At 39.5% G+C, this 243,793-nt stretch overlaps 2 protein-coding genes across 9 annotated transcripts; one reads left to right on the forward strand and one right to left on the reverse strand.

The window, feature by feature from the left end:
• The first annotated feature begins 115,657 nt into the window (after positions 1-115,657).
• PLAAT1 (phospholipase A and acyltransferase 1) lies at positions 115,658-148,958 on the forward strand. Of its 8 annotated transcripts, XR_013966690.1 has the most exons (6): positions 115,660-115,841; positions 123,065-123,130; positions 123,614-123,752; positions 127,939-128,207; positions 143,836-143,967; positions 148,826-148,958. XR_013966690.1 is itself a non-coding variant. In XM_080800935.1 (5 exons), exons 3-5 carry the CDS (start codon positions 123,614-123,616, stop codon positions 134,102-134,104), a joined length of 510 nt encoding a protein of 169 aa, XP_080657061.1. In that variant the 5' UTR covers positions 115,658-115,841; positions 123,065-123,130; the 3' UTR covers positions 134,105-137,215. The 8 variants fall into 8 exon arrangements, 7 of the variants coding, with proteins under 7 accessions (XP_080657061.1, XP_080657067.1, XP_080657065.1 ...); XM_080800935.1 differs by lacking the exons at positions 143,836-143,967; positions 148,826-148,958 and adding an exon at positions 134,003-137,215 and having other exon boundaries at positions 115,658-115,841; XM_080800941.1 differs by lacking the exon at positions 148,826-148,958 and having other exon boundaries at positions 143,836-144,250.
• ATP13A5 (ATPase 13A5) lies at positions 137,452-241,672 on the reverse strand. Its single transcript, XM_080801015.1, has 30 exons — positions 241,520-241,672; positions 227,323-227,496; positions 222,914-223,060; positions 222,638-222,708; positions 222,453-222,533; positions 216,957-217,026; positions 212,939-213,073; positions 203,529-203,601; positions 202,462-202,590; positions 195,644-195,814; positions 192,961-193,118; positions 189,859-190,047; positions 186,074-186,135; positions 184,258-184,408; positions 181,835-181,921; positions 180,996-181,152; positions 178,940-179,057; positions 175,598-175,722; positions 174,627-174,787; positions 172,255-172,380; positions 171,077-171,156; positions 168,632-168,674; positions 166,601-166,710; positions 163,143-163,239; positions 160,177-160,249; positions 151,557-151,731; positions 148,571-148,773; positions 142,003-142,091; positions 139,610-139,690; positions 137,452-138,169 (listed from the first exon to the last, which is right to left on the reverse strand). Exons 1-30 carry the CDS (start codon positions 241,577-241,579, stop codon positions 137,909-137,911), a joined length of 3,657 nt encoding a protein of 1,218 aa, XP_080657141.1. The 5' UTR covers positions 241,580-241,672; the 3' UTR covers positions 137,452-137,908.
• Positions 241,673-243,793: the final 2,121 nt, after the last annotated feature.

The raw sequence follows: 243,793 nt of genomic DNA on the forward strand, positions 1-243,793 counted from the left end.
CAAAACAGAGAAATTAATGTTGGTTTATTACTATGAAAAAACTCCAGACTTCATTTGGATTTCATGTTTTCCACTACTGTAGTTTGTCTCTTCTAGGATTTGATCTAGGATATAACACTGCGTTTGATCCTATTTCCTTAGTCTCCTCTGGTCTGTGATATTTTCTCACTCTATCCTTGTTTATTAAGACCTTGGCAGTTTTGAAGAGTACAGGATATATGCTTAGTAAAATGTCCCTTAATTTTTTAAAATGTTTTTCTCATGATTATTGGAGTTATGAGTTTTCAGGAAGGATACCCCAAAGGTGGATTACACTGGAGTATGATATATCAAGACCCATCACTGGTGATGCTAATCTAGATCACTTAATTAAGGCAGGGTTTCCCTTTGGTTTTCAACTTTTTTTTTTTTTAAGATTTTATTTACTTATTTGAGAAAGAGAGAGCAAGAGAGTGCATGAGTGGAGGGGAGGGGCAGAGGGAGAAGGAGAAGAAGACTCCTTGCTGAGCAGGGAGCCCGACGTGGGGCTGCATCCCAGGACCCTGGGATCATGACCTGAGATGAAGGCAGATACTTAACTGACTGAGCCACCCAGGTGCCCTTTGACTTTACTTTAACGTATCTATGTTTAATTTGTATTGTATTTAACTTGATTTGGTTTCTTAGCGCTTTTTAATCTATGATATAATGTTTTTATCAATTTAAAAAATTCTCATTCACTATTGCATCAAATACCTTCTTTGTCTCATTCTTGCTCCTTTTCTTCTGGGATTCTTTTCTTCCCCCCAGCCTTTGATAAAGCATTTTTTTTCTAGTTTTGTTGAGAAGTAATTGACATGCTTCACTGTATAAATTTAAGGTGTACAACATGATGATTTGATTTACATATGTTATGAAATGATTGCTACAATAGGTTTAATTAACAGCCATCATCTCATATAGATACAATAAAAAGAAAAGAAAAAAAAATCTTGTGATGAGAACCGTTAGGATCTACTCTCTTAAAAACTTTCCTATATATATGCAGCAATATAGTCATCATGTTGTGCATTACATCCCTAGTGCTCATTTATCTTGTAACTGCAAGTTTGTACCTTTTGACCACCTCCCTCCAATCTCCCCTAACCATACCCCCATCTCTAGTAACCACAAATCTGATCTCTTTTTCTATGATTTCTATAAAATGATTTCTATGATTTTGTGTGTTTATGTTTTTGTTGTTTTAGATGCCACATATAAGTGAGATCATACATCATGCAGTATTTGTCTTTCTCTGTCTAGGTTATTTTATTCAGTATAATGCCTTTGAGATCCATCCATGTTGTCTCAAATGGTAGGATTTCCTCGTTTTTCATAGCTGAGTAATATTTCATTATATATATAATGAAATACTAGTAGAAATGAAATACTAGTAGAAAAATATATATATATATATATATTCTCACAATTTCTTTGTGAATTTCTTTTCTACTATATATATATATATATATATATATATATATATATATATTCTCACAATTTCTTTGTGAATCCACTAGTGAATACTTGGATTGCTTCCATGTCCTGGCTATTGTAAATAATGGTGTCAATAATTACTTTTTGAGTTAGTGTTTTCATTTCCTTTGGATATATTCTCAGAAGTGGAATTGCTCAATCATATGTTAGTTCTATTTTTAATTTCATTTGAAACTTCCATACTGTTTTCCATAGTGGTTGTACCAATCTAATCTAATGTCTCACTAATCTAATGTCTCACTAATAGTACACAGGTTTTCTTTTCTCCACATCCATGCCAACATTTGTTATTTCTTTGATTACTCATAAGAGACATTTTCCTCTCACATCTCCAAACAGACAGGTTTACTTATTGCTTCCTTGGACTGGTACAAGAAATATTTTAGTTCTCATTGCACTGAGAAAGAAACCATTGATGATGCTATCTCATTCTCAGTTCCAGGTTCCCATCTTAAGCAAGTTGTGTTGCTTTCTTGATAATGAGCAATAAAAACCTATTCTCAAGCAATTACAACTTAAATCAAGCTCCAACTTGGAATAAGCTCACAAGCTTACTTTTGACAATGTTAAACTTCACCTAAACCTTGTGCTCACGAAAAATGGCAATGGCAAAGAAATTCCCACCCTTTTGTTTCCTGAGAGATGGCTAATCCACAAAGGACACCCAGCTCTCCCATATTTCAAGATTAGACCCAACTCCAGCTTTTCTCAGGGACTCAGATAAGACCCATCTTCTTCCTCCCTCATCATTCTCATAAGACTCAAGGATGACTGCTTTCTAAATCTGCATCTTCCCCGGCTCCCTTAATTTTCTTTGAGATGATTCTCTTTAGTAAAACATTCTATCAATTACAATAGCCTGATTACGATCATCTCCTTAAATGTCAAGTACATTTGGCCTTTGGTAGTTTAGTACTGAGACTCAGATGAGGTTGAACATCACCTATAGATCACTGTTTACTCCATCCTTGTGACAGGTTCTCCCAGAGACCTATGCATTCTGTTCCTCACTGATGATCTGGTATTCAGTGGTTTCTCTGATTTCTGATCCTATGTTGTGGATTCTTGTCTATTTGTATCATACCAAGGATTTGATTTTGATTGTTGTAGATTTACTCACTTGATTTCTGGTGCCACTTATTTTGATTTCCTGGTCTGACCACTTGGTGATTTCTGGAAATGGATTGGTGGTTCATAGAGAACTTGTTTCTGTTCGGTGAAAGACAATAAAAAATCTAGTTTGTTAATCTCTTTTATTTGTTTGTCTATTTATCTATTTGTAATTTTGACATTAAGTCAATTAAGAATTCATATCCACTAGGAAAGAAAGAGCTTGTTGATATAAAATCATGAACTTTTTCTGTATTTATTCTTGATCCAGGACTGAAAGTTTAGAATTGAAGCAAATGCACTTCACCTGTTTATGTCTGTATATCTATGTCTGAAACTCAGTAATGTCATTATCTCTCTTTGTGTAATTGTGTAATATTTTTCTATCCGTGGATGGTATTAATTAATGAATACCTCCTCTTAAAGGAGCTCTATTCTAATTGACTTAAAGATAAGCAAGCACTTGTATAAGTTGAATATGCCTAAACTTCCCATGAATTAAGAAAACTGAACTTGCAATGTTCTTCATGTGCTAAAAAAACTAACTTAAATGTTTTAAGAAATCAAGATCAAATAATTTTGGAAAATATTTGGCAAATAAAATTACTTTAATAATTTTGGTTTAACCAAAAGAACTTTTGTCTCTTCTGATTTATCAGTGTTAAATATAATATACACATATATTTTATTCTACTTGGCTATGATTTTCTTAAACTTATACAAGTTTACTGGTCAAATAAAATAACATAACTTCCATTTATTGCTTAAGATTATGCAAAATGAAATTTGTGTTTAACCAAATGGAAGCATTATTCTAACAAATTTTATTTTAATAGTAATTATGTTTTGTAGCATGTAGCTTAAAGATAAGTTCTAAAACCTTTAGATAACTTAAAATCTTGGACAGAAACTAAATTAAATTAATTTATTGATATTCATTAGATACTTAGATTATTTCTAAATAAGATGGAATACTTACTTAGATATATATTAATTCTTAAGTATAATTTTAAATGTATACTTTCTGCTTCTTGTTTTTATATGGTGCAGAGAGGACATATATACTTGTGTTTCTTAATGGGAGTGTTCATTTTTGCCACCCTGAGAACTTGTTCTGTGAGGGATGTGTATGGATATAGAAAGCAGTAGTAGGTGCATGGAAAGAGAACTTTGTTGTAGTCAAAGTTAAAGTTTGTTGAGTTTATTTGTAATTTTTTTAAGAAAGCTATAATATTTTTTTCCTTTCCTACCCCCATACCCTCTGGGATCAGGAGGGAGACAAACCATAAGAGACTCTTAATCTCACAAAACAAACTGAAGGTTGCTAGGGGGAGGGGGTTGTTGAGAGGGTGGCTGGGTTATGGACATTGGGGAGGGTATGTGCTATGGTGAGTGCTGTGAAGTGTGTAACCCTGACAATTCACAGACCTGTACCCCTGGGGCAAATAATACATTATATGTTAATAAAAATAATTAATAGAAAAAGCTATAATATCAAATACTATACTGATGCATTACTAGAGTTTGGTTTTCTCTCTCTTGAAGTGAACTTTTTCCTGGAGTATTGGTCTACTCTTACTGAAAGGCTATAAAAAATTATTTTCTTATTTTTGTAAAATCTGACTAGGTAGCAAAGATTCTTGTTGACTAGAATCACCTCTATGGTCTGTATTGAATTTGTTCTTGATTATTTAAGAAAGCAAAAATTTCCCACATGTGAAAAACCTAAAATTCTTTACAATGACATTATCTCTTGGGTTTACTTTTAAAGCATTTTATTATCACTTTGTTCAATAGGTAGTTCAGTATTATTTCTCAATCATATATGATTCTTTCTTTTTAACTTTAAAATTATTGAATTTTTACATTTTATTTTTGTAAGACCCATGATCTTTTCTTTATCAAGCTCAAATATGCTGACAATCTTGATATTTTGCCTTACCAAAATTGAATTCTAACTAGTATTTTTCAGACCTAAAACTGTCTTTGATAGTTCCCAAAATGTCCTTGGAAAATCAAAAAGGATTTGTGCCTCCACCTTATAAAAAGAAAGATGTTAGAAATAATTAGGCTCATTTGATACGTTACTATTGATGAGTTGCATGGGAAACGTCAAGTCAGGAGAGTTGTTTAGCCCTCCTTGGGTTAAATTTGTATGGAAAAAAATGTTGTTAATATGAATATTTCAAAAATTTTATGTCGTGTGGAAATTTCCTAGAGATATGTCCATTTGTGATCTGCCCTCACTCTTTATGATATGTTTCCCTTCATCAGAGTTTTAGTGCTGCTTTCTCAGGCAACAGACAACAATGTAATGAGTCATCATTTTAGTTGTTTGTAAGGATGTTAACTTGGTTTCAATTTTACTTCATTAACTTGAATCTAACATCTTCCAGGCCAGGGGTTTTCAACTGAAGTTCATGAACTTACCTTAACATAAAGATACTTAAGAATCACTACAGACTTATAGAATCTCTTTTCTTGAAATTCTTGGTATATTCTAATTATGGCTTTTGTATATCCACTTGGAATGTTCATTGTATATTATTTCTCAGGATTATTTTATGTTACCTCCGAACCTGTTTTTCTCTATAAAAGGTTATATTAATCCATTTATATAAATTAGATGCAATATTCACTCTTCTGTAGAAATAAGGTTAATCATTATGTGTAGAAATATTCTGCCCCAAATTTTTTATTGATTTTGTTATCTTATTTACATGCCACAGAAACCACCAATTTTCTTTGCCAGATGCATTATTCTTGAAACGAACACTCATCAGATCTTCCACATTTGAATATTATTGGTGATAAACATGACTCTTTTACATCTCTTGTCATCTGTATGCAGCTTTTTGCTTTATTCTGATACTTCCCTGAAAGCGCTTACAGCCACCTATAGACCAGAGGGCCAGAGGGCTTCATCTTCAGTGGAAAAGGATTTTGTCAGAGCTCTGTGGACAAAGATTGTGTCAAGTACTTCTGAGTCAAGGCTTCTGGTGATACCCTCTCACTTAAACAACTTTGGGACCATACTAGTAGACTGAGTCAGGATTTCTAGAACTTCAGTCAAGAAGCAAGTGGGTTCACAAAACTGCTAACTTAAGATTGAGCAAAACAAAAAATTTAAGTGATAAAGGATGACTGTGGGTTTTGTCTGAAATACTACTCTTTTGTTAATATTTTATGTTCTAGATATATAAGGAATCCTTTTGATCTCTTCAGTTATCTATAATTTATAATAATTCAGTAAACTATGCTTTTGTAAACTGACAGAAATATTTATAAATGTTATCTTTTCCTCCCTGTTTGATATCTCCAGAATTCAGAAGCTCTTATTCAGTATTTTTTTTCATGGTCAATATAGTTATTTGTGTAAGTTCTGCAGAAATCTGCTCTCTTTATTGGCAAGTATTGGAAATATTGGTTTTGCCACCAAGGCCTTGACTGAAATATAATTAAGAATCACGCTCCTTTAACCAGATATGACCAATTACTTAGGAACTAAAGTTGACACTGTGGAATCAATGCTTTTAAATCCTCCCTTGGAAAAACTGGACTGATACCTGACTCACAGAATTTCTTAATTTATGGATGAGTAAAATAGGCCATTTCCTTGAAGGCTCAGGAAACTTAGGACATTTGGGAGACTTCAAGAAGAGAGGTACTTACTCCAATTTATAGGTACCAAAAGTGAAAACTGTTCATGACTTGATTTCCTAATCTCAAAGAGCATTTAAAATTTCAATTTGAGAGTCCTTTATAGACATTTCCAGCAGTACCAACTTAAGAAGGTCTATATGGTAAACTACCATTTTGTTGCACTTATGTAAATGTGAAGCCAAATGAAATGAGGTTAGTCTTAGTTTGTGATCAAGAATAATCTTTTTTTTTTTTTTACATTACTTTTGTTCAAAAGAGGGGTGGCTATGAAGAAAATTTGTATTTCAACAGAAAGTTTTAATTTATAGCATTGTTTATTGCACAGTCTTTTGGGTTGTCAAATTCTAACTCTGTTCATTTTCTGATTATTTTTTGCAACCCTTAAAAATTATGGTAACTAATGGATATATAAACTCTGTATTGTTATCTTATCTAATAAAAATTTATGCTCCTTTTCCCATGATAGAAAAACAAATTTTGGCATCTGTGTGTAAATTAGACTACATGCAAATTGCTCCATTGTTAATCCTTACTACATTTTCAATTCTTCCAATTTCCTTCAGTATCCAATCACAATCCTCCAAGATTACATTTCTAATTTCTTTCCCTCCTGCTAGACCCTGTGTCACAGAGGACAAAGACTAAAACATGACTTAGATTCTTCTTGAGACTCTAGGTTGTCTTGAGGCTGACCTTTTCCCCAGGATCGGAAGAGTCCCTGTGAACAGAAGCCTGAGAACTTGATAGGAACCTGACTCTTGTAGTAGACCATGCAAGGCCTGGATGTCCCCTTGAACAAGTAACTGTCTTAGCTACAAAGGAAGTCCTGATATGTTTGGGGCATGCAGGCCCTTATGTGAGAGGAACATGGTCACTCTCACAGAGAGAGCATGGACCTCCTAGCCTGAGAGAGTCAAGAAACTCAGTGAGTGGTTGTTGCTGAAAGATTTTTCTCCACTGACTTCTTGGAATCCACTGTACCAGTTACGCTCCGGGTTGAACGCCTAGCTTTCACTTTGAAACAACCTTTTATGATAATATTTCCCCTTTTCATTGTGGACATCCCTCTTTTAAGATGCTTGATCAGCAGGACTCTAAAACAACCGACCTTTGCCATCACCTCTAAACAGCTATTTCAACTGACGCGGAGGAACAATGCCGACAGCCACAGACTATTTGTTAGACCTTCTTCATGCAATCAGAAGGTTTCTGATTGCCTCTGAGTTGTCTGAAAAGGGAGTGCTGACAAGGTTGAACTTTACCTCAGCCCTGCGTTCCCAGAAAATAATTACAGTTAAGAAATCCTCCCCAACCTTTTTATGTTCTGAGAGAAAGGTTAACTCTAACCAGCCAGCCACAAAAGACGAGCAGTAGGTGCTGGCATATTTCAAGATTAAACCCACCTCCATCTTTCCTCAGTGACTCATATTAGAGCAGTATCCACCCTTCCCATGACCCCCATAAGACTTAGGAATAATTCTGTTTATAGGCCTCTATAAATCTTGGATGTCTTTCCTTTTTTTTTTTTTTCCCAAGTTGTTTCCTATTGATGAAACTTATCCTTATCACAGTAGCCTGAATAAAATTCTCTTCTTAGTTGTCTGGTACACTTTTTAAGACGTTATTTACTTATTTGAGAGATAGAGCTCAAGCCAGGGGAGGGGCGGAGGCAGAGGGAGAAACAGACTCCCACTGAGCAAGGAGCCCAATGTGGGGCTTGACCTCAGGACCCTGGGATCATGACCTGATCTGAAGGCAGACACTTAACCGACTGAGGTACCCAGGCACTCTCTTAAGAGAGGTTTTTGATACCTCTTTTATTTTAAGTACCATCTTGGTTTATGAATGTTGAAAAGTACACTTCCTTTTTTATCAAGTTTAGCTAGATATACATTTTTAAAAAAATTTATATAACATTTTTATATGATTTTAGCAGGAGACAGATCCTCAATAACCCAGTCCTTCTTGTGATAGGAAGTTTCTGATGTCATCTCTACTCTTTCTTCAGTCTTTTGTTGGTGGTTATATCTTGTGCTCAGCTCCATTAAGGCTTTGCCTTTTGATTTACAAACTTTCTTTTTCCCTTTAATATATAAAGCATCAAGTTTTGGCTTTCATAATTATTGCCTGTGAAGTAGGCATCAAGAACCTCACTTAGAACTCAAAATCTGAGCACCAACTCTTTTTGTATTTCTGTTACAATTATATCAATCTTCCCCCAAAATAATGGATGTCTCTGGTGAATAAAGGGAAGGTTTTGTATGAGGAGATACAAAAGAAAAAGCACGTGGATTCATTTCAAGAAGTTATCTCGATATAGTCTCAATCATTCATACCTACTATCCAGCAGGATATGTTCCCTGAAGCTGTTGCCACAGATCAGGGGCTCTGTCTCAGACACAGTCTTTCACAAGTCCCAAACTTCTTGAACTGACCCTTACGATGTTTTTCTTAAGAGTTGGTTAATTTGTCTACTTCCATTAAGACTTTGCCTTGTTTGACTTACTGTGTTGCCCCCTGGGTTACAATTTTGATTTCTCCCTTCTGTTATCCATCTTTAGACAACACAAATAAGATCAATCTTTGTTGTCCCCATCTTAGAACAAACATCCAAATATTCCCGCCAAGTTCCCCTAATAGAATCTGGACACCTAAACAAAAAATTTAGTAGATCCTTTCCAGGGGGCAGATTTTGATTGGAAGACAGAAGGAAAGTGAGATCTAGGTTTAAGAGAGTTGTATAAGTGAGGATGCCTGGGTGGCTCAGCTGGTTAAACATCTACCTTCAGCTCAGGTCATGATCCCAGTGTCCTAGAATGAAGCCCAATCTCTGGCTCCCTGCTTTTCTTTTTCCCACTGCTGCTTGTGTTGTTTCTCTCAAATAAATGAATAAGATCTTAAAAAAAAAAAGAAAGTTGCATAAGTGGCATGTATTCACCGTCTCTTCAGCTCTGGAAATTATATATGTTTGTGTATACACACATATACATATACAAAATTTGCCAGGTCAAGTGGCAAAAATTGACATTTCTCTTTTCTTTTAAAAGACAAATTTTAAGTACACTAACATTTTGCTTACAGAAAATAGACACTGATGAGTCATTTAGCGTTTCACATAATTTTTTGAATCTTACAGCAATCACATAAAGTAAGCAAAAAACCCCATAATCAGGGATAGTTTAAAATCTTTAGAATCATTACTCTCTCAAAGATTAAGGTACTCATCTGTCCCCCATCCTCATGCAGCCTTTAACGTGAAAGCATTTCTAAATAGTATGGTAGGTATAAGAGAGTCTAACAAGTTCTGAATTGTCTTGCCATTACAACTTTGATGTTTCTTGATCAAATCAAACATTTAAATTTTCATCTCTCTCTCTTTGGTATTTTGTAGGATGTGGAGGCATTTTCCCATTGGTGTTATCTCAATTACCTGAGCACTTGAGTCTGTACATGGCACAAAGCCAGTAGTGGGCACAATTACTGCCATTGTCATTTTAAAGACCATCAGTGACTATGCAAGACTCATGCCGTAAGCAGACTTGCTCACCTGGCAAGAGCTGGAGCTAGAAGCAGATGAAGCTTCCACTTTTCCTACCCAGGGTTACTCAAAGCTTGCTCCACAAATGACAGTAGGCAAAGTATTTGTTCCTGGTGCAGGGTGTATAGTATAGAAATCAAGAGTAAGTGCTTAGAAATGTTTATGGCAATTTGACTTTGCTCTGACACCCAAACATATGACCAGTGGATGCCTCTCAGTGAAGAGGGTATAGACCAGTTGTCCTATTCAGTGGGGAATCACAGAGGTGTAAACTATTTCTGGACATGAATAGTCATTTCATCTTTTTGGGTATTGTTCCATGATGGACCAGGGGGTAGGAATGGGGTTATTACATAAAATTCAAGATGCCCAGTTAAATTTGCATTGCAGACTACAATGAATAATATTTTAATAGAACTATGTCCCAAGAAGTTTTGGAAACATATTTCTACTAAAAATGATCTCAGGTTTATCTATTAGAATTCATATTTAATTGGGTGTCCTGTATTTTTCTTAAAGATTTATTTATTTATTTGAAAGAGAGAGTACAAGGAAGGAAAGGGGCAGAGGGAGTGGAAAAAAGAGAATCTTAAGTGGACTCTATGCTCAGAGGAGAACCTAACATGGGGCTTGATCTCACAACCCTGAGGTCAAAATCGGGAGTCTGATGCTTGATTGACTAAGCACCCAGATACTCCAGGTGTCCTATATTTTTATTTGCTAAATCTGGAAAGCCTAGGTAGGAATGCTTGACAACTGTCCTCCATCACAGCTACTGTGAGAAGCTCTGCTTGGTGTCCTCAAGAGATTTGGGCTCAGAATGGCTCTACCTCATGGTGCTGAGACTAGATCCTTGGTGTCTTCTTCTGCTTCACTCATTTGTTCCACCACCATGTGTGGTAAACCCATCTATGCTGTCTTTTGCTAATCTCCTTAGCTATTTTTCAAATCTTGATGTTCACAGTGATACTATTTCTTTCTTTTTCTTGGCATTCAGTGGTTTTAGGAAAGTAGGGGTTTCTGACTAAGATTTTTATACTACTTTGAGGATTAATAAGTTAATGCCTGACAGCACTTTTAAGAGATGCAAAAGTGCTTTCTCCACAGTTCACTAAACAATAGAATTGTTCCTAGCGTATCTTATTGTTATTATCACCCAAGCTGTTTTGCTGTGTTTTCCATCATTATTCAAATCCATCTTGGAAATTCTCCAAGAATAAAGAAATAAATCTCTAAAGATTTATGACAAAATATGCATCGTACCTTGTCCAGTAATTTGTGTATAGGCAAAATGAACATGTTCTACTTAAAAAGGCCATTTAAGCAGCTCAAAAGGGTGAGTGACCTCAATTTCCTCATTTATAAAATTGGGCTGTTGGGCGAGGTGGTCTCTAGGGTTCTTTGGTAGCTTGAATGTTCTGATTCAAAAAATCACCAGAGAAACCCAAAACTGTGTAGAAAGGAAGAGCAGCAGTTTGCTTACTTCCTTAATGAAGGGAAAATCCTTTTCTACTTCCTTTCTAAATCTGCCTCCCACAATTAAGCTCTCCCAGGTTATGGACTGCATCAAGATGCATTAATGGGTATAAAAGGGGGTATTGGGCTGGGGATCAAAAGGACTGAATTTGAACCTTGGCTTTCCCACTAATTAGCCATATGATTTGGGAGCAATTACTAAACCAGATACCCACACGTACTTCTGCCCTCTATGGTAATGACACAATTCATATCAAGGGGCTAAATTCTATTGAGGAAAACATCTTGAAGATATCATTAGTCCTATTTGGTTGTGAAAGGATGGGGTGACATGCTAATTTAGGTGATCAGGGTAGCCTCAAAGAGAATTAAATGCTCTATAAGACAGAAGATAGGAATATTAGAGTTATTTGCCAGAGAAAGAAATTGGGCCTTTAGAAAAAGAAGAAAAGTGGAGAGAGAAATTTAGAAGCACTCCCCCGACCCCAGGGCCCATGCTGGTACAGAGCTAGGTGAGATGATGCTTGAGTAGGAGGCAAGTCCTGGGCCTGGCTGGTACTCAGTTCCAGCAAGTTATTGCCATGCTTAGGTGGGGCTCCAATACCCTCAGGTCTCCACATCTTCCAAGGAAAGGCAGAAATCTGAAAAAGCTTCTCCTTTTAAAATGTTGAAAATGAATTAAAATTTAAAATTAAAATTAATATTTCTGTGTTGTCCAAACAAAATATGTTCATGGACTGTATTTGGGCCATGAACTGCCATTTTAGAATATTTTGCCTAGAGAGAGTAAGGGTCCCTAAAAAGGTAAAAAATTATTTTAGTGCAGTTGATCCTTTTCCAAGTGGCCATCATAAAAATCTTAGGTTGCTTCCAATCTTTGGTAGAATTTGATACACACAAAGAATTTGTGATCATTTAGAGAATGAAGAAAGAAAGGTGTTGCCTTACATGGAACAGTAGTATAAAAGGAGACAACAAGAAGGAGAGGCAAGATGGTGGAGGAGTAGTGGACTGAAATGATATCAGGTAGCAGGAGTTCAGCTAGAGAGTTATCAAGCAATTCCAAACACCTACAAACTCAACAGGAGATTGAAGAGAAGAAGAGCAGCAATTCTAAAAACAGAAAATCAACCACTTTCTGAAAGGTAAGACATGCAGAGAAGTGAATCCAAAGCCATGGGAAGATAGACTGTGGGAGGAGGGGCTGGATCCTGGCAAGCAGTGGAGCAATGGAGCACAAAATCTGAACTTTTAGAAGTCTGCTCCACTGAGGGACATCACTCCAGAGACTAAGAGGGGATGGAGCCCTCATGAGGATAGTGTGGTCTCAGGTCCCACAGGGTAACTGAAAGATTGGGGGTATCTGAGTGAGACAGAGCTCCCAGGTATCAGATTGGGGAAGCCAACTACAGAGACACAGCCGAGAAGTGAGCTCTCAGCTCTGGGTTACCTTAAACTGATCTGCAGCAAGTTGAGTCACTGCTCTTTGAGCAGGGACCCCACAATTGGCAGATCCAGAGAGACTCACCTTCCTCCTCTGGAGGAGCAGCATGGCAGGAATCTGCTGGGTTTGGAGATTCCAAATGGAGCTGTGCGCCAGAGACAGAAACACTTGGTCCCAGGCTGGGTGAGCCCAGAGCGTGGCTGGAGACCAGGGAGATGGGAGTGATTGACCCCTTTTCACTGAGGGTGCACTGAGGAATGGGGCCCCAAGCTCTTGGCTCTGCTGGCCTGGAGACTGAGAGGACACCATTTTCATTCCCGTCCTCCAGAGCTCAATGGAAAGCATTCAGGGAACAAAAGCTCCTGAGAGCGAAGGTGAACAGATTCTTAGCCTGGGCCCTGGCAAGGGTGGTGCAATTCTGCCTCAGCCAAAGACATTTGAGAATCACTACAACAGGCCCCTTCCCCAGATGATCAGCAAGAACATCCAGCCAAGACCAAGCTCACCGATCAAGGAGAACCACGGAACTCCAGAGCAAGGGGAAAACAATGCACGGAATTCAGGGCTTTCTCCCCATGATCCTTTAGTCTTGCAAAGTTAAATTAAAATTTTTAAAATTTTATTTCTTTTCTTATTCTAATTTTTTAAAGTTTCTCTTTCCTCTTTTAACGTTTTTAAACTAGTTTATCTTAACAATACTGTTCTAAAAAAAATCTTTTTAAACCTTCACTATTATAGTCCTATTTTATCCTTCATTGTATTTAACCTCATTTTTTGTACACATACAGGGCTTTTTTTTTTTTCTAAAAAATTTTAGGATACAATTTCTTCTAATAGATCAAAATATACCCTAAATCTATTACAGGGCTTTGTTAGTCTCCAGCCTAAGTACATTCTCTCCTCTCTTTTTTTTTTCCAACCAACTTATCAATTCCTTTCTTAGATTTTTTTTTAAATTTTCATTTTTATAGTCATATTTCATCCCTTCATTGTGTTTACCCTTATTTTTGTGTATGTATAAGTTTTTCTTTCTTTGAAATTTTGGGAGGTAGTTTCTTCTAAGAGACCAAAATACACCCAGAATCAAGTGGGTGGCTATGTTCTATTCAACAGTCATATGTATGTATATATATATATATATTTTTTAATTTTTTTTTACCCCCTTGCTTCTCCTCTGAGTTTGGGATCTCTTCTGATTTTGTTAGGGTACATTTTTCTGGGGTCTTCGCCACCTTTTTAGTATTTTTTCCTCTCATTCATATATTCTTATCTGGATAAAATGACAAGGTGGAAAAACTCACCACAAAAAAATAATGAGAGGCAGTACTGACAGCTAGGGATGTAATCAATACAGACATTGGTAATATGTCAGATCTAGAGTTCAGAATGACAATTCTCAAGGTACTAGCTGGGCTCAAAAAGTGAAATAAGTCAAGCAGAGAGAGTCAATTATCATATGGTTTCACTTATTTGTGGAGCATAACAAATAACATGAAGGACATGGGGAGATGGAGTGGAGAAGGGAGTTGAGGGAAATTGGAAGGGGAAGTGAACCATGAGAGACTATGGACTCTGAAAAACAACCTGAGGGTTTTGAAGGGGCAGGGGGGTCGGAGGTTAGGGGAACCAGGTGGTGGGTATTAGGGAGGGCACGGATTGCATGGAGCACTGGGTGTGGTACAAAAACAATGAATACTGTTACGTTGAAAAGAAATAAAAAATTAAAAAAAATAAATAAAAAAGGGCATGGAAGATATTAGAGAAACCCTGTCTGGAGAAATGAAATCCCTTTCTGGAGAAATAAAAGAACTAATATCTAACCAAGCTGAAATCAAAAAAGGAGTTAATGAGGTGCAATCAAGAATGGAGGATCTTACTGCTGATAAATAAGGCAGAAGAGAGAATTAGCGATATAGAAGACCAAATGACAGGGAATAAAGAAGCTGAGCAAAAGAGAGACAAACAACTACGGGACCACAAGGGGAGAATTTGAGAGATAAGTGGTATCATAAGATGAAACAATATTAGAATAATGGGGATTCCAGAAGAAGAAGAAAGGGGAAGAAGGTATATTGGAGCAAATTATAATAGAGGATTTCCCCAATATGGCAAAGGGAATGAGCATCAAAATCCAGGAGGCCCAGAGAACCCCCCCCTCAAAATCAATAAGAATAGGTCAACACCCCATCATCTAATAGTAAAACTTACTAGTCTTAGTGACAAGGAGAAAATCCTGAAAGCAGCTCAGGACAAGAATTCTGTAACATACAATGGTAAAAACATTAGATTGGCAGCAGACTAATCCACAAAGGCCTGGCAGGCCAGAAAGAACAGACATGATATATTCAGAGCACTAAATGAGAAAAATATGCAGCCAAGAATACTATATCCAGCTAGGCTATCAATGAAAATAGAAGGAGAGATAAAAAGCTTTCAGGACAAACAAAAATTAAAAGAATTTGCTAACACCAAACCAGCCCTACAGGAAATATTGAAAGGGGTCCTCTAAGCAAAGAGAGAGCCTAAAAGTAGAACAGAAAGGAACTGAGACAATATACAGTAACAGTCACCTTACAGGCAATACAATGGTACTACATTAATATCTTTCAATAGTTACCCTGAATGTAAATGGGCTCAATGCCCTAATCAAAAGACACAGCATATCAGAATGGATAAAAAAACAAAACCCATCAATATGCTGTCTACAAGAAACTCATTTTAGACCCAAGGACACCTCCAGATTTAAAGTGAGGGGGTAGAAAACAATTTACCATGCTAATGGACATCAAGAGAAAGATAGGGAGGTAATCCTTACATCAGATAAATTAGATTTTAAGCCAAAGACTATAATATGAGATGAAGAAGGACACTATATCATACTCAAAGGGTCTAACAAGAAGATCTAACAATCTTAAATATCTGTACCCCTAACATAGGAGCAGCCAACTATATAAACCAATTAGTAACAAAATCAAAGAAACACATTGACAATAATACAATAGTAGGGTACTTTTAACACCCCCTTTACTGAAATAGATAGATCATCCAAGCGAAAGATCAACAAGGAAATAAAGGCCTTAAATGACACACTGGACTACATGGATATCACAGATATATTCAGAACATTCCCTCCCAAAGCAACAGAATACACATTCTTCTCTAGTGCACATGGAACAGTCTCCAGAATAGATCACATCCTGGGTCACAAATCAGGCCTCAACTGGTACCAAAAGATTGGGATTATTCCCTGCATATTTTCAGACCACAATGCTCTGAAGCTAGAACTCAATCACAAGAGAAAAGTTGGAAAGAACTCAATTATGTGGACACTAAAGAGCATCCTTCCAAAGAATGAATGGGTCAACCAGGAAATTAAAGAAGAATTGAAAAAATTCATGGAAGCAATGATAATGAAAACACAACTGTTCAAAATCTATGGGATGTAGCAAAGGCGGTCCTGATAGGAAAGTATTTAGTGATACAAGAGTTTCTCAAGAAACAAGAAAGGTCTCAAGTACACAACCTAACCCCACACCTAAAGGAGCTTGAGAAAGAACAGCAAAGAAAGCCTAAACCCAGAAGGAGAAGAGAAATAATAAAGATCAGAGTAGAAATCAATGAAATAGAAACCAAAAGAACAGTAGAACAAATCAACGAAACTAGGAGCTGGTTCTTAGAAAGAATTAATATGATTGATAAACCCCTGGCCACACTTACCAAAAAGAAAAGAGAAAGGACCCAAATAAATAAAATCATAAATGAAAGAGGGAAGATCACAACCAACACCAAAAAAATACAAACAATTATAAGAATATATTATGAGCAACAATACACCAGCAAGTTTGGCAATCTGGAAGAAATGGATGCATTCCTAGAGACATATAAACTACCACAACTGAACCAGGAAGCAATAGAAAACCTAAACAGACCCATAACTAGGAAGTTGAAGCAGTCATCAAAAATCTCCCAAGAAACAAGAGCCCACGGCCAGACGGCTTTCCAGGGGAAATCTACCAAACATTTAAAGAAGAATTAATACCTATTCTCCTGAAACTGTTCCAAAAATTAGAAATGGAAAGAAAACTTCCAAACTCATTTTATGAGGCCAACATTACCTTGATCCCCATCAAAAAGGAGAATTACAGACCAATATTCCTGTTGAACATGGATGCAAAAATTCTCACCAAAATACTAACCAATAGGATCCAATAGTACATTAAAAGGATTATTCACCACGATCAAGTGGGATTTATTCCTGGGCTGCAAGGTTGGTTCAACATCCGCAAATTAGTAGTGTGATACAATACATTAATAAAAGAAAGAACAAGAACCATATGATTCTCTCAATAGATGATGAAAAAGCATTTGACAAAGTAGAGCATCCTTTCTTGATCAAAACTCCTCAAAGTGTAGGGATAAAGCATACATACCTCAATATCATCAAAGCCATCTATGAAAAACCCACAGCAAATATCATTCCCAATGAGGAGAATCTGAGAGCTTTCCCCCTAAGGTCAGGAACATGACAGTGATGTCCACTATCACCACTGCTATTCAACATAGTACTAGAAGTCCTAGCCTCAGCAATCAGACAACAAAAAGAAATTAAAGGAATCCAAATTGGCAAAGAAGCAGTCAAACTCTCACTTTTCAGATGATATGACACTTTATGTGGAAAACCCAAAAGACTCCCCTCTGAAACTGCTAGAACTTGTACAGGAATTCAGTAGTTTCAGGACATAAAATCAATGCACAGAAATCAGTTGCATTTCTATACACCAACAACAAGAGAGAAGAAAGAGAAATTAAGGAATTGATCCCATTTACAATTGCACCCCAAACCATAAAATATCTAGGAATAAGCCTAACCAAAGAGGCAAAAATCTGTACTCAGAAAACTATGAAGTACTCATGAAAGAAATTGAGGAAGACACAAAGAAATGGAAAAATGTTCCATGCTCATGATTGTAAGAACAAATATTGTGAAAATGTCTATGCTGCCTAAAGCAATCTACACGTTTAATGCAATCCCTATCAAAATACCATCAATTTTTTTCAAAGAAATGGAACAAATAATCCGAAAATTTATATGGAACCAGAAAAAAAAAAAAAAAACCCGAATAGCCAGAGGAATGTTGAAAAAGAAAGCCAAGGGGCGTCTGGGTGGCTCAGTGGGTTAAAGCCGCTGCCTTCGGCTCAGGTCATGATCCCAGCGTCCTGGGATCGAGCCCCGCATTGGGCTCTCTGCTCAGCGGGGAGCCTGCTTCCTCCCTCTCTCTCTGCCTGCCTCTCTGCCTACTTGTGATCTGTCTGTCAAATAAATAAATAAAATCTTTAAAAAAAAAAAAAAAAAGGAAAGCCAAAGTTGGTGGCATTGCAATACCAGACTTAAAGCTCTATTACAAAGCTATAGTCATCAATACAGTATGGTACTGGCACAAAAACAGATGCATAGATCAATGGAACAGAATAGAGAGCCCAGAAATAGATCCTCAATTCTATGGTCAACTAATCTTCAACAAAGCAGGAAAGAATGTTCAGTGGAAAAAAGACAGTCTCTTCAATAAATGGTGTTGGGAAAATTGGACAGTCACACACAGAAGAATAAAACTGGACAACGTCCTTACACCACACATGAAAATGGGCTCAAAATGAGTGAAAGACCTCAATGTGAGAAAGGAATCCATCAAAATCCTTGAGGAGAACACAAGCAGCAACCTCTTTGACAGTAGCTGCTGCGACTTCTTCCTAGGAACATCGGTAAAGGCAAGGGATGCAAGGGCAAAAATGAACTATTGGGACTTCATCAAGATCAAAAGCTTTTGCACAGCAAAGGAAACAGTCAACAAAACAAAAGACAACTGACAGAATGGGAGAAGATATTATCAAATGACATATCAGATAAAGGGCTACTATCTAAAATCTATAAAGAACTTATCAAACTCAACACCCAAAGAATAAATAATCCAATCAAGAAATGAGCAGAAAACATGAACAGGCATTTCTGCAAAGAAAACATCCAGATGGCCAACAGACACATGAAAAAGTGCCAACATCACTCAGCATCAGGAAAATATAAATCAGAACCACAATGAGATACCACCTCACACCAATCAGAATGGCTAAAATTAACAAGTTAGGAAACGACAGATGTTGGCAAGGATGCGGAGAAAGGGGAACCCTCCTACACTGTTGGTGGGAGTGCATGCTGGTGCAGCCACTCTGGAAAACAGCGTGGAGGTTCCTCAAAAAGTTGAAAATAGAGCTACCCTATGACTCAGCAATCACACTACTGGGTATTTACCCTAAAGATACAAATGTAGAGACCCAAAGGGGCATGTGCAACCGAATGTTTATAGCAGCAATGTCCACAATAGTCAAACTATGGAAAGAACCTAGATGTCCATCAATATGAATGAATAAAGAAGGTGTGGTATACACACACACACACACACACACACACACACACACACAATGGAATATTATGCAGCCATCAAAAGAAATGGAATCTTGCCATTTGTAATGACATGTATGGAACTAGAGGGTATTATGCTGAATGAAACGGGTCAATCAGAGAAAGACAATTATCATATGACCTCTCTGATATGAGGAATTTGAGAGGCAGAGTGGGGGGTTTGGAGGGTAAGGAAGGAAAAAATGAAACAAGATGGGATTGGGAGGGAGACAAACCATAAGAGACTCTTAATCTCACAAAACAAACTGAGGGTTGCTGGGGGGTGGGGGTTAGGGTAGGGTGGTTAGGTTATGGACATTGGGGAGGGTATATGCTATGGTGAGTGCTGTGAAGTGTGTGGCCTGACAATTCACACATCTGTACCCCTGGAGCAAATAATATATTATATGTTCAATAAAAATAATTAATAACAAAGAAGAAACAAAGGGGGGACAACAAATGCAGGAGTGACATGAGATTAGGAATTGAGAATTCAGCAGAAGAAATCCAAAGACACAAAGAAGAGAAAGCCTCCCAAGAACACTGAGAGAAACGTAAACCCCTCCTGACAAGAAGAATATTGGTGTGATGTCCTGGGCTTTCAGCATAAATAGAATGGGGATTGAAGCATTACTAGCTTAATATAAAAAGAATGTGTGACACCAGAAAGCTGGAGAACTTGATGTTCAGCGGCAGACACTTAATTTACAAAAGGGATAAAATGATATAAAACCTCTCAAAGAATAATGTCCTACACACACACAGGTGCACGTAACCTGAGACTGGAATGTTCTGAGGCTGTAGGAGACTAGAAAAAAAGGACATACGTTGTGCTTCTGAGAGGGGCTGGCAGATGGGAGGAGTTTGGTGACACTTCTGCTCCAAAGAGGGCTGCCTGAGTAGGGAGAAGGGGAGAAGCAGGACAGCCTGCCTCACTGTGACTAAGAAGGCTGCTGAGCGATTCCAGAATCGCATGTCCACAGAAGCTCAGAACAGTTAGGGAAAACCTGTAGTGATCAGGGGGAGGCTTGAAGAAACTGGACAGGAGAAATGAGGAGTTACAGAGACAGATGAAAAGTCAGGATCTCCAGGATTTCAAGGCAAATCACTGTCTTTTTGAATGAAAGGTATGTATAGAGAGTTAATGTATGTATTTGTGACATACTGGAGAGGTGAGGCTGTGTACTGAATGACTATAATGAGCATTCCTTTCCCTTTCCTTGGAGGATGTTTCAGGTATTCTGCAACTCAGAAAGCAGCTTATTCCTTCTTTGTTCTCTTTCCTTTTGTGAAGAACATGGGGCATAATATCATTGGCACTCTCAAAGCCAACATGGGTTTTTGTTTCTTGTGTAACAAGCATATCAGCCTCATCAGGCTAGCATATTTTCATGGCTAACAAATTCAGAGAAATCAGCATTCCTGTTCCCTGTGCAAGTGTCAGGGGTCAGGTGTGGTTTCTGGAAATGTTATGCTACTCAGCACCACATTTATGCAGAGGGAGATAGATTTTTCCATGAGAGTGCCTCACTGCCAGAGAAGAGACTATTGGCCATGTCATCTTGCTGGTCATCAGATAATTAGCATGTGCTGAATAGAGGCAGTGTGCTCTGTACCATTCTAGGAAGCTGGAAGAGTGCCCTGCCTGGGCAGGGCCATTTAACCAGACAGACACCAGGAAGAACGAGGGACTGGAATCACAGGAAAGCTAGTACCTATGGCTAAGATTTATGGAGCACTGCACTGAGCTCTTGACATGAATTATCTCATTTTTTTCTTCCCTAAATCTTGGTGAGATAGATATGGTTGCCATCATCATCTGATGGTTGAGGAAAGGAAGGTTCACAGAGAATAGATAAAATGCCCAAGACCACAGAACTAGTTAGGGACAGAGCCAGGACTTGAATGCAGGTTTGTCTGATCCAAAGCCTGGGTACTTAAGTTCCTGGAAATGCCATGGGGTGACCACTGACTTGTACACAACTAAGGTTATTGGATTCAAGTCTCCATGGAAGCAAAGATACCAAACCCACAAAGGCACCACTTTGAGAACAAAGTCTGCTCTCTTAAATTATCAATAGGCCATTAAATCCAACCTCATGATGCTAGAGCTGGGTCATGGCCAAATGACCCAAACACTCATGGGCATTTCTTGGTAACTCCTTCCAGCCACACACAGAGTGTTAGGTTCAGCCTTCCACACTGCCCAGACAGCCAGACTTGGATTTCAGCATGAGCACTGAGGTGAACTAGAGCGAGATTATGTCCTACTCCTGATTTCTGTGCTCCCAGCAATTTGTGTTACCACCTCTACCCCTCAACCTCCCCAGCCCAAGCACTTAAGAAAAAGGAGAGAGGACCTAGGAACATGGGGTAGCTGACAGTCAGAATTTTCTCAAGATGCATCTCTTTTGTTTTTGTATCTTGGAATTACTATTATTAAATTTTGTTTTCACCAAAGAAATCCAGGCATCCAGTTAAAATAAAAATGAAATAATACTGACATAATCTTGAAGAATAGCTGTCCTCTGACCCACAGCTGTGTACTCCCAAAAGGAATCATTTTACTCTTCTTAGTGTATTTTTTCTGATAGTCACTTTCATTTTTGTAAATATGGTGATCCTGTGCATTTCTTAATTTCTCCAACTGAAACAATAACTCCTGACTTTCTGTTATTGTAGATGAGTTTAATGCCCTTCTACACCCTCTATCTCCTCCTAACTCCATCTTCATAATGTAGTTTTATCACAGATTATGGTTAAAAAAGTAATAATTGTGACTATTTAAATTTTGGCTCCATACACTAACAGACTTTACAAACATGACACCTGATCTGACTGTATTCCATTCTCCTGAGCCCCACTCCACTTCTTTCTTCTTGCAGACCATCCTTCAGAGCTCTCCATCCTCCTGCAGCATGGACTGCTGGTGGACTAGACTTGCTACACAGCCGTCATCCTGGGACTTCCTTCTGTTTGTCTCCTGACTCTTAAGGTCTTCTTTTTCCTTCTTTCTCAGCCTTTACCCTTGTTTGATGGTAGGACATCCTGCAGTTGCTTAATGCTGTCTTGAAAAGGAGAGCATGTAGTCACACTTTCAGATTTAAGAAAACATCTCCAGTGACAGAGAACTGACTCATTCTGTCACAGTGACGTTCTGGTTATTCCATCTAAACACTAACATGTTTTTCATTTATTCATAATACCAAGGCATTTTAAATCATCTATTGCCCAGACATTTGTCCCCATGTGTCCTCAAGTTTTCTAGCCTTCATTGCCAGTTCTCCACATAATATCCAAACACAAAGGCTGTAGTTCCCATCTGGCATATTGTGGCAAGCTCAGTATGGTCCTTGACCACCCATATCTTTGAAGTTAGGCTCTGCCTTAGCCTAATACCATCTCAGTTCTGGATAATGAACCTTAGCTTCTCTACTGGCTATTCTGACTCCTCCCCTGGACCAGCTGGGGGTCAGCAGATCAGTGTGCCAAAAAACTTCCCCAGTGGATGGGTGGATTTGGGATTAACCTCAACATGTTAAGCTCAGTAGTTCTCCAAAGTAGAAATCTCCCCACTGCTGAAAAATTCCCATGCCTCCTTCTGTTCTAGTTTCTTGGGAACCTGGGTTTTTTCCATTCCCTCCAAAGCACAGGGGACTAAAATGAAGGTCTATCCTTTACCCAGACCAGTTGCTGTGCACCTCCACTGTCACCTTCCTCCTGAATCCCAATTCCCATCATCCCCTATTATCCTTAGATGGAGTCTTTAAGTGAACTAATTTAATCCCATATTCTTGAATGTCTTATACCTCATCCTCTTCCCATAGGCTAACCTCCTCTTAGTTCTTGCCTTATGACTTTGAACTGAATAGGATTCATGAACCAATTCTCTTTGGACATGATGTCTGGCCCTTCCTTTGAGATTTCTTTTGCTGCTTCTATTTGTTCTAAGCACCTACCAATTCTTCCTCGCCTTTGGCCAGGGCCAATTGGTGGAATACTTAAGCTCCCTCTTAAAAATCAACTGTGAATTTAATTCTCCTTTCAGATACTCCTGAGCAAGAAATTTGGAAATTTTCTCATGCTAAACTTATAGTCTTTTAGCAAAACTTATTTATAATATAACAGATTGTGAAGTAATAGTTCATGTAGTATAGTTTTAGGGGTTCCAGAAGAGACTGTCCAAAGAAATGTTACTTACTCAGTATTCACAATGCTTCAAGCTCAAAACAGCTTTTAACCAGTGGTTCTCAACCCTGGCTGAAATTCTGTATCTCCTAGAGAGGTTTCAAGCAATGCTAATACCCAACTCCATACCCTGAGATTGAGATTTAATGAAATACAGTGGGGCCTGTGCCTCAGTAGGAAAGATGTCCAGGTAATTCTAATGCACACTGAGGGCTGTGATCCCCTAACTAACAGAAAAGAGTAAGGCTCACAATGTCAATCTCTCTTGAAGAAAAAACCCCTGCCAGTTATGCCAAATTATAAGCAACTATGGTATCTTCTGACTGAGGGCTACGAAGTGGGTGAAGGAAAACAGAATGGAAAACATCACAAAGAACAAATTTGGCAGAAGCTGAATCCAGTCTCCACCTAGGCCTTACACATATTTTCTTAAACATTGTAACTGATACGGCCTCTGCCCTTCTAGCTTGGGTTGGGGGTGGGGTCCTCAGTTATGAGGCTAAAGGAGAGGAGAATGAGTTGGAACTGAATGGTGGGGTAAACAGAGCCTTAGGGCTGTCCTTGTGGAGGAGAGGGCCTGGCCAGGTGTTTGAATATAACCTCTGGAATGTGACAACTTGCGTTTAACCTGGACTTGCTTTGTTAACCAATCTGTAGGTGATAAACTGTGCTCATCGAGTTAGGGAGGAGAGTTCTGATTTATGATTCTAAGCAATAGGACTGTTTTGAAGCAGGATCCTGGTGTCGATTATAGATTCTCAGGGCTCCAGCAAATAAATTGGGATTGAGGAATGCTGCCATTCCTGGCATGGAAGTGGAATGCAAATGGGGCAGAGCAGCCCATTGTCATGTGGCTGGGGCAAACCTAGCAAGAGGAAGAAAGAGTTACCACTCTGGGTGTAGGATGGTTCAGGGAAGATGCAAAGTAGGACTTGGGATGGCAAGGCAGATCAGAGTAATCTTCTTATAAGCTCCCCTTATTTAAAATATATGGAATGGTTTTCTCCACAGTTTAAAGTTATAGTAGTTCTAGTGGTTATTTCTGCACTATGTCTCAGTTTCCTTCAGCATAAAATGATGACATGTTCACATAATCTCTAAGGCTCTTTCAAATGTAGCAGTCTCTGAGTCTGAATGTTAGCAAAATGCATGGAAAAAGTTATAGTTATGATCAGTCCTGGCTGTTCACAGGTCTCTCCCATTCAGTTGTAATTCCTTATTAACCATTCTTACAGCTTCTTGCCAGTCCGTTTTAAAATCACATAATACAACAGAAAATACCCATAGTATATATAAATTTTGTTGAAGTGGTATCAAGGACTTTGGGTTTCGAATTCAAGAGAGAAAGCTAAATGATCAAAAGACCAGTGAATCACAATTAATTGCAAAAAAAAAAAAAAAAAGAGGAATTCTAAGTAGCAAAAGTGATCTCTCCCTCTTCTGGACAAGAGCCACTGGAGTGCTGGGAAGCAGGTTAGACAAGAAAGAGGAGGGAAACCAATTTCAGATGAAAGATTTTTGAAAGTGAAGGTGTGGGGGCAGATAGCTGAAAATAATGAAAGATCATAAGGACAGGCCATTCTCTAACATATACAAATTAAGAGACAATTAAGGGACCATGTCTATATTCTCTCCCTGATGCCTCTGAGGATCATCGAGTCTGAATGGCAAGGAATAATATTCTTAAGGGGATGAGGCAAGACAAAAATCATACTGTCCTGCGTTACCTGCAACACTTCCTTTTTTAGAGCTCATGCACTCACATGAGCTAGTGGGGTCAGGGGGATTGGAGTTGGTCCAGCATAGAGCCTGTTGTGGGACTCGATCTTACAGAACCCTGAGATCATGAGCTGAGCTGAAATCAAGAGTCAGACCCTTAACCAACTGAGTCACCCAGGTACCCCTACCTGCAAAACTTTTTGGAACCAAGTGAAAGGGAGCAATAGGGACAAGAGGAATCGCACAAGGGGCACACCCAAGAGATCTGTGACCTCTGGCCTGTGAGAGGCTGAAAATGCTAGGCTAAGTGATATTGCCATGCCCACTCCCCACATAGGGCTCAACCCATAGCTCAGTAGACACTCCATTAATGAATGAATGAATGCAAAACTAATCCCATGAAGTTTGCCTTAGGGAGAATGAGGAAAAGGGAAAGTTTGACTGTAATTATATTATGAGTGATATATGAATGAACTAGATTTTAGAATATGCTGGAGGCACTTTTTCCTTCTTAGCTACATGGGTGGGTTGCCATCCATCAACGTGCTGTGTGTGTGGAGTGGGGAGGCTAAGGTGGAAAGATAAGTGGAGCACAGCTTGTGGCTTGATTGTGACACTTCCTCAGCCCCTAGTCTTTGGTGTTCCCCATTTTCCCAAAACAATCTGTCAAGCATATTAGGCTTCAGGAGAAATGCATTAATGCTAAATATTCAATAGTAACTTCAATAGAATATTTGTCTTAAGGCTAAGCCAAAGGCCCTCAGCAGTATCCTTCTAGATGGATCCATATAGTTGTAGGACTTCCCCTAATGAAGGGAGCTCCTGGATGTGCCCCAGGGAACTCATCTACTATATTCATATACATATAATAGTCACCTACTGCTGTACCGTTTTCCTGCTTTGTGTGTTTATTTCCAGCCCCACCTACAGTAGATAGAGAAATAAACCCAGATTAGGACCCTGAATACTGGAATCTTGTTGTTTATCAGCTGTGTATCCTTAGGTAAATCTCTAAACATCTCTGAGTCTGCTGATTTGTAGAACAAAGATAACATCCACCTTACAGGTTACTGTGGGGAATAAAATTTCTTAAAATCCTCCCAAGTCATCCCATAGCAATTAGATTATAATCCTAGCACAGTAGCGTAAAAGACCTCTTTTGATCTAGCCCCTGCATGTCTCTTCAATTATCATCTATATCCCTTCCCTCAGTCATTCAGTTCCTGTTATATGGACTTCCTGTCTCTTGCTCAAATATCAATCAATATCTCTTCACATCAGGGCTGGAATAATCTTCTTGACATTCCTGACTTGTTTCTTGCTATCCAGGTCTCAGCTCTTATGACATGTTTAAAAATAAAAACAAAAACAAAAAAACTCTATCTACCTTATCAAATACCTGTATACCCCATTCCTACCACCAACTGGTCATTGCCTATCACATTATTCTATTCAATTTTCTTCATAGCAATGATCATTATTTGAATTTATTTTATTGATTTGTTTGCTTACCTATTCATTAGCTTTTCCCTCCAACCAACAATATCAACACTAATAGAGTAGAGGCCATGTATCACTTGCACTGGGAATAATGTATGGCAAGCACATAGTTGATGGCAATAAATATTTGAATTGAAGTAGTGAACTCAATGTTTGAGTTCAAATATTTTAATGAAGGGAATTTATAAACCATGAAATGCTATGTACATATAAGGTGGTATTTCCTTCCATTGAGAGGGTACTAGAGGGGAAAGAACAGAAGGTAAGTTATCAAAGAATACTAGATTTTTATTTAGCCTTTACTGCTTTTCAGTTGTCTTAGGTAAAGCCAGTCACTGTTCTGCCTCTCTGTCCATTGGTTTTTTTCATCTATAAAAGGAGGAAAGTGGTGTTTACCTCCTAGGTTGTTCTGAGACCCAGATCTAATGTTGACAAAAGCACTGTACACACTGGAGTCGTTCATCTAAGTTTTTATCATTCTCCAATGTGGGATCCTAAACTAGGAGAATGACTTCCTTCTATTTTTTTTTTTAAATTTAAAAAAAGCAAGAGTTTTGGGAGGGATTGATGAGAAGTTGAAGAGGGAGTTTATTTTACCCAAACTCTTCCCCAAAGCATCAAAAATCTGGGATCCATGTCTTCATTTGCATAAGTATATTTGCATGTCCTAATTAGGACCTTTGGCAAGAATCCGAGGAAAGGAATTTAGGCTTTGCCCTCAAGGAAGAAGATAATTCTTTCCAAAACAGGCACAGCATTTTCCTGCTGCAGAAGATAGGGGGCAAAGACATTAATGTTGCTTACAGAAATTAGACTGAGCAGTTGGATTAACATCAATTTACAAATGAAGCAGCATAAGCCCCTTCAAACAAAGCACATTATATTTTATTTAGCAACACCTCCTTCCCTCTCCTAACGCTATGTAAAGGCTGTTCAAATGCTTTCACAAAGAAGACTGTCTGAAAAGAAGAAAAGAAATGATGAGTGTGCCCATACTTGATCTGCGTATGCACACTGCACTTCTCTGCTGAGATCCAAAAGCTCCTCAGAGACAGCAAACCCAACCTAAACCTTCAGGTCCACCCTTTGACTCTGGGGAAAACTGAGGGTTTGATCCACTCATAACCTTCTGGTGCAGGGCTTGGAATCCAAGATTCTGGGCTTGGGTAGTGAGTCTGTCATTTATGATATACAGGGGACCTTGGACTAACCATTTTACATTCTCTTAGCCTTTAATCCTTCTGCTGCAAAAAGGAGATAAAATTGACATCTGCCTCATGGAGTTGTTGGAAGGATTAAATAAGATCCTATGTGGAGCAAGCACTTTGTAAAGGGCAAAGTGTTATATAAATAATAATATATAAGTGTTATATAAATTTTAAATCCTGTCCTTCTTCACCCCTGAACCTTCTGTCATGAGAAATTATTGTGTTGCCTTTCTTGGTTGATAAGGTTGAAACACTCAAGGGCCCTGAATGCTCACCAGAAAGGTATACAAATGGCACAGATACAGCTTTTCTCCTTCTTGTACCTGCAGCTAGTGTTGCTAATGAACCACAATACTTTTTCCTACTGAGTCTGGGCCCAATCTCAAAATCTCCACCATAACTTTTCAAAGCTACCATCAACTGTTGGAATGGGGATGGGAGACAGAGCTGATTGGCCATCCCTCTGAAGCCTCTAAGATCTGTGGCCAAAGTGTCCCACACTCTTCTCTTTTGTTCAGATTGAGGACACACAGAATACAGCCCAAGTGTATAGAGATGATACCCCGCAGTGACAGACCCCTGCCCCCCCCTTAGCACACACATACACAGAGCAGCGCAGGCACTAACGTCCGTTTATTATGTCGGAGATAATTTCATAGTGGAAAAGAAAAGCAATGTTCAGGGAAATGTTGGCAACAGCACAATTTATGATAAATCAAATTGCCTGAAGAGATGAGTAAAAGGTTTTGGAGAGAACAAAGGCTCTGGGACTGAACAGCAAATGTCAAGTTAGCTACGTAACTAGTGGGAGTGTGTACACGGTGTAACAGGATCAATCCCTTAATTGCTCTATGTTTTCCTATCAAATAGGATAATTAGAAGACTTTTTGATTCGCAGTTGAATCAATTCTTTCCTTAGGGTTTGAGAACAAATGTGTCTTACAGAAATTCCAGATGTTATTATTGAAATCTCTCCCCTCTTAGGTCCTGAAGAAAGGGTGTAGTATGATTTTGTGGATGAGATCACAGGTCTGTCCTTGACAATCCAGATGTCAGAAAGCAGTCCTAAATCAACAGAAGTTGACCCCAACCTCTCAAGTTCCCCACTTGCAAGCTGAGAAATATTTCTTTTATTCAGTCTGGGTGTGAGTTTGCAGGGTGTCCAGTGACCCGCTCTACTACTTCACCAAGATCAAACAGTCTCACATTCCATGGGAAGCAGCATTTGCCCATTACCTAAGCTCTCTACTTTGTGGCATTAGGGGCATGACCAAAGAAAGACTTAAATATAAACATGTTTCTTATTAAAATAAAATCAGTTTTGTATGCAGAAATACAACCCAAGTGCTACATCTTCAGCAGCCTAATTTTCAAGAAGGCAGTTGACAGTTTTCATGTTAACAAATATTTCCTTAAGTCCTAGAAGCAAAAAGTTCATAATAAATAATAATAGGAACAAAAATGGCAAAATTCTGATTTTTCTGAGCCTAGAGACTGTTGCTTCCATTTGCTTTAAGGGTCTGACATCAGGGTCCAATTCAAGAAATATATCTTAATGGAACTTTGTTTTGGACAAGGGAGATGATAGCTCCTTTTACTACTAGCTGATCTTATTAGCCATCTTTCCAGTTTTGAATGGCTAACAACACAATAGTTTATAAAATATATATATATATATATATATATATATATTGCATTTTACATGTCACATTTGATCCTCATATAATAGTTTTGACAATGTTAACACCAGTTTTTTGAGGAAATATGGAAACTCAACTGGGTGAAGCCACTTGATCAAGCTAAAAAGTATAAATCATATAGCTAAAAAGTATAAAAATTGGGATTTGAAGCCAGATAAGCTCACTCTAGAATGATGTTCCTTACTACCACATACAACCTCAGGAGTGACTTAGGGCAGGAGTTAGCACAAGGGATTTTTTTTTTTTAACCTAATAGAAATGCCTGGGGCCAAGAGAGTGAGCCAAGATGGGTCAACATTAGAAATCTGAGAACTAAACATTATAGAGAACAAATCCAAAGGAGCTAAAGATGCCAAATTTGGGGTTGGGTGAAGGTGACATCAAAATAAAAGGAGTTGAGCATAAACAAGACACCACTCTGCGTAACAGCTGATATTTGCAGTGTACCTTGGAAACTAGAAGTTTTGTGATGTCTGTGTTAGTAATTGATTTAATAGGCGAGAAGCAAAAAGGGGAAATTTATAGTCTGTCCATGCTGGTGGAGAAGTACCTGAAACCCTTCTAGGTTGGATGTCTGGTTCTATGGCTTTGCTGCAATATGCTGGGCGTTATTTGTAACAAACTAAACAGGTCAACAGCGGCCACCAAAGCAGAATGAGAGGGATGACGCACATTAGTTTGTTGTTTTCAGTAATACAGAATATCATCACACTTAAATTCTAGTTGAAACAGGGATGGGAACTTGCTATCAGGAGGGACCTTTTTAAGAATGAAGGGAAAATGTGTACCAATGGCAGAGGACAGAGCCAAATAGTAAAGGGAAGTCACTGCCAAGACACGAAACAAAGGGAAAAACATATCCCTGCAGCTGACTCGTGAAGAGAGCCAGTCAGAGACCAGCCCAGTAGTAGGTGCTGTGGAACAGACAGGGCTTGAGCTCATTCGTCATGAGTGATTGTTATAATTATGTGTACACTTACTATGTGCCGTGTATCTATATAGCGACTTTTAAGTATTCTTTTACTAATTTTCAAAATACTATGAACAGATCCAACAGCACATTAAAAAGATTATCCACCATGACCAGGTGGGATTCATCCCTGGGTTACAAGGATGGTTCAACATTCGCAAATCAATCAATGTGATAGAACAAATCAATAAGAGAAGAGAGAAGAACCACATGATCCTCTCAATTGATGCAGAAAAAGCTTTTGACAAAATCCAGCATCCGTTCCTGATTAAAACGCTTCAAAGTATAGGGATAGAGGGAACATTCCTGAACTTCATCAAATCTATCTATGAAAAACCCACAGCAAATATCATCCTCAATGGGAAAAAGCTTGCAGCCTTCCCATTGAGATCAGGAACACGACAAGGATGCCCACTCTCACCACTCTTGTTCAACATAGTATTAGAAGTCCTAGCAACAGCAATCAGACAACAAAGAGAAATAAAAGGTATCCAAATTGGCAAGGAAGAAGTCAAACTCTCTCTCTTCGCAGATGACATGATTCTTTATATGGAAAACCCGAAAGACTCCACCCCCAAACTACTAGAACTCATACAGCAATTCAGTAATGTAGCAGGATACAAAGTCAATGTCCAGAAATCAGTGGCTTTCTTATACACTAACAATGAAAATACAGAAAGGCAAATTAGAGAATCGATTCCATTTACTATAGCACCAAAAACCATAAGATACCTCGGAATAAACCTAACCAAAGAGGTTAAAGATCGGTACTCGACGAACTACAGAACACTCCTAAAAGAAATTGAAGAAGACACAAAAAGATGGAAGACCATTCCATGCTCTTGGATCGGAAGAATAAACATCGTTAAAATGTCTATACTGCCCAGAGCAATCTATACTTTTAATGCCATTCCGATCAAAATTCCACCAGTATTTTTCAAAGAGCTGGAGCAAATAATACTAAAATTTGTATGGAATCAGAAGAGACCCCAAGTTGCTAAGGAAATGTTGAAAAACAAAAATAAAACTGGTGGCATCACGTTACCTGATTTCAAGCTTTACTACAAAGCTGTGATCACCAAGACAGCATGGTACTGGCATAAAAACAGACACATGGACCAGTGGAACAGAGTAGAGAGCCCAGATATGGACCCTCAACTCTATGGTCAAATAATCTTTGACAAAACAGGAAAAAATATCCAGTGGAAAAAAGACAGTCTCTTCAATAAATGGTGCTGGGAAAACTGGACAGCTATATGTAGAAGAATGAAACTTGACCATTCTCTTACACCGTACACAAAGATAAACTCGAAATGGATAAAAGACCTCAACGTGAGACAGGAATCCATCAGAATCCTCGAGGAGAACATAGGGAGTAACCTCTTTGATATCAGCCACAGCAACTTCTTTCAAGATATGTCTCCAAAGGCAAAGGAAACAAAGGCAAAGATGAACTTTTGGGACTTCATCAAGATCAAAAGCTTCTGCATAGCAAAAGAAACAGTCATCAAAACAAAGAGGCAACCCACGGAATGGGAGAAGATATTTGCAAATGACAGTACAGATAAAAGGTTGATATCCAGGATCTATAAAGAACTCCTCAAACTCAACACACACAAAACAGATAATCATATTAAAAAATGGGCAGAAGATATGAACAGACACTTCTCCAATGAAGACATACAAATGGCTACCAGACACATGAAAAAATGTTCATCATCACTAGCCATCAGGGAGATTCAAATCAAAACCACATTGAGATACCACCTTACACCAGTTAGAATGGCCAAAATTAGCAAGACAGGAAACAACGTGTGTTGGAGAGGATGTGGAGAAAGGGGAACCCTCTTACACTGCTGGTGGGAATGCAAACTGGTGCAGCCACTTTGGAGAACAGTGTGGAGATTCCTCAGGAAATTAAAAATAGATCTTCCCTATGACCCTGCAATTGCACTGCTGGGTATTTACCCCAAAGATACAGATGTAGTGAAAAGAAGGGCCATCTGTACCCCAATGTTTATAGCAGCAATGGCCACGGTCGCCAAACTGTGGAAAGAACCAAGATGCCCTTCAACGGATGAATGGATAAGGAAGATGTGGTCCATATACACTATGGAGTATTATGCCTCCATCAGAAAGAACGAATACCCAACTTTTGTAGCAACATGGACAGGACTGGAAGAGATTATGCTGAGTGAAATAAGTCAAACAGAGAAAGTCAAGTATCATATGGTTTCACTTATTGGTGGAGCATAACAAATAATATAGAGGACAAGGGTAGATGGAGAGGAGAAGGGAGTTGAGGGAAATTGGAAGGGGAGGTGAACCATGAGAGACTATGGACTCTGAAAAACAACCTGAGGGTTTTGAAGGGGCGGGGTGGGAGGGTGGGGGAACCAGGTGGTGGGTATTAGGGAGGGCACAGATTGCATGGAGCACTGGGTGTGGTGCAAAAACAATGAATACTGTTACACTGAAAATAAATAAAAATTTTAATTAAAAAAAATACTATGAATGTTTTTTTTTCTTTTTAATATTTTATTTATTTATTTGACAGAGCACAAGGAGGCAGAGAGGCAGGCAGGCAGGGGTGGGGGAGGGGGGTCGGGAAGCAGGCTCCCTGATGAACAGAGAGCCCGACACAGGGCTTGATCCCAGGACCCTGAGATCATGACCAAAGCCAAAGGCAGAGGCTTAACCCACTGAGCCACCCAGGTGCCCCTGAACTGGTTATTCTTAAGGACATTTTTGTAAATGAGAAAATGGTGGTTCAGAGGGATTCAGTGACTTATTCAGTATTAAACAGTGAGTGGGCAATAAGCCAGGAGCCTGGCTCCAAAGCCCATACCTTTAGCCAGTATGTTGAACATTCATACACCTAGTTGTTGGACAGTAAGTTGATTATGGTGAATTATATTTAATAATTTTGTTCCAAGTCTTTTTTTAGATATGTCAACCATATATAGGAGACCTTGCCAAGTGTTTTAGGTTTATATATTGCTTTACTGGGTTTAAACACCATTGGCAACAATTGCTAAGCTCCTCTCCTTCCATCCTGAGCTTTAAGGACCTTCACTTAGAAGCTGACAACTCCCTGGGCGCCAGTATCTGGCTAGCTTATATAATCTTAGGAAATTGTATTGACGTCCCAGTGCTCATTGGGCATCATGGGAGCATCAATGTCTCAAGCACAGCTATAAGGAGAGATCTTTCACAAAGATTTACATAGGCTGTTGTCCACATTGAAACATCTTTTATACTCCTTTCCAACCCATTCTACTCTCCTACCACAAGATGCCACATCTGATGAGGGCATAGACAAAGCAGAAAGAACAAGTCTGCAGATGTAATGTAGTGGATCCCAGTCTGAAGATGGTTATCTTTGGGGGTCTCACTTTGGTCTGTTTGTCTTTCTGTGGATATTTGGCATCACATCCACAAACAAACAAACAAACAAAAAACCTTTAGATGAATCTGCCTGCTTTCCTTACACTGGAGCCAAAGATAACATCTTTTCATGAATGTTTGGTCAACCCTAGGATTACAAAATGCTAAGGAGCTTCTAACTATCCCCGCTCAAAGAGGGCTATAAATATATTCTAAGACAAAGGGAATTTGGACAGCAGCATCATTTGGAGGGTGTTCCACTGAAGGACACAGGGAAGGGCACGATCAATTGATACATCCAATGCTCCCAAAGCTCATTTTCTAATACAGCTCACTGCAAGTCTTTTTGATAAACTCCAAGCTTCTCCAATAGTAACGTATTTATGGTTGTTGTTGGAGTGTAGGCAGTGTTTTGCTATTAGTCAGTGTTTTCAGTGTTAAGCAAGAGAAACTGAAGTCTGATTTCAGCAGAAGAGTAATTCTTAAAAGAAGAAAAATGGGAGGAATTAACAGGAAGGCTGGAGAAGCAGACCCAGAACAAAAGGAAGAACTAGTCTGGTGAGGATCCTGTTGCCATGGTGGCCACAGAAGACACTAGATCTCATCTCCGCTGTGGTCACTGGATCCTGGATGGTGCTTGTGACGTGGGTCCTCCACAGGCCTTCCTTTTTGCATCACTGGCTCCTGATTTGAATTCCCATGTGGGAGAACATGATCGGCCAGCCTACATTACGTGTTCGTAAACTAGCAGCCAAGGAGGCTGGGAAAATTACTATATGACCTTACTGGCCTAGATAGTGGAAGGCTGGCTCTACTTTCCTTCAAAATACATTAAGTAAGAAATTCCCCCAGTCATGGACTTGTAGATGTTAAGATGCTGGCTAGCCAAAGATGTGATACATTTTGTTAATACCACCTGCATATTTTTCAAATGAGTCCATCTTCAACTCTGACACAGCCTTCTGTTTTAAATATCATTACCTGTTTAATTTTTTTCAGCTCTTTAAAATAGTCTCTAAGATTCAAAATTATTCTTATACCAGTCTTAAAATCCATTTAAAGACATTTTCTGGGTAATCAGCATACTTCTAAAATTAGGTAAGTCAAACTCGCAACCTAATAAACTTTATTTTTGTTTTGGGGTCATTTCTATTTAGCTCAGTCAGTCTGAAAAATCCATGCTAGCTAAAAATAAATAAATAAAAAATAAAAAAGCAAGCAAGCAGACAAAACTGACAAGATACCAAGTACTTAAATATCTGCTACACAGATAGCCCTTTGTTTTGAATTGCAGCTGTCTTGCAATAAATAGTACAAATATAAACAAATTCAATAGAAATTCCAGAAAGAAAGTGCTTAGAATAGCAGACACTATGCACTTAAACAATCCCCAAAAGAATCATTCAGAGTTTGCCACTCTTCGTTCAATCCCATGAAATCCATTTAGAATCAAGCTGATGCTTAAACTCCCTATAGATACCCTGATTCCTTTGCCTCACTGTCTATACTGTCATGTAGAAATCCCTTTCTTCTGAGAAGTTAAAATTAATATAAACATGTGTGTGCATGTATGTGAATGTGTGTCTACTAGTAAATCTTTCACCTGAAAATACAGGAAGGGAAAGTAGTAAAGAAAGTAGTAAAGAAGGGAAAGTAGTGGAGCGGTGAGTGATGGGCAAGGAGGGCGGTTTTATATAGTGTATCATGAAAGGGTGAGGCCACCAGCATTTAATTGGAATTTAAAGCTATGGTGTAAATAAGACTGCAGAAGGTGAGAAAGTAGCTAGTGAAGAGAAGAGGTATGGGGGAGCTAAGTCCTGTTTTAAATAGCTAGCTGAAACATTTAAATGGAGCAAATAGACAAAAATATTTAAGTAAATAGTTAAATGTTTTTAATAGTTAAAATGTTTAGAGTTTGACAGGAGCAGCGAAAGAGATGGAGAAGGAGAAATTGCATCTAGAAAAAGAAAAGGGAGCTCTAAAGAAAAAACATACAGAGCACAGAAGTTCTATCAAAAAGAGCTTTTGAAAATTAAAAATTGATAACAGACATAAAAAATTCAGTAGAGAAGTGGGAGATAAAGTCAAAGTCTGTCAGAGAAGAAAACAAAAAGAAATAGGAAAGGGGGAGCGAAAAGATCAGGAACGTAGAAAAGCAGATCATGGTACCATTGTTCAAATGATAGAGGTTTCAGGAATAGAGAACATAAACTGGAGAGGAGGAAAATAAAGAGATGACACAATGAAATGTCCCAGAAGGGAAGGGCACAAGTGTGCAGACTAAAGGGATCCCAGAGGTTCCCAGCACAATGAATATGCATATCTGGTTGAGGGAGGATCTCACCAAAGTATTCGGGATCAAATGGCAGTAGCTATCTCAGAAAACAAAACTGGGGAGCAGTGCCTTCAAAATTCCCAGGGACGCTGCAGTGTGCATACAACTAAACCCCCATCAAGTGTGGGAAGAAGCATAAAGACATTGTAGGGCAAGAAAATCCTTCCTTTCTTCCCTTTTAGGTTCTTCTGCTGGTCTAATAAGTAAATTGACATTAGACAGATCAATAGGAGGAAAAAACAGTTCGATTTTGTATATATAAGAGCTCATAAAAATATGAGGCTCAAAGAAGTGACCAAAGTAGTCAGCTTCTGTGTCTTTTAGACAAAGAAACAATACATTTATGAAGAATTGGCAACATAAAGAAGTTTGGGCTTGGGGTAGCAAATTAATGAAGAAGTAACAAGGTTTGTTTCTATTACCTTCCTGGCCCTGCAGTCCCTGTGTCTGGTGATGAGGATGCCTTTTACCCTCCAGGCGCAGGAAGGGTACTGTTCACCTGGGGAATTTATTTCTTACTTTCAGGGAGATAAAGGACAATCAGAGTGTCCTTCCCGTATCAGTTGTTTCGTATGTAACCTTAACTCAAAATAATATGCCAAAGGGTCACATTTTGGGGAGGCCTTCCCTAAACCCCATCTATATCTTCAGACATGTAAGACCTCAAAAATATTACCTTTTTCACAATGCTACTGAAAGATTTGTTCCAACAAAATTGGAACATAAACTTTGAAAAGGGAAAACACTGGACTCAGGAAACAGGGGCAGACAATCAAAAAATTTCAAAATGATAGCAAAAGGACATTCTGAATACCAGATTTGAGCAGGTCTAGAGCGCAGCACGCTGGAGATGAGAGAAAGAGGTCAAATGACTCCAAAATAATGTGTCTAAGGGGAAAAAATACCAAGTAGAATATCTGATAGGCTTAAACAGATATTTACAGTTTTTTCGGAGTTTGGGAATAAGTTAATAATAAGTAAATATAAACAAGTAAATAAAAGTAAGTAAATTTTCAAAAGACGGGAAAGTTTTAAATTCTATAAGAAAATATAATCTAGAATAATATAGGACTCCACTATGAGTATTATTTATTTCATCTCAAAAATATAAACACTGAGTATTGATTGTATGTGACCAAGTTTATATGGCTCCAGATTTGTTCCTCATTTCTTCTCACCCCCATACGTTGGCTGTTTGCTCAGTGGAGAGCACTGGCCATAGACCACCAGGTTGTCACCTCATCTCAGCCTGCCCCAGGAGGAGGGGGAGGTCTGGGCCTCAGTGCCACTCCATCACATCCCTCACAGAGGGCCTGGGTAGTAGCACAGCATGGTAACCTGGAGCAGTGAAGGCCCCGCTGCAGAAGCTTTGATGACGCATGAGAAACAGGAGATGGGAAGGAGCTAACAAATTCTTTACCCTTCCTTCTCTAGAACAGACAATTGTGAGATTAAGTGGATCTAGTCTCCCATTCTGGAGGCTTTGCATATGGCCAAGCCATTGGCTAGTTTTCTTGCAAGGCTCTAGCTGCTCATTCTTGCAGCACCCCTTATGTTTTTGTTTTTGTTTTTTTTGAACTCTATCTCCTGCTCTTGCTTCTTAGTATTGTACCTCCAATAAAGTATTAGCCTGTAAACTTTGCCTTAAGTGCTGTTTTCTGGGAAACACAGACTGAGACATTGTTTGAACCAAAAGACAGGTCCTATTACTAGCCATATCAGGGGAGAGAGAGAGAGAGAGAGGGAGAGAGGAGAAGACAAAGAATAAAATTCTCATCTTATAGGAAATCAACATTTTAGGAATTAAAAAATGGTTCTCTTTGAAGAGTGAGAATCAGTGTGTGGGGAGGTATTCAGGAAACTAATGATTATATATATGTGTGTGTGCATATATGTATGAGGGAGGCACATATATACTATTAATTAACTATACATTAGTAACTATATGTTTACAACTATGTATTATACTAATAATACATGATAGATATTATATTATATATATTATATATAAACTGGGAAAATAAATGGGTAAAACTTATGTTAAAAGCTAGACATAAGCTTGTGAAGCTGAAGAACTATCAATGAAATAGAATGATGGGTGAAAGGAGTAATGGAATCCTTCGTATCTGTGATTGGTTAATTTTACATGTCAACTTGACCAGGCCACAGGGTGCCCAGACATTTGGTCAATATTATTCTGGGGGTGTCAGTGAGGGTTTTTCTGGATGAGATTAATACTTGAAATGGTAGACTCAGTAAAGCAGGTTGTACTCTTTTGTGAGGGTTGTCCTCAACCAATCAGTTGAAAGAAGGCTGATTTCTCCATAAAGAAGAAATCTTCCTGTCTGATTGTTGAGCTGGGATTGATCTTTTCTTGCCTTTGGACTTGAGTGGAAACATCAGCTTATCTTGGGTCAATATTCTGGGTCTCCAGCTTGCTGACTGCAGATCCTCCATAATCATGCAAGTCAGTTCCTTGTAATAAATCCCTTCCTTCCTCTCTCTCTCCATATATCCTTTTGGATCTGTTTCTCTGGGGATCCCTGAAGAAGTAATTAATTAAATTAATTTCTTAAAAATTAATTTAATTAATTTTCCCTGAAACTTTTAATGTCTATTGAGTTAAGTCAATATTTATCATCTTCTTTGTGAAGATGGCCACTCATGTTTCCTGGGCTGCAGGCTACTTGTCATTTTCATTCTGTCTTTATAGATTATCCTAAACATGACAACAAACTCCAACTTCCTGTATTTTCAAAGGTAACACTATAAAAGCAGCTGTATGAATAAATGTCTCCAACAAGCAGATGTTATCCTTAACCAAGTCTGTCCGGAGAGCAGTATGGGACAAGGGCAGGATAAATAGCTTTAGTTTAAGGATTCAATGCATAATAAGACATTTATCAAGCACCTGTTGTGTGCAAAGCATTATGCAAGGTTTTGCAGGGAGTACTGAGATGAATCATCTCCAGTGTGTGTGTGGACCACCAAAGCTGAGAATATGGAATCCAGTATTAAGATGAATTATGCTGAATTTTTCCTTGACATGCCATCTTTATAACCTCTTTTCCAATGGATATGACTTAGGTATGACTCATGAATGTTTCTCTTCTCCAGAAAAAAAGTTTTTTGGTGAAAGGACAAAGAACTATGAACACCAGTTTCAAAGTTAAAATGTAGATATCATAGGCTTGTGACTGCAGTTGATTTTTATGTACTTGAAAAGTTCTAGTTTGTCCACCAGGCTTATCATAGCAATGAATAATCAAGGAAAAAAAAGTTCCCTCAGTTACAGTAATTTCTGACACATACAAAAATGAGAACCTTGATTTTACAATTTGGTAAGGTAATATCCATCACATGAAATATTGAAAAGTTCACAATTTTATGTCCAACTAAACAACCTTCCCCACACATATAGGTCATGGGCTCTTTTTCCCATGCCATAACTTATTTTGGAATTTCTTAGGTTCCTGGAGAGAGTAAGCATTGCATGTGATGGCTAATGTTGATACCACTTAATATTTTTCTTACTAACTGAATATTTGGTTCAAATATATATACTAAAGAAATTTTAGTAAACCTAACTAAAATAACGAGGAAAAAAAACCCCAAGAAGTATACATAAAGAAAAATACAACAAACAAAGCTGAATTTGGTTCTTTATTACTTTTTATTTGGCTTCTGGTAATTTTCAGCTGGAGCTAAAGTATCTTTTTAACACAAGGGTGCATATAAAACTATCCAGAGCTCCAAATTCAGTCACTACTGACCAGCCACTCCAGCCTGGTAATGGAATACAAAGAGAAAACTGAATTATGGCAGGAAATTCCCGTTTCTATTAGTGACACTGTATCCACATCCATCTTCCTTTGTCAACCAAACTGTAGACCTTCACCTCCCAAATGTAGACATGACAATAGATATTTATTTGTTTTGTGAATTTTCTATTTTAATGTGCATTTTATGTGCAGGAAGGCAGTCGACATAATGAGACATCCCTGGCAATAGTTATTTAGGCATAATGAAAAATGGATAGAGCTGTTTTCTACATTTTTAGTGAAAGGAATTTTTTTCTTTAATAAGTAATATGGGCATAGTTCTTGGACAGTGCATGGCTCTCATTGAATCAATCCCACTAGCATTAATATTTCTGTAAAGCACACTCCATGCACAAAACATCTCAATTATCAGTAGATTTGAACTTGGGTATCATTCATTTATGTAAAATTCTGCATGCAGATATTCTGCCTACCTTAAAATAATGTGTATATAATATGTGAATATACATGTAATTTATGTAAGATACACACACACATATGTTTGTGTGTGTGTGTGTGTGTGTGTGTGTGTGTATTAGAGAGAGAATGAATACAGAGAGACTTGCTACAGATTTCCAAAAGGCTTTCATTAATGTCTTCATGATGAATAAAGAGTATTAGCAAGAGGAATTCCTTCAATCTCATTTTGTCATTTTTGAAATAAGATCTATGCTACAGTTTTGGTTATCTCATTTGATGCCCTCAAATATCCCAAATACAAAGGAGTCTCTTCTTCTTTTGATTGTTCATGTCTAATTATTAGTCTACGTATAATGCAATGTGCGCTAGATTTGCAATCAAAGTACTGTGTGACTCTGGAAGAGATCCTTAGCATTTCTATTTCTCTCTTTCTTTACTTATAATCTGGGGATAATAACTCCTAACGATCAGGGTTGTTACGAGACTTGACTGAAGTCATGAGTGTGCTTTGCACATCTTAAGCAGATTCTAATACAGTCAGAGATATTACTATTAATTTTCATGGTGATGAGTCATCTTGATCTTTTTATGACCAGTAATAGCATTGTATAGGTTAACATCGTATGGGCTAGATATCCCCCTACAAGCTTGGAAAATAGCCCTTGGATACTTGCATCTCTTGACTGTTTTGGACAGAAGAGAATATAGACAAGTGGTGAAACAGCCTGATTCAAAATGAGAAAATTCTAAAATTCTAATTCTAAAATTAGAGAGACCATTGTGCCTTTTGTATCGTGCTAGGTATCTTTGAGTGTAGAGTGACAGGTAGTTGATTTTGAGGTTGGCTACTTACAAGACGGATCTGTGCCTTCATTTCAGATGGGAAGTTTCGTCATTATCATAGTATGGGTGAATAGCCATTTTAAATACAACTATGATTTTCTTCTTCGTCTTCTTTTTAGATGAAACAATTTTCTAAACAGATAACCTCAAGATTCTTTGGTTTCCACTTCCATACCACCCTGCCCATTTTCCTACCCCAACCCACTCTTCTGTGTAGGATAAGTTATATGCTTCTTTACTACTAAAAGAACACTGACATTGGTTCAAGTCATAAATAGCTGGTTGCTGAATTTCATACAACTTTTCAAGATTATTTCATAATCTTTAAACTTTCATTTGGAATGACTTGGGTGAATAAAATTAGTTTTTAATTAATGAAAAAAATGAAGTTTAAATAAAAGTTACAATGACAAAAATATTCTTTCACAATACAGCTATAAAATTGTACTATTGAAATATTAAAGACCATATTCTATCCATCATGAAAAATAGAAGAAGAGTGTAGTAAAGTACCTGGGTTTGAATCATAGCTTCTCTATCAATCCCTAGCTTTGTTACTGTGGTCTCACATCCCCTAATCAGTACCAGTGCTAGTTAATCTTAGAGTCTAACAAGAACAGGAGTTAACTGACAAAGCCACTGTGAGGATTGAATGGATTAATACAGGCATTAAGACCATTATCTTAATAATTGTTGGTTATTTATCATCATCCCCTCCACCTCTTTCCTTCTTTTTAGAAAGAGAATTTTTTTTAAAATCCCCAAAATATAGACTAATCTTCTTATTAAACATTTGACCAGCTTTTTTTCTCAACAAATTGAATATTGAATTTCAACCAAATAACTTTTATATAAATAAGAAGCTGTTTCAGGCACAAGAACAGATCTACTGATTTGTTGCATTATGTTCCAGCTTATTAAAAAAGCAGAGTAATGGTCCTGGCTCATTAATGTAGGCAACGTTTAAAGACTCCAAAGCAACGCATTGACTTGTCTTCAACTAACAAAAACATTTATATAGGGGTGCCTAGGGGTGGCTCAGTCATTGAAACATCTGCCTTATGCTCAGGTCATCCAGGGTCCTGGGAATGAGCCCCAAGTTGGGCTCCCTGCTCAGTGGGGAGTCTTCTCTCCCTCTTCCTCTATCCCTCCCCACCTTTGCTCATGCTCTCTCTCTCTCTATCTCAAATAAATTAATGAAAATCTTTAAAAACAAAACGAAACACCCCCCCCCCCAAATTTATATAAAGGACTCAAACCAGGAATGGGACCCTAGTAACTGAAAACTGGAGTACCAGGCAATTGAGAAGTAAAAACACAAGCAGTTTCCTTGTTCTATAGGAAAATCAATAATAGAAACCATAAAGACAGCAAAGAGTATTGAACCTACATGGATGCCAGGGCTCATTCCTGGAGCCCAGGCTTTTGGGTCAGTCCATGAGGTACTGGGAGTTTGGGTATACTATATCAACTCTACTGGGTCACTAAACAGCCCTCTGCTTTCCCTCCAAAACTGGTCATTCTGGGCTCCTAGGTTCTTCTATGCTGGAGAGGAGGTCAGCATTGCACTAGATGTTTTTTCTACCAAACACTGCAAGATTTTAGTGGCAGAAGTACATCAAATACAGATTTTTGGCTAAATGTTGAAGTCAATATGAAATCAAATCCAAGGCTGAGGCTGCATCACCATCATTAGGGTGACCAATTCATTCCATTGAGCCCTGGACTTTCCTGATGGCAGCACAAAATCCCACACCCAGAACATTCTCCTTTGCAGAAAAACCAGCACATGCTGGTCATCCTAATCTTTACAGAATGAATATCATAAAATAATATGTTTTAATAATATATTACAAAATTTTTAATGGTTCAAATTTTTGGGACTTAAAAATTTAAGATTGTGGGACTTAGTGTGGGAAAAGTAATTTCTCAGAACTGCCTGCTTCTAGATTGCAATATGTGGTCACTGAACTGCACATTTTGGTTAGACAAATATTTGTCCATATTTGGACAAATATTTATTCTCAACTGAAGTGAGTGGAGGAGTAAAGATCTTTGTGGCTAACTCTGCCCATTGAGGCAACAATTTTGGGTGACATGGCAATCAAGATGTTAAATTGGTCTATTTCTCTTTTAAAAAAATTATTTATTTATTTATTTGAGAGAGAGTGAGAGAGCATGAGGAGGGTGAGGGGCAGAGAGAGAGGGAGAGAAAGAATCTCAAGCAGACTCCCCACTGATTGTGGAACCCAATGTGGGGCTTGATCTCAAGACCCTGAGATCATGACCTGAGCTAAAATCAAGAATTATTCACTTAACCAGCTGAGCTAACCAGGTGACCAAGCCTGATTTATTTTCTTAAAGTGATCACTGAAGTGATGCCTTAATTCCTCCTCAACTCCTGTCTTTGATGATTTAGTCAATGATGATGGTGAAATTTCAGCAAGACAATCCCATGAACTAATATTTCTCTACTTAACTATTTGAAAAATACTTATTTTGGGACACCTGGGTAGCTCAGTGGGTTAAAGCCTCTGCCTTCAGCTCAGGTCATGGTCTTGGTCCTGGGATCGAGCCCTGCATCAGGCTCCATGCTCAGCAGGGAGCCTGCTTCCCCCTCTCCCTCTTTGCCTGCCTCTCTGCCTACTTGTGATCTCTGTCTGTCAAATAAATAAATAAAATCTTAAAAAAAAAGAAAAATACTTATTTTTATGTGAAAATGAATGTGTTGTTCACAATCACCATTAATTATTGCAGCAGCTTACTCTGTGTTCATAAATATATATTTATATTTCAACTGAATCTCAAGAGTCTCAGAAATGAAAACACACAAGGTAGTTTTAATCATACTTACATCTAAAATGCTTACCCATATTTGAAAGTGAATATTCTGACAATAACAAGACATCTACTGATGTTGATTCATTGATTAGACCCACGGGCAACTGGTGCAGTCTCATGGTCACTGATCACACATCACTGCAGAGAAACCAGGAATGACACAACAGTTAGGCATTCAGCTATTTGGCTCTCTGAAGGCTGAGGCTGAAGTAAGTGAAGAGCAGATATTAGTTAAATTTGGAGGCCAAAGTCTTATATTGCTGCTTGCCTATATGAAGATCCTTGAACACAATCTTTGGGAGGCCCTGGAGCTATGAGCTTCGATTGCACTGGACACTCCTGATTGGTTCTAGTGCTGCTTCTCCCATTGACCTGCCCACTCCCTCACATAATACCTGTTTACCAGTTCAATAGGGCATCCTCAAGGACAAGGACAAGGCTAAATGAGACAAAGGCATACAGGGTACAAATTCCCAGGGCTAAATAGGTTCTGGATTGCACAGGCATGCAGGAGCAGCACACATGTAATGTGTGTGTGCATGTGTGTGTGTGTGTGTGTGTGTTGTAAGTGCGTCAGCAGACATTTGAACAAATGTGATAGAGTACTCTAATCAGTACAACAACTTCAGATTATTTGTGGAACGCTTTCACCCTGGCTGGCTCTTTGAGCCAATATTTATAAGGAACAGAACACTGCTAACTTTCATCTGTCTCCTTTTGCCCCCAACAGCTAGATTCAACAACAGCCTCCATCTATATTCTCAGGGATGATACTTTCCCTTAGGATACCAGGTGGATGTCAACAACTCTGGCACTCACTCCTCCTATGTCCCACCAGGCCCAACTCACCTTTTTTTCCCCTTTCTCCTGTTTTCCTTTTTCTTTATTTAAAATTGTGCTACAATTTGCATAATTTACCATTCTACCCAGTTTTATGTGCGTAGCTTTCAGTACAATTACAATGCTATGCAATCATCACCACTATGTATCTCCAGGACTTTTTAATCTTTTCCCACGAAATTCTGTACCCATTAAAAAACTTTCTATTCCTCCCTCCTCACATCCCCTGGCAACCATGCTTCTACTTTCTGTCCCTCTGAATTTGACTATTTTACTTTATGTGTGTGAAATCATATAGGATTTGTCCTCTTGTGACAGATTTAGCTCACTTAAAATAATATCTTCAAAGTTCATCTGTGTTGTAGAATGTATCAAAATTTTCTTCCTATTTAAGATTGAATAATATTCCATTATATGTCTATGCCATCTTCTGTTTATCCATTTATTTGTTTATGGATTCTAGGTTACTTCCACCTTTTGGCACTTCGGAAAATTACTGCTGTGAACATGGGTATAGAACTATCTATTTCAGTCACTGATTTTAATTTGGGGGGGGGCATATATGCTGAAGTAGAATTGCTGGACCCTATGGTCCAGCTTGCAGTCGATGAAACTTAGAATTGTCAGGTTCCTCTACCCCAGGATGTAGGATCCCAGACAGGATTAGTGGGCTCTTGCTCCGCATTGTCTCTTTTATAGCAGAATATGCCATTCCCAGGAAAGACTCAGGGGCATCCTTGTGTCCCTCAATTTTAGTTTTTCTTCTCTGTGATCTATTTGTTTGGATCCCATCCACAGGACCAGGCTTTTTACAAGATCAAATTTTCACTCTGCAGACCTTCCTTTCTCTCAAGGTCCCAGGGTTGTTCAGTGGTGGACCCTACCATTCCCAGCTTGGATTTGTTCCTTCCTTGATTCTGCAGGTGAGTTAACAGGAATGATGGACCTAAGGGCCTACACCTATGTGCAGGGTCTCTGGGATTGTGTTGGACTGATTGAGTGTTTACCTAAATTGGCTAATCCAAGTTGCAATCAAGAAAAGAATCCAGAACTCAGAATGAGAGAAGCAGAAACAAACATCAGGAGGAAGGTGTGAGGGAAAACCAGGTATAAGAAATCATTCAAGAAAAAAACCCTGAAATTATTCCACTTCAGAAGGCAATATCGTCAGAAGCACGTTTAAGTCAGGTGAATTAAGCAATGAGTTGAAACAAGTAGTTGAAAGGTACAGCAAAGTAAAGTTTTTAGGGGTCTGTTTTTTGGCTGCTGCTCCCAGTCTCAGCTCAGTTGTACATCTGAGCACAAGGTCTCTGCTGACACATCCCATTTCTGTTGTTGAAGGTGGGGGAATTTTACTGCTGTGAATGCAGGGAGCTCTATAATTACCTCTGCTCCCTTCTTGATTCCACAGCTTCAACCACAGGCCAACACTACTGTTTCCATAGTCGAAGAGTGGCCTGGAGGCATCTACCCGCTAACATAACTCAATGACTAGAAACATCTGTCTTAGGTCTGGCTCCGAGTGGAAATAAGTCTGCCCTAAGCTTTAGTAACCAGTGACCTAGACCTTACCTAGTTCAAATTTGTGCAACCTCTGTAGTCTGGGCACTTTCAAATAAAAAAATTAGATTAAAAATTTGTCTGAATACCCTGTGGACCTTGTGGAAACAAATGCAAAATCTCAACCTGGACACTCAGGATCACCATTACCAGCAGGCGATATTCAGTGAGACAGAAGCCTGAGAGGTTTTAGGAAGTGAAGGAAGCATTTCAGATTCACAAGGAACAATAATATTTTCCATTATGTTGCTAAATGTGGTACATAATATTCCCACAAACAAATATAATCCCAAGGGGAAGTCACCTCAGACAAGTTTATAGCTCTTTTGTGGTTCCCTACCCCACCCTCATAACAATGGTTATATTGTACTTTTGGTTTTGGCTACCAATGAAACCCTTTGCTCAATTATAATTATTAGCTCCTACCAGGTAATAGTAACGTCTATTAACTCTGCTCTTGTCTTCTCTCCTATGAACTGCATCCTTTTTCACACTGTAAACTGTTTTTGGAAAGAGGCAGGGAAGGGACCATGAAGAAAGGGGGAAGGTCTGTGGGGACTGGAGCTCTTGATATTTCTGTCCCTTCTCATGTTTTAGGCCAGGATCTGAGACTGCTGTCTGGGCCTCAGGGAACCTCTTCAGGTGCAGTCCCAACCATGAGTTCCACTTGTCTTGACAAGGTCCACTTGTCCTGTCAATGCTGCCTCTTCATTTAGATTCTTCAAATCGGTTGTTCAGTGGGACTTTCTATATGGCTTTTGGTGTTGCAAAGATGGTCTTTGTCATGTAATTTTGGGATCTATGATTCAGTACCTCCTACTTCAGCTCAAAACACTAATATCTAGTTGTTAATTAAGGAGAAGAGTTAAAGTTATAAAAAAGAAATAACAAAATGAGTAGAAGATTGATTACCTGCCTGTTACATCTTTAAAATGATTTAACATATTGGCAGAGTCACACTTGTGATGATCATAATCGGTGGCAGTTAAAATGGCATGAAGAACCCACAACTTTTATGACTGGAACTCTAGACGAACAAGATAGATCACCCTACTATATAAGAAACAGCACCCAATTCAGCTGTGGTTTCCACTTACAGAAATCCTCCTCAGAAAAAGAGCAGTCACTGCAGGGAAACGCCATTAATGCTCACCCAAGTGAGAAGAATCTATATCATGGGGAGGGAAATAGCCATAGAACACCAGATGTTTGCTAATTATTTTCAAATGAAATTGACTAGACTGAGTTTTAAGCAAAGATAATCTGAGAGGGTAAAATAATGTTGATTCTTCCCTTGACTTTTATAAGTAGGGATAATTAATCCCTCCGAAGCATTCCTCATTGCCTCTGTCCAGTCCTATCTCCAGTTATTAAGTCCTTCCTTTGGCCACAGGAATTATATCCAGTGTCTCTGTAGCTGGATCCTGGTTGGCTCAGGAATTCTGCAGGCTTCACTTTCTTACCTCCTTTCTGCTCTCCCTCTGCATAAGCTGTTCCCTTTCCTGTCTCCTTCTTCATGGCCTGTTATGTTCGAATTCAATGTAAAAAGGTTTAGGACTTCCCACCTCAAGACTGACTGATGGTCACATCTGATGATGCCTCTAGGAGTCTCAGAACTATTTGAGCCTATAGGCCTCTAAAGGTTTGGGCCAGAACCCAGCAGTTTTGACAGAATGTACCTCTATTCTTCCTGGGATATAAGCTAATTCGGGCAACAGTAGACTTTCATTTGTGAGGAGCAATAAGTGAAAGCATTGAAGCGGTGCAAAATTAAAGCTGCATTTCAAAGGAAAATGGAGCACACAGGAGAATGAGTATCGCTCTTACCTGAAACAGATGAACTGCAAGAAGCAGACACATTTACAACCTATTTCGTTCATGTCCTCAATACAACAAAGTAGGGTGCTCTATGTCTAAAATTACAATACACAGCACTAAAAAGGGAACCACCTGATATCAGGTAGGATAATAAAGAAGTATAAATATGATATCTAAATTAAAAACTATGATGGAAACAATAATATGAAATAGATACTGCTAAATATTACATTTCTAAAGTATAGAGACAAAAACAAGAATATTTTCTCTTGAACTCAAATATAGCTTGGGCAGCATAGAGTTCAAGGGATATAATATCTTCCCTTATCAACTCTGTTGACAACGTCCCAAAAGGCTAATATCCTTGATATAGAAAACATTCATGGAAAACAATGAAAAAGATGATAAAACCAAAAAGGTAAAACCAAAGAACAGTTTACAGTTGTCTTAGCCTCTGGAAAGCAGAGGCTGGAATAGGATTTTTGTGCAAGTGATTTATAGTGATTTATATGGGGGAGAGGGGGTGAACCCAGGAAACAGAAGTGAAGAGCTGAGCAGAATGAATGGGGAAGGAAGAAAAACCAATACAATAGTTTGCAGTTGGGTTGGCCACCACCTTGGGTAACTGAGGCTCAATCCCACTGGGATATGCTTAGGAGTACAGAGAATGCAGATTCATCTGCCCAAGGATGTTGGGGAAAAGCACCTATTCACTGTCTTCCATAGTCCGTTGTTAGGAAAAAAAAAAAAAAGGCATCTATTCACTGTCTTCCATAGTCCATTGTTTGAAATTTGCTCCTGGGTTGCTAAATCCCCCACACTTCTGAGTGGGCAGGCCTGTTTGCAAAGAGGAGTTCCACCAGTACTCCATTCTACAGTGAGAGGAGTTCTGGGGGCAGAATCATGGCGGGCATTGAGTGCCACATGACAGTCACCTGCCTGCAACTGCCATGTCTGAAAGCAGAGTGAGGCTGAGAGGCACCTGGTATAATAAAAGATGAAGTTACATGAGTAACTTCATTGAAAAGTGTTTGCCTTCACTGCTAATCAAAGGGATGCAAATCGCAACACTGAATCTCTTCTTTTGATAAATTTAAAGTGATTTTAAAAAATGGTAATTCTTAATGTTTTAAAGATGTAGTGAGAAAGGAAGGTTTTCCTTCCCACTGCTTAGTAGAAATACATTCTATAAATTTCCAGGACCAAATTAATGTTATAGATTGTTATGGGCTGAATTTTGTCCCCCAAATTTCATATGTGCCTAGCCCCAGTACCTCAAAATGCGACTGTATTTGGACATGGGTCCTTAAAAAGATGATTAATTTAAGAGGCAGTTAGGGTGGCCCTAATCCGATCTGACTGGTGTCGTTACGAGAAGAGGAAATTTGGAGACACAGAAAGACACCAGGGATATGTGCGCACAGAGGGAAGAACATGTGAGGACACAGTGAGAAGGTGGCTGTCTGCAAAGCAAGGAGACCTCAGAAGAAACCAAACATGCTGACACCTTAATCTCCAATTTCCAGACTCCAGAACTGTGAAACAATAAGTGTCTGTTGTTGAAGCCACCCAGTCTATGGGATTTCTTATGGCAGCCCTAGAGAATTAATACACAGATCATACATTTAAAAAATATCTTCACACACTGTTTTTTGAAGAGGATAGCAACTGCCCAGCGCTTGGACCATGCTTGTTCTAAGCCAATTCTGAAAATCCTGTTCTTTGTTTTCCCAGCACCCCTTGCAAGTAGGGTTGACCACATGACCTGGTTCTGGCCAACGAGACCAAAAGAGAAATCTGCAATGGGGCTTCTGAGAAAACTTTTGCTTTTGTGATTAAAAAAGACAGGTGGAGATGGTACATGTACATCCCCACCTCTTCTCCTGTGCTTTAGATATACAGTGATGTTGTACCTATGTTTGCAAAGCTCCAGCCTTACATCCTGCTAGTTTGGCAGCTCCAGTGCATCAAGGGGGGCCTCTCTGCAAATGGTTTTGGGCCTGTGCCCTTGCAATCAGTCTCACTGGCCTTGCTTAGGTCACACGCAAGGATGTGTGAAGGATGAACTGCTCTGATGGATGGGATCTGAACCATGCTCTGACCCCTGGAGTGTGGACTTGATGTCAACTTTGTCCAAGTCACATAGATCAAAAGTGGGGGAGGGGTACTTGCCCCAAAGGAAATCAGTGTGCTGTACCTGAAGATGGAGGATTGGATGCTGATCTGACAAAATGACAACTGATATCCCCTCCACCTGACTAACTCCTGCTTGTCCTTCAAGTATCAGCTGGACTAAAACTTTTCCTGTTCAGTTTTCTCAGCAATGCCCATGCCATCAATTCTAGACTCCTGTTCTTTTTTCCACTACCATCTGTACTTTATCACAGTCCTTTTAAGTTGTACTATAACCAACTGTTCACTTCTCTTCATTCCTCAGTAGACAACAAATGCCATTAAGTCAGGGAACTTGATTCTTATTCACTATTGTGTCTTCAGTGTCTACTAGAATGCTTAGCACATAAACATACTTGATAAATATTTCCTGGATGGATGGATGAATGAATGAATGAAAATGTACATTATAGAAGACAAACAAAATTGAACATGTTTTCAAGCACATGAAGTTGATGTGTACTGGAGGAGTAATAGGCACATTGGTCTCCTCCTACCACAACTATACTCTTGTTAACTTCCCTCTTTTGATGGAGAAAGAGTTGATACATTGGTCAGAGTCTAGAACATTTCATGAGGCTACATTTATCAATATTCCTTAAAGATCAGCAACTTGGCTGCTACACTCTATTTTTCTTTGGTAGATATAAAGGGGCTGGCATCTTTGGCAGAAACCTAACAGGTTTCTCTCCTTTTCTCATCCCCTAGAAATCTTCACTTGAATAGTAAGTATGTCAGAGCTTATCTTACAGATCTCCCCCCCCAGAAATATAACTTGATCTTAGAATTTAGAGCAAAGGTAAAGAATTGGAAGCCCATTCTTTTTTTTTTTAATTTAATTTTTTCAGTGTGCCAAGATTCATTGTTCATGCACACCCAGTGCTCCATGCAATACATGCCCTCCTTAATACCCACCACCAAACTCACCCATCTCCCCACACTCCTCCCCTCCCCTCCAAAACCCTGTTTGTTTCACAGAGCCCACAGTCTCTTATGGTTCATCTCTACCTCCAATTTACCCCAATTCACTTTTCCTTTCCTTCTCTTAAAGTCCTCCATGTTATTCCTTATCCTCCACAAGTAAGTGAAACCATATGATAATTGACTTTCTCTTCTTGACTTATTTCACTCAGTATAATCTCCTCCAGTCCCATCCATGTTAATACAAAAGTTGGATATTCATCCTTCTGATGGCTGTGTAATATTCCATCATATATATGGACCATATTTTCTTTATCCATTCGTCTGTTGAAGGGCATCTTGGCTCTTTCCACAGTTTGGCAATATGGCCATTGCTGCTATGAGGGTACAGATGGCCCTTCTTTTCACTACATCTGTACCTTTTGGGTAAATTCCCAGTAGTGCAATTGCAGAATCATAGGGTAGTTCTGTTTTTAATTTTTTGGGGAATCTCTACACTGTTTTCCAAAGTGGCTGCACCAACTTGTATTCCCACCAACAGTGTAAGGAGGTTTCCCTTTCTCTACATCCTCTCCAACACATGTTGTTTCCTGTCTTGTTAATTTTGGCCATTCTAACTAGTGTAAGGTAGTATCTCAATGTGGTTTTGATTTGAATTTCCCTGATGTGGAAGCCCCAGTATTATCTCAAGTCAAGACCATGTCCTCCAGCACAACATAGGAGAGGGCCTTGAACTGCAAGTCACTGAGCTCTCACATACCTTTTAGGAAAGCAATATTCTGTTTTTGATCTAAAAATGTTCTTTATATATACTTTTCTCTTTGGGGAATACTGCCAGTAGAAGTGATCATGGAAGAATAGCATTTGGACAGTTCTTTATTTGGGGCTGGAATGAGCATCACAAATACCTCCCTAACCTCACATGATTCCTAGGAGGTACCAGGTCACAGGGCACTTTTTTTTGCCTCACATGGCCCCTCATCCAGGATGAATAAGACTCTTCATTGAGCAGTAAGTTCTAGATGAGTCTGGCCTAAAAAAGGGGTTGTCCAATTTATAAGGCACTGGTTTTCCTTGGTCTTATAAGTAAGTATACTGGGCACCAGTAATATAAGACTAAGGAAAACCAGTACCTTATAAATTGGATAATCCTTTTTCCTAAGAACTGTGACTCTACTCCCATTAAATACCAAAAACAATGTGGAGTCACTTAGCCTTCACAGAGATAACAGGTATGATTTCTATTTGAATTTTTAATATTTGAACATGGCTTTTGGTACACCATTAATGACTCTTGATGAGGCAACTCATGTTAGAGACTTATGGCATTAAAATTGTGCAGGAACCTAATAACTATCAATTGATTAATTCAATGAATATTTACTGCCAATTTACAATGTATCAGGCCTTTTCTAAAAAACTAACAAAATATGTTGCTGTAATATTGCAAAATGGATAAGCCATGATCCCAATTCTAGAGGTGCTAAATATTCAGGTAGAGGAGAAAGACACTTAACATAAGAGTCAACCATATGATGTGACACTGGGAAACACACTCAAATTTGCCTCTGCTGGACTGCCTTACCTTAAAAAATCCTGCAAATCCTTTAAGGCCAACTCAAATCCTTCCTTCAAGAATCCTTAAGTGCTCTGCTCAGCCAAAATAAATCTCTCCTTCATCTCTCTTCTCCTCCAGCTTATGTATTAACTAATATTTTTGTATGTATCTCTTTCTTCCATTTGCTTTTATATTCTCAAAGAATAGAAGCTGTATCTTAGCCATCTTTGTATTCTCCAATTTGGCTAGGACAATCATTTTCATGTAGTCAGCACTGAACCTTTATTGAATTGAAATAAACTTTATTACATTAATCAGATTAGTTCTCTGGAGTTTTCAGATACATGGTTCCTCTGTTACAGAACAGGAAGGATAACAGATGCAACATACTTCTAGTTAATATTCTCAATTTTGTTGAGAAATTATTTGCCTGGATTCTAAAGAGTATGGGGGGGGGTTATTGTAATATTATAGTAAGGATATCTTGTTTCCACTGAAAATAAGGAAAGCATAAAGATTTTTAGATGTGATTTGTTGTCACTTGAAATTTAGAGCATGGATTATTCTGCCTTGCATTGAAGCTGAGTTCAAGTCATCCCATAATGTTAATACACAGAATATTTTACCCATTATTTATTATCAGCTGTGTCTGGGGAAGTTTGGATGGGGGTTACAGTATAGAAAAAGCAGGAATGTCAGGGATAAGGAGTTGAGATCACAGGAAAGTGAAACTGGAGATAAGGGAGTGGGTGAGAGCATGCAGAGAGACTGGAATGAGGAGAGAATGTAGCACTAGATCTAACATAGAACAGAGGCCATTGCAACTTTTCAATGAATGGACTACCTGTCTGTGGGTATGGCCCTTTAATTTCACCTTTGTGGGCCTTAGTTGGTAGGGAGGTTTGGATTGAGACAGTGCCATGAAGACTCTAAATCTAAATTAATAGCTTTTGGGGAAAACAAGCTATACAATGGATTAGAAGGAAGAGAGCTTGGGGACAGGAAGCCCAGTTGCGAGCAGCTGCTTTTGTTCCAGTGAGAGGAGGTGAAAGTGGAGACAAGGACAGAAGGAAGGAGAAGGGACAAGGAGCCTGACTCCCAGACAACTGAAGCTGCTCCGTTTGCCAAGAGGTCAGATGCCCTCTGGAAATCTTGTCATTTACCAATGACTCATCCTGTTTTGAGGTCTCCTTGAACTTCATCTTCCCTTGTTATCACTGAGTGCCGTTACAAAGCACTGATTTAGCACTCTCACCACATGTTAAGGCCTTGAAAGCAAACATAAATGACAAAGATGCTTCCTCTTTGAAAAATTCTTTGTGATTTTAATTTTTCAAACACTCATGAACTATATCTGAAAGGGTTGGTGATTAAGTTAATTTAGTATTTCGTTTTTCCGCCATGCTCTTTTGGATGCTGAGCCTACTTTGACCGGGAGGGTGCCATTCAGAGTAAGTACTACGGTGGGAAAGATTCAGTATTTTGAAATAGTTTCCATGTAAGGACTGGAAAACATGTTCAAGTGTGCCCAAGCCAAAGGCTTTTTTTTTTCCTGTTTGTTTTTAATTTAATTTAATTTAATTTAATTTTATTTATTATCTTCAATTAGCCACTGCATAGTACATAATTAGTCCCTGATACAGTGTTCAATCATTCATTACTTAAGTATAATACCCAATGTTCATCACAGCACGTGCCCTCCTTAATACCCATCACCTGTTACCCCACCATCCCCCCTCCTCCCCTCTGAAACCCCCAGAATGTTTCTTGGGGTCCATAGTCTCTCATGGTTCATTTCCCTCCCTGATTTCTCCCCTTTGGATTTCCCTCCCTTCCCTATGGTCCTCTGTGCTATTGCTTTTGTTCCACATATGAGTGAAACCATACGATAGTTGTCTTTCTCTGCTTGACTTACTTCACTTAATATAATCCCCTCCAGTTTCATCCATGTCGATGCAACTGGTGGGTATTCATCATTTCTGATGGCTGAATAATATTCCATAGTAACTTTTTAGCTTGTACTTTTTCACAGGCCAAAGCAGAAAAGCAACCTTGGGATATAAAATAGTACCTGAAGAGCTGGCTCTTAACTTCTAATGAGAGAGAGAGCAATGCAGACTGAAATTTTCTTACCATGTTTTGTAAATTTCACATTTCAGTACCAGATGGCATTAACTTGCCAGAAATGTCTGAACTGAAGTTCATTTGAGGTAACGATCTTGGATTTATTTCACTTTAGCCCATTCCTTTGTTTTCAGAAAACAAAAAAATATTAAAATACATAGAAAAAAACCCCCAGAATATTCAAGACAATAAAAAACAAGCAGCTGCATTCAATTTTGGAATTAGGATCTTAAAAAAGACTAGCTGGTAAATTCTAGTTGCTTTTCTAATATAACATGTTGAGAAACAGAGTCTAGTTATTAAATCCAGAGCTAAAATGATTTTCAAATAATTATTCTTCCACTATCCAAAGTTCACTGAAAAGATGCTGGAAACCTAATATTTCCCTGGTAGCCAAAGATGAAATGATAATATTCAGTAAAATGTGATCCTGAGAAGTATTGAAAGAGAAGATACTGGTTTTGCCATTGAGGATTTTCTCTCTGGCATCAATGTAATTTCCCCCTAGCAAATATCCTTTGTCTGGGTTGATGGAACATCATTCTGCCATTTTCCATGAGTTGCTAGGGAGTCAGCTGAAGCACACAAACTGTATTGTGACAGAATTGTGTTACTTATACAAGGTAAAAATTGGGCAAATTGTAGACTTGGGCATTTTAAGATTTCACAATACATTACTAACTCATCGTTATTTCTTCTGCATTCCGAAGCTAGTACTTTTCCTTCCATTGAGATCCAGGTTTAATTTGTATCAAAATTGTCCAAAAATTCATGGGAATTTGCTTTCCTGGGATCAGCTCTTAAAAGTCTTCCAGGATATAACTTTTTCAGTGATAAACAGTCCCAGGCCCTGTTTCCTTTGGCTTTCGTACAGATTTTAGCTCTTTGGAATCTACCATTTCTTTGGAAATGACAAACATTTGAATAAGCTTTCTTAAAATTCTCTTGTTAACTCTTCTAATCCCCCACATTGAATACATTTTCCCTAAAAGGACCAACTATTTGATTTCATCCTGGTAACCTATTATGTTCTTTAGAAGCCAAAGAAACATAAATTTTAGCATCTTAAATTTCAGTTACTACAGTCCAGAGGACTCTGATGACCTTTCCTCCTACAACTCAATTTGATCACACTTTACATTGCATAGCCTGTCTTGAAGCTGGCAAGCCATCCAGTCCATTGGACTAATTCCAGGTTCAATGTAGGTTAAAATATTGTCAGTTCAAGTTTCTACTCTGCCTTCTTCCTTCAGAGATGGCATTGGGATTGCAGGAGAAGTTTATTGCAGGGATTAATGAAGGTGAGCTTGTGGTCCCTGACAGCATCCCCACGGTGTCTGCTACTACCGTAACACATGATGTGTCCTCTTCCCCTGGATTCTCCATGGTGACCACTCTGGCAAAGGGAGGATGTGGTTTCCTTCCTCGACTCTGTGCTGTGTCCGTACTTAAAAGATTTCAGCTCCTCAATTCCCAGCCAGTGGCTGATATACCACACTCTTTCCAGTGTAAGTTTCTTCACTTCTTTCTTTTTTTTTTTAATATTTTATTTATTTATTTGATAGAGAGGGAGAGAGCACAAGTAGGAGGAGCAGGAGAGGAAGAAGAAGACTCTCTACTGAGCAGGGAAGCCCAATGCCCGGCTCCATCCTAGGACCTTGGAACCATGTCCTGAGCTGAAGGCAGATGCTTAACCCACTAAGCCACCCAGGTGCCCCCTTCACTTTTTTAAGGAAATTTTTGTCAGGTAATGGCTCTCACCTTCAATAAATTTCCGTATTCCATGAATGGGTAAGAAATTTTGGATCTCTTTCTCACCGTTTGTGAGATTACAGGAAAATTTAAGAAGGGGCTGTCCTCAGCATCTGCTTTCTGTATTCATTTCTGTCACCTAACTAGACCCTCCAATGGCCAGGTGGTGAGGGGACTGTTGCCAGAAAGGAAATTGTCCTCAAAAACCTTCAACTAGAAGCTGTTTCTGGTATTCCCCAAATTTCAAAAGAGAGTTTGTTTCTCTGTTACTTGCCCACTATTTTAAATTCTTTTTAAGCACCTAAACACTCTTCTCAACTCTCTGCTACCAGAGTTGTTATTTTTATTTATTTTTTTTAATAAAGAAGGTGAGGGCAAGTGAGAGGAAACAGAAAATAGTTTAGCTGGATAATAACTACCTTAAAATTCTACACCTTGCACCTAAATTCTGGACTGTTTGCCAAAAACTCCACCCTTCCAAATTTGATGTCTTTGTTCATTGTTCTTGACAGCTTCTTTCTCATTCATCATAGGCATGCAGATGATTCCAGGTACAAAGGAGAGGGGTCAAAGAGGAGAAATGCATGCTAATTAGTGTAATCAGAATGCATACTCTGGCCCCTGCTGAGGTTTATGATGGAACCAAGTAAGATTATTGGTTGAGGTGCTGGTGATAACAACAGAGTACCACAGGATACAGCTAAATGTCTAAGAGGGTAAATGCTTCCCCAGGCAGATGATGAGTTTTGGCTGCCCTTGGGCTTAATAAGGAGAAAATAAGTGTTGTTTTTTGGAGACAAATTATGTCTCAGAATTTTGTTGTTGTTGTTGTTGATTTTTTTTATTGTGTTATGTTAGTCACCATACAGTAGTAGTACATCATTAGTTTTTGATGTAGCGTTCCATGATTCATTGTTTGCATATAACACCCAGTGCTCCATGCAATCTGCCCTCCTTGATGCTCATCACCAAGCTCACACCCTCCCTTCTAAAACTCTCCATTTGTTTCCCGGAGTCCACAGTCTCTCATAGATCCTCTCCCATTCTGGGTTTTCCCCCTTCATTTTTCCCTTCTCCTAATGCCTCCCATGCTGTTCCTTATGTTCCACAAATAAGTGAAACCATGTGATAATTGATTTTCTCTATTTGACTTATTTCACTTAGCATAATCTCTTCCAGTCCTATCCATGTTGATGCAAAATCTGGGTATTCATCCTTTCAGATGGCTGAGTAATATTCCATTGTATACATGGACCACATCTTCTTTATCCATTAGTCTGTTGAAGGGCATCTTGCTCTTTCCACATTTTGAAATTCAGATCAAAACCACATTGAGATACTACCTTACACCAGTTCGAATAGCAAAAATTGACAAGGTAAGAAACGACAAATTTGGGGGAAATTGTGGAGAAAGGGGGACCCTCTTACATTGTTGGTGAGAATACACATTGGTGTAGCCACCTTGGAAAACAGTGTGAAGGTTCCTCAAATAATTAAAAATAGAGCTACTCTGTGACCCAGCAATCGTACTACTGGGTATTTACCCCAAAGATACAGATGTAGTGAAAAGAAGGGCCATATGCACCCCAGTGTTCATAGCAGCAGTGTCTCAGACTTTAAAATGTCAATCCAGTGGAAGCTGTTAATCAGAGAAGCAGGATATCATTTTGCATAGAACCCCAGAGCAAACTCTACCTACATAATAGCAGAAACACTGTTTGCATGAGAGAATATCATAAATCCACTAGGTACTAATAGCATTGGAAAACTCCTTTCAGAAGAGAGATTTTGCACACAAAGAGCCCCGAGGGAAGAGATGGAAATGGAAGCATCCATCAAGTAAGGAAAGGGTGTTTAGAAAATCGCTTTTCTGACTTCATCTATCATACTATCCGAGACTGCTGTGTTAATCCATTTACCACCATGGAGTATGAACCCAAAGACAGAATGCAGAAATACTCCTTGGGGAGAGCTTTCAACAAAACTTCTGCAGAGGCTAATGTGGACAATGGGGATTTTATTCCAGCCACTGTGAATCCTGTTGGTTTGCTGCTGTGGTTTTTGAGGAGAGACCATGGGGGTAGAAGCAGCTGAACCTGGGAATAATCCCACTGCGAGCTGGGCCTTGTCAGTGAATTGGTGAGAATGAAAATGTCCTGTATGTGCCAGGTGCTCTGAAAGAAAGTCAACATGTATTTTCTGGAGGGCTTTGATTTTTCTGTATTTAATAAATCTACTGCTTATGTATATAATGCACTTCTGGGACATTATTTGTGTTCATTTTAAATGTAAAAATAAATCCTATTTTCTATTAAAAAAGGGGGACAATGGGGATTGTCCCATATCATATTCAGGGAGTACTAACTTCAACTTACACACCAACATTCAGTGGACGGTGGTTTTTCAAATGTGAATTCTTTGGCCTAAAGAACATCTTTTTTTCTTCTTTCATAATACAAATTCTGAATCATGAATATATGCTGTAGCTCCATCCCTGCCCTTTCCATGGTGTATGAGCCTGCTATTATCTAAGGGTTAAAAACCAAATAAGGCCTTACTTCTCTGAATGTTACTGTGATATATTAGTTCTCCATGTATAAAGAAAGGGTGTTAATTAGAAATGCTGCAATGATTATGGAAAAAAATCTTCACAATATTACTTTCTTAGCTTTTATAATTGCCCAAAGGAAGAAAGCAAATGCCAAGTGCTCACTGTGCTATTAAATGTTACCAATTTCAATATTAATAACTTAATAATGAAAATAATTCCTTTTGTTTTTACAGTGCTTTTCTCTTTTTATGGTGCTTTCGTACCTTTTATCCATTTGATTAATTTTTATGAACATTCTGAAAGTTAAACACTCCCTTCCTTGATTAACTAATAGTTCATTCAAGTGATTGAATAAATCTTGGTTTTTGTGAAGAAATATATGAAATTACAAGATGGGAACAGGTTTTTTTGGCCCATTACGCTTTGGTGGTTTCAGTGGAGTCTTAGTGGTGTGTGACACTGTGTGGGAGAGAAAGAAGCCTTGCCTTGTGAAATAACCATGAGTTGTAAAGGCAGCTGAAGAGAGCAACCTGCCTGGCCATTGTTGCATTATTAAGAGGGATCACTCCCTCTAGGGAATGATGTAGGCCAGTCATTCTTTTAATTGTGAATGCAGATGACCAGAAAGGAGATTTAGCTTTAAGTCTCTTCAATAAATGCATACACTACTAAAATTCACTTGTAATAATGATCACAGCATGCTATGCTGATGTTAGTGATTTCAATCTTTTGAGTAGAACCTGTTTTCAATATAAAATATTACACAAATACAATAATACTTGCATTTTTATTATTTGATGGCTGGGAGAAGGGCCACAAATTTTTATTAATTCAGCAATACATACCTTCATAAAAATTTCCCTTGAAATCATCACACCATCACTCACATATATTTCAGGTAAAAGCAACCTGTGTATATGGCTATGCTTGGTTAGTGTGCTGATTCTTATTAGAATTCCAAAACCCTCAGAAAACCTCAACTCATCAGCTCGGGGCCTCTATGATCCAACATCAAGTTTATGTCCACAAATTGATTCATGTATTTATTAACATATTTTTTCACAATTTTAAAGTATTTCTATAGACATTGCATGGTACTGGATGTTATGGGGCATTGAAATTGCGGATTTAATAAATGGAGAAAGAATCCATAAACAAGAAGATAGAAAGAAATATTCAAAATGCTTCTCAGACAGAAAAACTCCTAGAAGGTCTAAGAATGAGAATGAATGAAATGGAAGAGAGTGAACAACTTGACATATGTCTATCTGATGTTGCAAAAGAAACACAGAACAGCAGCAGGAGAGAGTCCATATGTGAGGAGTTAGTGTCCAAAAACATTTCAAATGTATTAAAAAAAACAGTCTTTATTTCCAGAAAATGGAAAATGCTGAAGAGTATAAATAAGGTAAAAAAGAAATCTACAAATAGATGTTGTATCACAGAAGACAAAGACAAAAAGAGAGAAGGCAGATTATCCATATGGAGAGGAAAGACAGATTTTCTAGAGGAATTATTACTAAAGTGAGAGCAGCTATATATAAAAGATGAAATAATATCTTCAAGGTATTGAGAGAAAATAACTATGAATCCAGAATTACTTCATCAGAGTATCTTCTAATAATAAGGGTAGAATTAAATACTTTTAGGAAAAAACTGAGAGAATGTGCCAATAACCAACTCTTACAGAAGACATTCATAAAGATTGAAACTTTGAGGTGCAAGAAGGAATAATAAGACATAGACAAATATATGAGTAAATCTAGGCAAAAACTAGTAGTATAAAATAATAGCAATAATGTCTAATTTATAGAATTAAATAAATAAGGTGGAACCAAAATTCTGTACAGTGATAGCATGTAAACTGAGAACAGCTGATCGGAGTTAGTCATCTGAGGGCTTTGCATTGTTTATGAAGAAGGAAAAAATGATTATTTACTTTAACCTTTGCACACTAAAGTTTTTAGAGCGAGCACTAACAGAATAAAAATCGTATCTAGAGGGAGAAATGAAATGAAAGGAAAAAAAAAGCAGATCCCAAACACTCTGTATTAAATGTGTTATGAATTATCCTAAAACTTAGCACCTTAAAACAATAATCATGTATTGTTACTCATGAGCCCATGTACTGCTCATCAGGCAGTTCTGCTAATCTGGGCTAGTGGAATCATCTATGCGATGTTATCGGGTGCTTGGCCTCTGGGAGCTGGCTAATCTGAACTGGATTTATGCAGGAAAACTCATCTTGGCTCCACATGGACTCTCATCCTCCAGTGGACTAGCTTGTTCTTGTTCACGGGGCAACTGGACAAGTTCTGATAGAATGAATGAAAGCCCTAGACCAGAGGTAGGCAAACTTTTTCTGAAAAGCCCCACGCAGTAAATATTTTAGGCTTTGCAGGCCACACTACTCAAGAGTTGTGACTGCTGGACTCTGCTATTTTGCCAAGAGGCATCCATAGATATTTGTAAATGGATGAGTGTGACTTTGTTACAATAAATCTTTATTCACAAAAACAGACAGGATGCCAGATTTGGCCAGTTGCTATAGTTTGCAGACTCCCAGCCTAGACTTAGAACTGGCATTAGCTTTTCCTTCACCTTTTGATAGAAGGAAATACAGTCTTATTGCCAAAGGGATTTGCTTACAAGGAGAGAAATAATTGCATCCCATTTTTAACAACACCAACAGTGAAATCCACCATAATGCCAATAAATCAGAAAGAAATCTAGAAAAGGGGGAGAAAGTCCACAGGAAAAGTAAAATAAGACAATATAAGGCAGTATAAATAAATTCAAACATATCATTATTCACAAATTCACAATAAATGTGAAGGGAATCATCTCTCATTTTAAAGCTATAAAGCCAAAATTGCTAGAACTGCAAAGAGAAATTTTAAAATTCATCATCACTGCGGGAGATTTTAGCTCATTTCTCTCAGTAATTGATTACGAAAATGACATTATGGAGTGCAGCTGAAAACATGCATGCTGCATAGCTCTGCGGTTCTAGTCCCAGATATACATTCTGAAGTTATTCTTATATGTGTTCCCCAAGATTCATGCCCAAGGTGGCTCACAGAAGCAGCATATGTAAAGCAAAATGCTGGCAACAACCAAAATATCAGTCAAAAGGAGAATGAACGAAGAAAATAGGCAGGAGGCCTGAGCTAGAATCCTTCACTCAGGGAAGATCCATGAACTCCGCTGCACAGATGAGTCTCAGAAACTGAGTGTGGAGTGTCCAAAGCATCTTGCAGAAGAGCACACACAATGTGATGCCATCGCCTAGTGTTCAGAACATGCCAAGCTAACTAACATACTTTCAGAAATGAATACATATCTGACAAGACTATTTAGATGGTGCCCGCCTTTGTAGGTTAGGGATGGGAATGGGATGGGGTAGGTTATGCAGAAGGTTCCAAATACCTCTCAAGGAGAGTGTTCATATTACATTATCTCTTTCCAGTATAAGCCAAGGAGGCTCTGAGTTTCCTCTCCTCTCCTCCATTATTTCATTTGCATAATATAGACTTTGTGAGTCTGAACTCATCTTAGTCAAAGAGAGAGAGAAAGAGGTTATGTGGCCTGTGACAGATGAAACTATGGGTTCTCATATATAAGAAGTTCCCTTTCACCTTGTAATTACATTATCCAGAAAGTGGGAATTATATCTCATTCTGCTAAAAGAAAAACTTTAAATACCATTTTTCAGATCTCATTATAAATTATATTTATGCTCAGTAAAATATAATTCGATTTTTATCCTTTATTGCTTCTGGTTTCATACTTGATTTTAATAAATGTGCATTTATGAATTTTTGTATGACTTAATTTAGACACTTCAAGCTAAAGTCTACCAACCATGTACGATTGTTTAATCTACTAGGTAAAGTGTGTTATTGTAAAATTTATCCTGATGTGGGTACTTTCCCTAACCTGATGCCATTAAACCAGGTAGTCCACTGATGAATCTTGACTCCTTCACTAAATAAAACTGAGTCACGGGCACTCCAGCCTTTCTCCTATTATTTGTCTGGAATCCTCTTGCTCACCCATTCACTCTTGTTTGGGTGGGGTGGAAGGAGAGAAGGAAAATTTTCCAATCTCAACCAAGCCTTCCCTGCAGAGGTGATGTCTGGGAGAAGAGTCAGAGGGACCGGGAGCCACTGTGCTGAGGGATGATTGAGTTCACTCCTTCCCTTGCTTTGTCTCTAGTACCCACACAACTTTGAACCTTTTGGCCTGGACTCTTGTCCTGATTCATGCTTTCCTATGGGACTTGATGGCAGAGGTTGAATTTCCTTGGCTTGCTGCTCAAAGCTCCCTAGCCCAAGGCTTTCACCAGCTTTCCACTCTTCCTGTCAGTGATACTTCAGACACCATCCTGCCTGACATGGATCCACCAGCCAGTCAGAGCTCCTGTGATCCCCTGCAAGTGGGGTTTATGTAGTATTAATGCTAAATCTTCATTTATTTGTTCACACAATTTAAATTATCACTGATGGTTAGGAATGGTGTTTGTAGAGCAAGACTGCTTGGGTTCCGATCCCAGTTCGACTACCACTTATAGCTATGTGACCCAGGACAGGTTTCCATGTCTTTGTTCTTTGGCTTCTTCTCTATAACATGGATATGATAAAGCACCCATTTCATAGGTTTATTTGAGAGGATTAAACTAGTAAAAATATTGTAAAGCATTTAGGGCATGCCTAGAACATAGAAAACAGTTAATGTTCACAATTCTTACTGTTAAGTTTTAAGGAAATTTCTTGATACAAAGGGGATTTTATGTCTAGATACCAAGTACAAATTAGGGAGTTTTAACATTAATGATGGAAGAGCAGTTCTCAGGCTTCTGGTCTCAGGATCCTTCACACCGTTTTTTGGTTTTGGTTTTGTTTTTTTTTAATTATGTTATGTTAGTCACCATACAGTACATCATTAGTTTTTGATGTAGTGTTCCATTATTTGAGTATAATACTCAGTGCTCCATGCAATACATGCCCTCCTTGATACCATCATTAAGAGAATGAAGAATTCTTTACACTCTTAAAAAAATTATGGAGGATTCCATATGGAATTCATATGGAATTGGAAGAATCCATATGGAACCTCCACTATGGAGGTTCCAAGGAACTTTTGTTTTTGTGAGTTTTATCTATTGATATTTACCATTAAAAATCAATACTGAGCAATTTTAAAAATAACTATTAATTTGTTGAAAATAATATTAATAGTTCCTTTTTGTATAAATATAAAAACACATTATGAAAAAGAACTGTTTCACAAAACCAAAATAATCTAATGCCAAAAGGGGCATTGCTTTCCATGTTTTTAAATGTCTTTAACATCTGGCTCAATAGAAGACAGCTGGATTCTTATATCAGCTTTGGATTCAATCTGTTGCCATATCATATGCCCTGTGGAAAACACTGTAGACTTGGGAAAGAATTAGTATAAAAAAGAACAAATAACGGCTTAGCATTAGTATGAAAGAAGTTTTGGCCCGGGGGACCCCCGAAAGCGTCTCAGGGAATTCTAGGGTCTGGAGATCATACCTTGGAAACCATGGTGCTAGAACGTGTAAGAGTAGGGGAAAAACAAAACAAAACAAAAAAACAAAAGAGGCTTAAGAGTTGGGCAGATGGCTTGAATTCCCGGTTCTCCTGCTTTGCAGCCACGAGAACTGTGTTTACTGGAGCCTCCGCCTGGCACATTCTATACCTACATCTTTGTATGGAGGACCCCTTCTCATTCTGTCTTTAGCTTAAATACCACCTCCTCAGAGAGATGGTCCCTCACTCCCCTACTGAAAGCAGAGAGCCCTGCTTATTTCATAGCATAGCATTCTGTTGTTTCCTTTTTAGTACTTATCACAAACTGTAATCACATGTATTTGTTTGCTAGTTTATTGGCTGCCCATCCCAACAGCAGATAAACTCCCTGAGGTCAGGCCCCTGTCTGTTCTGTTCATCATTCTAAGAGACATCTGACCCCTCTCTTTCTTCCATATCTTGTATTCAATCCATCAGCAAATCCTGTTGACTTCACCATCAAACCGAATCTGGAATCAGGTCATTTCTTACCCCCCCCCCCCCCCCCCCCCCGCATCCCGCTACTCTGCCCAAGTCCATGACCTTCACAGTCGTATCTGTTAAGTAGCCTTCTGAATGAACTCCCCCACCCTTTTCCATGCTGCTTACTATCTTATCAGCACAGCCAGAATGATCCTTTCAAAACCTAAGTGAAAAAAGAAATCAGGGCTCTGCTTAAAGCTTCAGTTACACTTAGTGTCAGATCCAAAATCTGACCCATGCTCTATAGGGCCCAATCTAATCTATTTCTTACTTCTTTCCTTATGTTAGTCATAACAATCGCATTGCTGTTCTTCAAACACATTAAGCATAATTGGAAAACCCTATTTCTCTAGAAGACTAATTGCCTCACTTCCTTCAGGTCTCAGTTCTAATTAATCTCAGTCATCTTATTAGAAAGACCTTCCATGACTAGTCTTCATAAGACAGCCACCGCTGCTCCCTGCCGGTAACCAAGATTATTCTGTATACATCTTCACTTGTTTTAGCTTCCTCTTTAGCGCCAATTAACATCCTATATGTTATAGATGCATTTGTTTGAACCTTTCCTCTCTCAATAAAATGTAATATCTCTGGGCACAGGAATTTTATCTTTTTTCCTCACGACTCTATTTTCTATGCCAAGAATAGTGCCTGATACTGAACAGACCATCACATTTTTGTTGCTGTGTGAATGATTGAAAAAGAGGTCTCTTGAATTCTATGAAATCCAGTTTCTTGTTCTACGCAATGAGGGAAGGTCAAAGGAGTCTTACAGTTTTGTTGCAGAATCAGAAGGGCAGAGAAGTCATTTCCCTCACCTCCAGGTGAGGGTCAGAGGGTCTCCCTAAGTTCTCCCCGAGCACTCTGAGGTTATGTTTATGGTGACATTTGTTACAAAGAACTTGCTTGCTTTTCTCTGAGGACTGTCATAACCCCAGTAGCAAACCCAGTGCCTTTCCCCATAGTGGATGCTCAACTAGGGTTTGATAAATGAATTTATGAATGAACAAATAAATAACGTTGAAAGCAAGGTTTGGAAAAGTAGTACATGGTTCTATGCATCTGTAAGCTGTTGTATGAAGAAGGAGGGCTAGCCTCCTCTTTCAAATCAGACACAAACTGGAGAAGGTAGAAGATAAACAGAGAGCATAAATGATAGCAACAGTCATATTTCAACTGGTGGGACTGGAGTAGAAAACAAAACAGAACAAAAAGTACATATTAACTCCAAACTATTTCTTGTCCCAGTTATGTAGCTGACCTATAGCAACCATCACTACACTATGGGTAGCAATTGCTCCTTTTAGGAGGAAATTATATTAGTTCTTTTAGTTTTTACTTGTTATAAATTTTTAGCAAATTAAAGCCCACAGCAACATGTCTTGCTCTCATCAATATATATATTCTTTCCTAAAGAACTGAACAGGCTAAGTAAGAGTCCCCCACTCCAACCTAGGCAAGCTGGCTCTGTGAACACACATCAGTGAGAAAACTCTGGATGTATCTAGTATAGTCTACCTTGCTTTATTGAGAAGAAGAGATAATATAATTTCCTTAATCAACAAATCCTAGCCTATCAAAATATAGGTCTATTTTGAGAAAACGTATGTCAGATTTCTTTTATTCCTATAAAAAAGGTATGAAACCTTTAAAAAATTTGTAATGGAAACCTCCTAATCCTGGAGAGGATGTTTTTGTCTGGACTCTACAATTTAACTAACCATGTGACATTGGTTAAATCACATAACCCCTCTGACTGTAATTTCTTCATACAAAAAAGAGAAGAATGATAAGAAATAAATCCACAGGTCTCTTACCAGTCCACTTCCCCAGCACCTAGAAAAATGCTTGTATCTGGTTCGTGCTTGATGACTGTTCTGAGAATTATGACACATGATATTGAGAAACTGATCTTCTGTCTTTTGAATTTTCATATAGTATCAACTCCTAGCATATGAGTGGAACTTAGAACATGTTTATGAAAAGGAAATGATTTCTTTTTGGTAGTAAAAAAGAGATTAAGACAATGCAATTCAAACTGTGGGTAATCTAGATTAAATTATTTAAAAATATATTATTTAAAATAAATAAGTAGATGTAGGCAAGTCAATAATAGTGATTTGTTCTTTCTCAATCTTCCCTCGAGAGCTCAGCAATGTGATTTTCAGTACCTTGCCTTCATTAAGGGATTTTCTTCACACAGAGGAGCACCCCAAATGAGCTCGAATCCAGAAATCTCAGGATGGTTCTCCACATGGAAATTGGTGAGAAAGGGAGGTTTCGGGTCATTTGCTTTCAGAGTCACTAATACAAGTGTCACATCAAAAAGGAAGCTCTCACACCAGCTGTACAAGGAAGAAACCATACTTATGATGTACTGTTCCTCCAGGAGAAGAGGTATTCCTATGGCATGGTGAAAGACATCTACTATGCAGACCAACCAGAAAACTTGAGAGCCCTTCAGGTGGACGCAGCACAGCCCAGAAGGTTGTGAGCAGAATCACTAATTAACAGTGGTTCCATGGAGATATATATAGATATCTATCTATATATATATATATATCTTGATTTCTTAATATGACTATGAAATGTCTCTTCATATCAATTTGTTACAAAGACATAGTTTTCCCAAAGATGATCTGCTTACTTGCAGATATGAATAAGGTGGAATCTGTGAGGACCTGTACAACCATTCATCATGCTGAGAAAAGAAAACTCTGAGCATACTCTGTGGATGGAGCCTGCCATTCTCATGTATGAATAGCACACTTTTGGAATAAAGTCCATTTCTGTGTATCCATTATTACTGGTCATTCAAGGTCTGGCTCTCTGGTCAACCCTTCCACAAATCCTGCTGAAGATAAGTTGTCTCTCCTCTTAGAGCTTTGTTTCTCTCTTGTGGCTTTGAGAATTCCTTCCTTCTATTACAGATATTTGGACCTGCATTTCCTTTATTCCTTCCAGTTTTATTGAGATAAAATGGACACAAACATTGTATTAATTTAAGGTGTACAACATAAGGGTTGGATATTTATATATAGTATGAAATGATGCCACAGTAACTCTAGTTAACATCTATCACCTCATAAAGTTATACCTGTCTTTCTTCTGATGAGTACTTTTAAGACGTATTATTTTTCTTTTTTATTGACATATAATGTATTATCAACCCCAGGGGTACAGGTCTGTGGATCCCCAGGTTTACACACTTCATAGCACTCACCACAGCACATACCTTCCCCAATGTCCATAACCCAACCACCCTCTCCCTAACCCCCTACCCCCAGCAACCCTCAGTTTGTTTTGTGAGATTAAGAGTCTCTGATGGTTTATCTCCCTCCTAATTCTATCTTATTTCATTTATTCCTTTCCTACCCCCCAACTGCCCCCACATTGCCTCTCAATTTCCTCATATCAGGGAGATCATATGATAATTGTCTTTCTCTGATTGACTTATTTCGCTAAGCATAATACCCTCTAGTTCCATTAAGATGTATTCTTTTTTTTTAAAGATGTATCCTTTGAACAACTTTCAAAAATATGCAATACAGTATTCTTTTTTTTTTAAGATTTTATTTATTTATTTGACAGAGATCACAAGTAGGCACAGAGGCAGGCAGAGAGAGAGGAAGGGAAGCAGGCCCCCTGCTGAGCAGAAAGCCCGATGAGGGGGCTCCATCCCAGGACCGTGGGATCATGACCTGAGCGGAAGGCAGAGGCTTTAACCCACTGAGCCACCCAGGGGCCCCTGCAATACAGTATTCTTAACTATACTCACCATGCCGTACATGACATCCTACATGACATCCGCAACACTTATAACTGAAAGTTTGTACGTTTTGACCACCTTCACCCATTTTGCCCATCCTCCACCCCCTTCCTCTGGCAACTGTCAATCTATTCTTCACATTGTGGGTTTGGCCTTTTTTTTTAGATTCCACATATGGTGAGATTGGACCGGTGTTTTTATTCTTCCACTAGACCAAGGAGCACAGGCATTGCTGTGACTATTATTGCCTGCTAAAGGCATGTTTAGCATGTAGTAAATAGTAAAAAGTGAATAAATGGAGCATTAATCTAATACTTCAGAATTAACTATTGCCTTCTCATTTGGATAAACTCTATTTGCTACAGCTTTAGGAACTAATTATAAGAAGCCCTGTGGCTTAGTAGCTGGAGTTAGGCTTGGAAGTTGGGAGATAATTCTTACTGCTCATTTATCAAGGACCCTTGAGGAAAATACCTTACTTATCATTTCTTCCTGGAATAGGAGAACTGAAAGCATCCATTAAAGGTCATTTAGTCTATTTCCTAAGACATGCAGAGGAAGAGAGACTTGTACAGTTAGGCACTGTATATTAATGATCAAGTCAGAACAGGAGCCTACTTCCTGACCCTAATCTATGTGATTCAAGTCAAAGTGAGGTTACCTTGGGGAGCGATTGGCTGGGGAGAGGGACAAGGAAACTATCTTAGGTGACAGATTCTCTGTCTTGATCTGAATGGTGATTGCTGGGATGTATAGACCATACCCAAGTACTGTACTTAAGATTTATAAATTATACTCAGTGTAACATTATACTTCAGAAAAAAATTAAAAATGCTGTGTTTTAATGAAACTATATACTCATCCATTATGTTACTACTGTTATTTCTTACATGTCTGCAATTTTTTTCCGATTACAAAATAATACATATTTAGTAAAATACAGCATATCAGAAATGTAAAAACCTAGAAAGTGATTATCTTTCAAAGTACCACTCTGCACTGGAAAAAAAGACACAACAAAACATTGCTACAAATTTTTACACCCAGGTTGCATCTTCACATAAAAAAGCAGCTCCTTCGGGAGCTTGGGAGTACTATGTTTTGTCACCTGCCCTATAATCTCTAGGACATCATGAGAAGTTGTGATGTGCTGTTATCTGAGAGAAGCTTCTGAAGGTTCTTAAACCCAGAGTTCCTTTCAATCCTGGACAAGGTTTGGTTTGCTCATCATCAGTTTTCCCCATTTCCAAAACTGGAGGTTTGTTTACCTTTTGGGTGACTTCCCTAGGCTACCTTTTTGTGTGTGTGCCCATCTCCCTAACTCACATTAGGAATGTGTTAAAATGTCACCAATTCTTTCATTACAGAATTTCCTAAAACAGATGCATGTTACTGCTTTGTTTCACAAATCTGTTGCTAAGCACTATAGAGGAAGGAAAAAAAGGTGTAACATAAGTAATCAACCCAGGAACTGACAAAGTCTCAGGTAGGTGTAAACCCAATTCTCCTTGATAATAAACATATGGTGAGGTTTTAATTTCCTCACACTGCCACTCATATCAGCAGAGGGGAAGCAATTGATCCTGTCTCCCACACACTGGATAGAGGTAGGGAAGATAGAAGTTAACTTGTCTGCTTCAGCTGGAAACTTAGTCAGCTCTCCCCCCTTCCTGTCTTGAACATTTCAGTCCTGAGCAAGACAGGTCGCAGAGTCTGGAGCGTCTGGTTGTACCAGAAAGCTCAGTGCTCAAGGCACAGTCATATCAAAAGGACAGTGAACGTCAAAATAAACAATGATAATAGGGGCACAGAGTATCAAAATAAGCAATGATAGTAAAGGATTATAGCCCACTGAAAAAAAATAGGAATTTATGAATCAATTAATGAATACATTGAAAGTGTGGGGAAGAACAGGATATTTATGTAGTTTCAAAGTACCTCCCCCAGAAAATACTGGTTAATTTAAAAAAAGGGGGGGGAGAGTAACTTTATACACTTTAATTGAGTGATCAAAGTGAGCATCATCAGTGATGCAAATTGAAAAATATGCCACCTGATCAGAAGCAATGAGAAGTGCACAGCATGACTTCTGTCATCTTCCCGCCAGAGATGAATAACCTGGATCTAATTGTGAGGAAACATCAGAAAACCTAACTCCAGGGATATTCTACCAAATAACTAAGTACACTCTTGAGTCTTCAAGGCCACAGTAGCATTCCAAATAGAAATAATTAAGGACACGAGCCCAGTGTGATTCTGAATGGTATCTTCTTGCTACAAAGGACATTATTGTGACAGTTGGTGAGATCTGAATGGAGCTGGAGGGTGAAGCAGAAGCCCCGTATTAATGATATAAATCTCCTGATTTTAATGTTGGTGCTGTGATCATGGGGGAGAATTTTCTTTTTTTCTTGGAAATACGACATGTTAAAGTATTTGAAGGTTAAAAGGTATCATGTCAACAACTCATACAGTTCAAAGGGGGAGTTTTTGTACTATACATAAAATGTCTCTATAAGTTTCAGATTATTTCAAAATTAAAGAAAAACAACAAAAAAGCACCAACAAAAAAAATCCTAATCTGATGCAATGATTTAGATAGTCCCTTCACATGATATTTAAGAATGTCAAAAATAGACAAAATACTCTGTGCTTCTCTAAGTTTGAAGTACTTATATGAACAGAGGTCACCAGATTATGGAACATCCTGAGTGGAAGAGGAACCACATCCACAAGGCTTCCTTGGACCATCTTCACTGATCTCCGAGGCACTGTCTCTGGTCACTGTTGCAGTTAATGCCTATTGCAGTTAATGCCTATTGTCATCTGGACTCTCCCTGGGTTTGCTTCAGCCTAGTGATGCTCCCTGGCTGTCTCTACCCTATTTTAGCTCTCATTAGCACTTCAGACTGTTCTGGATCTCTGCTGTGGCTTCTCTCTGGCCTCTGGCACAAGCTGTGCAGTCTCTACTGTGGAGTTTTACCTCCCCTTGCTATGCATCATCTGCCTTGAGAATCAGCCATTTCTGAGATATCTCCCTAAGAGGTAATGCGGGTCTGTATCTGTATGGGCATTTGCCCTCAAGGTCTTCTTTAGATCATCTAAAAGTGCTTAGCATTTAGGTGGAATTAATGTGGTGTGTTCTAGAGCTATTTAGGAAATTTAGGGCTATTTAGGGAAAACAAATATCAAGGCCTCTTCCTACCTAATCATGTTGCCAAATTTATTTTGATATGGTTGTATGGTGAATTCAGCCCACCAAAGATCTCTTTCCAGAGTCTTAAATGACAGTAGGGCAATACTTGCCTTGCTTAGCTTTTTTTTTTTTCTTTTCATCATAACAGTATTCGTTGTTTTTGCACCACACCCAGTGCTCCATGCAATACATGCCCACCCCAATACCCACCAACTGGTTCCCCCAACCTCCCACCCCCCCCCCGCCCCTTCAAAACCCTCAGGTTGTTTTTCAGAGTCCATAGTCTCTCATGGTTCACCTCTCCTTCCAATTTCCCTCAACTCCCTTCTCCTCTCCATCTCCCCATATCCTCCATGTTATTTGTTATGCTCCACAAATAAGTGAAACCATATGATAATTGGCTCTCTCTGCTTGACTTATTTCACTCAGCATAATCTCTTCCATTCCTGTCCATGTTGCTACAAAAGTTGGGTATTCCTCCTTTCTGATGGAGGCATAATACTCCATATTGTATATGGACCACATCTTCCTTATCCATTCGTCCATTGAAGGGCATCTTGGTTCTTTCCACAGTTTGGCAACCATGGCCATTGCTGCTATAAACATTGGGGTACAGATGGCCCTTCTTTTCACTACATCTGTATCTTTGGGGTAAATACCCAGTAGTGCAATTACAGGGTCATAGGGAAGCTCTATTTTCAATTTCTTGAGGAATCTCCACGCTGTTCTCCAAAGTGGCTGCATCAACTTGCATTCCCACCAACAGTGTAAGAGGGTTCCCCTTTCTCCACATCCTCTCCAACACACGTTGTTTCCTGTCTTGCTAATTTTGGCCATTCTAACTGGTGTAAGGTGGTATCTCAATGTGGTTTTAATTTGAATCTCCCTAATGGCTAGTGATGATGAACATTTTTTCATGTGTCTGGTAGCCATTTGTATGTCTTCATTGGAGAAGTGTCTGTTCATATCTTCTGCCCATTTTTTGATATGATTATCAGTTTTGTGTGTGTTGAGTTTGAGAAGTTCTTTATAGATCCTGGATATCAACCTTTTATCTGTACTGTCATTTGCAAATATCTTCTCCCATTCCGTGGGTTGCCTCTTTGTTTTGTTGACTGTTTCCTTTGCTGTGCAGAAGCTTTTGATCTTGATGAAGTCCCAAAAGTTCATTTTTGCTTTTGTTTCCTTTGCCTTTGGAGACATATCTTTTTTTTTCTTAAGATTTTATTTATTTATTTGACAGACAGAGATCACAAGTAGGCAGAAAGAGGAAGGGAAGCAGGCTCCCTGCTGAGCAGAGAGCCCGATGTGGGGCTCGATCCCAGGACCCTGGGATCATGATCTGAGCTGAAGGCAGAGGCTTAACCCACTGAGCCACCCAGGTGCCCCTGGAGACATATCTTGAAAGAAGTTGCTGTGGCTGATATCGAAGAGGTTACTGCCTATGTTCTCTTCTGATGGATTCCTGTCTCACCTTGAGGTCTTTTATCCATTTTGAGTTTATCTTTGTGTATGGTGTAAGAGAATGGTCCAGTTTCATTCTTCTACATATAGCTGTCCAATTTTCCCAACACCATTTATTGAAGAGATTGTCTTTTTTCCACTGTATATTTTTTCCTGCTTTGTCGAAGATTATTTGACCATAGAGTTGAGGGTCCATATCTGGACTCTCTAATCTGTTCCACTGGTCTATGTGTCTGTTTTTATGCCAGTACCATGCTGTCTTGGTGATCACAGCTTTGTGGTAAAGCTTGAAATCAGGTAACATGATGCCGCCAGTTTTATTTTTGTTTTTCAACATTTCCTTAGCAATTCGGGGTCTCTTCTGATTCCCTACAAATTTTAGGATTATTTGCTCCAGCTCTCTGAAAAATACCGGTGGAATTTTGATCGGAATGGCATTAAAAGTATAGATTGCTCTAGGCCGTATAGACATTTTAACAATGTTTATTCTTCCGATCCAAGAGCATGGAATGGTCTTCCATCTTTTTGTGTCTTCTTCAATTTCTTTCATGAGTGTTCTGTAGTTCCTCGAATACAGATCCTTTACCTCTTTGGTTAGGTTTATTCTCAGGTATCTTATGGTTCTTGGTGCTATAGTAAATGGAATCGATTCTCTAATTTCCCTTTCTGTATTTTCATTGTTAGTGTATAAGAAAGCCACTGATTTCTGTACATTGACTTTGTATCCTGCCACGTTACTGAATTGCTGTATGAGTTCTAGTAGTTTGGGGGTGGAGTCTTTTGGGTTTTCCGTATAAAGAATCATGTCATCTGCGAAGAGAGAGAGTTTGACTTCTTCATTGCCAATTTGGATACCTTTTATTTCTCTTTGTTGTCTGATTGCTTAGCCTTTTTTTATTATTATTATTACATTCAGTTAGCTACTGTATAGTACATAATTAGTCCTTGATGCAGTGTTCATTGATTCATTACTTAAGTTTCACCCCCAGTGCTCATGATAGCATGTGCCTGCCTCAATACCCATCACCCTGTTACTCCCTCCTCTCACCTTCCTGCCCTCTGAAACCCCCAGATTGTTTCTCAGGGACCATAGCTCTCATGGTTCATTTCCCTCCCTGATTTCTCCCCCTCTGGATTTCCCTCCCTTGCCCTATGGTCCCGTGCTATTGCTTATGTTCCACATATGAGTAAAACCGTATGATAATTGTCTTTCTCTGCTTGACTTACTTCACTTAACATAATTCCCTCCAGTTCCACCATGTTGATGCAAATGGTGGGTATTCATCATTTCTGATGGCTGAGTAATATTCCATTGTATATATGGACCACACCTTCTTTATCCATTCATCTGTTGAAGGGCATCTTGGCTCTTTCCACAGTTTGGCTATTGTGGACATTGGTGATATGAACATTGGGGTGCATGTGCCCCTTCTTTTTACTACGTCTATATCTTTGGGGTAAGTATCTACTTATCTTAATGCACCTCCTATCTACAGCCTAAAGCCCAGAGATGAGAAGTCAGGATGCTTTGGTCTGCCCACTACCGCTGACTGTCTCTGTGCCCTGATACCTTCCTTTCCCCACCATCCTTCTGGCCTGGGAAGAGCAGACTTTCCTTCACGTCACATTCTCCTGCCTTCCCACTCTTGCCACAAGTCTAGCCATTCTTGGTGGGCCAGAATTTTCATCCATACAAGAGACACTCCTGAATTAGTTGCTAAACCTTTGTTTTGGTGCAGACTTTAACTTCCTGCCCTCAGGAAATTCACCACAGTTTGATCTAAAATATTTAAAGCACCAGAGGAAAGGCCAGAAGATTGAATTATTTTACATAATGTTTATTGTATGACTGTTATTCCTGGGTGTAAAATTCTCTGTCACTAAGACTTATGGAAATCAGTGATCCTATTAGAGCCCAGGTTGGCTATGATGCAGTGAACAAAGTATGGGCCCTGTGTTCTAGTCCCTGTGGCTTCATTGAACCAACCATCCCCTCAAACTGGTTAACATTCCTGAAATTTGGCTTTCTTATTGGTTAAATGGGAATATTAAAGATAAAAATCTAGATTTGCAAATACCTTTCTTGATAGTCTTTATTAAAAAGTAATTAACTTGAATAGACATTAAATGGTGTAGCATGATTTGGTTAAAAACAAAAACAAAAGCAAACAAAACCAGAGCTGGGCAATAGGAGAACCGAGTAGAGTTATAGTCACCAACAAACTTTGTGACTTCAGACCATCACTTTCTGGACCTTAGCTTCATCATATGTCAAGTAACAATTAAAATATCCACCTGTGTCTGTAAGGGTACAAGAAGACTAAGAGATTTAAGTGAAATGAAAGGAAAATGCATGAGAGCATTTTCTCTGTTGAGAATGATTAAAAATAGGTTTATGTAATATAGATCGAAGCCCCTGGGGTGAGGTCAGACCTTTAATGTTATCTGCTCTAGACATAAGAGTGTAACAGCACTATTGCAAATTGACTATTTGATGCCTGATTAAATTGAGGAAGGCCTCTGAAAGTAACAAGCAAGATATTTAGGGAGTGACAAATGATGTGTGCCTGTGGTATATGTGGCCAGGGTTGGGCAGCAGAAGAATTTTAGAACAATATTCAAACCAACCAGAAGTCAATCTATTTTTACTACTACCATGTGCTAATGATTGTAAACCATGTTGGTGATAAGACACTACCCCTTTCAGGATGGACCACAGCTCTCCCCTGCTTCCCCCTTGTTATGTCTGTCTCTGTTCAAGCATAAAGATAGAACTTCCTCCTGCAAGGAGAATCCACAGGCTAAGGATACAACTGCTACACACACACACACACACACACACACACACACACATACACACACACACATACACACATACACCATTTAGCAATACCGGTTTGCCCTTCTAACCCAAGACCTAGTAGACCTTACAAGATTTCGGATAGAAGCTAATCTAGGAAACCCGAAGCTTTGCCATGCTGACTTAGTGTAATATGGAAAGATTAAACCTAGGGAGGCAATTGTCTCCTGGAAATGTGAAGAATTTGCTTTGATTGAAGACAAAATTATATAAAACTCCTTTCATGTGGGTGACCATCTTTATGACTTGCCCTTGCTTCATATTTTAGTTTTGAAATATTTTCTCTTTGCTTCTCACTAAAGAAACTATTCTTTCTGACTTTCTGTGGTTGAACCAGCTAATGAATCATTTATAACTTGCCGTTAACAGCCAAGTTCTAATTTTTATTCCTATATATAATTTCTATGTCTTTTCCAGTCATGCTTATAGGATTTTTTCACTGCTCTAGGGGTTCTTTCAAATCCTCAGAATCTGCAAAATCCAAGTACAAAACCTAAGCATAAAACTGTAAACTTTCTTGTAGAAAGTAATTAATAACTAGTTGTTTTTATAAAGTAGTCATTGAAAAGAATAACGTATATTTGCATGCTTACTTGGGTTTCTTGATTTTATGTCAGGGATTGTATGTTTCAGTTTATTTCCATTGTTCACTTACTATGTCTATGTTCCTTTAAATCTATAAATATGTGTATTTTTTATAGCTGGTTTAAGTTCTTATTTGCTAATTCCAGCACCTTGACCATCTCTGGGTCTGTTCCTATTGTTCCCCCCACCACCCACCACCTCCTGTTGTGTGTTACATCCTCTGGTCTTTTAAAGAAAAAGATATATAATTATGTATTTAGATATATTTTTATAGAGAGAGATATAAATACATATAAATATCATATCATATAAATATATGACCATGGATATATGAATATTTTTATTTATTTATTATCATATGCTTGTCATTGGAAATGCTTTAATTTTGAGAGTCTGGATATTTTTCCTTCTGGAAGGACTACTGAATTTTGTTATGGAAGTGATTGAGTGGCAGATTGGATGGATTCTTTAGAGGCTTGTTTTTAAGCTTTGTTAGGTGGGATCTAGTGCAGACCTTAGTCGAGAGTGAGAGTCCCACTGGTGCTCAATGGAGAGCCCACGCATGCAGCAGGGTCTCCTCACTCAGGATGGTTGAGCCCTATGTCTCCCAGCACTGTGAGAAGTCCCAGACCTCCCAGGAGCTCACAACCACCCCAGGGACCCCGTAGCTGTTTTCTGCCAGGTTGGTACTGAGCTCCCCTTTACATGAGTGTTGTATTTGGCCAAAAACAAGAGGACCGACCTCTGGGTAGATTGCTGGAGTTCTTTCTCTTTGCGACCCCTCTTTCTGGTACCCTCCCATACAGTCCCAGCTGCCTCATCTCCAAGTCTGATCTCTATTCCTCAGATCAGTGAAATTGCTCCATTTGGGTTCCCTTCTCTGCACCCTATCTGGACACAGCCTTAGGTTAAAGGACAGCCAGCCCTGGGGCTCACTTAAAGGGTTTTTCTTCTCGTAAGTGTCACACTCTGAGCTGCCTGTTATCCAGTGTCTGAAAACAGTTACTTCCTGTATTATGTTCACTTTTGTATCTGCTGAAATTAGAAGCCTATCAGTATCAGTACCAAAGAAAGTTATTTCTTGCCTTTACTCCATTGTTTCAAATGTATTTATATTTTTTCAATACTTATTATTGATCTTTTAAAATGTATTATCTATGGCATTGTTTTCCAAAATGTGTTTCGTGAAAAATTAAAAAGACTCTCTCTTAAAATAGCTTGGGAATGCATTTGTCTTGACAGCAGGACATCTCAGAGCCATAAAAAGCTAATATGGATTATAAATTTTCAAGGGACTATATTATTTGCATTTTTCAATTTCATTTGACCACAGAATTTTTAACTGATTGCCTTATGGGAGTACTAGACAACGGACCACTTTTGGGTAATGCTGCTCTGCAGTTGCTATTTATTAATTTTATTAAAAATTTATATGCCTAATTAAAAAGCAATCATGGTTACAACTATCTTTTAAATTAATTTTTAGATGGAAAATAAGCATAGTTTCTCCTTCCTCTTCTAATATCCTTCCATCCAAAATTATTTCAGGAAGTCCTCAAGAAATGTATGGAGATCTATGAGAACATGTATGTAGGTTCCCAATGGTGAGTTTACAGTAGACTCTTCTATATTTTATGTAATATGAAAAGAAGAGAAAATAATTTTAAAGGGAGAAGTGAAACTTGACTTTTTGAAAACATGTATTTCATTTTGGCTTTTTTTCCCCAAAAGAAAAAGTCACTTTTTTTAAGACCCTGTAAAATAAAGTCAACATTTTTCATTCTGTGAAGTTATCATCCTATCATGCTGTTTGATAAATGAGATGTCACTAAGGATGTGAGAATGATGAGCCGTCAGGAGCAGCAGCAGCTGCTGGATCTCGTCTTTATCGCTAATAATTCAATTATTTTAAGTGTTTCTTATGAGCAATCCTCCTCCTTCAACACACTCACACAAAGCTCTGGGTGCAGCTGGTTGGAGGCAACTGCCCGCTGCTACATGTCTAGGAATTATGTGGAACCAGCAGAAAGGCAACAGAAGGGAAGATAATTGACTGAGAGAGACTCTGGGCACAGGGTGCCATTTGGCTCTTTCATTAATCTCTGCCCAGCAGGTCCCCTCTCTGGACCTTGGTTTCTCCAATGGGACAATGAGTTCTTTGTGTGCAGTGACTTCAGTTTCCTTCTGGCTCAGTTCTTACATTCCACAGATCTTTTTGAATAGCACTCCATTAACTAAAAAGTGGTAAGAATGTCATTTCTGTAGAATATTGCCTCTCTGGGCTGGGAGAAGAAGAGTTGAGTTCTGAGAAGCGATGGAAAATATGGCTGTCAAGAAATTTGTAGGTTTATTTTAGCTTTAGGCCTGTAAACAAAAAAAATTCTTACCCTTCAGATTTGGCCTTCATGGCATAAATAGTTCCCCCAATCACAATCAATTTGTCATCTGTCAAAGCCTCACATTTTAGTTCTTGTCGAGTGACAAAGGTGATGACTTTTCTCCTGGAACTTTATTCCATGTTAGCTTCCTACGAATAGGAGAAGGTTGTAAGGTAGGAGAGAGACTTTTTCCCCAAAGATACAATGAAATTTTGCAGAGAACCAGAACAAAAGGTTTTCGAATCTGTAAATGAAACCAGGAGAAATAAATAAATCTTTCTGATTCTAGCTGCTAACAAAGGCAGAAAAAGAAAAAAGCAAAAGACAAAACAAAAAAAAACAACAAGTGCTATGTTACTTCTCCATAAGCCAAACTCAATACAAAGTGAAAAAGTATTTCCTGGTAATGCTCTACATTATCTTCAAATGCCTTACTGATTTAGATTATAGTGAAAAGGAAGAATCAAAGATCAAAATCTTTGTTTTCCCTGGAGCTTCAAACACATCCAATAGTGCATCCATCTATAGGACCATTATATATGGACACCCATGGGAGGCTTTGTGTTCTTGTCCTACCCAAGTGCCAGGTGAACTTGAAGAGTTGTGGGTTGCACTACCTTAGACAGTGCATTTGCCTAGAGCTGTGGAGAGCAATACCAGAAGAGGTCCAGATGAGAGTTGGATTCTTACGTAGAGATACAGCAGTAGCGTTAAGCCTGAGGGCAAGGCAAATGCATAAAGGGGCAAGGAGACCTGAGGTTTAAAGCAAGGAAAATGAGGAACAGAGTGGAAAGTGGAACATGCGGTACAAGAGGTGGATGAGGGAAAGACACTGGGAGGAAGAAGCAGGGGTGTGATGCTCATTTTTATATATTGCCCTGGTGGCCTAGTCATGGGACTGAAGTTGGATCATGCACCATTCCTTCCACTCCTTACTCACCTACCCCTTACTTGGCCTTAGAAGGGGAGGCAGAGATGTGCTTTGCTTTTGCTGGGTAATGGGTTGCAGCTTTCTTGCTATGGAACTTTTATAGAGCACAAGGGCTCAGCACACAGACATGGCAAAGACAGCCACTTACTAAGTCTACAATCTGGAGCAAGTTGTTTGATGCCTTTGAACTTCGGTTTCCTCTGCTATGAGTATAATACACTTAATAAAAATCAAAGAGATGAGGATAATAACCTTAACCATAGGGTGGTGATGAGTATTAAATGAATGAATAGAAGAAAGGCACTTAGCACCGGCACACAGAAGTTAAACGTTAGAGCTGCTATGATTACATCCTACTCTTTGGAGTTTTGCCTGCTTCTGGCTATCCTTAGTAGCTACTAGGATATAAGCTCCAAGGGGGTGCATATCACTCCCTTCAGGTTCACACCTGCATCGCCAGCCCAGCACCATGCCTGGCATACAGGAGGCCCTTCGTGAATATTTGTTGCATGAATAAATGAATAAACAAATAAAAGAATTTCTGACGAGCACTCCCCAACAACCTGCCTCAGTCTCTGTGAGGGAGGGTCATGCAACCACCAAGTGCCAGGACACTCCAAGGTGAAGGGCTCTGATCTTGCTTGGTTTGGCCAGGGACTCTGACCCAGGCCTGAACATTCATATTCTATGGCTCAGGGGATGCAGACAAATTTCTTTGCTTTTGGTTACCGTCTCCAGCACTTTGGTTCAAATCTTCCTTATACGTATGTGGCAGTGTAGCGTGTATGCCTTTTAGGTATTTTCACATAAACATTTTTAAATTCGTGGTGCTGGGTCAACAGAGTAGTGATATCACTTTGTCCTGTCTCCCATATCATTCCCCGAAGAGACCAGTTACAGCAGGCATTTCACGTCATCCGCTTTTCTATAATAGATATTAAACGTACACAGACAACTCATTATCCTGACACACATTTTCCACCCTGAGATTCAGCCTCTCAAAATCTGGTTTCAAGTCCTTCCCATGGAATGACTAACACATTTTAATAGATCTCTTCTGGGGTCTCACTTCATATGCAAGGAAAAGAGAGAAAAGGTGGGTGAAAAAATGGAGGCAGGTCAGTGGTGGGGCAAACAGCTGGCTCAGGTGCTGAAGACCATGTTGGGGGAGAATGATGTGCCGGATCAGAAGAGTCACAGAAATGAAGGAGGTGGGAAGGAAGACAGCTAGTCACCAGCAAGCTCCCACACCATGCTGTTCTGACTTCTTATTATAGTACACACCACATCTTAGGCGGTTTTCTTTTTTTAGAAGCTGTTCTCTACCGCTATATTGTAGACTTGATGATGTAGACCCTGTCTTATTCCAAGAGTCTAACAGCCTTTGGCACATAGTAATTCTTAAAAATTTTGAATGGGGGATTAGATGAGTGGATAGATGGTTGGATGGATGGATGACCAGATTATAAGAGAGAGAGAGAGAAGAATGGAGATTATTGAGTAAGAGCACTCAAAGTATCCAACACACCTAGTACTTTCTAGGGTTGGCACGACGTACAAAGTCTGCCTTAGGTTGTGACCAAAGGAACCTTTTCCCTGGGGGTGGAGAGAAGTTCAACTTTCAGTCAGAAGGCTGAGTTCAGTAGGATAGAGAGAAGAAGCCAAATATATCATCACCCAGGAACCAGAATCAACATCTAAGCCTGGAATTGGAAGCCGTATCTTAAAAATTAAAAAAAAAAAAGAAAAAAAAGAAAAAAAAAGTAGATTTACTTGAAACAGATATTGTTGTCTCTTTTAGATCTGATGTGTCTATCTTAGAGCTTATGAGAGGACTGAATTTTTTCTACAGAGTCAGTTATGATGGAGACAGTCATTCCCAGAATGATCCTTCAGATTTATCCCAGGTTTTGGGGGGTCAGAGCACCAAATATCAGAGCACATGCCCCATCCCATACATTCTGACTTCTAAGGCCTAAGGCTGAACATGACTTTGACAAGGGTCCAGAAGGCCTTTGACAATATATTCAGATCACCCATGTTAGATTCTGGGATCTGAGAGATGTATAAAACAGAGTTTTAACTAGGCAGATGGAGCAGAAAGTGGTAAGAACAGGTGGACAAAAATAATACAGGATTGTGGTTAGAGTTGCAAACTGCAAAATCACAAGGCTGATTATGGGTATTAAATTGAAAGACTCAAGGTCACAGTCCTTCAATATTTAGCACGTGCAAAGATTTCTTGTGTATCATCTACCATCTGAGATTCTTTGCTAGCACATTCCCTGTTCTACTGTGTAAGAGAGAGTACATTTACATTTTCTTAAACATTCTCAGGCTACTCTAGGAAATGTTTTAAAAAAGATTTTATTTGGGGCGCTTGGGCGCCTCAGAGGGTTAAAGCCTCTGCCTTCGGTTCAGGTCATGATCCTAGGGTTCTGGGATTGAGCCCCGCATCGGGCTCTCTGCTCAGCGGGAGCCTGCTTTCCCCTCTCTCTCTGCCTGCTTCTCTGCCTATTTGTGATCTCTGTCTGTCAAATAAATAAATAAAATTAAAAAAAGATTTTATTTTTTATTTGAGAGTGAGAATATGAGCTTGAGGGAAATGGGGTGGGAGAGAGAATCTGAAGCAGACTCTGAACTAAGTGCAAAGCCTGATGGGGAGCTCAGTCCCACAAACCTGAGACCATGATCTGAGCTGAAACAAAGAGTTGGCCACTTAACTCACTTAGACACCCAGGCAACCTACCAGGAAGCTTTTTGCTACTGAAGAGGTGGTGGTGCTGGGCATAGGGAGTTTGGGGGCAGAATCAGTACTTATCTGAAAAAGGTGGTCTGTGTAGAAGACACAAAGCCTTCAGGGTATGGTTTGGCCCATTCCATTATCTGCAATATTCTAGGGTCCCATTGACCCCACCAGCTTGTTGTTAGCCTAAGAGAGGTATGTGATGGGCAGGTTAGTATGAATGTACAAGTGTCATAGGATCTTTGAGATGAGGAGAAATGCAGGTTTTCAGGCCTCTCTAGTACAAGAGGAACTATCTCTTGTATTTCTGTTTCTCAAGCCTGCCCATAACAACCTACCAAAAGAACTCAGGATCATGTTTATGGCCTTTAGTGGGCTTTGGCAGCCAGACTGGTTGGTACAGTGTCACAGTGTCACAGTTTCTAGGTGGGTATAGCTCTTATTATCAGTCTCTCTTGTATCCCATTCCCTGAAGTTGCCTCTAGAAGCCATGTTATATGTTATAAGTATTGTTATACATATATATCAGTGGATGTCTAGTTTGGATCATCTTCTTTTTAGAACTGAGGTGGGATAGATGACCACAGAGTTTTCTAGAAAGAATGATTTTCTAGAAAGAATGATTTTTCTAGGTGTGGCAGTCTCAACCACCTTCCAGTTTGAGAGCTTTTGTAATAGGGTTTCTGCCGAGAATTTGAATCAAAGAACTTGGACTTCCTAGTATAGGTCATAGTATAGGTCATTTCCATTGTCAATGCCCTATAGTCAAAGACCACCAGAAGCACACCTACAGTTGAACAAATTGGGTTTATCACTTCAAGTGAGGGAGACCATGGAGAACTGTGAGATATTTCAGTTAGAGGGTGTCAGAAAGGACTTAGAGGACTTGGGCTTTGGTTAGGCAATTTGGGGGAGGGTCCAAGGAAATGTGAGTTTGCTCTGGATTGTGTGCTGTCAGAAGTGGGCACAATTCTGTGATTGGGTCTCTTAATAAACCTTATCAAGATGGAGGGATGGCTAAATAAAGCAAGGCTATAGCTATAGTTGGTAAAGAAGCAACATGCACTTGTATTAGCCAGGAGAGGGGGATATTTGATATTTTGTGGTTTGCACAGTGATTTTTGCTTTTGTCTGTGCCCAGAAAAAATTATGAAGTGGCCATGTTTAGTCGCAGTTGATCATGGTCACAGTGTGACCTTGTCTGATGTTGGCATTATGAGAGATTGTGTCTAAAGGGAGAACACATGGCCTAGCTGTGAGCAGTTAGGCAACTTCTAATAATACTGAGGCCATACTTTGTCAGGCCAAGTCCCCGTGTCAGGGGCTGTTTTTCTCTTTCTCACCAGCTTGTCACAATGTTCCTTTGTTTGCCCTTGTTTGAGTCAGGGAGCATAATTCACTCTGATATTTTCAATGAAGAGACTTTAATGAAGGTACAATCAGAGGTATGGCCAGGTTAAGGAAAAAAATAAAGTCAAAATTAGGCACTTGGAGGGGTGCCTGAGTGACTCAGTCAGTTAAATGTCTGACTCTTGGTTTTTGGCCCAGGTCCTAATCTCGTGGGTTGTGAGATCGAACCCTATGTCTGCCCCATGCTCAGCATGGAGTCTGCTTGAGATTCTCTGTCTCTCTGCCCCTCCCCCTGCTCACACAAACACACACACTCTCTCTTTCTCAAATAAATAAATAAAATCTTAAAGAAACCAATTATATACCTGGATATCAGCAACAATGGCAATCCATTACCACCACCACCAGCACCCCTCTCCAGAGTTGACAGATAAAGAGAGTAATCACTTAAACTGCAACCCAGTGAGAACTGGAACCCCAGAGGAGGGGCTGCCTTCTAAAAGACAGAGTTTTGGAGACATGAAGCCACTGTCAGAAATGCTTTGGTGAAGCAGGAGGGTTGGGGGAAGAAATATCCAACTTTTTCTCTCCTGCTGGTGCTTATCACTGCACAAACAAGAGCTGGTCTGCAGAGGAGCCTAGATTATGAAGTCAGAGCTTCCTAGGGCATATGGCAGGGCAGAAAAGAACAGACAATCACTATGGAGATGGGGATGGAAAGTAGAAAATAACTGGAAGTGTTTTCATATCAAGAGAGAGCAAGGTGGATTGGGGTGAGCAAGGAATGATCAATACATTAGTCAATTTATAAACTATGTCTGTAGAGGGGCACCTGGGTGGCTCAGTGGGTTAAACCCTTTGCCTTCAGCTCAGGTCACGATCCCAGGGTCCTGGGATCGAGCCCCACATGGGGCTCTCTGCTTGGCGGGAAGCCTGCCTCCCCCTCCCTCTCTCTCTCTGCCTGCCTCTCTGCCTACTTGTGATCTCTCTCTGTCAAATAAATAAATAAAAATCTTAAAAAGGATGTACTCCCCACCTTTAAAAAATAAAATAAATTAAAATAAACTATGGCTGTAGATACTGTCGAAGAACAACAGCGTGTGTCCTGGGTTGTCATAAAGGGATGAAGAGGTACAGAGAGTGGATGGCCTGGTAAGGGTCAATTTTTCAGGTTCAAATATATGACCAACATTGCCCGCCAACTCAATGGAATTTTTAAAACATAAGCTCTGGGGTGAGTGTGAAGTCTGAATACTACCTCCACAAAGTTCTTTCTTTCGCAAAGCTAGGCCACTGGGAGAATTAGTTGATTATATTTGAAAGGTGTAGGGGAAGGAGGCTTCAATATGCCTTCAAGATTGAAAAAGAGTATGGTTAGGCCTTAGAAAAAGAAGCACATAGTGGTTGTTTTTGCCCTTGTATTGGGGGTACCTGTATTTCAGGTATCTCTGTGTTGCTAGTTAAAGATATGAGAGGCTCAGGGGTAAGAGTTAACACATGAGGAGAAGGGGGGGGAAATCTGTTAAGCTGTGACAGAAATGATAAGGATTTTTAATTCCAGATCAGAGATGGTTTTTGAGGAACAAAACTTTCACTATGGGAAAGATAACAGAACATCTTATTTAGTGACGTTTTACGGATGGCTGGGATTTGTTTTTAATCAGATATGGTAAGAAACACAGACATGGAAATGACAATAATGAAGGAGGAAATGTATTATATTTATAGATCCCTAGAACAGAACGTTCAGCATGCTATGCAGGGGGACCACACGGAGAAGCATCAGGGTCAATCAGGAGGCTGAGGGAGTGAGGGGTAAATGCAGGCAAGAGATTTCTGTGGGAGTGGCGGTAAGCAGGCTTAGGTTTGGCTACTTTGAGTAATTTCAGTGGGATCTGGGGTTTAGGGGCTGTTTCTAGTCATCTGGTACCTCACTGTGACAGTTAATTTTACGTGTCAGCTTAGCTGGGTCAGAGTACCCAGATATTTGCTCAAACATTATTCTGGATATTTCTGTGGAGGTGTTTTTTGTTTTTTGTTCTTGTTTTTGGTGAGATTGACTTCTACATCCCCGGATCTTGCGTATAGCAGATTATCCTCCATCTAACTAGTTGAAGCCTTGCCTAACACAAAGATTAACCTCCCCTGAATAAGAAGGAATTTTGCCAGAAGACTCCTTTGGGACTAAAACTGCAACCCTCCTTAAATGTTCAGCTTGCCAGCCTCTCCTGCAGATTTGGATTACTAAGCCTCCATGATCACATGAGCCAATACTTTAAAACAAAATCTCCCTCTCTCTTTCTCTATCTCTAACACACACACACACACACACACACACACACACACACACACACACACTTCCCTCTCTGGAGAAGTCTAATTCCCTGGACCTTGGGTGATTGGGGCAGATGCGCAGTGGCCAGGAGTGTGAGAGCTCAATAAAAGAGGTAGGCAGGGATGTGGGCTCTGGGATGAATGGTTTGCATTTGAAGGTATGGATGTGAGTGGTTGACTGTCTCTAAGAATTGACTAACCCTGTAAATAACATCCCTCTGGTATTAGGAAGGTCTTAGATGTCACAAAACACCAAAATACAGGGGGGGGAAAAAGACGTATGGTTAATACAAGTGAGAAAGGAGGAAGCTATGGGAAGTGATGGAATAGCTTGGGGACCATTCATATCTCCAAACAAAAATGCTACAGTAGCTGGGACTGGGAAACCTCCATGATGCATGAAGACAGGCCAGGCTCCTGCTCTCAATGTTCTTACATTAGAATGGAATGAATGCCTGGAGATAAGCAGTGGGCATTTTCAAATGTAAGAAGCCTACTGAAAGGGTGGCAAAGAAATCAAGTGTCTGGTCATGGGCTGAGGTGGGTAATTAAAGTAGAGGGAGGTTTGGCTAGAAGAATCAAAGCTCTCAAGAACTCCAGGCTTAGACCATTTATTTAGAACAGATCCTTTTGGAACAGGAGGATACAGAGCACTCTTGGGCGACTTCCTCACCACCACACTCAGCCAGACATTCTCTAAATGAACAGAGAAGCACAGCAAAAAAGAATCAATTGAGGTAACGCTACCAGAAGCATTGTCAGGTTGTAACCCTAGGAGAAGTGAGACAGGGGGGTTGGGAGGCCGCACCAGTGACTGGAAAAGTGATGACTTTAAAAAGGCACTGCCTTTTAATGAATTTAACTATAGGTCCCATAATTTCATATTACTTTGTCTAATATCTGTGGTATAGGTGGCTAACTGTTCAGCAAAGTAATTTCTTCTAGCAATTAATACTCCTGGGCAGATTTTTCAGACTATTGCAGGTGCATGTGGCCCAGTGTCTGAATCAATGGGTTGTGAGCACAAGTAAAGGGTATTGTTTCCAAGCTAAGGCTTTTAAGAAACAGGAGTATTTTCTCCCTGCTCTTTTCCCTTTATGGCTAATTGGGATAGCAACCCCCCTGGGTGATCTCATAAATCATAACTTGCAGATGGCAAATGCATTGGCAGCGTGGCTCCTTGGATGACGGTGGGGTGGACAGCAGACCGGCAGAGCAGAAACACCCACTTTGGACTATTACGTGAATCAGAAACAAAGTTCCACTGGTTTGGAGCCATTGCTTATATTAGGTCTATTTCACGATCCTAAGTAATGTAAAGGTAAATGAAAATTATTTTCTCCATTTATAAAGCGCAAAGAGACCATTTTCTCCTTTCTCCCTTTTCTTAGTATTTCCTTGGAGACATAATAAATCTGAGGTTTTGCTCTAACCTTCGGAATAAAGATAAATCTCACTAGGGATTAAGCATAGCCTCCAGATTTTATAATTTCTGAAGGTAAGAGCCAAATAACCTCTATTTATGTAAAACAGTGCCTTTCGAATGGGCTCAGAGGCCTCACGAGATGAACAGAGACTGTCACAAGCTTCAGCCCCTTTGTCTCTCAAGGAGATAAAATAAGTCTTAATTGCTCTTCCTACCACTTTACTGCATAAATTTGAGTAAAATGCTTCCCAGATTTGGTAGTCATTCTTCTCTACCTCATGCAAGTGTAAATCTATTAATGGTTACTCAATAATGAATTTGTTTTCCCTCTCTCTTCTATATTGATATAGAAAGGTCTGTTTGTTGACAGGGTTGGATTATTTCTCCATCAGAGAGAAATGAAAAGAAAAGAATGGCTTTTAGAAAAAGCCAGTTGTTTGCATGTTTGCACATGCGCTATGACTGTTGGTGTAGTTAGCAAGATACTAGAAAGAAGAAATAAGCATACAAGGACTGGCTAATTTGAGATTAGAAATAACGGTGATAGCAATCTAGAAATTTGGGTCTGAGAAGCCCACTGTTTCCAGACTCTGAAGAGCAGGAAATATAAAGGCCTTTAGCAAAGAGGTTATGTAAGAATTTACCAATTTAATGAAGAAACTCAGTCCTGTAGCACAGGTCAGATTAAGAATGTTCCCTTCCTGCCAATGCCTATTGTTTTAGAATGCTATTATGTTGAGTGAATCCAGCATAGGTTTGAGGAAGTAATGTAACACAGTCAGCTGGAGGGGAAGATTTTGGGGTATGGTCCTTGGAACATAGATCTGACAGGAAATAAACAGATCAGAAAGAAACTTTCTGTTTTTTAGGAAAATGCTTTGCTATAAGAAATGATAAACCTGGCTTTAAAAACCCTTGGCTAGAAATCTTTGACCCTGCAACTTCCCAGACAGCAAAGCTAGGACATAGAAACAATAGACTAGGGAGTTACTCCCTGAAACCAGGTCCAAGATTTATTAAGAATTTCCTCTACTAAAGAACAAGAGTTTGGGGTGCCTGGTTGGCTTAGTCAGTTAAGCATCTGCCTTTGGCTCAGGGCATGATCCTGCAGTCCTGGGATCACATCTGGCTCCCTGCTCAGCAGGGAGTCTGCTTCTTTCTCTCCCTCTGCCTCTGCTCCTGTACTCTCTCTCTCTATCTCTCTCTCACTCACACTCTCTCTCTCTCAAATAAATAAAATCTTAAAAAAACAAACAAACAAAAACAAAAAAACAAGAGTCCTTCACAAGACCCATCCATCAGGATCTCACCCTTCCCTTGGAACACTGCCTTAGACCACTGCCTCTGGAGTTGGCAAAGGGGAGCTTTAGTTTGGATGTCCTGTCCAGGCCTATCCCTGACTGGTGGCAGGAATTTGTCTTTCCCATATTCCCAACCATAAGTGGCCATATCCAGAATAGGTGGAAAGGACATATCACCAAGTGATCCTGGCCTTGGGGATGGTAAGATGGGACTTTGGATTGTCTCCCTTTGGGAAGAAGGCAAGTAGAAATTTGGGGAACAGATGGGTAGAGTTTAGGAAGTTTTGCTTCATATATCCCATTCATTCCTACTTTTTCTCTTCTTCAGGTCTTCAGCACACACTTAGAATATTTTTCAAAACTTTCGAGATAGATTTATTTTTATTTTTATTTTCTTCCCAAACACAGGTAGATTTTAAGGCAGGAGCAAAAGTTTGAGATAAACTGAGATAAACACATCACTACTTTTTTGGGGGGAGGGAGGTGGCTAACTAAGTACAGCCTAGGAAAGACACCACTAGTAAAACAATCTTCTTAAATGAGTATTATGGTCTAATATCTTACAATTTGGATTTGACTCTGAATCCTAATAGTAACTGATTTATTTTCCTGCCTTCATGAAGGAATCCAGTTTAATCAGTATATACATAGATTGTTATTTATATTTAACTCTGGGGTATTTATGCCATGAGCTACAAAGCCAAAGAAAGCTACAGTGTCCTTACAGAAAATGCATGCTCTTCTTCCACTGTGGGGATGGGGTGATTCACAGTTGTGCTGGCTTAATCATGCCTGCACCTGACAATCAATCACTCTTCTGGAGACTGCAGCCCATTAGGCATCCGCACAAAAGGGACTCTTGCCAGGTAGAAACAGGAGCAAAAACCGCAATTCCAATATCTGACAGTGATTGAACATAGATAGGCCAAAGCTTTGCCCAGAATCCTTGGACTCGAAACATGCACAGAAAAGTTGCTGAATGCGTGGCTCATGCTTCCTTCAGAGCAAGATTGTCCTGATTTTTTTTTTTTTTTATTATACAACTTATCCACAGCAAGTACATGGAATACAAAACTAGCCCTACATGGTCTCTGGAAAAGGTGTATTATGGTATTAGAGGTATACTCCAAGTAGACAGTTCAGCGACAAAGAATTGGGTCCTGAATGCCCCACCCATATATAAGACTTTTCTAAGAAGATAAGAATTTTACAAACTTAACCCTCTCCTCCTGCACATCATGCCTGAACTGCCTACCTCATTTAGTCCCCTTCCCCAAAGGGTTCATTTAAACCTTGGCCCAATCTAGATCTTTCCTGGAATCACAAAAATCACAGAATGCTGGCATAAGAAAACTCCATAAGCAATTTCCCTTCATCCCCTTGTTATAAGTACTGGAAAACTAAGCCCAAGAATGATGAAGCGATTTATCCACATTCGAATAGCTAATAAACACAGGACTCAGGATTAGATCTCCAGGCTCCCATCTCCTGGGTCAGAGCTTTTCTCTTGCTTACAAACACTTTTCCATTCACATTCAGATTTCTGAATGTTGGTAGACATCAACTGAATAAAAGACATTTTTATCTGTTACTATTAGGTAATCGAGTACAATTCTAAATTTTAACACTGGTGAAAAGACACATAAGAGGCAACCTCCATGCTCTGTTAGAAGAGAAGCAAACAGTGCTCCTGAATTCCATTATGAATTGCAACCTTTATACTCACAGATCTTCCTCAAACAAAGATTTATTGCCTGATAATCTGGAGTGAGAAGTATTAGCTAGTCAAAAGAAGAAACTTACCCTGGAGAGAGGGATGTAGTAATTATAAAGCTACACCTAAATGACAGTGAAGACGGTTAAGGTTGATAATTATTCAGTTAGTTATCTCATTCTTCACTCTTTCTGTATGTATATATTTAGTTCCTGTGATGTTTGCAAGATATCGTGCTAAGGTCCATGGGGAACACAAAAGCAAGTAAGACTTACGTCTGCTATCAATGAACTAGCTTCTGGTCTGTTAAGGAGAACTAAGTAATGATATTAGACATGGTATTTTGATTCTGTAGAAGGAGCAAAAACTCTGATGTTTCTGGAGAAAAAGTTCAGCTGCCATGTTTTCCCTATGTATCCATTTAAAAAAAAGGCTTTATTGAAGTATGATTATCAGGAAAAACCATATATCTTTTTACAGCAAACAATTTGATATACTTTGAACAGGTAGGCATCCATGAAAAATTACCACAGTCAAGATGAAGAACACATTCATAACTTTGCAAAATTTGCTAATGCATTTTTGCAATCCCTTCCTCTCACCTCTCCTTGACCCCACCCCCAAGTCCAGGAAAATCCTGACTGCTTCACTGTAGATTACTATAGATTAAGCTTCATTTTTCTATGATTTTATATGAATGGAATCATCAAATCCTTTTTTTGTTTGGCTTTTATTATGCAGCATAACTTTTTTTTTTTGAGATCCACCTATATTGTTGTGTGTATCAACAGGTCACTCATTTTTATCACTAATATTCCACTGAATATATATATAAATATGTTTATATTGTTATATATAATATTGTAAAATTATTCAGTGGAATGATACTGTATCCATATCTGTACCTGCAACCACCATAAATTGTTTATTCATTTGTCTGTTATTGAAAATTTGGGCAGTTTCCAATTTTTAGCTTTTACAAATAAAACTATGAACATTCATGTGCAAGTCTTTATTTATGTGGATAAATGCTTTCATTTATCTTGAGTTTATACCAGGGAGTGGAGTGTTTGGGTCATATGGTAAGTAGATGTTTAACTTTTTAAGAAAAGGCCAAACTGTTTTCCAGAGTGCCTATACCATTTTGCATTTTCACCAGCAATGTATGAGAGTTCCAGTTGCTCCACATACTTGCCAACACTTGATATGGTCAGTCTTTTTAATTTCAGCTTTTCTAAAATTATCCATTTACACTTGCTGATTTACAGAAAGGCTGGTAACCTCTTTAGAAAAAACCTTGACTCCATTCTACCATTTGTTTTCAGAAATACATGCCTGATCCTACAGAGAGAAACAAAATGCACCATTGAGGGGAAAATAAACTTATCATGAAGGAGAAAAAAGACTGTTTCACAGGATACCAGATTTAGCAACAAAGATGGAAGAGACTAGCAATCCTGAACACTATGTGTTGGTGAGAGCAGAATTCATCTTATTCCAGTTTTGCTAGCATTATGCATATGCACAGGGGAGAGAGTTATTACATCTCTGAAGCCTGTAGTACCAAAGTATGCAAGAAACCTTGCTAAGGGTCTCTCCTCTGCCCAAATATCACAAAGGATGTGTTGTCTTTTTCACTTCATAAGGGTAAAGCTGGGACTTCTGTGGTTGAGTTGTTCCCATTCCACCAGATTAGGTATGGCAGTTTCCCAGCTTTGCCAGGTTCCATGTGATGGCAGTGGTGTTGGTAGGTGCAGAGTTCCAACTCCAGGGGATACCACTGAGGAACTATTGGGCTCAGGCTAGTTAAAGTGGATGAGTTCTTAGCAGGATTTGATTTTGGAAGCATGAAAACAGCCCTGAGGGCAATTGAAAAGGGACTGAATTTCCGGTTGTGTCTCTGAAACAATCAAGTTGAGGGTCAGAGTCATTGATATTTGGTGGAATAGATGGGACTACACTTGTACTCACTGAATGCTGAAGCCTGAGAGATTCAGGTGACAGACTTAAGAAGTCATAAAGCCAGGTAGAATTGAAAAGAGCTGTAAGAGATGGATAATGATAGCAGACATTTACTGAGAACTTAATGATGTGTCAGGTAGTATTCAGAGTGCTTTAAATGGATGAATTCATTTGGTCTCATAACACAGGGCTTTTACATTATGGGTTGCAAAAGTAAAACAACAACAACAACAGCAAAAAAAAGCACTAATGTGTCCTCATAGAAACTACGTGTTTTTCTTCTTAAACTTTGGGGATGTAGTAACATAGAGATGTATTCACTTTATCATGACTGTAACTGTGAGTGGCTGTCAAAATTATCTCCATTTTACCGGTGAAGAATCTGAGATCCAACAGGTTTAAGTGAATTTCCTAAGGTTATAGAGCTGAGATGTGGCAGAGACATGATAAGAATCAGGGCAGTCTGGATCCAGAGCCCATGCTCTTAATCACTCTGCCACATTGACTCTAGAAAGAAGTACAAAATCCTACTGAGTTTGGTGAAATGTAATATATACATATATATATATATATTTTTTTTTTTAACTGAAGAATAGGAATGGGCTCATGCAAGATACGGTATTCTAAATTATCTCTTTGAAGAATTGTGAAAGTAAAGTAAAGACTTGGAAATTTGTAAGAATTAGGACAGGATGGAAAGCATTTCTGTTGGACATTCAATTATGCCAATGATTTTGTATATATTATATTCACTCTGAATTTGACCATAAATACAATGAAAGCAGACTATACCAAACAAAGCTGATTTGGCTTATTGAGGAGACATATATATCTTATGAACTTTTATATAATGTAATACCTATTTGAGTTGTATCCTTCTGTTTTCTGGTCACTTGGAGTGACCATTAGTGGTTTTTGTTTGTTTGTTTTTTACTACAGCATGGTGGGGGAGAAAGTGTATTAGGGAGTAGAACTTCCTGGGCTGGTGCTCTTCCTGGCTTTCCTACTTTTTAGCTGAGAGGCCTTGAACATGTTCTTAATCTCTTTTTTTTTTAAATTTTTATTTCTTTTCAGCATAACAGTCTCCATTGTTTTTGCACCACACCCAGTGCTCCATGCAATTCATGCCCTCCCTAATACCCACCACCTGGTTTCCCCAACCTCCCACCCCCCCCCTGCCCCTTCAAAACCCTCAGGTTGTTTTTCAGAGTCCATAGTCTCTCATGGTTCACTTCCCCTTCCAATTTCCCTCAACTCCCTTCTCCTCTCCATCTCCCCTTGTCCTCCATGTTATTTGTTATGTTCCACAAATAAGTGAAACCATATGATAATTGACTGTCTCTGCTTGACTTATTTCACTCAGCATAATCTCTTCCAGTCCGGTCCATGTTGCTACAAAAGTTGGGTATTCGTCCTTTCTGATGGAGGCATAATACTCCATAGTGTATATGGACCACATCTTCCTTATCCATTCGTCCGTTGAAGGGCATCTTGGTTCTTTCCACAGTTTAGCGACTGTGGCCATTACTGCTATAAACATTGGGGTACAGATGGCCCTTCTTTTCACTACATCTGTATCTTTGGGGTAAATACCCAGTAGTGCAATTGCAGGGTCATAGGAAAGCTCTATTTTTAATTTCTTGAGGAATCTCCACGCTGTTCTCCAAAGTGGCTGCACCAACTTGCATTGCCACCAACAGTTTAAGAGGGTTCCCCTTTCTCCACATCCTTTCCAACACATTAGAATTGTGAGGAGTTTGCGAATTTAACTAAGTGCAAGCTAACAAGTTAGTCTGCCACTGCTTCTTGGATTCTAGCAGAAGACACAAGACTCATTAGTCAGAGACAAAGGACATCATTACTCTAGGCAACAGCAGTAGCTAGAGCTTCAGCTTTTGTGCCAGGTACCTGAGCGCCAGTCTTTATGGGGTGACGATGCAAAGAGGGCAAGAGATGCTTACATGGGCTGTGGGTTGTTATAGGAGAGGAACCTCCAGTGTAGAGAACCCAAATCTTTTATGAGAGACAGTAAACCTGCCTAGCTTTTGCCCTGAAAGGAAATGTTACCTTTGTTACATCTGGAAAATAAATAAACCTGCCTTTGTACCTGAGGGAGACACTATCTCTATGCTCCAAGCCTGTTTACTATACAAACATCCTTGAAAAAACAGTCTGGAAACATGGCAGCCAGTATTTCTGTTCACAAGATGTACAGAAATGTGAGAGACCCATGGAGAGTTGTCTCCCAGTACCTCTATATGTACAATTTATTCATCTATGGAAGGGAATAACTACAAATCTTCACAGGGTTGCTGTGAGGATGTAATGAGATTCTATTTAAAAAGAACTTAGAAGGCTATCTGCCATATTTTAAGGACTCAGTCATCATAGTTCTTGTAGCTATTATTTATTGGTATTTTTTCCCACCCCACCTTCCAGAGAAAGAAAACTTGGGCATGATCTCATGGAATTGTAGGAAGTCTTGCAAAGGATTCCTGGGGATTATCTGTTATACATTACTCTAAACTCCTGTTTCTCATTCAATTTTCTATTACTTAAATGTCTCCTATATTCTCTAGCCCTCTCTGACTTCCTTTGTTCCCAAAATATGGCCACAGTCCCATCTCCTTTGCACCCCAAAGAACAAGTGGAATATTCTTCTGTGTAGCCAATTTCCACCGAAGGTTTGGCTAAAATGAATTCTGCTGAAACTTTTCTATTAGTCATTGTCATTCTAAAGTTCTTTAGCTGTGGCTTTCATCAGGGGATTACTTCCCCTTAATACCATCCCCACCTAACCCAACCACCAGCAATGGGAAAACCTTGTGGTCTTTTACTCTTTTATGCAAAGTTATTTACATCCTTTTTGTCCCAAGACTAGCCTGGGGCCTTCTTTTGTAACCAGAGGTCCATTAATGTGCTTTTCATAAATGAAAAAGCGATTTATGCCCCTAAGATAAACTCTGCAATTTCCCTAGGATGTAGAAGTGGTTGAGGTCAAATTAAAAAATACAACATTAGTTTTCCTTCTAGCTCAAAAAGAAGCCGTTTAGAATTGTTAATTTTTAAAACAATCTGTAGAGTTTGGTCAATATGTTTAGTCAGTCTTTCAGATAAAAATCCAGGGTATAGAACATTCAATTGATTTATTCAAGAAAAGCAGCAAATTCATGGTGAAATCATAATGAAACAACACCTGGATGATTCATAGTACAGCACTTTAACTTTTAAAGTTTAATAAAGGCACGTGTTGGGTCGGTGGCTCCCAGAATGCAGGAGAAACAATAAAAATGACCGTCAGGCCGCCATCTTCCAGGCCCCCTTTCCTTAACTCCTGACTCTCCCGCAATAAGGATGTATGCCCAGGTCATGTCTCCACAAGTAACCCAATACCTATGCAGGAAACAGGAGCATCAAGACTCCCCCGACCCTCCCATCACCAAATACCTTACCATATAAGGATGTGAACCCATGTCCTGCCTTGGCCTGATAAAAGACCCTGCAGACTCCCTCCCAGGGCAACTTCCTCAACTCTCCTATCCGGAGTCCAGGAACCTCGCCCGAGAGTGCCAACCTCCTCCCGGCTTGACTTTCCTGGCTGCCCTTTTCCTGAGCCCCAAAACATCACCGGAGAGTGCCTTTAATAAATCTTGCCTTGCGCCTACCTCGCCTGGTGTCATGTTTATCTCGCCTGTAAAACCTTACATTTGGTGCCGAAACCCAGGAGGAGATCAAGCCCCCCTCTTGGTGGGGAAGCTCTCTCCTCTCCCTATCTGGACCTGGACCTGCCTTTCTGAACGCCACTTCCGAAGCCATGGTGAGTTTCCCCTGATTCTGCGCCTCCGTCGGGAAAGCCCCGCCCTAACCACGGCCACATCAGGGCTGACCCCGCTGGTCAGCAGGTGACCTCCGTGACTCCGAGAGGCTGGGAGACGTCCTAACCTCTATGGCAGTCGACACAGTTTTTCCGCAACCCAGTGGTGGATGAGGGGATGCCTTCCTCCAGCCCTCGGGTTGCCCGGCAACGAATCATGGGGACCTCCCAATCCAAATTCGACCCTAAAACATCCCTGGGGTGTTTTAGGCCTGTTGGCTAATCTTAAAACCCTGGAACTGGACCAGGACCTGTGAAAGCGACGTTACTGTACTGTCGCTTGGCAACAATACCGATTAGACAATCAGTCCCAATGGCCTCTGGAAGGCACCTTTAATTATCAGATTCTCATGGACCTAAATAACCTCGGCAGACACCAAGGCAGACGGGCCAAGGTCCCTTATGTTCAGGCTTTCTGAACCGGTGCCCTCGTTTACTCCTCCCCTTCCCCACTCCTATCCCAACTCCTGACAAAGTTATCCGCAGTAAACGTGAAACTTCAATCAAAGTTTACTGAAGGTCAAATTGATGAGGGAGCAGAAGGCTGGCTGAAAACAAAGCAAAAGCTGGCACCTTACACCCCCCCCCCCACCCCTCCAACCTCGGTAACATGTGTGGCACTCCTCAGGCATTCCTGGCTGCTCTAAAAGAAAAACAAATGGTTAACTTGCAGAGATCACAATCCTGCAAGACAGGAGTCTCCCTCGGTTTACAAATGTCCCAGTGATTTACAACAAAGAAGCTATCTTATCGATAGCCCAACTTCCAGAGACAAGTAACTCAGTTCCTCAAGCCCTAACATTACCCTCCCCTCCATAAAACTGAAGGAGGCTGAGGCGGAAGGAAAGGGAAATAAAGCTAAATTTCTTCTAAACTTAAAACTCGCTGACAAGGATGTTCGATAGGAGGAATGTGACATTCCACCAGGAATCTCCCAATTGTCTTCATGTTAGTGCCTCATTAAAGGGAAAAGCAGCCTTGGCTCGACAATAACCAGGCCTCCAGTACCCTGACAGTCTTCTTTACCGTGACAGCCCTTCTTAACATCTCCTTTGTCCTCACCTACCCAACGCCTGTGTATATAATCAGCCACTCCTCAGGATATCAGAGCAGCATCTCCTCCTGCCCATGGGTCTTGTCCCTGTGCTTTAAAGTTGTGGGAGGTTTGTGAAGGGAAATCATTCAGGAACCCAATGAAAACCCAGCCGTGTTTCTTAACCAACTTACTGAGACGCTGACTCAATACATTCGCCTAGACCCGGCCTCTCCGGCAGGGGTGACTGTTTTAGCTACCCACTTTATTTCTCAGTCAGCCGCCGACATTTGGAAAAAAATTAAAGAAAGCAGAGGAGGGCCCTCAAACTCCCATTTCTGATCTGGTGAAAATGGCATTTAAAGTCTTTAACTCCTGAGAGGAGGTAGCAGAACTTAAGCACCAAGCCAGACTCCAACAGAAGGTCTAACTGCAGACCCAAGCCCTGGTAGCAGCCCCGAGGCCGGCAGGTTCTGGTGGTCAACAGAAGGGAGCACCTAACCGCATCCCTCCGGAGACCTGTTTCAAGTGCGGAGCCGAGGGACACTGGGCCCATCAATGCCCCAATCCAAAAGCGCCTACTAGGCCATGCCCTCAATGCCGCATGATGGGCCACTGGAAATCGGACTGCCCCAGCCTCGGGGGATTCCCGGCGCCTCCGCTCGGGGGAAACCCTGAGATGGTAAATCCTGCCTTCCAACTTCTTGGATTGGAGGATGACTGATGGAGCCCTGACTTGGACACCCCTCTCACCCATGCCGAGTCCAGGGTCACACTCCATGTAGCGGGTAAGTCCATTTCCTTTCTGTTGGACATGGGGGCTACCTATTCTGTCCTGCCTTCCTACTCGGCGCGTCCTACTCGTCCCTCCCCAGTTGCAGTTATGGGAATTGATGGCACTTCCTCCACTCCAAAGGCCACCCCACCCCTTATATGCAGCCTGGATGGGTTCCCCTTCTCACACTCTTTCCTCATTATCCCTTCCTGCCCTGTTCCGCTACTAGGCAGGGACATCCTCCACAAACTTCAGGCCACCATTCGTCTCTCTCCCTCCCCCTCGACTTCTGCTCACCTCATCCTCCCTCTACTCCCCTCTGACTCATCCTCTATCTCGGACCATCTCCCCTCCGTAGACCCGCAGGTATGGGACATTTGACCTTGGCCGTCCCCTCCACCCCACTCCTGCGACAGAAAAGGGCTGTGTTTCTTCCCCTGGTTATTGGGGTCTCCTTAGCATCTTCCTTAGTGGCCACCAGACTGGGCACCAGGGTCCTACCTCACTCCATAGACACTACCCGAGATTTATCTGAACAGCTCCAAACATCCGTGGAGTCCTCAGCTGAGTCCTTACATCTCTACAATGACAGATTACCTCAGTGGCCCAGGTAGCCCTACAGAACCGACAAGCCCTGGACCTTCTCACCGCAAACAAGGGAGAAACCTATGTATTCCTCAGTGAAAAATGCTATTATATCAATGAATCTGGTATAGTTGAAACCAATATTGAGGCCCTTGCAAAAATCTGCGACTCCCTTCATGGCCAGCATCACCCTGGAATAAATCCCTCTCAATGGTGGCTCTCCCCCTTAACGACCTGGCTCCTTCCAATCCTAAGTCCCCTTATTCTCCTCTGCCTATTATCACTAATCGCCCCCTGTGTTCTTCGCTTCATTCAGGATCGCATCCAAGAGGTTTCCAGGGTCACTGTCTACCAACTCCTCCTGCATCCCTATATCCACCTACCCACATCCAAAAAACCCTATAATGATGCCCCTTCGCCAGCAGGAAGTAGCCAGATCTGAATCGCCACCCCTATTACACCAAGAAGGTTGGAATGTTGGACTGGCGGCTCTGAGAATGCAGGAAAAACAATAAAAATGACCACCGGGCTGCCATGTTCCAGGCCCCCCCTTTCCTTAACTCTTGACTGTCCTGCAATAAGGATGTATGCCTAGGTCATGTCTCCACAAGTAACCCGATACCTATGCAGGAAACAGGAGCATCAAGACTCCCCCGACCCTCCGATCAATTTTATTTATTTTTTTCAAAGAACTAGTTCCTGGTTTCATCAATCTGTTCTTTTTTTTTCTTTTCTTCCCATATCTTTCATTTCTGCTCTAATCTTTATTATTTCCTACCTTCTGCTGGCTTTAGACTTTGTTGTTCTTTTTCTAGCTCCTTTAGATACAAGCTTAGGTTGCTTATTTGAGATTTTTCTTGCTTTTAGAGGGAGGCCTTTATTGCTATACACTTTCCTCTTACCTACCTTTCTTCTTTTAACAGGGAGCTGAAAATCACTCTAAGCCTTAATAGAAACACCTAATGTAATTGTCTGGGAATAAAAGGAGCAAAAATGTGGACATTTGCAGCCATTACACTTGACAGCTATAAGAGGTAAGAACCCATTTGAGCTCCCTAGCAAAGTTATCATAACTTTTGGTAGTTAATTGCAGGTCTCTGTAGTAGTCCTCAATGAAATTATTTAACTATATTTAACTACTTCTTAAAGGATTTAGGAAGTTTTCAGTTTACACACAAACACAGAAAGACAAACACAAGCACTCACATGTATGAACATGCACACACAAATAACATGGAGAAGCTAAAAACAAATTCAGATGAAAATACCAGAAAGTTCCAGGTAGAAGAGGGCAAAGATGAGGTGTCAAGAACCTGAGTGATGGTGGAGGTAATAATGATGGTGTATTCTCATGGGAATGGTGACTATTACTTTTTAGTTGCTTATAATGGCTAGTCATGGTGTCAGGAATTTTACCTCAAAGGGACTTACTACATTTGAACATTACATTTACTAAGCTCTAAAATTTTTGTATCCAGGTCAAAGGAAGGAAGCCAAAGGTGAATATAATTTAGAAATTTAAAAGCAGAATTGGAATTTGTGGTAAGAAACAATCTGCCTAAATGTAATTCAAATATCACAAACTCTCACCTTTATTACCGAATTTTTGTAGATATCCTTTTTTTTTTTTTAAGATTTTATTTATTTCTTTGACAGACAGAGATTACAAGTAGGCAGAGAGGCAGGCAGAGAGAGGAGGAAGCAGGCTCCCCATGGATCAGAGAGCCCAATGTGGGGCTTGATCCCAGGATCCTGGGATCAAGACCTGAGCTGAAGGCAGAAGCTTTAAACCACTGAGCCACCCAGGCGCCCCCGTAGATATTCTTGAATAGATATTTCTTCATTTCCTTTTTGCTCTTACAATCATTTCTAGGAGCTTTAATTTTTTTGTTTTTTAAGGATTTTTACAAGTTTCACTGGGAAATGTATCACTGGAGTTCCTCATGCGTCATGCCAGAAGTCAGTCTCCTCAGAACACTTTTTAATGGCTATACAACTGACCCTTAAACAATGCAGGGGTTAGGGCCACCAAACCCCCATGCATATAATTTTGACTCCCTCAAAACTTAACTACTAATAGACTGCTGTTGACCAGTAGGTTACTGATAACATGTGCAGTCAATTAACACATATTTTTTCATGTGATATGTACTATATACTATATTCTTATAATAAAGTAAACCTGAGAAAAGAAAATGCTATAAGAAAATCATAAGGAAGAGAAAATACATTTACAGTACTGTATTTATTAGAAAAAAATTGCATATATGTGGACCCAAGCTGTTCAATCCGGTGTTGTTCAAGGGCCAACTATATTTTACAATGTTCTGAGACATACAAAAGTTGAAGGTGTTTAAGGAATGCACTAGGGTTTTGTAAATTTCATGATTTATTTCAAACATAGACAAATCCCAGTTGGACTTTTTGATCTTCAGTAATCAATCTACACAATCAAGCTCAGTGTGAGTGATTCAAGTAATTTATTACATACAATAACATAAATGTCCCACCGTATGCCTATCTTGGAGAGCACTGAAACTTAAAATAAGTGGCTTCTCTTTCTTTTTTTTGTTGGATTCAAATTCAATTAGATCTAGAAAAAAATTAAATCTCCAGATTTCATTTTAATCAATAAATTCAGCTTTTTTTCTACTTAAAATTTCTTTTTTTGAGTTTTATTAAAAATTGAGCAAAGTGAGGGCCGCCTGGGTGACTCAGTCCGTTGAGCATCTGACTCTTGAGTTTGACTCACGTTATGATATCAAGGTAGTGAGGTTGATCCCGGTGCTGGGCTTTGTGCTGGGCATGGGACTGCTTTAAGATTCTCTCTCTCCCTCTCCCTCTGCCCCTCCTTCCCACCTTCCCCCCACCCCCTCACTCTCATGCACAGTGCTCTCTCTCTGTCTCAAGATAAATAAATAAAAATTTCTAAAAATGAAGTAGAGTGAATATAATTTATAATACAATTTTCTGCAGTTGGGGCACTAATCTAGGGTGAAAGGTCTATGAAACACAGATGAAACCAAAAAATTTCCAAGTAATCTTCATACTGGTTAGGATTAGTTTTGGCTGCATGTAAGAGAAAAACTAAAATAACATCTACTTAAACACTCAGGATTTATCTTTTTCTAATATAAAAGGAGGTAGAGGAGGCTATCTGGTGTTGACATGAATGCTCCAAAGAAGAACTGAAATCTCAGGTTCCTTCTCTCTTTCTTTCTGTCTCTGCATATGGTTTTCATCCTCAAGGCCATTCATGATCCAGCACAACTACTGGAGCTCCAACCATGTCTAAAACTCACATAAGGGAAAGGAAAAAAGTAAGTGAAAGAAAGGTGCACCTTCCAGCTCTGTGAACTCCCTTTTCTGGAAATACCACAAACTATGATAGGGTACTACTTCCATTACCATCATATTGCACATAACAGTTACATAGCTACACATAGCATCGGGCAGGCTGGGAAATATAAGTTTCAGATGGACATATTACCAGTTCAAATAGAAGTTGAATTCTTTTATTGAGCAAGAAGTAAAAGTTTTTGGATAGGATATTAACCACTGTACAACAATCTAAAAAAATAGACAATCATCCATACTTTGGAATTTCCTCCCACTTGAATTTATTGAAATTGACTATACAGACAAACCATACAGAATATTTACACCTCAGACTTTTTAGGCAAAAAGAGAGAGAGTTTGCCTCAAGGAAATTTTAGCTGCTGGTGGTCCTCACATACATAAGCCAGGACCCCATGGAGAGTTAAGCTCCCAGGTTGCCAAGTCAGGCGGAGTTGGGTTTGTGTCCTTTGTCTACACTCTGTAGGTGTGTGAGTTAATTTTCCTCAGTGTAAGATAAGGCTATCAAAGGAACCTGCCTCTCAAAGAACTGTTGTGTGGGTGAAAGTAATATAGGATAATCCCTGAGGACTGTGCCTAGTACTGGTTGAGCGTGCTGGAAGGGTTTGCTACTGTTATTGTCTGCTATAGTTTTCTTCATCATTTATCCTACCTGGCTTTTAATAACTTTAATCAAAGTAGATGCAGAATCCTAATCTAAGCAGACCTAGACTTTCCTATTCTGTGTCTGATGACATAAAGCCACTATATTGCTCAAGGGATATAACTAGAAATGTCCATGCAAGCCAGTTAATCACTTCTCAGGGACGGGTGCACACATTTCTATGACATGATTTTTATTTGTCCTATAATCAATCCTCCATAATTCTCATGTAGCTAAATGGAGCCAGACATGTGGTCTTACTTATAAATGGTACCAAAGGTGACAACTGGTCAATCTGCTTTGCAGAGTAGCTTGGAGATGTCCCAGGTTACTGGTGTAGAGTTTGGTCTTTCACCTGGGTAACAGAATATGTCTCAGCCATTGTATTTAGTTTGAGCTTCCTGAAGAAATAAATGCCTCTATTTTAGGCATTGTGTTTAATTTGATCTTCCTAAAGAAAAAACAGTTGTAGAAAAACCTCAGATGGCCAATATTAAGGAATAAATAATGCTAAATCACTACTCTCCATCTCCCCAGTGAATTTTCTATTTTGTAAAGTGATTTCAAATTCTTTACAGCCTCTGAACTTCATAAAAATCCAACAAGGTCAGCAGGCTGGGGAAAGGATCATTTTCCTTGTTTTTTGCACATGAGGAAACAGACCCAGCTCTATGTGGCCTACATTAAGTCATATGGATTTCAAGCTACAGAGCCAAGACCAGAATTCAGGCCTTCTGACTACAAGCCAGTGCTTTTTCAGCTCTGCTGAAAGCAAGTCAGTGGGGAGGCTGCTGAACAGCTTCTGAGTTGTCAGAAAGCAGAATTTGCAAGTGGCTTCGATAGCAGTCCTGGTGACAGCAGGTGACAGAGGGCAGCTGTTTTTTATCAGATTATAATTTTGTGTGATAAGTATCCATAGAGCATTCTTCATTTACCCTTGAGGAGTTAGTGAGATGTACCTTCCTGCCATTCGTGTCTGAGGTCTTGCAGGGACACGGTATTAGAACAGCAAGAATTGGCACTTAGGATTAGCAAAATGACTCCTTGGTGAGGAGGACTAAATGATTGCAAGGAGACGGAAAATAAAGCAAAGGCAATGTTCACTTTTTCATTCCTCTAATATCATTTAACCACCCTAACATCTGCAATCCTGAGTTAGCTATTAGGGACACAAATGTGAATAATAGGTCACAAAACCATCAATACTTTTGATGCTGAGGAGGTCACAGAAGAGAGGAAAGCACCTATGTCAGGCATTGTTCTAGAAAGTTACAAATGAAATGCAATGGAACAAGGGAAAATGCTGTTCATTTTCAGAGTGGTAACATTGGTAACCGGGCCTTGAAATATGAGGAGTTCTTCCATTGAAACAGGAGGCAAAAGGGCGTAATGGACATGGAGATAAGATGACACATGTCATGGTCAGGGAATTTTAAGTAGTTCAAATGCAGGGAGGACATATGGTGTAGGACTGGAGGTGGCTGGGTGGGAGAGGGAAGTAGAAATGGGAGGTGAAGTCTGAACGGTGTAATGGGATCTAATATCAAGGCCAAAAGGAAGGGTTGAGGAATTTACACTTTATCCTGCAGGTGATAGAGAAGGATTTAATCAGCGAAGGGACGTGATCACATCTGCGTCAGGAGGTTAAACTGAGGCGGGTGGTCCGGGGTGGGCAGGAAAAGTAACTGCAAAAAAAGTGGATGCTTCCTTGGTAGTGGAACTCCTTGTATTTCCTTTCCCTTCAATTTTCTTCTACTTGTTCACTTATATTTTTCCAGTAGTTTCCAGGCATTCTGGAGATACTAGTGCTCTTTCTAACCAGTCCAGGAAGTATGTCTAATGGTTAACCTGGATATTCATAGAAGACTATGCCCATTAAATATCAGCGCAAAGAGTACTGGGCCATGCTTTACAGAGTCGCTCTTGTGTGCATGGGGGGACTGCTTTGCACCTGCGACTTCATGGAGACCCAGCACTCTCAAGTGCGTGTTCGCCCCTAGGCCCACCACCAGCCAATTTACCACAGATAACCTTGCTGTACTTTATATGCAAAATGCTAGGCCCTGGCCTCTAAGCTGACAGGATTAGCTGGGTTAAGACAGATATTGAGAATCAGAAGCCCAAGGATTCTTGACATTTCTTATAGCAATAAGTCACAGAGAATCACTGTTTAAAGTTTAACATTAACAAGCTGTGTTTCACGTTGCCCTGGAAAGAGTAAAAATTAGTTATCTGCTTAAAAAAAAAAAGAAAAAAAAAAAAGGCAGTTCCAAGCAGCCTAGAGGATAGAAGATACCTGTTCAGCTGGTTCTACCACCCAATGGAATCAATCAGTTTGGGCAGAGAAAGAAACAAGGTCAGTCTGAACTAAAAACATGGTTTCAATGATTTAGTGTCCTGGATTGAATGATTAATTTCTGACCCAATTTTCCAGCCAGTTTGGTGATGAGTCTAGTTTTATGTACAGTCCAAGCCAGAGAGAAATGGGCATCTGTGATCCATTTTATGCAAGACAATGTCTTTTATATCTTTCGAAATAAACTACATCCTACAATGTCTTATTAATGGGTTTTGCCATTCTTTTTTACTTAGAAAATACTTATGTTTCTTCTGTCCTTGAATCTACTTTGTCAAAGTTTCATTTCCACCATATTCGTTCAAGTGTCCACTCACTGACCACATATCTATTTTGGTAACAACAACGATAAGAATAGCTAACACCTACATAACATTTATCAAGCATTATTGCACATTTTTATTACTTATTAATTTGTTCAATCCTTGCATTAACCAGAAAAAGTTGGTTTTCAGAGAAAATAGGAAAATTGGGGACAGGGAGGTGAAGTGATCTGCCATGGTCAGTCACAGGGCTATGCATGGGTAAACTAGCATAGAAAATCTGGGAATCTGTCCTTCTGACCTCTCACAGCACAGCCTGGTCAAGGGGTCGTATATGACAAGCACTAAAAATTGGTGGAGAATCAATAATCTCAAGGGCAATGTGGTCACCTTTATTGTCCAGTCTCTTTTTATTTTCTTTCAACTGAAAGCCAGTTTTTAATAGATTAGAGAGAGCACCAGTTTGATATCAAGATGCACTATGTGTGAACAGAGGGCAACGAGCCTGTGTCCTTATCCCAGACGTCACATTTGACAAAAGATTTCACAGCCAGCGGTGATTTTCATTAATTCCATTTTACCTGTTTCTCACCCATGCTTTGTTGCAAAAGATATCTAAATGACTAGGCATTCATATGTCATTTATTTTAAAATGTCTGCCTCACATGTCATCCTAAATGTCATGACAAAACGTGAAACATTCTCCTTCTTCCTTGAATGGCTACAGGCGGAAAGAGCAGGATCACATAACGTCTGCCCACTCGCATCAGGTGGGGCTGATGTGGAACTCTGCTAGTGCTGGCATCTGTACATTTCAGACCTTCTGATTCCAGGGTTCCGGGACTCTGAGCCATTATTTTCTTCTGTGCCAGAATGCTTGAGATAAAAAGGTAAGGAGGCTCTCCTGGCCTCTTCCATCCTGATCTGGAGTCCTGTACAGGTTGCTTTCTCGTCTATTGCCCCACACGTTAGACCTGAACTTCATGTCTTCACCCTGCAGTTGAGATATTAAGCCATTGGTAGCTCATGAAAGACATGAAGAGAGTACAGCAATCCTAGCGTCTCTTCCAGATTCCCTTAGAACTAGGAGGATTGTGTCATGTGCCACAGCATCAACCTGCCCAGAACTGAGCTTTGGGAAGTTACTTAAAAGGAAAAATGAAGGTGTTGGCAAGGATGTGGAGAAAGGGGAACCCTCCTACACTGTTGGTGGGAATGCAAGCTGGTGCAGCCACTCTGGAAAACAGTGTGGAGGTTCCTCAAAAAGTTGAAAATAGAGCTGCCCTACCACCCAGCAATCACACTACTGGGTATTTACCCTAAAGATACAAATGTAGTGATCCAAAGGGGCACGTGCACCCGAATGTTTATAGCAGCAATGTCCACAATAGCCAAACTATGGAAAGAACCTAGATGTCTATCAACAGATGAATGGATAAAGAAGATGTGGTATATAAAAACAATGGAATACTATGCATCCATCAAAACCCCAAAATCTTGCCATTTACAATGACGTGGATGGACCTAGAGCATATTATGCTAAGTGAAATAAGTCAATCAGAAAAAGACAATTATCATATGATCTCACTGATACGAGGAATTTGAGAAATAGGACAGAGGATCATAGGGGAAGGGAAGGAGAAATGAAACAAGGGGAAACCAGAGAGGGAGACAAACCATAAGAGACTCTCAATCTCAGGAAACAAACTGAGGGTTGCTGGAGGGGAGGGGTGTTAGAGGGATGGGGTGGTCAGGTGAAGGACATAGGGGAGGGTATGCCCTATGGTGAATGCTGTCTGATGAATCACAGCCCTGTACCCCTGAAACAAATGACACAGTATATGCTAATAAAAAATAAAAATTTAATAAAAAGGAAAAATGAATTCCTATGCAGCATTCTAAGTGTGTGATTTACAATGTTACTTAAAAAGCTGGTCTTGGTTCTTTTGCAAAGTATGAATAAGGACGTGAAATTAAGTAGGAAAGTATGGTCTCTGGCTCCTGTCCTCAACCCCCAATCTCACCCTCTAGCTCTTTTACCAATATGATTGTGTCAATCTCTCAGCAGAGCGAACTTTCCTTAACTTTTCCCCCTTTTTTAAAAAATTTTATTTATTTATTTGATAGGGCGATCACAAGTAGGCAAAGAGGCAGGCAGAGAGAGAGTGGGAAGCAGGCTCCCTGCTGAGCAGAGAGCCTGATGTGGGGCTCAATCCCAGGACCCCGAGATCATGACCTGAGCTGAAGGCAGAGGCTTAACCCACCGAGTGCCTCAGCTTTTCTCCTTTTGTCCTGTTCTGAGATACGCATGCCTTTGGTCATTTTCCTTCATCTGTCTATCCAGCTCTCTCCTCAATATATTTTTCTATCAACCTTCTCTAGAAGGATTATATATGTATTTTTTCCCCACATAATTATTTGAAAATGTTTTTGTTTAATGAAACAGTAATTAAATTGGAAAGATAAGTCATATAAATGGCTATACTTTAAAGATGTGAAGGGTGGAAAAAGCAGGAGCATTACAGGGTGAAAGCACTCTATTGATTGCCTCTGGATCTCATGGTTTATCAATCAACCACGTGATATAACTGGGATAATAGAAAGCATAACATTTTATTGACCTGGTGATTTTATTAATCATAGTTTTCTCCCTTGCCTGTCTCTCTCTCTTTCTCTCTCACCTCTCTTTCAGACTGAGGTAGCCCTTGAGCCGGTTCTAGTCAGTAAAAGTTAAATGGAAGTCTCCTGGAAGATTCTATGGGAGGTATTCGTCTTTCTGTTAAAAGAGAAGTGCAGAAAGAAAAGGTTCTGTCCCCAATGCTTCCTACTTCTGAAGGTGGTTGCGTGAGGACATGGTGGTTGGAGCAGCTGCAGCCATCTTGCCCCGAGGAGGAGAACACCAAGGGGATTGCAAAGACACCAACAAAGGGCCTTGATATCATTCAGTTGCTCAAGTACTCATTCAGCCACCATATAATGAATGCTTATTTTGTACCAGACTGTACTGGTGCTGGGAATTCACATGTCCATTTGTACAAAATAAACCAAGTCCCTGTTTACAGGAAACTTACATTTAGTAGAAGGAAAGACAGCCAAAAATAAATATATACCAGGTAGAGTTAGGAGCTATGTAAAATGTTAAGAAAAATAAGAGAACTGGAGAGTGACTGGGTGACATTTTATATAGCTTGATAAGGGAAAGTCTGATAAAGTGACATTTGAGAGACACAAAGGAAGTGAGGGAGTTAGTTATGCAGATATTTGGGACGTAGGAAGAAGTGTTTCAGGAAAAGGGAACAGCATACGCCAAGGTCCTGCACCAGGAAGGCCAGGGAGGCCAGAACTGAGTGAGCAACAGGGAGAATGGAGGAATGAGATAAGAGAGATAGCAGGCATCCAGATCATTTAAAGCTGGAAAAGCATGGTAAGACTTTTCGATTTCATTCTGAAAGACGAAAGAAATCTTTGGAAGATTTTGTGTAAGAAAACAACATGATACTTTAATCTTACCTTTCTGACACTTAAAAAAAAAAAGGTTTTTGGCCATTGGATATAGAAATGTTAAAAAAAAAAAGAGAGCAAGGGAGGAAATAGGGAGACAGAAAAACATTGCGAGAGATGATGATGGTGGCTGGCTACAGGTGGGGGTGGTGAGGAAGAGAGAAAAGTTAGATTCTAGGTATGTTTTGAATTTCCTGATGGGGTTCCATGCAAGGTATTAGTCCAATGAGGGTCTATCTTCAGATTTCTTAATACATGGGAAATATTAAATTCCTCCTGTCTAAGCCACTATTGACGGCTGTTCTCCTACTTAGGGCTGAAAGTATTACTGATAGAGTTGGAAGCAAAACTGCTGTCTCTTCAGATGTTCTTTTCTTCCCGTTTTACAAATTCCAACAGAATCATTAGAGTCCTGAACCATTTTGTACTCTTAGCCTAGGGTTTACCTTTAACATTTACTTAATTATTAAAGTCCATTAGAAATAGAATAGAATAAAAGAAAACTGAGGACTGGAGAGCTTATGTGACTTGACAAAAGTCACACAGCCAATTCACGTGTATTGATATTACAGCTCAGGTTGTAATCCATGTTCGGATTATAATAAGAAAAGATGATAATACAAAAGTACTTCAACTATTTTTCCAGAACAGTTGGAAGTGGCTGAGCCAATTTCAACATGGAGCAGCTCTCTCTTGTGAGGTACTTAACAGATTTTGTCTCGTATCCGGTGTGCTTTCCCTGGCAAACTGTGCATCAGGCAAGGGCAGGGTTTCCTGGGTCTCCCAGGTCAGGTGCTCTGCCTCATTGCCTCTCTGGAAGCAAAGAAAAAGGAACTGGGTTGATTCACTTAGTGGGATTTTGTCAGGGAGACTTGGATGGGAGAAAAGGAGAAAAACCTGGCCCAGAAAAAAGCAGATATAAAGCACTCTTTTTTTTTTTTTTTTTTTAGGTGAAAGCAATTAGTGCTGTTAATCTCTTATTCTGGTGAAAAGTATGGCAGGTTAATTACAGGAATGAGCCAATCTGGTACACTGGGAATGATGAGAAAAAGACCCCTTTTAGAGGCTGGGGACAGCTTCATGAGAACAGAGCTGTCCAGTAGAAAATAGAATGCTAGCCACATATATAATTTTAAACATTTTAGTAAGCATATTTAAAAAGTAAGAAGAAACAGGTGAATTAAAGTCATATAGTTAGTTTACCTCAATATATTCAAATATTATCATTTCAAAATGAGACAAGCCACATTTCAAATGCTCAGTGGTCGCCTGCAGCTAATGGCTACCACATTGCACAGCACATTTTCAGAGAACTAAACATGAAAATATTTTTAATGAGAAAACTTCCGTGAGGATAAAACACAGTTTTTTCCTTTTGTAATATTTTATTTATTTATCTATCTATTTATTTATTTATTTATTGAAAGCGTGTGAATTGGGGGAGAGGCAGAGGGAGAGGGAGAGAGAGAATCTCAAGCAGACTCCATGCTGAGTACCCAGGGCCTGACATGGGGCTTGATCTCTTGACCCAGAGATACCACCCTAGTGGAAATCAAGAGTCAGATGCCTAACCTACTGAGGTGTCCCCAAAACAACATCTTTTTAAGAACTAAACAGTGTTACCTGTTTCAGTGTATTTCAACCGAAACACAGACCATTTATAAGTCATTAAAATCAAGAATAACATTTGAGAAAGAATCCAGGACTCGGTAACGAAGGGTAAAATGGGGATAGTAATACTCATAAAGACTGATGTTGCCCCTAAATGAGATGATATGTATGTTTTAAAAAATAGAACACTATGTGAATATACCTCTATGAGTAACATTCCTTTTATTTTATCAGAATATTGGTCCTTGGCTATGTAAACACTTCAAATATCTGTAGATGATTCTTTCCTTCCGATGTTTTTATGCTCTTTGCCTTTAAACCAATTATACATTTGGAAGCACTGACCAGGAACACATTCAAATTCCCAGAAATAATCAGTCTGATAAAGACTTGTAGCATTTTCTCCAGCCAATCAGGAAATATCTGAATGTGCACACATGGAAAATCTAAAGTCTTTCTGAGTGTAGCTAAAAATGTTGGGGGAGGGCCAGGGTTGGGGGGAGAAAAACACTGATGGTTTCTCAAGCCTTTTCTGGTCAAATATCTGATTTAAGGACACCGTATTCTGAGAGATAGAAGTACCTATAAATATATAAACATGCTTTTTTTTTCTGCATCATGTCTGAGATTTCTGAATTTCTCTGTAATTACATTTAACGGGAGAAAAACATCCACGCCTGTGCTGAGCAGCTCCCAGCAATCTGTCAGCTTTTCACAGCGTAGTAACCTACTGATCGCTGCCTCAGCCCTTCAATAAATACGTAGGCTGCGTGCGTGTGCGCTTAGAGAACTTCACAGGTTTCCATGGATACAGGAATTTTAGTGCTGAGGCGCATTTACTATCGCTTTTCTTGTCACCGAGAGTCCTGTAAACACTTGTGTTGTAAGATTTTGTGCAGAAATTTAGCATTTTACAGAGAACCAAGTCAGAATTACCTTTTCCCAGATGCATTGTAGGATTTTCCCTTACGGCAAAGTCCCTGAAATCATTTATATTTGTGGCCTCTCTTTAGTGATGTGCTTTCATTTATTACACTAATAAAAGACAATAAAGGCTTAACTACATTGTGAGTATCACTTTTAAGTGGCAGATATTTACACTATGTAAATGTTACAATTAATAAATAAGACTACTGGCTCTGGATTTAAAATGGGAAGAGGCAAATAGGGAAAGTAGGAATAGGAATATTATGTATATATTGAGCCATTTTCCTGCCCGAATACAGTGAAATTTAAGCATCATTTCCAAGGATATCCCGGTGTATCTATTGACCGAGCATAACTTGATTTTATTCTCTCTTACTCATATTAAGCTTTTTGAATATTTTAAAGACCTGTCCACAGATCTATGAGGATGGCAGGATACGTGTTATTTTTCCTATTTCACACATGTATAACTGAGGCTTAGAAGGCTTAAGGAACGTGCACTAGCAAGTGGTAAAACTGGGATTAGAACCCAAGACTCTTGACTCACTGTTCAGGGTTTTCCATTGTCTTTTTTCTTGGGTGGAATGCAGGCAACTTCTATAGAAAGCGTACCCCTTTCCTTCCTTCTGTGTTTCTGTGTGCCTCTGACCTGGGGCCTCATTAAATCACCCTTTCCTCCACGGATCCTCTTGGTGGCCCCAGAGACTTTGTTCAACCTGATTTACCGAGTGTAGTAATTTCAAAAGCACATGACCATTCAGAAGTAGTAATCCTAGAGAGATCACATAGCCTCGATGTGCACAGCATGAGGACTCTTCAGGGAAGAGATTTCTAGATCCGATCATGCTGACTGTGGATGTACAAAGCAGACAGAATGAGAGCACTTTGTAGAAAAATCGAGTCTGAACAGACATGAGCCTGGATATTGCAGTCAAGAAAAAAGCTTTTGGGGTGCCTGGGTGGCTCAGTGGGTTAAAGCCTCTGTCTTCAGCTCAGGTCGTGATCCCGGGGTCCTGGGATTGAGCCCCGAATTGAGCTCTCTGCTCTGCTTCCTCTTTCTCTGTGTGCCTCTCTGCCTACTTGTGATCTCTGTCTGTCAAATAAATAAATAAAATCTTAAAAAAAAAGGTTTTACTTTAATAACGTGGATTTTGGGGTACAGGGGTGGGACGAGTTGAGTGACTGTCTCAACTCTCACTTACTATGCTCATGTAGCCAGCAGACTCTGTCACCTCAGCAAATACCCCAGCCAAGGCCGGGAGATCTTCTTAAGACCGTTTTTTGCTTGAGGCCTCATTCACCTCATTTTATACAGGCCTTTTGTTTTTGTGGTGGGTGTCATGTGGGTGTCTTTCTAGTTTTGTTTCATTTTTGTTTTGCTTGTTTGTTTAACCTAGAAGGAAGGCTTCACTTTCACTGTCCAATACAAGAGAGAGCTTGGGTAGAGGAAGAATTCTCCAGTAAGAGGCCTGATCTTGGTCCAATCCCTATAGACATGGAGTAAGACGCTTTGTGGCTCAGGCCTCAAGGGCAACTTTCCAGGACCTGAGAAGTCATGGGTTTGTTGTAAGGATCAAATGAGACTATGGATATGAAAGTATTTACTGATTGTGTGTGTGTGTGTGTGTGTAAATATCCACACACCAAAAAGTTGTGTTGAGCACTCTGACATCACACAATACGAACTGGTTTTAGTGTCCACGTATTAATATGGCAAATAGTGGTTTGTTACATCACAGGCTTTTGCTAGAATGTGGACTTTATTCATTTAGCAACGAACATGACTAAATCATCTCCACAATAGTTATTTCACTGTGTTTCAACCAACCCAGTTAGGCAAAAACTGAGCGGGCCATGCACGTGGTGCTTCAGTTAACAGAATAACCAAAGTAATGGAAAATGGTGATTCGGTTGTAAGCTGACATCTGCTCCCATTGCATGCCATGTGAAGCCCATGAGATCCCGGGATCATATCTCTGGATTCAGATCAGCTTTGGTTATAACTGCCCAAGGTTAACTCCTCATTCCTTCTGCCTGGAAATTTGAATTCTGTGCTGCTCCTCCATAGAGAACCACTGAGTGATTAACTATCACTCCTTCCTGTAGAAAGGAAGAGAGAACTCAGGGTTCTCCTGGACTATAAGGTTCTCTCCGTTTTCCCTGCAAATTTCACTCGGGCATCAAATTGAATTTACTCTAAACTGAATGCATTTTATCTATACCTGGCAGGGATCTAGAAGTAAAATTATAAGATTTATTTCATTTTAATTCTATTATGATGCATTTAATCACAAATACCCCCAAAAAGAAATGATAATTTATCATTTTGCCCTGACTGAGCATTCCTCCTTGGTTCACTTTCATGAATCCATAATACAGAGAGGAGACGGGATGATTAAGTGTCCGATTAGAGAAAACAGATTAACCTGGCAAACATAATAAATTTAACTCATAAGTGGGATGGCTTTATAAATGCTCACAATAACTCTCCTGTAGAAAATCATGAACCACTTCCTTCAGTGATGACTCAATGGAAATAGTTGGGGAACATAAAGCAAATGCATGTTTATGGCTTTCTCTTACAGACATTCAATGGGTATTGAAAGGCATATCTGATTCAGCTTAGAACTCTAAAAATATATCAAAAAGGAAACATATAATAAAAATATAAGCTAAAAAAAAAACCAAAAAAAACAAAACTACCCAAAGCTACAGCCTGTCAAGTGTTCTAGTTTCCTTTCCACTTTGCCAGGGATTATATCTAGATCCCTCATGCTTTCCATGTCTTTCTATGTTCTCTCTCTGTCTCCAAAGTTGCCAAAGCCAGACCTACTTTCAAACCATGCGGATTCACCCTTAATTTTCATAACAGAACCTGATTCCTTTATAAAGGCAGCTGCGTCTTTACATAATTCTTATCCTACTGTGGCAAAACACATAAAATTAGCAAGCTATTTCAGCCCCTGACTCCTCCCTTTTAGCTGCGATTCCATTTAAATCAGAGTAAAAATCTAGGTTATGACTTGTTTGAAGGAAAGTCCTGTACAGAGCTCAAAAAGTTCACTTAGCAGTCCACCAGGCTTTCCTTACTTAGCTGGCTAGCCTTCCTGGCCTCCCTTTTTTAGCAGTAAGAAAAGGGATACTCTTCATGCCCAGCTTTATTTTTAAACTTGCATGGCTTTATTCCTGGAAACCTCTGCTGGCCTACCTGGCCTGAAAGAGAGTCAGTTAGGCCCTGCTCTGTCACATGCACCCAATTCATGCTGAATAAAGGACCTGCAGAACCAGAACTTTGGCAGGGAAGGGCAGAAGAGGTGAGGGAGGGGCACACCGGCTGCCGGAGAAGGAGAGCTGCTTGTCTTTAAGGAAGGCCCCATCCCGTCAGAAGCCAGGTAAACTTGCACGGGGAGAAACTAGTACCTGGCTGCGGAGGGGTTGGCAGGCCCTTCCTGTCTCCTTTCTCCTTCCTCTCCTCTTCCCATTCTGAAGCTGATCTTAGGTTAGAGGGTGGTGATACGTAGGGGTCCAAAGGGAGCGGGGTCCATGTGTGTCCTCATAGTCCTTAGGCTCTGGATCAGGCTCACAAGCTCTCATCGCGTAGGGGTGTGTGTCTTTGGAAGCAGGGGTATTTTCTGAGGCCACGCCCTCCTTCCACTTTTGCTGAGTTAAAGACCGAGCTGCTTTCCTGGGGGCAGAGGCACTAAGGGTCCTTTCCTGGGTAAAGGAATCTGCGCAGCTCTAGAAGGGTGTATACTTCTAGCGGTACAGTGTGCATGCATGACGAGTGTACATGAACATTTCCAGGTTCAACAAGACGTTAATTTAGTTATTGCTAAATTACTAGCACAATCCTGATACCATAAAAATCTGATGCAAGAGTGTCCCAGTGGCTAGGGGCCGGGGTGGGGAGAACGGGGGGCCTCCCGGGAGAGTGGGGGAGGGGCCCTCATTGTTCAGGTTCCGCGCTGGGGCTGCGCTTTGACCGCTGTGTGTGCCCGTGTGCGCGCGCGCGTGTGTGTGTGCGTGTACGCGCACAGGGCAGGTGCCTTGTCAGCGCTCCTCTGAGTGAGGAGTGTGAACCCCCGCCGCGCGAGCCAGTGCGGGAGCCCGCAAGAGTGCGCGGCGGCGTCAGGGGGCGCGGGAGCGCACGGGGGAGCTGGCGTTGGGCTGGAGTGCGGCGCCGAGTGGTGGTGGGCGGCTGCGCCTTGACCTCTCCCGAGAGTAGATGGAGTGGGCCGGTGGCCGCTAGCCAGAGGGACGGCAGCTGCGAGTCCAGGGCGACCCCAGGACCCCGACAGCTGCCAGCGGCGGAAAAGACGCCCCCGGGCTTGAGCAAGGTGGGCTGGGGATGGTGGGGAGGACTTCTAGGTTCCCAGATAACCTTGTTTGCACCACCTGTCAGATGTGAAAAACTCGAAGGACCAGTAGAGAGCATCCGTGCCCTTATTTGTTACAAATGGAAGCACCGACTCCACAGGGAGAGACTCAGTCCCCAAGTCACACAGCTATTAAGTAGCAGAACCAGGACTAGAAGCTGGTCTTGCATAAGAAGTTTTTTGAAGCTATCGTCCTCACTGAACGAATACGGATAATAATACAAGTAATTGGTATTACAAAATATTAGATTTGGGGGATGGTGATATTACTTTGGCATTTGGGACTATTAATATGATTTATGTGTTGGAAAAAACCAACCATTCTGTCCTCCCTGGGCTGGGGCTTCTCATTCCCTCATTCATTAAATATTTGCTCAGCAGTTATTTGTGCCAGGCACTCTGCTAGAAACTGAAGGTGTAGAGACAAACAAGAACCAGCCCTCCATACTGAGCGGAAGAGATTATTCCCTGGACACCAGTAACTGACGCAGGTGTGGGAAACGCAATAGGCGTTAGTTAGATAACGCACCGTGGAAACTACCCAGGAGACGTCATTTCTGGCTGACTGCCAGCAGACCTTGGGAAGGAGGCGGCATCTGACCTGGATCTCTAAGAGTGGGACTTTGGGGGGCATTTGGAAAGGGGCAGCGCATTCCAGGTAGAAGGTTCAGTGTTAGCAACAAAATTCCAGGTGAGTGTGAGGAATAATGAATAGTTTGGTTTTCCTAGAACATAGGGATGAACATAGGCGGGCAAGGTGGGAAGTCAGTAGTGGGGATTGAAGGGATTCCAAGCAGTGGTTGAGTGAGGGTGGTTTATCTGGTGGGGAGGATGGTTCATCTCCTCAGCTACAGAGTGAGATGTGGGACCAAAGTGCTTTGCAGCTCTGAGAGGTTGCGAAGTAGCTGTTCTGGGAATGTGGGGCTTCACGGAACCATGTCAGTGTACTGGGACCATGGATGAAAAAATTCAGCTGAAGTGGGAAAGGGTCCAAATCAAATTGGAAGATTGTTGGACTAGGGACGATCTGTGGCAGTGTTTCAGATTTCCAACAGCATTGCATTTTGGGGAGGAGTTTGTGGGAAAAGTGCTCTTAGTATTCCTGTAACACAGGTGGCCTCATGGACATGAGCAGCAGGTAATCAGCCTGTCTCTATCTGTTCAGGGGGCAGTTGTATCTTTAGATGTACTGGGAGGGACCAACAAAGAGCTGTAAACAAGGTAGCCTGTTTTGGCAGTTGAAACGAGAAATTTCTTGTACAAAGATTGCAGATTTACCTTCATGCCACTCTTTGTTATGAACTAGACAAACAATTCTGTGCAGATGAACTGTTAAAACAAAGTCTTTTTTATCTTAAAGGAGACACACAGAGATTGTAATAGAGGACTTTATAAATGTATCTTTCATTGGTTCTGTGTTATCTCATGTTTATGAAGCACACTATTATTTTCATGTGCCCAAATGAAATGGGTAGATGTGGTCCATGTAAATCAAGTTACCCAAACAGACAGGTTATAGCCATTTGTCTAAGGTCTGAGTCTAGGCGCCTTCTAGATGCTTCTAGCCCCACCTTGACACCCCCCTGCAGGAAGAAGATTAGGGATTCCCCAAGGTCCATTTCCCATTACTCTCTGGTTCTGCATGTAAATGTTTAAAATCTTTCCGTGTTGTTAGATGAAATATATATTCCATGTGCTTTCACAGCTTCTCCATGTGATGGGCTTTTGAGAAGAGGGAAAATAAGAAATGTTTAGTAGCAGTTCCTTTGGTTAACGGTGTTAATCAATGGTATAAAGAAGGAACATGCAGGCTGGAATAAGAAGACAGACCTGGAATTGAATTCTCTCTCTGCCACTTACTACCTTTGTGATTTTAGGTCTGACAGATAACTCATCGGAGCCTCAGGTTCCTCATCTGTAAAATGGTGATCATAATAATCAGCTCACAATGGCTAACTGGCCCAAGAGTGTGCTAGAAGGGCTGCTGAAATGCCAGCAATGGAGGCAATACAGTGTGAATGAGCAGAAGCAGTTAGGATAAGGAGCCTGATCTTGGAAGGAGGCTAATCTGAGTCCAGGTTGTGGGTTCTGCCCTTTCCCACTGTGTGACTTTGGGTAGGTTCCTGAACTGCTTGTGGACACCATAAGCCTCATCTTTAAAATGGGGGAAATAATTCTCTCTCGTTCATGGTGTTGATTTGAGGATTCCCTCTAGCACCGTGCTGGGGAAACAGAAGGAGAGAACATCAGAGCTGAAAGGGACCTTACGAGGCCTCCTAACCCTAATCACTCTCGCCTTCCACCATTACTGTGGAAATGTCATTTTTCTCAACCCTGACTGTATTTAAACATTGACAGACTGCTACCTGCACAAGATGCTCTATGCCATTGTTGGACCACTTTCGATGAAGTTTTCCTCCTACACAGCTGAAATCTGCCTCAATATAACTTCCACATATTTGTCCTCTTCTATGTCCTATATTTAAAAAAAGCAATGGTCTCTTTTCTCACTAATATTTTTGTTTTTAGGTAATTCTCGATCCACATGTAATTGTAAGAAATAACACAGAGTGATCCCTTGCACCTTTCCCCAGTTTCCCCCAGTGATAACATCTTGTAAACTGCAGTGCGATATCACAGACAGGTTATAGCACTGATGCGATCAAGATGCAAAACATTTCCATCATCTCTAGAATCTCTCGTGTTGCCCCTTTATAGTGACACTCTCTTCCCTCTCACCACTTCCTTAACCCCTGGCAACCACTATTTGTTCGCTATTTCTATGATTTTGTCATTTCAAGAATATCCTATAGATAGAATCATACAGTATCACACTTTCTGGCATTGTTTTTTTTTCACTCAGCAAAATTCTGTGGAGATTCACTCAGGTTGCAGCACCTATCTATGGTTTGTTTCTTTTTCTTCCTTAGTAGTATTTCATGGTATGGCTGTACCACAATTTATTTACCCATTGAAGGTCTCCTGGGCTGTTTCCAGTTTTTGGCTATTATGAATAGCTGCTCTAAACACTCATGTATAGGTTTTTGTGTAAATATAAGTCTTCATTGTCTTCAGTCTCTGGGCTAAATGTCTGGCAGTACATCTCTGGATCATAGGGTAATTACAAGTTTTTAAAGAAATTGCTTCAAGAATGGCTATGCCATTTTATGTTCTCACCAGCAAATGAGTGATATAGTTACTGTGCATCCTTGCCAGCATTTTCTGTTGTCAGTACTTTTAATTTTTGTTATTGGGGTAAGTGTGTGATGTTATCCCATTGTGGTTTTAATCTGCATTTCCCAAATGGCTAATGATGTTTAACATGGCTTACTTGACATCTGAGTCTCTTCTTTGGTGAAATGTCTTTGTGTCTTGTAGTCAGGTTCTAATTGTATTCCTTGCTCTTTAACTCTTGAGTTTTGAGAGTTCTTTATATGTTCTCAATACTAGTCCTTTCTTAGTTATGGGGTTTGCAAATATTTTCTCCCATTCTGTAGCTTGTCTTCTTGAGCTTTTAACAAGGTCTTCTTCAGTGCAAAAGTTCTAAATTTTGAGGACGTCAATTTGCCAATTTTTCCTTTTATGGATAGTACTTTTGGTATCAAGACTAAGAATCTGTCTACCCTAGATCCTGGAGAATTTCTTTTATGTGCTTTCTCCTCTATGTTTTATAGTTTTACATTTAATTCCATGATCCGTTTTGAAATATTTTTTGTATAAGATGTGAGACTTGGGTAGAGGTTTGTATTTGCTTTATTTTGCTTTATTTATTTGTTTTATTTTTTTATTTATTTTATTTTTTTTTTTTGTCTGTTGTTGTTGTTGTTGTTTTAATGAGTATTCAATTGCTCTCGCACCATTTGTTGAAAATCTTTTGTAAAATAGCATATGACTTTTGGCGAGTCAAAGTATCCACCTGTTACTAGTTCCCCTATCTTGAAAATGAGGGGCTGTGCTAGAACTAGATGGGTATTATTCAAGCTCCATTCCTAGAATTTCTGGGGCCCCAGAGAACCTCAGTAGTAGCAGTAATGAGAAGCAGATGGGACTCTCATGCTCCTTGCTGACTTCATCCAGGATAGAGGTACTTTTGTGTTTTATATTTTTGTGGGTTCCTCTGATATTTGATTTAATTCAGGGCCTTGCTGCTAAAAACAAGTTTGGAGAGCAGTGGATTAGGTAATGTCTGATGTACCTTTCTGCAGTAAATTGCTGCATTTCTAAGCACTTACTGTTGGAACTCGCTTTCCCCTTACATATTAGCTTCCAGTCTCCTCCCTTAGTTTCTTGAGCGGCTACTCATATGAAATGTTTTCCTTGTTATCCCACCATCCCTCAATATATATATATATGACAGGCTTCATGAAATCAATTAACTTATGTTTCATAAATCAGTTTACAAACTATGTGTCAGAATTGAAAATGTGTTAAATATATTAAAATTGTGCACTGGAATAATCCATTTCTTGGAATTATTGTGGCTGAAAGGATAAGGAGCTCAAATCACACAAAAGCCATGAGCTACTTACTCAACATTTACACACAGCCACCTCTGTGGCTTTCCATCTACCTGTCTAGCTTTGGCCAGTTCACAAAGCCTGGTTATGGCAGCTCACCACCACTGCCCCAGCACTGGGAACCATTTTGTACCCATATAGACATAGAGCCACATTTTTCATTTTCAGTACAATTCTCAATAAATTACATGAGATGTTCAACTCTTGAGTATAAAATAGGTTTTGTGGTAGATGATTTTGCCAACTGTAGGCTTATGGAAGTGTTCTGAGCATGTAGAAGGTAGGCTAGGCTAATTTATGGTGTTTGGTAGGTTAGAAGAAGAAAATGCATTTTGACCTATGATATTTTCAGCTAACAATGGGTTTTCTGGGATATAACCCCAATATAAGTGATCGGTACGAAGGTTTCAGTGAGTATTTTCCAGAAGTTGGCATTAGCTACTGTATATTTTTTTCTACAAAATGGAATGGCAACATAATAAGCTCAAATAGTTGTTTAAAAAGTTAAATAGGGTTAATTGAGATAGTGCATTTGAAAAAAAAAATGTTACACTACAAAGTGCTCTCTGTTCAAAGGATGATGATTATTGTAAGCTTGGCTAGGTCTCTGAATTCTAGTAGGCAGCTGTGTGTGTTTGCTGAATCCTATTGATGGGAAAAGTGTTTGTTTATTTCATAGTATATTATCTATTTTTCCTTTTAGTGCCCATGTGGCCAAATTCTGAACTCCATCTTAATAAGACTCAAACATATTTGACAGAGTGGTTAGACTTAATGGTTCCCATAAAGTTGTTTTAATAGTTATTTTTCAACAGATGGACAGCTTACATTTGGCTGGATTTCTGTGACAGTGTGATGATTGAAGTTTTCAACAGATGGCACACAAATACTTGGGAAAACACCCTCCCAATATTAAGTGTTGTAAAAAAGACTTTTAGAGTGCCAGAAAAATGATAGTCTGTATTCCCAAGTCTTAGCCTATGCTATTATGATTATAACTTAGATGGTTTGGAAATTTCCCTTTCTGGCACTTGAATTTATTTTGTAAATGAGCATACATATCTATATTAGAGTGAGAGATGATGAGAAACTGCTGTCAATTAGAGATTCAACACGGATATAGCACTAAATCTCCTTTTGAGTATTGATGAATGTCTCTAACTTCTGCCTGCTGAGTCATTCTACTTCCATACCATGCATACATAGGAAATGTAACCTCCCATAAAAATCAACCATCAGGGATTTATATGTTCTTTCTGAAAAGTATTGACTTAAAAGGAAAAAAAAAAAAACTTCACCAAACTCAGAATTTTCAGACATATTCATCAACATAGTGAACTCCTGACCTTTCAAGTTGTCTCACTTCTACAATGGCTACTTTACACTGTTTTTGGAATCAGTAAGTAAGGAATCAGACAGTGAGTGAAGCAGTAGGGGAGTGGTGGAAATCTGTGGGGATGTTCGTGGTTGTTATATGACACAGAGCATTTACTGATTATTTAGTGGGTAGAGACTGAAGTGCCTAGTCCTGCACGATACAGTTTGGCACAAGGAAGCAATGTCCTGTTTCTTACAGTATGACTGAATATCTGGCTGGCCACTCATCTGAGCCTGGAACTTATCTCTGGTTAAGTTAAATGATAGAGTAAGTTTTGCAATATAAGGTATTTTTTTGCACAGAATATCAGTATCCACCCATGCCCTGTTTTTTTATTTTGCTAGGCTGGTATGTGAAAGGCAGAAAGACTTCTCATCTTCTGCTTCTGAATGTTGACTTTTTCATGCTAAGTAAGTACAAGCATATGGACACTTTATTATGGGTTTTGGTACAGTCACAGACTGAGTGTTTACATAAAATGGGTGTTATTATAAATTAAATTCCCCTTTCTATTCCAAATAGGACATCCTATTAATACTTTGGAAATTTTGTATATAGGTAAATTATCCTATCTATGAATTTCTGGATTTAAAGAGGGAACTATAAAATGCTTACTATTGTAAAGGAGCCCTGGGATTGACCAGGATGAGAAGCATTGCTATAGAAAATTAAGCAATTAGCAAACAAAATTCTTTCTCACATCTTTTTCAACTGTATGCACATAATACAGTGTTGGGATCATTCAAAGAAAAGGACAGTGGCATGAGTTTAAGTCTTTAATAAGGAATGCAATCCCAATAATTTCTGTGTGTCTATACTTCTATGGAAGTCTTAAACGGATTTTCTTTTGGCAAGTCATGTCAGCTAGATCTTCTTTGTGTCTATCATTTCAGATGGCGTTTAATGATTGCTTTAGTTTGAGCTATCCTGGTAACCCCCAGCCAGGGGACTTGATTGAAGTATTTCGTTCTGGCTATCAGCACTGGGCACTGTACTTGGGTGATGGTTATGTTATCAACATAGCACCTCTAGGTAAGGTTTGTTTCCAGCAACTCCTAAGAGCTTTTGAGTTTTCTTGTTATAAAGAGGAATCATGAATGAAATCATGAAATAAAATAGAAACAAAATATAGAAAGTAGAGAAACCTATCTGAAACAGGTTTAGAGAAGGACATACTAAGACCAAACTGGCATTGGATAAATCACAAAGACCAATTAACATTAAGATTTAAAACCTCTGGATTGGAAAAAAAAAATGGAAAAGTAAATAATCCACTGGGGAAAATATTTGTCACAAACATGGGAAGAATCATTGTCTTTATATATCACACAAATTATATCAATTCATTCAACATTTATTTATAGATTACTCAGCATATGCCAAATGCTATTCTAGATGCTGTGGATATATAAATATCAAAATCCCAACAAATAACTGAGTAAGGAGCTATGAACCGTTTATAGGAAAAGAATACCAGAAGCCAATACCTATCTTCAGAAGTAGTAATCTAGAAATTGTATAATAAAATAATAGGTTTTATGACTACACATTAGCAAAGATTTTAAAATGATAATAGTGTGGATAAGGCTATAAGGAAATAAAAACAAGGATATTGTTTAAAGAAATGAAAGTTGCGAACATCGTTCCTGAAAACAATTTAACAGTATGTATTAAAAGTCTTTTTTAAAAGATTTTATTTATTTATTTGACAGAGAGAGACACAGCAAGAAAGGGAACACAAGTGGTGGGGGATGGAGGGGTGGTGGGTGGGAGGGGGAGAAGCAGGCTTCCTGCCCATCAGGGAGCCCGATGTGCGTGTCTGGATCCCAGGACCCCTGGGATCATGACCTGAGCTGAAGGCAGAGGCTTAATGACTGAGCCACCCAGGCATTCCTATGTATTAAAAGTCTTAAAAGAGTTCATGTATTCTGACCCTGTAATTGTACTTCTATGATTTTATTCTTCAGAAATATTTATAGAAATGTGGAATAACATTCCTTATAAGAGTGTTTACTTCTACCTCATTTATAACAGTTTAAAAAATAGACAATAGCAAAATAACAAATGTTGGTGTGGATATGGAGAAAAAGGGAACCCTCTAGCACTGTTGGTGGGAATGTAAACTGGCGCAGCCACTTTGTAGAAAACAATTGGAGGTTCCTCAAAAAATTAAAAATAGAAATTCCTCTGATTCAGTAATTCCACTATTGGATATTTACCTAAAGAAAACGAAAACACCAATTTGAAACGATATATGTTCCTCTATGTTTATTGCAGCATTATTTACGATGGCTACCATATGGGAAACAACCTAGGTGTCCATCCATAGATGAATGGATAGAGAAGATGTGGTATATAAATGATGGAATATTACTCAGCCATAAAAAAGAATGAGTTCTTGCCATTTGCTACAACATGAATGCACCTAGAGGGTATTCTAAGTGAAATAAGTCAGACAGAGAGAGACAAATACCATATGATTTCACTTACATGTGGAATCTAAAACACACACACACACACACACACACACACACACACACACACAAGTGAACAAACAAGCCAGAAATAGACTCATAAATATAGAGAGCAAATGGGTGGTTACCAGAGGGGAGAGGATAGGGGAATGGATGAAATATGTGGAGGAGACTAAGAGATACAAAAAAAGAAATTCTCAGTTGCTTAATGTTCAGTAGGGAACTAGTTAAATGAATTATGACTTTGCCACAGAATATTAGATATATGACATATCTAATATTTGACATATTAGATATGTCAAACATATTCTATGTTTGACAGAATTCTTTACTTGCAAGTAACAGAAAACAAACAAATTATGTTGAGCAAAAAGGCAAAATCATTGCTTCACTGAGGGGAACTGCAAAAAGGGTGAAGAGGGTACTGGACTCAGGGATGCCTGAATGAAGGGGATTGAACATGATTATCAAGCCTCATATCTGCATTTTCTTTCTGTATGTTGTCTTAATACTCCCGGACTATGTTTCTCTAGGAAGCTGAACTAATAACCATCAGTATCCTTAGGATCTCATTCTTACAGTCCTGTGACCCAACAGAAGAGAGCTAATCCCTTCCTGTTCTAGTAGGAACTAGCATGGAGAACAATCCTAGTTCGTATAGTGTGGATCCCATGCCCATCACTGGACCATCCCTGTGCCCAGGAGAATGAGATACTATAACTGACCCATACAAAACTTTTTCCAGAAAGAAAGAGTCAGTTGTGGGATGGGGTGCTAGATAGGCCAAAACAACAGCTACTATAATGGCCATTAAAAAATCATATTTCTGGCCATGTTTATTGCATGAGATAATCTTGCATGATATTTATTTGAAAATTCCAGATTAAAAATTCAGTATGTAATATGATACCTAGTTCGCAAAGAAATAATATATACACATGTGAATGCACACATATACACACATCTGTATTCATGTGTTAATAAGACATAATAGAAGTACATCAAAATAATAACAGTTATTTCTAGGTGGGTAGATAATGGGTGATTTATATCTACATGTTTATGTAGTTTTTTCTGTATTTCCTAAATGCTTAGAAATAAGCACAAATCATTTCTTAAGAAAAAATGTATGTAATTAAATAGACTGGGACATTTTTTTCTTCACGATACCTTTAGAAAAAAGTGTTAATAATCCTAGTCTTATTATCTTGAAAACATCTGAGAATTTTTAATGAAGTGGTTTTTGCAAAATTTTGAGATATATGCCTCTTGTTCTAGAGTATTGGAAATAGAAATGCCAAATAAAATAGCATATATGATAAAGAGCCATTAGTTTCTGCAAAGTCTGGTGATTACCATTGAGCAATGTTATTTTATTTCTGCAGTTTTCACATCTGGAAAATAATAAAGAGATTTTCCTGTTCTTTCCCTATTTTCACGCATTAAGCTCCATATTACTGTGGTTGTAGCATGGAGCTTTGATCATGGATACTGAAATCCAATTCCTGGTTCTGTTGTTAACTACTCACATCATATTTTGCAAGCCAGTTTATCTCTCCACACTTCAATATCCTCACCTGTAAATTGATTGCAACAGACTAGTTTTTAAAAATTTTAGGAATTCTAACTAGGAGATACAGGCTTTAAGAACTTGTAATGTATAAGGACTTTCAATGTGTAAGATAGTAACTGGAAATGCTGCTTGAAGAAAAGGAGCTTGGAAGGTAGGAAAAAAGAGAAGTAGAAAAAGGAAGAGTGTCTAACCACCAGTTATATGGAGACCCCCTCCCCCCGCCCCATGATTTACTTGAACAAATAGCCAAGCATAGCAGTCTCAGGCAGATGGAGAGGGACCAGGGCCTGGCGTTAGAGCTGAACACTGAGCAATCATCTGTCCAGGCTCAGATACTGACAGTGGCAGGCCGGGAGACAATAGTCCCTGGCAATCTAGGCAGATGCTTGCCAAATAAGGCAGCTAAAATGGAGTGGCAGGGGATGAGGCATATAACAGGTGGAAGGATAGGGCATAGCCTAGGGCCACATCTATTGGACAGCACCTACTAGGTTAGGTTCGGTTTCAGGACCTAGTTTCTTGGTCAAAAGAAACTGGCAAGACAAAAGCAGGGCCCCAGTTGACCCTATCTGACCCTTTAGAGGACTGAGGTACCATGCAGGTTTCAAATTGTACCATGCAGATTTCAAGCCAAGTTGAAAGGACAAGTGTAAAAGGCAGAGGAAGGGGTAAGGAGCACAACTTCGACACTAGGATGAACTCACTGATCTTAATACACAACTGCTGAGCTCCAAAGATACTAGTTCGGAAGGTTCAGATGCTGAAAAAGAGCATGTTTTATAGAAAAAAGTAGGCAGTGGTCTTAGATGTACTGTGCTAAGAACATATACCAAGATCTCTAACAATAATGCCAACTGATAGATATCTTATTCCTCAAGAATGGGTAGTTTTCTCACCCAATCTGCTCTATGGGCAGATACAAATATTCAGAGAGTTTCCTTATATTCCCACTCATATTGTACTAAGTGTTACTGATAAACTTACAGAATGAGTTGTTCAGTCTGGCAAGATTAAGTGGCCTCTGGTTTGGTAGTAAGTTAGGAACAGAGCTTCCTTCCTTCAGGGGCTTCAGTGACCCCATCAGTTCCAAAGGTGTGGCACTGTAATTATATGGCATTGGGTTTCACTGGGTTGTATCACGTGATCTTGCTAACTAGAATTCTCCTTATAGAGGATGGCATTTCTTCATCATTTACGAGCGCCAAGTCTGTATTCAGCAGGAAAGCCCTGGTGAAGATGCAACTGTTGAGGGATGTTGTGGGAAAGGACACATACAGAATAAACAATAAATATGATGGGAACTACTCCCCTCTCCCCGTGGAAGAAGTCATGCAACGGTCAGAGATGGTTATTGGACAGGAGGTGGAATATGACATACTTGTCAACAACTGTGAGCATTTTGTGACTTTGCTTCGTTATGGAGAAGGAGTTTCAGAGCAGGTGAGTTTCCTTTAGAAGATATATAAAAAGGTTCTTACATTGGAAAAAATAATAACTACTGACTGTAAGACTCCCAGGCAGCAAACAAAGGAAAAGGACAAGAAAATATGAGAATTTCAAAGAATAAAGGAAGGAATCTAGTTGACCAAGGTCATGTAGCAAGTTAATGGCCAAATTAAAGCTTGAACGTGGACATCATGAATTTGGGGCTGGAAGGAACTTGAAGCAGAATCAAGACCATAGCTTTTCTGTCAGTCCTATTACCCTCTGTCCTTCAGGGTTTTGTTTTGTTCTGTTTTCCCATTTCCCTGTCATACAGCAGTTTCAAATCAGTAACCTCATGCACTGAAAAGAACATTCTGAAAAGAATGTTGACATTTTTAAGTGGGAGATCATTTGCCAAAAACATAGATGGTAACTCTGGGATTCTTTTCCCTTAGCTGAGAGAGGCTGACTAATGACAGACATATTTTGGTGGATTTGAAAATGGTTTCTGTCTCCTTGCAATGCTAGTTTCAGAGAAATTGTGTGCTTTTAAGCAGCTCCTTTGATTCATTGAGCTTTTGGATGATTTTTTAAAAATGGATCGATTATTTTTAAAATAGCATGCAATGTTGCCATTTCTCACACTATTTTGTAGCATAGCAGATTCCTAACTAAAAGCATGCTTGATTCATTTGCCTTCTTTTTTCCTATCATACCACCAATCCAATTCCAACATGGATGTTTTAACCTAAAGATTTATTAAAGTGATATAAGGGAATGAATAAAGGTTCCCAGTATCTTGAAACTGTTGAATCTGTTATATAAAAGTCTATTCTAAGGAATGAGTTTACAATTCTTCTCATGGAAGCTTGGGAAGATAGGAGAGGGAACATTATGAAAGGATACATTTGTTTTCATTAGGAAATAATTTAATTGGAAATTCATTTTTATTAGGAAATACATTAACATAATGAATGTTCTATTCACATGTAACAATGAATTGCTTCTGAACCAGAACACAGAGGATATCCACACAAATTCCTGCTCACCTTCGCATTGAAAACTAGTGATATACCTGGAAATGGAGTCCATCCCTCTCCTTTGAAAATGATAAAGTTGTCTGCTGTGTTCAACAAGCAATTTTTTTAAATGTGGCTTTAAAAAAAAAGGGATTAATACCACCTTTTTGCTTTGACTCTAATTTAAAATCCCTCATTTTTTCACCTTTTATACCCAGAATCAGCTCAGGAAAATTAATCATTCCTTAACAACTAGAACGGTTCTCTAACAGGTTCTGTTGAAGACAGTGCTGTGACAGCCTTAAGAAGCCATCTAAACTTTGGAATTCTGCTGACCAGAGCTAGACCAACTTCTTCCCCAAGTGTTAGCTGGGTGGTTTTGGGAAGATTGTTTATCATATTCCTAATCTATAAACTGAGGTTGTTTGGAGGATTATAGGAGATATTTGAAGTCTGTTAGCACACTGTATTACGTATTATCCATTGCCAAACCAGCAAAACTTCAATGAATATTTTTAATCACAATATTTAAAAGATTTTATATAACTTTGTTGGTACTCTTCAATAAAATGTTGACCTGATAGAAACTATAGCACTTGTATTATTATTTTCATTACTATCAATAATTAATAGTGTTATTACTAATAATAGCTAATATTGGATTCAGTTTTGGATCTCCTCAGGGCTTTGGGGTCTTGAGCTTAGAACTGTTTTTGGTGGGGGGGAATGGCTGTGTATTTATCCCAATTTAAAAAACTGCAAATGCATTTAAAAAGATTAGAAAGGTGGAAGGATTGTAGCCCCATCTTTTTCTTCTTTGTGTTTTTCTGTATTTAAAAAAATAATAGTAGACTTTATTTTTTATAGCAGTATATAGTTCACAGCAAAATTGAACTGGAAGTTTAGAGAATTCCCTCAAAGCCCTCCCCATTAGCCATGTACACAGCCTCCCCCACTATTAACAGTCCACATCAGTGTAGAATACTTGTTACAAAAGAGGAACCAACACTGACATGTTACCCACCAGAGTACATAGTGATGAAAGCCGGAATTTGTCACCTCAAAATACGTGGCATAAGCATTATTTTGAGCTGAAAGCAGTTGAGAAGCAGACCCTAAAAGTGGGACATACATTTTCAAAGGTGTCCCTCTGCCCTTCTCTAGCAGGAAGGACAAAAGTTAATCATCCAGGACAACTGGTGGTTATCATTAAGACCCTTACCAGCCTGGAGAGGACACCAGAGGAACTAACTAGATTTTGTCATAAGTTTCTCATATATTTACCTTCCCATGGTCCACTGTCCTGGGCAGCCTAAAACTGCTTTCTTTTGTCCTGTCCTTACTCTACAAACCTACTGTTCTTTTTTGAAGATGCCATATAAGCCTGAATTCTACTCCACCTCTTTGAGATACTCTTCCCTGAGTTTCTCCCATGTATATATGAGATGAACATGTTAGTAAACTTATTGGTTTTCTTTTGTAAAGTTGTCTTTTATTAATAAGGTTCAGCTGAGAAACTAAGGTGGATACAGGAAAAAGTTTTGCCTCTCCTAAAATAGTTTACATTAGGGTTCACTCTCAGTGTTGTACATTCTATAAATTTTGACAGATGGATAGTGACATATATATATATCACTATAGTTTCATACAGAATAATTTCCCTGCCTTAAAATTCCTCTATCTTCTGTTTGAGTATTCATCTTTCCTTCACTCTAAACCTCTGGCAACAATTGAGCAGTATGCATTCTAAGCAGTATGTATGGAAAATTCCTCCATCTATTTTCATGGTTTGGTAGCTCACTTTTCTTTATCACTCAATAACATTCCATCGTCTGGATGTACATTCACCTACTAAAAAACATCTTGGTTGATTTCAGATTTTGGTAATTGTGACTAAAACTGCTAGAAACATTTGTGTACAGGTTTTCATGTGGATATGAATTTTCAGCTCCTTTCAGTAAATACCAAGGAGCATGATTACTGGATTGTATGGTAAGAGTATGTTTAGTTTTGTAAGAAACCACCAAAGTGTCTTACAAAGTGGCTCTACCCTTTTACATTCCCACCAACAGTAAATGAGATTTCCTGTTTTTCCACATCTTCTTTAGGATTTGGTGTTGTGATCATTTTGGGTTTTAGCCATTCTGCTAGGTACAGAGTGGTATCTCATTGTCTTAATTTGCAATTCCCTAAATCTGTGAAGTTAAGCATCCTTTCATGTGCTTCTTTGTCATCTGCATATCATATTTGATGATGTGTCTTTTGAGATCTTTTGTCAATTATAGATTTTTAAATTGGGTTCCTTGCTCATTTTCTTTTTGTTGAGTTTTAAGAGCTTTTTGCATATTTTGAATAACACTTTACCAGATCTGTCTGTTGGAAATGTTGTTTTTTTTTTTCTAGTCTGTGGCTTTTCTTTAAAAAAAATCTTAAATAGACATTTGCCACTGTTACAGTCTTAACAAGGTATTAAAATGTGCCTGCCTTTGTGGAAGATGGCAGCGCCCTTGAATAGGCCTGGACAAGCTGAACTGTGATACACTCTGACTGTGCTTCAGTGCATAGCACTGTGGCCTTAGTCTCAGGGGAAGAGGAATTTTGATAAGCCCTGCAGTCATCTGTGACCCAGCTACACTATGTCAGGACACAGCACTCCAGATTCAACTAATGTTTCATTGGTCATGTATAGATCCTCGGAATGCAGCCTTTATTCTTTATAAACCCTGTAAAGGATAAAATGTGAAGAGTCAGCTTAAGTGATTTTATAATCCTAAATTGTAAAATAAAAGCTCTTGTTCATAATAGTTCACTGAGAACATTCTGGGATGTTATATTCTTGCAGGTCAAATCCCATTACACATAACTCCAAGAGATTATCCGAATTACTCAGAATTTTGCCATCTAGACTATAACTTGAAATAAGTGTTTGGGATTTGGGAAACTGCCTACACTGTAGGAAGTAGCTTCCTTGTCATATATCTGGCCTATGTGCTCTCAGGGGGTTTTGGTTTAGGATCACATTGCTCTCCCCAGGCCTCTTAGATCTGTGAGATTTCTCTCACCTCTAAGTTTCAAGTGGCTGAAGGAGACACAGTGCATTGGGTCTGCATTTAGCTGGAACCACCCTACCCATAGGATCCTGCCACCTCCCCAGGCTATCTTTTGACTCCTCTTTCTAGAGGCACCGATTGCACCTTCTTATTTGTTTATTACCTGCCACATTTCCCCATCTCAGAACTTCCTGGGATCTCCATATCCGCCTGAAATTAAATGAGGGTTAGGCTTGATTTTAATCCTTGATCCTTGTCTGATTACTGATTTTGCCCCTCTTTGGAATGTTGTCCTGTATCTCGTATCTTCCTGTCCCTTTGGCTCTCCATGTGCCAAGTGGGTAGCTCTACGCTGCAGCAAATTCTGACTCTTCCCTGGGAAATAACTTAGGTGGTGACTCATTAAAATGTATGAATAAAATAATCAACCAAACAGAATTAGAATTGTAAACTAAATTGGATTTGTCAGTTGTTTGTCAATGCCATTCTCCCTGGCAACTGAGGATGGTGGCAGAGCAGGGAGCTACAATGACAGGCCTTGTCCCTAGAGACCACAGGATGGTATAATGGAATGAATACTCCTGTCATTGTGTTTCTTTCTTGGCCAGGCCCTTGTGGTCTATTTCCAACAGGGAAGCTGCAGTAGGGGAGGTAGCACTGTGTGGCAGTCTTATGGGGATGGCAACCTATGTGGGGAAGGCCTGTGGGTTAGACAGAAAGTATGCTCAAATGTGAGTTAGGTCAGGATTTCCAGTATTTGGGTTGGTCCCTAGAGTTATTTGGGAGAAATGTTTTGCTTTATTTGAAAGACCAATTCTTAAATCCCAGAAAACAACTGTTGTTTTCAGAATACCTGATGACTCTGAAGCATCTGAATGTGAACTTTGGGTCATAAAATTGCACTCAAACTCATACAGATGGAAGGCAATATTAGCTGAGTGCCATGAAAACCATGAATATTCATTAGATCCCTCATCATGATGATGATTAATGCCCTTAAAGCTATAAATGTCTGAACTCCTTTATGGACAATTGAGCTTGAGAGTGGTTTATTTTAGTTTGTCTACATGAGAAATTAATTTTTGACATAATAGTTAACATCATTATTGACTTCTTTGAAAGTTTGTTTATCAAAATAGAAATTGTATCTACCAAATAAGAGCTTATAGGTATTTAGCTTAGATTACATCTCTGAATTATTTTGCTAGTAGACATTCTCAAGTCAGAAAACACACACACACACACACACACACACACACACACACACACACACACACAGAGATTTTCACCCTGATATAGACCCAACCAAACCAGTATGTGTTTAGGAGATAATGATTGTTTAGAGGGAATTGGTTCATGACTCAACCTATATCTAAACAGCATGGTGGTATGACCTCAGGCAAATCACTTAACTTACCAAGTTTTGCAAAACGGGAGTAATACTACCTCCCAGATGTACTACCATGGTTATAAGGAATTGTGCCATAATGAGTTATAAGTTGTTGGGGACCACAAAAATATGAAGAATATATACATGTGTGTATATAACTATATCTTTGTCATAATTTTAAAAATCATAAATTTATTTGTTCATACACAGTTAAATTTTACATGAAGTTTTAAATTTATCCTTTGTACATTAAAAGGGTCTTTATTTTAGGAAACAAGCTAAAGTTTGGGTTTAGGACAGAGATGCCTTTAGAATAAGATTTGTTTTTGTTTGTTTCTCGTTTCTTTATAGGCCAATCAAGCAATAAGTACCATTGGGTTTGTGGCAGCTGCTGCTGGTGCCTTCTCACTCCTGGGCTTGTTTCCAAAAAGACAAAGAGCAAAATACTATTAACAGTTTACTGAAGAGATATTGGAGCTGAAGGAATTTGTGAGGAAGGGAAAAAAAAAAACAGGGATGAATACTTATTTTCAATGCATCATTATTGTTCCAAATTCCAGTGATGGATGGCAGGCTCTTTAATAAATTGCTTACTGATATTATCTCATCATTGAGCCATGGAAATTTTTCTCCCTACTAGCAAAGATTTGCTGTGGCAGCTTGAACAAGAAGCAGTAGCCTCTTGAGCAAGCCAGCAGCGGATCTGAACAAAATCACATCATATTTTATCTTCTAACATAAATGTTGTTTTCCTTTTTCCTGAGGGTGGCTATTTTCTACTTTCCAAAGGAATAGAGAACAGTTTATATGTGATTTTAAAAGAAATGTTAAGAGCCCCAAATTGTTGAGATTGATGTCTAACTTCATATTCCCTTTCTGGTCAGAAAAGAAACTGGGACATTTGAACATTCCGTTAGGCCGTTTGAGGAGCTCTGATTAACAATGCATTTGAGAGTGCCCGCCCATCTCTTAGTTCCTGTGTAGATGCAGGTGGAGTAGACCGGAGACAAAATTCTGTGCTCCAGCGTTTTAGATCCAGTGATTTCCCTGGAAGTGACTCATTTGTCAGAAGTATGTGACAAGCAAGAGTGGGCTCTTACTTCTACATTATTCCCTTTGGATTTTGAAGCGTTTCAAGGATTTGACCCTTTTAACCTTAGCAAGAGATCATTAAATGCTGGTTTAAAGTGCCATATTTAGAAAACAATATCTCGTGTTACTATTTAAGACTTTTACTGTAAGTCAAGGAGTGTCATGATTTTATTCTTGCGTTTTATTGATTATGTGTTGAATGAAACAAATTACCTTTTAATAACTTCCCAGTGGAATTCTTGTTGGCAGCAGGTGGAGAAAAGTGAACGCGGGTCTCTAAACCATAGGATTGTATCAGACATTACAACATTACCCTACAAACCACACTACCAGCCAATGACATCCTTCTTGTGCCATAATTAAAAGCATGGCATTAAATAAAGGAAAAGTTCAAAGGTGGGGGGTAGAAGGTTATGATCAGGGAACTAGAAATGTGGTAGATAAAGTAAACAGAAGACTCAATGAAAGTCTTGGACCTATTAAGCTGATGTAGATTTTACCCCAGAGTCAGAAATACTTTATGGTTTAATTGCAGCGTTAAGAATAATGATGACAGCAGGGGTAATGTATTACACTCAGGGCCAGTAGAGATCCCATCCTTCTTCTTTGTTCCATGACCAATCTCTTTTCTTTCTTATGATACCAATTCTGTCTCCTGATAACCCCCAAAGTGGTCCTCTGGGAGGTGTGAATGTCTTCTACCAGGTACCATGATCAAAAATGACCCCTTCAATTTTATTCTAAATTAAATTTCCCTTTCCTTTTATGTTCTGCATTCAAGTAAGAGTAAAAAACAAACAAAAAACCCCCCCAAAAAAACAAAAACGTTTTTTAAGATTGTCAAATAAGGATGAGATTGGCAGCAGTTTAATACGTTACTTTTCCCAAAGTGTACTTGCTTTTTAATAAAGGATGACTGCAGAGGGCAAATCTTACCCAAGGCAGGAGACTTGAGTGTGGTGGGATTACCATGCTAACCAAAGGGAGAGGAGAGGGAGTGGAACTGGAGAAAGAGAGGACCTCCTGAGGACCCTCAAGTCAAACATTTCTAGATATTTCCACTCCAGAAGACAGTTATAGCTATGCTATGTCACAAATGCACTTTTAAATTGAATTTGAGGAAACCTTTTCAGATTAGTAGTGTTCAGACTCCATTGGTTTTCATCCTGAAAGGAAAGCTCACAAAGTTAGTTATCCGTCTTTCCATAAAAATGGCCAGTCTTGATGATGGGCAACTTAAGACTGTATAGTTTGTGTTTCCTATAGGTAATCATTGATAGATGGTCATGCTCATTGTGCTTTTATCAAACCTTTCTTCCAAGACTATTAAACCTTTCTCTGAGCGTACTTTTAGCAAAGTCAAGTGTAGAGTTCTATTTTATTATGTACCTCCTCCACACAAAAGGATGCGTGAAATAAATATCATCATCTATCAGGTAACAAATAGGTTATTGGAAAAACTGGGTGGGAGAAGCTGTACATTTATTTAATAAAGTTTAAAAAAAATCTTTTTATGTTATCTAAATGTCATGGTGTATCAGTTGAATCTCTGATTCTAAAGGTCAAATTACTAAATACAGATATGCTAGTTCAAGGAACCTGAGCTGTCATATATTTTAGGTTGACATACATTTCTTAGTCATAATCTAAAAATCTTTTTCATCTTTTGATCTTTCATTGGTAGCCACTAAATTAAACACATTTAAAAATTATCATTCTCCAAAACTGTGCACCAAAGAAAAGGTTAAAAAGCAAATAAAATGTAAAGGCTTTATTCCTATAGGAATTGGCATTTATGCTACTGGCTTGAATAACATAGTAAAAAATACTATTTAGAGCAATGCATTGCTGAAATGTTAAAACATTTTTTTCAATCCTAAAGATTCCAGAATCGTGACGGTGTATGGAATCCATACATCCCACAGTATTCGGCGCATAATTGGCACTCATGGGATAGAACTGGCTAACTAATCACCTATGAGCCGCTAGAAATCTGTTAAATTGGCAAAATCAGATTTATTTTTACAAGGAACGCCTAGTAGTTAATTTAAAATGTTCACTAGGGATATATGTCCTCTCAAGGTCACAGTGAGGTTGATATATATTAAAGGTAATAGTGTGCAGAATATATCTGCTGATTTACCATTCCTTCTGGCTATTAAGTGGCCATTAATAATTGATTAAGATAATAAAAAGATGAAATGGAACTTAAGGTTGTTTAGCAGCTTGATGATTGTCATGCTGTAGATTCAAACATCATGGGTCCCTTCCCCAGGATTGTTTTTAAGATGAACAATGCTGATTTTGAACCAACTTTTCAACTTAGTACTTGAGGTTTAATCTGTCAGTAGCAAAAAATAAATAGAAGTGCCATGCTTCTTTAAGTGAAAAGTACATTTTAACAGGTTATGCCATTATCTTTGTGATTTATCCAGGATTTTCTTGCTCTCTGAGCCCAAAACAATATCCTTTGGAAGATGCCAACATTGGTGGAGTTTGCTTGGATATAAGTTGTGCCCAAGCCAAGATTATAGACAATTAACAGACATCTCCATCACTCTCCTTACCCACACTACTACAGTTAGTGTTGACTTTTCTGAAGTAAATGTCAATTCTTGTTTCTCCATTAAAGCCATACAAAAGAAGCAAAAAGAGGAATTTTGTGACCTTGGGAAAAGATATGCACATAAATGATCTTTGCAAGTGAATAGAAGATTAAGCAAACTTGTGATGATTTATTGAAAGAAAGGCTTTTCTCCCAAATTCTTTTATTTCTGGAGATGCAAATAAAAATATATTATTGAAACTTTCAAACATCAAACTCGTCTTCAATTTTCCTTTGTTCTACCAATGTTCATACTCCTAATTTCACTACCATGAAAACTTGTGCATTTTAGCCAGGATAATGCTATGCAATGTGACTAGTTTATTAGGAAAAAAAAAAAAGGTAATCCAGGAAGTGCATTTTTTTCCTCAATAGTAGAGGATACAGTCCAAAAAGCATATTTAAAGTTCTCTTTTGCAAGGTTCAGTACATTGAGAAACACCCTTTGAATCATCCAATGGAGAGAGAAAAGATAAGGATAGACCATGATCCGTTTTCCATAATGGTTTAGTTTCAGGGAACAAGGAGATGCTGTAAAGCAAGTACGACAACAATTCTGATTACAGCCTCGTCCAAAAATGCTGTTCTGTGCTTTGGCCTCCCAATTCGAGTTTTGCTCTTGGAATCTGTTCATGGTCCTCATAGCCGAGGTTGATGTAGAATCCATTTTTGCCATCACCTGAATAATCTGTTCTGTGTGTAGGAGGCCAGGTGGAGTCTTCTGCCAGCCTCTTTTGCCAGTTTTTATATTGACTTTTAGAAGAGAATCCAAATTCTTTTTTGATCCATAGCCAGAGCTTTTGGTTTTGAAGGATGACATCCTGAGAAATTAGGTAGAGAAAACAACAAAATTATGATTCTACTTTTCCCTGCAGCCAGGTTGCTCACCAACACACTCTCTTCCCCCAGGTCTTCCTATGAGATGTGCTTAGTACTGCTGCTTCTGGGGCAGCTTCTCCTTCCTGCTGTCCCCACGATGTCTAGCAGCTCCCCCCGGTTCTTTCCCTTGAGGAAGAAGAGTGCTTGAGAGAAATCTGCCCAAAGCTTACAGCCTTTCATTTCTACAGATTTTCTAGTTAAATCCTGGCTGCTGATTCACTTAGAATTATTTTACTGCCAGACTGAAATAATAGCAAGATAATGTACTCAAAATCAAGCTACCTGCCACGTGCCACATCGGAGGTGCCACGTAATGGTTTGCTGAATGAATGGATAAACTCCAGAACTCCAATGGGTTTTGTTTTCCATTCAGGGGTGAGGGGGGTCCTCTCTTTTTTTTTTTTCTTCATAATAGAAATGGTCAAATTTTGCATTCCAATTTTGGTTATGCTAGACTTCCCGTCATATACAATTTATAGCTATGGTCTTTTAATAATCACCTTTAATGATCAAATACCATTTTAATCAAATTGTTGTATAACTATTTAAACAAACAGCATCTCTATTTTCGAATGCATGAGTTGAGTCTAAAATTTCAGATAATACTGAGATAATACCTGAGATAAAACTATAATGAATACCTTCATACACATAAGTTTTCTCTCTCCTTTTGGGTTATTTAAAAATATATGTAGGCTCAAAAATGGAATTCCTTAAAGAGTATGAGAAATTTTACACTCATTGTATACAGTTATATGTGTGGGTGTGTGCGCGTGTGTTTGTATTTTTTAAAATTTGGTTGATCCCTTTTCCCAAAAGACTTAGAATACATGAATCTTTTTTTTTTAACTGTCCCTTTTAAAAAAACAATAGTGCCTGAAACTTTCACTGAGTAGGTGAAGTCATTTAGTGACACTGAGTAGAAGAAAAATGCTATAGAGGAAGACTTTCAAGGGTAAGAATTGACTAAAATTAGAAATGGCTTCCTTTCTCTCTTAATTAAGGAAGCCCTTCTGAAGACAGTTCTTCACTCGAAAGGTCTCATTGAATTTTAGAGCTAGTAGGTCACCTGGTCTTGTCTCTACTAGCTCATGAGAATACTAGAAAAGTATAACACAATGCCTTCATGGGAGATTACATTAGAGTTAATTTAATGTTTTGCTTTTTATGCTACAGATCCTGAAAGCACTCCTATCCAGTCTTTAGAGAATTTTAGATCACTCTCCACGGAATTTCCCCCAAAGAGAGCATGTACAGCTTTTACAAAACCTTAATAACTATCACTTTTAGGGACAAAAGAGGTTGCACTAAAAAACAGGCATGTGTTGAGAATGATACCTTTTTTTCCCTAGAAAGAAAGAGATGTATAGAAATCACTTTACCTCTACAAAGAAGGCCACACAGAATTGGATGAGGACTACCACCAAAACTGAAACCCTCCATGATGTCAGGGTTGGGATGAGCTGTTAAAAAAAGAAATACTTCCTTTATGCTTTGCATATCTTCCATTTTCAAACAAAATATCTTAATGATCTTGTTTAATTTATATTTGTAACAAGTCTCTGAGCTTGGAGGGTGGGCATGGCTTTCTCCACTTCATGGATGAGGTCAGTACCTTGCCCAAGGATTCAAAGCCAATCAATAAATGGCAAAGCCAGAATGCAAATGAGAATTGACTGCCTCTGGGCCTGTGCTCCCTTGACTGCCTGACAAGAGACTTCGGAAAATGTGCTCTGGGTCACACACACATGAGACAAAGCACTTTGGAACCTGTGTGTCTCTCTTCATTTTTATCTTTTCAAATACAGGAAAGAGAATACAAGACAAAGTCGTTCATTTAATAATACTATTACTTCTAATCCTCCCAAAGTAAAATCTACCTGGAGTTCATTCTTTCAGTAAAACTGATGTATGAGTAAAACATAAAGGGGAAAGAGATTCAAGTTGCTTTTGAAACTAGGTGGAAATTTTCTGAACAAATGGTCCCAACCCTGAATCTAATGGCTTGATGGAAGTTGAACCCACTCAACCCACCTCCTTTTAAGGACTGAAGGGTGCATACTGACCACCAAATAAAATTAGGTAACAGGTGTGAACACTACAACTTCCCATGCTGCATCAATAGCAAGAGACTATTCACACAGCGCCCTTCTGACCCAAAGTAAAAGATGGGGATTGAGTTGCCTTTAGGACGAAACCCACAGACCCTTCACGGTGTCCAGATGCTCACTTGCAATTCTCACCCCTAGTCTAATATGGGATATTTCAAAGTAACACTTTGTTATTTCTTCCCCCAAGTACAGACAGACTTTCTGAGGGTTGTGAGACACAGCCTGGGAGCAGGCTGTCTGGAGAAGGTTGTAAGGTGTGGTAGGGGGTCAGATCCTAGTGGAGAACTTGGTCCTTGCCCTCCCTGTGGCCCTTGCCCTCATCCTGGGGGTCTCTTCTCCATCTCTTGGCTTGGACGGCATCTGTCATGTTGCTTTGGAATCATCTGCTTGTGGGATGGTCTTCCCTCCTAGTCCCTGAACTACTTGAGAGCGGTGCCCACATATTACTCATCTTTGGAGCCCCAGTGCCAAGCATGCGCTAAAGCTTCATAATGTATTGTAAGTGACTAAGTGGTCTAGGTTTTCATTTCCTAACTGCGTTTCTGTCCACAGCCTCTCTGCTCTAGCATGTAGCCTTCCTGCCATCATCTAATTAGTCGTCCTTAAAAGCTCTGCTGAAAAAAACCTGTTTGGATATCTTCAATGACTCCCTGTTGCTTTCAGAAGAGAGCCCAAACTTCACTGACCCTCTCCATCCAGCCATGCCTTCATCACATTCCACAGCATGGTGCCGCCATCTTTGCCAGTCTTACAGGTATTCTGTGAAACAAGGCTGGCTTTTGATTTTTATCTCTGCCACCCTACATTCTTTTGCATTTCCAAGACAAAAGAGTTTCTTCCAGCCCTCTCTGCTTGTGCTCAGGCTGTTCTCCTGGTTAGAAATACCCCTACCCCTTACCTAGCAAAACCTAGCCTATCCTCTAGACACAGAGCACATTATGCCTCCTCCATGAAGCCTCCCATGATAGCCACAGGCCCCATGAGAACTCCTCCTTCCTGTGTTCTCACTTCTATGTTACACCCTTTTGAAGCATGGGTGGTCTCATGTCACCACATCATCATATCTCTAGGGTGGGACTCATCTTCACAACAAAACTATAGATTGCAAATCAAGAGTCAATCCTTCTCTTTTTTTATTTCTCCCACAAGTCTGGCTCCAAGAATGGGTTCAATGACCTCTTCATAAATTTTATTTTAACTCACTGCACCCCAGATTAAGTGATGTCCACTGAAATAAAACTCCCTGCAGTCAATGTCTGACAGAGAGAATATGATTGGCCTGTGCGTCTACTTTTTCTTACTCCTTACAACTACATCATAAAGGATTTCTACTATATGTCAAAAAAACCCCTAAAATTGAAGAATTGGTTATTATTGTGTTAATACATTAATTTATTATATAAGTATAACATGGAAGGATAAAATATCCACACATAGTATTTGAGGTGTGAAGAGATAAATGTTCTTGACTGAAAATATAGATCATCTGAAAACAATCAGAGGGTCGCATATGGGAGAGCCAGGTAAGCTATTTGTTATTTTAGTAAATGAGAAGAGCCTCACAGTATTAAAAGATCAGAGAGAATATGGTAATAATTAACGGTGCAGATATGGTTTCATCGCACATGTGAGTCACTGAAGATGTGATAATGAATAGCTCTTACCTCCATTCCACGGTATATATCTTGAAAGTCAGAAAACAGAATGAAAACTGTGAGGCCCAAGGCAGACATCAGCAGAAATGAAAATATATCTGAAGAAACACCAAAACATTATTTTTAGATGCTAAATGAATGTTTCATATAATTTGGCACACACTGCAGAACCAATGATCTCTGTTGGGCAAATACCGGATACATCTTCAGATGTTTTGATATATCCTCATATGCTTTAAAATATGTTCTAATGCTTACAAGACAAAGGCTGTATCGTAACATCTTTCTTTGAAAGGCGAAGTGCAGAAAACTGCCAATTAACTACGGTAAACTCCATAAAGGAGTCACGTCAGCTGAGAAGTCCAGGGGGGCTAGGACACCCCGCAGGGACCAGCTCATGTAAATGGTCCCCAGAGAGGCCCTGACGCTTTATCACTGCACAGCTAGTGAGTCATGCATGAACGGAGAGTCAGTCCTCTCGGCACCACTTCGTTCTTTCTTGTTGCCTAGAGAATAAGGTCCACGGTCTTCAACTGACGTTCAAGGCCTCCCCAGTTCGATTTCAATCTGCCTTTCTGATCTGCTCTCTGATGCCTCTTCCTTATGTGTCTTAGGGACGTTAAATCACACAGCTGCCACTTCCACAGAGGCCTTTGTTGACAACATACACTGTGTAGGTGATATTTTTCCTGTCTTGGCAAGTTCCAGTTTTTCTTAAAAAAGCCCAATTCAGATACCACTTTTTTTTTAAAGACTTCCCCAGCCTCTCTTACAAAGTTTTATTTCATATGGTTATGGACCACTCTGCTTTGCCTGATCTTCCTTTATGAATCTACTAGACTGTAACCACTTAAAAGTGTCTTTGTATGTGTTTTTCTAGGACTCTGAATGGAAAGAATGAGCAACTCTCCTGTACATCTGCTGGGTTCTTTCTCTCCAACCAGCCCAAATGGCTTTGCTTTGGGGAGCTAAACTTCCCAGGATGCAATGTGCCAGCACCACTGTTCTTAACCCTCCAAGCCCCCCAACACCTGTGTCCTCAGAGCTCTTGGGCACTTTGTAGATGGTGCCTTAGAAATGCTTTTGGTAAGATTAGCATCTTCAGGCCAAAACAGTAGCATTTCATCTGTGTTGCCATGATATAAATGATTCTTACAAGCCTTAAAATTCATAAACAAACAAGCAAAGTAGGTTTTCTCTTATATTCTCTCCACCTCATTTACTCCAGTGTTTATGGTCTGCCAGCCCCCAACTCTATAGAGGCCTCTATAACCAGAAATCAGAAGTAACTGCCCCTCTACTGCTGGCTTTATCCTTTTTTTTTTCTTTCTTAAGATTTCAGAGTTCTGTTTTCACCCTTGTGCCCAACATGCACCCACATATTCTTCCAAGCTTCACTTTATTTATTTATTTATTTATTTATTTAATTTTATTTATTTATTTGACAGAGAGGGACAGTAAAAGAGAGAGAGCACAAGCGGTGGAGCAGGGTGCGGTGGGGGGGGGCAGCAGAGGGAGAGGGAGAAGCAGGCATTTCACTGAGCAGGGAGCCTGATACGGGGTTCGATCCCAGGATCCTGGGATCATGAGCTGAAGGCAGATGCTTAACGACTGAGTCACCCAGGTGCCCCAAAGCTTCACTTTAGATACACAACTAGATGCAGCCCCTCCCAGAAGAATACTCGGGTTTGCTTGGAAGAGGTGTGAGGCAGACAGAAGAAAAGCAGGAGCTGCGGGGTTGCTTATTTCCCAAAATAAAGTGACCTGAGTAGCTTGGTGATAAGAAGAGCCCAGACGGGGCTGTGTGCAGTTTTCATTTATTCCATTGTCTCCATGTCCCAGGGACCCAGCTAATGGGAAGAAGAGGATGCCCCTCAAGTGTCCAAGCTGATGAAGGCCCGGTCATCACAGGAACCAACTGAGTGCTATGCACATCACACTGTCCTCAGACTGATGATCTGAAAACCAGGCCAGGTGGGTGCACAAATGACCATTGTGGAAGCAAACGCTTAAGACCCTCATTTAATTCAGCTTTGATTAGAAAACATAATGAAGAACCGGATGAATGTTGCCTCCGCTGATCAATCGCTATTGATGAGGAAACTTGAAACTCTTTTTACATAGGTGATTTGGAAAGACAAGTCCTTGGCAAGGCACTACAGATTGTTTTCAGACCATGAAAGGGAAGGGATCGCAAATATTCATACCTACTTCCATAAAAATTAAATTTGTATTTTTTTCTATATCTCATCATCATAAAGTTGATCTCCTGTCCAAGTTATTAAGACAGGTACAGACTTGTCTTCTTTTTTTTTTTTTTTTTAAGATTTTATTTATTTATTTGACAGACGGAGATCACAAGTAGGCAGAGAGGCAGACAGAGAGAGAGGAGGAAGCAGGTTCCCCGCTGAGCAGAGAGCCCGATGCGGGCCTCAATCCCAGGACCCTGGGATCATGACCTGGGCTGAAGGCAGAGGCTTAACCCACTGAGCCACCCAGGCGCCCCTAGACTTGTCTGTTATATCAAAACAAAATCGTTTCATATTTTAATAGTAGTTCCAAGACTTTTGAGAGTATGTGATTTATTTCAAGATTATGTTGTTAAACTATTTGTTTATAAAACTTTTTTATTTAAAATTAGCAGTTAGATTTGACATAGAACTTGAATTCACCCACAAACTCTAAGTCAATATGTTGTAACTAATCCAATTCTCACTTAATTCAATTAATGAAAAAAGAGTTTGTAGCTACTGTTCAAATTAAAGTGCTAGCTAATACAATATATCATATCCTCCTTACAAAATATATTCACAATTTAAAAAAGGGACTATAAGTGATTAACCTTAAAACATAAAGTGAAATCTTGATTGTTGTGAGAAGAGCTAAGGGCATTACCAAAATGGAATCAAAATTAAGAAATCTCACAAGAAATTCAGGAAGAAGTTTATAGAATATATAAAATTAAAAGGAGATATTAGCATGTTCTCAAAATCTTTGACAAAACAGCTATACAGAAAAAAGGTGGGGTTGTGAAAACAAATAGAATATAAATAATTACTAAAATTAGTTTAATGTAGTAAATGTATGTTTCTAATTTAGAAAGAGGAATAAGGCTTACTTTTCTAATATCTATGACTTATTTTGAAAATTAGAGGTTACAGGTTGTGCCATGGGATGGCATAACTGTAGTAAATTCTCTAAAGCAAAAATTTTATAGACTAGATTTTCTGATCATGATAATGAAAGTAGAAATTATTAACCAAATTTAAATGAAAAATCCTTTCCAACATAGAAATTTAAAACAAAATTCTAAACATATGTTGGTTAAAAAGGAAATCAAGTCCATTTCATTTGTAAGCTACTGATAAGAAGAGTAGTAGGAGAATGAAAACAAAATCTCTTCCCACTTGAAGATGAGAAATTGCTATTCTGAAACTAGTGGGTCAAAGAGGAAATTCAACCATAATTAGGCACATGAAAATGTAAAGAACGTAACCCAAAATAAAGTTCTTGATCTTGAATGCTTTTCTAATTTCGTAAAAATAAAAGAAAATGCATACATTATGAAGTCAATTCAAACATTACAATTTTTTTCAGACAAAGAAAGAAGGGGGAAAGAATGGGAAAAACAAAAATTAACAAGTTAGAAAATAGAAGACAGAATTATTAAATTTTAAAGAAAATAAATGAAAATACATTTCTGCTAAGAATAATGAAACCAGGGAAATGGGAGGAGTAGAGGAGAGACTGTGGACTCTGAGAAACAAACTGAGGGTTTTGAAAGGGAGGGGGATGGGAAGGATGGGTGAGTTTTCTGGTAGGTATTAAGGAGGGCATGTATTGCATGGAGCACTGGGTGTGGTGCATAAACAATGAATCTTGGGACACTGAAAAAATTAAATTAAATTAAAAAAAGAATAAATGAAACATAAGACATATAGGATGAGAACATTACAAGTTAGAGAAGGCATTAAAGTTAAAAGAAAATACCACTCAAAATCTGATGCTAAGGTTAGATAATCTCAATGAAATAGAATTCTCCAGACAAAAAATATTTTTTATTATTTAAAAAACAGTTTAAAAAGAAGATAACTTAAATCAATTCTTTAAAAAAAAAATCTTTCAAAGGAAGGATTTTGAGCCAGATGATATTACTGGGTTCTTGCAAACTGCCAAGGAATAGACAATTTCTATCTACAAAGTATTTTTTCTGGGAAAGAAAAAGTTGAAGAGTTTTCAAATCTAATACTCATACCTAACAAAACACTGCACAAAAACATCAGACCAATCCAATATAAAATGCAGACATTAAAAAACTATAAAATTCAATTTAGTAAGAGTATAATCCACCACACATAAGTAGGGTTTGCTCAAGAATATGAAGATAATTTAATAAGTTTATTAAAATAACAGATTCTAACAACGGGTCAAAAGGAAAAAGGAGGCATCATCATCTCAGTAGGTGATGGGAAGACATTTGATGAAATACATATCCTGTTCTTGGTTTAAAATGTACTTTTGATTTCATGGAAATAAAAAGGTATTTTCTTTACATGAACCAATATTGAACCAATATTTGAAATCATATTTACAGGTGAAAACGACTGAAGTATTTTTATTAAGGAGTAGAACTCTTTGCTACCAACACAATTATTTAATATTATCCTGAAAATTCTGGACTGTATACTAAGACAGAAAATATAAATAAGCAATATAATCACTGGAAAAGAAGAAGAAGCATTACCTGCAGATGATATTAATTATCTTTCTAGAACACTCAAGAATCAAGGAGTAATAGCAAAGTTCAAAAAGGGTTCTGGATAGAAAATAAATGTAAACAACACTATAACTTTTACAGGTATTAGTGACAACCAGTTAAAAAAAAATGTGATGGGGGTCTGGGTGGCTCAGTAGGCTAAGCCTCTGCCTTCGCCTCAGGTCATGATCCCAGGGTCCTGGGATCAAGCCCCACATCGGGCTCTCTGCTCAGCAGGGAGCCTGCTTCCTCCTCTCTCTGTCTGCCTCTCTGCCTACTTGTGATCTCTCTCTGTCAAATAAATAAATAAAATCTTTAAAAAAAAAGAAAAAGAAAAAAAATGAAGAGTAATGAAGATACGCCAATCTTACTACTCATTAAAATTTATTATAAAACTATAGCTAAATGAATGAAACTATAATTTTTAGATCAAGAATAGACTGGTACATTAATGAGACAGAAAAGATAGTCTAGGAACTAATTAATTATATAAAAATTGGTTTGTAGGTATATAACATATATAAATATAATATAGGAGTGCCTGGGTTGCTCAGTTGGTTCAGTGCCAACTTTTGGTTTCAGCTTAGGTCATGATCTCAGGGTTATGGGATCCAGCCCTGACGTGGGCTCTGAAATCAGTGGGAAGTCTGCTTGAAGTTCTTCCACCTTCCCTCTCCCTTCCTCCCTTCTCTTCGCCCCTACCCCCACAGTCTCTCTTCCTAGAATAAATAAATAAAAATAAAATATTTAAATATAATATAAAAACTCACATAATATAAATTATGTATATAATAAAGCCATACATATACATGAATATGTATGTATGCTAAGGGTGGCATTATATTTAATTAAGAAATAAATGATCCAAAGAAATATTAAGTAATAAAATCTTCTGGGAAAACTAGTGATTACTTGAATAAAGTAGTTTGAGTTCTCAAACTGTATGCCACTATTAACCTTAGATTTACCTCAAACTATATGCCACTATTAACATTAGATTTAAAAAAAGAATGGATTAAAAAATAAAAATAAGCAATTCAGAGAAGAAATGGTTAATCTTATGAAAGTATGTTCATCCTCACTGATGACTAAAGTATTGCACAGAATGGTTAAAGTAACTTATCCAATGTTATGAAGCTACTAAAGAGGTCAAGTTGTATCTGAATTGATTAGAAGGTCTTCTACATGGGCGCCTGCGTAGCTCAGTTGGTTAAGTGCCTGCCTTGAGCTCAGGTCATGATCCCAGGGTCCTGGGACCCAGCCCCGCATGGTGTTCCCTTCTCAGTGGGGAGCCTGCTTCTCCCAATCCCCCTACCCTTTCTCCCACTCATGTACTCCCTCCCACTTGTGGACTCTCTCTCAAATAAATATTTTTTTTTAAAAAAGAAGGTCTTACAAAATACCTAGACATATACAAATGTGCTTAAAATCATTCTTGATGACTCACAAAGGGACAGGACTCATGTGACCATTTAATAATGCATCTGTTTATCTGCCAATGAGGAGGTTACTGCCCATGCTTCTACCACCTATGAAAGTGTCCTTCAATACTCAATTTTTAAAAATTTAGAACAGAACTATATTTTTAATTACAAGACAAAGCTGAGAAAATAGAGAAAACTGAATAAAATAATGAAAAATGTGGATAACTAGAAGGGGAACTTAGAAGAATGAATCAAGTCAACAGCATCATACAACCAGTAGAAATGCCAGTGCTCAATTCTGGCATTCAGCCATCCGTTCACCACTGACCTGAGACTCTGGGAAGGTGGGGAAATGGAAAGAAAATGTGAAAAGAAAAATTAAACTTCATATACTCACAGTTTGTGTAGATGGGTTTTCGAAATGGCTTTCCCTTAGAAAAGATAAATGCCACCGTGATGCAGTTGATGGTGGCGATGGGCCACAGTGTGGTACTCTCAAAACTTAAAATTGAACCAGGAATCAGAGTCGCATTTCCAGTCCCATTTCTCTCCAAACTCACATTCGTTGAGAAATTACTTTGGTTGTCCAGAAAGCACTTACTACAAAAGAATTGCCAGCATTTATGGGATCTTTCATTCTATTTTTATCCAGGTGGTAGGAAAAAAAAAAAACTTCATCACTACCATGGGATCTCAGGTTTCAAATTGCTCCAGCCAGAAACTACCAGAACATATTTTGTTCACTTTTTGCAATGACAAAGCGGAAATAAAATTTAAAACAAGTCAAAATTATTCTTTGTCTAGCATTTCATTTAGAACAAGTGATCTGTCTTGAAAGGACTTGGATGATAAATTTCTATGGCACTCCTTTCAATTCAGAATGAATGAACCGTGACTCTGTGTGTGTGTGTGTGTGTGTCTGCGTGTATGGTTAGGTGTGTTGTATGCATTACACACGTGTGCCTGTATGCATGTGTGTGTGTGTGTGTGTGTGTGTGTGTGTGTGTGTGTTGTTTTCTCTTCTGTGGACGAATGTAAGCCTACTAACTTAGGCCCTCAATTTGAATCTGCCCACTCCAATCCACTCTCTTACTGAGGATCCAAACAGGACCCTCTCCTGCTTCTGAGTGTCTATGGCTCTATTTTGCTAATAAATCAAGTTCCAGCTTCTCAGGAAAACTCAGATCTGTGTACTCTGGTCTCTCTCGGCCTTCCTTCCCTTATCTTTTGACAGTCTTCCTATGCTCCTCATATTCCAAACATAGGAATATTTTCTGTTCCCCAAATATCACAGTTTGCACACATCTGGGTCAGGTACTCTATTCCCTCTCCACCCCTTTATCTGAAAGGCTTTGTCTGTAGTTCACTGGCAAGCATAACTACAGGACTCCATTCTTGCCTCTAACACTGAATTTAGCTCACTGTTTTGCAATTATTCATTAGCATATTTCTATTTTCCATCTCAGGGATGAGAGTTCCTTAAATATGAACTGTCTCTTTTGGTTTTATTTTGTTATTGTTTTACTCAAATTTACAAATCCTTAGCACCTAGCACAGATATGCCACAGAATATTTGCTCAGAAAAGTATTTAAGAGATGGGTTTTCCCAGTCCAGATTGATCTATTAGCAATATTCATTTTTTAAATAATCAAACTTACAAATTAGTTTCTATCCACTTTCTTTTTCAGCTTGAAACTTTTTACTCTTATAACTTATTATAGATGAAATTAGTTCCCAAGAAATAGACTTAAGTCTTTTAATCCTTGGTTCCCTAGGGTCCTGAGATGTGCTTTCCATAGAGCAGAGGTTCAGTGACTTTTTGCTGAATACATTAATCATCAGTAGCCACAAAGTGTTTTTGCACAAAGGGGACAGATAGACCAAAGGCCTGAATTATAGGGTTTAACATAAAAGTGTATCTAATCTGTTATACTTACATTGCAGATAAGAAAGTTAAGGCATAGCATGGCATAGCCGTTAGTGATAGAGGTAGGACTACCTATCGATCACCCTTGGGGCTATACCTTCTTGTCCTCCAGATTCAATCAGAATTTTATCTCTGAGTACACACACTCCAATTAGGAGAAAAATCTTGTTTTGAGAAAAATCTGGTTATGAATTCTCACTCCAAGTAATACTTGAATTGCTGAATTTAGGATCTCAATGACAATCTTGGACATCATTTGATAGTTTTTAATCTTTCACTGATTCCTGGGGCTCTGGCTCCTTCAGGATCACAGTAGAGTGCGTGTAAAGGAGTTTGTACAAGCCTTACTTCAAAAAGAGCTGCTCCTTTTCCGCCTTTCCTTTGGAGGTCAGGCAGGTTTTGTCAGAAAAAACAAAGTTTGCATATCTATGGCATAGTTCACTACATTTTACCCTTAATTTATAGTTAAAGACTTGCCCTGAGTCTAGTGTTCAGTTCAATCAGAAAAAATGGTACCATCAACTAACATATTATTCATTTGAAAAATGCAAACAAATTTAAGCAAATATATCTTGTAAAACAGGGGTCAGCTGACTACAGCTCATTAGGTCAAATCCAACTCAACACCTCTTTTTGTAAATAAAGTTTTTTTTTTAAATTAACACATCATATATTATTTGTTTCAAGGGTACAGATCTGTGATTCATCAGTCTTACACAGTTCACAGCACTCACCATAGCAAGTACCCTCCCCATCTTTTTATAAATGAAGTTTTATTGGAACATGGTCACACCTACTTTTTTACACATTGTCTATGGCTGCTTTTCACTACAACAGTAACACTGAGTAATTACAACAGAGATTATCAGGTCCACAGAGCCTAAAATGTTTACTGTCTGACCCTCCACAAGAAATGTTTGCTGACCTCTGGTCTATATGATCTCCAAACCACCAGGGAATGACTACATTCATTCAGTCAACCAATGGTTGGATCTACACATCAACAACAAATGTGAAGATCTTTTCCCACCCACTGCACATGGCTCACCCCAGGACTCTACCCATTAACTGTGTTCTATACGGTCATTGGTATTTTGCAGTGTGGAGACGCATCTTTCGTTAATTAAAAAGTTAGGGACTAGGGAGGGGGGCAAACTATAAGAGACTCCTAATCTCAGGAAACAAATTGAGGATTGTTGGGGCTGAGGGGAGGGATAGAGTGGCTGGGTTATGGACATTGAGGAGGGTATGTGCTATGGTGAGTGCTGTGAAGTGTGTAAGACTGATGATTCAGACCGGTACCCCTGAAGCAAATAATACATTATATGCTAATAAAATAAAGATCTATTAATTAATTAATTAATTTAGGGTATATGTGCAAAACAAGTTGTACAATGACGTTGGGGGCTCATTGTACCACCTTCAGAAAGGAAAACTAAAAAACTTGAACTTTACCTGTATCTGTAGACCTCACAATACCAGGGCTGCTGTTTCACATAGAGAAATGCACAGATTTGCACAATGCAGGTGAAACAGGTGTTCAAAAAGACTGAGAGCAGCAAAGGTGGAGAGAGGAGCTGTCCTGCTGGTCGGTAAGGAGCCAGCTTTGGGTAGGCATGAGTTGAACTCACTGAAAAACAAATGCATTTTCCCCTATTATGATTTCATTATTGACAGTAAAAATTGGGATGCATCTTATCTCGAGACTTGCATTAGGGTTCAGAGTCAGCAAACATGAATGAGGCTTTATATCTAGATAAGCACATTGCCTAGGTGCATATCCAATGCTACCAGCCCTTGCCTCTTCCATGTTTTTGTTTCACCTTCAGAAATGAAAACCAATAGGTTTAAAAGTTCTGCTAATTGTACATTTACCATATTTTGTGGTGCAAATATTTTCTCCATAACCAGACTGACCAGGAAAGGTAAGTAAAATAGAGTGTGGCCTTTCACATGAATAAGCAGTGCTATGATCTCTCAGTAGTGGTGGGAAGGGGGGGAGTTAAGAAGAGGAGCATAAAGGTCGCCTGGGTGGCTCAGTCAGTTAAGCATCTGCCTTTGGCTTAGGTCATGATCCCAGGGTCCTGGGATTGAATCCCCTGTAAGGCTCCTTGCTCAGCAGGGAGCCTGTTTCCCCCTCTGCCTGCCTCTCCCCCTGCTTGTGCTTGTGCTCTCTCTCTCTGAAAAATAAATGAATAAAATCTTCAAAAATAAGAGGCATCAGGCTAGATTAATCTTCATATACTGGTGATTTTTTTTAAAAAAGCACACATTTTATTATTCATTCAGTCAACATTCTCTGAGTACTTCAGTGTACCAGGATAGATGCTAAAGGTGTGTTCTGTTCCATCCTGGTTAAGTCATAAATGGAGAACTGCTAGAACACATTACACCTCGTCAGGGAAAAGAGCTCATAAAATAATCTTGCTTCCAGATGAGAGTGTTAAAATGTATTATAGTTTTGATCCTAAGGTGTTGTTTTTTTTTTTTATTTAAAGGTTTGACAATAGGCAGAGGTTAAATAGAACAACTATAAGACAAGATGATAGCATTCTTCTTAGAAGCCACATATTCTAACAAGCTGATGAAAATGGAATGTACTTTACTTCTTAGGGCATCAGAGGAAAGAAGCACGGAAAGGTCAGGAATTAGATACAATGCATTCAAAGGTTTACATTATAGTCAGGTTTCAGTTCTGATCTTCATATCTGTTGCCTTTCCCTTTTTATAGCTGATCACTAGTTTCTCTGATGTAAAGAAGAAAGTAGGGTACATATGATTAGGTTTGGGTTCATGCATGTAGGGGCAAGGCAGTAGGAGCACGTGTCCAGTTTGGTATGATAACACTCTAAAGTAGGTCTTCAGTTTGCTCAGTGGGTTCTCGGGTAATCACGTGGACTCTCTGGTACTTCATTTTCTCATGTAGAAAGTGAATGTGTAGGGATGTCTAAATGGTCTCCAAAGTCTCTCCCGACTCATTTACTCTAAAGCTCTATAACTATCTAAGACGTTAGCTTTACCAATTTAATCAGTGTTTCCCCAGGAGGATGCTAGGCTACAGGCCATGAGGTATGCAGAGATGAAGAGGACATCTCATTTGCCCTGAAGAGCTTGAATTCTGATGGAAAAACACAGATGGGTTGTGTGATAAAGAATTTGGCTGACCTTTATTCCCAGTTCCTGGGATGTATCCTCTAAATTGTTGGGATTTCTTGAGCTGACAAAAGTGTCTTTTTATTCATGGTAGCCCTGATGGTTTATGCAAACAAGATCACAGATGGTGGGCCCAAAGAAAGTTGGTGATGAAGTGATGACTCAGGATGGAACTGGCCATGTCACAAAAAAAGCTAGAGATTGTGATCAACTTCATGGCCAATGATTCAACCAAACATGTCTACATAAGAAAAACCCAATAAAAATTCTAGACAAGACACCAAAGTTCAGGTGAGTCTGTTGTCACCATATTGTCGCCATGGATGTGCCAGGAAAGTAGGGCAAACGGACACTCCAGGAAGAAGACAATGGAACTGTTGAGACCCTCCCAGCATGGGATCCTTTCACCAGACCTCACCCAGTGTGTTTCTCCCTTCGACTGGTTCTGATTTGTATCCCTTTGCTATAATGAAACTGTAATCCTATGTAGACCACTTTCCTGAATTCTGTGAGTTATTGATATGAATTACTGAACCTGAGGAGAAAATGAGAACCCCCAAGTTTGCAGCCAGCTGGTCAAAAATGTGAATGGGACCCCAAACTTATGGTTGAGGTCTGAAGTAAGGACAGTCTTAAGGATGTTGTGCCCTTAACTTGCGAAGTTTGGCCTCACTCTGGGTACTTGGTGTGAGAAGTCATTGCATGGCATGCAAGGAAGGGGCACACAGTGTGGCCTCTTGTCAATGCAAAGAGACTGTGCTCTGGCCACAGAAGGCAGAGGCTGCCATGCTTGGAGTTTTTTCCATGTTCCTATACTCAAGGAAGAAGATGGCTACAGAGCGCATGAAGAGGCTCTGGGTGATGGAGAAAGGTGCAACACTATCTCTATGCATTTGGCTCTACCTCTCCAGTCCTCCCTTTCTCAGACGCTCACCGAGTTTCTGACTTTTCTTTTACCCAGACACTATACTGGCTTGAATTATTGGCCTCATGGTGGTAGAGTGCACTTTACCAGCCTTTAATTTCGGTTTCACTGTGTGATTTTCTGAGGCTAAAGCAATGTTTGCAGAGGTATCAGGTGTGCTTGTGTGGCCAGCCTCACTCTCTGTGATCACAATGAGAGCATGCCCAAGTCTGTCATTCCAGCCTGGCTTCAGAATGAAAAATGTGGAGCAGACCTGAATGAAACCCATAGCCTGGACCAAAACCACCAGATCTACATCCTAAAGCTGATCAGATTCAGCTAACCTAGATGAGCTGAATGACAGTCTATCTACAGAGCAAAAGTGGGTATTGTAAGCCACAGAATTTTGGGGAGAGGTTGATTATACAGTATTATTGTGGCAATAGCTGATTGAAGAAGAGTCCTTACATAATGAATATTTTAACTCTTTCCATATTAAAAATTCTAATGCTTTCTGATAGAGAATCTGAATATCTGACCACACACACACACACACACACACACACACACACACAGACTAGCATTTTAGGGCCCCTATTATGTTCCAGAGGCTCTGCGAAGTGTCTTACAAACATTATTTCATTAAAAAGCAATGCAAGGGGCATCTGGGTGACTCAGTCAGTTAAGCATCCAACTCGTGATTTCTGTTCAGGTCATGACCTCAGAGTTGAAAGATCGAGTCCTGCTTTGATTTCTGTGATGGGCATAGAGTCTGTTTTGGATTATCTCTCTGCCCCCCACCCTGCCTCTCTCTGACCCTACACCTTGCTAATTCTCTCTCAAAATAAATAATAATAATAATAATTTTTTAAAAAGTAATGCAAAATAGGTATTTCATTTTTATTTTACAAGTGAAGAAACTGAGGTTCAGAGAAGTAGGGTCCTTTATTTAAAGACCCATAGTTTGTGAGCAACAGGGTGGTAATATAAACTTAAGTCTGCCTAATTATAAAGACCCCATTCTCTGCTCTATAGCACATTGCAGTAGTGTGGATTTCCTGAACTGAAAAGGATAAAATGAGGAGCCCTACAATGCCAGCTTGTTATTTCTCAGCAGCCAGAATTTTTCTGAATAGTCCAGGTTTCCTTAAAATGGTGATGATATATGTTATCATACCGTATGCAGAGGAATGTAAGCCTGTGAAGTGCTCTATTTCATTCAGAATTAATCATTCCCCCTTCTGAGTTTCCACAGCCCATTACTCATTTTGCTGCTATGTAGTGAGGATGTCTTGCATTAAATCCAGTCATTTACACATGCACTCAGCAGACCGTGCGCTCCCCGAAGCAGGAAACCCTGTCTCATCCCACTATCTGTCCCTAGCTGAACCTGGTACAGGGCCTGCTAAGTAGGAGGACATTTTTGAAGTCTACTTTTTAGTTGTTCAGCATCATTTGGGTATAATGTAGGCATGCTTTTCCTAAACAGTTGGCTTAGCTTTATGTAAAGGACATTTCAAGTCACGTACATCAAATTTTCAGAGACTCCCAAACCCACCTAAACTACACACAAAATTTTGAATGTGCCTCATGAGATTTTTAAGGTGAAAAGACCTATGTCTTCCATGAGATTCTCCAAAGGGACCAAGACCCCAAAAATGTGAGGAGTCCCTGAAGCACTGATGGAATTATGTAAGAGAGGTATTTATATAATGGATGGGTTCCCTCCCACGGTCTTCTCTGGACACTGTCTCCTTCCATATGCTGAAGTGGTTGGCCTAAATCGAGCTAAATTACATGACCTCATCTTTATTTACAGAAAGGACTGGCTTAGAAGTGGACATTTTACCCAAGTTAGGTCAACGAATTTTCTCTCCAAAATATTTGCAAAGGAGACACTGAGAGGCTGAGCTAATTAGCTGTCCAAAGACAAACAGAAAGGTTATGGAGGTTCAGCAGGAGAGTCACCATTTAGGGTCATTTGCAAGGTGAATGAGTAGAAGTCACACAAAAACAGTAAGAATAGAAAGAAGAAGAAAGAGATAAGATGGCCTCTTGGAAATAAAAAAGGTGGCCTCTGTTTTCTACTCTTTAGTGCTCTAGACCTGCTCTGACCCCAGGTGCTTCTGAGTTTCTATTCTCAGATTTTTTTCTTTTGAGAATTATGTTCTTAAACATCCCCCTACTTCTTTTTTCTTGATCTAATTTGAGTGGGTTTTGTTAAAAAGAGTAGAGATGCAGCTAGAACGATTTCCTTTTAAAATGACTTCGGTAACTTTTAGGGTCAAATTGGGCTTTAAGACATACATTTTCTTAATTGAGTTCTCTGACTTCATTTTACTTTTCTCCTTGATTTCCCTTTAACATATTATATCTTGTCTTATTAGCTTCCTTTGTGTTGCCTTAAAACCTATGGAAACAAGACAAAGTATATATAGATAAGCAAGTACCTAAATTAATTAAATATATTATGGTGTTGTCTTTGTCCTATACTAATTCAGGCTTGAGGTCAAAAGCCCTAATCCCGGAAGCTGGAAAGGCAGGTCCCTTGGTGAGAGTGATTTTACATTGATCGTCTAATTGCCAATGGCTACTAACATCTGCAGATAAATGTCCACAGTTCTCAGCCTGGAAGTCAAGTTCTGTGATCTGATCTGACTCACCTTTTCAAATTTTATCTCCTGCTATTTCTTTTCACATACCCTACAGTACGGTCAAATTCAAAAACTCATGTCCCAGCTCTCTCTTGATCATGCTGCTTCATTCTACTTGAATTACCCATCCTTTAGGAAAAGATTTTTGAAATCCGTCCCATCTTTTTCTATTTTGATGCAAATGTTACTTCTTCCATGAAGCAATCCTTAGTATTTCTCTCTTTTCTCCATTGCTAGCTCTTCCCTAACCCCAGATTTTCAGCAACAATCTCTCCTTTCTCTGAACTTCCAAAGCACCTGTTGTTTCTCTCTCACTCTCACCAAGGTGCCTGCCTTCTCAGGTTCCCAGATTAGGGCTTTTGACCTCAAGCTTAAATTAGTATGAAACAAAAATAACACCATCATGTATTAATTAATTTATGTACTTGCTTATCTATATATAGCCTGTCTTGTTCCCACAAAATTTTATAATCTCTCCTTTCTCTGAGCTCCCAAAGTATGCATTGTTTCCTGACACTTACTACTTTTGACTTGCATTTCCTTATTCATGTACGTGAATCCCCCACTAAACTATAAACTTCAGTGATCAGGCTTTTTATGTCCCAGGCACCTATGTGCCTAACATATAGTAGGAGATGAACACATCTAAGAGGATATTAAATGGGGCTTTTCCTTTGTTTGGGCCTTTCCTTGCTGAGCCTTATATTTGCTGACCATGAATGGTTAATGCTAACTGAATGAAAAGAGAGATGACGGCCTATTTCCATTGTACCCACTCAGAGGGATCCATACTGGTCTCTCAACTGTGAGCATGCCCCTAACCCCAAGAAATTACCTATGCCCAGAATATAGAAAACTATAGAAATTATTGAGAGATTTTTAAAAGGGAATTGTGAAGAGCAGCAAAAACTGTGATTTGCTTCCTGACATCACTCCAATCCAAAATGAGGGGAGGTCATAAGAACCCCTCCAGGAGAGACCTGAAGTATTTTGGGAGGCAGAGATTAGCTTGCTCATTCTGGCTGCAATACCAGAGGGAAAGACAGAAAGCAGCAGTGAGAGCAGGCTACATCCACCATCTAGTAGGTCAGGTAGAAACAATGGAAATGAGCCAGGCTAGAGTTGTCTTGGAATGACTCTGTCCAGTGTGGGTAGAGAGCCGAGCAGTAGAAAAATGCTTCATGGTGCATATCATTAGAAGGCAGCTGCTCAGAGGAATCCCGAGGCGTCAGAGATTGAGAGCACCACCCATGTCAGGGAGTAGTCTAGTCCAGGGTAATTCACAGGAATTTCTGAAGAGCCCAAGAACTCACCAGTGGGTCCCATGCCAATTTAAATCAAGGACACTGCTTCGGCAATATCGAATATTTTTAAGCAATTTGTATGATTTACTTGTGAACATGAATTTTAGACGGCTGCCATGTTAGAGGGCACTGGATAGGACAGACTACAATACCTGCATGTAAGTAAAAAGTCATTTGCTCTTGTTGCTCCCAGAGTCCCTGAAGCAAGAGTGGAGAGTAAGCAACACAAGCAAAGTGGAGACCATGGCCTTCTCTCCCACTGCTTGCTCCAAGGTCAGGCTTGATCTAGAGGAAGAAAAAGTCTGAACTGGGTAAAAACATGAAATGTTAGCTTACAATGTCTAGACTAATGTCTAAAGATGAGATCATTTTAATACCTGATACTGACCAGGAAATGATCTGTCCGTGGGATGACTGGGCTTGCAGGGATGGAAAAACAAGAGTGATTGAAGGCAGAGGATAAAAAAACAAACACTGAGGTGCATGGGCGGCTCAGTCAAGTTAAACATCCAACTCTTGATTTCACCTCAGTGTTGTGAGACTGAGCCCCTCATCAGGTTCCGTCCAGCTCAGAGCCTGCTTGAGATTCTCCCTCTTCCTCTTCCTCTGACCCTCCCACCATCTCTTTCTGTTTGGTTTTTTTTCTCTCTCTCTCTGTCTCTCAAGCAAATAACTAAGTAAATAAAATCTTTCATGACTCTGAGATCAAGACCTAAAAAGAAAAAATAAATAAATAAATAAATAAAATCTTAGAAAAAATACCCTGAACACACTATCCATATTTTTGGATTTCTAATCAATCTACTTGTACTTAGTCCTATTTTGTTCAAGGGTTCACTGAGTTAGCCAGTCATTTTGAAAGAATAAAAGACTAGGTGCAAGGTGATAGCATGCATGTTGGGACAAGGACTTACAATGTGTGGCACACTGCTGTATACTTCACATGCATTGTTTTGTCCGATCCTCTCAACTCTAGGAGGACATCTCATATCAGGAAATTATTTCATGAATAGTTTGCCAAAGTTCGCAGAGACAGGGAGTGATTGAAAATGGCCATGGCCTTCTCCACCATGCTACTGGCTTCTAGCTTAGCTCCTAGAACTTCCTGGTGTGTTTTTGGGTTTTTTTAAGCACCATCGACCACGTTCACAAATGAATCAGACGAATTACTTAAAAATGTCCAACACTGCAAAAGCAATATCACTGATTCAAAATGTTCCAGTCATGTGACTATTAATAACACACAGAAAAATATGTTAATGGGCTATGAATATATATTTCAGCCTGAAGAATCAAAACTGATGTTACTTACATCTCTAATGCTAGTAACTTCTGTCATCGGGTTGATATAATAAACGATTTCTGTATCAGTTTCATGTTTTAAGATGTTACATGAAATTCTCAAGGTTATTAATATCCTGCATTTCCTGATGTCTTATCTGTTAGTTTTCATAACACTTCCATTGTTGAACAAGGAAAAAGAGATGACTATGTCATTCTTTTTCTTTGCTCTCTGTTGAGGTAGTCACCTTTCTTGCTTATTAAGAGTTAGTATGAAGCCCTGAGTTCTTTGATAGGAAATAATTTATCAGTGTCATCTCAAAGGAAGGAAATGATCAATAGCTTCTGTGGGCCACACCTTGTTTTTGATAGAATTCCTAGAATTAAATGCTAGCATTTGTTTCCACATGTCAAAGACCTAGCAAAAATCTGGTTTTATGTCAATGTGAATTATAGCTGAATAATAGAAAGTGACCTTTGGGTTTTAAAGATTTCCCTTTCTAGATTTCTTGTACATTTTTTTCTATGTAAAAGACACACACCTATGAAGAACTCAGAATACATTGATAATTTTATGAGGCTAAGACCTATTTGCTATCAGGATGTTTTAGTGCCCAATCTGACTCAACTTACTTCAACACCTCTTTCAAAAAGCTCACCGGTGATGTGGTTTTAGTACATAAAGGTGCATCTTTCTCAGAAGCTTCGGTTTGTGTGAGCATTTCTGGAGTGTCATGGATAAATACAAATAATTCTGTTTACTTTGCTAAAACACTTACTTGTTAAACAGACCATCAAAGTAATGGCTACATCTTGCATGAGGTACTGGTAATTCCCAAAGAGCTGCAGTTGCTGAAAAGGAAATAAAAGTAAATATAAAGGGGTGCCTGAATGGCTCAGTCAGTTGAGCATCCAACTCCTGGCTTTGGCTCAGGTCACGATCTCAGGGTCATGGGATTGAGCCCCACCTCTGGCTCTGCACTCAGTACAGAATCTGCTTGCTATTCTCTCTCTCCCTCTGCCTATGTCCCTCCCTCCCCAGGCTCTCTTTCCCTCTCTCCCTCTCTCCCTCTCTCTCTCTAAAAATAAACAAATAACTAAATCTTGAACAAAAAGTAAATGGAAGAGTTGCTTCTGCCATTGCAGCATTGTTATCACTGCCAAACTCTTTCTGAAAGTATCAGGAAGTAACAGTTATTTTTTTTCCTCTTTAAAAAGGAAGTAATTTACCTACAACCTTTAGCATCTCATTGGAGAGAATGAAACCAGATCACGATTTTTGCAGTGTTTACCTTAATTCCATATTAGCAATGAGAGTCAGCCAGTTGGGAAACACCCTCTTTATTGGCCACAGTAATCTGGCAGCTGCAGTCTCAGCCTGGACAATTGAATTCTCAACATAAGAAACCCACTGGGAACGTCAAACTTAAAATTTTGAAATCCAAGCCGCAAATCATTCAACAGGTATTACTCTCCATCTTTATCCATAGATTGAGTTCACAATATCGTTCTCTTGGGGTTCATTCACTTTCACAAACTGAACAAGTACCCGCTACCCCAAGTAAGCCCATTGCAGACTTCAGTCTGGTGTGCTTGACATCCTAGGTTTGCGTAAACACAGAACCTGTCTGAAGTTACGTTTATGGAGTCATATATAAAGGTCAACTCATTACCACCAGAAACTTACTTTGCCATACCTGTTGCAGCCAGCTGTTTCTCTGCTTCATGGCTGCTGACTGAACACTAAATTATGATTTGAACCATTGGGGACCACATTTATGCGAATAAGAAGTATTTATGGATTTTTAGAGTGTGAACCCAAGACCCTGAAGTTTCTGATTAAAGGTTTTTGGTGGGGTGGGAGGGGCACACCTTGGTGGCTCAGTTGGTTTAAGCATTTGCCTTTGGATCAGTCATGATCCCAGAGTCCCAGGGTTGAGCCCCGCATCAGGCTCCCTGCTCAGCAAGGAGTCTGCTTCTCCTTCTGCTCCCCACCCCACTGGTGCTCACTCTCTTTCTCTCTCTCCCAACTCAATAAGTAAAATCTTAAAAAAAAAAAAAAAGGTCTTTGGGAGACACTTTTATTTAAGTCTAGACCATCAGAGTGAATGGCTGCAGAGTGGCCTATCTCTATGTGGACATGACTTTATGCGTAAAGACTTAGAACTGAGAAGTCTTTCATATTTTTCAGAAGACATAAATTGTTCCTCATCCCCGTAAATTGTTCCCTAAGGTTCTCACCCTCCAACTCTCTCTCTGTCTTCCTATATTTCTTCTTCATATCCTTTCCTTTCTTTCCCCCTCAGAATGCAGGTGAGATAGAACAGGGAGAAATCTTCCAAGGCAGCCTTAGTTTTTGTTTTAGAAGCTGCTTTCCTAGAACTATGGAGAACTTTGGAAATCTGCCAACCTGATTTCCCAGAGGCACATAAGGGCTTGGCCAAGGGCAAAATCTAAGGTGTTCTTAGCGATAGAGGTAGAACTTGAATCTAGGTTTCCTGACTCTCAACCCAGTTCCTGTTTCTAATCTGCCTGGTTGCCACTTAGCCCTCTGTGTATGATTCTTTCTTTTTTTTTTTTTTTAATTTTTTGTTTCTTTTCAGCGTAACAGTATTCATTGTTTTTTCACCACACCCAGTGCTCCATGCAATCCGTGCCCTCCCTAATACCCACCACCTGGTTCCCCCAACCTCCCCACTGCCCCTTCAAAACCCTCAGGTTGTTTTTCAGAGTCCATAGTCTCCCATGGTTCACCTCCCCTTCCAATTTCCCTCAACTCCCTTCTCCTCTCCATCTACCCTTGCACACAACAGCCCACCAGATGCTAGAGGCCTGTGGTCCTCTCGTTCATCTCTCAAATGTCTCAGAAAAACAGTATAATAATTGCCTCCTTCAAGTGTTCCCTGAGGCTGTTGGATCATCTCACTGTAGAGCAAGCTATGACTGAATTAATGAAGATTACTTTTGACTTATACATATTTCTTCCATACAGTTAGTTAATTTTAAAATGTTCATTTTTATCACTTAATTTCAAAAGTCTTTTAAAAAAATTTTTTAAATAGGGACACCTGGGTGGCCCAGTCAGTTAACTGTCTGCCTTCCACTCAGGTCATGATCCTGGGGTCCTGGGATTGAGCCCCACATCGGGCTCCCTGCTCAGTGGAGAGTCTACTCCCTCTTCCTCTGCTGCTCTCTCTCTCTCTCTCTCTCTGTCAAATAAATAAATAAATATCTTTAAAAAATTTTTAAATACTAATCCTTTGCTAATGACATGTCTAAGTGTGTACGTTCTGACCAGGTTCAGCAGTAAATTTCTGGTCTGGGAGTTTTTCTAATTCTTGGTGCTTCAAGGTCAAATTCAAAAACTTCTCTTCCTTTTTATCTCCTCTTAGTCTTTTGTCAAAAATATTCCATAGTTGGAGACTGATGCATTTCCTGCTGAGTTATATTTAGGCTGTTCTGAAGCTCTCTTCATATTCCAAGTAAAGAAATAGATGCTTGAAGAGGTCAAGTGTCTCCAGTTATCTAGAAAAAACAACACTCCTAGAAAACTGATCCCTAGCTACTTATTTCTAGCTCCATGTGTCATGTGCAGTTATGCCAAGTTCCCAAGTTTGCAGACATCTATTTTGAGAAATGTCATTTATTTATAAAACATTTAATCCCATGTAGGAGCCACACCCCAAAGAATAAACCAAGGATGTAAATGCAATTAAAACTGGGAAGAAATTATTTAGTTTCATACCCAATAGAGCAATGAAGTACCAATAAACTGGATTATGCCATACATGGTCAAGTATTTAAATACCCCGAAGGATGAAACCAGAGCAGCTCGGCCTTCTCTGTTTGAGAAAAAAAATAAAAATAACTGGTTATGCATGATATACATTTCTCAATCTCTTATATTTCAAACAGAGTTCAAGTTTAATAGCTTGTTGATATACATTCACTTAATCAGTGATTCATCCTCTCGATTATTTATTGAAGCGCTCATTTGCTCATTCATTCTCTGCTTCAATCATGACCTCACTCACTGACTCATGCACGCAGTCTTATTTAGGGCTGATGAGGTACCAACGTTCTGCTTAGAGTCGTGGAGGATGTAAATGAATCAGGCACAGTCTTTACTTTCAGTGAATCAAAAAGATTAATACGGATATTATAAACACAAGACATCATGATAAGGTGCAAAATGTCAAGCTTTGACTCAACTGTGACTCGTTACATCCTAACAACTTGCTTCTGAGAACAGAACTGCATACGTTTTAGAGTCCCACAGAGACCTCACACTAAAGGACAGGTGTTCTCGCATATTAGGAAGCGTGGCTACGACTCCAATATGTGAGATGAATGGCGTTTTGTTAGTTTCAATGCTCCAGAAGGATCCCATGGTAATAATCTGAGCTGGTGTGGAGTTCAAAAGACATAAAAACAACAGTAGAAACTGCAGGTTAAAAAGTAAGTATTTCCCTTTTAAAAATGCTGTTTGAGCTCTTATTCCCTTAACTGAGGCTTGGTTCAGTGGTGGGTGATGACAGGCAAAGAAGACAGTGCGGGGCAGGAGCTCACAATGGAGGAGTGAGGAAACCTGGCAAACAACCCCTCCGGTAGCCTGGTCTTGTCATGACAGAAGTGAATTCACATGGGAGGCAGCCCACGTCCTCCCTCCGTGGCATGGACATCTGCACTGCTTGAACACTTTGTCAAAGGAAGGGGTACCCGAGAAGGAAAACCTTAAAAGCCAAACTAGTAACTGCTTCGCCTTAGACATGATGAGAAGGTTTGGGAGAGGCGGGCCAGGATGCCTTGGCCAGACGTTTTCCACCAGTTTTAAGGCACTGCCATTTGTTTTCGATGCAGAATGGAGCAACCCACAAGCTGAGGAGGGGCCGGCACGTGAAGCCTGGACCGATTTCTCACATAAACGTTGTGGTTTTGTCCTTTTTATCCTTTTGTGTGTACCTTTCCAGAAAAAAATGAAAGCACCCAGATTCAAAGGCAAGTGCAAAAAGCCATTTTGAGGAAAGTATAAGGGAGGTTTGCACAGGCCTCCAAAATTACCACTATTCCTAATGATGATGAATTTTAAAAAGCTAACTCATCATTTATGCATTCCACAACCATTCCTCGAGTGTTCTGATGTGTCCAGCTTAGTACTGGGCATGATAATACAAAAAGGAATAAGGTACAGTCCTTGTCCTGAAGGGCTTCAACTAAAGCAACAAGTCAATCATGTTTCAAAAGATACAAACGAGAACCTGTGGATCTACACATCTAAAACTGTACCTCGATGCCCCGGGGTGAGGGGGGGTGCTTTCCCAGGAATAAGTGTGCATCAAGGATAGCAAAGGTAAAATGAGCCTAACAGAGTTGAACCATACCTAATTTTTATGAATCTATGAAATATAAAAGCAAAAAGCTTCTACCCTGGAGTCTTACTAAACCATCTGCCACTAGAGAAATTTTACATCATGACTTGGATCTTAAAATACTACACTGCATTCACAAATGCATTAGGTCACATGTGTGAGACAGAGCATCTGAAGTTCAAATGCTACTGCCTTTTGGATGGACCAAGTAGGCACTTTGTGCAACTGTCCAAGAGTTTAAACTCTCTCCACACTTGGCACTCCAGCTTACCCTGCGTAACTCCCACCTGAGGAGCTCCTTAGCCCAACTGGACCATTGGGCTTCTACACTCCCAAGTCAAAGACCCATTGCTAAACACGGCTCTCCACTTCCCCAACCTGGAATATTCTTCCACCTCCTTCCTGTTTACACATGTTCTGTCCATCCTTCGAGCTCCAACTCCCCTGATGAAATCTTCCTTTCTGGCTTAAGTCATCAACCTGAACTACTGGAAAAATTACCATATTGTTAGGGCAGTAATTCATTAAAACTAATCTGTTGAACACTTCTCAGTTATCAGGCAGAAGATTCTCTGTTCTAGGATTAGATTTCTGTACCTTTACTAGGATGTGACTCTTCCAGGGCAAGATTGGTCTCATCCTTCATCCACCACATTTCCAAGCACAATATTTTAAAAAGCTCCATGAGTTGTATTGATGAAGGAAGGCAAGATCTAGGGAAAGGGTCCTGGGCACTGCCATTTTGTAGTTGCCATGATATAAACCAAAGTTAAGACAGTAGAGAGAGTAAGGAAAGGGCTTGGAGAGAGTTTCTGAAAGATCAGGAAAACACAATGCTCGCTTGGCTATGGACAAAGAAGGGAAAGAGTTCAAAATGCTTCAAGGTCCTCGGGGCTCTAAGGACCAGAGAACACAGGAGTTAGGAAGAAGAGCCGTTCTGGAGACAGGGGAGGTGCTGATGTTTCAGGGTGTGGAAGGACACAGGTACACACACCCTGGGATCAGGTAGATGTGTCAGGCTATCTCGCTGCTGTGCAAACAGACGCGGGCGTGGAAAAAATTGCACTGGAATATTTAGGTGAATGACTCCTTCTAGTAGTTGCCCATTCAGATGCACAGATGCACCAAGGGATATGCTGGAGAACTTCATGATCATCCTTTTTGAATAAATCTCAAGTTTTGATGCTTTCAGACTACTGGCTGTGAATATAGACTGAAGTTACCCCACCGCGTTACAGGTGAATAAGATTTGTGAACAAAACATAAAACTTAATGTTTTATTTTTAACTACATTTCAAATATGAGTAGAGACAAAATCAGCAATGAGAGCTGAGTGGAGGTGAGGGAGCTACTGAGAAAATCAAGTTTTTATTCCTTAATCTTCCCTCAAATGTAGTCTTCCATGTGATCATTTTGGATTTTCGCTGATTTGTATCTCGGCGATGTAACACTATTTGGGGAAGTTATCTGATGCAGTGTTCCCTTTGTGCTTCCTCACCCACCCCAGTCCTAGGGAGGAAGGTTCCAGTATACATCCAACATATAAAATAAGGGAGAGGAGAAGTAAGAAATGCAACTGTTTTTTAAATATCAACTCTACCTTTCAACTATTCACATGGCATAGTCTTTCCTCTTGTAAGCCTCAGCAAAAGTCACTTTTTGGGTGGCTGTTACCAGCATTCCCAAGCACTGATGGTCCCTTAATTGGTGCTCTGATAACATTTTACCCATACCTCTGTTGGGACATTTATCGCTTTAAATTATGTTGAATTCTACCCAGACTCAGACGAGGAGCCCATCAGTCATGAGGGTGGAAGGGAAAGTAGTGGCTTACCTGATGAGCTGAGGCACACACTCGATGTTGGCTATTTTCGAGGTGAAATGGGAGGCCACAGACGCTTCCTGCTCTGATAGCGAAATGCCTGCGTGAGCCATTTTCAAAGCCTAGAATGACAAGTCCACATTACACCCAGGACTCCTCAGGCCACGTTCTAACTCTTCCAACTCCACGAGGCTTTTCTTCACATTATCGAGTTTCTAACACTGTAACCTTTCAGCCCTGGGTTTGTGCTTATGCTGTTCCCCCACCTGGAGTACCCTCTCTCTCCTGATTCAGAAAGTCATCGACTGAAGAGGGACCAGCTAAACAATGACGTCAAGGTAGGAGAGTGGTGGGTGTGTTCGTGTGTGTGTGTGTGTGTGTGTGTGTGTGTACGTGCATTGGTTGCAGGGATGTAGATGTGATAAGAAAATGGAAGCATTCATTCAAATAGTCCATGAAAAAGACGATAGCATTTGGGTGGACATTTGTGGGGGCTGTCACAGTTCTTACCACTCAGCAGGCTATCTTCATGAACAAAAGGAAAAGCTATCTAATCCTCATCTTTTCCTGGGTAGCCTGATCTAGCCAACCAGCTAACCACTGGGATGAAGTACAGAATGGAAAGCATCTTCACTGGAGACAGGGACCGGATCATATACATCACAGATCACTCCAGGACAAGTGTTTCCTCACTGAAATAAAGGCTAATTCATTCTCATCAAGATGAGAAGCAGCCCAGAGAGTGCACAGAACAGACAATGGCTAATTAGCAGGCCAGCAAGTTTCTAATCCTACAAGAATTGTATGAGCATAAAATGGGATTTCGTACTTCTGTAGTTCTGTAGCACGCAAAGGATCTTGTTACCACGGCCAGTACATGCTAAATTCCTAGTCAATAAATATTAGAATATTTGCTTCTTCCTCTTTTCTCCCTTAATATTTGGTTTCTTTATTACATGTTTTAGGACTATCTACTTTCTGTTTCGGTTAATATTATGCAAGATTCTTTCCCCAACTAGATAATGAATTTTAAGGAGACAGAGACTATGTCCTTTTTAACACTTATTATTTCTTTTGTACTAAATTCTACATAACTAGGGCAATGGGTACTCATTCTAGGTTTGAATGAGCAGACTAACAACTGGTTTCTCATGAAGCGTAAGGTAGAAAAATGTGTAAGAGATCTTTAAGTGTGAGCAGTTTTTTCATAGCACTCTGAAGAAAATATGTAAAAAGAAAGTAAAACAACTACTCAGATCTTAAGTATCTAATAGACTTTAGAAATACAAAGCAATACTCTTCAATTGTGTACTGAAAATTTTGTACTAAAAATATTTTATTTTCAAGGTAGGCTATGGTTTCAACATATCTTCAAAACTCAGAATCCAAAACATGTGCTGCCTTCTCTTGTGTATGGAATGTAATCTGCTGAGAATCATTAATTTAAGCTTGCTATAGTTTGTAATAGCCAAATAGTTTGGTCTATGATTTCAATGATGGTAAGAATTTGGGGTTAAAGCCAGTTTTTAAAAACTAACCATGGGGAAGTTTAGCAGGGGGAAAAATGCAGTTTATACATAATTCAAAACTTTAAACCATCTGTTTCAAATGTTTTCTTCACTAAGCCTTTACCAAGTTGTGTGACTTGAGACTAAATAAATAAATAAATAAATAAAAATGAAACACAAGAGAAGAAAAAGAAAGAGAATAAAGAATTCGCCTCCTTGAGATTCACTTCTGTATTGGTAACATGAGCGATTTAAACCAGCTCATCGTGAAAAGTCCCTTCTGGGTCTGAACCACAGGAATCTAAGTAGACTTTCATTGTCTTTCTTATTCTAGGAGTTGTCAGGAAACAGAAGTGGCTCATCTGACTTTACGCCTCTCAGTGACCAGCTCACACTCAGGTGTGGGGAATGTAAACAGCAGACTGATGAAGTGATTGCAGACAGAATGGTGAAGAGACAGACCCTGGGGAACCGTGGGGTCCTCGAGAGGGACAGTAGGGAACCACCTGCATTGGTTGAAGTCGTTTCTACTCACCCCACAGTCATTAGCCCCATCTCCACACATGGCCACATAGTAACTGCAAGGGAAAGCATGAGAAAAATTAATGCCTTAATGCCTCACTTGGATAATTTTCATCACAACCAACTTGCATGCAGTGTGTGTGTGTGTGTGTGTGTGTGTGTGTGTGTGTGTGTGTTTTGAACACATGTGGAATCAGGTTGACGGAAAATGACTGGGAGAGAAGTATTCGTAGACAAATAAGGCCATTGTGTTATCTAAATTGTTTCAATCACATAGAAAGTATAGTGATTCTGCCAAAGACATCCACCAAGATGAATATACATTTTGTAAGAAGTTCTGGGTGATTGTATCAACTAGGGCTAAGCTTTAGAGCGTGCAGCCATAATCATAGCACTTTCCACACCTAACACACAGATAGAACATAATCCATCTGTGTTTTGGTGGCTGACAGCATGGAAACCTCAGAGTTTAGACACGAGGAGGAGAAACACTTGGGAAGTGGTTGAAGAGATAAAACCAGAGACATAGACACATAATCTTGATGCAACCTGGAGTGATATGAGATAACATGTTATGCCAGTTTGATGTGCAAACACAATGATATAAATAGAAGGTAAATATAAAGCTGTTGCCAAAGAAAAGGAATTTCTGATGCAGGACATACTCTGTCTTCTCTTATAGGTTAAATAATACATTATGGGTATTGATTAATGGCAATACTATTAAAGGTTCAAGACAATTTGCCAGAAACACACAAAATAACAAAATCAATACAGGCAAAAAATGAAGTTCTCAGAAATTTCTTTATTATTAGTTGGAACATAAGAAATATTCATTTTTATAAGTCGAAAATGGTCAAATGTAAACAAACTCATGAGGTACGACCTAGTATTTGGCTGGGAGACATGAAGATCCCCCATGAACTTTTCATGTGCTCACATGAGTGTCATGGCCACGCACATTTGTGGAAGTGGCTTCCTTTCTTCAGGCTTGAAGCCCATGATTAGTCTTTACATCCTGCAAAGAATCTTACATCTTCTAGTGTTCCCTGAATGCAGACAAGAACTTGGACAACTTTATGTGCATTGCCAGTGATAAAGACAGGAGGAGTAAGATGGGGAAATCAAGAAGAGGGTTCATTCTGAGGCAACCTCTATCTTCCTGAATCGATTTTAAAGGGAATATAGCTTTTCAAAAGTAAGCATATAAATTGGTAAAATATCTTGGGCATTTGATAAAGGTAAAATTACTTTCTTCAGCCCCTATCATATAATGACCATGTAAGTAAAGTAGTCATTTTAGACACTGGTTACGAACCCAGTTTCAAGGCATTATGGAGTTGATAGGCAGTTTCTTAAAACTTCCCAAAAATGCTTTAGCAACAAAAAATAATAGTGAAAGTCAGTCTCCTGATTTTACCTACTACTTCTTGGCAATTATGTGAAGTTTCACTATTCTCTTTTCCTTTTTACTTTCCAGAAGTCTGTAGCCCAGAAATTGTAACATTCCCAGAAAGTTATAGGTAGGTCTGGTCTCAAGAACTATTTTGTTCTGATGTGACTCGGTCATCTATATTTTTAAAAGACATAAGAAAGGACTTTTTTTTTTTTTTTTGTCTCTATACCGAAACCCCTGCCAGGGCCGGATACAGTGAAAATATCACTCCACCTCTTTCCTAGAAGACCTGAAATTATTCACCTATCCCCTAATGAGCCAACCTTAAATAATTCCAGGTGACGACTCCCACACCTCCCCATTTTTCCTGTTTTAAACTATACAAGCCCCTATTTTTTCTATTCTCCACATTCAAGCCGAGAATCTTCCTCTACGTTATGCTGTAGAGACCACAGGAGGAATGCTGTCTGGGGTGGGCAGCTTCCAAAATGGCTCTCTGTGATTGCCACCTCTTGGTATTCATAATGTTGTTTAAGCCCCACCTTCACTGTGGGCTGGACCTACTGACTCTCTTCTCATAAAGAGAATACAGCAAAAGTGATGGGATATCACTTGTAAGATGAGGTTATTAAAAATGGTGATATCTCTCTCTCTGTCTCTCTTGCTCACTCTTGTGGAAGCTAGCCACCACACTGTGAACTGCCTTATGAAATGACCTGTGTAGCAAGGAAGTGTGGGTGGCTTCTGTCCAACAGCCGATGGAAAACTAGGACTCTTAGCCCAACCACACACAAGGAACTAAATCCTGCCAACAACACGCAAGGGAGACCGGTGGCAGTCCCCTCCAACTCCAGTGCTGAAGGAGCTGCTGTCCTGGCAGACCCTTGATGGCAGCCTTGTGAGAGGCCCCAAGCCAGAAGATTCCACTCAGTACACCTGGATTTCTGACCCATAGAAATGAAAAATAATAAATAGGGTTATTCTAAACCAGTAAACTTGGAGGTAATTTGCTACACAGCAATAGATAATGAATACACTCTCCTTTCATGCAATAATACCTACTTTAACTTCTGAAATTCTTCAACAAGACTAGATTTCTGTCCAGGAGACATTCTTGCAAAAATGGTTCCATTCACCAGAATCTGAAGAGAAAAACAACTATTGCAATAAGATCAGGATGAGGAACACCTTTTAAGTTAAAGAACAGCCCTGAAAATCATTCCTGGCCTCTGTTTGAATATAGCCTTGGGAGGTGTGTCAGTAGCGTAAATGTCAGGACAGGGAGAAAGGGGACTCAGCGCTTTACTTTTCAGCTTTCTCTTTCATCCCCCATCACGACTTTATGACTTTCTTCCAGGCCATTTTTCTGAAATGGGATAACCTTGAGTTAATAACTGGAAAGCAGCAGAGCATATGGGACAAAAATGCTTAAGGAAATACAGTTCTTTCTACTAAACACCATCTCCACAAGTGCAGTATACGTAGAGGAAAAATGACAGATGAGTAGAGAACCAAGGTTCTGTTCTCAGCTCTGGTCCAACTAGCTGGGCAAACCTTCCACAAGGGACCTAACCTCTCTGAGTCTCAGCTGCCCCATCTCCTCAAGGAGGAACTACACTAACAGCTTTCTAGAAGCCTCTGGGGTTGAGATTCAATGGTCCTTGACTGGTAAGGAGACAGAATTTTCAAGAAACTGCTAACAGATGGTTGCTGCCCTCAGCTTGTGCTTCACACTTATCTCCTTCACACTGACAGCACAACCCTGCACAGCACTATTTTTAAATAGACACACAGAGGACAAGATAACAAATGATTTTGAAAATAAACCATGAAGCCTTTGTTTCCTGCTGCTGTAATTTAAGAATCCAGACAGGACGGGGAATAGAGCTCAGCCTGACATTGAGTTGGTGGCTTTTAGAGAGAGGCTGACCCACAAAACAGGCAGCACATTTGGAACTATTTGGAGGTACTCCCTGCTAGGGAGGGAGAGATGGAGGAAGCCTGAGGTTGGGCTGGCCGTGGGGGTGAGGAGCTGCACCAGAGCTCAGACTCTGAAGAAGGGTCATGTGCATATGTGGGACCAGGCAGGTCTGGGGAACTTCTGAAGGGACAGTGCCCCTTTGGGGGTGTATATTCCCCAAATCTGAGACAACCTCACTAATTATCACCTTCACTACTCTCTTCTTTTTTGACTCACTAATTTGAGGCAAAACAAAACACTTCATTTCACCAGTACTTACTTTTGGAAGCAAGCTGTTGAAATGCTGAAATATCACTTGGTATGATTTCCCACTCATTGCAAAATGGTAACAGCTCCCTCTTTCTCCATCAGACACTGAACTGTTCCCAATGTTAAGGTATGTTTCCTAAATTCAAAAGAGCATGGTTTTCACATGGGTTCTCAGGGAATGTTTCTGCTTTCCTACGTTTTATAGAAGAAGTATGTTTAAGTTATGTAACAGTGGGAGGACCAGCAAATACATAATGTGTAATTGCCCATGGAACGTAGATATAGATGAAGAAGATGCTTACAATGTCCTCCCCAAATTATACGAACATATGAGACATTGACAACATAATGCTTGGGATTCTGTCCTAGGAGATAATACATGTGCTATCAGTCTACTGAGGAAATCCTTCCAAGGTATCACTTAGCAATTCCAAGGAAGAACAGAAAACATTCTTCCCTTGTCTTTCTTCTCCTCTTCATGCAGACTTTAATTTTCTAAGATCTTTTACTATTCATTCATTCATTCATTCACACATCATGCCCCAATATCTTTTCTGTAAAAAAGGCAGACTCCTTCTTTGGAGCCTAATTCCTTATAGCACCTGCCTTCTCCCTTCCTCAACAGGTGACACATTCCTTCACAGTGGCCAGCATCTCTTGTATACCCTAGGTGTCATTGCACCAGTTCGACTCCTTTGCTGAAACCCTTCTCTCCTGTCCTCTGTATGTCAATATGTCCCACCTGGCTCAACCTTGAAAAAGAGCTCCCAGTGAATGCATATGCATTCATCACACCCACAGCTGATCATGCTTTTTTTTTTTTTTTTAAGATTTTTACTTATTCATTTGAGACAGAGAGAAAGAACATGAGAGGAGGAAAGGGAGAGGGAGAAGCTGACTCTCCACTGAGCAGGGAGCCCAATATGGGGCTTGATCCCACAACCTTGGAGATCATGACCTGAGCCGAAGGCAGATGTTTAACGATCTGAGCCACCCAGGTGCCCCGCTGATCATGCTTTTCAATGCAACATTTCTCGAGGTCTTTACATTAGTGTAGGACTCTGAGTTCAAATGGTATAAAAGGTGAGAACATTTTTTTTCATTAGAGGGATCCATCTGAGGAAAAGCATTGTTTTGGGAAGAAAAATATTTTGAATTACTGAATTAGGAGGCAAAGTGATATAGCCCTCCCTTTTCATTCCCCATTTCAAAACAGTCAATAAAAGATATGCTTAAAGAATTCTACATGAGGTAAAGACAGAATTCCTTTAATTTTCACTGAAAAGCTGGAGAAGGAAAGTGTGGTGGGGAGCCAGGAAGGAGGAAAAAGCCTGAGACTGTGATGTGACTTCTCCCAGCAACAACTAAAAAGTCACTAAAGGTATTACACAGGTGAATGGGTAGTGTGAATGGACTGTTTGTTAAAAATTAATGCAGACTGATCTCTTAAAAAAAAAATTAATGAAGCCTTGAGTTTTGTCACACAGTGCAATTGAGGCAACATGTATTGACACAGAAGCAAGTGAGTTTGCAAGGAAATAAGCACCAGAAATCTGCAAAACATAGAGAGAGCTGCCATCTTTTACAGCCAAGTTTGAGCCAAGTAAGGGCAAAGTCACTCTGTACAGTTGTGCAGTTTGTATACTGAACAAGGCCTACTTTACACTTAACAATCCAAAGGGCTGTTCAGTCTCAAGGAAGGGAGCATTTTTGTAATTTACCATCTGAAGAACCACCTCCTTGAACTCACATGTAGGCAGAGGCATTATACTTAGGGATGGGATGTCAGGCTGCAGCTCATTTTCTTCACAAAAGCATAAGAAACTTGCTATCTAGAGAAGACCAACACCTGTTAACTTCATGTCACAGGCACAGCACAATCTAAATGCCAATGGATCTGGATGCAATCAGACAGACTTAAATTTTATTTCCCACTCTGCAACTTGCCAGTTGTGTGTCTTGGGTAAGCTTACCTTGCTGGGCCTCAGTTTTTTCATTTGCAAAATGAACATTTTGTCAACTGTATAAGCTAACTGTGAAAATCAAATGGGAAATATGGGTGTAAATTATTGGTTCCCAGCCACGATTGCATATCAGAATCTTGGGGAGAAAAGGTCTGCTGCAAGCTCCCAACACAGAGATTTGGGTTTAATCAATAAAGCCTTGGCACTGGAAGCTTAAAAACTCTTCCAGGTGATTTCTTCGCACAGCCAGGGCTGAGATGTGCTGGTGGAAATGCTAAATGCTTTGCAAATTGCAGAACTCTGGACAGCTGTAAGGGGTTTTGACTGTGGTGACTTCTAATGGTGAGAGAAGGTTTCTGGGACCAGGGCTATATGCCATCAGGGCAGGCCACCAAGGGACCTTCTAACATGTGCTCACATTCTTCCCCAGGCCATTCTCTTGGTTCTCAACCAGTTGCCAAGTCACAGAGGCAGGAACAAAATCTTCTGGTTCATTGGCTTCAACAAGGATCACCTGGCTTCCTCTAGGAATCATTTCAGAATTCTTTGCCACAGTAATAGCTGTTTGAAGGTTGTCACCTAGATGACAAAGAGAGTTAGCTTGCTTCTGTATTAATCTCTCAGCAGCCAGAATTGAGCTCTGCCTCTTCTGAGTGTCCATACTACATTGCTGGTGCTCTTTGGGGGCATTTCCCTTTTTCTGCCTTATTTAATAACCATTTGGCAGCATCTCTTGCCCAAGCTTGTCTGTCCCTAGTGGTCAAAAACTATGTCTGCATCTCCCTCCCATAATAACATCATGTCCAGAACATTGCATATTCGCAAAACATGCAGGACTGAAGAAAGACATGGTTAGGCACTTTATGACAGATCTCAGGAGACTGACAGCCCTGAGTGGTTGAAGGTAACATGGGCCCACTCTGATAGCATGGAACCATCTTGGGGATCCAGATTGCTGTCAAGCAGAGAACAGAACACTGAAAGCTGCACCACACTTGAATTAGATCAGCATATGACCGCCTGCTCCACAGGCCTGAAGGACAGTCCCGTAGAGTCTTTACACCCTTTACAGAGAAGTCTCACTGAGGTTCCTGGTGATCACACATCTATTCTTATGTTTAAACGTTTACTGTGAGCTGACTAGCATTGTGCCAAGCCCGGGTAGGGAGAGGGGACATGAGACATAGAGTATGAAGTATGGTCCCTGCCACCAAAATATATGGTCATATTAGGGCTGCTGCACTTATGCCCGGGTAATGGGAACCTAAGATAACAAATGACAGCTAAGCATTTTTCCTTCTATCTTAGCCACCTGAACCCACTCAGCTCACATGGTCTTTTCTGATTCCTGGGATACATTGAATGTTTCAGGCCTCCAGAAATACACACCAGTAATCATCACCGTCCTGATGCGGGCTTCACTCAGTTCCTTCAAGACTGGTTTGGTTTCCTTTTTCAAGCGATTCTCCATTATGAGAAGTCCCAGAAATGTCAACTCTGACTCTGCTTTCTCTCTTTGGATTCAGGAGAAAATCAATGTTAAAGCTTATTTATGTAGTTTTGACAACTGAACTTTATTTCTTCCTTTAAAAAAAAATTGTAAGTTTTATCAATGTAACACATGCATATGTTTAAAAAATTGGAAAAGAAAGAACCCAAAGCTTATGATGAAAACCAATAGTCCCTGTCTCCAGACACCCTCTCCCCTCCAGCTTCCCAGAGGAAAGCACTTCTATATCTTTCAGCAACTTCTCCCAATTTCAACTTCATTTTTAAAAACAATGTGCTTATCTACAACTCTTTTGTTGTTTTTTAAAAACTTTTGTTTTTAATGTGCTTATCTAACAACTCTTTCGTTTTTAAAAACTTTTGTTAATCATATACACATGTCATATTAATCACATATATATTTATTTATTTCAAAGAACTTTTTTGACCTTGTAATTATTTTAGACATTGATTAAGTATGTACTGCATATGAAATACTATGGTAATAGTTGAATATGGAATCATTCATTTCAACCTCCCTCTGTAACCTCCAGAAAATACATGACATCAGCCAAACATTTGAAAAGTTTTCAGAGTTTGAAATTGGAAGTTTGGAATCTAACTGGGTTACATTCATTATGTGGGACCACTCCTCAGAAATGGAGACCTTTTAAAAAGTAAATGTGGGACCAAGATCTCTTTCTTAATCTTGCATCGTTTCTTTTTCTGTCCAGAGAGGAGTTAAGTTTGAAGAAGGAGAGGGAGATGATGGTCAGTCAACCCTGATGTTGGGTCCTGTCCCACCTCTATCTTCCACAGTATATGACAGAGCTGAGTCTCAGTCTCTCAGCTTCCACAGGGGGAAGCAACTTCCCTCGCCTGCCAGCTCTCTTTCTGGTGTGGTGTAGACTATAATTCTCCCATCTGCTGATTCAGCTGCCTCTCCTCCCCCACCCCCCCGACCTACTTCACATCTTACAGAAACGTACAGAAATCTCTCATTTGCACTTATCGCTTGTCTAGTTTTCTTTGATATTGTTTCTTTTCTATCATGCTGGTAGAACTGGGAGGGAGAGGAAATAAACACATGAGAAAGAGAGAGATCAAAGTTGGATTTCCTGGTGAAAAATATAACTCAAACTTAGATGGGAACATGGTGAAGAAACTTCTCTCTGGAGTAGAGAGCAAGTTACTACATCTTCATTCAAAAGTCCATTCACCAAATAACTACTCTGCTTTAGACCTAATAGTAGGCACTTTGGTGAATACTCAGATAATTAGATATGAATCATGCCTTCGTGACCTCAGGAGAATATTATAAAAGAAGATCTATCTAACACAGATTGTGCTCAATTCCCATCATTTAACTTCATGAGTCTCTATCACAGATTGGACTAATATTTTCTAATTATCTAGAACTAAAAGAAAGATCCAGAAACCTTCTCACCAGTTTATTCGGTTTTTGATCTGTATTTTATGACTCTTCTGTCTTTCACCAATTCGGGCACTTAGGCCTCTTGTTACTCTGCAACATTCTCAGCAAAATCCTGTGTCAGGGCTTGTACCCGCTCTTCCTATTGCCTACAGTGCTCTTCCTCCGGATAGCCACGTGCTTTTGCTCCCCTACTTTATGCATTTCTCTGTTCAAATCTCACCTCCTCAGAGGACTTGCTGATCACCTCCATGTAAAATGGCATTATTATCTATCTCCCCCAATTAGGATATAAGCTTCTGAGGGCAAAGATTTTGTTTTATTCACTTCTGAATTTTCAGTGTCTTGAAGAGCATCACACAGAGTCAAGCTCAACAGAAATTTGCTAAACCAATGAAAGAGGGAATTTTGAAAGAGTACTGCTTCTGTTTTCTAGTTTGTTTGTTTTTTTCCTTAAAAAAAGAAACTCTCCCACTTCCCTTTTATGATACCATTTTTTAAAGAAGTTTTTTATTTTTCTGATTGGGAAATTTTGCTAAATATAATTTGATTGTGCTAAAACTCAAAACACTTTTTTTTGCCTTGAAAAATTACAAAATCTTGAAAAATTACAAAATCCTGTGTGTAATGGGTCTTCATGCTTGCTTAAGAATAGCTAACACCTTGAATATTAAATCTGACAGTACCATTCATTTATTTCAAAATGATCTTTGCAATTCTATTTAGAAGATTAAAATGTTGTGGTTGAAAGTCTCCTTGAAGATCATCCAATCCTACACTTTAGAGATGAGGGAAATAGACACAGTGTAAAGAAGAGACAATGATTCCATTAGAGCAGATGGACATAGGTTGCAAATAGTTATACTGAACCTAGGATATCCACATCTTATGCAAAGGTGCTAATTGTATATAAATGAGGGTCTCTCTATCAGCAACACAAAATCAGAGATAACAATGCATAGATAATTTGTTATTCAATGTTCCACAGTATTTCACTATTCCTTTGTCTTAGACAACTCAAAAATAACCTTTAAAAACTGAAAAACATTAAAAGAATAAAAAAAGAATCTGCAGATTATCCTCTAATGAGGATGATTTATACCCTTAATGTAATGAAGAATACTGAATTCTATTTCATATAACTCAACTTGCACTCACTATCTCTCCAGAACTGAGGGAGATGTACTATTGAGCCCTGGAAGAAGCCAGGTCTGAAAGATGCTGGAGGTCTGTCACAGTGCCCATTGTCTCCTTCTTTCAAGGAGATGGGACCCCAGTCAGTCAGCCACATAATGTTCCAAGGCTGAAGAAGTGTTGGGATTTTTTTTTAAGATTTTGTTTATTTATTTGGCAGACAGAGATCAGAAGTAGGCAGAGAGGCAGGCAGAGAGAGAGGAGGAAGCAAGCTCCCTGCAGAGCAGAGAGCCTGATATGGGGCTCGATCCCAGGACCCTGGGATCATGACCTGAGCCGAAGGCAGAGGCTTTAACCCACTGAGCCACCCAGGCGCCCCTGAAGTGTTGGTTATTTTTGATGGGATGTTGGAATGTAGGGCAGAGATAGCTCACTGACGTCTGGGAGTTAGGAGATCTGGACTGCCATTCTTGTTCTACCTCCAACCGGCATTGTGACCTCAGCAAGTCTTCCCCAGTGTGGCTTAGAGTCACCTATCTCCAAAATAGGAGATTGGAGGAGATGAGTCTCCATCTCCAGGAGGCTTCCCTATGATTTGAACTGTCCTTTCCATCTCCAGCATTCACTTACTTGATGCACACAGAGCCTGCTCTAGTGCTGATTTCTGAGTTCCTTACCGGGCTAAATTCTGTAATTCTGAAAGCTTCTCCATCTTCAAGTCTTTACAGGCAAGGGCAATAACACGGAAGCCTTGTACTGTATAATTCCTCAGTTTCTGTGGGAAATCCTTGGGTACTGTCAGGTGAGAGGAAAGAGGTAAATGTAAGGTCACATTGAAGGCTACCCAGCTCCTAAACAATACTCTGGGATCCAGTCACTGCACCTTGTTTTAAAACTCCAGAAAACACTTTAATAGAAAAACTAAAGCTCCAACTAAAAGCCACAAACACGTTCATCAGTGTGATCTTATTATTCTGACAGAAATGAACACCAAAGCTATACTGGTCATCAACTGGGTGTCAAATCCCCTGGCTAGGTTTAATAAGGACAGGCCTCAGGACTGGGTCTACATGGGTAAAACGAAGGAAACAGCCAATCCTCTAGACTAGAAGTCAGCAAACTGCTGGCCAAACCTGGCCCATTACTTGTTTTTTAAAATAAAGTTTTATTGAAATGCAGCCATGCCCATTTGTTTACCATCTATGACTACTTTGGAGTCACAATGGCAGAGTTGAGTGGTTGAGACAATACCATGTGGCCTGCAAAACTTAAAATATTTTCTACCTGGCTCTTTGCAAAAAAGCTTGCCAATCTCTGCTTTAGATGACAGATGATACAATGCCAACATTTGTGTATTTTGGCATAGTAGTCATAACTACTGTTAAAATGCTTACAAAATCTTTATGGTTTGTAGAATGCCTATAAGGGTATTAGAAAGAAGCACAGTATAATGGAAGTATATTGTGGCTTAGGTAACAAAACACCTAATTTTTAGTCTCCACACTACCACTAACTAGATCTCTGACCTTGGTCTCGTTAGGTCTCTCTTCTAGACTTTAATTTCCCCATCCATAGAATGAGGGGATACAGAACTCTATGTCCCCATTCAGCTCAGACTTTCTGTAGTTCTAAAATGTTCCAGGAGGCGGGGATCAAGGACGATCCTGGCTTTCTCTGTTTCTTAAATACAGGGGGAGAAATCACTGTAGTCCTTATTAGCCTATGTCAAATATCTGAGATAAGAACAATAAGAAAAATTGGAAGTTCTACCAGAAGGATGAGAGGTGAGAAGTGAGGGCCCAAACCCTCACAATAGAACAGGGGCAATAGTCATCGGTTAGAATTTCAAGAAGATACTCACTTGTATCTGTGAGGGAAAAAAAAAATTAAACAGCAAAATATAGGACATCAGTCTGTGAAGGATAGAGTGATAGAGGTAATGGGAGCTCTAAGAAAGATCAAAGTCAGAAAAAAAGGGGCCGCTTCCAAGGTAAAAATGGCTCTAAGTAGGAGGCAGAAGTTAAAGCAATCATTTGCCAAATCTAGAATTGTGTGCACAAGTTGATGGCTATCAGCAATCATAAAGGAGAATATAGATGAAAATCAGGAGAAAAAGACCAATTTTATCCAAATGAACTCATTTGAATGCAACAATATTCTTACAAATCTGGGCTGCCGCTTAGAGGGTGCATATATTTATAAGACTAAGAAACAATGCAAATCAACTCAAAATCTGTCCCAGAAAGATGAAATTGCTGTGAAAATGATCAATTACATTGCTCTAATACCATCTAATTTACTCTAATCACTTTTTTTTGGTAAGAGATTTATCTTGTCTATATTCTCCTTCCATTGATCTGCACAAGCCCTTATGTGGCGTCAGCCCCCAGAGGAGGCTAGTGGAGCACCCCAGCCGCAGGATGAGTGCAGTGTCCAGACCTGTCCCATTGGTTCCCAGTGCATGCTCCTCATTCTTGCCCTTCTGGAGACCCTTATATAGCTTCCTGTTTTGGCCCCTGATGTCTACTTCATATCTCCTTCCCTGATACCCCATTGTGGTTGGACTTTTCTGGATGGACCGAAGTCGGATATTTACTCTCTGCCTTTCTGCCTTGAAATTCTCACCTCTGCCTTATCAGATGTATTCATTGATTTAGACTTGTGTGTTTTATGTATTTGGATTTCTAAAATATTTTACCTCCTAAAAGAGAACAGGGTCAGTTAAATGAGTACCTGTTTCAGGCTTGCAGAACTTGGCCAGCATCTCTGGGGCACCCTTCATGTAGACATGGAAGTGATCTTCCCCGGACACCTGAGTGACCACAGACATCCTCTGCAGACTTGAGGAGAATGGAAACTGGCGCAAGATGGCTATGGCTTCCACAGGACTCTGCGAAAGCACCAAGAAAGGGGAGCTTAAGATGCCTGTAAGTGAAATTTAGCAGGTGCACACCCACAGGGTTTGCTCTGCAGTGAACCCAGGGACATAACGAAGTGGTGTATTTGTCACAACATTGATACTTTTCTGCCTGTCTCTAAGGTGATTCCCACATCAAATTGTCTGGTCTGAAGGGCCCTTCCCCATGGCTGCCTGGGGACATCCTAATTATCTTCCAGGCAAAGTTAACAGGTCACTTCATCCGTGATGCTTCTCTCTCTCTCAGAAACAGTATTCACTCCCACCTCTGGACCCATGTAGCTCTTTCTTCAGCCTTTATTATAGCACTTGACACATTGTCTTGCACTTATTTGCACCTATATGGATTTTTCTACCCACCCACATATCCTCCAACACAGAGGCCAACACGTCTAGCTCTGAATTCACTTTGTCCTTTAGCACATAGCATAGTGCTCTAGCATACATAGGCACTCCATGAGTGTTTGTTGAATAAATTAAAGGACAGATTCATTAATAAGTTAAAGGATATATTCAGGAATGAAGGAATGAGCAAACCTATGCATACTGTTAGGAGAAGGCAAAATAATAGGAATATAAAAATACGTGAAAGTCAGGAGAAATTTACCAATTTCAAGGAGGAAAAAACCATTTGATTTAAAGAAGCAAATCATACCCAACTGGCTTTTGGTCCTGGTTTTACTACGATGTTTGAATCTGACATCCCAAATTTGCCGTAGTCTGCATTGCAATCTTCCATTATCTGTTTTAAAATGAAAACATTCATAAGATTCCTTAGAGAAAAATAAGAAGAAAGAAATACCTCTGTTTTGTATAGCATTTGAATCTTTTCAATGCCCCTTTCACATATTTTCTCTTCTAGGCCAATTATCTGAATACCATCATTGTCAAATTTCTGTTGCATTGATTTAGATTAAGGACCTTATTGTAGAATGTCAAAAAGCCAGAAATATTGTGACTACCATTTAAGTAGTAACTGATGGAAGAAATGTTAGCTATAGGCCAATTAGTATTAGCTATAGTATTAGCTATAGGCCTAATTAGTATGTCTAGTAACTGGACGAGAGTTTAAGATCTACTCTCTAATAGAGCTGAGCACATTAGCCCTCAGATAAACATGATCTTCTTGAGATAAACATGGGGTTATTTCTTATTCTATATTTATGTTACTAAACAAATTGGTTAGCTAGAGAATTAGCAAGTTAGTTGCTAGCAAATTAGAATGCATATTTGAAAATGTTTTGTATACCTTGGATGTTACAACAGTGTAAGTTATATCATCTGAGAAACCAATATTAACCAAAAATATGGAAAAGGCAATCCATTGTACAAATCTGTTGTACAAATCAGAAAATAGGAGACTACATCTGGCCTCTGCTCTTTCACTTACCTGTTTAACCTTGGGAACATTACTCTATATCTCCAGATCTCAAATTTCTCCTGAAAAATATTCTGATATCCCTTTTACAGCTAAAATTCCTAGAGTCTACAAGGATGTTTCCCCTCCCCCTTATGTTTCATGAAAGGTTCCTAACCACCAAAGGATATTTAACTGGAGGCTGCTTCTCACCCAGCTTTAAACTCAGTGAATCATCTTGCACTTTCATGCTTTCTTTGTGGTGGATACCACTGTTCTTAAAGACAATTCTTCTTATAGAGCTAATACTAAAGATTTATGTTCCCATGCAAGACCCCAACTTGTATGTTATTTGTACAAACAGATCAAACCCCCTCAATGGAGAAGAGGCGCCGTCAGAACCAGGATCAAAGTCACTTATAGTAAATATTGACCCTAAGCAGCTCATCATTGCGTCAGCTCAAATGATGCTGCTAAAGACATTGTTTATAAGGATTACACTGATTACTCCCCTGTAAGATCCAAGAAAGTGATCACTGCTTTGTCTTTATGTCAAAAATTTCTCCACAGCACATGCTCGAATTTTAACTTAGTGATCTCAGAAATTTCCCTGTTAACCAGGTTTCTTCTTTCATTACTTCAGCTTCTAGAAAGCTGCTCTTTTCTCACTCTACATCTTTAAAGTATCTTTTGTGAGGTGTATTTCATGTCCCTGCAATCATTTGTTTTCATCCCTTCACCATTCTGTTTAAATGCTGTCCTGTAGTTGATGTATCATTGTCAGTAGCTTTAAATTTTATTTTTTGAAAGCAGAATAATGTAATTAATTAAATAGCGAATGAATGAATGTGTGCCTTCCACTTGTTGGGCACTTTACAATGCAAGCAGCCCCTGTAGGCTCATAAGCTCAATGCTTACGACAAGTCTGTGAATGAGGCATCATTATCATCAATGCACACATGAAGGTAACAGACACAGAGTCTTGGTTCTGGTTTTGGGGTCACAGGGCTAGAAAGTGGTGGAGTTGAGAGGTCTGCCCACCATGTCATGACGGCCACCAGGATGGTTTTATACCCTTCAACTCTCATTCACACTCACCTCAGAAAACTGAGCCAACTGGAGTGGGGGACCTTCAGTTTGGTGTCTAGACCTATACTGTCTAACACAGTAGCTACCAGCTACTTGTGGCTATTTGTATTTAAATTAATTAAAGTGAATAAAACTGAAAATTCAGTTTCTCAGTTGCATAGCCACATTTCAAGTAGTCGATAGTTACATGTGGCTAGTGATTACCAGGCTAAATAGCACTGCTTTAGACTACTGTTTCTCTGAGTGTGTTAAAGAGCTTCATTGTACCATGTTTTGGCCTGTCAAGATTTTGTGGTCAAGTAGGCTTGATAAATGCTGCATATCATGTCACTCTTGAATATTCATACTGTACCACAATATATTAAAGAAATCCCATAGTTAATAAATCCATTTTACTTTCTTAAAATAGCAGTTCCCCCAAATTATTTGATCACAGAACACTTTCATGTTGCACTCATTAATAGAGTTCTTTTGCGTATGAATCTGGAAATTTGGGAACAGTCAGACTTTCAATCACATATTGTTATAAATCTTCTCTGGGTTTCAACCAAAGTTAGAAAAACTTTACCACTCCCAGTAAGAATCTCTTCAAGTTTTTCTCATTTAGTCGCACCAAGAAACCATCACCTTACCCAGGCAGTGCCCTCAAACATTTTGAGGTCCAGTGGGTCTCCCTGGATGGTCCCGTTGAGAAGGATCAGAGAGTGGCAGCTGGCCATGGCAGCACACAGCGGGCTCCATGGCAAAGCCTTGCCTGAGGCAAAGCTATGGACTTCTTGAAAACTGATATAGAAGATGATTAATAAGTGTAGGTCCTCAACAAAATCATTTTACACATTCTGCCCCTTAAATCTTCCCAACATAGAGTTTAAATAATACGTAAACCTTATGCTCAAATCCTTCCATAGCTCCCACGCCCTATGTAATAAAGTCTGAGCACTCGGATATAATCACTGAGACTTCTGTCAGATTACTTGCAGGCAGCACCTATGGTGAGAGTGGTAGGGGAAGGCTCAGACTGACACCTGCAAGCTCTGCAGAGTAGGTTCTAGAAAGACACACCCCCAGGCAAGAGGTCTCTGGGCCAGTGAAGTAGCAGGAATTGGAAGGAACACTGCCAGCTGGTTTCTTTTTCCTTCAAGTAAAAGCACACCTGGACTGTGAAATGTTTCTCATGACTCAGCCCTTCACCCTTTGTCCTATTTCTGAAACTCTGGGCATGGATATCTAGCATCTGAAGTTCACTTTCCCCTATGCAAATAGATTGGCTGGGTTTACCTTTCCTTCCTCCCATCTTACAGCCAAACAGTAACTGTATCCAGTTTTCTCTACACCCCAAAAGCTTACTTGGGGAACGCAAAGAAGAGGAGGGGTGAAAGTTGCAAACATCCCATTCCCCTTTCACTGGTCTGGCCAATAGAAGGCAAAGTGGTACCTGTCTGAACAAAAGCCTGGACCAGACATCTGAGGAGCCAGGAGCTGAAGCACATGAGTGGGGTTGAACCCAAGTATCTTCACATGTCTCACTGCCTGTCCACTGTTATCTTGTGCCAGATCTACGCTCTTCCCATCACTGTCTTGGGGAGCTCCTGTATGACTCCTTCAATGACAGAGACTGAGCCATGTTTGGAGCCAAAGTAGAGTATCCAGAGCTTAAGAGCTGAGGGATTTGCACTTGGATTGAGAAGGCAGATCTCATCCCCACTGGGAAGGGAGCTAGGGCCTTCCCCTCTCTAGCTCCATTCTGGGGTAGCTTCTCTGTGATTGCTGTCCCCCCTCCCATGGCCAGCTTTAAGCCCATGTCTATAAAAATTTTAGCCATACCTGTTTCAAGATTCTATTTCAAGTGGTATCTCTGTCAGGTGGTTTTCCTCATTCTATTCATTTTCAAAATTAATTTCTACCATTTATTATGTTATTCTAAAATCTGGACTATGTAGTATATCAAGCAATCATTATTGTTGCTTCTTCTCTATACTGATATGTGTGTCTTAATAGTAGCACTTCCATAGCCTGTATTGTGCATAGAAGGCAGGTGAATGTTTTTCCTGTGAAATGTGAGCTCTACGAGGGAGGAGACAGAGGTCTTCCTCTCTGGACTCCTCCCCACTCCCACCCCCACCAGCCCACTAACCACTAGCAAGTCTTTGCAGTTTTTAATTAATCACAGTTCTGATTTCACTCTTTGTTCTTCCATTTTGTTCATGCTATTCCTTACTCATCCAGCTCATTCTATTTTTCATGTGGAGTTTGAAGACCTACTTTCCTTGTCTGATTCTGTACTTAGAACTCATTTAATTTAACAAATTAGAATAATTGGGAAGTAGTTCTAGTAAATTATTATATATATTTTATGTGACATTCATCCCTCACCACTGGAAGGATGGCTCTGAGTAGCACCAAGATAGCCACACAAATCCCACAGTCCACCTTCGCTAAAGTACCTACCAATTGTCAACAGTTGGGACAGTCCCCCAGAGGTCCAGCCCATCTTCCGTAAGAGTGCCAGTCTGGAAGAAATTAGAATTGGTGTTAACATTAGATTTAGAGCTTTTACTTATATCATGACTTAAACAAAACCCAAGCTCCCAAGAAATTAAAGTAGATCTAGTTGTCTAAAGCCCTTCTTTGTAAACATCAAATTTTAAATCAGAGAAGGGTACCTGAAGGAAAGATTCAGCAAGTGACAAATGATTCCCCCCAAAGCCTATGTTGATAATTAAATGACTCTAGATACTCGTCATTACAATAAAATGTGAGTGTTTAGTTTTTGTGTGCTTATTGTACTTGATATTATTCAACGGAAGGTGTTTAGGGAATGGAAATCCAATAAGAACCAGTGCAAATCTGACTTTTCAGTTGGCACCTGCTCTCTTTCTAAAGCAGAGCCCAGAATTTTTTCTTTCTTTTTTTAAAAAACGATTTAGTTCATAGTGTCTGGTTCATAGCAATTTTATAAAATATGGGTGACGTGATGACTGTCCAGATTGATAATGAAATGTTGATAAAGGACTTTGATAATTTAGAGATAATGAAGTGCTAATAATAAATATTCATTAATGCCCATGAAAGAGTTTTATTGTTAGATCAAGAGGAAAATGGTTGGGAGAATTTGATTTGCTGTGTTATGAGAATATTTGTCACATATATAACAGAGAAAGCTACATGAAACTAAGTATTATCACAGCACTTTGAATGTGCTCATTGCTTCAGAGTCCACTATTAATTACAGACGCTGGTGTCTTTATGCAAGAAGCCAACACCCAGAGTAAGCATGAGGCCACACTGCTTCAGCACTGTCAAGGCTAAACAGAACACTACCAAAGGGCTGGGGTGTGTCCTTCAATACTGACACCCAGGTCTCTGTCATCATTCTTTTAAAATCATTTCTGTACAAGGCACTGAATTTTCTAGTCTTCTATCAATGACATTTCTGTCATTAAAAAAAACATTAAATAGGCATAATGCTTTACAATGAAGTGCTTATGATGCTTCCAATTCTTACAACTGAGTAAACAGGGAAGGGACATTCTCAGGTTAGAGATGAAATGAGCAGCCTCAAGGTCCAGTGGCCTGTAGGTTGAAAAGAAAGAGACAGAATCCAGCTTGTCTAGATGAAGTTAAATAAATTTTGCAAAATATGCAGAAAGACAAAACCCATACTGGACTTCCAATTAATGAATGAAGGAATTTTGGTTTCATTAATTCATTTGGACTTCCCAGAAAGCTAACATGCTTCGTGTGAGTTATTCCTTGAAGAACAACAGCAAAAATCTATTTGCTTCATTTCCCTCCTGCAATTTGTAAGGGTCCCAACCTGTGTGTTTAGATTTCAAATCCCCTTAAATTTCTCCATAACAGAGTTAGCAGCTTAATTCAAACTGAAGTGTTTTCCTGGTGATCAGATTATATTTTTAAACATCAATATTTTGAACATGAAAACAGAATTGATACCAAAACAACACAGAAATGGGACTGTGTTATTTCTCTATGTGAAAATGATCTTTATACAATAAAACTAGACATGAACAGAAAGAAAAGTAAATTACAGTTGCAGTTGTAAAGGGAGTAAGACAGAGAAAGCAAACTTCTTAGCATGAATACTAGCCCAGGCTTAGGATGAATTGGATAGAAAAGAGACAACTTGTTTTGTAACAAAGCAACATAAACTAGAAATATAAGGGGACAGATGTACGCAGGAGCCCAGTGGTGAATGACTTCAAAATGGAAATAACAGTAGATGGGGCTTCAGCTAATTGTGGGGTGCTTTATTCCAAGAGCATATTGGTAGAGTTTTACAGTGTGAAATCTAGAAAGATACTTAGAAATTATTAGAGTTCAAACTTTTTCCTCTTAAAAGATCACACAGAAACTTAGTGCCAGATCCAGGATCTGACTTCCCATTTTAATGATCCCCAATCCAGAGTTCTCTGCACTATAACGTGCTGTCATGCCACTGGGGTTTGGCCAAGCCTGCGAGAAACAGTCCTTCAGTTGTTCTGGCAAAAGAGCACATGAGGACGTGGAGGAAAAAAACTTTATATGAGATGTAAAATGAACATCCTCTGGAAGAATTAGTTTTAGAAACAGATGACTATGAAATGAATGTGTTTTATAATTTCCCTCTTATTTTACAGGCACTAGGGAGACTCCTGGATAAGTACTGGGAATCCCTGCCAGAAAACTTCCCAGGGGCTGTTCTCTGGTCCTAAAACTAAAAGGAGGTTATTGTTAAGTTAACCCTAGTGGTTCCTGATGAGTGGGGTTAAGGGCTCTCTTGCCAAAGGAAACTCGACAAGAATAGAACAAAAATAAACTTAGAGCTGTTCTACTTCCAGCTAGGGGCCAAGACTCCTCAACTCTACTCGTGGTTTTTTGCCAGCTGCATTCAAATGGATAGGAGTTAGACTCCTCCACCTCTACTCTCCATTTTTGCCCTCCTTGTCTGGGACAATGTTCCCAGACAGCTTTTTGTCTCAGTCCTATCTCCGCTCTGTCCCTTCTCACCAATTACCCTGGATGAAATAAATAAAATACACCTATAACAATGTCACCCATCTTCTTAAAATAAATGGTCAGACCCCCATTCTCCTTCACAACAAAACTCCCGTCCTCAGCTGGGCACATCAGGCCCTGAGCAATTGGACTCCCTCCTCTCTCCGCCTGCATCCCCTACCGCACAGCCCCCAATCTAGCCACACCCCACTGTCCTCTGTCCCCCATGTGCCAAGGGCCCTGATGTCGCTGTGCTTCTGAACTGCTTGCTTCTGAGGCCAGGGCCCATTGTGTACAACACCCAAAGCCACAGCTCTCACCCATGGTAGGTAACTTCACCTCAATGCCTCTTTCAGCATGCATTTCACTGCGTTATCGTTGTCTACACTTCTGCTTTACCTGCTTCCTCAGCTAAGTCAAGAACTTCTGCAGAGCAAGGAACATCTCATTAACGGCGCTCTTGGCCAGTGCAGATTAGATAGAAAGTGGCAAAGCCTTTATCAATTACTCAAATGTGAATGAAGTGGAGACACGGAGAACTAGGCCAGGTCCACTGTGTTATAGCCATTAAATTGACCTGCCCAAGCAGAGGCAGGATCTGAACAGCAGGCAACTGTGGCTGAGGTCCCTCCGTATCCCTTACAGGAGAGGCACCGGAAGGGGTCTTAGAACATGTTCCAGAGTAGCAATCCTCCCCATTTAGACATACTTCTTCCCTGCCACTTCTAGGACCCTAGCACAGGGACATATTCACTAGTATGGAATTTTGCTAACCTGAGGATCAAAAGAGAAAGGAGGGATTGAGTGCATAAACATAGCCATGGAACTCTCCCTCCCTTTCCTTAAAAGAAGCAGAGGAAATGAAGGGGGATATGCTCAATGAAGCACAGGACAAACAAAGCACTTCAGGGAACAGAAATGTCCCAACATTTTTTGCCTGAAAAGTCAGTCATAGAAGTTTTTATAATAGGAGACTGTTTTAAAACCCAACATGGGCACAAAAATATTAAATTTTATAGGAAAGAAATTCATGATGTAATAGCTAAACCACTTCCTTAGGACTCAGTCGAGTGGTCTTCTAGAACATGGTCTCACGCTAGCTCACTGTATGACCTTCTCTGGCTTCAGTGTTCCCATCTGTAAAATGAGTGCAGTGAGCCAAGCATTCTTGGAGTCCTTTTCCAGCTCTGCGGTACCTTGAAATCATTAACCTCCAACCTGGAAAGTTTAGATCATACTTTGTCAAAGCACACGAGGTTTATTTGCCCACACATGTTGATTCTCTGTGGGGAGATACAGAAGATTTTCTTTTTCTTCAGCCTCCTTTGTGCATACACGATGCCTGTGGTCAGGGCAGCTGGCAGCACAGGAGGGACAGTTACGGTGAAGAGGAGCAGGGCCATGGTCGTGGTATATCTTGAAGAAGTCTGGGGAGGGAGGGACATACAAGTTAGCTCAGCAGAGCAGGCTGGCACCATTTCTGGCCCCATCTCCTATAATACCACAAGAGCATTCAAAGTGATCTGGCTTTCTTGGTGGAACTAAGAGCTCTCTTGGGTGTGCCTAAGGAATGGACAAGTTGTCTCCCACTGAGAACAAAAGGGGACTCTGATCCCTACTCTATGTCCATCCTGCCCTTGGCTGATTCTGTTTCTTTTCACTTCGCATTCTCTCCACCCAGAGCACCATCCTTCCTCTGCTCATCATAACACACTGTCTGGACTCCCAGGCACAGAGACAACCTTGAATTTGTAGCATTTCACATACTGGCTTGATGGTTAGGTTATAAATCTCTCTCAAAAGCTTCCAAACTCCTTTGGGGAAGCAGCTTTAGCTTATACATTTTTGAAGTCATTTTCAAATTCATCTTATTCATTTCTAGATACAGAGCCTTAGCACAGTTTCTGACATAGACGAGGTACCCAGCACATGTAAGAAATGAATGGTGACCTGATAAAGATGATGACCAAGACTCTGCTAAGATCTCAGCATGTATTATCTGTTATAGGGAGGTCAATAGTAAAAATACTTTGCTCTCACTACTCATGTTCTGGGGCAGGCATTGTGTTAATCTACATACATTATTTAGTGATTTCTCATGGCAACCTTATGTTGTAAATACTGTTATTTTTTCTGTTTAACAGATAAGGAAACCAAGGCTTAAAAAATTAAATAACTCCTCAATCCACCTACTAATTAAATGGTGAGGATCTGAACCCTAGTCTGTCCCACTCCAGGGTACAAATACGTGACCATTGTGTTGTATTATTGGGCCAGTTCTCATCAAGTCAGGATCCCAGTCAAGTCTGCAGAAATTCACATGACTGATGAGAGTGGAGCCAAGATCAAATCACAGGGTGGTTTGTTGTATGTTTCAAATACTTTAGATACTATTGGCTTTACCTTAGATTTTGATGAAGTCAACCATAATTTTAGCCATAAAGTCCTCTTTTGAGTACTGGAAACTCAGGTTCAAGTTCAGTAACAATGCTCGATACATCATTGGTTCAATCTCAAGTTTATTACAAAATCCATCAACGCCTGCTTTTTCCAATTACAGCTGTGGAGTGTTGACCCTGAGGACTCTGCCCTGTCAAGTCCTGAGCCAGTACAGATAGAAGCAGCCAACAGGGCCACAGGTTATGACCAAGAAGACAGGGTTTGTGATTAGTGTCATTATTTTGGTGTATATTGGATGCTGAGTCTCACCCAGGAAATCTTCAGTCCCAAACACTGCAGGGACTTTTTACTTGTTTTCTTGCTCAACACTCCTGCTCCCCATATAAAACTGGCACATTGCCTCAAGTTCCAGCTCCATTGGCTTTAACAGGCTGTGGAGCTCTTTTCAGGATCTATTCTAGTGGTACCAATACACCATGGCTTCCTTTGCCCTCTCCTGACCTAGAAATACTCCCTGGGGGGCTTATATCAGACTGAAATGACTACCCAAAGTGCAAGTGTGAACATGAACATTGCCTGGAATCCTTGTGACTCTCCAGCAATATTTACCCTTCTCCCCAATAACACACATAGAATGTACTAAAGTTACCAATTTGGGCCTTGTAATTAGGTCACCCATACCCAGTTTCATATCTATGTTTGGATCCTTTTATTCTTAATTTTTTCTTCTTCCCTATGAGCCCACATTCTTAAGATCCTAATATGTCTTACAGAAAGGACCACACAATTTACCACAGAATCAGACTCTCAGGACCAGAAAGGACTTCAGAGGTCATCTACTTCTCTGTCCAGCCAACACAACTATTAAGAGGGACATTCAAATGAAACCAGATACCATGAAGCTTAAAAGAAAGTGGGGATCCATGCCGCATACAGTTCTGTAAAAGTGGACATTTATAATTTTTATTCTTTTTAAGAGAGAGAGGGTGTGAGTGGGGAGAAAGAAAATGGGAGGACAGAGGGAGAGAAAGAATCTCAGGAGCTGAGTGTGGAGCCTGACACAGGGCTTGATCTCACAACTGAGATCATGACTTGAGCTGAAATCAAGAGTTGGACCCTGAACTGACTGAGCCACCCAGACACCCCTGTAAAAGTGGACATTTAATTCCATTTCAGAACCCAACAGAACACAGAGCAATTCATTGCATACAGAGTCTGTCAGGTATGTCTTGGACAATGTACGCACTCAAATGTTTCAACATTCTCAAATAATCCTAAATTTCTAGGCATGGAATTCAAGATTCCCTTCAATGTGACCTATTTCTACCTTGCTAGACTTAATGTCTCAGTTGCTTACTGGTTCCAGAAGACACATCTGCATTTCTTGCTTTGTCCTTTGCTCACTCTAATTAGTATGCCCTTTCTGCAATCTGGTATGATTGACTAAGTCCCCTCCATCCTATCAGACTTGAGAAGCATGTATTACCTCTGAAGCTTGGGTATTGCAAATGCCACGTGCACAGTAACCTCTCATTCCCATCAAAATGGTGAAAGGACTATGAACTTCGCAACTTTTCGTAGCTGTGTCATTCAATACAATTTTCACTAACCACATATGGGTACTTAAATTGAAATTAATCAAATAATCAAATTAGTTAAATTAAATTTAATTAATTAAAGTAATTAAAATGAAGTAAAATTGAAAGTTCATTTCCTCAGTCACACTAGCCACAGTTCAAGCATTCAATAAGCACATGTGGTTAAGGGCTACCAAATTGAACAGTGTATGTATAGAATAGTTTAGTCATCTAAGAAAGCTCCACTGGACATGCTGACTCACAGAATGATGGGGCTAAAAGGTAACCTTATCTGATCCTTTTGAGTTAGGTCAAGTTCCTTGAGAAAGCTATGTTATTAAAAACCTTACCCACAATACTTACTCCATGATACATATATACACCAAGGGCATAGAAGAAACCCACAACTCCAAGGCAGGCCAGGAACACTATAAACTTGAAAGCATCATTGTATAATTTGAAGTTCAGAGGCCGAGGGTAGAGGATGGATCTTACCAAGTCCCCTTTGGCAGTATTGTAACCTACATGAAGATAATTGCAGGTGGAGTAAGGTCCTTTAATACAGTTTCCCCCAAACCCAAAATGGTTTGCATCAAGTTAAGGATTGGTTAATAGTGTCATTTGAATATGGAATGAAAACACCATTGCTAACAGTATATTTATATTTATTATTCTTACAAGATTGCCAGGAACAATAAATGGCATTCCTTAGCCCTGCTCAGTTTCTCTTATTCTGGGAGTCAGTGTTTCAGTGGCTCACACAGTGCAGCTCCTCACTCAAGCAAGAGACTGGGGGAAAGAAGACTAAGGAACCAACAGATGCAGTCACCAGAGAAGATGAGCTGCTGAGAGAAGAAGACTTCAAAGTTCAAATATGTGTTGAAAGCAGTAGAAAATTAGGAGAAAAGGAAAGCACAAAACAAGTAATTTCTTAAATATATGTGGCTCTCATCATGTCATTTTTATGCTTCCAGAGCCTCCATTTTTTATAATAAAGTTCAAATTTCTAGGCATGGTATTCCAAGCCCCATCAATCTAGTAGACTACTATCTTGCTAGACTTTTAACTAACACTGCTCTCGGAAGACTCCAGTGCATTCTTTCCTTTGTGTTTTGCAGAAACAGATCAGGATCTTTTTAGCTCTCTGATAAGATTGTCTAAATCCTTCCCATTCTATCAGGCTTGGCTCAATATACCACCTCATCAACAAAATGTTTCCTGAATTCTATTCCCATATCAAAATATGGGACCTCATATCAAACTTCCTATCAAAAATAATTTCTCCCCTTCTTTGGAGTCCCTATAATACTTAATCACATGACATCTATCACTGTTCTTTGTTTAGTCAGCTATAAATTCACTTGTCTCCTGCCCCAGACCACAGTCTTTTTTAAGGTCAAGGAGTATATCACTTTTTTTTTTTTTATCCTTTAGCCCTCAGGGCATAGCACTTTATAGATACCATTAAAATCTAAGTCATTGGCTAAAAAAAAAAAAAAAAAAAAAAAAAAGTGACTACTAGAAATAGGTCACTATTGTTAAGTGTGAAATGCCTTAATTCCTATGCCTTGTGAACATCTTGGCTCCTCAAACATGGCTTTGTAGGCTTTGGAGAAAAGGAGCAGAGCTTTCTCTAACCTGTTGCTTCAGCATTTTACAAGCTCAGATCAGGGTGTTTCCATGATTACCATCCATTAGCTCCTGCTTATCAGCTAGCTGAGAGATGTTCTTATTCCTACAGACTACTTTGAAACAAAACTTGATATTTTTAATTTAAAAAAATCAGGTAGAACAATTGAATCATAGACTAACTAAAGCATAGAGACAACGAAGTGCAAGGTATGTTTTTTTTGTTTTATTTTGTTTTTTAAGATTTTATTTATTTATTTGACAGACAGAAATCACAAGTAGGCAGAGAGGCAGGCAGAGAGAGAGGAAGGGAAGCAGGCTCCCTGCTGAGCAGAGAGCCCGACGTGGGGCTCGATCCCAAGACCCTGGGATCATGACCCGAGCCGAAGGCAGAGGCTTTAACCCACTGAGCCACCCAGGTGCCCCGCAAGGTATGTTTTGAATTTGTGCTTGTGTGGGCTGGCAGAAACAAAGGTCACAGGTAAATATAGCGAGTGAGGGTAGGTCATGGAAGGTATTGGCTGCATCATGTAATATGAAAGATTGGGCATAATATTAATAGTTTTGAAAAGTTTTTGAGCATGGCGTGCATAAACTGCTTCAAAATGTGTTTTAGAAATATGACTTGGTGACAGAGCAAGGGATAGACAGAACAAAAGTCAAGACAAAGTATTTCAGGCAAAAGCTCAAATGGAACAGTCAAAAAAAATATTTCTTTTGTAACAGTTAGACAGGAGATGATGAAGGACCTGGACGAAACACCAACTGTGGGGATGAAGGAGAGAGAGAGACAGGACTTGGGAGGTATTTGTAGAATCAACAGGATGTGGTGCCCTCCTTGGTTCGGGAGAAAGTAAGGAGTTAAAGGTGATGTGGAAGGACTGGCTAGATGGTAAAGCCGTCAACAGAAAGAGGAGGATGAGTCCTTTAGATGCCTCGACTTTGAAGTGTCTGTAGGGAAACTAAGTGGAGGTATCCAGCAGGGATCTTGAAATAATATCCTAGCAAGCAGCACTTTAAAAGGAAAAGTCCTCAAGCAATGATTTTGGAATTTTGGAACAATGATTTTGGAAATGATTTCTTGGTAATCACTCAGAGTGGGTATAGAAGGAAAAGAAAAGAAGCACGTGGACATAAAACAAAAACAAAAACAAACAAACAAACCTACAATAACATAGTCTTGCCTTTGAGGAAATCTACTTCATCTCTGTATATGCTTCATCATAGACACGTAGTTTAACAACGAACCATTCAGTTGGAAATGGTGGCAACTGAGAACAACAAGGGTCTGACTACAAATGAGTATGGCTGTTATTACCAGAATGTAGCAAACTCCATATTCCCAAACAAAATTGTTCCAATCCAATTCCCCCACCTCTAATCATGAACTAAATTTACAAAAGTGGAATCTACCAACCTGTTTGCAAGACAACTGCTCTCACTGGCCCCTGCCCAGACGGCTTGACTTGGATAACGTCTGTCCCACAGAAAAGGACATGCTTCCGATAATCTTCCAAGCTGTGGGATTTCCAGGCCATGGTGCTGTCCACACGGGGCAATGGTGTCTTTGTGACAGGTATACTTTCTCCTGAAGAAGATTGTCTTTTGTTGATTCCATGTGATCTCAGGTAATCATTTAGAGCTGGTACTTTCCAGCTTCAAGAAAGTATACAAACACAGCTATTCAGGTCTTACTGAGCATCCCTGAGTCTGATGACTTCTCAGGGATGCTGGTGATGCAAGCAGTGGTATATTTGGCTATATATCAGATACTTACTTAATTTAAATTTACCTATATTTTCCATACCTGGTCTTCATGGAATGCTGTTATAATTTAAAAAGCAGGACATTTTAGCAAAGGGAATTGTCACTTAAGTGTCCACACTAGTATTCTTTAAGCCCAGATCTATGCTAGGCAATGAAGGAACTATAAAGTAAAATGTGTATAACTGGGGCACCTGGGTGGCTTCGTGGGTTAAGCCTCTGCCTTTGGCTCAGGTTGTGATCCTGGGGTCCTGGGACCGAGCCCCGAATCAGGCTCTCTGCTCAGCAGGCAACCTGTTTCCCTCTCTCCCTCCACCTGCCTATCTGTCTACTTGTGATCTTTCTGTGTCAAAGAAATAAAAAATCTTTTTTAAAAAGTGTATAACTATTATTATTCCCTTTCATGTACTTATTTATCTGTCCATTCATCCATTCATTCAACAAATATTAACAAAAAGTGCCAGGCACTGCTCTAGGTGTTGAGAATATACTAATGAGCAAGACAAACAGAAATCCTGCCCTCAGAGGCCCAGGGGGCTAAGCCAATAAAGAGTGGTATATAATTAATGAAAATACAATAAGAGAAGTATTTTGGTAGTAGTACCAGGTGATCTGAAGATCTAACCCAAAAGAGGATTATCCAGGAAAGAGGTCCTGGACAATTGATAAATGACGACTCAAAAGGAAACGAGGCCAACTAGATCAAGGGGAAGAGGAAAGTGTTCTTGGAAGAAATGAGAGCAAGAGCTTGCTGTGCTCTGGGCACTAAAGATGGCTGAGGGTGTTTGGAACATTGAGTGTGACAGTAGAGGTACTGCTTTTGCCTGTGAGTGGGTCTCTCTGATTCATTCTTGGACTCTTGCATTTGGATCCCAAAGGCTTCATTGGTAACTGCTGACTCATGGTGATTGCCTTATCAATAGATTACCGGTAATTGCTTAGCCCCTTGACACGAAACACATTTTAATAATAATTTGAGACTACAGTAGAATTAACACCTCTTTTTTAAAATGAGTAAGTATTTCACCCACAATCTGGCTTGACCTCCTGAGTTGGAAGAAACCTTCAGTCCTTCCTCCTATGTGTCTCCTTTGCTATGACACTACTACTACACTCACTCACACACTCTTGATGCCAGATGGGTGGGGGGTTTTGTCCACAACCAGCAATTCTGTGATACTAGCTGGTCGTCCTACAGTTTAACTGAATGCAATTCAATTCTCACACTATCTGCCTAGAGACAACATCAGATCTCACAGCTTAAGGACACAGCCCCATAGGACTGTTCCCCTCCATTTCAGATGCTAGTTGCCAATCCACATTGTCACCTGTGCTTCTGACTAATAAATCTGAGGTTCCCACAAACCCCTTCTGGGGTTCAATTAATTTGCTAGAGTGGCTCACAGAACTCAGGGAAATACTTGCATTTACTAATTTGTTAAAGGATATGTTAAAGGATACAGATAAGTAGCCAGATGAAGAGAAACATAGGATGAGGTTTGGAAGGGTCCCGAGTGCAAACTTTCTCTCTCGATAGATTTTCAAAGCCACCACAAACTGGGCATCACTGGCTCTTTTTCCTACACATTCCAGCTAAACCAAGCCACTGCATATCCTATTACTGACTGCCATTCTTTGCTGGTACTATTCCTCTACTTTTCCTGATGGAAGCAGGAAGACGGGTTATTTAAAATACAAAGAAAATTAGCTCAGAGTTTAAAAGGATAGGTTTCAGAGACAAAATAAAAATGCTAATAACACTTCCTGGCTCTCAGATTTAAAAAGCACTAGAATGAATTTAAAATTCCATCAGTCTTTTGCTAAATGTTCAATTAGCAAAATAACATGTCATATTTCTAATTTGGAAATAGTATTATATTGATTATAGTTACACAAATTCAGGTTCTCTCTCTCCTAGGTAATAACTGAGGGCAAGGACTTTGACATTATAACTTTTTATACTGCTCATTTTCCTTGCTGGTATGTGATAGGTTCAAAAGACATATTTTTGCTGAATGTCTGGGTGAACTGAATAAAAACAATTACCCAGGTTTTTCCATGATTGGTTTTTCAAAACTAGTTTTCTACATGATGCATATTTTACATCCTAAGGTACAAGAAGCTATACAATTTTTATTAGTGATCTTGAATATTCTCAGGAAATTCCTTTAGCCAAGCATTGTTCCTAACTCATTCTCTTTAAAACAGTTACGCTATTTATTCTTTGTTTGGCTTTACCAGTTATGTTCTAAGTGGTTTTGGAAAAGAGATAGAACCTTTTTGACAAATCTCCAAATCACTGTATCCCCATTGTTTTTGAAATCAGCCTTTGTAAAAGCAGATACTTAGAGACAATTTCTAATGTTTTTTTGCTTTTGAATCACAGAATATTAATCTACAATACAGTCTTAGGCTAATATTAGTGGATAGCTTCTGCACACACTACCCACAGTACTGGTGGCAGGCAGGCATTCAATCAACCAGAGATGGAAGTCATTTGGAGATAATGTTCCAAAGATAACATTCAAATCAGATATGATTTTACACAGAAATGACTTTCAAGGCTCTTTTACGCTATTCACATATTAATGAGGAGTCTCGTGCTTGGCCTTTCTCAGAATCCCAAGAAAGAGTGATTTGCCTACAAATGTTTGGAAGTCTAAAGAGTCTGGAGAGTGTTTTAGAAGGACGAACACTCATCATCAACTTCTGCTGACCTCTGGGACCCGGAAGCACTGGCTGCTGGGAAGTGGGATTCTGCCTCTTATCCTCAATGAGCCAGTGCCTCCGCATGAAATGCCACGTTCTTGTCTGTTCTATTTCGGCGCCATTCGACTAGAAGGTGTTTGAGGCTAGTGGTCATCTCTCATTTGTCTTGCCACTCAGGAACACAACACAGTGCCTGGCCCAGAGTAGGCATTTCCGAACCTTTATTGAATAAATGAATGGACAAACGAATAAATGAAAGAAAGGGAGAAGTGAAAGACAGAAGGAAAGGAAAAGGGAAGAGAGAAAAGAGCTGACCGAGCAACTCACTACAAGCTTGTCTGACAGGATGCAAATGTGAAATCACCACCTCAGGAAATTCCTGTGTGTTCAACTCGGATCTCTGCACACTACCCCCACACACATTTCAAATAGGTCACTAAGTCTAATGAGTAGAGGGAGAAGGAGGGGATTGTGGCAGCGTGAATATTACCAATCTGTCCCATAATTACTCCTAAGAGAATGAGGGGCCTGTAGTTTCAGGCCTAGGTTCTCAGGTCAAAAGACCTGGATTTGAGTGTTTTATTTTCTTCTTGGCATTTATGTTCGAAAACGTGTCATTGGAAATTTATGTCATTTACCAAGTCTCATGTTTTTTTTTTTTTCTCCCCACTAGACGGTCACCCCCGTGAGGGCAGAATCTTTTCTGCCTTGTTCACTGCTATATCCCCAGCACCTAATAGAGTGCTCCATAAATAGGAGCTAATACACATTTATGGAATGAATGAATGGATAAATAAATAAACAAATGAATCCAAATAGCAACTCTATCACTTTGAAAATGTGTGACTTTAGGCAAATGACTTATCCCCTCTGGGCCTTATATTCTCCCACCTAGAGAGTTATAGATTGAGAGAAATAATATATGTAAAACATTAGCATAATGCTTAATATATACAAGAATGAAGTGAAACGAGCTATTGTGCCAAGAGAAATTTCAGAACATTAATAGAATTTCTCCCACAGTATTTATTCCCTTTTGCCTCTTGACTGCTTTGTGAGGAGCTATAACCTGAAGGGGTTCGCCTCCTTCAGAGGCAGAAAGGACTGAAGAATTGGTAACTGGCTTTTGGGTCTCAGAAGTCATTCATAAGTTTGACCATGAACTTTAGAGACCACCTGAGAATAAAAATAAAGCTTTTCTGTTCATTATGCCTTCCCTCCACTACTTTTCTAGCTAAATAAAAATCTCTGGAATGGAAATTAGAAGGACCCAAAGGAAACTTAGATATTATGTGTCCCTGAGAGAAGTGTAAGGAAACACTCTAGAAGTTTCTGAAAACTGAGCGAAAGGTACCACTTGGCTTCCTTTTGCAGGGACACAGGCCTGGGACATTTCCCAAGTCCAGAGTGTGGAGTGGGGGCAACAGACAGAAGAGTTACCCTACACCAGACCCACCTCCCCAGTGCCTTGCATCAGGGGACCCGCCAACTGATGGGAACAACTGACTTATACCATTACTTACTCTCAAGGATGGCAAATTTGGAACAAAAATTAAAACTAAGTTTAGTTATAAAATTAAATTTCTTGCATAATTGAGCTTATGGCAATAGGATGAGGCTAAGGAGATGAGGAGGAGGAAAATCCTATAATGGGCATGTGCTGTGAGTAGGACTATCCATTTGAGAGAAAAAAATGATAAGGCACAAGAAATGAGAGCTTTACTCCTCTTAGAATCCTCCTCCTCCTCCTCCCATGGTCCTTCCTGTTCAGAAGCAAAAGCTACCTCTGACCCTGACACTTGCTAGCTGACCAGTCTGGTCTCTCTCCACCTGGGTTTCCTCATCTGGAAGTTGGGTATTATAACAGCTTTTCATTTATTTTATGCTATGATGACATGAGATATAAAAGTTAGTTATAAAATGTAAATTGCTCTAGAGATGCTAAGAGTATTTGCTATTTTTCTTCTAAATAAAGATATAAAGACTTCCATATATGCAAAGGACTGGTTTGCACATAGAAAAACAAAAAACCAAAAACCTGAGTCAAATTTGTGGACAAATGCTCTAGGGAGATATACGCATTTTCAAGAATCTAAGCATAATCTGATTGTTCAATCAGGATCCTTTTTACAAATAGTGTACATGAGCGGGCAGATCTATGTTGACTGCGTAATAACGTATTTAAAGCATGGTGCTATTTAGATCTTTCTGAAGAAAAGAATGAGAAAGAAATATATGTACTTCTGTTGTATGTGTTTGTCCCTAAAATTGACATTTATTAGTACTTAGGTTACATAGATATTAATGCTGGTGACCTTATTTTTCCAGAAACAGACCTAAGAAATGCCACTTACTTCGTAAGGTCATTTTAGGTCAATTCTGGAAAATTGTGGAAAAGCAGCATTGTTTACCCTCTCTACTTCTCCAGAACTCTCTGAGTTTTCCTGGAATCAAGGCAAGAACCATGCACCCAAGTCAGTACACCCAGGGGCATAAACCTGATCAGTCCTCCCCTTCCTCCTCACAGCCATGCTCCTTTGCCAGTGAGAAAAGCCATTCTTCACTGGTAGGCTGCTGGAAATGTGAGAGAGTTGCTACCTGGGAGTGAGGAGGACAGTTTTTCTTGGGCTTGAGGTTTGTGCATCGGGTACTATGGCAACATTCTGGATGAAGGATATGATCAGTATGCAAATCCTCATCGCTATCATTATAAGGCAGTTAGATTTCAACACATTAAAGGGGTATTTTGTAATTATACTGAGCATATTTATGTTTACTACATTCTCCTGCCTCAATTTTAAATTAAGCAGACCCATTTTTAATGTGAAATCTGCTTATGTTGAACAATTTAGGAATTGGTAATGTACTTTACATTTAGGTGATATTAAAAATGGTGTGTGTGTGTGTGTGTTTGTGTGTGCACGTGTGCATGCGTGTGTGTATTTTCCCTGTCTTTAGCAACTTGGAAACAGAAAAATACAACAATTTGTAAGCAGCAAAAAACAAATATTTTCTATTTTGTGTTATTGTATGGTTTCTTCTTATTATGATGTCCTGTGTATTCGGGGGTTTTTTGACTAAAGAGTATTTTATACCTAGTGCCTTGCTAATTACACAAATTCAAGTGAACTTTACGAAGTACAAACAAGAATAAGAATGACAGTTCAAACCATTACAAGAAAACCGGCTTTCTGCCCAGTAAGATCAACTGGAAACACAATTCTAAAGAACAGAACTGTTATATGGCCTTTCCTTGAAGGTTCAATTCAATCTCCTTCCCAGGAAATCCTGGGGCTCAGTTTTCCATCTACAGAGATCAGGGTTGGATAAAATCTCTGCACCCTGTCAATTGTGAGAACTGTTGGTTTCCTGTTGTGTTGTGTTTGGATAGGCGTGTAAACCATGCTCATATTTAGGAAGATACTGTGCACCAAGCAGTCTTATGCATTCACCCTCCTCTGAACCAATGCACCCGATTCACCCCACCCATCAGGAAATGAACCAATCACATGCATTAGACTTGATTTCTATTTAAAAAATTTTTGTATTTATTGTCATTTGATTCTTAAGTTATTAAATGTTTCCTCTTTGCATATATGGAGTCTCCATCTGCATGAATAGCCTAGTTGTGTCTCCCTCACCTGGCTCCCCACATCTTAATATCAGGCTGGTATAAAGCAAGTAAGGATGTGTTGATGCACTTTGCTAACTCTTGGCCTAGATGTTGGACAGGAAAGGAGAAGCTCCATGACAACAGCCTACCTGTGAGCATGCCTTCATTCACCACACAGCTTCCGTCAATCAGAATAACATCACAAGGCAATGAGAATTTTCCTGGAAGAATAAGGGTATCTCCAGGAACCAAGAGACGGGATTCCAGCTCCTGCAAACCTACACAACAGCAAAGGTTTCATGACTGGCTGATCTATTCCTGTTTTTCCTGAAAAATGCAAGTGGCTGAGGACTCTAAACCAACCTGTTGACCAAGGACCACCCTACACATTCACTTGCTCTAGCTCCTTTCTGCTCATTTGCAGAATCACAGAAACCAGGATTAGGGATTTGATTCCAGGGCCATAGCTAAAGATTACCAGAGCAACAAGATTCTATCTTGATCTTAGTACTTGGGACAGTTCTCTGTCCATAGGAGATACTCCAGGGTATCGGTCATCTAAGAGGTGCCCCTTTAATGCTGCTTACTTGTTGGGGCTGGGCTCCTAACCCACTTGGCACACTCTGTCTTTGGATTGGGGCCTAGTGTAAATCATTCAGACAGCTTCTGCTGCCCTAGGGTGAAGCTCCTCACTCCTTGCAAAGAACCATGGCCTCCCTACCCCAGGCTAAATCCAGAGAAAATGCCAAATGCCCAGCCATCAGCAATTTACAAGAATTATTCAGGGCTAGATTCTGGATAGCGGATTGAAATGTTATGATTCAGGGTCTGTTTGGGATGGCTAGTAAGGGAATTCAAAAAGCCTTAAAAGGCTCACTGAGGAACATTCAAATGAGTGAAGTATGGAAGGCAGAGGGAACTGGAAGCAGCCCAGACACTGGGTGGAAATGATTCAATCAAGGCAAGGCATGCAAAGTACCCAGGTTACAAAATTCAGTGAGGTGCTCACCTCCTGGGTCCTGCAAATGCAGAGGAAATTTAGCATGATCTTTCCTCCTTAAGTTTTGCATCTTAGAAGCCTTATTTGCCTCACTTTAGCCCCAGACCTGGGTTTAATCAGAGAAGACTTTTCTCCTCAACTAATAATCAGTAACAGATGAGACTGATTCCACCCTGAAATACTAGGATGCTGAAGCTGGCAGAACATATCACTTACCTGTGCCCTTTACAGTGACCGTAACCTGGACTTTGTTGTGATCCTCCACAAGGTTGTGCAGCTTGACTGATTGCTGCCAATTCAAAGTTCACATTTAAACATCGGATAGTCCATAACTTGAAAACCACATGATCTCAATACGGTAAAAACAGAGCCTGCCATTGCAGCCAAAGCGACTATGGGCAAAGGGTCAAGCTCTGCTTTTGATGCTTCTGCTTCCCTACCCCGACCCCTACCCTGGCCAACCCCCAACCAGTAGCAATAAATATGCTAATCTGTTTAATACTTTTTCAATTCCAGGAAACATAATGCACAACCACCCTGCCCAAGGACCAACGCTAAGTCCTGAGGCTGCACTTCTTGAAGGCACACGATGAAGCAGGGGAAGAATAACAAGACCATGAACAGGTTACTTTCCGTCTTGGTACCTCTTTCCCATCTATAAAACAATTACGCTGGGTTTGATCTTTCCATTGCAAGAGCCTGGGAATATTTGGGTTGTGTTTTGATTTTATGTGGAACAGACATTCCTTCCCTTATGAACAGGCAGATTTTCATCTTGGGGATGTCTGCAGACTAGACCAGTGCTGCTCGTTTTGGAAACCTGGTACTTCCAGTAAGGTATTATTCAACCTAACTCCCTTTTCCTCATCTGAAAATGGAGACAACAGCAGTATCTGTTTCAGATGGCTTTTAAAATTTAGTTAGTGCTTATCTTAGTTCTCCCTTTGGATAGTACTCATTACCATGGTAAGAGCTCAATAAGCATTTTTTTTTTTAAAGATTTTATTTATTTATTTGACAGAGAGAGATCACAAGTAGGCAGAGAGGCAGGCAGAGAGAGAGGGAGAAGCAGGCTCCCCGCCAAGCAGAGAGCCCGATGCAAGCCTCGATCCCAGGACCCTGAGATCATGACCTGAGCCGAAGGCAGAGGCTTTAACCCACTCAGCCACCCAGGTGCCCCGAGCTCAGTAAGTATTAATGATTAATAAAAGTTGTTGCTGGATAAACAATTGTCGAAGTATGTCAACTGGGAAGATCTGCTTGGGGTGGAATTCATTGAGATATGACCCTGTGCAAAGTGGGGGAATTGGAAGCTGCCTGGAGAGGAGGAGGCAGAGTCTCCTGGGAAAACTGAGGAGAGGGGAAGGCAGAGGCGAGAGTTCGCCACACAGTTCGCCACACAGTTCACCATATCGACTGTAGGGGATGCCATCGGCTGGGGCGTTCCTGGAAGGCACAGCCCGGCTCACCTGGATACTCAGGAGAGATCTGAATACTGTCAACAGTACTGAAACACAGCCCAGCTTAATGGAAGTATAAAACTTTCCTTTCAGATATTTTTATCTGTCCTATTGATGATTTTTAGTCGATGGTAGCCAATGTCACCAGACTAGCATTACACACAATTATTTAACTTTCCTCTTGAGAAATACAATAAATTCTGTGTTTTTATTTATACAGAACAATTTATTCTTTACTTCAGTTTTTTATAAAAAGCTACACTTCGAACATTTGGACCAACCGAGTGAAAGAAGTGATATTACTGTTTGTTAGGTACATATTCAGTGCCCTAAATTGACTTCCTGTGGCTTGCCAAATGGGGCACCCATTTTAATGATGGATAATGGTGAAAAAGTCAGCCTCGGTTCTGTGACAAGAAAACTGGATTCAGTCAGGATTCCTGATTTGTGGGTCAGGTTTACACACTAACCAGCCATGTACCCCTATGTAAGAAATTTCACATGCTAAGTTAGTTGTTCCTTCTCCCTGAACAAATGACATTGAATTGAATCATTTTCAGTTACCTTCCAAAATTGAACATGGTCTGATAATGATTTATTTTGCATATCAGTGATTTATTCAAAGCCCCCAAGGCTTCATAGAAGAAATACCCAGCGTTTCTAATGGCTCACATTTATTATTTTTAAACAGTTTAGAACATTAAGCAACTACTCTGTGCCAGGCACAGTGGGTAAGCACCTGGAATGTATTGCTTGATTTTTTTTTTCTACGCCTCAAACTAATCCGACAATGAAAATGTTATCATCTCCAATGTACATATAACAAAATAAAATCCAAGCAAAAGCAAAACCAAGACAAAATAGGGGCTTGAAAATGTTAAAGTAACTTGCCTACAATCATTTGTTGGGGCCGATTCCACGTTAAAACCTGTTAAACCCCTAGGACCCTCCTGGGCCTGCTTAGCCATAGTGACTCCATGTTGCCTAGGTAGACATTTTGTTGTTTAATAAACGCCTCAACAGTTATTGATATCGGTTCCAGCTGTTACTAAAACACACACCTAAAACAAGGCCATTTTGTTTAATAAATGCCTCAACAGTTATTGGTATCGGTTCCAGGTAACTGTTACTAAAACACACACCTAAAACAAGGCCAGACAGGTGGAAACATCCAATCAGCCAAAGCCACATATGCAGAGGTCTGCGGTTGTGCCCTATAAAACTAGCCTGTAAGACCAAGGGGTCGTCGCTCTCTTCGGAGGAGGCCCTGGCCGGTCAGTCTGACTTCTAATGCTTGGCATAGAATAAGGCTTTGCATAACCTTCACCTTGTCTCAGTCTCTTCCTTTGATAACGGACCCAACACATTCACTTACTAAGTATTAAGATTGACAATAAAACCCTAGTTCATCTGGCTCTAAAGCCTTTTCTGTTGATGAATACATTCTCCTAAAGTGCTTGAAAATAGCTTTTTTTTCCTGTAAAAAGATAAATAACCTTCCTTATAAATTTCTTTAAGTTACTTTCCTGCTTAGCAAACTCTTTTAGTCAATGCCATGATAACTTCAACCTAGCTTAAGAGGATGAAAATCAACACATTTGGAAGTGGTGAGGTATGAGTTCATAATGATTGACTGTAACTCTCAAAACTCATTATGGCATCAAGCTGGATTTATTCATCAGGCTTAGCGTTCTGCGAGACCTGTCATGCTTCCACGCCTTTGTTCAAGCTCATACTCCGAATGCTCACCCAGGTTTTCCACTAGCAAACTCTTCCAAATCCTTCACATAAAGCCCTTCTCAAATGTCACCTCCGCCCTGTATGTCACTAACATTCCCAGAAAGGATTAATTGTTCCGCTGTCTGTGTTCCCACCTGTATTAGTGAACTGATCACATTCCATTACAGCTGTTTTCTTGTCAGGTCTCCCCTGGGAAGCAGGCAGTTCAAAGAAGACCCAAGTACTCATCCAGGTACCCTGGGAGTCTATCCCATAGTAGGCCCTCAGCAAACACTTATTTAACAGAACTGAATTATTTTACTTCTCCCAACAACACTGGAGAAGCATAACGTAAGCATCCTCTTCCAGCTAATGTACCAGCAAACTCCACAAACGCGGGTTTCTATGACAACCAACCAGTTAGGAGAAAGCGAGGGCTGTGATGCTTGCCCTGATTTGGAAGCTTTCTGCCTGCTTTTCCTTAGGCCCCCTCTCGTTTCTCCCGTCCCTGTTTAGTGGGACCGGGATCGGTTTCCAAGACTAATTTGCATATTGTTATTACTCGGCATCTGTTGCTGTGTGTTCTTGTGTTTGCTGTGTCTGGATTTCCTCCAGAGATGAGTAATGAGGGCATTAACTCAGGTATCTTTTGAGTCCAGTTCCGTCGTGACTGAAGGCAAGGCACTGTGGGTCAGATACTCTCCGCGCTATTTCTGGCAGCGGCCTGTGGAGCCAGCGATGGAGTGTGCGAATCAGCTCAGGGTAAATACAGCTGAATGCCAACCCAACTTGCACTCACACCTGCACCAAACTTGTTAGGGGAGGCCACGGGGTTTTTCTTGGCTTAGGCAAGGTTACTCTCTCTTTGCGGCGTGATTTGGGGCTATCGTAGATAGAGAATGATAGCTTATTCCACTCCTGCCGACACCACTTCCCCTCTTGCAATTTTCAAGGCTGGTATTTGTTTAGCAGGATTTAGAGAGGGCCGAAGATGGTCCTTCCATTCCTGGCAAAGCCTTTCCCCAGTCTTTTTTGTAATAAAATTATCAAACAATGATTTACTGCTGCAAGGAAATCCTAGGTCGCTTTGAAATTTTGCTCAGTGGGACGGTGTGAAATACTTGACTTGGAATCAGGAAACCTGGGGCCATGGTCTGCATAGCCACCATGACCGCGAGCCTGAGCAAGTCACTTCCCCTCCCTGACTGTTCTGCCCTTCCCTCTCAGGTGGTGGGAGGATACAACCATCACAAGTGTATCCTTTTAGAGTTTGCCCTGCCCCATACAAGTGTCTGTTACGGATGTGGGAACCCACTGTAAATAGTGAAGAGCTAAAGAAATATTGATTGTTGCGGATTTTGACTTAAACTGCAAAGATATCGTTTCAGGAAATTGGCTTATTTTCTGTGGTGTTACCAGAAGCTTTACAGGGTGGGTCAGATAAGCTTTTGTTAACAAATAGGAGCTCCTATCGGGATTAGTGTCTCCTTGTTAAAGAACTCTTGGGCAGTACTGCGTTCAAGAGAGGTTCCCAGGCCACTCCCTACTTTAAGCAAAGACATTTCGAAACTATTAAAATGTAGAACCTGAATGTTCAAGATTCATTAATGATTTTAAAATAAATATTAAGAAAGCTACAAATGGAAAAACAGAGCATACCTACTTTTGGAAAAGGAGAACTTGATAAGCAAAACAGGAAACCCAGAAACCCAGAAAAGGAAAAGAGAAACATATTTGACTACACACATTTTTAAATATCTGGGAAAGGTCAAGATCAAAAGAAAAAAGATGGATTAATAAAATGAAACTTTTCCACATGTACAATGGATATGAAGAGACAGTAAATAGAAAAGAAAAATGCATATATCTATTAAAGAAAAATGTGTCTAATCTCATTAATAATCAGCAAAATGTAAATTAAAACAACGATGGGACATAATTTAAAAAAACGTTAGCTTGAAAAATTATAAACATTAGTATATAACAACAAATGCTGGTGAGGATCTGGGGAAATGGATACTCTCATATGTTGCTGTTATTTTATTTGAAGAAAATAATATCTCAGTATCTATTAACATCCAAAATACATGTATCTTTTGATTCAACAATGTGGCTTTTGGTTGCTTGCTAAAAAGAAAACAAAAAACAAAACTGTGAACACTAAAACGTAAGGATACATCTATAGCGTAGTTGTGTGTAATTCAGCATACTTACAGAAAAATTGGAGAGGAAGCCCCTATTTTCCATAAAGAAAAGGATTGTTGAATAACTTATGATATACCATGGAATGTCACACCATGATTTTTGAAACATGGTTTAGAATTATTTATTTACCTGGTGGATGGCCACTGCATGTATTGTAAAGTGAAAAATACAAGTTCCAGATTAATACTCAAAGTAACATTCCTGTTTTAATAAAACAAATTAATAAGTATATAAATAAATCTCCGTATAAACTAGTATTTCTGTGCATCCTATAGAGTAGAAAGAGTGAAAAATATGTCTACTGATGATACCATTAATAAATAACTAACTAGATGTATTTGGATCCTAGTGTTTAAAATTGTCCTTTGGTGGATTCCTCTGGAACAACAGCTCTTAAGCTTTTAGCATGCATAGCAATCACCTGTAATGAAACTGTGAAAAAGCACAGATTCCTGTTTTACCCTGAATATTTTGATTTAATAGGTCAAGAGCTTAGGAGACTTGAGTAAGTCTCTCACTGAAACATTGCCCTCTAGAGTGAAGAATCAAACCTATTTTTTCTGTAACCCTTCCCCCAGGAATCTCCAGATTTCTTTTGTTTCCCTCAAGACAGTTATACCTCAGTTCTAAGTGAAGAAATGGGCATTGTAAAGCAATTTTTTTAAAGATTTTATTTATTTATTTGACAGACAGAGACCACAAGTAGGCAGAGAGGCAGATAGAGAGAGAGAGAGGAGGAAGTGGGCTCCCCGCTGAGCAGAGAGCCCGATGCGGGGCTCGATGCGGGGCTCGATCCCAGGGTCCTGGGATCATGACCTGAGCTGAAGGCAGAGGCTTAACCCACTGAGCCACCCAGGTGCCCCTGTAAAGAAATTTTAAAAGAGAGACTGTAGTTTGTCATAAACATGTAGATGGGAAATGTGTAGAACAAAAACAGTATTTAAGTGGGGGAAATACGTGGAAACACTCTAGGGGGCGTAACATAGCATGTGGTAACACCCCATTTAATTGGGACACATTGATTACAGGTAACAGAAATTTGTGAAGTTGGCTTAAGCAGGTGAGAATTTGTGAAGATGCAGGGATGTCATACAAACTTAAGGTGGGAAGTGAAGCCAGGGGTCTCAAGGGATCCCAACAGAAACAGGAAAAGCTATGAGGAGCGGATCACTCATTCTCTTTCTCCCTCTACTCTCTCCTTCTCCCTCAGCCTCTCCCCGGGACTCCATATTGCTCACCTCTGTGTTTCACTGTATATTTGGCTTATTCTTTTGCTCTTTCTCTGCATAGCATTTTCCCTGTTTGTCCCCACACAGGGATCAAAGGTAGCCACTCTGGTCCTAGCTAGGCAGCATTTCTCAGATCACATTCCTAACAGAGTATAACAAACAGCTTCAAGCCCTTAGGCTTGGATCCCAGGCAAAAAGTTATGTTGGCATCATTCCTGTCGACAAACTGGCTTCTCCAGAGTCCAGGAACCCCTGTTCCAACTATGGGCACCAGTGCAAAGATAGAGCCAGTGAAGCAAACTAGCTGCAGGCTGCAGAGCTCGGAGTGCTCTCAATGGTCCGAGAAGAGGAGGGAGGCAGAGCACTTGCTCCAAAATGTGTGTACTTAATTTCATGCCTGTCAAAGAGTAGGAGGCTGGAGAGAGTAACCCAAGTTCATGGGTCCAGCCCCTGTTAAAGTCTGCTATACTTTATATCCTTGGGTTCTATGAGCTACTGGTACATATTTATAATATATATCCATTGGATGATTAGCGTAGTTTAAGTAGGTTTCTATTATTTGTACACATCCTGACCTGGTTTGTTTATCTGATCGGTAGGCTAACACCTGATAGTTGCACCTAGGGGTCTAATAGGAAGTGACTCCATTCTAACACATGCGCCCAGATTTCTGGCAGTCAGAAAATTTCTTACTAGTGTTCTGAAATTTTCAAGGGCTCTTTTTCATTCCTTATTTGTGGCCTGGGCAAAATAATAGAACCCTCATGGTGAGACCTAAAAAAATAGAGTATAGCCTCCACCATTTACAGCTGAGGAAAGTGAATCCAGGGAAAACAGAGTCCAGAGAGTCATACAATGAGTGAGCCAGTGGTCGTTAGCAGCCCTATCCCCATATTCCCATGACGCTTCCCTATTCACATTATAGGGCTCCTCCCTTCCATCTCTGTGCCCGCTCCCATCTGTCCATTGCCAACTTTCCCCACTCCAGACATAATAATAAAAACAATGACAGTAATGCTAGTGATAACAAGAACTAACATTTGGTGAGTATCTACTATGTACCAGGAATACAAATATTCAAATTCATGGTTCCATTTAATTCTCTGTAACATCAACACACACACACACACACACACACACACACACACACACACACACACACCTCTTATAGATGAGGAAGCTGATTATAATAGCGTCAAGTAACACAAATAGGAGAGGTAAGGGGGAGATTTTTAGCTTGAGTAGATAAGATCTCCGCACCACAAAAGTCTTCAGAGAGTTCTGTATTTTTCCTGAGAACATTTAGATAGTTTGTGATGATGTATTCGAGTGAATGTATGTAGCTGTCTCCCCTGTGGAATGAAGGATGTGAGGGTAGGACTGTATTCACTGATGTTTGACTTAAGCCAGAAAGTATATGAGTGGCTTACAGGTATCAAATTAGATATTCTAATAAAGCAAAGATTTCTCAAAATCTGGGAACTATAAATTCTATTTGTGGGCTTCGCATAACATACATTTATCATATGACCAAGGTAAAAGCTTTGGACACTATGGTTTCCTATTGTGGCTGGCAGAATGTGTTAGATCTTTTATCATCCTTTTATTATCTATTTTCATGCTTTTGCTCAAATGCTTAGACTTCACCAAAACAACTGTCACTCTTCCCCCTGACTTGGCAGCCAGGAAGAAAGTATTCACCACCACCAAAGGCGGTTTACGGGTCACTGTTAATATTTTCATGATTTAAATTAGTTTGTGAAAAAACACACATGGGCACTCATTTTTAAAAAAGAAAAGAAAAAAACAGAAACAAATAAACAAAACAGGGCCTTGTCATCCTCTCTCTCTAGTTCATAGAATTTCCATTCATTTAACTTCTCATGTTTAGATCCTGTTTTCTAACTTTTTACATACTTACTGCTTCTCTTTCATTTCTCATCCAACATTTCATAACTCAAAATTTGTAGGATCTAAACCAGATAAAGAACCAATATTAGACCTAATATTTGTTGAGCGACTGAAATAGAGTTGGAATAAGAGGTCCCTTTCAGTGACTCTTGGGTCAACACCCCATGTCTGCCTTGCTGACACGTGCCCAGAGCTTACTCTGCGGACATCTAGAACTCATCTCTCTTCTCACACGTGTGTGCGACTTCCATCCCCAGCTGTGGTACTAGCTTTCTGCTGATGAAATATTGCCCATGCAGTAGAATTTTGTTTTATAAGGAGCCAGAAGCCCCAACTCTCTCACGAACCCCCTTTCTGACCTGGAACAAGCACTCTAGATCTTAGTTCCTTCCCTCTCAATGAAGGATGAAGTTGGAGACGAGATGGTTTCAACAGGTCAGTAGGATTGACAGACTGACACATTGTGCTGTACCACCGTCCGCCCCGCAACCCCATGTATACAAAGCTAATTCCACACTCAAGTTTTCAAAAATATACAATAAATACAGCGAGACATCTTTTTGGAGTGGCCTCATGATTCAGCCTGATGACTCTTAAGCAAAGTTGCAGAACATTTTCTAGAAAGATGTTGTGGGAAGCTGAGACTTGCAGGGTCTATAGGATTATAAGTAATATTCAGGAAAATTTTATTTCAGAACGCATTGTTACATTATTTATAATTATATTATTTATAAGACTGATTTTAAAAAAAAAAGAAGGCTTTAAATGACTATAAGATGGACAATAATGGAAAGTTACTATGTTGGCATCATTAACCCATCACAACATTCTTTCCCACCATATTCAGACACAACCTCAGAGTCCTTCCAAGCATAGTATGCCATTCAGCCTTCAGTCAATAATCAGACTTTACAAGAACATTTTCATCTACCTGCCAGTCCTAAAGCACTCTTCCTGAGATTCCTCATTGAGTAAGACCTTGCTTTTTGCTTTATGACATAAGTTTAACAAAGGAACTCCTTGCTCTCAGTGGAAATCCTGTAGGTTTTGCTGTGTGGGCACCAGAAGCTAAATAGAATCCCAGTGTGACTTCAGCTCTTACCTGTCGCAAATCATACACACTTAAGACAATGGAGAGAACAGACAAGATGATGATGGCCACAGAGTATTCTACGTAACCTTGAGACAGCCACAAAGTTAGGGTAAAGGCTTGGAATACGTAGAATGGATTTAAAACCTGCAGGTACAAAAACTGCATTTCAGTCACTTGCATGGATCTTAGTGGCAATCAGGATGATGTCATTTCTTTATGGAAATTTTTTTGTTAATTTTTTACAACAGACAATGATCTCTAATATTCAGGAATTCACTTAGAACTCAATTTCGGTAGAGAAAATGTCAAGCACAGAGAATGTGTTATGGTGGAAGCAAAGTTATTTTAAGCACTCAGAGCTTGACCACACATTGATCATTCTTATTTCTTTTGAACTTTGAAAAATATTTTAGGGCTGCCTGGGTGGCTTAGTTGGTTAAGTGTCCGGCTTCGGCTCGGGTCATGATCTCGGAGTCCTGGGATTGAGTCCTGCTTTGAGCTCCCTGCTCAGCGGGGATCCTGCTTCTCCCTCTCCCTCTGCCCCTTCCCCCGACTCATGCTCTCTCGCTCACTCTCTCTCTCAAATAAATGAATAATATCTTTAAAAACAAAAAAAAAGAAAAAAGATTTTATCAATAACAAAATCTAACAAGTTATCTTTTTAAACAGTATTTACCCATAATGGAAGAGAATTATGATTTAGTCTCCCTTTTTTTTTAAAGATTTTATTTATTTATTTGACAGAGAGAGAGAGATCACAAGCAGGCAAAGAGGCAGGCAGAGAGTGAGGAGGAAGCAGGCTCCCCGCTGAGCAGAGAGACCAATGCGGGGCTCGATCCCAGGACCCTGAGATCATGACCTGAGCCGAAGGAAGAGGCTTAACCCACTGAGCCACGTAGGGGGCCCGGTTTAGTCTCTTTTAAAAACAAACTTCAGCTTTGACAATTTTATTGCATTCTTCACGTGATCACATGCTGCAGATTGAGTCAAGGTGTGTGAGGAAGATGCAAGACTGCACTTGTATCCAGGTCATTTAAAAATAACAGACTCTTGATGTCACAGGTCTTAGCATGATGCTCTGAGAGTCAGGCAAGTCAGCACCGGCCTGCCCTTAAACAGGGACCATTGTACCCATAGTTGTGATGAAAACCGTGAGTGGAATCTATCCCCAGCACAAAGATGGCCATCCATGCACATAGTTTTTTGGTCTCTTGATAACACCTTTAATTTTTTTAAGCGCTCAATTGTCCCCATTTTGGCTTTGCTGACCCCACTATTAATGATAGCAGAGAGAGCAAACCTGAGGAGCTAGAGTCATATGATATATACACATAGCATGAATTAAAGAGCCCATCTGAGCAAAACAAGGATTCTTTTCTTTCTTTCTTTTTTTTAAGATTTTATTTATTTATTTGACAGTCATAGATCACAAGTGGGCAGAGAGGCAGGCAGAGAGAGAGAGGAAGAAGCCGACTCCCCACTGAGCAGAGAGCCCAATGCGGGACACGATCCCAGGACTCTGGGATCATGACTGAAGCCGAAGACAGAGGCTTAACCCACTGAGGCACTAAGGATTATTAGGCGCCCCTAAGGATTATTTTCTAGGTAAAGTGCTCTTTATGATGATTATGAATTAGATGCAATATTACCTAAAACCGGTGCTACTCTTTCTACCTCTACTTTCTATAATTCTCTAACATGTTAAATAAACTTCTCCTTTAGTCCTGAAAATGAACTGACATCAGGTTAAGTTAATAGGCTTTATCTTAAGAGTTCCTTAAACCCTTGGATATATTTTGTACATTAACAAAGCTTTTGTTCCTTAATGTTTCTTATTATTTCCATTGCAACATGCTTTCCTTAGAAATTATAGCTCTTCTGGTATAAAATGTTTTAATTGTAGATTATGCGCTAATGATGATATGATTTTGAGTTTGTATAAATTCAGTAGAAAATTGGTTAAATACTTCTTGTGTAAGGAACAACACCATCATAATTAATTTAGCTCCCTTGTTCAATATTCTTTTGAAATCAAATACAAAATAGTTTTATCTGCTTTTTTCCTACTAAAGGCTTTTTTCCTACTAAAGGCTTAGGTGGAGATAATACTACCACTCCTTTCAAAATAGACCAAATTGATACCTGGGAGAATCTTCAGCAGTTTGAAAATAAATAAGAAGTTTATTTATTTATTTTTCTAAAGATTGTATTTATTTATTTGGCAGAGAGAGAGAGAGAGAGATAGAGAACACAGCATAGGGAGCAGCAGGCAGAGGGAGAGAGAGAGAAGCAAGCTCTCTGAGCAGGGAACCCAATGTAGGGCTCTATCCCAAGATCCTGGGATCATGACCTGAGTTGAAGGCAGACACTTAACAACTGAGCCACCCAGGTGCCCCATGAATAAGAAGTTTAAAAAGCAGCCTGCTTTTTGATAGTGGAGGAAACTGTGTGTATGTGGAGAAATAGGGTAAATGGGAAAATCTCAGTACCTTCTAATCAATTTTTCTGTGAACCTTAGATTGCTCTAAAAAAAGTCTAATAATAAAACATTATTTTGAAAAACATGTCTTGCTAAACAAAATGTCCATCATTTTTAATTAGAAATAGATTAGAAACATGTGGCATGGAGTGGAGGCTAACACAATCAGCCCACTGGGTTCCACATAAGTACTGGAGAGTGATGGCTAGGAGTTCAGTGCTGTGGGGAGTAAGACCAACAGTGTTCCACAATTAGCAGGAGACCAAACCAGGGTTGCCCCCCTGCCCCAGAGCAGAGGCCAAGAAAAGTCACAACAAGCGACTGTTCCCTAGCAGAGGGTGGAGTAGGAAACAACAGAGTTCACGGTGCAACTGTGAACCTGGCCAAATCCCAACTGGCTCAGGATCTATGTCTACTAGATCCTGGGGAGCAGAGCCCCAACCCTCAGGAGAGGCCCTGGCTCTGAATGGAGAACCCTGGGACCACTAAGAGGCAGGCAAACTCAGAGGCTTCTAGGAGGGTGAGTGAACACAGAGAGAAAGAGAGAAATGGAGGCAGGGAAAGGCCCACTGATGGGAAGCCACCACCACCACCACCACTGCCACCATCACCACCACCACCACCATCATCACCACCATCACCACTTTCACTACCATCATCACCACTACCATCACCACCGCCACCACCACAACCACCATCATCACCACTGCCACCACCGCCACCACCACTAATAATAGTAACTTCAAAGCACACAAAGAAAGTATTCCCAAAAAATAAATAAATAGGCTCACTAACAAAAAAATCATTCTCAAGAAAATTAATATGATAGAGTAACATGAGAAAGACCAAACAATTCCATTTAAAGTAGTCAAAAAGATCATAGAAGTAATAACATTACTCCCACCACTAGCATTACAACCACCATCAGAAACATAAGAAAATATTTTTTTAAAAAAAGGAAAATTATGAAACAGCAATATGTCTCTCACACTGGGATGGGATTTTTTTTAAGTGGATTTTACTTTAAAACAAATGGTTATTGAAAAGGATCAGTTGGAAATCCTGGAATAGGGGCGCCTGGGTGGCTCAGTTGGTTTAATGTTTGCCTCTTGATTTTGGGTCAGGCCATTATCTCAGAATCATGAGAATGAGCCCCACAACAGGCTCCACGCTCAGTGGGGGGGTCTGCTTGGGATTCTCTCTCTCTCTGCCCCTCTCCCTACTTGTGTGCATGCTCTCTCTCTCTCTCTCAATCTCTCTTTTCTTTTGCTCACTCTCTCAAATAAACAAATAAATCTTTTTAAAAATCCTGGAATAAAAAATATATATTTATCAAAATATTTTTAAAAAAAGAAAAGAAAAAAAAACCTTTATGGACAGGAAAGCATAGACTAAAAACAATAAAGAATAAAAAGAAGTTATATGAAACACAGATTTTGTTCAGATCAAAGTATCCATGTGTTACCTGAAATTCCCCCGTGTACCAAGAAGTAAAAAATAAACAACCAAAAATTTTTTTTTCAAAAATAGATAAAAACAGTTAGTTACCTGTTTAACAAGCAGCTTCCATATGGGCTGGATTTCTACCTCAATGGCATTGGGCCCGCACACTAATCTTCTGTAGGAGGTTGATCACCTATTAGTAACATAGCTAAAACCTCATTGGTAAGTGAGTACAAGCCGAACTAAGCAAAAGTCACTGTTCTACCCTCTAGGCACTTTGTGCCTTTAATCAAAAATTAATGTGCAAATCCTAAAATATTAACATATTTTTAAAATGAAAGTGCATGATGGACAAAGTTGTTTTTCTAGTTAAAAAATACCTTAAGTACAATGTAACTCAAGAATCAAAATGAAGTTAGTAAGGCATTTTGAGTTATTTTTTAAATAATTCAGTTATATTCTAGGAACAGCTAAAAAGACACGGATATGAAGATGTTCCTAGAATTCTCGGGCATTCGAAATTGCTTTTAACTGTAGAGATCTTATCCATTTGACCTTGGTCTCTTCAGCACCTAGGACAGGCCTTTAACATATGAAAATAAATACATGAATGAATGAGCTAATGAACTGGAAGAGGACATATGGTCTTCACAGCTAACATTTGTAAATCCACACATATGTGCATTCCAATAAGAAGCTCTTATGTTTGTGTAGCATTTAACAATTTACAGAGTTCTCACAGAAGATTTTCTCATTTGATTGTCAATCAAATGGTCCAAAGGTAAGAGACAATATCCCCATCTTTCCAATGGGAAAAACTATTCATTTGGGTGTTTTGGCAAAAGCATGAATATCTAGTATTCATTGTGACAATACGACTTTCAAGCACAGGTGACTGTCAGAAACTGCACTTAGCCTTTCGTATGTATTATCTTCTGTAACCCCCATATTACCCCTGTGAGGTTTCATATTATCATCTTTATTATAGAACACTGAGCTTTGGATAAAGTCAGTAACTCTGCCAGTCTCAGAGCTAGAAAGAAGCAGATCCAGGTTTCACACCCTGGTTTCCATGCCTCAACTTCATACTCCATGAGCACCAACGGTGCAGGGTGTATGATGGGTTCTTTAGCTAAGCCATGACATCACCGAGCCCAAGTTTGTCTGACTTCCAAGCCATGCCTTTCCAAGTGCAATTATTGCTTGCCTGGGTCCAAGAGGACTCAAACCAGGGTTTTCTGACCCCATATGTGAAAACCCTGAGGTGCAGAGATGCTGGAAGACAGAAAGGTCAAACAGTATGTGCTACTGGTTTGGAATGTTATGTGTCTCCAAACTTCACACTGGGAAGGGAATGTAACCAAGCCACTTGGTGCTCAGGATCCTTTCCGGAATCTGTGGAAATAACCTATTGTTGGCAACGTGTCAGAACTCCTCAGAATCCTGAACTTGGTCTTCTCTCTCTCTATCTCTCTGCTTAGAATGCCCCTCCCACAATCTTCAATTTACAAAGGCCCACTCAGCCTTTGAGAGTCAAATCTGATGATAGAGTTTAAGGGTGGAGAAATCTGAGATTAAACTAACCTGGATTTGAATCCAGCTAAGGCTTAGCTGCTCCCTAGACCTGGAACTGGATTTCCCCACATCTTTGTATGGCCTATTCTCTCATTTCATTCAGGTCTTTCTTCAAATAGCACTTCCTTAATGGAGTTTTCTTTAACAATTCTGTTGAGAACAGCCACCCCGATACTCAACTCAGATTCTCTTTATCTCCTTATCCTATCTCATTTTTCTCTATAGTGTGTTGAGAATCTGAAATTGTACCTAATTTTTTACATGTTAGTAAGCATGCAACAAGAGACTCTTATCATTCCCTATAATATAGGCTTCTAGAGGACACTTGTATATCTTGAATGCCTAAAACAGGGCCTAATACATATACTACTCTTGAGTAATATTTGTTGAATGAATGAGGGGTAAGCCTCAGTTCCCTTACCTATAAAATGGGTTTGATAACACATTCCTGATAAAACTGCTATCAGTAACATATAATATAAACAAGTAAAGCATTTAGCACAAGTGCCAAGGGCATGACAAGCTCTCAATAAATGCCAGTTATCTTTCAAGTCTTCCTTAGTCTCACAGGCACAATTAACTGTGTTTTCCTCTCCTCCAACATGTCTCCTTTTCTTAGTGGTAGCAGGCACCTCTTTGAATTGTAGCATCTAGTTATATATCTTTCTCTTCAAATTTCCTAGACCCTCTTTAATGGCAGGGATGGAGCCTTTTCAACTCTGTTTTTCTAACATCTGGAGGCACACTGTATGAAAGAGAATGTTCCCTAAATATTGGGATTAATTAATGAAGACATTTGCGAGCCATGTCTAGAATGCTCTCTCCCCTAACAAGTCTGAAAATCCAGTTCACAAAACTATAGGAGCACACAGTTGTGAAAAGTCAGTTTAGAAAGAAACAAGGCAAGTGCCTGATGTTCTTCATCTTTTTCTGTCTGGTGACATGGTTTCTGGTGTTACCATCAAAAGGAGAGGAGCTCATTTCCCATAAGGACTGAGACCCAGCAGATTAATCAGTGCCTATAGATTATCCTTTTAGGGCTTGTCTGAGACACGTTTGGATCACAGCCTGGCATACCTCTTGCTGCTTGGTCTTTTCCACCATCTCTTGCCAAAAGGTATTTTGTGTTTAGGGATCATGCACTCATCTCAATCTGAGCACAAAGAAGGATTTTCAGGGACATTGACCAATGGCTGAGCAACCAGAAGGAATGGAAGTCTTGAAGCTGGAAATGTAAGGAAAGTTCCAAGGAACAGAGGAGATTACACACCCTGACTTTAAAAATCTGACAAGCTGGAAGGAAAAAGTCATCCTAGAATTATTCCAGGTGGCTTTATAGAACTAAATAGGTTGAATAAAATTATGTAGACTTGCCTAATATTCAGAACTATTCATTAGGAGTATAATTTCCTTGGAGGCAGAAGGTCCCTCTTCAAAAGAGATTGAAATATTTCTTAACAGGGAAGCTGTGGAAAGCATTGCTGGGTTGGCTCTAAACTACACTTGAAAAATCACTGAGCTTTCCTGCAACTGTTCCATAATAGTAAATCTACTGGGATGTATTTATTTCTGAAAAACCAAACATGAATGACTAGGAATACTTTCTTTTGGGATGGTCTATGTCTGTTTTCAATTTTATTGTTTGCTCATTCATTCATTTTTCAATTTATTCACCAAATAATTATGGAGAATATGTTGCGTGAGGCTCCAGATGGTGAATCTTAGAGTCGGGGTCCTCAAGGAGATAGGAGGACTGTGTCAGAATCACTAGTGACCTTTTTCAAACCACACATGACCACTCTGATTCCATTCTGATAAACCACCAAAGGAGTCCTTAGCAGGGAGGGAGACCTGAAGTTTCCTAAATAGTTAAGGCTAATCCAGGGGGTTCTGGCATGACCCACTTCTGTGAACTTTAGAATTTTCAGGGAGCAGGCTCATAGAATTTAAAAAAGTTCCCAGGCCTCCAGTTCATGAATGAATAGAGATAGGAGCAGGGGACCTCCTAGAACATTTTTCTTCCCTGAGGCCCTCTGAAAAGTTCTCTTCAGGACAATGTTATCTCTCCTGATGTCCCGAATTGCCTTTTTGCTACAGAGATGTGTGCATTTTCCATCGTTGCCTGGCGGCGAGGGAGCCTAAAGAGAATGTTGTATTTAGACTTCGTGGCTTTTCGTTACCAGAGAGTTTTTTTTGTGATTCTCCTTCCTTTACTGCTCATGTTGCATCCTTGCTTTTCATAAAGGCAAGCTTATATCCACTCAGGAAATTAATCTAATATCACACAACCAACAAATCAATCGATCACATTTAATTTTTGGAAAAAACCCCTAGTCTTACACTAAAAAATTAAGGGGGTAAATAGTTTACATTCTACTTACTTGCTTTACTGTCCAATTTAAAAAGTCCATAAATAAAATCTGCCTATATATTTATAAGGACATTATCTCCTCTATTCTTCATATCTGGGAAACTATTATATATATACATATATGTGTATATATATAATAAGCAAGACTCTTTGTCTTGCTTATTAGATTGTCAAGTTCTTTGCTGCATGGGCCAGATTTAAATTTAATTATGTATGATGTTTTTTAAATGTTTATTAAAGCTTGGCACTTGATAAATAAGGACAAACACGAGGTAGCTATATTGATGGGCAATCTTTCCTATGGAAATGGTGTCCTAGGTAAAGGCAAAGTATATCTGTGATAATCAATTAAATTTCCTAATTAGATCAACTCTTTGCACACCTGGTACTTAATGCTATTAAACCAGTATGTTTTTAATGACTTCAAAAATATTTTGTGTTTCAGAGTATTAAGGATTGCATCTGAAATCTTATATAATGATATTCTTTCTAAGGCATTTTGCAAATATTGTCAGAGTCTAGATGCCTTGTTCATTTTTCAACATGTTCAGGCAGTATGAAAAGTTTAAAAACAATAGCAGATAGGCAATTCTCAGAGTTGGTATGCATATGAATCGTGGGGCTGCTTGCTAAAAGTGCATTTTCTGCTCTTACCACCACCCTTAACTCCTACTAGATCAGAATTATGGGGGTGGGCCCAAGAACCTGTATTTTAAGTGCCAGATTGCTTCTTAGCTTGAGAATTTGTGTTTCTGATGGACTGGAAGAAGGGCAGTCAGGAACTGTCCTTAAAATGGGCAAGAAATGAAGGTGATTATTAAGATTCTGGGGAAGGCTTGCAATGGTTTACTTTCAGACTCATCAGGTTTCACCATTTCAGGTAATAGATGAGGGAACCAGGAACTCAAAATCTCCATGGGTTAATGAGCAGCATAAGCATTTCTATAATATTATTACACTATTATGTCCTAATCTATGTGCATTTATAGATCTCATTCTCACAATTATACCACTGTTCTTTGTCTCTCTTTCCCAATAGTCAATGAAGACCTCTGGAGCAATGACTAAGCCTTATTTATCCTTAGATCCCTAGTTCCTTCCAAAGTGCCTAGCATAACAGAGACGTTCAGTTCGTAGGTCAACAAATACATTACTATATTCATTCATTCTGTAAATACCTATCAAACTTCTACCATGAATCAAGCATGTTCCAGGTGCCTGGATACAATGGTGAATGGCAGTACGATGGTGAACGACACAACTACCTGAGCAAGCAAAATCCTCATCTCTAGGCTGTTTCTTCACAGAAAATGCAGTCATAATATTGTTTTTCTCTCTCTCAGAAGATTTGAAGGATGAGGAAGCAGATGTCTATGAAATGACTCAAGGTTTTTTGAGGAAAGAAAAAAAAAGACAACAAAAAGGAGACTGTTCTGCACTACTGAGAAGGGAAAAATCAAATATTATTCGATTGGCTTTTCTTTTTAATAAGTTTGCCTAAGATGAGAGCAACTTAAAATATATCTTTGTTGCTGGTAAATAAACTGGAATTATAGGAAGCTGATGAAACATTATGTCAACAGTTCACTGATCAAAGCCATTTGATACCTCACTTTTTGCTGGCAGAGTTTATCTCAGGGAGTGTCAAACCCTACCTGACCTCTTGTTCTTCGCTGGTCAGGCCCAATCCAAATGTGTGATGGATGTCGTGGCAGGAGTTGCTATCTTCCAGTAGCCTAGGATGTGGTCAGGACAAGAAGCATGCTTCAGTCCATGGCATTCAACATATCAGTGCTTTTCCTTTATACCCTGATGAATGCTGAGAAAAAGTCAAACTTACCCGACTTTCTGAAACCTCTTCTCCGAGTAGTCCCAAACGTACCTGATTTTCTGCACTTGGATACATCGCAGCTGCAATTACAAATGTGATAGGACAAAGTAAAGCCCATGGTGTTAGTGAGGTCTATTTGGCACAAGTCCCAATGCCATGTGCACTTTCCCTGATACCTTGCAATTCCCAGCCCAGCACTGTGACATTCAGAACTTCCATCCAACAAACATTTGCATTATTCTTTTTTTTTAAACATGCCATAACATTGCACTCAAAATTACTTACTTTTAATTCTGGCTTCAGTACGGCTTGGTTAATGATAGAGTGGCGGTCAGCCACCACGGGTTCTTCTGGATTCTTGCTTATAGGGAACTTTAGTGTGGATAAGTAGAGGCATATAACCTTCTTCCTCATATATCTTTGAAATTCATCCTAGAGAAGACAATCCACCCATGAAATTCTCAAATGTCATTTATTTAATAAGACAATCAACCAAATACCTACCTAGACTAATGGTTACCAAGAGCCTCAGCATTATATTGGAACTTGCTAGAAATGCAAATTCTCAACCCCACCACAAGCCTACTGAATCAGAAATTCTGGGATGAGGTCAGCAGTCTGTGTTTTAAGGAGCCCTCCAGGTCACTGATTTGCTTTAAAATTTGAGAACCACTGTGCAAGAGAATACAGAGAAAGACACACTTTACTGGAGAGTTTTATATCCAGAAAACATTTTCTGGCTATCTTAAAAGTGACATATAGGTGTTTCAACTGTCTTCTTTCCCCTCAGAATACGTATTCTTAAAAAACTGAACTATTGGGGCACGTGGGTGGCTCAGTCGGTTAAGCGTCTGCCTTCTGCTCAGGTCATGATCCCAGGAACCTGGGATCGAGTCCGTCAGTATGCTCCCTGCTCAGAAGTGTTAGGGCCAATTTAATGTTAAAACCTGTTTAACTAGTTTCTTGCTAAGCTAGGTTATTGGCCTTTGCCAAGGCCTCAGAATTTGAGTCAAAACTCTTTCAGTCACCCCTGTCTTTGCATCTACATACAAGTGGAAGGGCTTGGTAATGTCTGGGATGGCCAACACTGGGGCACTCAGTAAGACTGTTTGTCTAGGGCTGACTGAGTGGCAAAGGCAAGATCATTTACACGAGTTATCGTGCAACTTCTCTGAAGTTTACTTCAGCTGTCTAGCTTAAGTAAATAAACATTTAATAATAATCTAATTTAGAATTTAACACCTATAAAGGCATGTTATTAAAACATAATTTTTCTCTCTAAAATAACCCTCATCTCCAGAGATAGCCAGATCAGGACTAAATCATTTGAAAAACAAGTTCAGTTTTAACAAACTTGGCCTAATTATTTACATAAGTTCAGCAAGAACAGTGAGTGATAATATAGTTCTTTTAGAATCTGCTTTGCTGAAACTTCTTATAAGGAATCTCTAGGTTGAACTTTTAGTAGCCTCTCCGGCTAGAAGCCAAGCCACGTACCTGCCATCAGACATGCCTGCAATACCTGTTGACTTGGGCAAATTCTTCCTGAGGTCCTGCCCCTGCCAGGGAGTGACATTCTTTACTCACCTGGTAAGGCTACTGGGAACTCTGTAAGCAAGGTATCAGGCCAACAGTTCCAAAGGGCTTTATGGCTCCAAGTTTCATGAAGTCAACCTTAGTTCCTTTAAACTGGTCATATCTGAGGCTTTTCAAATATGACATTCCAGTCAAAGCCTTGGTAAAATAACCAGTTTCTAATGTGCCCCCCAGAGGTGGATGCCACTGCTGATGGACCCTGCTGATGGACCCCGCTGATTGTGGACTAAAGCTAAGACTTGGAAACAATGAGTTCATTGAGTTCATTGTTGCTCCTATTGTTAAAATATAGGTGGGAAATATAGACAATTAGGGCTTGACATACTATTTCTAAAAAGGGGGGGCTTAACATATTGTTTCTGGGTAAATCACACTGGAGTCATTAAAACAGCCTAGCAGCCCTCAAAAGGGGGTATAAAACTGGCTGAAGAGTCAAAGATTTGACTAATCTCCAAAGAAAAGGGGGGAAGGTAAGGACCTATTTTATATTTTTATTTTAGCCAGAGGCTTCCATTGAAGTTAAACAATAACTTTGTTGTTTAACCCTTAAACTGTCCCTGCTCCCCTTCCCCCAGGGGACTTAAAAACAAGTCCCAGAAACCAGTTCCAGGTAACAAAGCCCAGGTACAAGGGTGGGTCAGGCCAGGTGGAGACACCTGATCAGTGGGGGCGCATACTCTCTCCTAGCTACCAAGGTGATGGGTTAGTTTCCATGGCTACTATGGGGTGAATTGTAATTCAATTAGCCACCTGTGTGTGGCCAGGCCCAACCACAGGGCCTTTGCTCTATAAAAGTTAGTCTGTTTGTTTTGATGACTGTTTCTTTTGCTGTGCAGAAGCTTTTTATCTTGATGAAGTCCCAGAAGTTCATCTTTGCCTTTGTTTCCTTCACCTTTGGAGACATATCTTGAAAGAAGTTGCTGTGGCTGATATCAAAGAGGTTACTCCCTATGTTCTCCTCGAGGATTCTGATGGATTCCTGTCTCACGTTGAGGTCTTTTATCCATTTCGAGTTTATCTTTGTGTACGGTGTAAGAGAATGGTCAAGTTTCATTCTTCTACATATAGCTGTCCAGTTTTCCCAGCACCATTTATTGAAGAGACTGTCTTTTTTCCACTGGATATTTTTTCCTGTTTTGTCAAAGATTATTTGACCATAGAGTAACAGTCATCAAAACAAAGAGGCAACCCACGGAATGGGAGAAGATATTTGCAAATGACAGTACAGATAAAAGGTTGATATCCAGGATCTATAAAGAACTCCTCAAACTCAACACACACAAAACAGATAATCATATTAAAAAATGGGCAGAAGATATGAACAGACACTTCTCCAAGGAAGACATACAAATGGCTACCAGACACATGAAAAAATGTTCATCATCACTAGCCATCAGGGAGATTCAAATCAAAACCACATTGAGATACCACCTTACACCAGTTAGAATGGCCAAAATTAGCAAGACAGGAAACAACGTGTGTTGGAGAGGATGTGGAGAAAGGGGAACCCTCTTACACTGTTGGTGGGAATGCAAACTGGTGCAGCCACTTTGGAGAACAGTGTGGAGATTCCTCAGGAAATTAAAAATAGATCTTCCCTATGACCCTGCAATTGCACTGCTGGGTATTTACCCCAAAGATACAGATGTAGTGAAAAGAAGGGCCATCTGTACCCCAATGTTTATAGCAGCAATGGCCACGGTCGCCAAACTGTGGAAAGAACCAAGATGCCCTTCAACGGATGAATGGATAAGGAAGATGTGGTCCATATACACTATGGAGTATTATGCCTCCATCAGAAAGGACGAATACCCAACTTTTGTAGCAACATGGACAGGACTGGAAGAGATTATGCTGAGTGAAATAAGTCAAACAGAGAAAGTCAAGTATCATATGGTTTCACTTATTGGTGGAGCATAACAAATAATATAGAGGACAAGGGTAGATGGAGAGGAGAAGGGAGTTGAGGGAAATTGGAAGGGGAGGTGAACCATGAGAGACTATGGACTCTGAAAAACAACCTGAGGGTTTTGAAGGGGCGGGGTGGGAGGGTGGGGGAACCAGGTGGTGGGTATTAGGGAGGGCACAGATTGCATGGAGCACTGGGTGTGGTGAAAAAACAATGAATACTGTTACGCTGAAAATAAATAAAAAATTAAAAAAAAAAAAAAAAAAAGTTAGTCTGGAAAGCAGGGAGGGGTCGACCTCTCTGTAGGGGCATCCCCGACCGGTCAGTTTGACGGTTGGTCTGATTCTTGATGCTTGGTGTGAAATAAAGCTTTGCTTGACCTTCAAAAAAAAAAAAAAAAAAAAAACAACAACAACAAAAAAACCACCTGTTTAACTATTAGGGCCTGCTTAGCCAGAGCAACTCCATATTGCCTAGGTAGCCATATTGTTGTTTACATCCACGGACTTCATTCCAGGAATAAACGCCCCAGTAGTTCCTGGTATGGTTCCAGGTATCGATTCCGGGAGTAAACGCCTTAACAATAGAAGCCACGTACCTTGGGTCTGCGGTTATGCCCTATAAAACCAGCCTGTGAGATCGGGAGGGGGTCCCTCTCTTCGGAGGCAGCCTTGGCCGGTCAGTCTGACTTCTAATGCTTGGCATAGAATAAAGCTTCACATAACTTTCACTTTGTCTCAGTCTCGTTCCTTTGATAACGGACCCCAACAAGAAGGAGCCTGCTTCTCCCTCTCCCTCTGCCTTCTGCTCCCTCTGCTTGTGTGCTCTATCTCTGTCAAATAAATAAATAAAATCTTAAAAAAAAAAAACAGAAAACTGAACTATTCTTTCTGTGTTTAAGAGTTATAAGAGTGTATAAGAGTTTTGTCTTTAAGAGTCATAACAGTGACAGCCCTAGCTCATATAATGGCTAAATCATTGACAATTAGCCTGACATGGTAGAAACTTCCCCAGGGTGACATGGAGGACATGTTCTTTCCTGAGTCAAAATAAGAGATGGCAAGTAGGTTCAGGGATAGTTTGGCCATCTCCTATTTGGGGACAAGGAAACTTAAGCAAAGAAAGGTCTACTCTGGAATGCCAGCCAGTCATTGGTTGCACCACCAATGCAATGCTGAAGGGCACTCACCGTTGTTTTCAGCAAAACAGTGTCTGCTTCTTGCAAGGGGCATGGGATGCAGTTGGCCCACACCCTCCACTGGGGCTTCCAGTAGAACACAAGCAGAAGAACCCCACAGGTAAGCACGGAGGTTATAAGGCAGAGGGCTCTGCGTAGATTCTGGGTCCGGTAACCAAACACCTCCTGGAATGTAAATAAAACATGACTCTATTTTTCTTTTTTCACATAAACACATCACTTTGTTCCAAGAAACACAAGTGTTAGAGGCAGCAATATTAATTGGGAGGGAAATCTGGTTTCAGCCAGTTGAATTAGATTGATTGCTTACAGCTGTCAGCTGATATCATAAAAAAAGAAGGACTCATTTTGCTACCCTGGCATATGAAACTAAAACACGAGCAGGAGGAGCAAGGAATGGGCAGACTTATTTGGTTCTAAACACCTCAAGAGTCACCTTGACAGGCATCCCATTACGGCCCAGGGACTGCTGCTGTCCCTCCGGAGATGTTTTGAGGCTTCTTGAAAAGACTCTCAAGGCTTCTTCTAGTCAAGAGTCACCCTAAAACTGGTTTTGGAGCTGTTTTACATTTTTCAGGTATAAGGTTTTAAAAATATATATTAATGTAAATTTACTGGAGGAGGATGATACAAAGGGTAGGATGATATAAATCAAGAGATTATCTGTGGACATGAAAGACTTTTAAAAGATTGCTCAGAGGAATTTACCCTGACAGTAACATGCTGAAATAGTTCTACTTTTAGTAGTAGGGTAGTTGATATTAACCTGAATGGAGTGAAGTCTTTGAAATGTGGTTTTAGGGGACCACACGGCCAAAAACAATAGATTCCTTTATTTTAAGCCAATTTCTATTTTCCATCTTCCACAATGAGGTTTCATAGCATTGGTTTTTAAATTTCAAAAACTAGACTTTTATTGTATTTAGATGACTCAGAGGGATGCTGATTATGAATTATATCATTACTATATTATTATTTTAGGCTCTGCTGTTATTTTTATGTGTTTTTTCCCTAAGATTCTGAACTCCTGTGTCCAGATCACAGAAATATAATGTCAAGAAAATAGGTTTTTGCTGAGTTTCTATAGCGTTAATGACAGAATCTCCTGAATCTTATGCCAGTTTAGATCATGTTATAATTAATCTCTTGGCTTAATATTTTGGAAAAGTTTTCATCTTCGATATGGTCATTTTCATTAATTGTTTCTAGTAAAGAACTCTGTGGTAGATTAAGATTGTAATAACAGTTGTTGAAAGTAATCCTTAAATGTAATGGGAAGGTCACAGGTAGCAAAGATGTAAGTTTGAGTCACTGCTCTACTAGTTATCAGCTATGTTACCTTGGGTAAATCATATCACCTCTAGGGAATCCTCATGTATTCCTTTACAAAACAATTAGAAATACATGCCTTACAGAGTACTTGTGCTCAAATGAGATAATGTCTCCTTAAGTGCTCTGCAAAGTAATTACAATGTTAAGAGTTCCTATCCCGTGCTCCTCAGTATTATCATCCATCTGGGAAAAAATGTTCATTAAGTTTACTGATGCAGCCCCTCTATTTTGAGATTATTCATGATGAGGTTTAAATGTAACTTAAAATTGTGTTCACTCTACTTCTAAGCATATTTTCAGTTGGGTCTCCTTTCTGTCTTCCTACCTACCTTCTGATTCTATAAACATGCTTAGTTTTATTTGTGAATGATATTGTATTAGACTCCAATAAACTGCATATGCCAGTTCACATATTATGTCATAAATTTGCATTATTTTATTAAGTTATTCATGGAGCTTATTGTCAAAGTGTTCAAAATTGAAGCAGAATAGTTTGGAATTTTAGGTCAGCTTGTAGCTGAAAAAGCAGGTCTCAAATGTCTTACTCTTTTTTTGTTGTTGTTAACTTACAATGATGACATTGGTAATCATAATTCTGATACCCCTTCAGTTCTTTTGTATACAACATTTTTTATTTAAAAAAAAGGAACTGACAATGCCAGCAAGATGGCAATAAAATCACTAAAACTACATACTGCTAATAACCTTATAAATTGGAATAATTCTTTAGAGAAAGCAAGGTGACAAATTATATCAAGATTTCTAAAGATGTTTCTATCTCTTGAATCAGTAATTCCAACTTGGAAATACACTGTAAGGAAATGATACACAAAGTAGAAAGTGATGCGCATAACAGTGTTCAGGGCAGTATTATCTGTAATAGCAAAGTTACTGGAAGAACCAAATGATAGCTAATAGCTCAGCAAAATGTGAAATATCAAAACAATGGCCAAGGTGGCACCATTAAAAAGAAAATGTATGAAGTCGATGCAGAAATATGGGCCAGTCTATGACATAACATTAGGTGAAGAAAAAGACAGAGTAGGTAGACTAGATCGGAAACAAATAGTAACTTTAAACCAACGATATCAGTAATTACATTACACATAAATGACATTAATACTGTGATTATAAAAAAGATTGTCAGACTAGATAGTAAAAAACCCACTATATGTTATTTACAAGAGACCCCTTTAAATACAAAGAAGCAAAAAGATTAAGGGGGGGAAGGGAAAGACTAGCAAAGGAGAACAAATATAGCTATGTTAATTTCACACAAGTAGAATTTATTTTATTTTTTTAAGATTTTATTTATTTATTTGACAGAGGAAGAGAGAGCACAAGTAGGGAGAGCAGCAGCAGGCAGAGGGAGAGGGAGAAGCAGGCTCCCCACTGAGTAGGGAGCCCTTTACTCCATCCAAGGACCCCAGGATCATAACCTGAGCTGAAGACAGATGCTTAACTGATGGAGCCACCCAGAAGCCCCCCAAATAGACTTGAAAATATACATATTCTGAGAAAAAGAAGGGTAGCTCATAATCTAAAAAGTCAATTCAACAGGAAGAAATAAAGAAAGAAAGGGGAAAAAGGAAGAAAGAAAGAGAAAGAAAGAAGAGAGAGAAAGAAGGAAGGAAGGGAGGGAGGCAGGGAAAGAAAGAAAGAAAGAAGAGAGATAGGGAGGGAGGGAAGAAGAAAGGAAGAAAATAAAGAAGACTCTCAGCATACTAGGAATAGACAGGAACATCCTTTAGCTAACATCATGGTTAATAATGAAATACTGAGTACTTCCCCCATGAAGTTACAGGTAAAATAAGATTATCAATAATTACCACTAGTATTTAATATAGTACTAAAAGTTCTAACAAGTGCAGTAAGACAGGAAAAAGTAAGAATTTTATAACAATTGGAACATCAGAAGTAACAATTCTGTATTAGTACTTAAAAGTTGTTAAGAGAGTAGATCTTAAATGTTCTTCCCACAAAGAATAAATGGTAATTATGTGAAGTGATGGAAGTGTTAGCTAACACTTTGGTGGTAATAATTTCACAGTATTTAAGTGTACAAAATTGACATGTTTAAACACCTTAAACTTATACGTTGTTATATGTCAATTATATCTCAACAAAGCTAAGAAAAAAAAACAGAACTCTCTGTATGAATAAATAATATAATTATGTACATTAGGAAAACCAAAAGAATGTACAAATTATTAGAGTTAATAAGTGAATTTACTGGGGCCTGGCAGTTCAGTCAGTTAAGCATCTGACTCTTGATTTCAGGTCAGGGGATCACTGGTTGGGGGTTCAAGCCCCACCTCGATCTCAGTGCTCAGCTCAGAGTCTGCTGCAGATTCTCTGTCTCCCTCTCCCTCTGCCCCTCCCCTGGCTCACGCTCTCTCTCTAAAATAAATAAATAGGTTCTTAAAAAAATAAGTGAATTTATCAAGGTTGCTAGATACTGGGTCAATATAGAAGACCAATTATATTAATAATAATTTGAAAATGAAGCTATTTGTAATATTATCAAGCAAAAAATATCAATATCCTTATAATGGTTCTAACAAAGTTAAACCTCTAAACTAAAAACTACACATTATTGCTGAAAGCAAAGATCTAAATAAAGGAAAATATATATTAAGTTTGGGGATTAGCCAGGAACAATTCCATTTATGATCACGTTAGACATTTTTTTATGGTAATTGATGAGCTGACTCTAAAATTGGTATGGAACTGTGAAGGAACTAAAGTAATTAAGACAATTTTCCAAAAGAACAATTGTGGAGGACTTACACTACCAGAAATAAAGACTTACTACAAATTCCAAATAATTATTAAAAAAAAAAAAAAAGGACGACAAGAAGAAAGAAAAAAGAAAGGAAAGAGAAACAAAATAGAGAGTCCAGAAAGAGACTCAAACGTATGTAATCGCTTTATTTACAAAAAAAGGAACCAGAACCACTGCAATTCAGTAAGAGAAAGGGTGGTTTGCTCAATAAGTAGTTGCTGGATCAAAATGAATAGTACCAGAAAAATGAGTTTTTACCCCGATTTACTCCATACACAAAATTTCATTAATGGTAGCACGTATACTTAAATGTGACAACTAAAACAATAGATCATCTGAAAGAAAACATATTTCATGAAGTACACACAGTTAGGCACACAAATACTTCTTAAACAGGAAACAAAAAAGGACAAAAAATGTATCTGACTTTATTAAAATTAAAAGCTTCTGTTTAACAAAAGGTGTCTGGAGAAAATACTAGCTATATATGTATGTATATCTGTACCTACATATAAAAAAAGAATCATATTTGAAAAACACAAGAAACTATTTCAAATCAATAAAAAAAGAAGTACATACACAATAAAAAATGAGCAGAACACTGAAACAGGCAATTTACAAAAGATTTCTCATATAGCATGCAAGAAGATACTCAATATCATGTCATTAAGAAAATGCAAAATAAAATTACAATGACATATCACAGCCTAGAATAGCCAAGACAATCCTAAAAAAGAACAAAGTTGAAAGGCTTACACAATCAGATTTGAAGATTTACTCTAAAATGACACAATGATAAAATGACAAAATGATAGAGCCATAGAATAGCAAAATTAAAAAGACTGAATATACCAAGTATTGGTAAAAATGTGGAGAAATGATACTCTGATACATTGCTATTGGGAGTGTAAATTGATACAAACATTTTGAAAAACTATGTTGCTCAAGATACAAATAATCTATGAGCTAGTAACTCCATTCTTAGATTTTTACACAGAGAATTACATATGTTCACGACAAGATTTGCACAAGAATATTCATATCAGCTTTATTCAGAAGAGCTCCAAACTGGAAACAAAGGTACATCAACAGGAGAAAGATAAATAAATTTTGTGTTTTCATCCAATGGAATATTACAAAACAATTTTAAAAATGAACTTCTAATGCAAACAACAGTATGCATGAATTTCACAGACATTATACTGAGTCAATGAAGTATGGTAAATTGATACACAACTCTATCCATAGGAAGTTCCAAAATGAGCAAAAATAATTGGTGATAGATGTCACTGAACTGTGCACTTAAGATAAGTGCATCTTATCAACACCACCAATAAAAAGTAAAGGTGGGGGGGTGGTGCCTGGGTGGCTCAGTCAGTTAAGTTCCTGCCTTTGGCCCAGGTCATGATCCCAGGGTCCTGGAACTGAGCCCTGCATTGGGCTTCCTGCTCAGCAGGGATCCTGCTTCTCCCTCTGCCCCTCCCCCCTGCTCAGACACTCTCTTTCTCTCTCTCAAATAAAGACATAAAATCTCAAAAAAAAATTAATATATAAAGAGTGGTGTGTATTAGCCACGGTTCCAAATAGGCAGGAGTTACTTTAATTTCTTTAATGGAGTTAGATTGAGAAAGAGAAAATGGCTGCAAAATTTGAGAAGTGAAAACAGGTAAGAGCTAAAGGAGTTTCTGTGGGAAATGGAAGGAAGGTTTGATGACCTAGGAAGTCTGTAGCTGCCTCCCAGTGTGCATGATTGGGAAGTGCTTGTTTTCACTGAGCATAGATAAGATCACATACCTAATCAAGAAAGGGGAAAGGTTTCTGTGAAAGACATCTTTATAGTTAGGGACAGCCCAATCAAAATATCAGCAGATTTCCCCTCCCCTGTCTGTCAAAAAATAAGTAAGTAGATAGATATAAAAGAGCTTATAAGTGTCAGAGTAGCTTTCAGCTACTTTCAGCTGAGCAAAGATGAATAGAAACAATATTTTTGCTTCCTTGATAAACTGGTCTCATAAACTCTGGTAAATTTCCTTTCTATCATTTCTCAGTTTTCCCAAAAGTTATATGCTAGACATGGGACTTGAGGTTTTGGTTAAAAGAATCATTCTTTAATCTGGAATTCTTTTAATCAAATTGCTCTTGGTCAGCTTGCCAATATTTGCATAATTTGAGTTTATCACAGTATATGTTTCCATTTTGATCAATTAATCTCAAGTATTATTTGAGTGTTCTAAATGATTATTCTTCTGATGCAGTAAGAGTCACTCAGATTTCTCCGAAGTATTAAATACCCATGGTAAAATCCACTAAGATGTGCAGGGTAGAGGAGGGAACCAGGGGCAGTTTGTGGGCTGTAAGAGAAAGATAAGTAGAATCCAGAGGTCTCGTAGATGTAAAGACATTGGGAACAGGGAGAGGGACGATCAGAATTTCAAACCCACTACACATGGTTCCTTGCGGTAAAGTGGGTTTTGCCACTTCCTAGCTACATGATCTCGGGATTTAACTTCTTTCAATCTCAGTTTCCGTCTCTGTACTTAGGGAATAATAGCACACACCTGGAGGCATAGTTGTGAAGATTAATAGAGGTGTAAGGTGTTGCACACAAAGGAAGCTTTCAATCAATGTCAGCAGGTGCCTTGGTAACAAGTTCAGCCAAAGGTGGAGAGAGTTTTCAGTTTTGAGTTGCAATATACTGAAACAAGGTTGTGAATGGAAACAGGCTGTGTTCCAGGGGGTGAGGAACCCAGATCTGACACCTATGAGTCGAGTTGAATAGCACAGGGGTCGTGCCATCTTCACATAGACTTGAATTGTACTCTCTCTAAGCAGTCCCCTCACTTTTCCGTTTCTCACTAAAATTCTGTATTCCTGATACCAGGAGAGGTACCACATCTTTAATGGTCTTTTCCTAGGCCCAAAGTCCAGAGGAAGTGGCCTGGATTAGGAGGAAGAATAAAATATGCACGTGCCTCTCAACAGAGGTTGCTATTAAATAAAGGTCATTAACTTAGAGCCCCTCCCAGGTTTATCAGCAGAGCCTCTTTTATTTATACCCCACCCCATTGCCTTCTAGACACTTTCACTTCTCTGTTCCTTGCTCCATCACTTACTAGTTAATGTGATTTGGGTAAATGATTTAAATTCACTAAATTTTAGATTCCTCATGTGAAAAATGCGGCTGGTTGTAAAATGCAACAGAAATATTCTCATGTAGCAGTTAAAAGCTGGGGGATATGGCATGAGAAAATCAGTTCAGATAATTCTTCTACCACTTAACCAGGTGTAAGACATTGGGCAACCCACTTTATTTCTTCTGATGACCCAATTTCCTCTTCCGTAAATGAAAATGATAAAAATACCTTCCAGAGTTGTTGTGAGAAACTAATGAGTTAATTCATGCAAAGCATTTAGCACAGTTCCTGAAACATTTTGAGTGTGCAGCATATATTAAAAGTTAATATTAGCTTGAATAATCCACAGTTCAACAAAATCTCAGCGGATGAAAAGTGGCTGGTCCCATTGGAGTTATTGTGAAATGATTCGGCCACAGGCAATATTCAGAACTAAATGCTCTTTGAGAAAACTGTAAGTTGTATTTCTAAAAGTGATTGAGCCAATGTCCTAAATGGAATTTTTGCTTTTCGCACAGAACATCAATTGTCAAAATTAAAGTCAAACACAGGCCAAACAGAAAACTGCTCACCTTTGTGATACATGAAACCGGGAGAAGAGCTGTAAGATAAACACCAAATTGATTCAAAGATTAATTAGCTCAGGAACTATATATATGAGCATACACACACACACACACACACACACACACACACACACACACACACACACCAGTATACTTGTACAGGAAGAAAACCATGTAATAGGGGATCCTCACCAGCAACGTGATGTGACTTTGTATCTGTGACTTAACTGAGCCTCATTTTCCCAGTGTAAAGTGGCTATCTGACTGGCTAGCTCCTAGGGATTAAATGAGAACATACATACATGGAGTAATAGTATATAAAGGGCACTTTTTTTTTTTTAAGATTTTATTTATTTATTTGACAGACAGAGATCACAAGTAGGCAGAGAGGCAGGCAGAGAGAGAGAGAGGAGGAAGCAGGCTCCCCGCTGAGGAGAGAGCCTGATGTGGGGCTTGATTCCAGGACCCTGGGATCATGACCTGAGCTGAAGGCGGAGGCTTTAACCCACTGAGCCACCTAGGCATCCCTATAAAGGGCACTTTTAAAATTATTTTCCTTTCTTTCTTTTTTTAATAGGTAGCTCTTCTACTTCCATCAGAAATGGAGCTAAGATTAGCCAAATTTCTTAGGAAAGAAGAGTTACAGGGTGGAGCTTCAACTAAACATTGTTTCTTCTCAAAATTCTTTTTAGGAGGGATCCTCTTAGTCATGTGGAACCGTCAATAGGCTCTCTGTCTTTGTTCCTGAATTTTCATTGCATCTGGAGCACTAGCATCTGTGCATAGTTGATCTTGTGAACACGTCCTTTATCATTTTTGTAAATCCTTTTATTCTTACACTCACCTTTCATGTATTCATCTAAATATTTGTTGCACACCCACCATGCACAGGCACGGTAGTATGGGTCTTTTGGGTTACAGTTCATAACACAATCAGTTACTCTAACCAACATTCTCACAGCACAAAATTGTAAAATGCCTATTCAACCAAGACATGACATCAATGACTCTTAGTACTATAATTACTTTCAGAGAATGGCAAGGCCAATTTTTGGCTGTGAAGTGTTAAGTTTTTCCATGGGTGAGTGTTCCAAAAGACTTAGAGTAAGTTAGCTTTTTCTGGGTAGGCATCAAACGTTTAGACCCTTGAATTGTGGCCAAGGAGATAATATCTCTGATTCCTTTGATGGGGCAAGAATTCATCATGTTTGCCTTCTTTTTTTTCAAACAACAATCACATCATCAGGTTTCTATTCATTATTCACAATCTACCCTTTGTCATCTTTATCTGAACATGCCAAGATGTGTTCCTTATGTGTTACATGGGAAGCGGTTCTTAAAACTCTGCTCTCTTGTCTCCAAATCTGACATGTTTCAAGGTTCTTTAATGTTAGGATAATAGTGTCTCTGTTTAATGGATTGCGTTAGTATGGTCATTGTTCCTCACCCCTCTATTACTGCTTTGGTTTGACCACATGTAGGCATTTGTGTTAGTTATCACTAATCATCAAGCATTGTTAGTTATAGTTTCATATATTTTGTCTTGCATTCATGCCATGAAGTGTCCTTTGAGTAGGGGAAGAAAATGTCTTGGACTACTTTCACGTTTTCTACATATTGCAATGAGAAATAATCTTTCTCAAGCACTTACTTAGATGCCATCCCATCATCACAACCTAGTCCATGAAATAGGCATAATTTTATTGAAAATACTATTATTAATATTCTAATTAATTATAATTATTATTAAATATTATTATTATTGATATGTTGATAAATTATTATTTGTAGATCAAGAAAACTGAGTCTTGAAGATGTTCAAAATAATTATTAAAATAGTTCATCATCTTAAATTTTCCCTTATGCTTTCCTTCTGGAATAAGGAAGTGCCTTTCCTCTTGAGTGGTGTGAATCAAAACCCAGTACCAAAGAGATGAGCATATTATTACTCTCAGTTACACGCATTCACATATAGTTGACTAACAAGAGTGCTAATATGTGGTCTTCCAAGACACAATTAGAAGTAAAAATGCAACTAAGGACCTTCTGTTGATGTGGCTGGGGTGAAAGTGCAGTAGGCATGGGTCAAAAGGTAATGAGATGCATGGGCTAATCAGCAGGGACAATTTCTAGAGCCAGAATTTACCTTAAACCAAGGACATGCGACAACACGGCATGTTCTGTTAAAGTTTATTCCTGGAGTAAGAGCACCACTAAGCAAAAGCAGTGTCTCAGACATTATTTGGTTCAAATTCCTTCCTGAAAAAAATAGCTATAGACCATCTTTCGCCAATGAGCATCGAGTGTCTGCTTAAGATACTCACTGACTTATAGGGGTATACTTTCTCTTGTTGGACAGCTGTGGTGCATTAGTTTTCTGTTGCCGCATAACAAACTTAGTGGCTTAAAACAACACAAATTTATTATCTCACAGTTTTTGTGAGTTAGGAGTCTCATTAGCTGGATCATTTGCTCAGTGTCTCAAAAAACTGACATCAAGGTGTCGTCTGGGCTGTGTCCCTTCTGGAAATCAAGGGCCTCTTTCAAGATCTTTTTGTTATTGGCAGGATTCAGTTGTCTGTAGCTCTGAGATAGAGATGCCCATTTTCCTGCTGGTTGTCAGTCAGAAGTTGCACTCGGTTCTCTGTTCTTAGAGACAGTCAGAGTTCCTACCACCCTGAGCCTTCCATCATCAAAATGGCAATGGAGAACCTCCCTTGCATCAAGCCCCTCTCACACTCTTAATCTCTCTAACTTCAGGAAGGACACAGTATCATTTCTGGCTCACCTGATAAGGTGAGGTCCACTCAGACAATCTTCCTTTTGATGAACTCAGCTGAGTTCAAGTTAATTAGAGCTGTAAAATCCATTTTGCCACATAACATTACATAATCACAGGAATTACAGCTCATCATATTTATGGGTTCCACCACACTCAGCTGAAAGGAATTATATAAGGGCAGGTTCAGTGGAGAGTTGTCATGTTAAAATTCTCCCACCACAGATGGTTAGGAAATTCTCCTGTAATGAAAATAAATCAGGCTGGGTTGTCCCAACTTCTACTCTGTTCTCCACATCAACCTTTCAACTACTGGAAGGCAAGTCCCTTGACTGGTCTTTGGGGAACTACTCCCAATGTCCTTTAAATAATTGTTATTTGTGATATCCAGATATCCCTCTAAAAACACTATGCTTCTTGTGTGAATCTTAGGATGAAATATAACTCCTTAGAGGTTTCCTAAATAGTACAGATTATAGCAGGACTATTACTTCTTCTATTATGCAGAACAGACTTCTACTGAGACATCCAAGGATTAATTTTTTATAGCAATATCATCCTGGCAACTAAAATTCAGCCATAACCAAATAAAGAACTTTAATTACTTTCTCATGCATAGCCACTAAGCCCAAGTCATTGATATTCTCATATTCTGTCACCTAGATTGTTATCTCTCCCTCATAGTAAGGCCTCAGTTGCAGATTAGATAAGCTTGCCTTCATCCAAGATGTTAATATAAATGTTGACAAAAGACAAAAGCCAATAGAGCATGATTTTTATTTTCTTTTTTAATCCTTTGTGTAGGGTTTGTGTGTGTGTGTTTGTGTGTGTGTGTGTGTGTGTGTGTGTGGTTTTTTTCTTAAAGATTTTATTTATTTTTTTATTTGACAGACAGAGATCATAAGTAGGCAGAGAGGCCGGCAGAGAGAGAGAGGCTGAACAGAGAGCCTGATGCGGGGCTCGATCCTAGGACCCTGGGATCATGACCTGAGCCAAAGGCAGAGGCCTTAACCCACTGAGCCACCCAGGTGCCCCTGTTTGTGTGTTTTTTAATAGAAGATGAAGAGTACATGATGTCTAAAATAACTTAGACATTCTAAGTTCCTAATTTTTCCTGCTAACTCTTCACACACTGTTTCCATAATGGTAGACCTCAAGCAATTATCACCACCCAAGTTTAATCAGAGAAAGGGGAGATATTCCCAACCTCAATTTCACCTACTATATGCAGTTCTGCATTTTTCAAATTGCCCACCATTTAAGTCCTGACTCCTTGGATTTAAATAACTCTTTGTATTTTCATAGCACTCCCCACATTTCATATGTGGCCCTTAAAAACCTTTTAGGTCAGGAGGTAGAAGTGGTGTTGTTTGGGGCAACTAGCAAGGTCCCAAAAGTTGTCCACACCACGTGGTTAGCAGTGGTTCTTTGACTAAAGCCCAGTTCTGTGTTCTTAGAGTCCAGGAGTGCTCCACAGGTTCCCAGAAAAAAGTTCCCACGCAGTGAAGTGCCCTCCAGTCAAATCTGTGTCCTCCACACCAAGTACGCATTTTTCCCTCTGGAGCTGCTTCCAATTGTAATATTGACACTTAGTTGGTAGGTATCTGTACAGGCATGGGGGTACCAACTGAACGGTTGGGCTTTGCAACACATGTGAACAAAGCATCTCTTGTGTTTCGGGGGCAGAATCAAGGTCATCTCCACAAAGTAAATGCAGCATGAATAGCCAAAGAGGATCCCAAAATAAATGCTAATATTGCACACAGTGTGCCTCCAGACACACGTGACTGAGGAGAGGTATCTATGTTCCCTCTGTGATTAAGAGAATTAAAATACTAGGCTATAAACTTTACAAATACACACATCGTTAGGGAAAAATAATAAGCTACCAAAGATTTTCATGAACACTCATCTACACGTTGAAAAAAACATCAGAATCAGCACAGAACTGTTGAATAGTGAACACAGGTAAGTAGGTTTTAGTTCTTTAAATCCCTTCAGTCTAAAGATTGTAAGCACTGTAACATTGTCAAGATCAGCATGGTATAATAACAGAAGTGATGTAAACCATATTTGGAATCTAAATTTTCTAGTGGCCACGTGAAAGAAGTAAAAAGAAGTAGGTGAAATCAATTTTCATAATATAGTTCATTTAATCCAACATATCCAAAAGTTGTCATTTCAATGTGTAACCAATATAAAAATTACTAATGAGATATTTCACTGTCTTTTACTATCTTCAAAATCTGGTATGTATGCTATATGTATGCTGTACATACACATTTCAGTTTGGTCCAGCTACTTTATTACTGCTCAAAAACCACATGTGGCCAGTGCCTGCCTTCTTAGACAGTGCAGATATAAATGACATCATTTATTTCTCTTAGGTTAACAAAGAAGGGTATGTGGAGAGAGGGTGGGTGTGGATTTCCCACAGATCTCATGGGGAACCAGGAGGCCAAGCAGGAAACGGACACCCTTCTGCTATGTGAACCATATCCCTTGGGCCCATCCCCCTCCAGCTTGCTCTCTCTGATCCAGCCCTCCTATTCCTTCTCTCTTTCTCATTGTCTAGCTGTGGACGTGACTGCCCTGTAAACATCATGGAGTGTGAAGGGGGAAGAAGTGGGCTGGATTTCCCATCCGTCCCTTGTAGACTGAAGACCTTAGGTGAGTTACTTAACCTCCCTGGTCTCAAATGTCCTTCCTATGAGATAGGATTAATCCTTCATCACTGAGTTCTGAGGATCAAATAAAATAACAAATGTAAACCTGTCAGTCCCAAATAGGCACTGTAATTTTCAAGGTTTTAATGATTGTTTTTCTTTTTTATTTAAGACTTTATTTATTTATTTGAAAGAAAGAGAGTGTGCAAGAGAGAGCATGAATTGGAGGTGGGGGTGGGAGGAAGGTGGCGGAGGGAGAGGGAGAGGCAGACTCCCCACTGAGCAGGAAGCCTGATGCGGGGCTCTATCTTAGGATCATGGGATCATAACCTGACCCAAAGGCAGACACTTAACTGATTGAGCCACCGAAGCACCCCAGTAATTGTTTTTGAAGCGTATATATATTTGGTGGAAAAGGTAACAGGAAAAAAAGTGAAAACTTTAAAAAAACATGTGTTAAATCCCAGGCCACACTATACTTTAAACCTCTCTATGCTGTTAGCATAACTTCAGCCCAAAGCACACTGAGCCTAAGTTAAACAGATATACCAAAAACATAAGAATTTTTTTTTAAAGTTTCAGTTTTTGCCTGAGTTTGCCAATTACCTGGAGACCCAGATGATAAGGGGGAGACACCTTAATGAGCACCATGTAGAGTACACATTGAGTACTCTACAAAATGTCTCAGAAGGAAGAAGTTTCATTTGGTCTGATGCATATAAGGATGGCAATAACTCAGTCATCTAGAAGACACAATTTTCTCAGCCCCCGCAGTTTTCCTGACTATAAAATTGTGACCTCAGATCTCAGGGAGCCTTACCATACTTAAACCTCTGCAGTTCTTAAAGCCAGCCCCAATATGGTAGCACCTGCCCACAGCCTCAGGTACTTTGAGAAGACTGTAATCACAAAAAGGGAAGACTCACCAGTTCATTCTCCTCTCCTTGGTTGAGCAAACCCCGGTGGTCCTCACTCTTCTCTTCCATCTAAACAAGACCTCCAGGATAATTCTTTGGGGAAAGTCAAAACCAGCTGGGGCTATGGGAACTCAGAATAGTCACTACTTGTCACTGCTGTTCTTAGGTGCTTTTAAAATCTCCTAGCACATACTTCACCTATCAGGCTAACAAAGAGAAGACAGGAAATAACTCTCGTCAGCCACAGGATTGGTCTACTAACCTATCGGCTTGTTGTGGTTTGTTTTTTTTTTTTTTTTTCTTCCTCCCTTGTGTTTATTTGTTGAGCTAAATGTGAACGCCTCTAGACTTAAGTTGTTGAACCAGAAAGACAAATAATTTCTTGTGCTGTCCCTAACTGTCTCAGCTAACGAATGAGAATAGTCACTTTACTAAAATCCCCAAACAGGTGCACCTCGCTGGCTCAGTTGGTTAAGCAACCAACTTTTGATTCCTGCTCAGGTCATGAGCTCAGGGTCATGAAGTTGAGCCCTGCATGGGTCTACACTCAGTGCAGAGTCTGCTTGTCCCTCTCTCTCTGTTCCTCCCCACTGTCTCTTTCTCTCAAATAAATAAATAAAATCTTAAAATAACAACCACCACCACGTAAGACAGAAAGATTAACCAGTGAGAGATAAATAAAAACCAGTGGACTTTGGGGAAGTAATGGACATGTTGGGGTGACAAAGAGATTTTAAGGAAGAAGGGTTGGCTTCTGGCAGGGAATGTAGCAATTATTTTGGAATTAGGAAAACCTGAATTCTAATCCCTGCTCTACTGATGATGCTGGACAGATCAGGGTCATCTGAATACTAGATTATATTTACAGATATAAATGTAGTTTGTATCTATAATTTATAATCTATAAATGTATAATATATTATAACATATATTATAAACTTATAACTTAATCTAAATACAGATTAAATATAAATCTATATAGATTATATTTATATTAGATTCTATTTCAATCTGCATATTAGTTTTCTAATATGTAAAATATAAATAATAGTTATAGAATTGATAGGAAGATCTAAGATGATATTTGTAAAAAATCATCTATAGCTCCTGTCATACTCCATAAAAGATAATCATCATCACCATCATCAAAAACTAATTGAGAGAAGTTTTTTAAAAAGTAAACTATAATAATAATAATATAGTTCTTTTCATTTTCTCTTTTTAGTTTGCAAAAAGTTTTCAGAGAAGTATATAATGCAGGAAAAATGAGAACGACTGATTATTAGGGACATCATATAAATTTCCACAATTATATAATCACCAGTGAATTTGATATTTTTATCAAAAAATAAGTACACTAGGATCCATTCAAGGACTGGTTTATTTGTTTCCAATTAAACACTTTTACCTTTTTTTTTTCTTTTTATTGCATCTAGTCCAATGAGCAAAATCCTTGCCACTTTGACCATGGAAGAAAACTTACTGGGAATCAAGACTACAGAGAATGATACTTGACTCTTCCTACTGAGAGGGAGTTATTGGGTGCCTTGAGGAGGAACTAGTGCCACCTTGAAGTTTAGAGAATCCAGTGTGCTCTCTGGCCCAGGAGGAAGTGACTGATGAAAGAAAACAAACAGCTTTTCATGCCAGAGAGCATACTGAGGTGCCCACACTAAAGAATACTATGTCATCACAAATGCTGCATTTTAAGTATCACCAATTTAAGGTAGAAATAAAATATGGAGAAAGGAGTCCTGAGTTTTGGTAGAATCTAATTAAAGACTTGAGTAGTTAGTGCTCATTCACTTCTTACCCATTAGCTATACACTAATATTTCTGGCTAAAAGAACATTTCCTTTGTCTGGCAGCCTGACTTCAGCTAAAGCACCACAATGAGTCATGATTAACCTGAGTGGGCACATGACCTAGTTTTCAACAATAAATGCAAAGGAAAGACAACTGGGGGCAGAGGTCTTCTGGAAAAGATTATCCTATTTTTAAAATTATCCTATTGATGAAAGAGCGAGAATAACTTATTTTCTACCCATGCCAATAAAGTGCAGCAAAGGACAAAAGAGCTTAGGTCCTTATGATACCACTAAGCCATGGCACTATGGCTGGGACTACTAACTCTAGACATCTTTCCAATATATAATGAGATGTTCTTAATAAAACTGCTGCTGTTTGTGGTTTCTGCTACTTATAGCCCAAAGACACAAAATATAACACTCATCAAAACTTTGTTCAACACTTACTCAGCAATTACATGTTTAACAGCAGATA

Source organism: Martes martes (genome assembly GCF_963455335.1).
Source record: "Martes martes genome assembly, chromosome: 1".
In the NCBI taxonomy this organism is placed as follows: domain Eukaryota; kingdom Metazoa; phylum Chordata; class Mammalia; order Carnivora; family Mustelidae; genus Martes; species Martes martes.

What these genes read in the sequence shown, in the direction of transcription:
- PLAAT1 (XM_080800935.1), top strand. Translation starts at nt 123,614, where the DNA reads ATGGCGTTTAATGATTGCTTTAGTTTGAGCTATCCTGGTAACCCCCAG. An exon ending in TATCAACATAGCACCTCTAG is followed by an intron (nt 123,753 to 127,938) that starts GTAAGGTTTGTT and finishes TTCTCCTTATAG; the next exon opens with AGGATGGCATTTCTTCATCA. An exon ending in GAGAAGGAGTTTCAGAGCAG is followed by an intron (nt 128,208 to 134,002) that starts GTGAGTTTCCTT and finishes GTTTCTTTATAG; the next exon opens with GCCAATCAAGCAATAAGTAC.
- ATP13A5 (XM_080801015.1), bottom strand. Translation starts at nt 241,579, where the DNA reads ATGGAAGAGAAGAGTGAGGACCACCGGGGTTTGCTCAACCAAGGAGAG. An exon ending in GAATTACAGAATTTAGCCCG is followed by an intron (nt 175,723 to 178,939) that starts GTAAGGAACTCA and finishes CTGAATCCAAAG; the next exon opens with AGAGAAAGCAGAGTCAGAGT. An exon ending in AGAATGGCCTGGGGAAGAAT is followed by an intron (nt 172,381 to 174,626) that starts GTGAGCACATGT and finishes TTTTGAATTTAG; the next exon opens with GAAACATACCTTAACATTGG.